At 40.2% G+C, this 275,964-nt stretch overlaps 1 long non-coding RNA gene and 1 pseudogene across 8 annotated transcripts; both read right to left on the reverse strand.

The window, feature by feature from the left end:
- Positions 1-58,089: 58,089 nt before the first annotated feature.
- Positions 58,090-203,587, reverse strand: LOC149128708 (uncharacterized). 7 transcript variants are annotated; one of them, XR_016236697.1, is made up of 5 exons: positions 203,458-203,587; positions 190,625-190,796; positions 154,202-154,242; positions 151,661-151,778; positions 150,219-150,352 (listed from the first exon to the last, which is right to left on the reverse strand). It is a non-coding gene; the product is annotated as an uncharacterized LOC149128708 (long non-coding RNA). The 7 variants fall into 7 exon arrangements; XR_016236695.1 differs by having other exon boundaries at positions 151,661-151,782; positions 203,458-203,586; XR_016236696.1 differs by lacking the exons at positions 150,219-150,352; positions 151,661-151,778 and adding an exon at positions 58,090-58,320 and having other exon boundaries at positions 203,458-203,580.
- Positions 203,588-262,910: 59,323 nt separating this feature from the next.
- Positions 262,911-264,530, reverse strand: LOC100338707 (serine/threonine-protein phosphatase 2A catalytic subunit alpha isoform pseudogene; annotated as a pseudogene). The gene has a single exon (XR_016236702.1). The product of XR_016236702.1 is annotated as a serine/threonine-protein phosphatase 2A catalytic subunit alpha isoform pseudogene (transcript).
- Between the last annotated feature and the right edge of the window lie 11,434 nt (positions 264,531-275,964).

A 275,964-nucleotide genomic window follows, 5' to 3' on the forward strand; every position in this document is an offset into this window, starting at 1 on the left:
TTAGTGAAAATCCTTCTCCATGGTCAGGAAATTGAATAGAGTTGAAACCAGAATTCGAATGTAAAGGTTTTTGACTAAAGGCCAGAGTAGTCTTGCAAGAAGCCCCAGGGCCCGCAAGTAGTAAATATTGATAAAAGCCCACAGTGAAGGTTGCTGAATTGTGTGGACAGTGTTTTAATGTCTGTCTCTCCCTTTGCTGTGTGGTGGGGAAGGACAGGACTAATAACACATGCAAGGTGAGTGTGCACATGTACATGTGCATGTTTGGTTTCTCTGAAAGAATGGTGATGATAGACCTCGAAGTACAGAAAAGATGTATTTCAGAGTGACAGCTCCTCCAGAAGATTGCATATAATCACCTTAGAAACAGGGAGATTTCACTTTTTAAATTCTGAAAAGCAAATAAACAGCACTGGCTTAATTCATCTTACAGCGTGTGTTGTAATTACCTGCTCAGGGTAAGTGCCCCTTCTACGATCACTTTAGACCAAGGTACATCCATGGGAGGACAGAGACATTTTATCTTCATGCTACCAACTCCTATGTTTAATTCTTTTGTGACATATCATGGATTGATTCCAAATTTGAATTCTACTTGACTCACAGGAAACTGGAAGGAAAATAAACGAGATTTCTGTGGATTCTGTGCTCAGCTCCAATACCAGGAAAACATAAAATCACAACACACGGTCACCATTCTGAACTTAGGCAAAATAGGGAAGAGACAAATAAAGGCAAAGACAGACCCAGCAGCACAGCTCAAGCTGATGTGTGTCCTTGGTCTAAGTGTCAATGGCATTTACTCAAAACCAAAAAGAATTAATCACAAGACAGAATGTGGAACCTGGAAGCATTTCCAGCTCATCCTACACAAGGACTTCATGCCTCGGCTTTATTATCTTCCTTTCACAGTTTGCCATAAGTTAAGCATTCCCACCTTGACCACAAAACACACACACACACACACACACACACACACACACACATAAAATACAAGTAAGATAATCTTCGATTCATCCACAGTTATTACCACCTTAACTCAGAAAAGTCAGAACAGTGTACAGTGTATTTATAAAGTTCCATGCTGTGCATCCCTTGAAAGTTGAAATTACATCCAAGAAGTGTTAATTTTGTCCCCTTATCCTTGGTCTAGATGATTCTCTACATGTCACATCAGGGCAAACACCAATTCATAAAGCAGGTTCAGAGTTCACTGAATGTTTCTTTTGAAGAAGCTATCAGAAAAATACAAAAAATGAAACCCGCTTCCCAGTGAAATCATGTTTATGCTTCTTTTCCATATGAACTAAGAATAGCACTGAAATGCCCCTCCTTACCCCCTCCTAGCTCTTGGGCATGTCATTGAGCCTCACTGAGTCTCGATCATGTCACGTACAAGCGGGGAGAAGCAGATGATCAAGTGATCAGATTCCAATACACACTCTACTACTTAAATAAACAAAAACCTTGCAGTCATGCCTGGCATATAGTAAATAATAAATGTCAAACACTTTTATTGTTGTTACCGTTAGTATCATCACATGTGTGATTAAGGCAAAACTGAACCTCTCCTGATTCTCAGTTTCACTTACCAAGTTAAAGAGTTATTATAAGTGTTAAACCAGATAACATCTGTGAAAGCACCGGGCACACTGCCAGGCAAACAGTAGGTGCTCAATAAATATTCTCTTCCTTCCTCTTAAGTTGTATGGTTTATGACTAAAAATAACAAAACTTTCTCTTCTCCATAGCAAGATCTCTAGGGGAGATAGAAAAAACTCATGTTACACAGCTCATTGGAAATTTATGTTCACTCACTAAAAAAAAAAAATAATAAATTTTAAGAACCTTCTTTAACTAAACAATCAAAACTTAACAAGAACCCCAAAATTTCAAAATTACTATATCCATTCATTTTTTTTCTGATCATAGTAAGAACTGATAACATAAAATTGACCATCTTGGGCCCAGCATTGTGGCACAGCAGGATAAGCCATGGCTTGCAACACAGGCATCCAACACAGGCACTGGTTCTGGCCCCAGCTGCTTCATGTCCAATGCAGCTCACCACTAGTATGCCTGGAAAGGCAATGGAAGAGGGCCCAAGTAATTAGACCTCTGATGGAGTGCTGGACTCCTGCCCTTAGTCTGGCCCAACCTTGGCTGTTACAGGCATTTGGGGAGTGAACCAGTAGATGAAAGATATCTCTCTTTCTGTGCCTTGCCCTCTCTAACACTCTGCCTTTCAAATAAAATAAATCTCAAAAAATTCACCATCTTAACCACTTCTAAGAGTGTAGTTCAGCAGTGTTGCATATAATCACATTTTTATGCAAGCAATCCCTAGAACCTGTACACTCTCCAAACTGAACCACTGTACCTACTAAACAGCACCTCCTTCTGTCCCCTTCCTCCACCCCCTGGTCATCACCACTCTAATTTCTGACTGTATGACCTTGACCACTCCAGGTAGCTTATATAAGTAGAATCACATAGATTCTATTCTTATGTGACTGGCTTTTTCATTTAGTATAATGTTAAGTTTGAACTGTAGTGTAGGATGTGACAGAATTCCCATACTTTTTAAGGCTGAATAATAGCTCATGTATGTGCAAGTTGTCATCAAAATATTCATGGAAAATGTGCACTACCTTTTGATTCTATTTTTTAATGAACATTTTGAACCTGGTGTATTATCAACCATTTCATTAGTTGATTCTCTTAATAGTTTAGCTGAAAATCTTTCTAAAGTAAAACTTTCAAGTATAGGGCGCCATGGCACAGTAGGTTAAGACTCCACCTTCATATTACAGGCATGAAAAGCCAAAACACTCTGGCAAAAAAAAAAAAAAAAAAAAAAACCTAAATGAAAGATCTCCGTGAGTGAGATCCCAGTGGAAAGAACGGGTCATCAAAGAAGGAGGTACCTTTCTCTGAAGGGAGGAGAGAACCTCCACTTTGACTACGACCTTGTCTAAATATGATCAGAGTTGGTGAACTCAAAAGGCTTCCATAGCCTTGGCAACTCATGACAAGAGCCTAGGGTGTTTACTGATGCTATAAACAAGAGTGTCAATTTGTTAAGTCAACAGCAGGAGTCACTGTGCACTTACTCCTCATGTAGGATCTCTGTCCTTAATGTGCTGTACATTGAGATTTAATGCTATAACTAGTACTCAAACAGTATTTTTCACTTTGTGTTTCTATGTGGGTGCAAACTGTTGAAATCTTTACTTAATATATGCTAAACTGATCTTCTGTATATAAAGAGAATTGAAAATGAATCTTGATGTGAATGGAAGGGGGGAGGGAGAGGGAAAGGGGAGGGTTGCAGGTGGGAGGGAAGTTATGGGAGGGGGGGAAGCCATTGTAATCCATAAGCTGTACTTTGGAAATTTATATTCATTAAATAAAAGTTAAAAAAAAAAGACTCCACCTTCAGCACTAGCATCCCATATGGGTGCCTGTTCATGTCCCAACTGCTCCTTTTCTGATCCAGCTCTCTGCTATGGCCTGGGAAAGCAGTAGAAGATGGCCCAAGTGCTTGGGCCCCTGATGGGAGACTCGAAGGAAGCTCCTGGCTTCGGGCTTCAGATTGGCCCAGCTCTGGGGAGTGAAACAGCAGATAGAAGACCTCTCTCTCCTTCTCTCTGTAACTCTAACTCTCAAATAAATAAACAAATCTTAAAAAAAAAAAAAAAGCTTCCAAGTATCAAAGCTGTATTGCCCTCACTTCCTTCTCCCATCCCTATTTAGCAAATTTAATTTGCTCAATCACCACCCTGGGGGAAATAGACCTCATTTGTGCTCCCTGCTCCCACCCCCCTCATGTGGAATTAACACACTGGCAACACACTTGACTCAGTCTTCAATAAGCACTCCCCCCTTCACTCCACCCAAACAATAATAATAATAATAATCTGCTCCCCCATTAGAAAATATTCTTTTACTTTCATTGAAATATTAGATGCTACTGAGGACCAAAGACTGCCCTGCTTAGGATACATAATTCACACCCCCTTGTTTAACCCCAGTGCTTCATATAACAAAAACTAACCCGGCACCTACCATGTGCCAAAGACCTGTTGTGGGCACTGGGGTTACAGCTGTGAAAAAGAGACAGGACCCTGTCATCATCGAACTTGTGCTCTAGAGAGGGAAGTAGACAATAAGCATGTATAATCATAACTGTGGGGGACTGGTTCCAGGATTCCCCATGGATACCCAAATCTACAGAGGTTCAAGTCGCTTATATAAAATAATGGCATATTTGCATATAACCTATGAGCATCCTCCCTGGTACTTTAATTCATCCCTGTATTGCTTAGAATATCTAGTACAATGTGAATACTATGCAAATGTTATGTTATTCAGGGAATAATAACAAGAAAAAAAACCTGTGCATGTTTAGAAAAGCTACAATTTTTTTTTATATTTTTGATTTGCAGGTGGCTGAATCAGTGGCTGCAGAACCTGCAGACACAGAGGACTAAATGCAATTGAATAGAGATCAGCCCAGATGCTGCTAATTGCCATGTGGGCAATAATGGCTATAGTTAGTAGGGCTAGCATCAGATGGCACTGTCAGTATCAGCTTCAGAAGGGAACCACTGCCTCTGTGACCAGAAGTTTGAGTAGGAACCTGCTGTTGAGAGAACAGGAAGGAACTGCTCGAGGGCTTGGTGGGAAGCAGAGTTCTGCATTTTCAAGGGCAACTAGAAAGAATGCCAGAGGGCTGACCTTGTAAGCAGCAGATGATGAGCTTGAAGAAGTAGACAGAAGGTGACCAACCATGCAAGGCCTTGCAGGCGCCATAAAGCATTCAACTGTATTTTAAGAGCACTGGAAAGGCACCGGAGGCTTTTATGTGAGAAAACAACATGATTGGATTTACGTGTTTAAAGATGACTCTGGGTGCTGCATAAGAATGGACGCGAGCGTGGTTTTTAAAGTGGGGTTCATAAACCAGTAGCATCAGTATTACCTTAAAACTTGCTAGAAATGCACAATGGGGGGGCTAGCATTGCGGCAGAGAGAGTTAAACTGCATCTTAAATTATATATATATAAATATATAGTCGTGTTATTATCTGGACCTACAGTGAAATCAAGAAGTCCTATTAGAGATCAAATCTCTCATCTTCTCTGAAGGGCTTTGTAGATGTGTCCTCACACGAGAAGGAAGGAAAACTTATACTCAACACCCTCTCATGGTTCCCTGTGCAGGAAGACACACTGTTCTTGACTTGAGGGGTCCTCTCCTTACGCACCACTGCCACACCCCAACTCCTTTTATGGATTCACAGAGCTGGGCTAACATTGTGGTTTGCCAGGGTCACCACCACCCCGACATCTCTTTCTCATGGAAACAGTATTACTATAAAATATGGTCTTTATGCCAGAAGAATAGACCATTGTATCTTTCACATTAACTCTGTTGGAAATGAGCTTAGTAGGCTGGCTAGCCAGCAAGGAAAGATTTAGGAATACTGATATCCAGGAAAGCAAAATGGGATCAGTAAGGGGCACAAAGGGAACTGGAGAAAAAGGGGGTTACCAAAAATGGAGGAAAAACTTAATAAAAATAATGGAGTAAAATGCAAAGATCAAAACTGACACAGCAATGGGTTCACTCAGCCCTTGTCATGTACTAGTTGCATGATACTGAACAAGTTACACTCCTGCTTTAGGCCTCAGTTTCCTCACTGATGAGGTGCAAGTCATAGCTGGAGCAAGTCCACGGAGATATTGTGACTTAAATAAAATCTTGTTTTTAAGTATCTGGTGTAGTACCCAGGACATAGAGGGGGTCAGTAAGTGCTAATGACCTCTTTCCTGGAACTCCTTGAATTTACTCCAGCATGTAGCAGGAGGAGGAGGAAGAAAATAAAATGCTTGAAAAGAGAAAAGGATAGAGGTGCCTGGTTCTTTTGCATTTTTCTATTCTACAAGTAAAGCTCTTGAAATTTCCATATCACATTTTTTCAAGGTTTACTGCCCCATATCTCCATGAGGGTTCAAACAGAGAAGGTAAAATTGCCCCTCAATCCTTGAGGAATAACTGGACATCCAGATGCTCCTGTCCCATACTGCACAGTATGTTCCCAGGGATGCCAACTCCCTCCAGAGCTACTCAGGCAATCCCAGCTCCTGGTGTTTGCAGATGTGTGCCAGAGGCTTAGAGCACAGTTATGCAAGTTTACTGCTCCTTGCAACTCACCCCAAACATTTTGAAGGATAACAGACAAGAGGACCCAAACTCGACAACTCAGAGGGTGAAAAAGTCCTAAAGGAACCTGTTCCTTCGCCACCAATGGAACAGATTTTGCAAAGTTCTCAAAAGGACCTTGGGCTACCTGAATTCCAAATTTAACAGATTAACACAACAAAAGTAAACCAATAGGTTCTTTGACTTATCCAAGGTCAAACAACAAGTTGAAGTATCAATACTGACCTTTTTAAGTCAACATCAAGCCCATGCTCTTCTCAAAAGGACACAACCAGTCCAGCCCAGCGTTTAGTACACAATGTTCCACTTTGCATAATTTGTACTCGGAAAGTAAGACTATCTTTAGAAATTCTCACTGTTCTCCTGAGACCAAACACTGCAACACTGATTTGAAAATGATTATATTTCAGAAACAACTGCAAAATGGAATCATTCATTATTGCCTCTCAGAAGCAAAGATCATCCCTGCCTTGCCACACTTGGAATTGATATTTAATTTGTGGGAAGACACTCTATCCAGTTGCCAGACAACCTTATTTGTAGCCTAATAATTTATTCACAAAATAACCCACTTTTTTGTGTTCCAGATATTTGTTTCCTAGGACTCTGTAGAGTTAGTGATAGCCCCACAAACATGCCCAATAAGAGTGCAACTTGCCACCGAGTAGAAAAAGGTATGTGAACAACACAACGTGGTTTCCAAATGAAGAACAAAAGAATTTCCTCAGTGTATATTGCCCCTGAAATACACAGGGGAGAACTGTGAGACAGAGCTGTTCACGTGGTCTACATGAGTAATTGCCCAGCAAAAGCTGAGAGCACAGGTCATAACCCATAACCAGCCATGGTGAAAGACAAGTAATATAACTGACAATAAAAACATGTTCTGCTTCCCAAAACTGATCTGCCTGCCAAGCAGGCCATTGTATAATTTGTTGCACTTTTTATGGAAAATAAAATGAACACATACCAAAAATAAAAATAACTATGGGGAAAAGGAAAAATTAAGAAATACCAACGCAGACCCATGCAACTAAAACAAACTGCTCCCCGCTTTTAAGATACAACTGATGTCACGCGTCTTCTGCTTTCACTAAAGAGATCTGTCTTGAGTCACCAGTGATGAACGAACTAGAACATCTGGCGTCCTCCTTTTGTCATCTACTTTAAAACCTCCCAAAGAGATCCAAAAAAAGGAGAGAGGTACAGTGATATTGACATCCACATCCAAAGAAGAGGCTCTGGCATCTGTTCGGTCCATGGAGACCTCTGCTTCTCACTGCCAGGTAGTACTGCTCCTCCCTGTCACCCAGGACTGCTACTCATCCAAGTCCCTACAGAGACCCACCCTGGCTATTCGTGGGAAGGTCCTGCTCTGCAAGAGTAGCTTCAATTCACGTCGTCTTTCTGAGTGCTCAGCTTTGCCCTTCTCAATCGCCCCTACAAGGCCCACGCCCACTTCCTGGCACCATCATGTAGTTCAATCATCAGGTCATGGTGGGCACAGACACATTCTCTGTTCCTGCCCCAGGATCCGTCACCTTGTCCCTCCCTAATATCAGGCAGTCAGCTTTCCTCATTTACCCCTGAAAGGAAAGGGGCCTCACTACATTTTTTTTGGTGGACAAAAGGGCTACTCATCAACCAGCTAAGCAGGCTGCTCAGATTGCTTCTAGGGGACATGTTAGCTTCAGAACACAAGAAATGCAATGGTGTATTTTTGCCACCTACCTCCTGAGATATATACCCTGATGATTTGGGGGTGGAAATTGGAAAGGAAAGTCAATCCCTTTTTCTTCAGCAAAGAGCCAACAGGATAAGCATGCCAATAATGACTTAGTCTCCTTAGAATGAGCAAGATGAACCATTGTCACTTCTTTTACAAGAACAGAAAAATAAAATAACCAAGTTTAATCAAAAGTTAAACATCTTGAGGCAGGTGGTTGGCCCATGGTTAAGATTCCTACACTTGATCAGCCCTCACCCTGACTGTTGATGAGCAAATTGATATGTTATCCCTCTTAGTATTTTTTTTGTTTGTCCTACTTAATACTTTTGGTTGAATACTGTAATCAATACACAATTCTTCTTAAGTGCTGAAACTTAACTGAAAAGTGATCACTGTTAAATATAAGAGTGGGAATAAGAGAGGGAAGAGATGTGCAATTCGGGACATGCTCAAGCTGACTTACCTCAAACAGTAGAGTTAGAAACATACCAGGGGATTCCAATTCAATCCCATCAAGGTGGCATGTACCAATGCCATCTCACTAGTCCCAGTGATCAGTTTCTGTTCACAATTGATCATAATGATAGGACTAAGAGTCAAAGGAAGCACATAAACAAGTCTAGTGTCTGCAAATACTAGCTGATAGAATAAAAAAGGGAGAGATTGATCCAACATGGGAAGTGAGATACACAGCAGACCCATAGAATGGCAGATGTCCTAAACAGCACTCTGGCCTCAGAATCAGCCCTTAAGGCATGTGGATCTGGATGAAAAGCCCATGAGAGTATTTCAGGCATGGAAAGCCAAGACACTCTGGGAAAAAAAAAAACCTAAATGAAAGATCTCTGCAAGTGAGATCCCAGTGGAAAGAATGGGGCCATCAAAGAAGGAGGTACTTTTCTCTGAAGGGAGGAGAGAACTTCCACTTTGACCATGGCCTTGTCTAAAAATGATCAGAGTCAGTGAACTCAGGAGGCTTCCATAGCCTTGGCAGCTCATGACAAGAGCCTAGAGTGATTACTGATGCCATAAACAAAAGGTCAATTTGTTAAGTCAACAACAGGAGTCACTGTGCACTTACTCCTCATGTAGGATCTTTGTCCTTAGTGTGCTGTACATTGAGATTTAATGCTATAACTAGTACTCAAACAGTATTTTTCACTTTATGTTTCTGTGTGGGAGCAAACTGTTGAAATCTTTACTTAATGTATGCTAAACTGATCTTCTATATATAAAGAGAATGGAAAATGAATCCTCATGTGAATGGAAGGGGAGAGGGAGTGGGAGAGGGGAGGGTTGCGGGTGGGAGGGACGTTATGGGGGGGAAGCCATTGTAATCCATAAGCTGTACTTTGGAAATTTATATTCATTAAATAAAAGTTTAAAAAAAAAAAAAAGATTCCTACATCCCATAGAGGAGTCCCTGGGTTTGATATCTGGCTCTGCGCCTGACTTCAGCTTCCTGCTTATGCAAACCCTGGAGGACAACAGGTTATGGCATCAGTCATTGGGACCCTGTCACCCACTTGGCAGAAAAAGGACTGAGTTCCTGGCTCCCAGCTTTGTCCAGTCCAGCTCCAGCCATTGCTGGTATTTAGAGAGTGAACCAGCAGAAGAGAGTTCTCTATCTCTCTCTCTCACTCACTAAAGTAAATAATAATAAAGTGGCACATCTTGCTATAATGAAACTAAGAGTTACAACACCCACTGGTAGTAGTTTAGCATGATGTTTACAAGCGTTGTGTTTCTGCATATAGTTCCTCCTCTAATATGCATTATTACACTTGCTCCATAAATTTTGTGCAAATGAGAAGTGATAGGAAAGACAGAAGTGAAAATTAACACACACATTGAAATGTGCAGGATATTCAAGTCAGTTATTCTCTATGCTTTCATACACATCTATACCATTCACTTGAGCCTTCACAACACCCTCATAAGATATTTTTATAAATGTATTTTACAGATGAGAGAATTAAGGTTCAAGAGTTTTTTAAAACTCAATGGAAATAAATAAATCTTTTTTAAAAATTTCAATGGAAATTAATAAGAGTATGAATCCATAATTTTAATTCTCAATTCTCAAATTCTTTTCCAGTCTAAATTTTGATGCTTACCAAGAAGACAAGCAGCTTGGATTTCTAACTTCTCAAATAAAAAGTCCGTACTGAGCTGGAAAAAAATCAAAGAGTCATTGTCTTTCCTTAGAACTGTTTCAGAACAATTTCGTTTGTGAGTGCTGATCTGACCTGTCTAGGATCTCTGGAGGAAACAGAGACCTTGTCTGTTTAACTAGAGTCTACACTGAGCTTGAGGCTGACTAGGGAGGAGTTTGTATAAGAGAAAAGGCATCATGTTAGCAAACCCAATTTTGAGTGATAATCACAGAAGCAAGTCATATGAAAGACAACCTTGGAATGAAGGCAAACCTGGACAAATGAAAAAAATCCAAATCCCTTGTAAAGATTTACTCTGACTTGAGAGAGCTTAGTTATATTGTTGTGTGAGGCTGGAAACAAAAGTGGTCTGCCATCAGAAGGAACACCTATCTGTCCTGGGGAATAAGCAATGCTCCACTATCCAGAGATGCACCTTGCTTCTGCCATTCCTACCCTAGCATCCCAGCTCTGCTGCTGAATACACAGAGCAGTAGAAAGGGCAATGCTACGGAGTCCAAAAGCATTGCTGACATCCTGGCTTTCCTTACTTTACAAAGGCCACCTCACGGGGCCGGGGCCAGGGCCAGCGATGTGATACAGCGGGTTAATGCCCTGGCCTGCAGTGCCAGCATCCCATATGGGCCCTGGTTCTAGTCCCGGCTACTCCATTTCTGATCCAGCTCTCTGCTATGGCCTGGGATAGCAGTAGAAGATGGCTCAAGTCTTTGGGCCCCTGCACCCAGTTGGGAGACCTGGAAGACCGTGTGGGAGATTCTGGCTCCTGGCTTCGGATTGTCGCAGCTCCAGCCATTGAGGCCATCTGGAGAGTGAACCAGCAGATGGAAGACCTCTCTCTCTGTCTCTACCTCTCTCTGTAACTCCATCTTTCAAATAAATAAAATAAATCTTTAAAAAAAAAAAAAGCCCACCTCACATCTCATTCAATTTGATGCACCACCCCCATCTTGCAAAAGAGGAAATTAAAATACAGAGAAGCTGAGGGAATTGTCCATGTTACGAAGTAGATAACAGGTTTTAGCACTAGAACTCAGCTCCTTGAATACCAAGCCATATATTACTGTCAGGCAAATAAATAAAGAGAAGAGCATAAAGAGTAAACTCCTTTCTTTGAATCATAGTTTGCTTTGTCTTCTCACACTTATTCTCAGTCCCTCTACATGCAAACATATGCACACATACAATTATACACAACTTAGGACAACAGTTCCCTGCAGAGAACTAAGAGTGACCAAGTGTAGGCCGGTGCTGTGGCTCAATAGGCTAACCCTCCGCCTGCTGTGCCAGCACAACGGGCTCTAGTCCTAATCCCGGTCAGGGCGCCGGATTCTGTCCCGGTTGCCCCTCTTCCAGGCCAGCTCTCTGCTGTGGCCCGGGAAGGGAGTGAAGGATGGTCCAGGTCCCTGGGCCCTGCACCCACGTGGGAGACCGAGAGAAGCACCTGGCTCCTGGCTGCGGATCAGCGCAGTGCACCGGCCTCAGCGGCCATTGGAGGGTGAACCGGCTTTCTCTCTTTCTCTCTCACTGTCCACTCTGCCTGTCCAAAAAAAAAAAAAAAAAAAAAAGAGGGTGACAGTGTGGATGAAGGTAGGAAATGTCTTGCACTAAGAATGTGGTGAACATCAGCAATGGGATGAATGGGATCATTGAGGTGCCTTCTGGACTTTCATACTTTTTAATACCAAAGACAGAAAAAACAGGCCTTTGTACTATTAATAGTTAGGCCAGTTTAAAAATTATGAAAAGTAATTGGAGCTCTTTGGAAATTAGTCTCCTGAAAGAGCATGGAGTCTTTGTTGTTATCTCCCTAGTTTTCTCATATACAGTAGGGACTAATGTGAAGGTTTCTGCATCTTGCTCAGAGGCATGATTGTTGTGTATGCCACGGTGTTTTTTTCATAATGTGCAGCTTCCCCATATAGACATGAGAGAAGGCTGTTTCCTGTAAAGAAATCTTGGCTCTTTCTGCTGTGTCTCCCTAAAGTATAAGCAACAGGGCCACTACCAGGGGCAAGAGCAAGGAGAGCACAGGGCACTGAGATGTGCCTGCCTAGAATCCACATGCACTTGGAGCCTGAGCTCGTCACTCTAGACCATGTTCTGGGTACCTGGGCCCCTGGAACCACTAATCCAAAATGACTGGAATATAATCAAGGCCTGCCCAGCCTCATATGCGGGAATGATCTCCTGAAAGTAGACAATGCAGCCAGTACGCACATTTCCAAGTCTGAGTCATGACCAAGTGGTGACCATGGGAGGAGAAGGGGGTAGACAGCTGGAGCTTGAACATGTGAATGCAGATGCATGAGTGCTACAAACAGCAAATGGGAAGAAAAAATGGACTTTGATAGGGTAAGAGTTTGGGCAGGGGAATTGGCCACCATAGGTACTCTTGTCCAGGCACTGCCAATGAAATGATTGTTAGGGGTAGGCTATCACTGTCAAAATGCAAGCCTCCCAACTGGACTCATGCCTCCTTCTCCTGTTCGACTCATCATCCACCCTGTGACCACTCTCATCCTTTAAAAACATAGACACAATCTTTTTTCAAAAAAGATTTATTTTATTTATTTGAAAGATGGAGTTACAGGGAGAGGTAGAACCAGAGAGAGAAAGAGAGATTTTCCATCTGCTGGTTCACTCTCCCGATGGCTGCAGCGGCCACAGCTCAGCTGATCCAAAGCTAGGAGCCAGGAACTTCTTCCAGATTTCCCACACGTGGGTGCAGGGGCCCAAGGACTTGGGCCACCTTCTACTGCTTTTCCAGGCCATAGCAGAGAGCTGTATTGGAAGTACAGCAGCCAGGACTTGAACCAGAGCCCATATGGGATGCTGGCACTGAAGGCTGGGGCTTTAACCTGATGCGCCACAGCATCAGCCCCCATAGACACAATGCTATCAAGTCCATGATTAAAATATTCCATGGTATCTATCTACTGCTTACTGAATCAGTGCCCAACTCCGGGTTCTCCCAACTTGTCTTTCCTCCCACAAACCTCCCCCACCACCACACATCACCTATTGTGCCCTACATTCTGAACACTTTAGATATCTCTTGTCCTTCAAACACTGCATGTTCACTCAAGCCCATATGCCTTTATTCATGATGTTTTCTTTGTCTGGCTAGTACATACAAGGTGAAAAAAAATATTATTGAGTTGAGTTGCAATAGTAATGTGATGTGATATGGCACAATTTTTGAGATGTTTTATTTGTGCTCTTTAACTTTGTGTGTTTTCCATGCCCCTCCATTCTAAGCAGTTGTCAACCCTCTCATATTCCATTTCCATGGGAATTTATTTTCAGTGTAGAAAGAATATGCTGCTGCTTCATCTCAAAAGTTTCTCTCATGTACTAAAAATGCCTGAACTTTCTCCAGAGACAATGCTCCAGAGGGGAAGTAACGGTGGCCATGGGAAGGTGAACTTGAGAAAAATGAGGGGGCCAGGGAGATAAATTGCCAGAGTCTAAAGAGGGGATAGAGACTGGCAGCTCCCTGTGATGTGAGAATGTGTGAATGTGATGTCAGCATCCAGGAGGCAGCAAGTCCTCAGAGAGGTTAAGAAGCTACAAAGATAATGAAGATGTTAAGACAATCTCTACAGGCCGGCGCCGCGGCTCACTTGGCTAATCCTCTGCCTGCAGCACCAGCACCCGGAGTTCTAGTTCCAGTTGGGGTGCCGGATTCTGTCCCAGTTGCCCCTCTTCCAGTCCAGCTCTCTGCTGTGGCCCAAGGAAGGCAGCGAGGATGGCCCAAGTGCTTGGGCCCTGCACCCACATAGGAGACCAGGAGGCGGCACCTGGCTCCTGGCTTTGGATCAGCGTGGCATGCTGGCCGTGGCGGCCATTTTGGGGGGTGAACCAACGGAAGGAAGATCTTTCTGTCTCTCTCACTGTCTAACTCTGCCTGTCAAAAAAAAAAAAAGACAATCTCTACAAAGTTGGTTAGTCACAGAGTGAAGATGCCAGGCTATGGTCGTATGCCTTCTGCAGTCTTAACAAAGTAGAGTTTCCTCTCCTCTAAATGCAGTGCATTAAGTTCACACTGCTCCTCACTTAATGAACAAATGCTAGAAGAATCACGCAAAGAGCCAGTTCATGGTCAAAGAATAAGTGTGTGCCTCACCCAGTGAGAAACAGGATCATTTTCTAATCACGTTCACACTCACCAAGTTGATGTAGTCTTTGGTCCCCAGGAGAGTTTGAATGGGATTTCCTCAGGTTATGTCTATACAAGGAAATATTTTCCAGCCCCTTATTTGTTGATCCCATGTGTTTTCTCCTCATAGTTGTCAAAGAGATAGTAAAAGGTCCCTAATGAAAAGCAAGCCAAAGAATTCCCCAAGAGCTGCCTCTGATAGCTTAATGAAAGGCATTTCCCAATGGACACAAGTACTAACTAACTACTTCAGAGATCCATAAACCTAAGCACCTCAGTCTCAGAAGTTAAAGATCATATCTAGCTAGCATGAAAGAGAATTGCTGTAGGAACTGCATTGTTGGTTTGCCAAAGACATAGAAATTGGCCACTAGAAATCAATATTGAGGATGAGTGATTACATCCAAATGTAGTATCTTCTATTTATTTATTTACTTACAGCTCATCTTAAGCCTCTAGAAACCCCCACCTTATTTCCATTGTTACAGTTAGAACCTTATAGGTGTTTCCTGGTGAGACTGCTGGAAAGTAGCACAAAGCATTTGCCTTGGCTCTAAAACCCATCATATCATATCAAGAGATTAACCTTGAACTCATCCTGAGACATCTGGAGTCAAATCACAGTAAGATGAGCTGTAATTTGAGATTTACCTTCCTGCCTTCCTAGTTCTAAATATTCAGTTGAATTTACTCAACAAATTGCTCCAGGAACAAACTACATATTCAGTCTTAGATACTCCAAAGAGAGCAAACAAATGGTAAGTAAACAGGGCTTTGTACCATAGATTCAAAAAGCTTTGGGTGGAAGTTTTGGCTAGGGGTTAAGACACTGACTGAGGCACCTGAGTCCCATACTGGGATGTCCGCATTTCATACCCACCTTAGCTCCTGACTGCAGCCTCCTGCTAATGCAGACCTTGGGAGTCAGCAGTGACACTTCAAATAACTGACTTCCTGTTACCCATGTGGGTGATCCAGAATGAGCTCCTAGTTCTCAGATGGGTGTGGCCCCACCCAGGCATTTTCAGATTTCTGAGGAGTGATCCAAAAAATGGGAGCACTCTTGCTTATTTGCTCTCTCTCTCTTTTCCTCTCCCTCTCTTTCTCTCTCTCTCTCTCCTGTTCATTTTTAAAAATTCACTAATTAAAAAGAAGAAAAGAAAATCTTTTAGCTGTTCCCATTCATACTTGAATGTGCATTTCCCACCTGAGACAAGACTTGTAATTTCTTCCAGCTGCCTTAGCCAGCTTTAAATTCATAAATAACGATGAAGATCTGCATGCCACCTTGGGTTGTTGTACTCCCTTTCTTCCTGGGAAGCCAAAACATTCCACTGACACTAGCACTTACCCCTGCTGAGATGGGAAGATAAGACAAAAACAATCAGCTACCTGGTAGGCCCTCCAGACCCCTCCTGTTTCAGTGACCTCCCCATCCAGAAGCTGCACTGTGTAGTCCCCACACAGGAGATACAGATTCTCTCAAGTCTTCCATCTGCAAAGAGCCTCATTTAAATATAAATCAAAGTCAAAGCACTTCCAGGTTTGAAAAGCTCACTGTTCAGTCAGACATCATTGCCCTGCTATGGCAAAGTTGAAACCATTCTTTTCAACTCAGTGAGTCCAGAAATGGTCGTATGTGGAAATATGGGAAAGAAATTAACATTTTAATATCACTTTTAAATTTTGCTTCTATTCTATTTCAGTTCCAGCACTGTGTCAGGCAAGAACCACATGCAGATCTCTACATTCAGGACCAAAAACTTACATGTTTTTATTTAATTTTTAAGACTCTTTTAAGAAACCTGGGTTGATTTCAGCGAAAAACAATGAATGATTGCAAGAGGATTCAGGGAGCGGGGTAGCCAAATCTGGATGCTATAAATGAAGGTCCTCTTATACCAAGTATGTAAAATTCTATAATTTGTCATGAAGAGACTAGTTCTATTTCTTCCCAGTTAGTATCCCTCTGACTAGTGAGAAGTATCATTCTTCCAGTTCTTTATTATTAAGATGTATTTTATTTATTTGAAAAGCAGTGAAAGAGAGACAGAGACAGAGACAGAGATGAGACAGGAAGAGGTTGTCCATCTGCTGGTTCCTCCCCAAATGGCCACAACAACCAGGGCTGGGTCAGGCTGAAGCCAGGAACTTCTTCCAGGCCTCCCATATGTTTGCAGGGGCCTAACCTTTATGGCCATCTCCTACTGTCTTCCGGGCACCTTAACAGGGTGCTATTTCAAAATAACTAGAGGGGGAGAGATTAAAGGTTCCCAATTCAAAAAATGATAAAGTTTGAGGAGATGGATTTGATCATTACACATTGTATACATGTGTCTTAGGTTTTCATTAATACAATGAAATGCCAGAAGCAAATAATGTATAAAGAGAAAATGTTTGCATAGCTTACAGTTTTGAAGATGCACAGTACAAATTCAGGTTGTCCCTACTGATTTGGCCTCTGATGATGATATTCTTGCTGACAGAGTCTTGAAGAGGAACAGAATATCAGATGGCATGAGACTGTCAATGTCTATGTGATCTCTTATAAAGCTACCAGGATTTAATCTTGGGGGCTCAAATCTAACAAGCTAATCCAATCTAGTCATCCCCAAAGGCCCTACCACCAACACCACAATTGGATTACAATTACACCCTCATTAAAATCAGCATAAGTCTTTAGAGATCAAATCCACGAATTTGAGGAGACAAATATTCAATGCATAACACTTCATGTAACTATAATGACGTATTCCATAAATAAGTACAAATGCCATTTGCTAATTAAAATTTTAAAACATTGTTTTCAAAAGACAGAAAAGACAGATTGGATAATTGAAGGGATTTGAACTGTTGTACTTTGAGATTCAGTCAAAAAGCAGATTGAAACCTGTGTAGATTGTAAATGTTGGGCTCATGAGTATTTTAAAACTTTACATATCTTTTTATATTTAGATATTATTATAAAACAGGGATCAGCAGTGTGGTATAGAAGGTTAAGCCACTGCCTGTAACTCCGGCATCCCATATGAACACCAGTTTAAGTTCCAGCTGCCTCACTTCCAATCTAGCTCCCTGTTAATGTGCCTGGGAAGGCAACAGAAGATGACCCAAGTATTCGGGCCCCTGTACCCTCTTGGGAGACCTGGATGAAGCTCCTCACTCCAGCTATCTCAGCCATTTGGCAAGTGAACCAGAGGATAGAAGCTCGCTCTCCCCCCAGCCCTACCCAGTATGTGTGTGTGTGTGTGTGTGCCTCACCCTCTCTCTGTTACTCTGCCTTTCAAATAAGTAAAAACAAACCTTTTATAATAACATTTATTCATTTTTTAAAACAAAGTCAAAAATCTTAGAAAATTCAGAGTATATGTGGGGAGCGGAAGAAAGTTAGGACATTTATAAAGAATTTCCTATTTTTCCTAACATTCATTCTTCAGTTTTGGTTTTTTTTTTTTATTTTGAATGGGCTTGGTTTGCTTTTTTTGGTTTTCTATTCAGGCTTGGTTTTGTTTTGTTTCAGTTTTTTCTGCACTTAGAGTTAACCAGGAAAAGACTAACTTTTCTAGCCTCCCTTGTGGTTGGCTGTAGTCCGGTTACATGGTTCTGTACCATGGGGTCTAAGAACAGTAACTTGGGCATCTTCCAAGTTATGTTCTTAAAAGGAAACTAAGTCTTCTTTTTCTCTTTCCCCTTCTTCTGGGCTGTGGCACAAAAATACAGTAGCAAGACACCACTGCCCATTCTAATGAAAGCAACACCCCAAAAATGGTACAGCCGAAAATGGGGAGTATCTGGGTCCCTGGGGAAACTCTGTCAGGGCTGCCCTTCCTAAGGACTCCCTGTCAACCTGGACTTTTACATATGAAAGAAATAAGCTTCTCTCTGTTTTAAACCACTGTTATTATGGTTCCTGTTAAGGCAGCCAAACCAGTACCTTAACTAACACAGCATGTCAACAAGGTTCTATGTGGCAATTTTATTTTTAGAAAATTAAAGTGAATTTAATGTGCAGTTACAAGTATATGTGTGTGTGTGTTTATGTCGCTGTGTGTGTCTACTGACAACCTGTATTTTGTAAAACCAGCACTGGGAATCAGTTATGGAGATTTGTTAATGCTACAGTCTTCATACCAAGTCTGAGTTCATAACAAATACAAGTTTTACATAACTAATACTAAATCAAGATACATAATAAGAAAGGGAAAACATGGACACAGGTCTTTCTTCCTTACGGCCTGATCCCTAGAATAGTTTATTGAATAATGGATGAGAGAATTCATAAGCATACCTACAAGACCACCTATATGCCAAATATATATTTTCTTTAAATAGATTAAATTCAGATTAAATGAAATAAGTCACTTCCCTGATTCATATAAAAAAATTTTAAAAAGACAGTGTTATATTCACTGTAACTTCTTTCTCACAAAGATGAGATTTGCCCATCATAGTTGAGCTATGTTATGTTTCACAACAGAATCAAGTAAGGAGGTCAGCTCATGAAGTCTACTGCAAAATCAGAAGTCAAATGATGCAATAATTAAACTTATAGCTAAGGCTTGACAAATACCTTCTGTGCTGAAACCATCTACAGTAAATGTAATGAGACAGATAATAATGGATGCTTTATAAGTTTAACTTAATTTGCATGATGAATTGAGAATCTCAGAATTAAATGGGTAAAAGAAAAGGAATCATTAACATGATAAAAGAATTCATACAGGTTTAGAAATTAGCATATAATTTACAAAAGGAAAGGAACACTGAGAAAGAGATGAAATGACACATGACAAAAGTAAGTATTGAATGTTGAGGCAAAATCATGAAGAGCTAAAAAAAAAACTTAAAAATATAGATAACATCTGTTCTCAATCGACTGGTGTTCATGTGCCAGGAAATTTCCCAAAGATATAAGCAGCCTAAAAATATACATACATTATAAATGCTTTCTGAGTGTTTTGATTGGTTTAGTTTTTCTCAAATACTGAAATTTAAAAGGGTGAACAACAAATTCCAGCACTATACTCATTTATCAATGACCTCTTGGCTGTCATTTGTCTTTTCTTACTCTGTCATCTGCCTTTCTTTTCCTATTCTTCTTTGAAAACAATTTTTCACTTTATAGCGATGACTGCATACTTTGTATGAATTCTTTAAGTTCCCAAAGCACTAATATGATTCTATCATGTGATCATCAAAATATATCTAAAGTATAAAAAAGGAAAGTATTAGGATTCTTTAATTTCCTCAACTTACCAGGAGTAAAAATGAGTCTTGAGCAATTTGAGACTTGCTTCAGGTCTGACAGATCTGGAAACAAGGGTGCTTCCCGATAGTTTCTGTACAGTTCCTCTGTACACACTGACTGCCAGCTCAGTGGAAAATTCCTGAATCTCCTTGGCTTTTACAAAAAACTATTCTAACTTATAACAGTGTGAATATTCATTCTTCTATTGACAGGTCTTGGTCATCCACTAGGAGCTAAGTCCTGTGCTATATACAACATCTCATTATTGAACAGAACAGAGAGAATCCCTGGATCTTCCACTGAGGAAGAAAAGTCTCCAATAAACTCACTGCTGTGGTCTAAATGTTTAGTTCTCCTTGAAATTCATGATTTCCTTACCTCCACGGTGATGGTATCAGGAGGTAGGATCTTTCAGCAAAGCCAGTATGAATGAGATTAGTGCCCTTACAAAAGAGGTAGCAGAGAGCTGTCTTGTCCTTTCCACCATGTGAGGAAATAGCAAGAAGGTGCCATCTGTGAGCCAGAAAATGGCTCCAACCAGACACCAAATCCACCAGAACCTAGATCTTGGACTCCCCAGACTCCAGAACTGTAAGAAACAAATTTCTGTTGTTTGGAAGCCACCCAGTCCGTGGTACATCAAACAGACTAAGACATCCACTAAGAAACACAGATGCATTTATGCTCTCCTGTTTAAGTGAATGAAAATACCAGAGCCCTCTATTAGAGAATAGGTAGTTGTATGTATGTGTGTGTGTGCACACGTGTGCATGTTTAGATGGGAAGGTGTGCATGTTCATATGTGTATATTGAGATACAGGTATGTGTGTGCACATGTGTCTGTGTTTTTAGATGGGAATATGTGTTTGTGAGCATCAAGTCCACACATACATTTAGATGGGAGTGTGTGTGTGCACATGTCAGAAAAAGTCTTTGAGCCAAGAGCAGATGGGAATAGGAGGAACAGGAGTAGAGTGAAGGAAAGGGGTCCTACAGACAAAGAAGAACGTCTGTCATAGGTCTGGGTGCCCATCACTTATCAGAGACTAAAGGAGGAAATAGAAGAAAGGGTTACCTGCGCCCTTCACCGAAAGGAAATTCTGAGCTGCCGTGGGCTGTTGTAGTCATGGTAATAAGTTTGGGTTTTACTTTAAATGCAACAAGAGGCTACTGGGAAAAAAAGTGAAATTCAGTCATTTGCAACAAAATGGAGGAATCTGGAAAACATCATGCTGAGTGAAATATGCCAGTCCCAAAGGGACAAATATCATATGTTCTCCCTGATCACTGACAACTAACTGTACACCTAAAAGGAAATCTGTTGAAGTGAAATGGACACTATGAGAAACAATGACTTAATCAGCCCTTGTCCTGACTGTCCAGGAACAACTTACTATTTTATTCCTTTTAGTATTTTTTGTTCTACTTAATACCATTGGTTGAACTCTTTAATTAACACACATTATTCTTAGGTGTTTAAATTTAACTGAAAAGTGATCCCTGTTAAATATAAGAGTGGGGGGCCAGTGCCGCGGCTCACTAAGATAATCCTCCACCTGCAGCGCCGGCACCCCGGGTTCTAGTCCCGGTTGGGGAGCCAGATTCTGTCCCGGTTGCCCCTCTTCCAGTCCAGCTCTCTGCTGTGGCCCAGGAAGGCAGTGGAGTATGGCCCAAGTGCTTGGGCCCTGCACCCATGTGGGAGACCAGGAGGAGGCACCTGGTTCCTGGCTTCGAATCAGCGCAGCGCACTGGCTGTAGTGGCCGTTTGGGGGGTGAACCAACAGAAGGAAGACCTTTCTCTCTGTTTCTCTCTCTCACTGTCTAACTCTGCCTGTCAAAAAAAAAGTATAAGCGTGGGAATAAGAACAAAGGAATCACATAAACAAGACTAGTGTCTGCTAATACTAACTGATAGAATTAAAAAGGAGAGAACAAAGGAGAGAACAATCCAACATGGGAAGTGGGATACACAGCAGACTCATAGAATGGCAGATGTCCTAAACAGCACTCTGGCCTCAGAATCAGCCCTTAAGGCATTTGTATCTGGTTGAAGAGCCCATGAGAGTATTGTAGGCATGCCAAGACACTGTGGCAAAAAAAAAAAAAAGGGGGGGGGGGGACGGGACCTAAATGAAAGATCTCTGTGAGTGAGATCCCAGCAGAAAGTATGAGCTATCAAAGAAGGAGGTACCTTTCTCTGAAGGGAGGAGAGAACAGCCACTTTTTTTTTTTTTTTTGACAGGCAGAGTTAGACAGTGAGAGAGAGAGACAGAGAGAAAGGTCTTCCTTCTGTTGGTTCACCCCCCAAATGTCCGCCACGGTCAGCACGCCGCGCCAATCCGAAGCCAGAAGCCAAGTGCCTCCTCCTGGTCTCCCACGTGGCTGCAGGGCCCAAGCACTTGGGCCATCCTCCACTGCCTTCCCGGGCCACAGCAGAGAGCTGGACTGGAAGAGGGGCAACCGGGACAGAATCCGGCTCCCCAACTGGGACTAGAACCCAGGGTGCCAGCACCACAGGCAGAGGATTAGCCTAGTGAGCCACGGCACCGGCCAAGAACTTCCACTTTGACTATGGCCTTGTCTAAATGAGATCAGAGTTGGCGAACTCAAGACTCTTCCATAGCCTTGGAAGCTCATGACAAGAGCCTCGGATGATTACTGACGTCATAAATAAGAGTGTCAATTGTTAAATCAACAACAGGAGTCACTGTGCACTTACTCCCCATGTAGGATCTCTATCCTTAATGTGTTGTACTATGTGAAGTAACGGCATAACTAGTACTCAAACAGTACTCTATACTTTGTGTTTCTGTGTGGGTGCAAACTGTTGAAATCTTTACTTAGTATATACTAAATTGATCTTCTGTATATAAAGATAATTGAAAATGAATCTTGATGTGAATGGGATGGGAGAGGGAGTGGGAGATGGGATGGTTGAGGGTGGGAGGGAGGTTACGGGGGGGAAAAGCCGCTATAATCCAAAAGTTGTACTTTGTAAATTTACATTTATTAAATAAAAGTTAAAAAAGAGGCTACTGGAACCAGAAAGAGACCTGATCCAATTTATGTTCTGAAAGATCACTCCATGAGAATTGATTGGATTAGGGCAAAAATACAAGTAGAAAAATAAGACAGAGGCTCTAGTAGCAACTTCTGTGAGTGATGATGGCGCTTGGGCTAAGATAGTAGCAAAGGTAACAGGAAGACATGAGTGACTTGAAGATGCAATGAAGGTGGCAATGGAAATGCTTGATGTGGAGGGTGAGAGAGTTGAGAATCAAGACTGGGTCTCTGGTCTCTGGAGATGATATTCCTGGAGTCATGAAAACCAACTGAATGTTTTCCTTGCTGCCACATTGACAGTGAAGCCCTAAGGTACACATAACTGAGATAACCATTTTCATGTTCCAGGATGATTGACATATCATTTCTTATTCTGGGCAGTAGCAATGCGGTGGCATTTTTAACAGTATTTATCCTCCTTTTATTCATATTGAGACTGTGTTATGCACATAAAGATATATTTATATGTTTTAAAATATAAGGGAAAAGGAAGTAGGGTTTTAATAACTTCGTGTAGAAAGGCACAAATGTGATTTGTGGTTCACAAGGAGGAAAAGGCATCCTCCATCTTAAGACATAGGAGACAAGTCTAAGTCTTCCAACTCTTGGAAGTGCTTTCAAACTTAGAGGAAACATGTTAAAACTTAGATGAAAAATCATCAAATTAAAACTCCTCCTGCCTTTTTCACTGTTATAGACACTTCATTTCTTAGCATTCACCAACAAATATTGACATAGCCCTCATTTTCTTTTTTTTAAGTAAAGACAACTGTTTTATTTTATTTCAAAATTGGGTTAACACGTAATACCTGTATATTTTGGGGGTGCAGTATAATGTGTCAACACATATTTACAATATAAATCAATCCTACCAGGCAATTAGCCTTTCCATTTTTCTTATCTACTTTGTATTTGGAGTCAACCAGCTCCCCTTTTCCACTTAATTATACAGCATGTAATACATGATTGTGAACCATATTTAACCCAGAAGGCTGTGAACACCAGAACCCATTACCACCATCTGACCACATTTTGGCACTCATCTTCCAACCTCTTCCCAGACTTCCTCCCCACCCCTCCCAGTCACTAGGATTCACAGGATTCACTATTTTAAGTTGAGGTTGACTATTTTTTTTTTTTTTTGAAGCTCAGGTTGGAAAAAGAGAACTTTACAGTATGAATAGGAAAACATGGTGATAAACACAGATAATGATCTTAATTGTTAACATATGTGCATGCTGTATCAGGAACATACAGCTTTTACATCTATTATTTCTTTTGGGTCCTTCTAATTAGATGATAGTGCCCATTTCAGAGCTAAGGACATCAGACCCCATCCTGAGCAACATAGATATACTAATTCATTTAATCACAACAACCTAATCTTCTAAGGGTTTGAGGTAAACACCAGATGCATCACTTGGTAAGGCTGGAACCCAGCCAGGGCAACAGATGTGCAGTCTTGTTTCTTAGTATTCAACAGAGGGCCATCTTTGGACCCATATGAAATAGGGTGCTTCTTGTACTAATGAAAGGATTGTGCTCCAGCAAAGAATGCTACCCTCCACCCTTTGCTCTTTTTCAATATAGGTAGTCATAAAACCCACCAGGTGCAAACAACTATAGGCTATCTAGGCAGTCTGAGCTTAGCTTCCAGCTCTTTATATCAGTTTCTCTGAAAGCCAGCTACCCAGAGCCTGAACATCCCAAAAGACCAATGGAGATAGTAGATACCAGCCTCCTGTCCCCCACCACTGGTAAGAGGAACACACCAATCCTATGAGAGTTTTCAGATGGGGGACACTACCTCTCCTAGCTGGGTCTGACAATGGTCACTCAGTTTCAGCCAGGTTGTACCAATCTAAGATAATCACACAATTTGCCAGTTTTAGAAAATCCTGCCTAATGTTCCACATACTTACAAACACAAATATTATTCCCATATGCAGATGAAGAAACTGAGGCACAGAATGATGAAACAGCTGGCTTAGTTGGCTTAGCAGCTGTGGACAGTTTTATCACTTTAATATCTGCCTCCCTACCAAGCTGAGAGAGTGTGGCTGGGTAGCAATGCCCAGCATATGTGGTAGATGAGACAACTGGGCTTTGCTACTGGTGATGATCATGCTACTGCCTCATAGCCATCTGACCCTAGAGATCTAAAACTTCCAAGCGAGGCCTAATCTAAAGTCAAAACTTCCAGCCCCTCACCAAGATGAACAGTTAGATAAGAATTGAATATGTTTTAAACCAGTTTGATGCTCCCAAAGTTTACTTGCAGATTTGTAAGTCTTTATACCCTGAGGATCTGATCCAAGAAAAAAAGTTTTGCTGCTCTCCTTGCAGTGATGCACACATTGGTTTTTGGTATTTATGACCTAGGTCATAGTCCAAAAAAGAAGGTATCCTGAGCTGTGTGAGCTAATCACTGATTAGGAAAAAAAAAATCTGTGGCAAGAATAGTCACACTTTGGGAAATCTTCAAAATACCATATTTTTCTAACTCTAGTGAAACTTCAATAAAATATAGAACTTGTATGGAATTTTCCAATGTAGCCTATAACAAGTTTCAAAACTCTCAGGGGACCCAAAATTCCATTTCTAACCAATAGTGTGCTTGGCCAAGTAACTTCACCTCTCCAGGCTGAGCGACTCATCATAACATAAAAATGTTGGATTGGCTGATCAGCCCTGATATTCCATAATTCTTTGCTAGGGATAAAAGAGTGGTATCTTGCTCCTATAATAAATGTATGTGATCCAACAGACCTGAAATGATGATCAACTCACAAATGTCAGCTATCAAGCTGCAAAGAGGTCCTTTAGATTCTTGTTCCCAAGCTGATGCTTTTGTACACTCCCAGTGGAATCATGAGCAGAGAGAATGATCAGAGAAAGCTCAACATCAGCCCTGGATAGCAGTACTTACTTCCCACAGGCGAAGCCTCCAGGAAAAGTTATCTTAATCAAAAAGGAAAATAACTGATCAAAATTGAATATTGCTGAGTTGCAGCCCACAGAAGACAGATAGGAATGTCTTCACTCACATTTTTAATCAGGGGCCAGAATAATAAATGAATAGTCAGTACTTTCCTACTCATCATTTTTTGATGCTAAGAGAGTGAGTGTGTTCTCTTAATGTCAAAACTGATCATACCTTCATTTTCAAAACCCTTTCTTTTCCAGATCTCTCTCTAAATCTTAATGTGCACATAATTCGAACAGCACCATCAGGGACTAAGAAGGTTTTACCAGAGAGATGCCTCTCGGATATACTCCATCTCAACAGCAAGCTATTCCCAGATTAAATCATTCTCTAAGAACAGGTCATCAAAGAAGGAGGTACCTTTCTCTGAAGGGAGGAGAGAACTTCCACTTTGACTACGACCTTGTCTAAATATGATCAGAGTCGGTGAACTCAAAAGGCTTCCATAGCCTTGGCAACTCATGACTGGAGCCTAAGGAGATTACTGATGCCATAAACAAGAGTGTCAATTTGTTAAGTCAACAACAGGAGTCACTGTGTACTTACTCCTCATGTAGGATCTCTGTCCCTAATGTGCTGTACATTGTGATTTAATGCTATAACTAGTACTCAAACAGTATTGTTCACTTTGTGTTTCTATGTGGGTGCAAACTGTTGAAATCTTTACTTAATATATACTAAACTGATCTTCTGTATATAAAGAGAATTGAAAATGAATCTTGATGTGAATGAAAGGGGAGAGGAAGCGGGAAAGGGGAGGGTTGTGGGTGGAAGGGAAGTTATCGGGGTGGGGGGGAAGCCATTGTAATCCATAAGCTGTACTTTGGAAATTTATATTCATTAAATAAAATTTTAAAAAAATCATTCTCTGACTGGGCCATAGATGTGCAGATAACCAGACAGACTAAACTGGTTCTCTCATTTCTTGACTTTTTTTTTTTAAAGAAATCCAGATGCCATTAGAAGCCTTTCAAAGTTAATAAGGCCGTATCTTAAGATGAGTTCAGAAGAATCTACTAAGAAATTCATTAACTGTCAATCCTTTTATATACATAATAGATCAAAATTGAAAGCAATAGTTAAATTTTAATTAGGAAAATTCCTAATGATAGATCTCACAGTCTCTTTCAAATGCTATGTATGTCTGCATTCATTCGTGTATCTGACAAACATTTTTGAATGCTAAATACTGTATTGCCACGCTCCACACCAAGCATGAAGGATTCAAGGATAAAATACACCTATAACCTCTCTAATTTATTCATGGAGCAAAATGTGACTCCTAAGAAAATGTTGATAGAATTTGCTATTCACAAAACATCTCATGCCATCAGGGTATTCTTTGCTTTCCAAAGGCGAGGACCTGGAAAATAATCTTTAAGCTTGATTTCAATCTCATGGACTGAGCAAATATATTCCCTGTCCAGAAAAATGGGTTCTGGCTTCCGATAGCCTGTGTGACTTGGAAGATTCTGAGTTGATTAGCAGGAACTCTGTTATTTTTCAGACCGAAACCATTTCTGTTTCAAATAACATAAAGTTGTACCCAAGGAAAGAAGAAAATGCCAAAAGTAATTTCCAGCATTCTAGAAGATTAAGAAATTGAAAACCAAATATTTGGGGTGAAAGCAAGTATATAGTACATTTTTATCCAAATTTTTATGTAAGAATATTATTGCTTGCACATGCCAACCCAAGACGTCTGGTTTTCACACCCGTTCTTCCTTTTCCTGTATAATCGAATAGCACATGCTTACACTTCCCAAGGCAAAATACACAAGAAACTTTTATTTGGGGCCTCTTTATTATAAACATCCATTCTTTGGTCCTTCCTTCTACATACTCAAAACCCCAGCACGAGCCAGAACCCCAGTGATCACGTGCTTTCTACCACTGTATAGATAGAGGGAATGAAGGCTCTGCGGGTCAAGGCTTGCCTGAAGTCTCCAAACCAATGACTGAGAAGTCGATAAGCTTCACCTACATCTTCAGATGCCCAACTCTCCACCCACAGTGTCCCTTTAGCATCATTCCATTCTGCTCAATACAGGACCATTTCAAAATCAGTGCCTTCCCTCAAGGACTGGAAGAGATAGTTGTTGAAGAGAGTGTCATCACGCAAACTCCCTTCAACACTTCCCTTTGCTTCCTTTGTTCTCTCCAAAAGAGTTCAGCAGCTCTCCTTTGCCCTCTACACAGCTCCTTATACTGTGTGCTCCAAACCTGCCTCCTCTAGCTTGAATAAGAACAGTGAAATGCAGCTCTTGGAACCCCTGCTCATGAGTTTCCTTGGGACTTGCTCTTCCTTCAGGACTTCCCAACTCTCTGAACTTCTTAACTCCCCAGGTTGCAAAAAAATGTATCTTTAATCACCACCATAACCCTTTAGGATTTCAAAGCAACAGCCTACCAGTTCATCTTAGAGATACAAACATTTCCCCAACTTGTTCATTTATCTCAAGTCACATGTAGAAAGTTCTTTGGCAGCTGTTCAGGGGAACAAAGGTGAAACCTCCAATTAAGAATGACTTATATGTCCTCCTCCAGCCAAGAGTCACCTGCCTTGTTAACCTCCTTTGCTCTGCTTTAAGGGGAGGGAGACTGCACATTCAAAATTCATTTATTCATGTTAAGGTTAAATTCCTGTTAATTATCTCAGATTTTGATGATGCCTCCAGCTACTGAAGAGTGATGATATGCCAGTGAGATGCTTCTCTCCACTCAGGAACAAAATACAGGGGATCATATAACACAGATTAGGTCTCAGTTCATAAACGCAGCAATTTAATAAGCCTCTTTAAAGTATAAGACTCAAATGTAAGCATCCCAGTAGGCTAGGATTTTTATGTCTTGGCTGTGTTCCTTAAATTTAAACCACAGCAGGGACATAGAGGAAAGAATCATGAAAGCACATTTTGTAACATCAAGGCATTACATTGATTAGAAGAGACAATCACACTGCCCTGGGTGAATGGGAAGCCTCTGATGACCAGGCTCCATCCCACCAATGCTGAAGTCTGCCCGGATTTCTCCCTTAAGAGAACAATTCTGCCTCCAGTTACAACACCCTCCCCCTGACACTCGTCTCTCTGTCTCTCCTGCATTTCCTAGCCAAATTTATTTTAACATGGTCACTGAACCCATCCACTCACTTCTGAATGAATACACTGCCTTTTGACTATGTCCACAGCACTTCACTAAAACTGCTGTCTGTAGAATTAGTAGCACCATCCCTGGGTCTAAATCCCATAGACAAATTTCAATCTTTCTTTTATTTAGGAACTTCCCTTTACCTTGGGCCCTAAGGGAAATTACCTTAACCCAACCCCCTTCCACTGAATTTTTTTATGAAAGCTCAAAGCCCTTCCACATAGCTCTGTTACATTTTGCAAAATATTTATTAAGAGCTGCTGTGCAGGGGCTGGTGCTGTGGCACAGCAGGTTAAAGCCACAGCCTGCAATGCCAGTATCACATATGGGTGCTGGTTCAAGTCCCAGCTGCTCCACTTCCAATTCAGCTCCCTGTTAATGTGCCTGGGAAAGTGGTGGAAGATGGCCCAAGTGTTTGGGCCCCTGCACCCATGTGAGGCACCTGCAAGAAGCTCCTGGCTTCAGATCGGCTCAGCTCCAGCTGTTATGGCCACTTGAGGAGTGAACCAGAGGATAGACGACCTCCCTCTTCTCTACCTCTCTCTGTAACTCTGTCTTTCAAATAAATAAATAAATATTTTTTTTGACAGAGTGGACAGTGAGAGAGAGAGAGAGAGAAAGGTCTTCCTTTGATGTTGGTTCACCCTCCAATGGCCACCGCGACTGGCGCACTGCAGCCGGCGCACCGCGCTGATCTGATGGCAGGAGCCAGGTACTTATCCTGGTCTCCCATGGGGTGCAGGGCCCAAGCACTTGGGCCATCCTCCACTGCTCTCCCTGGCCACAGCAGAGAGCTGGCCTGGAAGAGGGGCAACCGGGACGGAATCCGGCGCCTGGACCGGGACTAGAACCCGGTGTGCCGGCGCCACAAGGCGGAGGATTAGCCTAGTGAGCCGCGGTGCCGGCTAGTAAATAAATAAATATTTTTTAAAAATAGAGCTACTATGTGGAGGGAGGACAGAGACCACAATCCTATGAAGTAGGAAGTGTGGGGAGCAACTCGGACTAGACTGTTACTGGAATTAAGACTTATTCCATGCATCTGCTCTCCCACAATATGGCGCTGGGAGAGGAGGAAACAGCTTCTACACAGCTGCCTTTCACCAACTTGACAAGCTGTAGGAGCTGCTCCTGATTGGAGGAGAGCAGCATACTCGGCGTGTGGGTAGCAGAGTTGGGATTGGTGGAAGAGGACTATAAAGGAGGAGAGAGACAACATGCACCAGGAACATCTATCTGAAGGAACACCTGTGCAGGCCCCGAGAGAGCCGGCTGGCGGTGTGCCGCTCCCCCGCGGATGTGGGGAAAGTGGTAGGGGGAACCGCCCTTCCACGGAGGTGGAAGTGTCGGTAGCCAACCCGGGAAGAACCAGCAGCAAACCCGGGGAGGGCCGAGCAGACAAAAGAACAGCGCAGGGTTTAGTGTTGTTCCTCCATGAAGACGGGGAGCGACATAATGGTGCCGTGACTCGGATAGGAAACCTAGGCAGGGTTTAGTGTCGTTCCTCCGCGAAGAGGGGGAGCGACAGGAAGCATTTTTGCCCATACACTGCAGACAAAAAGACTGTCTCAGAGTGACTCACAGCTGATGGGGCAGTGGGAGGAGCTTAAGTTGAAACTTGGACAATCCAGTCCCACCTCTACCTGCCTTTGCCTGCCTGCGTCAACAGCTCTCCTCTGCATTTTCAATTTCCATTTTCTCTCCTCTGTTTCTCACACCTCCTGCAGCCTGAAATTCAATCTCTTCTTCATAATGAAATAATAATCAAACACTTACTTATTACAAAGCCCTTAAACAAGGCACATATTTATTAAATTTTGAAGAATTTTAAGAGTTATGTGAAGGTGTCACACTACCCAGCTATCCGAGACCTTGACTATCTCTTTGGCTCCTTCCCTTCCAGAATTACCTGAAGACCCCCAGATGGTACTTCTATCCTGAAGATCAACTTTTCACTCTTCTGAAACCTCGACATGGGTGATTTTATTATCAAATGTTTACCAAAATTTGTTTGTTTTTTCAGCAAGCGTATATCTCCACTATTGCCAGTTACAGAGAAGAGGTAACAATAGCTCCCCCTACCTTGACAACAGCTCTTTGAACTCAGTAGCACTTTTGACACACTTTCTAGTTTGGGTCTCTGAGATGGCATACTCTCCTGATTTTCCTTCTGATCTCCCGGTTTATTCTTTTTAGGCTCCTCGTGAGACTATTTATCTTCTACTCATCCCCTAAATACCCTTCATCCTCTAATTATTACTACTCATTAGTAATCTTCCCCAGGTTCTCTTTTTTCTGCATCTCCCAATTTTATATCTCCAACACAATTGTCACTTTCCTGAAATAGAGACCATACTATCACACAGCCAATGTCACGCTTCCCTTGCAATATGCCAAGTATCCAAAATGCATATTCCCCTACACTGGGCTTGTTTTTCCAAAACTTGCCCTTCCTGAGATGTTCCTACTCAACACCACCATCGGCCAAGGCAAGCCAGGAATCCCAGCACCTTCTTTAACTCTCCCTTCCCCGTCACCTCTCAGTCAACCTCAAACACTTGTTGATGCTTTCTGCTACAAATCTCTCTGTTTTTTGTTTTTCTCTAGTTCTGTTGCCACTGCTAAGAAAGGTCACCACAATGCTGCATTAAAAGGTATCTCCAATCTTGTCTTGCCCCTCTGCAATCAATTTTCTACATGGATGTCAGAGAGGAACCTTTACAGCAGAATTTAACTTTTCCATTGTCCTAATGGAGACCTTTTCCTTTGCTTTTCAGCATTATCTGACCTTACACTACTCTTCAGCCCCAGGACCTCCCGCCTTCACGCTCCTACCTTCATCCCTCCTTGAACTCTGTGCCAACCAGAGTGCCTTCAATTCCTCAAACAGGCTGTGTCCTCTCCCAACATGTAGTTTTCTAACACACTCTTTTACCAGAAACACTTTCTTCTTCCCTCTTAGGTTGACTTCTTCTGAAAGGTAATTTAGATATTACCTTTTGAGTAAACATCTCTGACTCCCCTGGGCTGCATTGATTTCCCTTGTATTATGCAATAGAGTTGCAGATGCAGGAACCTGCTCTCAAACTGATCTTTTAGAAAAGATCTGTAGGGGCCTGCACTGTGGCATAGCGGGTGGGGCTGCCACCTGTGGTGCCAGCATACCATGTTGGCACCAGTTCGAGACCTGGCTGCTCCACTTCTAATCCAGCTCTCTGCTGTGGCCCAGGAAAGCAGTGGAGGATGGCCCAAATTCTTGGGTCCCTGCACCCATGTCGGGGATCTAGAGGTGGGTCCTGGCTCCTGGCTTCAGATCAGCACAGCCCCAGCTGTTGTGGCCAATTGGGGTATGAATCGGTGGATGGAAGACCTCTCTCTCTCTCTCTGCCTCTCCTTCTCTCTCTGTGTGACTCTGATTTTCCAATAAATAAATAAATCTTAAAAAAAAAAAGATTTGTAGGCTCATGTAACTGAAAAGCCTAGCTTCAAGCCTTGCTAAATCCATCTCCTCAGTTTCATCAAAAATGTGTCTTCCTTTGTCACTCAAATCTTCTTCCTCTGTCTTTAGCTTCCAGCTCACATTTCTCCATTTGTGATACAAGATGGCCATCAGCCCTCCAGGATTAAACTCTGGCAGTTGAGCAACCCCATATGAGAATGCTTTTTCCTGGTAATTCCTGCTAAAATCATGGGTACTATTAATAGGAGAGAGGAGATGATGGATGGATGGACAGATGGATAAGTCATAAGTAGATAATAGAGTGAATATGTATTAAGCAAGTAGATGATAGAGATACTATAAATAGATATAAAAGTATTTAAGTAAATGATAGCTATATGGTAGATACATAATACATGGATAGAATATGTATGTAGATGAAAAATAGAATTAGACATGATATTTAGGTAGATAGGTAGATAAGTAGGTGGGTAAGAAGATAGATGAAGATAGATACATCCATATCTACATACCTACAATACATAGGTAGGTAGGTAAGTAAATAGGTGATAAATACATAGATACTTAAATAGATGGATAGATGATGATAAATAGATGACAGAGATAAAAAGGAAATAAATGCTATTTCTTTAAATGACCCTTTAGAGTAGATTTGTTTAAGAATATGGTTGTTTTCTTCTTGCCCCCAAAGGGCAATGTTAAGCAATGCACATCATAATCAAGAAAAAGATAAAGAAAGGAAACAAGGAGAATGGACCTGGACTACGAATTCTTCATAGGATCTGTGCCATATCACCCTGTACTATTCTCAGCTTATGAGCTTCATAAACACGAGTTAAGTGTATGAGTGAGTTAATGGGGCGTGGGTGGCCTTTCCAGAGTAGGAAACTGTACACCCAAACCCTGCTTTACCTCTCAAGGTAACGAATATATTAACTCTTGAGAGGAGACCCAGGAGCAGGAGGCCCTGGCTTCTGAAAAAGTGGCAGATTGCAAATAGAAGCTTAGCTTATTAACACCAAGTGGAATAACTCATAGTTCCCAAGAAGTTAAGTGTATAGATGCCCTCATATTTAAACAGTAATTGTCAAAGAAAAGCACACAAGAAGAAAATTTGGTTGTACAAGTGGGAAGGACATGAAACTAAAATTCCTTTTAGAGAAACATTCCTCAAGTAGCTTCGAATTTTCATTTGTTTGATTGCTTTTAATGTGTTATAGTTTTCAAGGAGAAAAACTTTTTCTGAGTGGCTTGTACTATTACATTTCCAAACTGTTCTAAGCTCAGATTCTAGATATGATGGATAAATCCTAAAACAAGTATAGGAGGGGCTTAAAAACTAAACTCTGCACAATTTTTAAATCTCAAAGAAACACACAAAATAAAAAGTGAAAACGTTTGGGCTCGTTGGTCAATTTAGGTATAAAGTCTTTTGTCGGACATTTTGGAAATAACTTTTTTCTGGTTGAAGAATAAAAGACTTTATTCAGCTAGTTAAACTGAGGATTTAAACCCAGAAACAGTTACTTAGCTAGCTGTTCCATAGTCCTAAATTTATTTATAATTTGCATGCATTTTTAAAAATTTATTTATTTATTTGAAAGGCAGAAGGGGAAGAAGGAGGGGAGGAAAGAGTGGGGGAGAAGAGGAGAGAGGGGGAAGAAAGATACCTTCCATCCACTGGCTAATTCTAATGATGGAATCTCAGCTTGACCAGGTGAAAGCCAAGAGCCAGGAACTCTATCTAGGCTTTGCTTGTAGGTGGCAGTAATTCATGTATTCAGTTATCATTCTGTTTCCTAGGTGCATTAAGAGGGCACTGGATCAGAATTGAAGTATTTGGGACTCGAATTGGCACTCCATTATGGGATGTGGGCATTCCAAGTGGCTGCTTAATCCACTGCACCACAGTGATGGAAATAACTTCTGTAAATTTTGCTCCTGGCATGTTCAGCATCTCACATGCAAATCAATTTGACACAATTCTCTTGTAGGAATGAAAAATGGCCTTTTATAAAATACAAAATTTTGCTATTTTACTCATTAAGTTGTTTATGACTTCAAGATATTTTTGTTCCAGTAACTGTGTCAGGGATGAAGGATCCAAAAATGTGTCAGGCATATACCTGTGTTTAAGAAGTCACAGTCTAATGGGAGAAAGAGAGATTTAAATATACTCCTGTTCTTATGATGACTGCATTGGGGGTATGTCTGAGACTGCTTGGAGTAGAAATACATGATCAGATTTAATACACATTAATTTTAAGGAGAAATCAGCTCACTTTCAAATGCAACTAGCTTCAGCATTGCATCGTTTATTGTAGTGTTTGCCACTGGGTCTTGGATTTTAAAAAGAATCTATTGTGTTTAAATAGTTTTCTTTATTTCTAAGTTACTTGGAATTTTTATTAGGAATGTTTTTTGAATTTTATGATGCCTTTCAGGCATCTATTGATTTAACCATTGGCTTTCTTCATTTAATTTGTTGATGTTATAAGTCATATTGATAGATTTCCTAATATTGAACCATCCTTATGATCTTCACATAAACTCTACTAGGTCATGTTATACTGTTCTCTTAACGCATAGCTAAAATCAATTGCTATATACTGTAAAGAATTTTTATATCTATGTTCTTACAGGAATGTAGTTTTTTCATTTTTTAATATATTGATCAACTTTTATTACTAAAGTTATTTTAACATTGTAAAAAGAATCAGGAAATTTTGTTCCTCTTCTACAGCCTGCACCAGTTGAAATAACATTTGACTTTTTTATTTTAAAGTATAAAGAAAATTTTGGAAAGTTTACACATGCCCTTTTTTCATAATCTACCTCAAAATTTGGAATAGAAGAAGATTTGGTCCTATGGAATTCATACATTCTCCTTGGAATTCTCTGTAGTTAAAGGTTGTTGTAGGTTGAGTTCCCTATGACTGTGAAATAGAAAACTGACTGTGAGAAACTTATCAGAGTATACTCCTGGAAGTGTTGATCAGTAGAAGAGTGGAAGAAGCAAGATTGGGTATAGGGAGAGGAGCTGAAAGTGCAAAGGGAGAGGATGAAATCAACAGAGGATTCAACCCATTTCACCAGAAGCACTAGAGCTAGGAAAATTGTATGTGTGTGTGTGTGTGTGTGTGTGGGTGTGTATACTTTAAACTTTATATATGTTTATATACATACTTTATACTTTATATATGTTACATGTGTTTACATAATATATTATATATACATTTATATATACTTTATGATATATATTTATATATTTATGTATATATTTATACTTTATGTTATATACTGTATGTATACATATATATGTATATATATATATGTTTATTATCTCATGCAATTACAGACTGAGAAGTCCTATAATCATCACTCTGTAAGCTTGGGATCTAGTATAGCAGCTGATGCAATTTGTAGTTTTAGTCCAAAAAATATGACAACTGGGAGATTGGTGGTATAAGTTCTATTCAGAGGACCAATGACTAATGTCCCAGTTCATGCGGTCAGAGAGAAAGAGAATTCTTCTTCCCTCTGCCTTTTTGTTCTGCTCAGCTATTCAAGGAATTGAATGGTGCCCTCCCACAATGGAGACAGCCATCTTCTCTGCTTAGTCCTCCAATTCTACTGCTAATCTCATCTGCAAACACCCTCACAGACATATACCCAGGAGTTATGCTTTATCAAATACCTGATCCCCTTGTATCCAGACAACTTGGTCCACAAAATTGACCATCACATCCTTTAATAAAGTAAGAGGCCTTTGTATCCTTGCCTCAACCAGTCAACAAGTGGTTATTGCCTCTGGACAGGAAACCAAACCTTGGGTGGAACAGCTCCCTTGTGTCAAGGATGAGTCTTTGAGACAGATGCAATTATGAACTATGCAACAGTTGAGGAGGTGTTGAATGGAGATATCTGGGTAGTGTGCTGTTATATCTACTAAATATGCTTTATTGGAACTTAATTCCCTTAGAACAAATATTAGCATGGATCAGTAAAACTTTCAAGTTTTCCAGAACTTCCTTATATGCCTTTATGGAAACTAATTTTTATTTTACAACTTCATCTAGAAATTTGGATGCTCAGTGCATGCTAATTTTCAAATAAGGCCACCAAAAGTAAGTCAACAGCCTTTTCATTTGGCAAAAATAACAATTCCTGCTTTCAGAAACAAAGAGTTTTGAGCTTCTCAGATGAGATTGTTTTCTCTTCAGTTTATCTTAACACTAGTATATAGAAGTCATTATAAAATACCTGCAATTTATTATGCTATTGCTTTAAAATTCTGTCATCACTGATTAAATAATGTTCTCTGAGGTTATAGAATTCCACATCATATTTTTATACCTGATCCGGCCACTTTGAAGGTAAGTTTTATGAAAACTTATTGGTGGGGCTGGCACTGTGGCACAATGGGTTAAAACCCTGGCCTGAAGCACCAGCATCCCATAAGGGTGCCAGTTCTAGTCCTGGCTGCTCCTCTTCTGATCTGGCTCTCTGCTGTGGCCTGGGAAAGCAGTGGAGGATGGCCCAGGTCCTTGGGCCACTGCATCCTCATGGGAGACCTGGAGGGGGCTCCTGGCTCCTGGCTTCAGAGCGGCACAGTTCTGGCCATTACAGCCATCTGGGAAGTGGACCGGCGGATGGAAGAACTCTCTGTCTCTACCTCTCTCTTTCAAATAAATGAAATGAATCTTTAAAAAAGGGGAGGGGGATTATTGGTAAATGTAGTATATTTCCTTATTTATATTTCTCCATGAATCTTCATAATTTCTTCAAAATGATCACAGTTCTTACACTATTGTGGGTGAAACATTGATTAGAAGGAGGTAAAGACTCTGCAAGATGTGTTCTGAATGAAATTTTATAACCTAATATTCTGAGGAGAACAAGGTCGCCCACCACGCGGAAGCCGAGCCACGGGAGCCACAGGGTCTGCGCGCCAGTGCAGGAAGGGGAGTGGATGTGACACAGACACCAGCAGGGAGAGGAGGGACGCCCAGGGCTCTGAGTCCACACATCGGCACTGGAAACGGAGGTGAGCTCAGTAACCAGAGACATTGGCGGGGAAACGGCAGACAGAATCTAGAGGGAAGCAGGCTTTGAAGCGGGAAAGTTCACCAGACTGACTACAGGAGAGAAGGAAAAAAAAAAAAAGGTGGGGGGGTACTGGTACAGACAAGTTTCTCTCTCCGCCAACCTTGCAAAGACGAGCAAGAGACAAAGAGCAGGCACCACTCGGGATATACATAATAAAAGGGGAGAGCTAAGGCTACAATTCAGTAGCCTAGGCAACCCAGTGGGAGTCCGCAGGAGAAACTGAGCTGGCACAGAATCTTTGGGTAGAAGCCAGAGATCGGAAGCTAAATACCATCAATTCTGCTCAGCTGTGTGGTATTACTTACCTTCTGAATAAAAAATAAAATAAAATAAAATAAAATAAAATAAAATAGAGAGAGATTTGCCACGCATAACCTGAAGGTGTAACCTTTGCACACCCATTACCCGGAAGAACCAAGCAGAGCTCTCAGGCCATACCCATCTCAAGCCTCCAAGGCTCCTCCAACAGCAGGCAGTCCACTTAACACAGACATAGTATTAAAAAAAAAAAAAAAACCTCACAGTGAGGGAAGAAGAATTAACTATGCCAAGCAACAAACACAAAAATCGAGGGAACAAGAAAGATCAATGATGACACTATGACAATAAACAAAACACCCCAAGCCAAGATTATGAAGATGATGAGATAGAAGAAATGCAAGATACAGATTTCAAAAAATTTATGATAAGAACATTTAGAAGTTTTCAAAAGCAAATCCTTGAACTACAGAAATCCTTATTGGACAGGATTGAAAATCTCTCTCGTGAAAATGAAATTTTAAGGAAGAATCAAAATGAAACACAGAAACTAGTAGACAGGAAAGTGTGATAGTGAAGAGAAATCAAAATGAAATGAAGAGCTCAATAGATCAAATGACAAACACATTAGAAAGTCTAAAAAACAGTGTCAGTGAAACAGAAGAGAGAATATCAGACTTAGAAGACAGAGCACAGGAAAACATACAGTCAAACCAAAGAAAAGAAGAGGAAATTAGAAATCTAAAAAAGATTGTTGGGAATAACCTTATATTCTAACATCTTCCCATTTATCCATCTCCAATCAAGCTAAACACAATGCACTTGCACACATTGTAATATAAAAGTCCCTAAGGGCTATCTTGACCTAGTTTTGAAGCCATGGCTACAAACGACAGATTCTTCTTCGGGGGTGAGGGAAAGTAACCATTTCTGATACCAGATTTCCATTCTCTAGAGCCTCTAAGCACATAGTCCAAACTGCCCTGTTATGGGCTCACATACTCCCAAACCAGGTAGTAAGTAGTGAGTAGCAGCCTCCATGCTTCAACAGTGCATAGATGTGAACATATTCAAGTTAACCAATCCCTAGAAAGTCCTCAGAGGCTAGCCTCCTCCACTCCACTTGCCATGCATAAGCTGCCTTCCAAAGCTACAGTTTGTTCTCTCCTGTCCCTCTGTTGCAACCCTGTGTCAGCCTTTTCTCCTTTGGATTTGTAAGTAAAAAAGAATTCTGCCACTCATCTATCCCAGTGTCAGTGTATTGGCCATCAACAGAATCTCGCATTTGATAAACTTATCAAACTTAGTCCATTTGTGCCTGTACTTCTCCAGCTCCAGACATTAGCTTTTCATGTTTCCCTCTCCTATGACTTCTTCCTACCTGCCTTTATCTGCAACTACAAATATGTACTTTTTCTTCATGGATCAACCTGAATCTCTTTACCTTCAGGGACTCCTTTCTGTATCTGTGCTCCTCATCTGTCCTGTTGCCATCATTTGCACCACTTCAAAACACACATCCTGTGTTATAGATTCCAGTGGTTGTAGAGCAGACCTGTTGTCCCGCAAAGGAAAGAGTATTTAAATGGGTTGAAGCATTGACAAGATATTTTAAAAACACCACAGCATTTTATTTTCTCTGAATTTGTGGCAGGCTCTGGCATGAAGTCCATTATAATGCAGCCTTTCCACAAATATTTATTGAATTCAATTCATTGGAGCATTGTCATGCAACTTCAACACAAATCACACTACTATCACTGTGATGATCCTTTCTTCTGCCTTCCAGTGCACAGAGTGGAAAGGTTGCAGAGAAGAGGAAGAGGATGAAAGATAAGCAAGTGCTGAAAGGAAGCTTTGCAGCAGTGGAAATGGGTAAACAGAAACAAGCAAGAATGCTACATTCTCAGAAGCTGTACAGGGATTTAGGGTAGGGTCACATACAAGACAGTAAATATTTGCTGGATTAAACCACCAGATTTTAGAACCTTTAATTGATTATTTGAGGATTGGGCTGTATTTAATCTGAGTTGCATGAATTTAGAAGACCATGCTGGATCAAAATTTTTCCTGTCAGAGCTAATTTGCGTTTCTGAATAATTCAAATGGTAATTATGTTCACTTAGGTCCTAATTGCTTAAGATACTGCTTTAAAGACAAGACCTCTTTTTCTTTATAATTCATGAGTTGCGGTATTTTCGTCCATGTAAGATTCTTTGAAGTATTATACTACATACTTTTTTGAGTTTAAAAAAAGAAAAAGGAAAGAAAATTTTTAATAAAATTTTCTCTCTTGAACTGTAATCAAGATAACAGGATAGTTAATAGATATCTTTAACAAAAAGATGGCTTCATGTTGTTTATAATGTAAAGTGCATTTTGTTTATAATGTAAAGTGTAAAGTGGTAGATTTGTGGAACTGAAGTATCATATGGCTAATTAAATGAATTTATGTATATTTATGTATATCTGAAAGAAATACAAGGATCAGAACTGGAACTTCAAAAAAATGTTTCAGTGATTATAAGCACCTCTCAGTCTATTTTCTCTCTGTTCTCTTTCTCTCTCTCAATCCTTCCTTCTCTCTCTCTCTCCCTCCCTCCCTTCTTCCCTTCCTCTCTCTGTCCCTCCCTCTGTTTTGTTCTGTCTTCCTCTAATCTGACTTCCTAGTGGCATTCCTGTCTCATTCCTTATTTGTTTCCCTTCAGTCATTCTTCACATTTTAAAGTATAATTCTGGTAGCAGCCAATCAGATAGGCTTGTCCCCAGATCAGCTAACCTACTGAATCCTGTCCACTTGTCCAGATCGCTCCTTGGTTTGGGCTGCCTGGAGTCTGAAATGCACTCCAGCACAGAGAACACCCAGTCCTGCTCCCCTGAGCAATGGGCTGTTCACAAAGCAGTTGAAACTAGAAAGAGATAATCACTTTTATCTTTCCCCTTGTTATGCTGGAAATAGGAGCTGAAAATCTAAACAATGATTACAAGTTTCCAAAATCCTTATTCAAATGGCAGAAATTCTTGTCTTTGGTTTATTCTGCAGAGCTTCAGCACAAGACAAACCAAATGATATTTATTAAGCATTTATTTCTTCCCAGGAGTTTGCTGCATATTCTAAAACATTGAGAAACCTGACAAAACTGCAGGATTGGATAAAAGCTCAGAGATTTTTGTCATGTTACACAGGAGAAAAAAAATGAAGCTTGAAAGATTTAGATTTATTGAAAAGTACTGAGTGTTGCCTTAGAGAACTTGTAGGTTGAGTTAATGATATAAGACACAGTCCTAGGGCCAGCGCCGTGGCTCAATAGGCTAATCCTCCGCCTAGCGGCACCGGCACACTGGGTTCTAGTCCCGGTCGGGGCGCCGGATTCTGTCCCGGTTGCCCCTCTTCCAGGCCAACTCTCTGCTGTGGCCAGGGAGTGCAGTGGAGGATGGCCCAAGTGCTTGGGCCCTGCACCCCATGGGAGACCAGGATAAGTACCTGGCTCCCGCCATCAGATCAGCGCAGTGCGCCGGCCGCAGCGTGCTGGCCGCGGCGGCCATTGGAGGGTGAACCAACGGCAAAGGAAGACCTTTCTCTCTGTCTCTCTCTCTCTCACTGTCCACTCTGCCTGTCAAAAAAAAAAAAAGAAAGAAAGAAAGAAAGAAAGAAAATGCCATTTCACAAAAGGAGATAACAGGTTAAGCAGGAGCTTGGAGCCAGGCAATTTGGCTTTGAATTTCTCCAATTACTCACTCTGTGATGTTGGGTGAGTCGCTTAAACTCAGTGTCCTCATCTGTGAAATGGGGATAATAATAGTGTCTGCCTCCCTGGGCTACTTGGAGTAATACACGAATTCATATCTCTAACACATTCAGAACTGACTTGCTCTCATTAACAGTGCTATGATCCCAAATTAGTGGGGGAGAAAGACTGCTTACAGAGGGATCCGTTTGATGGCTTTGGGCATAAATTAGATGATAGTTGCTCAATTTAGGAACATGTGGTAAGGAATTCCAGGCAGTGCATTCAAAGAGGGACGAGAGCTTGGTAACTGAGCAAATCTGGGGCTGAAAGGGTATAAACGGTTAGGGGGCATCCACAGTTCTGATGGTATACCAGGCTCTACAAAATTCACCATTCTGGAAAAATAAATGTCAAACAAGAGAAAATGTATGTTTTCTTTTCCTCTTTTTTCATCCTTTTAAATTAGTTTTTGACTGACTCAGTGTGATTTGTAGATACAAGTCTAAGAACATAATAATATTCCCTTCCTCCTTCTACTCTTTCCTTTTCCATTTTGTTTTTGAAATGACATTTTAAATTTTTTACAGTAAAAAGGTTTAATAGTTTACCACATAAGAAGCTTAACAAATGAAAACAAAGAAAGTGCTTTAGTGGGAATATAGACAATGGCTATAAACAATAATTGAATGGAAAAATTATCATTTCACCATATACAGTGAATTTTAAAGTAATCACAGGTCATTATAGTATTCTCAACCACTGATTTGACAAAGGTATAAAACAAAGTTTTACAAAAATGTATTTGCAGCAATACTGATACACATAGATATCTTTTTTTTTTTTAATTTTAGCTCCCACCTATAGGGGAGTACACATGGTATTTGTCTTAGTCCAGCTTTCTTCACTCAACATGATCTCCCCTAGTTGCATCCTTTTTGCTGCAAATGGTAGAATTTCATACTTTTTTATAGCTAATAATATTCCATTATGTGCATGTATGTGTGTATTAGATTTTATTTTATTTTTTTGACAGGCAGAGTGGACAGTGAGAGAGAGAGAAAGAGAGTGAAAGGCCTTCCTTTTGCCGTTGGTTCACCCTCCAATGGCCACCACAGCCGGCACACTGCAGCTGGCGCATCGCGCTGATCCAAAGCTAGGAGCCAGGTGCTTCTCCTGGTCTCCCATGGGGTGTAGGGCCCAAGCACTTGGGCCATCCTCCACTGCACTCCCTGGCCACAGCAGAGAGCTGGCCTGGAAGAGGGGCAACCAGGACAGAATCCAGCGCCCCGACCGGGACTAGAACACGGTGTGCCAGCATCACAGGCAGAGGATTAGCCTATTGAGCCTTAGCGCCGGCCAGATTTTCTTTATTCTTTCATCTGATGATAGACACCTTGATTGGTTTCAAATTTTGGCTATTTTGAACAGTGCTGTTAGAAACATGGTAGTGCAGGTATCTCTCTGATACATTGTGTTCAAGTCTTTTGTGTATATACCCAGTAGTGAGATTGCTGGATCATATGGCAAATCTATTTCTAGTTTTTTAAGAAATTTCCCTACTGTTTTCCACAGTGGCTGCACTAATTTACATTCCTACCAACAGAGTATAAGTGTTCCCCTTTGTCCACATCTTCACCAACATTTGTTACTCTATGTGTTTTGGATTTTAGCCATTCTGACAGATGTCGGGTGATACTTCATTGTGGTTTTTACTTGCATTTCCCTGAAGGCTAGTGATGTTGAGCATTTTTCACATGCTTGTTGGCCATTTGTAGTTCTTGTTTTGAGAACTCTCTACTGAACTCCTTTGTCCATTTCTCAACTTGATTGGGTTTTTGATGAGTTTTTTTAAGTTACCATCTATTCAGGATATTAATCTTTTGTCAGATAAGTGGTTTACAAATATTTTTCCTATACTGTAGGATGTCTCTCATCGTATTGATCATATCCTTTGCTATGCAAAAGCTTCTTAGTTTTATATAGTCCCATTTTTAAGATTTTATTTTATTTTTGAAAGACAGAGTTACAGAGAAGGAGGTCTTCCATTCTGTTTGGTTCACTCCCCAAATGACTGCAATGGCCAGATTTGAGCTGAACTGAACCCAGGAGCCAGGAGTCTCCCCCGAGTCTCCCATGTCGGTGCAGGGACCCAAGAACTTAGCCCATCTTCCACTACTTATGTAGAATAACTTCTGGTCTCTCTATTCTGTTCCATTTATCTATGTATCAGTTTTAATTACTATAACTTTGTTTTATGCTTTGAAATCAGGTATTGTGATTCCTCCAACTTGGTTTTTCTTGCTCAGAATTACTTTGGTTATTTGGGGTATGAACTTTAGGATTGTTTGGAAAATATGTTTTCAAAGCTTTGGAGTGAAATTATCCTTTAACCCATTTATACTGGGTACTCAGCCTCACAAAGATTCATAGGCTCCCTGTTCTCGTTGTTATCCACAGTTTCCCTTTCCCAGGGTGTAGTATTGTTCTGCTCCTTTTAGTCCCCATTTGAACTTCCAACCACATCCTCATCAATAATTTCCCTAAATGGGCATTTACCTCCCCGTTTACCTTGCTGTCTTCATTTCCCTAAAGTTTCCATTAGTTCCCAGCACATCTGGGAGGAATCTCTATTGCAGGTGTCAGAACAGCGACATGACCATATAGTGTCATCACGACATGGACGAGAAATTTCAAATCCCACCTCAGTGCCTCCTTGCCTGGTGGTGAGACTGCTGCAGATGTATGTGCATAGCCAGGTGTGGAGAAGGCCTTATCTTCAAATATAAAGCTGGATGTTGCGCTACCACCTGGATCCTCCCTTCTACCTGCCTTATGAAGTTCTTTCAAAAAAGAAGCCTTTGGGAAGTGGCTACAACCTGACCCCCTGGGGATTAAGAGGGTATAAGGATGGAATTTGGCCTCAACCCTCTTCCTTTTAAAGATCTCACCTCCTGTGGACTTTCATTCACTGCATAATTTATCCTCTACTTTCTCTAATTATTGAATTTAGTATGACACACATAGAAACAGATATGTGAATGTAGAACGAAATTTTAAAAAGAAAATAGATAACCCACCATAGATCCAAGGATGTTTAAATGGCTTTTTTTTTAAGGCTCCAAAAACTTTCCACACTCATCACAATTTGAAAACAGCTAATTGTCTGCTTTCTATCATTCAGAATCCAGTACATACAGAATTCACAAACTTGCTATAGTTTATGCCATCTCAAATTATTTCACAATACGATGGAAGGGATATCATTACTCATTTTTTATGAACAAGAGAAGGAAGTCACTCAAATTGTAGGACTCAAGACATGTTTTTAAACCTAGGTCTTCCAATTTTCTCTTGCTCCTATGTTTAATTTCTATCAGATCTATGGGCTAGATTTAGGTGGGCCTTGATCCAATGTCCCAATTCTCCCACACTTACTCACCATTTAGGACTTTTGCTTATTTGTGTCATTTTTCATTTGAATCTATCAGCATTTAAAATGACACTGCCTGGACACTGGCCATCCCGTCCAAAGTCCCTTACCTCCTTTGCAGTCCACCCATTTTCATCAGCATTTCTGTTGGCATTCACTGGCAATGCTTTTGGATACAAAAAAGAGACAACCTTCCTCTCAGTTACATAAGTCATAAGAATATTGAAATTAGGGAAGATCCCAAAGACTAGTATGTGTCAAGGATTGTTGAGAACAATTCAGAACTCACCAAAATAGTTTTATTTTGCTGCTTCCCTTCAGTAACTACCAGACTGGCAAAAATAGGAAAGATGAACTGGAGCTTAGAGAGACATGTTATTCAATCCTGTGATGTCTTCCTGATTGTTTAAATACGTGCCCAAATTTGGTATTGAAGAAATTCACAAAGTAAGGGAAGCTCAGAACTTAATGCTCACTGCCTCTGATGCCATTTAGTTGGGAAAGATGGTAATGTCAGCACAGAATGGCCTGCATTGCTCTCATATGGAAAGATTCTTACTTCCCTATTCAATTACTTCCCTCTTCTTTTCCTCATGCATCATCAAACCTACAGTATCTTGGCCATGATATCCATGGGGTGATTTAGCAGCCGAATGTCTTCAAAAATCCAAGTCCTCTCAAAATAAATTTTTTTTTCAAACCAGGCTTTTTCCATAATTCTGCCTCATCAACCTCCATGTACAAGCTTTTATCTTCCTATGTATCATCTCAAGGTCAGAAGTTGACTAATATAGATTCAGTCAACACATCATCATACCAGCATTCCAAGCAGAACAAAGTGGGCAAGGGAAACAAATGATTTTCTCTTGCAGATCTTGGCATTTCTACTGGAGCAGTTAAGTCTTTGACAGACATTAGCGGCAGACTTCCTAATGGTGGGTTGTTGGTCAGAACTAAGTCAGGTGACCACCCCAGTCTGCAAAGGTGGCTGAGACAGTGAGAATCTGGCGAAAGAGAAAGGGAGCTCCATAACTGATTTAGACTAAGGTTGATTTAGTCCTTGGAGAAGGACTCTTTGACTCTGAATAAAATGTGGGCTGGATTAACGAGGAGGTAGAGAAGGATGAGTATTGCTAAGACACTAGCAACTGACATACAGATGCTCCATATGACATGTTTAACAACATTGTTTTTTGCATGATTTGTGGCTTGGGAAGAGAAGTTATGTGTTTACACAATCCTAAATTAAGCAACGTACTCCATTCTGTCAAATGCTTTGTCTTAATTCAGCTTCACAAGGCATCCAAACTCTGTCCGTGTTTTTGTGTGTTTTTTCAAATATCTAAGAAGTTTCCAATTTTGCTTCCCAATTTTGTACTCCACTGTAACTCATTCTGCTGGTTCGCACTAAAAAGCTTTGAGATCAAAGCCCCAGTACAGTCAAACACACACACATACACACACACACAGAGAGAGAGAGAGTTAAGAAGGTCTAATTCCAAACATCACCTTTTATCCATCATTCTTAAGCTAAATAATTGAGGGCTCCATTACCAATCTTGTGGGTGCCAAGTCTTCCAGAGGCCTTCCTGCAGCAATGGGCAAATGCTTGCTGAAATCAGCATCAGCTCACCTGTGGCTAGAATCTATCGTTTCTGCAAAGACACCTTTTTTTACATTGTCTTCTGTATGATAGTTACTTTGACGTTTAGACCTTTATTGTCCCTGATAATACCACCCAAAACTGAATTCCCCAAGTAGTTCCTGCATCCCCTCTTTTTTCTTCTCTAAGTGAACCTAAAGAATAAATTATTTCTATCATTTCTGATCTAAAAGAATTTTATTTTTTCCAACTTCTATTTTTTTAACTTTTATTTAGTAAATATAAGTTTCCAAAGTACAGATTACAATGGCTTTCCTCCCCCATAATTTCCCTCCCACTGGCACCCCTCCCATCTCCTGCTCCCTCTCCCATTCCATTCACATCAAGATTCATTTTCAATTATCTTTATATACAGAAGATCAATTCAGTATATATTAAGTAAAGATTTCATCAGTTTGCACCCACACAGAAACACAAAGTGTAAAATACTGTTTCAGTACTAGTTATAGCATTACTTCACATTGGACAGCACATTAAGGACAGATCCCACATGAGAAGTAAGTACACAGTGACTCCTGTTGTTGACTTAACAATTTGACACTCTTGTTTATGGCATCAGTAATCACCCTAGGCTCTAGTCATGAGTTGCCAAGGCTATGGAAGCCTTTTGAGTTCACTGACTTTGATCTTATTCCGACAGTGTCATAGCCAAAGTGGAAGTTCTCTCCTCCCTTCAGAGAAAGGTACCTCCTTCTTTGATGGCCCCGTTCTTTCCACTGGGATCTCACTTGCAGAGATCTTTCATTTAGGTTTTTTTTTCCCCCAGAGTGTCTTGGCTTTCCATGCCTAAAATACTTCTCATGGGCTCTTCAGCCAGATCCGAATGCCTTAAGGGCTGATTCTGAGGCCAGAGTGCTATTTAGGACATCTGCCATTCTATGAGTCTGCTGTGTATCCCGCTTCCCATGTTGGATCATTCTCTCCCTTTTTGATTCTATCAGTTAGTATTAGCAGACACTAGTCTTGTTTGTGTGATCCCTTTGACTCTTAGATCTATCAGTGTGATCAATTGTGAACTGAAATTGATCACTTGGACTAGTGAGATGGCATTGGTACATGCCACCTTGATGGGATTGTATTGAAATCCCCTGGCAGGTTTCTAACTCCACCAATTTTTCCAACTTCTAATTATTCCAGTCTTCACTGATCCTTTCCTGAGAAGCCTCTTCAGACCATAAATCATAAATTCAAAATCAATAGACTTTTCTTATGGTTATCATGTTTTGTAAACTATTATATAAGAATACTTCAAAAAGCTTGTAGGAGGGGTTGACTTTGTGGCACAGCAGGTTAAGCCCTTGCCTGCAATGCTGATATCCCCAACAGGTACCAGTTCATGGCCCTCTATCCAACCCCCTGCTAATGGCCTCAGAAAAGCAGTGGAAGATGGCCAAAGTGTTTGGGTCTCTGCCACCCACGTGGACAATCTAGAAGAAGTACCTAGCTCCTGGCTTCAGTCTATCCCAGCCCTGGCCACTGAGGCCATCTAGAGAGTAAGCCAGCAGATAGAAGATCTCTCTCTCTCTCTCTCTCTCTCTCTCTCTTTGTCATTCCCTCTCTCACTGTAACTTTGACTTTCAAATAAATAAATAAATCTTTTTAAAGAAAAGGTTGGTGATAAGATGGATTAAATGTTTATTTGGGGGCAAAAAAATTGAAATCATGAGGCCGGTGTGGTGACATAGTAGATTAAGCCTCCACCTGCAGATTCAAGTCCCAGCTGCTCCAATTCCAATCCAGCTCCCTGCTGATGGCATGGGAAAGCAATGAAAGATGGCCCAAGTGCTTGGGCCCCTGAACAGGTGTTGGAGACCTGGCAGAAGCTCCTGGCTCCTGGCTCCAGCCATTGCAGCTATTTGGAGAATGAACCCACAGATGGAAGTCCTTTCTGTCTCTCCCTCTGTTACTCCACCTCTCAAATAAATAAATCTTTTAAAATAACTGAAATAATTTCTATGAAGGGTTTTCAAAAAGTTTCAGGAAATGCGTATTATAAAAAATACTTACATGTATTTAAAATGCTTGAATCAAAGTAAACTTATTTATAATGCCATTTTTCTACACATTTTTTGAAGTAAATCTGTGCACACACAGTGACATTACCTTTTCTTGTCTGTACCTCTCTACAAATATTCAATGTAACTCATTATGATTATGGTGGTAGATAAAAAAGAAGAGCAGGGGAAGAAATCCTGAAATTTTTATAGGGAGTGAAGCTTGATAAATGTAAATCAATTATACACACTGGTGATTAATATTTTAAGATGTAATGAAGTAAGATTTGTACCAGATATTAGGTTCATATGTGCATGACAAAGACCTTCAAAATGAATAGCTTACTGTAAACATTTCTTTCTCTCTCACTGCTTAAAACTCATTGGTCATAACTTGTACAAGTGGCCAAAACAGGGAGGCTGAGAAACGTAGACTTTCAGTTGTATGTCTTTGTACTCAGTCAGCTGACAGGAAGGTGTGTAGTGAGTCTAGAAACATAGGCCTTTCATTGGCTAATGATGTAGTTACCTAAATAGGAGTATTTGCATATGATCATTTCAGAAGAAGAGGAAAAGGGCAATCAGGAGATAAATGGTTATCTTTGCCACATCACTGGATGTGTAGTGAACACAAAACATACTTTAAGAGCTTTCATAGTTTTATTCATAGCACACATCCTTCTAATCCACACATTCTTTTTTTTAAAATATTTATTTATTTATTTGAAAGTCAGAGTTACACAGAAAGAGGAGAGGCAGAGAGAGATAGAGAGAGCGAGACAGACAGAGAGAGAGAGAGAGAGAGAGAGAGAGAGAGAGGTCTCCCATCCAATGGTTCACTCCCCAGACAGCTGCAACGGCCGGAGCAGCGCCGATCCAAAGCCAGGAGTCAGGAGCTTCTTCTGGATCTCCCACATGGGTGCAGGGGCCCAAGGACTTGGGCCATCTTCTACTGCTTTCCCAGGCCATAGCAGAGAGCTGGATCAAAAGTGAAGCAGCCAGGACTCGAACCTGTGCTCATATGGGATGCCGGCGCTTCAGGCCAGGGCGTTAACCTGCTGCACCGCAGCACCAGACCCAATCCACACATTCTTAACAGTGTGATTTCCCTCCCAAGAGGCAAAAGCAATTTTGGGGTAGAGGCAAATAATAAAATAATAATAATAATCTTTTATGTGAAACACATAAATACATACAATACATAACAGACTTAGAAAATAACTGTGGTAGTAAAATTACATGGCACAGATTTAAAGATTCTGAGTGGTGGTAGAAGGGATAAAAGGTTGAAGAACATTGTTCCAATCTGACACAGGAGTTCTCAGAAACACGAAAGTTTGGGCAGGAAATACACATCTTCGACAAAGCTTCTTTTTAGTGTTCTACAGGCTATATAGTGCAGTAAAGAGAAAAAGACATGTAATCTGCAATGGGACCAACCATATAGTCATTCAACAATTACTTCTAAAAGATGTGTGTATGTATGTATGTATTTGAAAGGAGGAGAGAGAGAGAGAGAAATCTTCCATCTGCTGATTCATTACCTAAATGGCCACAACATCCAGGTCTACCTCTAGCTAAAGTCAGGATTTAGTAACTCCATCCTAGTCTCTAACATGCATGGCAGGACCCAAGCTCTTGCACCATCTTCTACTGATATCCCAGGCACATAATCAGGAATATTTATCAGAAATGGAGTAGAAGAGACTCAAATTGGCACTCTGATATGGGACGCCAGAGTAGCAAGCAGTCGCTTAACCCATTGCACCATACTGTAAGTGCCAACAATTATATTTGAGTATATACTGTGCAAAAAAAATATGCTAGGTCCTAAGAAACAAGACAAGAATGGAGCAGATACTCCTACTCTTATAGGGCTTACAGGCAGTTGGAGAAGGAGACTTTGGATGCTGGACACTGCTTTGGTGGTGGGTCACAAGGTAAGATGTCCAAGGCATCTATACTTGACTTCTGAATTCTTCTTTACCACTTCTTTATCATGTTACTTGGGCACATCACTACCCTCTTTGGGCACAGTTTTTATCACCTAATACACACCAAACAGCATTTTTGTGGATTTAATAAGACCGAAAATATTATGACCATATCTGGCCCACACCAGGTGTGTAAGAGAATGATATCATTCATGTGATTACCTGGTGGTTTCCTCTTACATATTTAGGCTGAACCCATGTTTCCTCCTATCTGAAAGTCCTTACATTTGACTAGCATATTCACCTAGTTTCCTCCTCCTTACACGTCAACTTATCCTGATAATATTTTCTGATAGTTGTGGGCCTAGACTTATCAAGTCAATTGGGGTTATACCTAGTTTTAAAGGCCTGAAGAATAGAAAATCTACCATACATAATCATCCATACTATTTCATCTATTCATTTTAAATGTTCACTAATTATCTGCCACATGCCAGACTTTGTGTCAGATTAGGTGCTAAAGAAGCTGGAAAGAACAAAATAAACTTACTTCTGTATGTGAAAAATGATGAACCTGTGTAAGTGTGAAAAGACAGATAAAATAAAAGGGCTGGCAGTGTGCTCTGGAACATCTGATAAAGTTTTTACATGATGAAAGGAGTCTCCTCTGAAAGATGAAGGGGTTTGGTAAAGGCAGGGAAAGAACATTTCAAGAGGGAATGAGAGGCACAGATCCATGAAATGAGGAAAAAACAGAATGGAATGCTGTCCTGTAACCATGGAGCACAGAGACACTCAATGGTTAGGGACAGTGGTTTCACTCTAATTGCTACCATGTTCCCACTCTTCCTGTCCTTCCTTCTGTGTCTCATTAAAATCCCAAAGCTGCCAAAAGGAGTTAATCCACTTTCTCTCTCTGTCTCCATCCATTAATTTCATTTCTGTTTCTATCTCTCTTTCTGTCATACACACATGCCTGTAAATCTTATTTTTATCTCTGTCACCATCCATGAAATGCATTTCTCTTTCTATTTCTATCTCTGTCTCAGATCTATCCTCTATCTATATCTACCTATCATCTACTTATCTCTCTATATCTCAAAACCTCTCCTTTTCTCTGTCTCACACAAACACACACACACATTCCTAAGTGTCCTTATGCTTTTCCCAAATTTGTACATCTTTTCTCAATCATCACCATTGATATCACATGGTCTACTCTTGTTATACAACAGGTAGCACATATTCTAGCACCTCCTGCATCACTCATTACTTATTAGAAATGCAGAATTTCAAGTCTTCTGGGAGGTCAACACATACACAAACACACGCATGCAAGCATGCAAAATATGCATTTTAACAAGACATACACATGACTCATATGCACGTTAAAGTTACTGAAGCCCTTATCACATTTGCCCATTTGTTCTAAATAAAAGATAGCGAGTTATACTTCACCCTCCACTCTCTTATGGTCACTTTGACTTCCCATCTGTTTTCTTATCATAGTTTATAATTCTTCAAGAATTAAACCAGCTGATTTCTTAATTAAATGTTTGTCCATAGAAGGTTCTGGTCTTCAGAGAAGTGGTGTGATGATGTGAAATCACAACAACAAAAAGCAATTAGACATCATCCCATCCTGCCTCCTAAAGTAGTGCACAGAAGCACTCACTCTGGAGTCTAGGTCCAGGGACTTGAATTCCAGCTCTGCCATTTACTGCCTAAGAGACGCCAGTAAAGCACCTAAAATTTCTGTGCTTCAATTTCCTTGTCTATACAACAAGGACTATAAGACACAAAACTTGTTGATAATTAGAGTCTACTGCACACAAAGTGTCTAGAACAGTGTCCAGCTCAACCAATTTCAATCATTGCTACCATCAGTCTCCTCCTTTCTACATAAGAGAAGAGTGATACAGAGCTTACATAGGTGTTGGTTGATGATAGAGCAAGAAATCTATCTCTGTAATGCAGTCTGCCTAAATGATATTAAGGTACTGAGCCATACAACTTCAGAAATTCAGTGAAGTGATCCAACTGTGCATTTAAAGCTGGACATTTAATTTGTGGAACTGGAGGTACCAGGAGAGGGATTACACGAGGCCAGAATGGCAGGATGTGCCTCTTCTTGGATGCTCATCTCAGAAATCATCTTCCTCCTATCAAAAACCTGAGATAAAGAAAAGCCCTCCAACAGGGAGGCACAAAGAACAATTTCAGAAAGGTTCTTGAAGATTGCACATTCAGAAATCATAATTTGCACAGATTTGTAGAGTAAAAGGAACAAAAATAGATAAATCAACACAAATACATTCATCTATTCAACACATACTTACTGAATGCCTACTATGTGCCAGATAAGATTCTGAGTAATGGAGAGACAGCAGTGAAACAAGTCCCTCCTTTCATGGAGCTCAAATTTAGTGTGCAAGAAATATGCAAACCTTTTGAGATAGTGATGAATGCTATGGATGGAATAAAAAGGGTGAGTGTGATATGATAAAATTTTTATTCAAGCTGGATACCAAGATCTCTGAGGGAATAAATATATCTTCACTCAATCAAGGATATGATGAGTATCACATGAACCCACATAAATTAGCATAAAATCAAGAAACAAATCAAGAAATCATTTGGAATCCATATCTCCATGTAGAGAAAGAGGCACACAGAAGTATGCAGATATTTTTCTTAGCCACTGTTAATAAGTTATAGCTACATAAGTGCTTTCCCTAAGATAGCTGTTTAGTGTGCTCTGTAGGAGCTTTCTCAACAAATGTTTTCTCTTGTCACTTTATAAAATCTGGAATGAAAATAGCCCCATTAGTAGTATTTGATGAGACCTGAATAGGACAGGCCTGACTGTTATTGATGCAATCATGGGGCCTGGAGGTCAATTCCAATAAGCAGCCCCTTCTGCACAAAAGTGTATGAGCAGGGTTTTAGTTCTGTCTCCATTACTCTTTTGTCAGTTTATCCCATGTTTTGTAAGCTTCTCCTGTGCAATCTTTGATCTATTATTTGCACAAAGTACACTAAGAATCCTGAAGTCTCCAAGTGTTATATGAAATGAAAGTTAACCTAACTTATGGGACCAACTCTCCCTTAAGTCCATTTACTGATTCATAGCATAGTTACTGTGCATCTATCCTTTAAATCCTGTCATTAGTGTTTTACGTATTTTTTGGAATTTTTAAAAACCTTTAAACAAAGATGAAGAAAATGAGGAGGAGGAAGAAAGAAGGTGGAGGATCAATAGCAACAGCAAAACAGCAACACCACCATCACCATCAACAACCCATACTCCTCTCTGGAGAAAGCTAAAAATTCCTCTCTACTGTGTCGTTCATCCTGAACCGGATCTTTCTTTCTTTATTTTCATTGGCTTGCAACCCTGCTGCTTCTGCCAAGGAACTGGAATGGATATCAATTTGGAAGGATATTGCCACAGACCCTATGATAAAAGGATTAGTGAATATTATATGTTTACATTTTCTCTCTTCTTTCTCTCTCCCCATATCTCTCTCACACACATGCACTACACACACACACACACACACACACACACACACACACACACAAATGCATCCACTTGATATTTTTCAAATCAAGGGACCATTTTGTTTACTTTGGACTCAATCTAGTAACATCATTTTCCAAGAAACTCTGAACTAAATGGGATTAATCATACAACTACTATAAACACCTGCTAGAGAGGACTGACAAGTTACACGATCAGTGGCTCAAACCTCATAAAACATAGTAATTTTACAAAAGAAAACCTGGGGAGTGGCCAGGTTTGGGAGGAAAATTGCTGTTAGAAGAGAAGAAACATAAGGTTGCTGGGGGGGGAATAGCAGCCTCTCCATTCCCTCCCTAGGCACTGAAAATACCAACTGTGGTTTTATTCAGACTATTTCAGAAAGAACAGCTGATATCTAAACAATCTCGATAGAATCTGTGCCCAATTATTTCTGTGGTTGATTGTGGTTTGTTATGACATTCTCCAATCCACTCACTGTTTCATGAACCAACCAAATCAAGCCATTGGCTGTATTTTCTGGAGTTCCTGCTCTATGTGCTTTGTGCTTTCATTCAGATCATAAAGGGAAACAAATTCCTTTAGTTCCCTTGGGCCCAGCCATCCCCAACACTCTGAGAGCAGTCTGTGCCTCTTCTCAAGGCGCTGTCATAAGTGAGCTGTGAGGTCAGCTTCCATCCTGGCCTTTCATCTTGCTACAGCCATTCTGGAGCCAGGGTAGATGTCGCATCCTGCCAGGTGTTTGATCAAATCATATTGAACTCCTACTTTGGTATTTGAACAACAAAGGTCAAACCAGGGTAGCTCACTATTGGTTTAAATGTCCCACAGTCACTAACATTTCTAGGATCTGTTTTTAGATTCTGCCTCCAGTATTCTGGAAACCAGAGTGGGGGGAAAAACAGGCTTTTTATTACCCAGGTCCTTTCTCAAAACAGCATCAAGGGGAAGAAAAGTGAAGGTGGTGCTGCCAGCCTAACTGTACTGACAAGAAGTATGAGAATCAGAGCCATAAAGTGTAATGACCACACAGCAAACTGCCTGACAGCCTGGATTCCAAACTGTGCCATGAGCAAGATCAAATGCTGGCTCTGTCTGTCACCACCTGAGTGACCTTCCACAAGTCACTTAAAGCCTCTGCCTCAGTTTTCTCATCTATAAAAGATATGTGATATTAATAATAGATATTCCATCAAATGGCTGTGAGGAAATGAGGTCATGTATAGGAAGCACAATGCCTGAGCAAAGAAAGTGCCAATTAATGTTAACTGCTCTTATAATTACCATGGTTGTCATGATCATTAAGAGACCTGCACTATCTCTTGACTATTGCAAAGTGAGTAATTTCTGTAGCAATCAAGATGCTCACAGCCTTGCTGCAACAGCCCCCATCCAAACCTCGGTAGCTCATTACAAAGGGTGTTTTCTCACTTCTTGGTCATGATGACCCCAGGTCAGCGGCAGCTCTCTTCTGCTTCATCTTCATTCTGAGACCCTACTGGATGAGGCCACCCCCCTATCCCTCAGGAGAAAAAAGAATGGGTGAAGCACGGACTGCCTTTCAAAACTTCTTCCTGTAAGTGGGAGGTGTCACTCTAGTCACCTTCCATTGGCCAAAGTAAGCCGAACCTGAATAGCATGAGAAGTGTAGTCCCCCACCTTAGAGGCAGACAGGTTGATTAACAGTGTTAGATCCACTACCATTAAAGAGCTGACATGGAAGGTGCAAGGCTGTCCCCACTATGCCAGCTGCCTCTCCTGTGAGGTGATGTTTATGGGATTATTTGCTTGTGAAGTTAAATGTATGATAATAAAATACACAATGATTACAAAAAAAGTGGGAACCTCGCCCTTTTTCCTGGGAGCGATGTCATTTTTCTACCACACAAAGATGAAGTAAGCAGAGGCAGTAGCAATACACAGTGTGAGGAAGTCTTGCTGTTCTCCTGGGTCCCTTGACATTGGTTAGGTCCCACTTTCCTACTTTCCGCACACTGCAGACTGGCAGAACATCACTATTTTAGGCAGATGTCAAAGGGATATCATTTCATTAAATTCATCTCGCTATTAAACCTTTCAATATGAAGCCTGACAAGGTCATCAGCCATATGCTTTTGTTTTGTTTTGTTTTTATGTTGCTGTTTCCTATGTGTGCATGTTATTTTTCTATTTAATGTTCTGCCATATAAAAATTTATATAAGACATACAAATTGATTTTTGTGAATTCTTAAGTTACAATTTGTTCCAATTTTTCTCTACACATAAATTCTTATAGCAATCTTTAAAACAATAGGCACATAAAATTGTATGCTGTGTATTTATAGGTTACTACATGATATTTCAATAGATAAAATGTAGTATGATGGCCAATCAAGGTAAATGTATATTTATATATATTTAATATATATTTACACTCATATATTTAAATTCATATATATTTATATATAAGTATATATAAATACATATATATTCAAATGTTTAACATTTCTTTATGGTGAAAACATCCAAAAGTCTTATCTTCGTTTTTTCTAGAGAGAGGGAAATATACAGTACTGTAAGATGATAGTCACCCTACCATGCAATAGAGTACCAGAATTTCTTACTACTATCTAGCTACAATTTAGTTTCCATTAATCAACCTTTCTCCAGCCCTTCCTCTCTCCTTCCATCCCCAGACTCTGGTAAAGACTAATACTTTTAAGTTCTATTATATCACCATTTTTAAACTCCACATATGAGTGAGACAATGCAATATGTGACTGTGGTTTGTTTCATTTCATTTAACTTAAAGACTTCTAGTTCCATCCATGTTGTATCAAATGACAACATTTCATTCTTTTTTATAGCTGAGAAGTGTTCCATTACATACATGTACCATGTTTTCTTTATCTGTTAATCAGTGGATAGACACTGGGATTGTTTCTATCTCCTGGCTATTGTGAATAGTGCTGCAATAAATATAGCAGTGCAGGTGTCTATTTGACAGAAGGATTTCATTTACCTTGGGTATTTATTCAGTATTTGGATCACTGCATCATATTTTCAGGATTTTGAGGAACTTCCATACTGTTTCCCATGGTGGACCTATAATCTACATTCCCACCATCAGTGTGCAAGTGTTCCCTTTTCTCAACAATCTTGACAACATTTCTTATCATGTGTCTTTTTAATAATAACCAATTCAACTGGAGTGAAATATTGTATTTTGAGCTTTGATTTACATTTCTCTGATGATTAGTAATGTTAAGCATTTTTGGTGTACCTGTACAACTTGATTTTTTTTATAACTTTTCCAAAAACTTAATTTCAATCCAGTCTATAAAAACAGACTTAATGTACTGCTAACCATAATATTCAACAGGTGAAAAGCAGAAAGACCACAGTTCCACAGGAGTATAAACAAGGGCTAAAAAAAAATCAAATCACAAGATATCTGTTGCATTCAGTGCCCTTTTTGTATTTTGTTAATAATCACATGTCATATGAAAAAAAATGCTTAGGGTTTTTACAAGAGCCTCAGGTGATTACTTAAGTCATAAATAAGAGTGACAATTGTTAAATCAACAATGGGAGTCACTGTGCACATACTCCCCATGTAGGATCTCTGTCCTTAATGTGTTTTACTATGTGAATTAACAGTAAAATTAGTCTTCAAACAGTACTTTATACTTTGTGTGTCTGTGTGGGTGCAAACTGTTGAAATCTTTACTTAGTATATACTAAGTTGATCTGTATATAAAGATAATTTTAAAAATGAAAATATATATTGTGAAAAAATCACCAGATACAAGTCTATCAGCATATTTATTACCTCTACATAATTAACATTTTTGTATCCTTTGACCAATGACATTCACTTCCTTCAGCCCTTGGTAACTATGATCTTCCACTCTGCTTTAATGAGTTTGATTGTTTTAGGTTCCACAAAAAGTGAGATTATGCAGTATTTCTCTTTCTGTGTCTTCTTATTTTGTCCTCCAATTCCATCGATGCCAAAAATGGCAGGATTTCTTTGTCAAGGCTGAGTAGGAATCCATTGTGTGTGTGTATGTGTGCATGTATGTCACATTTTCCTTATCCATTCATGTGTTTTGACAGACCCTTAGGCAATTCCATATCTCAGCTATTGTGAGTAATGCTCTAATAACAAGGGAGTTCAGATATCTCTTCAAAATCCTGTTCTTTGAATTTATTTCTTTGAATATATACCTAGAAGCAGAATTATTGGATCATATGATCTTTTTATTTTTATTTTTACATTAATTTATTTGAAAGAGACATACAGAGCCTGAAAGTCTGATTTTGCTTGCTCACTCTTCAAATGCCCACAACAGCCAGAGTTATGCTGGGATCAAAGCTAGAGAAGGGAATACAATCCAGGTCTCCCATGCAGGTGACAGGAACACAATTGCTTGAGCCTTCATCGTTGACTCCTAAGGTCTGCATCCTCAGGAAGCTGGAGTCAGAAACAAGAGCCAGGAGAACCGAAACTAAGTACTCCAATATGGAATGGGAATCCTGACTGTCAGCCAAAAGCATGCTCAATAACTCTAGTTTAATCTTTGGAGAAACATCCACACTGTTTTTCATACTAGCTCTACCAGCATATGTTCCCATAAACAATATATAAAAGTCCAGTATTCTCCACATCATCATAAATTGCTGTCTTTTGTCTTTTTAATAGGCATTCTAACATTCCTAAGGGAATTTCTTTGAGCAATGTCTATTTAGATTGCTTGTCCATTTTTTAATTGGGTTTATATTTTTTGATATTGAGTTGTGTGACTTCCTTATTTATTTTGGATATTTTTTTTGACAGGCAGAGTGGACAGTGAGAGAGAGAGACAGAGCGAAAGAAAGGTCTTCCTTTGCCGTTGGTTCACCTTCCAATGGCCGCCGCGGCCAGCACGCTGCGGCCGGCGCACCGCGCTGATCCGATGGCAGGAGCCAGGTACTTATCCTGGTCTCCCATGGGGTGCAGGGCCCAAGTACTTGGGCCATCCTCCAATGCACTCCCTGGCCACAGCAGAGAGCTGGCCTGGGAGAGGGGCAACCGGGACAGAATCCGGCACCCCGACCGGGATTAGAACCCAGGGTGCCAGCGCCGCAAGGCGGAGGATTAGCCTAGTGAGCTGCGGCGTTGGCCTTATTTTGGATATTATTCCCTTACCAGATATATACTTCATAAATATTTTCCCCAATCTGTAGGCTGTCATTCATTTTGTTGGTTGTTTCCTTTGCTGTTCAAAAGATTTCTTTCAGTTTGATTCAATCTTTTTTTAAAGATTTTTTTTAATTTAAGGTATACAAACTTCATGTATTTCAAAAATACAAGCTTAGGAACATAATGATTCTTCCCACCCTACCTGCCCTCCCACCTGTACTTCCACCCTTCTTCCTCCCTCTCTTATTCCCATTCTTATTTTTTACTAAGACCTATTTTTAATTAACTTTATGCATATAAGATTAACCCTACACTAAGTAAAGAGTTTAACAAGTAGCATGAAAAAAAAATTGTTCCTCAACAGTCAAGACAAGGGCTGTTCAAAGTTATCACATCTCAAAGTGTCAAATTTACATCTATAGATTACCTTTTAGATACTCTATTAGCTACCACAGATCAGGGAGAACAAATAGTATTTGTCCTTTGGAGATGGCTTATTTCACTAAGTATAATGTTTTTCAGTTGCATCCATTTCGTTGCAAATGACAGGATTTAATTTATTTATTTTTTACTGCTGTATAGTATTCCATGGTGGTCATATCCCATAATGTCTTTATCCAGTCTTCAGTTCATGGACGTCTGAGTTGATTCCATAAGTTCGATGCAATCTTACTTGTCTGTTTTTGTTGCCTGTGCTCTGTCTTATAAGAGATATTATTTTCAAGACCAACATAAAAGTTTTCCCTTATGTTTTCTTCCAACTGTTTCAGTTTCAAGATTTGCATTTTACATCTTTAATCCATTTTGAGTTAATTTTGTCATACAATGTGACAAGTGGGTCAAATTTCATTCTTTTTCATGTAGATATCAGGTTTCTGAACACTATTGTAGAGACTGCCCTTTCCCCTTGCGTATTCTCAGCATGCTTTTCAAAGTTGACCATAAACACACGGGTTAACTTCTGGGCTCCCCATTCTGCTCAGTGGTCTGTATGCCTGCTTTTTTGCCAATATCACACTGTTTCGGTTATAATAGCCTTATAATAAAAAGTCAGGAGTGTGTGATGACTCCGTATTTGTTGTTCTGGCTCAAGACTACTCTGAGTATTCCAAATCTTTCCCAGTTCTATATGAATTTTAAGGTAATTTTTTCTATTTCTGTGGAAGATATAATTGGCATTTTGAGAGTGATTTATTGAATCTGTAGATCACTTTAGGTACATTGTTTGTAGAAAAATTGTAGAAAATATATAAAAATTGTAGAAAATGGAATTAAAAGATGTTTATTTTGGTGCAAAAAATTGAAATCCATGCAGTTTTTTTTAATAATTTGCATTTCCCACAAATTTTTTGATGATCACTCTATGCATGGTTTTCAAATTTTTTGGCACCAAAATTAACTTACTTTGTAATTCTATTTTCCATGAACTGTTTGAAGTTCCTTTGTATTAATTTTTCCACTTCACATTGAATCTTTCTATTGATGTTTTATCATTTTCAAAGTCATCCACACTGTGATATTACAATACATAAATTTTGTTTCTCCCACAGTTCTTCTCTAGTAATTCTTTCCCCAAGGAAACTAGAACTTTCCTTTCCTAAGGCAAGTCATAGGCATTCTATTCTTTCCCCTACCTTACGTCTTGAAGCTAGCCATAAAGAAATTCTCTGACATTTTTGCCTAATAGATCATCCCTCGGGCTCCAATTTCAGAAAGGATCCTTCTCCGTAGCCACGAGGAAGGCGTGGTGCCCAGAAAGGTCAAGAACAATCTGAGCAAGCAGGCCTTGCTGTATTTCTACATCTGTCTACTAGTATTAGATCATATCCTTTTGGGCAGTAATATTTCTGTATGATCACCCATGCTTCAGTACTGCTTACGCAGAGATGTCTCCACAAAAAATCCACAAGTACAGGATTCAGGAAGCTTCTGGCCAGAACACATGGAAGTTCCTGTAGGGTGATGTACCCAGAAAGGGCATAGAAGATCCATGTCCCTTCCCCCCTACCTTGGCCCCTGTGTCACCACATTCGTATTCTTTGTGGCATGATTTAGAATACTTTTAAAAAAAGTGTTTCCCTGAGTTCTCTGAGGCACTCACACAAATTAACTTAACATGAGGAAATTCATTCAGATTGTAGGAACCATGATTTATAGCCAGTAGGTTAGAAGCACAGATAAAACAAGCAGGTATTTGTGATTGGTATTCAAAGGGAAGGGCTTTCTTGGAGACTGAGCCCTCAATCCATGGATTCTGAAACTATCTTCAGGTAAACTGTGTTGGAATTAAATTGAATTAGAGGATTCCTAGCTACAGAAGTCATCACTTGCTTGCTGAGAATGGGAAAACACACATATCTGGTATCAAAAGTGATTTGTTTCCATAGCCTTGACAGCTCATGACAAGAGCCTCGGGTGATCACTGACGTCATAAATAAGAGTGTCAATTGTTAAATCAACAACAGGAGACACTGTGCACTTACTCCCCATGTAGGATCTCTGTCCTTAATGTGTTGTACAATGTGAATTAATGGTGTAAGTAGTACTCAAATCGTACTTTATACTTTGTATGTCTGTGTGGGTGCAAACTGTTGAAATCTTTACTTAATATATACTAAATTGATCTTCTGTATATAAAGATAATTGAAAATGAATCTTGATGTGAATGGGATGGGAGAGGGAGTGGGAGATGGGATGGTTGAGGGTTTGAGGGAGGTTATGAGGGGAAAAAGTATAATCCAAAAGTTGTACTTTGGAAATTTATATTTATTAAATAAAAGTTTTAAAAAAGTGATTTGTGCTATGAGACTACAGGAGAAACTGAATCTGATTTTGTGTTTTCTACTCACACTTCTTTGGTCACTTCCTAAGCATTTTGTTGTTGTTGCCACTGCTTCTGCTACCATTGCAAAGCTAGCAGAACTCTTTTCTTAATTTCAATGTGAATAGCTTGTTATTAATATATAGAAATATATATGCTAGTTTTAAATTTTATAACTTTACTGAATTCATTTATTAGGTTTAAAATGGTGTGTGTGTGTGTGTGTGTGTGCAGGATTTAGGGTTTTCTAGGTATATGATCATATCATCTGCAGAGATAATTTTACACCTTCCATCCTGACTCGGATCCATTATATTCCCTTTTCTTTCCTGATTGCTTTGGTAAGGTCTTCCAGCACTGCAGTGAATAGCTGTGGCAAGAGTAGACATCCTTGCCTTGTTAGAGATCTCACAAGAAAAGCTGTCAGTTTTTCTCTATTATAATAACTGTGGAATTTTCATAAATGGCCTCCATTGTGTTGAGCAATATTCCTTCTCTACTTAATATGTTGAGAGTTTTTAGCATGAAAGAATGTCGAGTTCTGTCAGATGCTTTTTTTCATCAATGTTGATGATTTTGTGGTTTTTGTCTTTTATGCTAATGAAATGTGAATTACATTGATGGATTTTCATTTGTGGTACCATCCTTGCAAATGAGATAAATCCCACTCATCATGGTGCATGATTCTTTTAATGTGCTTCTGAATTTCGTTTGTTATTATTTTATTGAGGATTTTCACAGCTACATATATCAAGAATATTGACCTGTAGTTTTCTTTTGTTGTGTTCTTTTGTCTGGCTTTGGAATCAGGATGACAAAGCTTCATAAAATGAGTTTGGGAGTTGTTCATTATTTCCTTTTTTTTTTTTTTTTTGGAAAGATTTTTTTAAAGTTATTAACTCCTCTTTGAATGTTTAGTATAATTTGCCTCTAAAACCATCTGGTCCTGGGTTTTTCTTTGTTGGAAGGTTTTTGTTTGTTTGTCAAAAAAAAAAAAAAACAGACAGAGTGGACAGTGATAGAGGGAGACAGAGAGACAGAGAGAAAGGTCTTTCATTGCCATTGGTTCACCCTCCAATGGCTGCCGCGGACAGCGCGCTGCAGCTGGCGCACCACGCTGATCCGAAGGCAGGAGCCAGGTGCTTCTCCTGGTCTCCCATGGGGTGCAGGGCCCAAGCACTTGGGCCATCCTCCACTGCTCTCCCTGGCCACAGCAGAGAGCTGGCCTGGAAGAGGGGCAACCGGGACAGAATCCAGCGCCCCGACCGGGACTAGAACCCGGTGTGCCGGCATCGTTAGGTGGAGGATTAGCCTGTTGAGCCACAATGCCGGCCTGGAAGGTTTTTGATTATTGATACAATATCCTGGTTTGGTACTGATTTTCTCAGGTGGTGGGGGCTGGATCCCATGGTATACAGACACTGAGTTGCAGGAGGTAGGTTGGTTGTATGCATAAATGTGGCTGCAGGAGCCACGTTGGGTGGCAGAGGGGGCTTAAAATAGGGGTGAGGTTCAGCAGCAGGAACACACAAGACCCGCCCTCTAAGTTTGTATTCATAAATGTCTTATCTCATACCATGGAACCACAAAAGTTTAGGGTGAGCGGAAATCTTGAGTTTGTCTAACTCAGCTCAACATATGTAGAAACACCTCCCCCACACTGCTAGTGGATTTGAATGCTTGAGACTTTCAACAATCCAATCTCAACGTGAAGTCTTTAAGAATGAAAAGTTCATAATCTCAGAGGCAAGCAATTCCATTGTTGCAGTAATAATGACTTTAAGAATGCTTCCCTTAACATGGAGCTATAACTTGGACAGGCACAAATTCCAATGCTCTCTTCTAATTCTGCATATTGGGACAACCAGTGAAAACTATAGCGTCATCCCCCAAAACCTTTCAATACTTGAAGGAAGCCCTTGGAGCCCTCGATCCTCTTTCTTGGTCATTCCATCATTTTTCCTATATTAAGGATTCCAAAGCCCTCAATATCTACTCTGCAACCTAGTTACAAAATACCTATGGGAAAAAAACCTTTTTCATCAGAGGCAAATACATCCTTAAACCACATGCAAGGAATATTGAGATAGAAAAATTTTTTAAAAATCCATACACTTTAAGAGTCCCATTAATTGTATTCAACTAACAAAGAACAAGGAGATTTCTCAGAAATACTTAGAATGACTTATACATTTCACAGAGAACAATTTATTCTACATTATTGAAAAGAACATTGTGCTTTTTGAGAATGTCTCACTACAAATACGAACAAGAGAGTCTGCTTTTGAATTGCTTTCCAAAAGTAATAGGAAATAAATACAAATAGCACAAAGCAGTTTTTCCCAGATCCTCTTAGGACCAACAATCTTTAAAAGTGAACGCTATTGGTCTTCAGATAGAGAACTAGTTTTCCACCCTAAACAGTAAAGTAGGCTGATTCTCACAGAGAACAACCCCAGAATTTCCACTGGGACCATCTCCTGATCTTGTAAGCCACAAGTCACAAAGCCAGGAACAAGAATGAAAAACTGAATTTGCTTTAAGTTGAAGCATGTACTACCCATGGTCTGCGCTAACATTTACTTTACAAGAGTTCCCTCCTCTCATGGTGCTTTCTTTGTTCGTCCTCATTAACAATTGTAACATGTGTTACCAAGGTCTCTTTTGTACCTGTTTTGAACATCAAGACTATTTGACTGAAATATGAAGTTTTGCCCCTGGGAAACACTCTGAAACAGAGATTTGTGTTCAGGAAGTTTATTTACAGTAGGTAAATGTGTAATGAAGTGAAGGGAGCAGAATGGGACAGAGGGATGAGTTGAACTATGAGTCAGATGCATCTGAACTAGGATGGCCCTTCAGAGAGGCTCCCAATAGAGACCCAAAGCAGCCTGGTCTTGTATTTCCACACGACTTAGTCACTGAAAGTGAACTGTCCCCAGGGATGAGGGAGTAATTTGAGAACATGCAGGTCCCATCAGCCAGAGAAAAATCCTAAATAAACACTCAGCTGTGAACCATCAGCAGCCAACACTTGATCGCAACACTTGGATGTCTAAGGAATTAAGAGTCTCGGTCCTAGACAGAAGATCCAGGCAGCACATCACAAACTCCACTGCAATCAATGAAGGAATAATGAATGAACAAATTCTTCCTATCTAAACTTACGCTAATGCATCTCCAATCCAGTTTACCATATCCAGTGCAGTCTTATGAACCCTACCATGTGACACACCACTTTACTAATTTAAAAAATTTTATGTATAAAAGGTACATACATATACATAACTCTAAAATTACCAAAATATTAGAATTTTACCTGTGTTTATATCACAAGTGGTTCTAGGTCATTTGCATTACCCTCTTTCATTACAACTCTTGAAAAGAAAAAGCCTTTTTAATAGGCATGCCACAAAATTTTTCATGATTTTGGAATCAGGAAATGAATCTGTTTATGGTTTTATCTCTATCAACAGAGAGAGCTCTATAGATATTAACCAATTGGTTAGCTTGTATTATTCTGTTCTTCCTTATTTTCTGTCTTCAGCAATAACGAGAACTCAAACCAAGTGATTCTCTAGTTCCTTTGCTTCCTCCTGCAGCCCAATCCATCGATGTTTTATCTTTTTCCTGCTGGCATGTGAAATAGTTGAAAATAATAACAGCAACATTGAACTGGTGCAAGTTAACCACTAAGAAGTATGGTAGGTAAATGGGGAGGTAATAAAATATGTTATTTTACTGGAAATATCCAGATGGCAGGGAAGTAGGTACCCACACTAGCTTCATTTCCTGTTTTTGATAGCTTTTTCCATGCACAATCTTAATGCGCTAATGGAGGAATTTATGACTAAAATAACCCATCATGATGGTTCTTCCTCTTTTCAGCCTTCCTTTTAAAAATACAAACATGCAGAACAGTAACTAGAAAGCACAAGGCATTATTTCCACATGCAAGTTGGGAAATGAGTCCTCTTCCACTACAGATATGCCCTTCTCCTATCCTCACTAGACAATTCCAGACACTGGGTTGTCACCTGGATGTAGACTCTGAAGTCACCCAAACAGGGAATCAAGAAAATGAGACTATATGAGCAGTCGCCAACAAACAGCAAGATAGTAGTTCCTAGTAATCCCCTTGGTATGAGGCTTGTTTTCTTAAATCAGGTGGCACATGGTGCGTGGGGAGCTTAGTGTAGTTTAAAATATCACAAAACAGTAAATACTGACCATAAAATTTCCCATCTTAAAATGACTAGGAAAATTGCAACCTGTGTTTTAGACGTTAGTGATAAGTAGTGGTAGGAAAAGAAATGGCTCATTTATAGCATCCATAGAATGTATTTCTGACAAATCCATTTCTCTTCCATGGGATGACATACAGATGAGTTGTCCTGGATCTTAACACAACCTCCTAATATAGTTGGCCTCAGCTTCCTCCTCAGACAGTGATAAACATCATCATGCACCTCATGTTCACCCATCAGCGTGGCTGGGGACCCACTGAATTGAACCAAGTCCACAACTGTTATTAGCTGTTTGCTAACGAAAGCAGCAAATAGGAAAGACAGAAAATATGAATTGAGAAAAAGAAAGAAATTGGATTGGGAAGTATTACTGGGTTTTATGTAACATAACCTGGAAGAAAAAAGCATTCCTAGCTCTGACATACACATAAATATGGAAATTCTTCCAAGGCACAAAATCTTTCAGACAAACTTCTTTTCAGAGATGGAGTAGGTTATCACCTGCATAATAGGATGAAGGGCACAAGACGCTCACTACCCTCCGGAATATGTTATGACATATTCCAGACAGAAGTACCACGTTTTGAGCTTTGTGCCTTTGAGGAGGTGGTAAAGAGAAAAGGGAGTCAGGTACAGTGGTTGTGCCATTTCTCTCTCACAATTTTGCCATGGATCAACCCTGCCTATTTATAAGCCAATATTATCAATAAATGATTACTCCTGAAGGAACACTTACTAACAAGCTGAGAGTTGTCATATTCTGCAGGGAAAGAATTGGGTGGGGATTGAGGGGCAGGCCAAGATAGCAAATGACAAGTCAGGTTACTTAACAGAGTGTAGACAGAGCTGAGTCTACAAAGAGGGTCTCCTGACACCAGTCATGAACCATCCCCACATTCCTCTTTTATCCTTCTGCCAAATGCTATCCTACAGAACTGATCTTTGTAGCACAGTAACACAGGAAGGGACATAAGATGATAAAACCACAAACCTGGCAGAGTATTTAAGTGATTCTCAGCTTCTCGGCTGATTAGTTCATACAATTGGATCATGGATGCTTTACTTATTGGAAGTTAACTGTAGCATGAAAAATAGATCATATCATAACACACTGTTATATTTGGAAATATTACAAACTTCTGGCTTTTTGCATACCACAGACTGCAGAAAGTACAACTACACTGGGTCTTCTTGGCTGCTGGGAGGATGGAGAATCTTGGTTCTTTTTGGTGTTCCGTTTAAGGGAAGGAAAACAATTGAGCCAACTTCCCTTCTCCTCACTCAATGGCATTTTAAAATCTTCAAGTGAGGCATGTTTTGCATTTTATCAAAAGCAGGTTTGGGTTGAAAACGCCAACTGAAGCCCACTTTTGACAGAGCTAAGGTCATAGATGGAATGTTCTTGGGGTTTTGCTTTGTTTATTGAACAAATGCTTAAACTCTCTGGCTGACTGCATTGAAAATGTGTGTGTGTGTGTGTGTGTGTGTGTGTGTGTAAAGGAGGACGAAAAAGAGAGGGAGAGAACACTATAAAATGATTTCTAGTGTCCATCCAAATTTTCTAAGGAATCTCCAAAAACATTATGTTTAGTGAGGTGCTTCAAACAGGTCTTAGAAAATGTCTGCTGTGGCCTGGTGTGCAGAGGAGGATGGCCCAGGTCCTTGGGCCCTGCACCCGCATGGGAGACCAGGAGGAAGCACCTGGCTCCTGGCTTCGGATCTGCGCAACGCGCCGGCCGTAGCAGCCACTTGGGGGGTGAACCAACGGTAAAAGGAAAACCTTTCTCTCTGTCTCTCTCTCTCTCACTGTCTAACTCTGCCTGTCAAAAAAAAGAAAAAGAAAATGATATTAAAAGATAAGTCTGGGGCCAGCACTGTGGTGCAGTAGGTTAAAGCCCTGGCCTACAGTGCTGGCATCCCATATGGGTGCCAGTTCTAGTCTTGGCTGTTCCTCTTCTGATCCAGCTCCCTGCTATGGTCTGGGAAAGCAGTGGAAGATGGCCCAAGTCCTTGGGCCCCTACACCCACGTGGGAGACTCAGAAGAAGCTCCTGGCTCCTGGCTTCGGATCAGCGCAGCTCCGGCCATTGTAGCCATCTGGAGAGTGAACCAGCGGATGGAAGACCTCTCTCTCTCTATCTCTAACTCTTTCAAAATAAATAAAATAAAATGTTTTTTTAAAAAGTACGATGCAAAAAAATTTGAAATCCATAGATATAGTTTTTTCATCAGGTGCATTCCCCCATGAACTTTACAAAGATGTCTCATATACGTCAAGGCATGCTGTAGTTTTATCAGTATCATGATATAATAAAATCTAAAGTTCTTGACATGGCCTTCAAAGCTGCCTGTGATCTGGTTTTCTGACTTTTCCCTTCCTTTTCTTTATGCCCCTGTGGTACCTATTTTCTTTCTGTCACTCAAATACTCCAAATTTCTACCCATTTTAAGGCCTTTATTTTTAGTCCTCCTTCACCCTCCTCCTTAGGTCTTCCCTCATTTAGGTTTTGGTTTAAATAGCATTTTCTCAAAGAGCACTTTCCTGGCCAGCTAATCTAGAGGAGATGCTCCAGCTGCCTCTCTGTCTTTATTTTCTTTGAACCTTTTAGCACAAAGTATAATTACCTATTTTTTTTTTCTGTGTTATTGCAATAACCTCCCAGTGTGCTTCATGAGGGTATGGCCCTTATTTTTATTTTCATTGCTATATCCCCAGCTGTGGCACAGTAGTTGCTCCATGGTAGCCTTTCATTAAAAATAGCTGAATAATTGATTCACTAGAATCAGTTAACACAACTGCCCACTCCTTGCTCACTATCCAAGAACACAAAATATATGGTACAAACCAGAGAGAAAATGTACTTACTAGGTATTATTTTTAATACCAAATACTTCTGATACCCAATAAGAGGAAGGATCTACTGACAGCCTTGTCTATTGGGCTACCCACACATTCTCCAAACTCTAGTAAAACCTTATGGGATTGGGAATGTTTATTTTTAGTTCATTTTACAAATAAAAAGTTGAACTGGAAGAAGTTAAGAAACTTGCTCCAATTTATATAGTTAGTATATAATGAGGTCCACGTTTGAATGCCATCTAATTGTATTTAAGAAGAGTTTTTTCTATATGACTTCACCTATGCTTCAGTTTCAGCACTCCATAAACTAAACTTAATTCTGAAACAGACCAAACAAAATGGAACTGGATTTGCTTTACTCTAAACAGAAGACTTTTAGAAAATATACCAAACCATTTTAGGGAATATTGTTGTTTTCTATTTCTTAATGCCATAAAAACAAATATTTTATTGTGGTTCCCTGAAGTCCAGGATCATCTGAGCTATGGAAGATGAACAGGTTTTAAATTTTATCTGTCACCTGTTAGGATTGCTTCATTTTATGGCAATTTGCATCCCTGTATAAACAAACGCCATATGACATGAGAAAGAAAATTTACTGTAAAGTGTCAAAGAGGGAAAAAACAGAACCAAGCTTTTATTTCTAAGCTGTAGGTTTCTACTTTGATAATGCAAACCAAGCAACTGACTTAAAAATATTTTAAAAAATACTCATGGAGAAAAGATGTACACTCATTAGGTTCCAATTGTAATTCAAGACCTTATTTTTTCTCCTCCAACATAGATAAGGTATTTTCAGAGTGGGTAAAGAAGTCAAGAGATAGGTAATGAGGCCAGCACTGTGGCATAGCAGGCGAAGCTGCTGTCTGCAATGCTGGCATTGCCCATGGGCACCGGCTGTTCCACTTCTGATTGAGATCTATGACGTGGCCTGGGAAAGCAGTAGAAGATGACCCAAGTCTTTGGGCCCCTGTACCCGCATGGGAGACCCAGAAGAAGCTACTGGCTCCTGGCTTCAGATCAGCCCAGCTCTGGCTGTTGCAGCCATTTGGGGAGTGAACCAACAGATACAAGATCTCTCTCTGCCTCTGCCTCTGCCTCTAACTCCGCCTTTCAAATAAACAAATAAATCTTGAAAAAAAGAGAGAGCGAGATGGATGGATAATATCTTTCCTTTTCCTATTTGGAAGAATGTTATTCATTGTAATTGTGAGACATTTCATATTGGAATTTTCAACCAAGCTTATTGAAATGCCAAGTTACGCCTGGGTGGTAGATACACAAAGCTTCCCACTGGAGAAATTATGCTGTCTCACAGTCCCTTCAGAGGACATTACTCTTTTAAGTGCTGAATTGAAGGTCTGGGAGATTGGATTTTCTGTTTATCAGAGCAAATAAAATAAAATAAAATTTAAGCCTCCCAGCACACTTAAAGAAAATTCCCAGAATACATATTGTTCCCCTTTAAATAGGCAGTCCATGGGAGAAGTTTTATTATTGGAAAATAAATCAGTAAATACCTTGAGGCAATCAGAGCAGCATACATGCTTACATAATTTCCCCATGCTTTGAGACTTCTTTTTCTATATAAATACAATTATTTTAAAAAATCAAATAAAAAGCATCTCTAGTATGCTATTAAATACATGAACAAATACAAGATAGATAACTGGAGCAATGGCCAAATTTTATTTGATAGTCTACAGAATGAGATATTGGTTGAAATTCATTTCTGACCACAAAGGATTTTATTTACCCTGAAGCCCTGTTTGACCTCAAAGTGAATCTCCTTTAAAGATGACCAATCGTCATAGAATGGCAGATGTCCTATACAGCACTCTGGCCTCAGAATCAGTCCTTAAAGCCTTCAGATCTGGCTGAAGAGCCCATGAGAGTATTTTAGGCATGGAAAGCCAAGATACTCTGGCAAACAAAAAAAAAAGGCCTAAATGAAAGATCTCTGTGAGTGAGATCCCAGTGGAAAGAATGGGCCATCAAAGAAGGAGGTACCTTTCTCTGAAGGGAGAACAGAACTTCCACTTTGACTATGACCTTGTCTAAATAAGATTGGAGTTGGCAAACTCAAAAGCTTCCATAGCCTTGGCAACTCATGACAAGAGCCTAGAGAGATTACTGGCACCATAAACAAGAGTGTCAATTGTTAAATCAACAACAGGAGACACTGTGCACTTACTCCCCATGTAGGATCTCTGTCCTTCATGTGTTGCACAATGTGAATTAATGCTATAACTAGTACTTAAACAGTACTTTACACTTTGGGTTTCTGTGTGGGTGCAAACTGTTGAAATCTTTACTTAATATATACTAAATTGATCTTCTGTATATAAAGATAATTGAAAATGAATCTTGATGTGAATGGGATGGGAGAGGGAGTGGGAGATGGGATGGTTGAGGGTGGGAGGGAGGTTATGGGTGGAAAAAGCCGCTATAAACCAAAAGTTGTACTTTGTAAATTTATATTTATTAGATAAAAGTTTAAAAAAAAAGATGACTAGTCTTATGCATATGCAGTTCAACTTGAAGTCAGTTAAATAGTTTTGGATGTAGAGTTGTCTATGTTATAATTATTATCGTATCTATTTCCATCATGACAAGGTGTTCAGGTAAATATGGACAGTAACCACAGATCTAGAGGGGATGGGAGGAGGGGACAAAGGAGGAGGAATAAAGGAAACACAAGGAGAATAAAGGAAAGGAAGAAAGATGAAAAGCTAGAGAGGATCACATTTTTGTTTTAGATCTATTTTTTTTATTTGAAAGTCAGAGTTACACAAAGAAAGAAGAGGTGGAGAGAGAGAGTTCTTCCATCCTCTGGTTCACTCCCCAAATAGCCACAATGGCAGGAGCTGAGCTGATCTGAAGCCAGGAGCCAGGAGCTTCTTCCAGGTCTCCCACATGAGTTCAGGGGCCCAAGGACTTGGGCCATCTTCTATTGCTTTCTGAAGCAATAGCAGAAAGTTTGATTGGAAGTGGAGCATCTGGGACTCAAACTGGTGCCCACATGGGATGCACTGCAGGCAGCAGCCTTACTCGCTACACCACAGTGCCGGTCCCATAGGATCATATTTTGCCTTCATCAGATGGCTAAAGAGAATTTTGTTTGGGGGATTTTTTTCTTTTTTTGAAGGTAAAAGGTCTTTGTATTTAGAATATTTGTGCATGATAATCATACATTACTGAGAGGTGTTCTGTGCAAATGGTTTGTATGAAAACACATGGCATACACTTTAGAAGACAAAATCAGCCTTGTATATTTCATCAGACTTGAAGTATCTTCACCATCTTTAAAATAGTGTTCAAGTAGTCCACAAGCTTGTATTTACTAGTAAGTCAGAGCCTTGACCACAGCAAGCAGTTAGTTGAAAACCTGGATAATGGATCCTGTGCTTTTGCCCGGCTGAAGTTCATGAAGCTTCCAAGTCTAAATCCTTGGAGTCTTTACTACCATTAAGACTCATACAAGTGTCTGCAAATTGTCATCCACAAAGCATTAGACCCGGGTGACATTAATCAGTTTTCTAGTGGGGGAATGATTTCATGATTCATTAAGTTTGAGGAACTTAGAGTACAACAAAACGCAAATCCTGTCATTCTTAATGAAGGGGATAGTTTACGCCAAGTTTCTCAACCTTGTTTTGAACAGAGAATGTGCAGCACCTGGCATCCCACAGAGTGTACTTTAGGTCACACTTGTGCAGTTAATCCCCACTTCACTTTCTTCCACAATCTCTATTCTTTTTCAGAGGTAATCAGCTGAATACCACCAATAGCCATAAAATGAAGAGACAGGTTTTATTTTACATGATTTGAGTAGAAGCAAATATTCATTCTGAAATTATTTTAATATTTTTATAACCCCTTGAGTTCCAAAAGGAGTTGAAATTACTTTCACTTTGGCAAAAAAAAAAGGAGGAAGGGGAAGAGGTAGGGGATGGAAACAGACCCTTGGAGGGCATCATGGCATAATATTGAAATAAACTGAAGCTGTTTTTTTCTTCATACAATTTGTTAAACTCTTACCAAGTGTAGGGTGAACCTTATGAGTATAAAGTACACTATAAATATATCTCTGTAAAAGGTAAGAGTGGGAATAGGAGAGGGAGGAGGAAGAAGGGTCAGAGCATGGACAGGAGGGAGGGTGGGGTGGGAAGTATCACTATGTTCCTAAATCTGAATATATGAAACTTGTATAGGTTAAATAATTTTTTAAAAAATGTTCACATCTATGAATGTGAGAAGTCTTCAAAGGGTTCATGGAAATGTATACTATGAAAAAATGCATGGATTTCACATACTCTTGTACCTAAATAGGCTTTTGTTTTAATTCCATTTTTCCATGAACTTTTTGAAGTACTAATAGCCTGCAATTACTCTCTGCAATAGGAGATGGATGAGGCAATCTCCATAGCATTGTGTGACACATAAATAAAATATTGGGGACTAGCACTGTGGTGTAGCGGGTAAAGCTGCTGCCTGCAGTGCTGGCATCCCATATGGGCACCAGTTTGAGTCCCAGCTGCTCCACTTCCGATCCAGGTCTCTCCTATGGTCTGGGAAAGCAGGAGAAGATGGCCCAAGTTCTTGGGCCCCTGCACCCACGTGGGAGATCTTGAGGAAGCTCCTGGCTTCAGGTTTTGGATCAGCGCAGCTCTGGCCTTGCGGCCATCTGGGAAGTGAGCCAGCAGATGGATGACCTCTCCCTCCCTCCCTCCCTCTCTCTCTCCTTCCCTTCTTCTCTCTCTCCCTCCCTCCCTCTCTCTCTCCCTCTCTCTGCCTCTGCTTTCTGTAACTTTGCCTTTCAAATAAGTAAATAAATATTTCTTTAAAAAAATGAAATACTATCTGAAAAATGCCTCTTTCACAGCCCTGTCCTCGGAGCTGGGACATGGAAGGAAGTCCTTAAGTCCTTTTCCCCTTTCCTTTCCTCTCCCCACCTACTCCTAAAGCTCAAAGAGAATGTCTCAGGAAAACTGATGAAATAAACAAACATCATCCTTTAGCTCAAGAAACTCTCTTTGGCATTCCAGTCTGGGTGGAGCAGATTCAGATTTGATTTCACTCACACATGATGAAGCTTCTAGACTGTTCCTTGGAGACACCCTTCTGGAAAGACCTCTTGTCAAAAACTGCAGAGATCAATCTTGTCCCAAAGGTCAACATGTTTGTCACCTCCTGTCTAGACTATTGCAAAGCTTGTGACCTGGACCTCCCATGGGAACAGTCCACTGACAGCAGATGACCCAGACGTGACAACATGCCTGCTGGTTAGTCAGCCTGCAGTGAGCCCAGCACACCCAGGCAGATTCTCAGCCTTGGCTGTTGTTTGACGTCAAGTCCAATTTACGATCTGGGCTCTTGGATTAAATCACCAGGCAGTGATGAACATGGATTGCTGGAAGCCCTTTTCATTCCACCCAGCCTGCTGATAACTTGCTGGACACGGAGAAACCAGGACACAATACAGATACCCCTTTATTCAGGTCTGTTTTCAATTCAAATAACTAAACCCATGTGTGTTTCTAGTAAACTATGTAGGTGTGCCAGGACCAAGAGGATTTTGCATGCAGCCCTGCCTTTCGAACCAGAGTGCGGCACAGGACTTCTTATAGGATCAAAGAAGTAAAGTGAACACAGAAATGTTGGGGGGGGAGGGGACAGAAGTAGTTAAAATTAGAATTTTTACCTGAATTTCAGCCTCTTTTCAAGGACATTGACTTGAGCTGCTCAGGATTCAAAATATATCCCTGCCTACACATTCAGAAGTTGTCACACGGAGATGTTTTTCCAGTAGTGATGTATCCTCATCATTCTCCCTCAGCTCTTCTGATGGCCACTACATAATTGCTCTCTGGTGACTAATATTCTCAGTCCATTCATTTCAAAGTCATAGTGAGAAGCTGTAAGAAATTACAATTATGTAACATGAACCTGGCCTGCAGGAAATAGGCTGAGGCAGACAGCCTCAGTCAGTAAAACTAGGTAGATTTCTTCCAAAAACAAAAGTTGGTTCTTTCAGGAATTCATCTTATATCCCCTTAACTAAGAAGTAGGCTAAATGACCTACCATTGTTTAGCCTTTTGTATACAGTAGGCTTATCTTCTTATTATTTCTCAATTTTCCAATAAAAGCATTTATTTTATTGTGATAAAGTTGGCTGCCAGCAAGAGTGGTAAAAGAAAAGAAAAGAAGTGGACAATAAGAGACCCCAGTAGAATCAGGAAGAGAAGATTAAAGAGAACAGAATGCTCTCTCCTGGAAAGCAAGAAGTGTGTGTGTGTGTGTGTGTGTGTGTGTGTATGAGACAGAGAAACAGAGAAAGAGAGATTGAATTACCCAGTCTCCCCTATTCTCTTCCTCAGTATGGATCACTGAAAGAATACAAAGTCATAAACCAGACCCTATCTAGTCACAAATCACATAACCTCCAAGGCAATGGCAATGAAAGTTAAAGGAGTTTCATGGTGCCAGCTTTGTGGCATAGTGGGTAAAATCACCACCACTGGCATCCCATATAACCAACAGTTCAAGACACAGCTGCTCCACTTCCTATCCCTGTTAATGCGCCTGGGAAAGCAGAAGACAGTCCAAGTGCTTGGACCTCTGCACCCATATAGGAGACCCAGAAGAAGCTCCTGGCTCCTGGCTTCAGCCTGGCCCAACCCTAACCCCTGCAGCCTGGGGAATGAACCAAAGGATGGAAGACCTCTCTCTGTCTCTCCTCTCTCTTGGTAACTCTGCCTTTCTTTGTGCTTTCTAAAGATTTATTTTTTTATTTATTTGAAAAGAAGAGTTAGAGGAAGGGAGGGATAAGAGGAGGTGGAGGGAAGGACAGGGAGAGAGGGAAGGAGGGAGACAGACAGAGACAGAGACATCTTCCATCCACTGGTTCCCTCCCCAGATGTCCGCATAGGCCAAGGCTGGGCCAGGCAGAAGCCAAGAGCCTGGAGATTCATCCAGGCATTCCACATAGGTGGTAGTAGTAGGGGCCCAAGTACTTGGGCCATCCTCTGTTGCCTTCCCAGGCCATTAGCAGGGAGTTTGCTCAGTAGTGGAACAGCCAGGTCTTGAAACAGTGCCCATATGTGTCATGGTGGAGGCTTAACCTGCTATGCCACAATGCCGGCCCCATAACTCTTTCAAATAAATAAAATAAATCTTTTTTTTTTTTTCAAAGAAAGAGTTTCATAAACAAATCATGTGCCATTTCTATTGTGTAACTCCCTACAGTTTTCTGGACTCCACACAGCTTCTATTAATCCTCTCCTTTGCATTTTTCCTTTCCTTCTCATGAAATACCTTCTCTCATCTTGGGATAAGCTGGAAAAGTCTATATAAGAATCTTTGAGACCATCCAAGACTCCCTGTAAGCATGTGCAGCCCGCAGGGGGTCAAATTTGCTTTTAAATATTGAAGCACACACCACTTCCCCCGTCAGGACTAACAGCAACTTGCACATTCCGCCTAGGTTTATTTCACAATCTTGTTCCTCCCCGGATAAAAGTCATGGGGGCTAAGAGGTTTCCATATAATTCTTTTTCCAAGCAGTCTGTCACTCTTGATGCATCACCCACACTTTCAGAAAATGGCATAAAATCCAGCCAGTCTCTTCCAAGAAGGATATTACGTCACTCCTTAGTCCTATGATGCTTCCTCAATAACCCAAACAAGTTTCTCCCTTCCCACTGGAAAAAGTGCATTTCCACTTCTCTCCAAGGGCCAGACATGGGATCATGGGTCTCTTAACTTGATCTGGCTTTGGTACAATAGCAGAGAGAAGCAATAATCACTTCTTTTATCTAGGTGAATATTGCATACCGAGTGACACCTTCTCATTGTAATCCATACTCCAGAAACTATTGTCCATTCAATATTCTGGTATCTTTCTAAAATTGTTTTAAGTTATTTGAGAGACACAGAATCAGACAAAGTGAGAGTGCACTCCCATCCAATGGTTAGCTTCCTAAATATCCACAACAACCAGTGTGAACTGGGACTGGAGCCAGGAGCTTGAAACACAATTTGGGTCTCCCTCATGGGTGGCAGGAACCCAAATAACAGAGCCATTACCTGCTGTCTTTCAGGGTTTGCATTGGTGGGAAGACTCCACCAGGAATCAAACCTAGCATTCTGATATGGGAAATGGATGTCTGAACTGCTGGACTAAATGCTCACTCCCTATTTCTGCATCTTCCAATATCCCTTTCCCTGTGAGTCTCATTCCTAACTGCTGGATAGATGGTTTTGAGGCAGGATTCATGCACCAAAGACACTGGAAAGGGCAGAAGAGAGAACCAAAGAGTAACAATCCAGTTAGGCAATCCACTTAATGAAAAAAAAAAAAAACAGGTTAGGCCTTGAGATTTAACCAAATTCAAACTCTATGCACACCATGTATCAGTCCTAGATCTCTACTCTGGTTTCTTATACTTTGGTGAGCTGTTGAGACATACAGAATAATCACTTCTTTCATTAAAGAAATTTGACTTGTAATATATTTCTTTTCTTCACACATGTTAACACACATGAGTACTGGCTTTATGTGAAATAAAGGAATGATGACATCTAAATTCCCACAATAATAGTTCTATAAAGTCCTATGTAGAGACTTCTAGAATGTTTTCATACTGAAACAAACAACCAAACAACATTATTCATCAAAGAATTCAAGATGCAATGCTAGAAGTTTTAGCTGGACTGGATTATAAACATTTTATGATTATAAAATTAAGCATAAACTGATAATAATTTTGTGCCATTACAAATGTAGACTGTAACTATTTTAAGAAGAAATCTTAAATGGACAAAGTTTACAATAAAAATATAAAAATTTATGTGGCAAATAAGCACAAGATAACTTAGACATTCTCTTTTTAGTTCAATGTATTACAGTAAAACAATTAGTAATTAATAAGATCCCTAAAATATTGGCACATGCTCACAAAATAATTGAAATATATGAAAATACTTTAAAACATTTGTAGAAAAATGGAATTAAAAAATTTATTTTGAGGCAAAAAAAGTTTAAAGTCCATGCATAATTTTTTATAATTTCATGAAAAATAATTTCTAATATGTAATCGAGATTAGAGAACAAAATGTAAACTACTATGAAACATTATATATATAATTTTTTCACTTGATATTCAAAAGAATTCCGTGAGTTATGCTGAAGTGTTCATTCTCATTTAATGTAAGAGAAAACTGAGACAAAGAGAGGTTGAAGGATTTGTACCAGAATCACAGAGAGGTAATAAAAGGCAGAACACAGACTCAACCTCAAATTCATTGTTTCTACATGTCAAAGTAAAATTTTACAAGTGGGAGGTGGCATAGTGGCACAGTGGCACAGTGGGCAAAGACACTGCCTGAGATGCTGGAATCCTATATGGGCGCTGGTTCAAGTCCTGGCTGCTCCACTTCCAATTCAGCTCCCTGCTTATGTGCCTGGGAAAGCAGCAGGAAATGGCCCAGTACTTAGGCCCCTGCAACCACACAGGAGACCCAGAAGAAGCTCCTGGATCCTGGCTTTGGAGCACAGCTCTGGTCACTGCAGCCATCTGGGGAGTGAACCAGCAGATGGAAAATCTGTCTATCTCTCCCTCTCTATAACTGACTTTCAAATAAATAAATCTTTTAAAACTACATATCACAAGTATGGCAAGGGGGTATGTTCAGGTTGTTACTGGCATTCCTTCTCACTAATGAGAACAAAAAAAAAATTCTTGGAGATATTTGATCTGAGTTTGAAGTGGGGCAAGGTTTAAACAGACAACATTGAGCACAGAGGAAACTATAAAGTGAGAGAAATCACTTAAAGAGAGCAAAAGGTAAGGAGATAGGAACTAATACACATTTAAGGAATAGTAAGCACTCCAGTTTGGCTGGAGTACATGTTATGTAAAGGAGACTAGTGGGAGATAAGGCTGAAAAATTGGGTTGGAATCAGGTCATGGAGTGTCTTGAATGCCTTGCAAAGAAATATGAACACTTTTGGCTGGCAGTGGAGAATTTTTGAACTTCTCTGAGTAGAGGAATGATATAATCAGAATAGAGCTTTAAAAAGATTAATCTGGCAGTAAGATATAGAAGAGTTTGGAAGAGGTTGCAGAGTTATGAGGCCAGGGCAACCCTCCAGATGAGAAATAATAGGGGTCTGACCTATAATAGTCAGAGGAGAAATGGAAACATAGATATGAAGAATCCTGAAAATATAATAACACAAGGACTCCTTGACTAATCATTGAGAAAATGTAAGGGAAAGAAAGAAAGCCGGCCTGAGTGATTGAAAAGGCAATGTTATTTATTGAAATAAAAAATAAAGAAGGAGGGTGTGAACATGCAGCACAATCATGGACACAATATAGGACCCCAGCAACCAAGAGCCTGATTGCCAGCTTTGAACAGTGAGGTGATAACAGACTACAGTAGTCTGTGCCACTGGCAATAGAGCTGTAGAGAGAGCTCGGCATGAGTGTCGGCTGAAGCCCTGTAGGGGACAGGGTACCTGCCAACAAAGAGGATAAAAGGGGGCACGTTTCTTTCTCCCTGTCCCCCAGACAATGACACCTACTGGCCAGCTAGAGGAAGGCAAGCACCATTTTGGACATACCTAACAGCTGCACCAGCTCAGGTCTGTGTACCCAGCAACCAACCAAAACAAAACACCTGAGCCTGGCTGGAAGGATTGCCAGGGGGCTGGAGACCCACGTAGGACTGTGAGGTGCCCCCAGCCTCCCTATGTGGAGCACCCCCTGGCAGCTGGCTCTGGGAGCATCTCTGCCTCTCTGTGAATGGGAAAGACAAGCGGGATAGTGTGGATCCCTAACACCCAGTGACTGTGGAAGCTGTGTGTGTTGAGATTGTGTGGACACTGTGATTGCATGAGAGTGAAAAAGGTTATCACTGTGAGTTTCTTCACAAGCTCAGAACCCCCAGATTGCCTGGGTAGATCATTGCAATGGGATCCATGCTCATACTGAGGACTGCACAGATCTTTTGTGAGGTTTTTATAGCAGTGTAGATGAGTGTTGCATCCATTGTGCACTAACACTTGGGCATTGATCAACTTGGAAGAGAGGAGTTGAGGTTGTGACTATGCCAACAGAGCTGATCACAACCTCCATCCTTATATTAAAAAAAAAATTTACCAGGCCCAACTTGGATGTCACCCTGGATACTCAGCCCCATCTAGAGCACTGACCAGAGCTCACTAGCCACACTCAGCACACACCTCTGGGTATTCACTGAAACAGCAGACACTCCACTAAACCACAGAGGCATAGTCTAAAGATAGAAGCCATCACAGAGAAAAAAATCAACAAGTATCTCCACAAATGCCTAAAAATAAATGCAGAAACTCAATAAGCAAGAATAGGAATGCAATATGATCCCCAAAGGAAGAAAGCAACATTTCAATATTAGAATGTGAAAATGAAAACACTGATAAAATACTTGAAACAGGATTGAAATATTAATCATAGGATTACTCAGAAACAATCAGAATAAAATACATGAATTAAAGAGATCTATAGATGACATGAAAGTTTTTTCCCATGAAATTCAGATTTAAATTTCAAATGATTCATATTTCAAAATGAAATATTAGAAATGCAGGATTCAATATATCAAATAAATATGTGGTAGAAAACCTTAACAACAGATTTGGTGAGGACAAAGAAATGAAATTCAAGTTAGAAGATGAATCTTTGGAAATTTTACAGTCAGAATGAATAAAAAGAAAAAGAAATTAGAAGACTTAAAAACAGTGTTGGAGACTTACGGGATACTATCAAATGACCCAATATATAGGTGGTAGGAGTTCCTGAAGTTGTGGAAAGAAACTAGAAGGTGGGACTGGTGCCGTGGCTCACTTGGTTAATCCTCCACCTGCAGCACCAACATCCCATATGGGCACTGGGTTCTAGTCCCGGTTGCTCTTATTCCAGTCCAGCTCTCTGCTGTGGCCCAGGAGGGCAGCGGAGGATGGCCCAGGTGCTTGGGCGCTTGCACCTGCATGGGAGACCAAGAAGAAGCACCTGGCTCCTGGCTTCGGATTGGTGCAGTGACGGCCGTAGCGGCCATTTGGGGAGTGAACCAATGGAAGGAAGAACTTTCTCTCTGTCTCTCTCTCTCTCTCACTGCCTATAACTCTGTCAAATAATAATTTAAAAAAAAATTAGAAGGCATATTTAGTGAAATAATTACAGAAAACTTTCTCAATTTGGAGAAAGAAAGGGACATCCAAGTACAGGAAGAACATACACTTCCAACAGACATGACCAGAAAAGATCTTCACCATGACACAGTGTAGTCAAACTGTCCACAGTAAAATATAAAGATTCTAAGATGTACATGAGAGAAATGCCATATTACTTTCAGAGGATCTCCAATTAGACTCACAGCTGACTTCTCATTCGAAACCCTACAGGCTAGGAGACAATGGTAAGACAAGCTTTAAATGAGAAAAACTGCGAACACAGAATACTGTACCCTGCAAAGCAATCATCTATGAATGACGGTGAAATAAAGATCTTCCATAACAAACAGAAATTGAAAGAATTTGTCACCACCCATCCAGCGTTACAAAAGATGCTTAAGGATGTGCTACACACAGAAACAAACAAACATAGTTACCACTATGAAACAATACAAAGGCAGAAAATCTCCCAGTAAAAGTACAAAGGAAATCCAAAGTAACCAAAAGGAATATTTACAGGAAAATGCCATGATTACCAATAGAAACCTTGAATGTAAATGGCCTCAACTCTCCAGTTGAAAGTTACAGACTGGCTGAATGGATTAAAAACAAGGCCCATCTATTTGCTGTGTACAAGAAAAACACCTTACCAATAAAGTTTCATACAGAATGAAGGTAAAAGGATGAAAAAGATATTCCACGCTAACAGTAACCCACAAAAAGCTGGTGTAGCTATCCTAATATCAGACAAAATAGACTTTAACACAAAAACTGTTAAAATGGATGAAGAAGAGAAGTATGTAATGATTAAGGGATCAATTCAATAGGAAGATGTGACTATAAAAAATGTATATGCATTATGATCAATTGTGAACTGAAATTGATCACTTGGAATAGTGAGATGGCATTGGTACATGCCACCCTGATGAGATTGAATTGGAATCCCCTGGTATGTTTCTAACTCCACCATTTGGGGTAAGTCAGCTTGAGCATGTCCCAAATTGTACATCTCTTCCCTCTCTTATTCCCACTCTTATTTTTAACAGGGATCACATTTCAGTTAATTTTTAACACTTAAGAATAACTGTGTATTAATTACAGAATTAAACCAGTCATATTAAGTAGAACAGACAAAAAAACTACTAAGAGGGATAATGTATTAAGTTGTTCATTAACAGTCAGGGCTATGCTGATCAAGTCACCGTTTCCCATAGTGTCCATTTCACTTCAGGAGGTTTCCTTTTTGGTGTTCAGTCAGTTGTCACTGATCAGGGAGAACATATGGTATTTGTCCCTTTGGGACTGGCTTATTTCACTCAGCATGATGTGTTCCAGATTCCTCCATTTTGTTGCAAATGACTGGATTTCGTTGTTTCTTACTGCGGTATAGTATTCTAAAGAGTACATATCCCATAATTTCTTTATCCAGTCTACCGTTGATGGGCTTTTAGGTTGGTTCCAGGTCTTAGCTATTGTGAATTGAGCTGCAATAAACATTAGGCTGCAGACCGCTTTTTTGTATGCCAATTTAAATTCCTTTGGGTAAATTCCAAGGAGTGGGATGGCTGGGTTGAACGGTAGGGTTATCTTCAGGTTTCTGAGGAATCTCCAGACTGACTTCCATAGTGGCTTGACCAGTTTGCATTCCCACCAACAGTGGGTTAGTGTCCCTTTTTCCCCACATCCTCGCCAGCATCTGTTGTTGGTAGATTTCTGAATGTGAGCCATTCTAACCGGGGTGAGGTGAAACCTCATTGTGGTTTTGATTTGCATTTCCCTGATTGCTAATGACCTTGAACATTTTTTCATGTGCCTGTTGGCCATTTGGATTTCCTCTTTTGAAAAATGTCTATTGAGGTCCTTGGCCCATCTCTTAAGTGGGTTGTTGGTTTTGTTTTTGTGGAGTTTCTTGATCTCTTTGTAGATTCTGGTTATTAACCCTTTATCTGTTGCATAGTTTGCAAATATTTTTTCCCATTCTGTCGGTTGTCTCTTCACTCTCCTGACTGTTTCTTTTGCAGTACAGAAACTTCTCAATTTGATGCAATCCCAATAGTTAATTTTGGCTTTGACTGCCTGTGCCTCCCGGGTCTTTTCCAGAAACTCTTTGCCTGTGCCAATATCTTGAAGGGTTTCTCCAATGTTCTCTAGTAACTTGATGGTGTCAGGTCGTAGATTTAGGTCTTTAATCCATGTTGAGTGGATTTTTGTGTAAGGTGTAAGGTAGGGGTCTTGCTTCATGATTCTGCATGTGGAAATCCAATTTTCCCAGCACCATTTATTGAATAGACTAAGAGTCAAAGGGAGCACATAAACAAGTCTAGTACCTGCTAACACTAACCGATGGAATAAATAAAGGGGAGAGTGATCCAACATGGGAAGTGAGATACTCAGCAGACTCATAGAATGGCAGATGTCCTAAATAGCACTCTGGCCTCAGAATCAGCCCTAAAGGCATTCGGATCTGGCTGAAAAGCCCATGAGAGTATTTCAGGCATGGAAATCCAAGACACTCTGCCAAAAGATCTCTGCGAGTGAGATCCCAGTGCAAAGAACAGGTCTTCAAATAAGGAGGTACCTTTCTCTGAAGGGAGGAGAGAACCTCCACTTTGACTATGACCTTGTCTAAACAAGATAAGAATCGGAGAACTCAGAGGGCTTCCATAGCCTTGGAAACTCATGACTGGAGCATAGGGAGACTACTGATGCCATAGACAGGAGTGTCAATTGGTAAAGTCAACAACAGGAGTCACGGTGCACTTACTCCTCATGTAGGATCTCTGTCCTTAATGTGCTGTGCATTGAGATTTAATGCTATAACGAGTATTCAAACAGTATGTTTCACTTTGTGTTTCTATGGGGGTGCAAACTGTTGAAATCTTTACTTAATGTATACTAAACTGATCCTCTGTTAAAAAAAAAAAAGAAATTATCAACTCCCAACTTGACTCTCACTGGGATTAAACATGACGATAGGTCTGATCTGATTTCATCATCATTTAAAAAAATCATCTATTATTTTTCACTTTATGTTTCTGTGTGGGAGCAAACTGTTGAAATCCTTACTTAATGTATACTAAGCTGATCTTCTGTATATTAAGATAATCGAAAATGAATCTTGATGTGAATGGAAGGGGAGAGGGAGTGGGAAAGGGGAGGGTAGTGGGTGGGAGGGACGGTATGTGGGGGAAGCCATTGTAATCCATAAATCGTACTTTGGAAATTTATATTCATTAAGTAAAAGTTAAAAAAAATGTATATGCACTCAATTACAGGGCACCTGGCTATTTAAAAGAAGTGTTAACTGATCTATAGGGAAACATAGACTCCAATATAATAGTGCCAGGGGACTTCAACTTTCAGCAATGGGCAGATCAACTGAATAGAAAAAATCAACAAAGAAATAAGAGTTAACCAACACTATGGACCAAATTGAATGAACTTGTATCTACAGAATTTTTCATCCTACATTTGCAGAATACACATTCTTCTCACAAGTACATGGAATTTTCTCTAGGATAGAAGAAAAGCTAGGCCATTAAGCAAATCTCAACAAATTTAAAAAAATCAAAATCATACTATGAATCTTCTCTGACCACACAGAATGAAGCTGTAAATCAACATCCCAAGAATCTCTAGAACATATGCAAAAACATGGAGACTGAACAACATGTTTCTTAATGAACTGTGGGTCATGGAAGAAATCAAAAGAGAAATCAAAAAGCTTCTAGAAATAAATAAAGATGACAAGACAACATATCAAAACTTATGGGAAACAGCAAAAGCAGTGTTTAGAGGGAAGTTTATAGCAAATGGAGCTTACATCAAGAAATTGGAAAGGTACCAAATAAAAGAGCTATCAACGCATCTCAAGGATATAGAGAAACAACAACAGACAAAACAACAAAATGGTAGGAGGAAAGAAATAATTAAAATTAGAGAAGAAATAATCTGAAACCAAGAAACAATATAAAGGATCAGCAAAACAAAGAGCTGGTTTTTTGAAAAAATAAACAAAATTGATACATAACTGGCCCAACCAAAAAAGAATGGGAGTGGGGGGAGAAGACCCAAATCAATGATATCAGAGATGCAAAAGGAAATATAACAGCAGATACCACAGAAATAAAAACAATCAATATAAATTACTACCAAGAGCTGTAAGCCAACAAATCAGGAAAACTAGAAAAATAGATTCCTGAACACATGAAACTTACCAAAATTGAGCAATGAAGACACAGAAAACCTGAACAGACCAATAACCAAAGATTGAATCAGTAATGAAGACCCTCCCAATGAATTAAAGCCAAGGACCAGATGGTTTCATTGATTAATTCTACCAGATATTTTGTTTTAAAGATTTATTTATTTTTTACTTGAATTGCAGAGTTACAAAGAGGCAGAGGCAGAGAAAGTGAGAGGCCTTTCATCCACTGGTTCATTCCCCAAATGGCCACAACAGCTGGAGCTGGGCCAAAACAAATCCAAGAGCTTCTTCTGGGTCTCCCATGCTTGTGCAGGAGCCCAGGGACTTGGGCCAACTTCCACTGCTTTCCGAGGCCATAAAAGAGAGCTGGATCAGAAGTGGAGCAGCCAGGACTTGAAAATCCAATACGGGGCCAACGCCGTGGCTCAATGGGCTAATCCTCTGCCTGCGGTGCTGGCACACTGGGTTCTGGTCCCAGTCAGGGCGCCAGATTCTGTCCTAGTCACTTCTCTTCCAGTCTAGCTCTCTGCTGTGGCCCGGGAGTGCAGTGGAGGATGGCCCAAGTCTGTGGGCCCTGCACCCACATGGAAGACCAGGAGAGGCACCTGGCTCCTGGCTTTGGATCAGCGAGGTGTGCTGGCTGCAGCAGCCATTGGAGGGTGAACTGGCAGTAGGGGAAGACCTTTCTCTCTGTCTCTCTCTCACTGTCCACTCTGCCTGTCAAAAAAATAAATAAATAAAAATTTAAAAATCCAATACGGGATGCTAGGACTGCAGGAGGCAGCGTTACCCACTACACCACAGCGCCAGCCCCTCTAATAGACATTTAAAGAAGAACTAATTACAATTTTCCTCAAGCTATTCAAAATGATTGAAAGGGGATAATCCGGGGCCAGTGCTGTGGTATAGTGGGTAAGCCATTGCCTGTAGTGCTGGTGTCCATATGGGTGCTGCTTCACCCACCAGCTGCTCCACTTCCAATCCAGCTCTGTGCAATTGCCTGGGAAATCAATGGAAGATGACCCAAGTCCCTGGGCCCCTGCACCTATGTGGGAGACCCGGAGGAAGCTCCTGGCTCTGGATCGACACAACTCTAGCCACTGTGGCCAATTGGAGAGTGAACCAGCTGACGGACGATCCCTCCTTCCCTCCCTCCCTCCTCTCCCTCTCTCTCTCCCTCTCTCTCTCTCCTTCTCCCTCTTCCTCTTTCTCTCTCTGCCTCTTCTCTCTCTGTGTAAGTCTGACTTTCAAATAAAATAATCTTCAAAAAAAATGAGATAATCCTTGAAATCTCTATCTGTGTAAGTCTGACTTTCAAATAAATAATCTTCAAAAAAAAAAAAAAGAAAGGAGATAATCCTTGAAATCTCCATCTATGCATGGAAAGCCAAGACACTGTGGCAAAAAAAAAAATACCTAAATGAAAGATCTCTGTGAGTGAGATCCCAGCAGAAAGAATGGGCCACCAAAGAAGGAGGTACCTTTCTCCGAAAGGAAGAGAGAACTTCCACTTTGATTATGGCCTTCTCTAATTAAGGTTGGAGTTTGTGAACTCAAGAAGCTTCCATAACCTTAGCAGCTCAAGACAAGAGCCTCTTGTGTGATTACTAACGTCATAAATAAGAGTGTCAATTATTAAATCAACAACAGGAGTCATTGTGCACTTACTCCCATGTAGGATCTCTGTCCTTAATGTGTTGTACTATGCGAATTAACGTTAAAACTAGTCTTCAAACAGTACTTTATACCTGGTGTATCTGTGTGGGTGCATTCTGTTGAAATCTTTACTTAGTATATACTAAATTGATCTCCTGTATATAAAGATAATTAAAAATGAATCTTAATGAAGAATGAGGTGGGAGAGGGAGTAGGAAATGGGATGGTTTGTGGGTAGGAGGGAGGTTATGTGGGGAAAAATGGCTATAATCCGAAAGTCGTAGTTTGGAAATTTATATTTATTAAATAAAAGTTTTCTTAAAAAAAAAAAAAGGAGGCAGAGCCTGAATCAGGCTGGATCCCTGAGTCACTCTGTGGATCAGAGCCCCAAATCTCACCCAGAATAGGAAAGGCATTATAAGAAAGATATATATCGAGAAATAAAACTTTCTACGATTAAAAAAAAAAAACTCCTTCTATGAAGCCAGTAGCATGGTAATTCCTAAACCAAGAAAGGATACAACAGAGAAAGATAACTATAGACCAAATTCCCTGATGAACATAGATGCAAAATTCCTCAACAAAATAGTAGCAGTAGCTAATCAAATCAAACAACACATCAGAGCTATCATCACCTGGAATAGGTGGGATTCATCCCTGGTTTACAGGGATTGTTCAACACTCACAAATCAATAAATGTGATACATCACATTGATAAACTGAAGATCAAAAATCATGATTAACTCAGTAGATACAGAAAAAGCATTTCGTAGAATATAATCTTTTCATGAGTAAAACTTTAAGCAAATTGGGTACAGAAGGAACATTCTTCAACACAAGCAAGGCAATCTATGACAAACCTATGACCAGGATTTTACTGAATGGGAAAAAGTTGAAGCTTTCCCACTAAGACTCAGAACCAGACATGGTGCCCACTCTTGCCATTACTATTCAATGTAGTCCTGGGAGTTTTAGCCAGAGCCATTAGGCAGGAAAAAGAAATCAAAGGGATACAAATTGGGAAGGAGGAAGTCAAACGATCCCTATTTGCAGATGACATGATTCTATATATAAGTGACTTATTGAGAGATTATAAGAACTCATAAAAGTTTGGTAAAGAGGTAGGATATAAAATCAATACACGAAAATAATAGTCTTTGTATAAACAGACAATGCCAAGGCTGAGAAAGAACTTGTAAGATCAATCCCATTCACAATAGCTACAGAAAAAATAAATACCTTGGAATAAATTTAACCAAGGATATCAAAGATCACTAAAATGAAAATTACAGGGGCAGGCACTGTGGCTTAGCAGATAAAGCCACAGCCTGCACTGCTGGCACGCCATATGGGTGCTGGTTCAAGAACCAGCTGCTCCACTTCCAATCCAGCTCTCTGCTGCGGCCTGGGAAAACAGTAGAAGATGGTCCAAGACCTTGGGCCCCTGCACCCACGTGGGAGACCTGGAAGAAGCTCTTGGCTCTTGGCTTCAGATTGGCGCAGCTCTGGCCATTGCAGCCAACTGGAAAGTGAACCAGCAGATGGAAGACCTTTCTTTCTCTCTCTCTCTCTCTCTCTCTCTCTCTCTCTCTCTCTCTTTCTCTCTCTCTGCCTCTCTTCTGTGTAACTCTGATTTTCAAATAAATAAGTCTTTAAACAACAAAAATTACAAAACCTTTAAAAAATAGATGAAGACACAAAAAAATCTAAAAGTCTTCAATTGTTTGTGGATTAGAATAATTAATATCATCAAAATGTCCATACTACTGAAAGCAATTTACAGATTCAATGTAATTCCAAACAAAATACCAAGGACATTGTTCTCAGATACAGATAAAATGAGGCTACAATTTATATGGAATCACAGTAGACCCCAAAATAGCTGAGGGAATTTTATACAACAAAAAGCCAGAGGTATCACAATAACAGATTTCAAGATATACTACAGGGCAGTTATCATCAAAGCAGCCTCATACTGGTATAAAAACAGATGGGTAGACCAAGGGAACAGAATAGAAATGCAAGAAATCAATCCATGCACCTACAACCAACTTAAATTTCACAAAGGAGTTTAAATCAATCTCAGCAGCAAGGACAGTCTCTTCAACAAATGGTGCAGGGAAAACTGAATCTCCACATGCAGAAGTATGAAAGAACGAAAAAAATGAACTTTAATTTTTTTCACAGATGAAAGAATTAAAAAAATATTTCGGTGGTAGGCTGTGGACATTCATGCCAGATCACCCTGCTCATGCTTTTTTTCATTATTTCTATTTCTCCGCACTATTATGGTGTTATTCCAGACTTGAAAACCCAGACTTAGGAAAGGCAATGTGGAGAAACATTGCATCCCACAGAATGTACAATGGTTAAGAGGCTGGAACCTAGTGAGGGTGAAACAATGCCCCCCAAAATGTAAGTTATGAGACCAGAGACTTACACCTTGGAAGTTTACAGAAGAAATTTCCTGAAGACAGACAAGGACCTTAGAAAAAGAGCAAGTTTAGGAACAGGTTTGTAGGCATTTTCTTTTGAAAGGTTAACTTCCTGGATGATTTTTCCATAACTATGGAAAAACTGTATTTCACATGCACTATTTTTTAGATTTATGTATTTATTTTCAAGTCAGAGTTACACAGAGAAAGGAGAGGCAGAGAGAGAGAGAGAGAGGTTTTCCATCCTCTGCTTCACTCCCCAAATAGCCACAGTGGCAGGAGCTGAGCTGACCTGAAGCCAGGAGCTAGGAGCTTCTTCCAGGTCTCCCACATGGGTGCAGGGGCCCAAGGACTTGGACCATCTTCTACTGTTTTCCCAGGCCATAGCAGAGAGTTGGATTGGAAGTGGAGCAGCTGGGTCTTGAACCAGCACCCATATGAGATGCTGGCATTTCAGGCCAGGGCGTTAACCTGCTGTGCCACAGCTCCAGCCCCTCACATGCAATTTTAAAGAGCTAGGAAACCTAAATATTAGTCCAGCATTGGGAAAGAACTGACTATAATGAATACCTGAACTTTGACACCCAGATGAATAATGCCTCTTTTAGAAGTCTTGTCTCAAGTAATGTCACCATTTTTAAGTAAAACAATTACTCAGGTTATGATTGAAAACACTCCTTGAAACTGTCTCCAAGAGATGAACACAATGAGCTATTTTCCAGAATTTAGTCTGGTTCCTTCTCCAACATAAAATAGTCCTAATTTTTTCTTTTCAGTGATCAAGAAAATACATTTTTCTCCAAGACTTGGTTTCACCATCTACACCATGGGAAAATCACAATGGGGGTAATAGAAGAAATTAATGTAATGTTTATAAATATGATTTTGAAACTATAAAATGCATTGCTCAGATAAAACAGAAACAGACAGTCAACCTCAGCCTATTCCAATAGGGGGACATATCAAGCTTTATAAATAGTTATGGTGACATTGATCATCGCTTGTTTATTCCCAGAAATATAAGCATCATATTCAAAAGTTTCTAAGTATACCAGTCATTATGGAAAAGTTACCACCAACAAGAAACACTGAAGAGACACTGGGAGGTTTTCTTTAATTTTCTATTATTATTTTGTCTCAAGAGAGGACATCATTTTGAGCCTTGGACTCTCAGAGACTGAAAACTCCTAGGCCTCGATTTTCTGTGCACAGCTTTGAATGTGCACAATGAAGAATTTATGGCCCATGATGGGAGTCTACTTCTTTGATAAGGGGCCTAAATATAATTTGCAAACCTGTGGCTATGACCTCCCTCAGCCAATCACTGGAGATTTGAAACAACGTGTGTGGGCCAGCTGTGGAATTTGGCTCAGCTCCCTCTCTAAAAATTCTTTAAATACTGGATGAGTCGTGTGGAAGTAGAAAGTACAGGGGAGGAGGTGTGGGGAGTTGTTAACAAAAGACAACAGATGAGCTCATGAAATTTTAACAAGCTGTTGGGGAGCTTTCCATGTGTGGGGTTTGAAAGCTAGTCCATGGTCCTCCGGTGATGCTAATAAGCTTATTGGAGGGGAGTGTATATGCTCCATAGAAAAGGGCTTGGAATTCAGATCACACTGAAGTCCACTTGTGAAAGTGCTTAGCCCGGCTGCCTTTACTGCAGCATCCTCCTTCAAGCATGAGCATTTTACACATACTCACAATTTACTAAAAATCCCGAGGCTTTTCCAAAAAGCTTGATTCTCAGGTGCCCACCCATGCTCTAAACAGACACCTGTTAACCCCTGGAATGATCATTTCATGTTCACTTACACAATTCTAAGCAAAGGCAAAAGCAATATTTAGAGTTGCTGGTATGAACTACGACTGGAGATTTTTGAGTTTGTAGCCCAAATATGCATGGCTTTGGCAGCATATAGAGTTCAGTCACAAAATTAGCCTGGAGACCTACATCCAAATCTAGTCAAAATCTTTGACCCAGTTTTCCCATTATGGAAATATTTGCCTTAAAACAAACACTATTTTACATAATTCCATTATATTAACAATATTGATTTCATGACAGAACATTAACAATTTTGCTCTTACTCTATATTTTTATAGAGAAAATATTTCCATACCAGAAAAGGTTTAAACAGAAAACCAAGGAGCTAAATTTCTTGGTCTTTAGCATTTACCTCACTGAATTGTATCCAAAGTCATTAACTGAACTGAACTGAACTGGCACCATCTTGCCTTTTCTTTAAGTGCTCAAATAGAATAAATTATTTTAAAATGCAAATTCTTAGAGAAAAAACTAATAGTCCTTTTCAGAGTTTTATAAAATTTTCATTGTCTGAATTTTTTTTTACTCAGAAAAATCTTATTTTTGAATAATTATTAATCTATCCATACTAATTATTTAGACTTGGGTAAGTCTGCTTTATTCCCTCCTATTTTGTTTTTCATCTGTACATGGAAAGAATGCCTAAATGGTTCTAAGTTCCCTTCTAACATTCAATGTTCTGAAATAATATACTATAATCCCATGGTACCAAATAATTCTATAAAATTGTTTTCATGGTATGGCACTTGGGTTGAATTCTACATCACATTATATAATATGTAATAATACATATAATATTTGTATTATATATTATAATGTATATAATATATAATGTGTATGTTTTAGGGGCCTATAAGAATTAAAGGAGCAGTTAACTATCTATGTCTCAAGACTACAAGCTTAGGTTGACATAATAAAACCACTTTTAAGACTTAATCAATTAGCATAGTAGATTCTCTGTGAAAAGTACAAAAGTAAAGATGGACAATAACTATCCCATTGCAAGAGAATGCCAAATTGATGCATAGATATACAGATAAAGAATTTGAACAAGTAGGTTAGTTTTAACAGAATCAAGACAAGAAATGGGAAATATTATTGAGAATTTACTATGTTGACAACAGTATATTAGATTCTTTCAATGTACTATCCCAACGATACTCCCTGACAGGTGTTTTATCTCCATTTCTTATTTTTTCCAACTTTTATTAAATAAATATAAATTTCCAAAGTATGACTCCCCCACATAACTTCCCTCCCACCCGCAACCCTCCCCTTTCTCACTCCCTCTCCCATTCCATTCACATCAAGATTCATTTTCAATTATCTTTATATACAGAAGATCAATTTAGTATATATTAAGTAAAGATTTCATCAGTTTGCCCTCACACAGAACACAAAGTGTAAAATACTGTTTGAGCACTAGTCATATCATTAATTCACATTGAACTACACATTAAGGACAGAGATCCTACATGAGGAGTAAGTGCACAGTGACACCTGTTGTTGACTTAACAATTTGACACTCTTGTTTATGGCGTCAGTGATCTCCCCAAGCTCTAGTCATGAGTTGCCAAGGCCATGGAAGCCCCCTGAGCTTGCAGACTTTGACAAGGCCATAGTCAAAGTGGAAGTTCTCTCCTCCCTTCAGAGAAAGGTACCTCCTCCTTTGATGGCCTGTTCTTTTCACTGGGATCTCACTCAAAGAGATCTTTCATTTAGGTTTTTTGTTTTTTTTTTTTATTTTTTATTTATTTTTTTTTTTTTTGCCAGGGTGTCTTGGCTTTCCATGCCTAAAATACTCTCATGGGCTCTTCAGCCAGATCTGAATGCCTTAAGGGCTGATTGTGAGGCCAGAGTGCTGTTTAGGACATCTGCCATTCTATGAGTCTGCTGTGTATCCTGCTTCCCATGTTGGGAAGCAGTGATAAAAATCCTGCTTTGGATTCCCTCATCTCATATTCAAATGCCTGAATCTGTATCCTGGCTATACTTCCCATTCCAGCTTCCTGCTAACGTGCAAGCAAGGGAGGCAGCAGGTCAAGTACTTGGGGTCCTTACCATCCATGTGTGAGTTCTTGGCTCTTAGCTTTGGTCAGTCCAACCCTGGCTGTAGCAGGCTTTTGGGAAGTGAACAAGTGGATGGTAGATCTCCATATCATGTGTATGTGTTTGTGGCTGCCTTTCAAATAAATAAAACTTTGTAACTTATATTTCTGGAAACTGATTCCATGACTTTTTACTGTGTGAGCTCTATTGTATGAGAGGACTGCTCCCTAACTTATGTAAGCCTTTGATTTACTAATGCCATCAAAATATGGGTGTGTCTGAATCACCATTTGCCCAGAGAACATTACAAAATTATTGTTCTCCAAGAAGATCAAAGGGATATGGAGCTCTTTTTAAAAAATGGTAATAAAAAGTACAGATCAAGGAATTAAATTAAATGACTGAATGTGGCATGGAATAATTGGTTTACATTCCTTCTGCAACTGGAAACCTTATTGCTGCTTCAATTTACAAAAATCTTGTGATAGGGTGTTTTGGTTTTTGTTTAGTTGGTTTTTTAAAAAAAAAATCTGGCTAAATCAGTCATTTCATAGTTCCAGAGTTAATCATACATTGTCCTTATCTCTTGCACCTTTCATTAGAAATTTGCCAAACCACTGAAGGCCTGTGTGGCCAGATTCCTCTCCTGTGGTTACACACAACATGCAAGCCATTTGTGTTAAAAACTTACAGAGATAACTTAAAGTTTTTTGTGTAAAAAACTTAAAGAGAATACAGCCTACTAGAATTCAGTCAAAAAACTCTTCCGGGAAGGCACTTGATATTGCACTTATTTCATAAGAAAAAAAGAGTGGAATGGAATGAAGTATCTCAGATGTCAAGAAAAGTGAGTGCCTCTCATGTGCCTGCAAACATATTGTGGGCTTTATAAACAGTATCTCATTCACTCACATTCAGGAGAAGGAGAAGCAGAGGTTATCAAAGCTGATACAACTTGTCCTTGATCATCTTCATGGCAAAACAAAAATCTAAATCTTAGTCTGATCAACCATGAAGTCAGCATTCTCATTCGCCCTACCATTTTTCACATAAAGCTGAGCTGCTGCCAGTTCCAACCTGTAGAGAAACAGTCCTGGATTGAGGAGAAGGCAAAGGCCCTAATTGTTCAACTTGAAGCCAAGAAAATCCTTTTAGCATACACTACCCATGGCAGGAGGCAGTTGACCCTTAGGAGAAAGGGTATCAACCTCAGCAGAGAATGACACCCTACAGCAAATGACAGCTGATTATCTTCACATAGTAAGAGCTGACTAGGCATGCATTTCAAACTGAGCATCCTTCCCTCTTTCCACAAATTTGATTCACCTTGTCAATTCCATTATAAGCACATATCTCTTCACTCCTGATTTATAAGATTCATTAACTTCACTTTATTAACTTTTTCCTATGGCTAAAATTTGGCCTAATCAACATATTTTCTGTTTTCAATCACTTAGAATTAAAAATATTAAAAGTTGGACAAAGCATCTATAATTCTTCAAAGCATGTTAGACCAAATTGTCCTGCTTGCCAAGTCCACAGATACTTTTTCCAAGTATAAATTTTTAATGACAGAGGGAGCAATGAACAAGAGTACAGAGCTCAGTGAACAGTTTTTATTTGAAACTTCAAGGCTCCCAAGAAGATATTTTCCACTTTTAAGAAAACCCATAGCAATCAAAGTCTAGGATTTGCTTATTGTCTTAGGCCAAAGTTCCCTAGGATCATAGCCAAAAACAGGAAAAAAGGCATCAGAGATGCACTGAAAATATGTTCTTCACAAAATTCCTCCCGAGGAAAAGTGAGGAAACAAGGTAGAGTAGGGAAGCAGTCTTGGCCTGATCCACATGTGGCAGGCTATGGAAGGAGGGGAAATCCTGAGCTGTACATCACACCAAGCTGTCCTTTCAGATCTTCTAATGGCTGCAGGTGCTGATGAGGAGGTTGTGACCTGCCAATCCTCTCTATGAAGGCAGCCACACCTGCCAAGGGGGAGCTGGCAGGTATGTGCTGTTCACCCCAGCACCTGAAATAGTAAGGAAATGGGTGCATCTCTACAGCTTCCTAATGTGTGGTTTTCTGGAAACTTGTTAGAAATGCAAATTTCTAGTCCACACTCCAGACCTACTGAAACAGAAATGCTGGCAACGGGAGCAGTGAGCTATGACTCAACACACCCTCTAGGTGATGCTGATGGACTCCAATATTTGAGATGCACTGGATGACAGGCAGCTTTCCACCCAGTATCACTCTTCACAACACTTAAACTAGGGACAGCTAAGGATCCTGTTCCCTGTGCTTAGCACCTGGCTGCCTGACATACCAACAGCCCATTGCAGTTCTTTACCTACCTGTTGCAGAGTAACTCACAATCTCATAATTGTTGCTTTTGCTAAAAAATCTGCTGACCTGTCTTTCCTGAGTCCCTAATAAGACTGACAGAACTGACTACAGCCCAACTTGTAACTAGAGCCTGCACATATCAACTCAGAAGGACCAGAGGCTCCCCTTATGGTTCATTATAATGTTAAATGACACACCTCTGATGACACTTCAGTAGCCATCTTGGAACATATGATGTAAAGACTTGATTTGTCAAAGTCTATCCTCTGCAGCCATCATGTTCTGATGCTTTGTTTTGGCCACTTCTGCCACAATGACCCTAATGCCATTAATTCCCAAACCCCTTTCTGAGCAAGGAGATTGATTTAGGCTTTGACGTGACCTGCCCCTTTCTCCTACAGGCCTGTAATTAATAGTAAATGCTCGCTTTCCTAGAAGATGAACTCAGCAGTTTTATTACAGTAATGGTGTATGTATGAGTAGGAGGACCTGCCATCTGATAGCAACATCATTCACCCCAGTTACCTCCAGTCAGGTGGAAACTAGGAACCACCTGAAAAGCACTCTGATTTAGAAATCTACAAAAGACATCAGATAAACAGATTTCCAGCTTCAATTAGCCTCACATGTCTCTACCTTTAATTATTTCCTATCATCCCTCAATTTTCCTGGAGTCTTTCCATGACTTCAGGGCACTGAACAATCTTTTCCTGGAGTCTTTTTAATAAGGCTTAATTAGTCCCACACATTCTCGAGGTCATCACGTTTTCCTGCCCCCAAAGAAAAGATTTATTGCTCAATAAAATTAGTTGCCTTATATCTTTCTTCTTTCTAGAATAAAACCTGTGAAAACCAAGTTGACATTATACAGTCATTTTGCTCTAAGACCTAATTCTCTGAACTAACGAAGGTGAGAAAAATTTGGCATTCTACCATCAAGTGCCCCTGTTGGAAGGAATCAGACTATTAGCCAGGTTCATCATTTATCTTGAGAGGATATGGAGATCTTTTTCACAAATTTTCATTCTTTCTTTGTTACTATTAAAAACCATAATCAAGGCTGGTGCCGTGGCTCAATAGGCTAATCCTCCGCCTGTGGTGCCAGCACCCTGGGTTCTAGTCCAGTCAGAGCGCCGGATTCTGTCCTGGTTGCTCCTCTACTAGGCCAGCTCTCTGCTGCGGCCCGGGAGTGCAGTGGAGGATGGCCCAAGTCTCTGGGCCCTGCACCCACTTGGGAGACCAGGAGAAGCACCTGGCTCCTGCCTTCGGATCAGCGCGGTGCACCGGCCACAGTGCACCGGCCACAGCAGCCATTGGAGGGTGAACCAATGGAAAAAAAGAAGACCTTTCTCTCTGTCTCTCACTGTCCACTCTGCTGTCAAAAAAAAAAAAAAAAAAAAAAAAACCACCATAATCAAGTATTAAATCAAGTATTATCCTTTTTTAAAGATTTGTTTATTTACTTGAAAGGCACAGATACAGAAAGAAGGAGAGAGAGAGAGGACAAAGATCTTCCATCTGCTGGTTCACTCCCCAAAGTGGCCACAATTGATGCGTCTGGGACAGGCTAAAGCCAAGAGCTTCTTCCAGGTATCCCATATGAGTGCAGGGGGCCAAGTAATTGGGCCATCTTCTGCTGTTTTCCCAGGTGCATCAGCAGGAAGCTGGACTGGAAGTGGAGCAGCTGGGACCATATGGGATGCTGACACTGAAGGCAGAGGCTTAAACTTCTATGCCACAGTGCCAGTTCCACAGTATTATCTTGAACACTGGAATATATTATTAACATGATTTTAAAGAGTCTGCTTCTCAGAGCTATTGATTGCTCTTTTGTTACTGATGCCTTGATTATGAATTATTTTGATCATAGAAGAAAATCTTTAGTGCAAAATTAACATCTGTATTCTCACCAAGCAGATTCTTGAGCTGTCAATAGTTTTCCATATTTTATTAAAGTTTTTCACTTCTAAGATTTTTGTATTTATTTATTTGAAAGGCAGGGCAACAGGGAGAGATACAGAGGGAGACAGAGATATATTCCATCACTGGTTCACTCCTAAAGTGGCCACAGTGATTGGGCCAGGCTAGGCAGAAGCCAAGAGCCAGGAGCCTAGAACTCTATCTGTATTTCTTTCATGGATGGCAAGAACACAAATATTTGGGCCATCTTCACTGCTACCTTTTTATTTTTTAAATATTTCAGCCAGCAGAATATGATTATAAGGAGATGGGGATTATTGGACATTAGCTGTAACAATTATATACAAATCTAAATGTACTTATAAATCACGTACTTATAAATTATAAAATGTGTTCATTATTATATGTATCAATGTTATATATTTTATCAAATTTTTTTACAAATCTGAGACTTTTTTTAAATGTATGCAATTTTCCCAGAGTATTAATCAAAAATTCTTATTTCAAGTCAATGATTTTTGGCATTTATTTAACCATTGCATTTCTCTTCACTAATATTGCAATAACATATATTTAGCCCTTGGCATTAATTTACAATGGAATGATTAAAATTCTACAGAATTTAAAGCATAAACATTGAAACTACTTGCAAGTCAGGGATTTCATTCAAAGGTTGGACTTGGGGCCAGGGGAAAGGGATGGGACAAGAGACAGATGAAAGAATAAAAAAAGGCATACCTCAACATCACGGTTTGCTCTTGGTCACACATTAAAGGGAAATCAATTTACTAAGCATCCTGCACTGAGACTACAAACTATATAGACATCTGATGTAGACCAATGGGAAGAAGTAGGTCATTCATCCTTTATAGATACTAAGATTCTAAATGTGTTATCGGGTAAAGTGTTTGTTAACATAGCTCGTAAACATCTTACATCATTATTATATACTGAAATTTAGGCATTTTTAACTGTTAGAACTTTCCAAAGGAACTAGTTTTTTCCCCTGTGGCCAACAGTATACTTGGACTATGAAGATTCCTGATTCTGTTTCTACTGTCATTGTCTGACCACACCAAACAGAATGCCTACTCTCCAGCTGGATAGTAACAAATCATTACTGCTGCATATCTCTGGGTGTATTAACATTGATTATTCTTGAAAACAAAAACTTACACATCTTTTTATGTATCCATTCTAGGGACTCCCAGATTTAAGGTCTGATACTCACAAGTTGCAGGGTAAATGTTTATTGAATCAATGGATGGAAGAATATCTATTTTAGATTTATAGTACTAAACAGCCTTCAATCCAGGTGCTGATCACGGTTCCTTGAACCTGTTTTATCTTTTACTAAGACCTAAGGAAATCCACTTGAATTCTAATCTTTGAAATAAAGTCTAAGTGTTTATGTTTATAAAATTAGAAAAATACAGCAGCCAGGGGATTCCAATTCAATCCCATCAAGGTGGCATATACCAGTGCCATCTCACTAGTCCCAGTGATCAGTTTCTGTTCACAATTGATCATAATGATAGGACTAAGAGTCAAAGGGATCACACAAACAAGACTAATGTCTGAAAATACTGATAGAATTAAAAAGGGAGAGAACGATCCAACATGGGAAGTGGGATACACAGCAGACCCATAGAATGGCAGATGTCCTAAACAGCACTCAGGCCTCAGAATCAGCCCTTAAGGCATTCGAATCCAGCTGAAAAGCCCATGAGAATATTTTAGGCATGGAAAGCCAAGATACTCTGGCAAAAAAAAAAGAGGACCTAAATGAAAGATCACTGCGAGTGAGATCCCAGTGGAAAGAACAGGTCATCAAAGAAGGAGGTACCTTTCTCTGAAGGGAGGAGAGAACTTCCACTTTGACTATGACTTTGTCTAAATATGATCAGAGTCGGTGAACTCAAAAGGCCTCCATAGCCTTGGCAACTCATGACAAGAGCCTAGGGTGATTACTGATGCCATAAACAAGAGTGTCAAATTGTTAAGTCAACAACAGGAGTCACTGTGCACTTACTCCTCATGTGGGATCTCTGTCCTAAATGTGCTGTGCATTGTGATTTAATGCTATGACTAGTACTCAAACAGTATTTTTCACTTTGTGTTTCTGTGTGGGTGCAAACTGTTGAAAGCTTTACTTAATATATGCTAAATTGATCTTCTGTATATGAAGATAATTGAAAATGAATCTTGATGTGAATGGAAGGGGAGAAGCAGCAGGAGAGGGGAGGGTTGTGGGTGGGAGGGAAGTTATGGGGGGGAAGCCACTGTAATCCATAAGCTGTACTTTGGAGATTTATATTCATTAAATAAAAGTTTAAAAAAAAAAGAAAATACAGCTTCTCTCCAAAGATAGTTCAAGAATGAAAACATGATAATGTACATGAAAATGTTTGTAAATAATATTTATTTTTTGCTATCAATCATACCAGACAAAATTTATATCCCATTATAGTAAACCCCAAGGATTTTTGCTCATAATGACAGCTCATTGCAAGTTATTTCCATCTATTAATACACAATGACCTTAGGCTTGGGAGTATCATTCCCAGTAAAAAGTATAAATTCTTTTATTGTAATATACTTATGAAATAACTTGCAGAAATGCCACCAGAATTAAACCTCAAAAACCTTTTAAACTATCAAGCCAAAAAGTGGAGCCACCAGGCATGACAATCAATCAATGCCAAATATCTGGAGATATTACATTCATACTGTGTTCAGCTGCAGAAAGACTGTCCAGGCTAGCGTAATAAACAAATGAGCCAAGGAGATCTGAGTTCTGCTCATGACTCCATCATTAATTATTTGAAGTGCCTCCTTTTTTTTAATTTTCATCTTTTTCATAAATACATATACAATTATTTTTGTTTCATGGTACAAAATTAGAAATAGAAGACTACAACTACAATTATTTAAGTTATACACTTATGTATTTCATAGATACAGATTAGAAACATAGTAATACTTCCCATCCTATCATCCCTCCCATCCATGCTCCGACACTTCTTCCTCCTCCCTCTCCTTCCCACTCTTAATTTTTACAAAGGTCTATTTTCAGTTTACTTAATACTCATAAGTTGAACACTACATCAAGTAAAGAGTTCAACAAATAGTACGAAGAGAAAAACACTGTTCCTCAACAGAAAAGGGCTGTTTAAAATCATTGAATTTCAAAATGTCCATTTCACTCCAACGCATTATGTTTTAGATACTCTATAAATTATCCAACATCAGGGAAAACATGACATCTGTCTTTTTCGAGGCTGACTTATTTCACTAAGTATAGTGGGTTCCAGTTTCAATCATTTTATTTCAAAAGACAGAATTTCATTTTTTATAGCTGAGTAGTACTCCACAGTATATCTAATACCATAGTTTCTTCATCCAGTCTTCAGTTGATGGACATCTGGGTTGAGTCCCTACTTTAGCTATTGTGAACTGAGCTGCAACAAATATGAGAGTACAGATAACTCTTTCATATGCTGATTTCATTTCCTTTGGGTAAATTCCCAGTTGTGGGATGGCTGAGTTATATGGTAGGTCTATATTCAGATTTCTGAAATATCTCCATACTGTCTTCTACAATGGCTGTACCAGTTTACATTCTCACCAACAGTGGATTAAGGTACCTTTTCCCCCACATCCTCACCAGCATTTGTTGTTTGTTGATTTCTGTATTGTCGCTCCCCCTCTCGCAGAGGAACACTAGACCCTGCGCTGTTCTCTTTGCCCAGCCCTTCCCGGGTTTGCTGCTGGCCCCCCCGCCTCCGCGGAGGGGCGGCACCCCCGCCACTTTCCCCGCTTCTGCGGAGGAGCGGCACACTGCCAGCCAGCTCTCTCAGGGGTTGCTCAGATGTTCCTCAGATGTTCCTGGTGCATGTTGTCTCTCTCCTCCTTTATAGTCCTCTTCCACCAATCCCAACTCTGCTGCCCACATGCCAAGCACGCTGCTCTCCTCCAATCAGGAGCAGAATCAGCTCCTGCAGCTTATCAGTCGAACTGGTGAGACAGCTGTGTACAAGTTGTTTGCTGTCTCTCAGCGCCATATTGTGGGAGATCAGATGCATAGAATTAGTCCTAGCAGTTCCAGTAATTTAGTCTAGTCTCAGTTGCTCCCCACACTGTATGAAAACCATTCTAATGGGAGTGAGGTGAAAACTTATTGTGGTTTCATTTGCATATCCTTGATGGCTAGTGACAAAGAGCATTTTTTCATGTGTCTATTGGCCATTTGGATTTCTTCCTTGAAAAAAATGCCTGTTTAACTCCTTTGCCCATTTCTTAACTGGGTTGTTTGTTTTGTTGTTGTTGGGTTGCTTGAGCTCTTTAATATTCTGGATATTAATCCTTCAGCAGTTGCATGGTTTGCAAATAATTTCTCCCATTCTGTCAGCTGCCTCTTCACTTTGTTGTTTCTATTACAGTGCAGAAGCTTCTCAATTTGATGTAATCTCAGTTGTCAATTTTGGCTTTGACTGCCTGTGCCTCTGGTTTTTTTCCAAGAATACTTTGCCGATGACAATATCCTGCAGGGTTTCCCAAATACTTTCTAATAATTGGAAGGTATCAGGTCATATATTTAGGTCTTTGACCTGTTATGAGTGGATTTTTGTGTAAGGTGTAAGGTGGGGATCATGCTTCATACTTCCGCATCCAGAGATCCAGTTTTCTCAGCACCATTTGTTGAAGAGACTATCCTCTTCCAGGGATTGATTTTATCACATTTGTCAAAGGTAAGTTGGTTGTTGATGAGTGTATTTATGTTCTGGAGTTTCTATTCTGTTCCATTGGTTTACACATCTAATTTTGTGCCAGTAGCAGCTGTTTTGATTATAACTGACTTGTAGTGTGTCTTGAAGTCTGGTGTTGGGATGCCTCTGGCTTTGTTTTTGTTGTACACGATTTTTGCACTACTCAGGGTCTCTTGTGTTTCCATATAAATTTTAGCATCATTTTTTCTATATCTGAGAAGAATTTCATCAGTATTTTGATTGGGATCACATTGAATCTGTAAATTGCTTTCAGTATTACAGACATTTTCATGATATTAATTATCCCAATCCATGAACATGGAAGATATTTTACATTTTTTATGTCTTCATCTATTTAATGTTTCATAATTTTCATTGTAGAGATCTTTGGCATCCTTGGTTAACTGTACTCTAAGGTATTTAATTTTTTGTAGCTATGGTGAATGGATTGATCTTAGAAGTTCTTTCTCAGCCATGCCATCCTCTGTACACAAAGGCTGTTGATTTTTTGTGTGTTGATTTTATATCTTGATGCTTTACCAAACTTTATCAGTTTTCATAGTCTCTCAGTAGAGAGATCTGCAAATGGGGATAGTTTGACTTCCTCTTTCCCAATTTTTTCTCTTTGATTTCGTTTTCTTGCCTAACGACTCTGGCTAAAAGTTCCAGGACTATATTGAAAAGCGACAGTGAGATTAGGCATCCTTGTCTGGTTCCAGATCTTAGTGGGAGGCTTCCAACTTTTCCCCATTCAATAAGATGCTGGCTGTGGGTTTGTCACAAATCATCTTGTTGAGGAATGTTCCTTCTATATCCATTTGTTTAAGGTTTTCATTTTGAAAGAATGTTGTATTTTATCAAATGCTTTCTCAGCATCTACTGAGATAATCATATGATTTTGATTCTTCAGTTTGTCAATGTGATGTGTCACATTTATTGATATGTGAATGTTGAACCATCCCTGCATACCAGGAATAAATTCCGCTTGGTCATGTGAATGATTTTCTGATGTGTTGTTGGATTCAATTAGCTAATATTTTGTTGAGGACTGTTGCATCTATGTTCATCAGGGATACTGGTCTATAGTTCTCTTTCTCTGTTGTATCTTTTTCAGGTTTACGAATTAAGACGATGAAGGAGTTTGGGAGGATTCTCACCCTTTCAATTGTTTTGAATAGCTTGAGAAGAATTGGAGTCAGTTCTTCTTTAAATGTCTGGTAGAATTCAGTAATGAAGCCATCCAATCCTGAACTTTCTTTCTTGGGTCTTCATTACTAATTCAATCTCTACCTTCATTCAGTGTATTTATGTTTTCTATGTCTTCATGAATCAATTTTTGTAGGTTATATGTGTCCAGAAATCTATCCATTTCTTCTAGATTTCCCAATTTGTTGGCACACACCTCTTTGTAGTAATTCCTGATGATTGTTTTGTTTCTGTGGTATCTGTTGTTACATTTCCTTTTTCATCTCTGATTTTATTGATTTGGGTCTCTCTTTTATTTAGTTAGGCCGATAGTGTATCAATTCTGTTAATTTAAAAAAAAAGTAGTTTATTTCACTGATCTTTTGTATTTTTTTTTAATTTTCTTTCTTGTTTAATGTTAATTTTTTCTACTACTAATTTGGGGTTTGGTTTGTTGTTGTTTTCCTAGGTCCTGAGATACACTAGTAGCTCATTTATTTGGTACCTTTCTTATTTCTTCATCTAAGCACCAATTGCTATAAACTCCCTATTAACATTACTTTTGCTGTATCCCATAAGTTTTGATATGATATATTATTATTTTAACTCCACCTCTGACATTTCATCAATCTCATCATCTTCACATTCTAATACTGAAATGCTGTTGTGTGCCTTTGCAGGGGGTCATGATGTTTTCCTTATTCTTGTTTCTTGAACTGTTGCATTTTTAGGCATTTGTAAAGATACTTGTTGGTTTTTTACCTCTGATGGTTTTTGTCTTTGAGCTATGCCTCGGTGGCTTAGTGGAATGTCCATACATTCAGTAAATTCCTAGATGTGTGTGCTGGATGTGCCAGGAAGCTCTGGTCAGTGTTGCAGGGTGAGGTGAGTAACCAGGCTGACACCCAAGTTGGCATCTCCTCTTGTTAACAGAAGAGTGTGTGTTCAACACTGTTGGTGTGATTACATCCTCACCTCCTCCCCTCTAGGGTGATTAATGCCTGACTGTTAGCTCCTAGTTGGTGCTACATTCATCCATGCTGCCATATGAACTGCACAGGTGATCTGTGCACACCTCACTCTGATCAAAGATTCTGCTTCAATGACCCACCCCAGGCAACCAGGGAGCTGTGAGTGTGTGTTGCTGCACATAGTGATATGTCCCTTTTTTTCCCCATACAGTCCACAGGTACTCTTTCCCAACTATGGCTCCAAGCTGGACTCACGCCAACTCTCCCTCTAGCTATACCACCACAGTTTGCTTCAGCCTGATCTCACCTCTGTCTCCAGCTCCTGATTGCTGGAATTCTGTCCACATTCATGCTGCATGTCTGCACTCTCCAGATAGGTCCACAGCATTCCTCTTCCCTCCATAGAATTTTCAGTGCAGTGCAGTTATCTTTGTTATTTTCCCCTGAGAATATACTCCCCACACTTATTTTTTACTATGTATCCCTAGACTAGTGTAGTACGCTATTCCAAGTACAAAAAGCTCATAGAGCCCATAGTAAACATGACCAAAAGAGATCTTCACCATGACACGTTGTAATTAAACTCACCATAGTGAAACATAAAGAAAAGATTCTAAAATGTGCAAAAGAGAAACGTCAGATTGCTCTCAGAGGATCCCCAATTAGACACAGAGCAGACTTCTCAGCAGAAACCCTACAGGCTAGGAGGGAATGACGAGATATAGCCCAAGTACTAAGAAAGAAAAACTGCCAGCCCAGAACATTATACCCTGCAAAGCTCTCATTTGTGAATGAAGGTGAAAAAAAGACCTTTCATAGCAAACAGAAATTGAAAGAATTTGTCACCACTCGTCAAGCCCTGCAAAAGATGCTTAAAGATGTGTTACACACAGGAACATGGTCATCAATATGAAAGAAGGTAAAGGAAGAAAATCTCTGAGTAAAAGATCCCAAGAAGTTCAAAGCATATATTAGAAACTATCTTTGGGAAAATGGCAGGGCAAAGTTACAACTGATCAACAGTCACATTGAACGTTAATGGCCTCAACTCTCCAGATAAAAGACACAGATTGGCTGAATGGATTTAAAAACAAAACCCATCCGTTTGCTGTTTACAAGAAACACATCTTTCCAACCAAGATGCATGCAGACTGAAAATGAAAGGCTGGAAAAAGAAATACCATGCCAACAGAAATGAAAAAGAGTGGGCATAACCATCTTAAATCAGACAAAATAAACTAACACAAAAACTGTTAAGAGAGACAAAGAGGGGCACTATATAATGATTAAGGGATCAATTCAACAGGAAGATATAATGATTATCAATGTATATGCTCCTAATTACAGGACACCGGTTTATTTAAAACATATGTTAAGGGACTTAAAGGGAGACTTAGACTCCAATACATTACTACTGGGGGACTTCAATACTCCACTCTCAGAAATAGACAGATCAACAGGACAGAAGATCAACAAGGAGACAGTAGATTTAAAAGACACTATAGCCCAAAATGACCTAATAGATATCTACAGAACTTTTCATCCTACACTTAAAGAATACACATTCTTCTCAGCAGTACATGGAACATACTCTAGGATTGACCACATACAAGGCCATAAAGCAAGTCTAAGCAAATTCAAAAGAATTTAACTCATACCATGCATCTTCTCAGAGCACAGTAGAATAAAGTTGGAAATTAGCAACTCAGGAATCTCCGGAGCATATGCAAACACATGGAGACAGAACAACATGCCCCTGAATGAACTCTGGGTCATAGAAGAAATAAAAAGAGAAAGTAAAAACTTTCTGGAAGTAAATGAGGATGAAAACACAACATCTCAAAACTTATGGGATACAGCAAAAGCAGTGTCAAGAGGAAAGTATACAGCAATAGGTACCTACATCAATAAATTGGAAAGGCACCAAATAGATGAACTTTCAATGCATCTCATGGATCTACAAAAACTACAGCAAAGCAGACCCAAATTTAGTAGGAGAAGAGAAATAATTAAAATCAGAGAAGAAATTAACAGGATTGAATCCAAAAAAAAAATTACAAGAAGCACCCAAACGAAGAACTAGTTCTTCTAAAAAATAAACAAAATGGACACCCCATTGGCCCAACTAACTAAAAAAAGAAGAGAAAAGACACAAATCAATAAAATCAGAGATGAAAAAGGAAACATAACAACAGACACCACAGAAATAAAAAGAATCATCAGAAATTACTGCAAGGACTTGTATGCCAGCAAACAGGGAAACCTATCAGAAATGGATAGATTCCTGGACACATGCAACCTACCTAAATTGAACCAGGAAGACAAAGAAAACCTAACTTGACCCATAACTGAGACAGAAATTGAAACAGTAATAAAGGCCCTCCCAACAAAGAAAAACCCAGGACCAGATGGATTCACTGCTGAATTCTACCACACATTTAAAGAAGAACTAACTCCAATTCTTCTCAAACTATTCAGAACAATCAAAAAAGAGGGAATCCTCCCAAATTATTTCTATGAAGCCAGCATCAACTTAATCACTAAGCCGGAAGAAGATGGAGCATTGAAAGAGAATTTCAGACCAATTTCCTGATAAACATAGATGCAAAAATCCTCAATAAAATTATGCCCAATAGAATGCAACAACACATCAGAAAGATCATCCACCAAGATCAAGTGGGATTTATCCCTGCTATGCAGGGATGGTTCAACATTCGCAAATCAATCGATGTGATACACCACATTAACAGACTGCAAAAAAAAAAAAACCATATGATTATCTCAATAGATGCAGAGAAAGCATTCGATAAAATACAACACCCGTACATGACAAAAACTCTAAGCAAACTGGGTATGGAAAGAACATTCCTCAATACAATAAAAGCAGTTTATGAAAAACCCATGGCCAGCATCCTATTGCATATGGAAAAGTTGGAAGCATTTCCATTGAGATCTGGTACCAGACAGGGATGCTCACTCTTACCACTACTATTCAATATAGTTCTGGAAGTTTTAGCCAGAGCCATTAGGCAAGAAAAGAAATGAAAGGGAAACAAACTGGGAAGGAAGAACTCAAACTATCCCTCTTTGCAGATGATATGAATCTTTATTTAGGGGACCCAAAGAACTCTACTAAGAGACTATTGGAACTCATAGAAGAGTTTGGAAAATAGAGGATATAAAATCAATGCACAAAAGTAAACAGCCTTTGTATACACAGACAATGCCACAGCTGAGAAAGAATTGCTAAGATCAATCCCATTCACAATAGCCACAAAAAACAATCAAATACCTTGGAATAAACTTAACCAAGGGCATCAAAGATCTCTACGATGAAAATTACAAAATCTTAAAGAAATAGTAGAGGATACCACAAAAAGGAAAAATCTTCCATGCTCATGGATTGGAAGAATCAATATCATCAAAATGCCCATTCTCCCAATGCAATTTATACATTCAATGTGATACCAATCAAAATACCAAAGACATTCTTCTCAGATCTAGAAAAAATGATGGTGAAATTCATATGGAGACACAGGAGATCTCAAATAGCTAAAGCAATTTTGTACAACAGAAACAAAGCCGCAGGTATCACAATACCAGATTTCAGGACATACTACAGGGCAGTTGTAATCAAAACAGCATGGTACTGGTACAGAAACAGATGGATAGACCAATGGAATAGAATAGAAACACCAGAAATCAATTCAAACATCTACAGCAACTTATATTTGATCAAGTATCTAAAACCAATCCCTGGAGCAAGGACAGTCTATTCAATAAATGGTGCTGGGAAAATTGGATTTCCACGTGCAGAAACATGAAACAAGACCCCTACATAACACCTTACACAAAAATTCACTCAACATGGATTAAAGACCTAAATCTACGACCTGACACCATCAAATTATTAGAGAACATTGGAGAAACCCTGCAAGATACAGGTACCAGGAAAGACTTCTTGGAAACGACCCTGGAAGCACAGGCAGTCAAAGCCAGACTTAACAATTGGGATTACATCAAATTGAGAAGTTCAGACTCCAAAAGAAATAGTCACGAAAGAAAAGAGGCAACCGACAGAATGGGAAAAAAATATTTGCAAACTATGCAACAGATAAAGGGTTAATAACCAGAATCTACAAAGAGATCAAGAAACTCCACAACAACAAAACAAGCAATCTGCATGAAAGATGGGCCAAGGACCTCAATAGACATTTTTCAAAAGAGGAAATCCAAATGGCCAACAGGCACATAAAAAAATGTTCAAGATCACTAGCCATCAGGGAAATGCAAATCAAAACTACAATGAGGTTTCACCTCACCCTGGTTAGAATGGCTCACACACAGAAATCTACCAACAACAGATGCTGGCGAGGATGTGGGGAAAAAGGGATACTCACCCACTTTGGTGGGAATGCAAACTGGTCAAGCCACTATGGAAGTCAGTCTGGAGATTCCTCAGAAACCTGAATATAACCCTACCATACAACCCAGCCATCCCACTCCTTGGAATTTACCCAAAGGAAATTAAATTGGCAAACAAAAAAAGCTGTCTGCACCTTAATGTTTATTGCAGCTCAATTCACAATAGCTAAGACCTGGAATCAACCTAAATGTCCATCAACAGTAGACTGGATAAAGAAATTATGGAATATGTACTCTATAGAATACTATACAGCAGTAAAGAAAATGAAATGGCCATTTGTAACAAAATGGAGGAACCTGGAAAACATCATGCTGAGTGAAATAAGCCAGTCCCAAAGGGACAAATATCATATGTTCTCCCTGACTGGTGACAACTAACCAGGCACCTAAAAGGAAACCTGTTGAAGTGAAATGCACACTATGAGAAACAATGACTTGGTCGGCCCTTGTCCTGACTGTTGATGTACAACTTAATACTTTATCCTTTTTAGTATTTTTTTTGTTCTACTCAATACTGTTGGTTGAACTCTTAAATTAACACACAATTATTCTAAGGTGTTGAAATTTAACTGAAAAGTGATCTCTGTTAAATATAACAGTGGGAATAAGAGAGGGAGGAGACATACAATTTGGGACATGCTCAAGCTGACTTGCCCCAAATGGTAGAGTTAGAAATGTGCCAGGGGATTCTAATTCAATCCCATTAAGGTGGCATGTACCAATGCCATCTCACTAGTCCAAGTGATCAATTTCAGTTCACAATTGATCACACTGATAGGACTAAGAGTCAAAGGGATCACACAAACAAGACTAGTGTCTGCTAATACTAACTGATAGAATTAAAAAGGGAAAGAACGATCCAACATGGGAAGTGGGATACACAGCAGACTCATAGAATGGCAGATGTCCTAAACAGCACTCTGCCCTCAGAATCATCCCTTAAGGCATTCGGATCTGGCTAAAGAGCCCATGAGAGTATTTTACGCATGGAAAGCCAAGACACTCTGGCAAAAAAAAAAAAAAAAAAAAAGGCCTAAATGAAAGATCGCTGGGAGTGAGATCCCAGTGGAAAGAACGGGGCCATCAAAGAAAGAGGTACCTTTCTCTGAAGGGAGGAGAGAACTTCCACTTTGACTACGACCTTTTCTAAATAAGATCGAAATGGGCAAACTCAAAAGTCTTCCATAGGCTTGGCAATTCATGACTAGAGCCTGAGGAGATTGCTGATGCCTTAAACAAGAGTGTCAATTTGTTAAGTCAACAACAGGAGTCACTGTGCACTTGCTCCTCATGTAGGATCTCTGTCCTTCATATGTTGTTCAATGTGAATTAATGCTATAACTAGTACTCAAACAGTATTTTACACTTTATGTTCTGTGTGGGTGAAAACTGTTGAAAGCTTTACTTAATATATACTAAATTGATCTTCTGTATATGAAGATAATTGAAAATGAATCTTGATGTGAATGGGATGGGAGAGCGAGTGGGAGTTTGGAGGGTTGCCTGCGGGAGGGAAGTTATGGGGGTGGGAAGCCATTGTATTCCATAAGCTGTACTTTGGAAATTTTAATTGATAAATAAAAGTTAAAAATAGAAATTAATTCTTCATTTTGGGAGGACAAAAATCATTTGGTCATCTTAATACATGAAGAAAGAGTGTTTGATAAATTTCAGCATCCCATCATGATAAAAATTCTGACCAAAATATGTATAGAATGAATATACCTTAATATAATAAGGGCCATTTAACAAACAATAGCTAACATCATATTGAACTGGGAAAAGCAGAAGGTTTTGTCTCTAAGATTGGGAATAAGAATGTCCACTCTCATAACATTAACTCAACACAATACAGAAAATCTTCTTAGCTAGAGCAAATAGCCAAAAGAAAGAAATAAAGGACATGCAAATTAGAAAGAAGAAAGTCGAACTGTCACTGTTTGAAAACAACATATCTTCTATAGAAAACTTCAAAGACTCCACCAAAAAGTGGTTGATACTATTAAACAAATCCAACAAAGTTGCAGGGTACAAAAATGAATAGCATTGTTATACACCAATAGTGAATTATCTGAAGAAGGAATCAACAAAGCAATTTCATTTCCAATAGATTCAAAAAGTTAATAAAATAACTGGGAATATAGTTAACCAAAGACTTGAAAGATATTTACAATGAAAACTATAGAAGCTGGCATTCTTGCCTAAAAGATAGAGCCACTGCCTGCAACACTGGCATCCCATATAGTCACCAGTTTGTGTGCCAGATGCTCCACTGCTGATCCAGCTCCCTGCTAATGCTCCAACAAAAGTGGCAGAAGATGACCTAAGTATTTGGGCCCCTGTCACCCATGTGGGAGACCAGGTAAAGCTCCTGGCATCAGCCTGGCCCAGCCACAGCCAATTTAGCCATGTCAGGAGTGAACCAGTAGGTAGAAGATATCTCTCTCTCTCTCTCTCTCTCTCTCTCTCTTTCTCTCTCTCTTTAAAAATTACAGAAAGAGAGGGAAAAAATCTATAAAAAATGAACTATAGATCACTGATAAAAGAAATTAAAGAAGATACAAAGGAATGGAAAGAAATCCTGTGTTCATGGATTGAAAGAATCAATATTAAAATGTGCATTCCACCCAAAGTGATTGACCTATAAGTGCAACTATACAAAATCTCAATGACATTTTTTGCAGTGCTAGAAAAAACACTACTAAAGTTTGTACGGAATCACTAAAGACCCCAAATAGCCAAAGAAACATTGAACAAAAAGAATAAAGTAGTATACTAACTGACTTTAAAATACATTACAAAGCTACAGTAATTTAAAAAAATAGAAAATACATTTAACTCCCTGAAGGAAAGATTATCTTTAAATTATTTTAACAAAATGATATTGCAAAAGGAAAAAAGTCAATTTAGTAATTTTCTATCAAATAACATAAATGAAAGTTTAAGAATATTTTAAGCTGTTAGCTACTTGAAATTATAATAAATTATCTTTGCTACAAAGTAAAAAAATAAAACAGAATGGTATTGACATAAAAAAGATCCACAGACCAATGAACAAAATAGAAACCTTAGAAGTAAACCCACATATCCACAGCCAACTGATCTTTCATAAAAGTTCTAAGAATATAACTGAAAAATTATAGTCTTTTAAATAAATGATATTGGGAAAATTGGATACATAAATGCAAAAGAATAAAACTAGACATCTCTCTTTCTCCATTTATAAGCCAGTTCAAAATTGATTAAAGACTTAAATGTAAGACCTCAAACTTTGAGGCCAAATTAGAAGAAAACTTAGGCAAAAGATTTCAGAACATTTAAATGGGCAGATTTCCAGGCTAGAGCCAAAAAAGCACAGGAAATAAAAGCAAAAATAGTCAGATTGGATTTCATCAAACTAAAGAGTTTTGCACAGGAAAAGAAATTATCAACAGAGCAGAGAGATAACTCACAGAATGGAAGACAATATTTGCAAGCGACGTATCCAGAATATATAAAAACCAAACAGCTCAATTGCAAAAAAAAAAAAATCATTTAAAAAAGTAGGCAACAGGTTTAAACACACTTTTCTGAAAGAATGACATTCAAATGACCAAAAAATACATGGAGGGGCCGATGCCGTGGCTCACTTGGTTAATCCTCCGCCTGCAGTGTCAGCATCCCATATGGGCACCGAGTTCTAGTTCTGGTTGCTCCTCTTCCAGTCCAGCTCTCTGCTGTGGCCTGGGAGGGCAGTGGAAGATGGTCCAAGTGCTTGGGCTCCTGCACCCGCATGGGAGACCAGAAAGAAGCACCTGGTTTCTGGCTTCGGATCAGCGCAGCGCCGGCCATAGCAGACATTTGGGGGGTGGACCAACGCAAGGAAGACCTTTCTCTCTGTCTCTCTCTCTCACTGCCTATAACTCTACCTGTCAAATAAAAAAAAATACATGGAAAAATGCCCAGCATCACTAATCATCAAGGAAATGCAAATCAAAACCATGATGAGATATCACCTTCTGTCAGTAAGGTTTATTATTATGAAAAAGACAAGAGATGATCCCCACACTGGCAAGAATGGAGGAAAGGAAACCCTGGCGCTCAGTTGCTGGGAGTGTAAATTAGTACAGTCCTTGTGCAAAAGAGTATAGAGTTTCCTCAAAAAGCTAAAAATGCAATTATTCTATGATTCATTAATTCCACTTTTAGGCATACATCCAGGAGAAATGAAATTCATATGTTGAATTTCTATGCTGCTATGTTTATTACAGCACCATTCATAACAGCAAGGAAATGGAAATAACCTAAGTGTCCATGAACTGATGAATGACAAGGTAAACATGGAACAGATACACAATGAAATATTACTCTGCCATAAAAAAGATGAAATCTTGTCATTTGCAACCACATGGGTGGAGCTGGAGGTCATTACATTAAGTGAAATATGCTAAGCACAAAAAGACAAGTATCAGATTATTTCATTTCTTTATATATATATATATATTTTTTTTTGACAGGCAGAGTGGACAGTGAGAGAGAGAGACAGAGAGAAAGGTCTTCCTTTTCTGTTGGTTCACCCCCCAATATCCCCTACGGCCAGCACACCATGCTGATCCGAAGCCAGGAGTCAAGTGCTTCTCCTGGTCTCCCATGTGGGTGCAGGGCCCAAGGACTTGGGCCATACTACACTGCACTCCCGGGCCATAGCAGAGAGTTGGCCTGGAAGAGGGGCAACTGGGACAGAATTCGGCGCCCCAACCGGGACTAGAACCCGGTGTGCCAGCACCACAAGGCGGAGGATTAGCCTATTGAGCCATGGCGCCGGCCAGATTATTTCATTTCTATGTGGAGCCCAAAATATATGGGACCTCTTAGAAGTTAAAAACATAATTGTGGTAAGAGGCTGGGAGAGAAATGGGGAGGGGGGTTTTGTCAAACGTTTATAACAAGAAAGCAGTAAGAAATTCTGGGGGAGGAAGATGAGGGAGAGAGAGCGAAGCAAAAAGTGTTATTTGTGGAGCTGGTGCTGTGGCATGGTAGGTTGATTCTCCAACAGTGGCGCCAGCTTCCCATATGGGCACCAGTTTTAGTCCCGGTTGCTCCTCCTCCTTTATGGCTCTCTGCTATGGCCTGGAAAAGCAGTGGAATATAGCCAAAGTGCTTGGGACCCTGCACCCACATGGGAGACCTGGAAGAAGCTCCTGGCTTCCGGCTTTGGATCAGCACAGCTCCAACCGTTGCAGCAATTTAGGGAGTGAACCAGTTGATGCAAGACCTTTCTCTCTGTCTCTCCCTCTCACTGCCTGTAACTCTACCTCTCAAATAAATTATAAAAAGTTATTTGCAGAAGAAAATCCAGGAAAGAGTAAAAACAAATAGGTAGGATCACACTTAAGTGAATACTTTTTTTTTTTTGACAGGCAGAGTTAGACAGTGAGAGAGAGACAGAAAGGTCTTCCTTCCGTTGGTTCACCCCACAAATGGCTGCCATGGCCAGCATGCTGCAGCCGGCACACCATGCCGATCTGAAGTCAGGAGCCAGGTGCTTCCTCCTGGTCTCCCATGCGGGTGCAGGGCCCAAAGACTTGGGCATCCTCCACTGCCCTCCTGAGCCACAGCAGAGAGCTGGACAGGAAGCGGAGCAACCGGGACAGAATCTGGAGCCCCAACCAGAACTAGAACCCAGGGTGCTGGTGCCGCAGGCAGAGGATTAGGCTAGTGAGCCTAGTGAAGACTTTCCATATGGCATTACCTCCCAACAGAGAACCATGGTCCAATAGATTTTTTTCAGAACTTCTATCAAATTAAATTATCTCATAAGGAGAGCTGAGTGAACAGTGTTATCTTCCCTCCAAAACTATTATCCCCTACAAGACAAAATAAAACTCTTCATGAAAAGAAAAGGAGAGGAGGAAACAAGGATCTCCTTCTAGTATTAGCACTATCCTCATGAGCAGCAGAAGACTGGAATATGACATCCAAAAATCATTCTGCAATGAGAGAGAAATGTTTATAGCTATGCTAGCCAATATGGTAACCACTAAGCACATATAGCTATTGAATAATTGCTAAGTGTTTGGACTAAAAAATGTTTCATTTTAATTAATTGAAATGTAAATAGCTACCAATGGCTATTAACAACCATTTTGGACAGTGGCAGCTAAGTCAAGCTTTCAAGTTATACTGACATTGGTAAACAAAACATTTAGGATGGAAAATAGATTACTAAGAGCCACCCTTCATTTGACACAATTTAAGTGTGCTGCATATTGTTTCTAAGTTTTTAATATGGATTAAATAATTTAATCTTCAGAGTAACCTCTTGAATTTGGTAAATTTGTTATTTCTCTCTTTCACAAGCAGTAAACAGTACCCAAGACCATGGCTGGTGAATAGCAGAAATTAGATTTAAAACCTGAAAGTCTGACTCTGCCTAGATTATGGCAGTAATGCAAATGTGTGGGGGACGAGGAGAGGAGTGAAGTCAAAATTCTGAAAGAACAGAATAGAGCATATGAGAAAAAATGATTAGCCTACAATCATCATCACCAATATCATTTTTCACTCCCTATTAGGCTCACAGCAAGATTAAGGTGACATTATAGTCTATTGTCACATCTGAAAAATGTTTCTAGAACAAAGTCCCATTAGAAAACCAAGTCTCTCTATCTCCAGAGGAATAATAGATAACAATCTAATGGTAGCACACTTGATAAGACCATTACAAACTGAAGAAACAGGACATGAAGACAGTGCTCTGTAGAATTCACCGTAAGTAATGAGATCATTACCCAGCAGTATTTCAAATCTTACAATAGCAAGGTTTCTCTTCATTTATTATGTAGAATTAGAGAATAAATCCTCAAATGTTAACAAGAAAGAGGACCCTAGATTCAGTCTTAGCTAAACCTTTCATTTTAATCAATTAAAGGATTATACTAAATAAAAAATTTTTGACACAACTTCAGCACAGACTGGGCATTACATAAAATTAAGGAATCACTGGTAATTTTGTTGTGTATAATAATGGGGTTGCTATTAAATTTTGTTGTTTCTTTTTTTTCTATTTTTTTCTTTTTTTTAACTTTTATTTAATGAATATAGATTTCCAAAGTACAGCTTATGGATTACAATGGCTTCCCCCATAACGTCCCTCCCACCCACAACCCTCCCCTTTCCCACTCCCTCTCCCCTTCCATTCACATCAAGATTCATTTTCAATTCTCTTTATATACAGAAGATCAGTTTAGCATACATTAAGTCAAGATTTCAACAGTTTGCTCCCACACAGAAACATAAAGTGAAAAATACTGTTTGAGTACTAGTTATAGCATTAAATCTCAATGTACAGCACACTAAGGACAAAGATCCTACATGAGGAGTAAGTGCACAGTGACTCCTGTTGTTGACTTAACAAATTGACACTCTTGTTTATGGCATCAGTAATCACCCTAGGCTCTTGTCATGAGCTGCCAAGGCTATGGAAGCCCCCTGAGTTCACCGACTCTGATCATATTTAGACAAGGCCATGGTCAAAGTGGAAGTTCTCTCCTCCCTTCAGAGAAAGGCACCTCCTTCTTTAATGATCCGTTCTTTCCACTGGGATCTCACTCACAGAGATCTTTCATTTAGGTTTTTTTTTTCCCCAGAGTGTCTTGGCTTTCCATGCCTGAAATACTCTCATGGGCTTTTCAGCCGGATCCGCATGCTGATTCTGAGGCCAGAGTGCTGTTTAGGACATCTGCCATTCTATGGATCTGTTGTGTATCTCACTTCCCATGTTGGATCGTTCTTAAAGTTCTATATATTTAAGTTACTTCCTGAAGTTCTTACAGGTAAAATGACATGATGCCTGGAATGAGAGAGATAAATGTAAGGTGGCAGAGATAATAGATGAAATAAGATAAGAAAATGTTGATATCAGATTAAGCCAGATGTTAGAAATACGTGGCCATTAAAGTGCACTGCTTTTGTGCATTTTGAAAACTTCATATATTTTATATAGTTTTTAAAAAGTTACATATAAGCATGAAAGATCTTCAGCCTCTTTTGCATATCAGGAAAATAGAACTACCTATTTGTGGTTGGAAAATATCCAAACTTTGACATTGTCCTTGGATAGGACTATGGAAAAGCAGTCATTAATATGTAGCTGATTGCAATAAAAATGGTAGCACCTTGTTGTGGGTTAAATTGTGTCCTTCAAAAAGATATTTTGAAGTCCTAATCCCTGGTACCTATGAATGTGACCTTATTTAGAAATAGGGTATTTGCAAAAGTATTCGTGTTTAATGAGATCATGATGGATTAGGATTGGTGTAATCCAATAGTTGTTGTCCCCAAAAGGACAAGGAAATTTAGGAACACATACACACATATGCAAATTCTTGTGAAAACAAGCAGAGGTAGGAGTGATGTAACTACAAACGAAGGTATACCAAAGATCTTCAGCAACTACCCAAGGCCAGAAAGGTTAAAGGATCCTTTAAAGAATCTTTAGAGACTGTGGTCCAACCAACACATTGGTTTCAGACTTCTAACTCTCAAGCATGGTTGTTATAGATCACTATATTGATGCTGTTATTTTTATATATTTTAAAGGAATAAATCTAATGATATATTCCATAGGTTTCTCATCATGATGAAAGCAATATAAGTATAAATGGGAGGAACAAGAGGAAGTACCCTGTGGCATCAGGCTAAAATTAAAGGAATCAGAATGAAATCATATACTTATATATTGCCCTGCTGGCTCTGTACACTTGAAAGATGTAGGAACAATGATGTCTCAGAAGAGTAACGGCTGACACACATCTGATTATAAATGCCAATCACCAGTGAATGGAACCAGGGATCCTGTTTGAAGTGGGCCAAATTCCAGATCCAAGGAACAAAAGGCCAGATGAACCTGACTACCCTATTGTGCCATATAAGAAGTGCTCAGAAACTGATAGGGGACTCTGTATTAGGAGCTCCAAAGACACTGCCCAGTGAAACAAAAATGACTGATGAAAACTATATTAAAACAACAGACTCTGGAAATTGTCTTGAGGGCAAACAGCAAATGAAGAGATATTTATTCAAGAAAGTCTACTAAAACTGGGTGAAAACAAAGAAAATTTTGTTTTCAAATTGTGACATGCTCCTTTCATTTCTATAAAATCCTACTCAGTTTAACAGGAGTGCCACTGTGGGCAGATCGGGCTAAGACCAGATAGAAATAGGACTTGACTCACAAAGTCGAGTCCCTACATATCTGAACATATTCATTTCTGATCAGACCACGTATCCACTGCCCAGTTGCAGCCATAGGCCACCCCACTCCACTCCCAACCAATCATGAGCAAAAGTTCCTAAGCTCTAACTGTAAAAGGCCCGCTTCCTGCCATTAGGGATTGTCCCAACCCAGTGCAAGCCCAGAGTAGTCCTGTGTCTCCCTTAGCATTTCCTGGGGAGGCAGTAGTGAGCACACCACCGTTTTTGAGTTTGTCATGTACAAAAGAAACAACAGTACCTGTCTAATGTAAATGGAAGTGCTGAGCTGGATGAGTGAGAGAGTCAGAGACCCAGAGGGTATGGCTATGCCTCCCCAACCTGATCTAAAAAACAACACCTGTTTTGCTCTCTTCATAAAGCCAGTTAGTGGAATATCTCTCCATGGTGTTCAACCATAAGCCCCAGTGAACCTTGTCTGGGTTAACAACTTATATTGCAAGTGAGCCAAAGAACCTCAAGCCAGCAATATAGCCAGTACTGCTCCTTGCCCCTCAGCCTCCAAACACAGTCTACGGTTGCTTACCTATAGTGCAGATCACCAGCGTTTCCCATTCCCTCCAACTCTGCATGGAAGAGGCTAAATCTCTAGTGAGGGCATGCAAAACATAAGGAGATCCAATCGAGAAGGCACCATCCACTAGAGGGCAAAAATATCTGTGTGCTGTATGCCAAGAATGCTGGGGCCCAATCATCATACCCATTCATTCTTGTTTCGAAACCAGAAGAAGCTCAGAAGAGCAAAGGATACTGTCTCTATTCAGATCCCAAATCGGTCAGTGATTTAACAATTTTGTCCAAGGGGAGAGAAAGGCAGCTCACAAAACAAAGCTCTGAAACTCTTCCCAAATAAACTGATTATATTTGAAACAAAGGGTAGGGAGGTTCAAGCCATGGAATGCCCTCAAAGGTAATAAGCTCTCAATTAAGAGCAACAAACCATAGGCCAACTTGCTCACCAGAGACTGAGAGGCGTGAAAACTACTCTGCTCAAATTTAATTGATCTCCAAGAGCATAGAGCAGTAATCTGACAATGAGGGTACCTAAAAGCTGGCTGTGGTAACAAATGAAGCCTGCGGTTTAACAGAAAGATCAGAAATAGAGAAAGTCCTGAGTGACTGGACACACACCTGTGAAGAGCAAAACCAAAGGCTTCCAGGCTGGCTTTGGGCATAAAGTTGGAGTGTCTGGCTTCAAGTCCTTGTTCCATTCCCAAACCCATCATTCTACTAATAGGCACTGGGAGTCAGAGGTGACAGCTCAAGTTGTTGGATTCCTGCCACTCATGTGGGAGATCAACAATGAGTTCCCTGCTTCTGGCTTCAGCCTGGCACAACCCAAGTCATTTTTTGATCATTCAGTAAGTACTTAAGTGGATAAATCAAGATCTCTCTCTCTAATATATTTTAAGAAAAAATACATGATATAATCCATGGAACCAAGAAGAAAAATGATCAGAGCTTTGTAATAAAGAAAAACTCAAAAAACAAAGAATAGAATAAAAGTATCTCAACAGAAGGCCATATAAGAATATCTAACAGATAACATCATATGATAAAAACTGAAAGGTTTTCCTCTAAGATGAAGAACTAGACAATATGCCTGCTTTTGCCACTTCTATTCACTGTAGTTCTGGAAGTCCTACTTAGAGTAATCATAAGAAAAAGAAATAAAAATTATCCATAAAAGAAGCAAAATTATCTTTGCTCTTACAGATGATATGATCATATATGTAAAAAGCCCTAAAAATTATGCACACACACTGACACATTGTTAGAAATAAAAAGAGGGGCTCCAAGATAGCAGAAGAGGGAGGGAGCTCACTGATAGTCTAGGAAAAGATAGTTTAATAAAAGTGGAGATAATGTAGTCTCAGGGAAGAGTTAGGGAAAAAACTGCAGAAGAAACTCTTCCAGAATTAGAAGGACATGGTGGACCTACGTGGAGGGCACGGGCGGCCATGGCTCAGGAGCTCAGCTGCCGAGAGAGTCTCTGCTCCAGCACTGGAAAAGGAGGTAAGGCGAAACTGCAGTAGCCTGAGGCGCTGGCAGAAAAGTGGCATGAAGAGCCTAGAGGAAATGAGGCTTGAAGACCCATGGGGTAAAGTGCACAAGCCTAACTAGAGGAGAGAAAAATAAATAAATAAATAAAAAGGACCTGTATGGACACTATCTCTCCACTCACGTTACAAAGGTGAGTGAGACGATAGAGCAGGCACCATTTTGGACATATGTAACAGCTGTGCCAGCTCAGGTCTGCGCCTGCCCTCAGCCAAGCAGAAAAACCTAACTCTGGTGGGGAGAAATAACAGAACAGTAATACCTAGTGAATGTGTGCAGCTTATGAACTGGGACTGTGAAAAAAATTAGAGTGTGTGAGAGAAAGTGTGTATCTGAGACGTGAGTAGTCTCAGTGGGAGATGCCACAAATTGGGGTGGCCCTGGCTACCCAGTGAGAGAGATTGCAGGGGAATCTGAGCTTACACTGAGGATTGCACAGATCCTTTGTGTCGTCCTTGGACAGAGCAGAGAAATATTATACCCACTGGGGCTAGTGCTCAGGCACTGATTACCATCGAGAAGAAGAGCTCAGCTGAGCAGAATTACTTTCCTTCTGAATAAAAAAGAGAGAGAGAGATAAGATTTACCACGCCAAATCTGGGGTGTGTCATCTTTCGAACACCCTTAACCCTGACGCACTGAAAACAGCTCTCTGGCCAAATCCACCACAAGCCTCCAGAGATTCACCAAAAGCAAACAGTCCACTTAATTTAGAGTCATACTTTAATGAAAAAAGCCACCACAGCGAGAAAAAAAAGAAACCAAAGAATATCTCCACAATGCCAAGCAACAAACACAGAAAACGAGGAAACAAGAACAAGAAAGACATTATCATGCCCCCAAATGAACAAAACACCCCAATTCAAGATTATGAAGATGATGAGATAAAAGAAATGCAAGATACAGATTTCAAAAAATTTATGATAAGAACATTTAGAAGTTCTCAAAAACAAATTCTTGAACTACAGAAATATTATTGGACAGCATAGAAAATCTCTCATGAAAATGAAATCTTAAGGAGGAATCAAAATGAAATACAGAAACTAGTAGAACAGGAAAGTGTAATAATGACGAGAAATCAAAATGAAATGAGGAACTCAATAGAACAAATGAAAAACACATTTAAGAGCCTTAAAAACAGAATCAGTGAAGCAGAAGAGAGAATATCAGACTTAGAAGACAGAGCACAGGAAAGGATACAGTCAAACCAAAGAAAAGAAGAGGAAATTAGAAATCTAAAAAATATTGTTGGGAATCTATAGGATACTATTTAAAAAAACCAACATTCAGGTTCTAGGAGTTCCTGAAGGCATGGAGAGGGAGAAAGGATTAGAAGGCCTTTTTAGTGAAATACTAGCAGAGAACTTCCAGGGTTTGGAGGACAGAGACATCATAGTACAGGAAGGTCATAGAACCCATAGTAAACATGACCAAAGTGATCCTCACCACGACACATTGTAATCAAACTCACCACAGTGAAACATAAAGAAAAGATCCTAAAATGTGCAAGAGAGAAACGTCAGATTACTCTCAGAGGATCTCCCATCAGACTCACAGCAGACTTTCATCAGAAAACCTACAGGCTAGGAGGGAATGGTGAGACAGAGCCCAGGTACTAAGAGAGAAAAACTGCCAGCCCAGAATATTACATCCTGCAAAGCTCTCATTTCTGAATGAAGGTAAAATAAAGACCTTTCATAGCAAACAAAAATTGAAAGAATTTGTCACCACCCGTCCAGCCCTGCAAAAGATTCTTAAAGATGTGTTACACACAGAAACACAGCCATCAATGCAAAAGAAAGTAAAGGAAGAAAATCTCTCAGTAAAAGATCACAGGAAATTCAAAGCATATATTAGAAATATCTTTGGAAAAATGGCAGGGCAAAGTCACTACCTATCAATAGTCACGTTGAACGTTAATGGCCTCAACTCTCCAGTTGAAAGACACAGACTGGCTGAATGGATTAAAAACAAAACACATCTATTTGCTGCTTACAAAAAAACACATGTTTCCAACAAAGATGGATGCAGACTGAAAGAGAAAGGTTGGAAAAAGATATTCCATGTCAACAGAAACCAAAAAAGAGCTGGCATAGCCATCATAATAACAGACAAAATAAACTTTAACACAAAAACTGTTAAGAGAGATAAAGAGGGGCACTATATAATGATTAAGGGATCAATTCAAAAAGAAGATGTAACTATTATAAACGTATACACACCTAAATGGAGAGAAACATGTTATTTAAAATATATGTTAAGGAACTTAAAGGGAGACTTAGATTCCAATATAGATCAACCAGAAAGAAGATCCAAAAGGAAATAGCGGATTTAATCAACACTATAGTCCAAATGGATCTAACAGATATCTACAGAACTTTTCATCCTACACTTAAAGAATACACAACCAATTCCTGGAGCAAGGACAGTCTATTCAACAAATGCTACTAGGAAAACTGGATAGCCACATGCAGAAGCATGAAGCAAGACCCCTACCTTTCACCTTACACAAAAATTCACTCATCATGGATTAAAGATCTAAATCTACAACCCGACACCATCAAATTATTAGAGAACATCAGAGAAACCCTTCAGTATATAGGAAAAGGCAAAAACTTCTTAGAAAACACCCCGGAGGCACAGGTAGTCAAAGCCAAAATTAAGATATGGGATTGTATCAAATTGAAAAATTTCTGTATTGCAAAAGGAACAGGAAAGTGAAGAGGACACAATCAGAATCAGAAAAAAAATCTGCAAACTATGCAACTGATAAAGGATTAATAACAAGAATCTACAAAGAGATCAAGAAGCTCCACAACAACAAAACAAACAACCCACTTAAGAGATGGACCAAGGACCTCAATAGACATTTTGCAAAAGAGGAAATCCAAATGGCCAACAGACACATGAAAAAATGTTCAGGATCACTAGCCATCAGGGAAATGCAAATCAAAACTACAATGAGGTTTCACCTCACCCCGGTTAGAATGGCTCACACACAGAAATCAACTAACAACAGATGCTGGAAAGGATGTGGGGAAAAAGGGACACTCACCCACTTTGGTGGGAATGCAAACTGGTCAAGCCACTATGGAAGTCAGTCTGGAGATTCCTCAGAAACTTGAATACAACCCAGCCATCCCACTCCTTGGAATTTACCCAAAGGAAATTAAATTGACAAACAAAAATGCTGTCTGCACCTCAATGTTTATTGTAGCTCAATTCACAATAGCTAAGATATGTAATCAACCTAAATGCCCATCAACAGTAGACTGGATAAAGAAATTATGGAATATGTACTTTATAGAATAATATACAGCAGTAAGAAAAGTGAAATCTGGTCATTTACAACAAAATGGAAGAATCTGGAACACATCATGCTGAGTGAAATAAGCCAGTCCCAAAGGGACAAATATATGTTCTCCAAGATCGGTGACAACTAACTGAGCACCTAAAAGGAAACCTGTAGAAATGAAACTGACACTATGAGAAACAATGACTTGTTCAGCCCTTGGCTGACTGTTGAGGAACAACTTATTATTTTATTCTTTTCAGTATTTTCTTGTTCTACTTAATACCATTGGTTGAATTCTGTAATTAACACAATTATTCTTAGGTGTTTAAATTTAACTGAAAAGTGATCCCTGTTAAATATAAGAATGGGAATAAGAGAGGGAGGAGATGTATAGTTTGGCACATGCTCACTTGGAGTTGCCCCAAACGGTAGAGTTAGAAACATGCCAGGGGATCCAATTCAATCCCATCAAGGTGGTATATACCAATGCTATCTTACTTGTTAAAGTGATCAGTTTAAGTTCATAATTGATCAAAAAGATAGGATTAAGTTTCAAAGGGATTACATAAATAAGACCAGTGTCTGCAAATAATTGATAGAATTAAAAAGGAGAGAATGATCCTACATGGGAGCAGGATACACAGCAGACTCATAGAATTTCAAAAGCTCTAAACAGCACTCTGGCCTCAGAATCAGCACATAAGGCATTCAGATCTGGATAAAAAAAAAAAAACCATGAGTTTAGCAGGCATGGAAAGCCAAGACATTGTGGCAAAAAAAAAAATGACCTAAATGAAAGATCTCTGTGAGTTAGATCCCAGCGGAAAGAATGGGCCCTCAAAGAAGGAGGTACCTTTCTCTGGTACCTTGTCTAAATAAGATTGGAGTTGGTGAACTCAAGAGGCTTCCATAGCCTTGGCAGCTCTTGACAAGAGCCTTGGGTGATTACTGACATCCTAAATAAGAGTGTCAGTTGTTAGATCAACAACAAGAGTCACTGTGCACCTGTTCCCCATGTAGGACCTCTGTCCTTTAATGTGTTATACTATGCAAATTAACGGTGAAACTACTACACAAACAGTACTCTATACTTTGTGTGTCTGTGTGGGTGTAGTCTGTTGAAATCTTTACTTAGTATATACTAAGTTGATCTTCTATATATAAAGATATTTGAAAATGAATTGTGATGAAGAATGGGATGGGAGAGGGAGTGGGAGATGGGATGGTTGTGGATGGGAGGGAGGTTATGGGGGGAAAAGCTGCTATAATTCAAAAGTTGTACTTTGGAAATTTATATTTATTAAATAAAAGTTGAAAAGAAAAAATAAATTAAAAATCCATCAAAATCAATATAAACATCAGTTGTGTTTCTATATACTGAGAATGAACAATCCCAAAAAATGTTTTTAAAATTCCATTTAAAAATATTAAAAACATATACTTAGCAACAAATTTAACTAATGTGTGAAAAACTTATAAACTGAAAATCACATGGAATTGTTGAAGGAAAATAAGGGAGAAAGATATAATTGAAAGACTTCCCTACCACAAAATTATAGAAAACATTGGCCTAGGCAGAGTTCTTGGAAAAGACCCCAGAGGCACAAGCAATCAAAGCCAAAACTGACGATACATTAAATTGAGAAGCTTCCGCACAGCAAAAGAAACATTCAGCAAAGTGAAGAAACAAGCAAGAGAATAGGAGAAATTATTTGTAAACTATGCAACTGATAAGGGATTAGAATATTAATTAGAATATTATTATTAATTGTTAATTAGAATATTAATGGATCAGAATATTAAAATGAGCTCAATAAAATCAATTACAAAATATCCCAGTAAAGAAATGCCACAGGACTCAGGCATTTTTCAAAAGAGGAATTTCAAATGACCAACAGGCACATGAAAAATTGCTCAGGATCACTAGCCACCAGGAAAATGCAAATCAAAACCACAATGAGGTTTCAATCACTCCCATTAGAATGGCTTTCATACAGAAATCAACAAATAACAAATGCTGGCAAGGACGTAGGGAAAAAGGTACCCTAATCCACTGTTGGTGGGAATAAAAACTGGTACAGCCATTGTGGAAAACAGTATGGAGATACCTCAGAAATCTGAATATAGAGCTACCATATGATCCAGCCATCCCACTCCTGGGAATTTACCCAAGGGAAATGAAATCAGCATATGAAAGAGTAATCTGTATCCCTGCCCCCATGTTTATTGTAGCTCAATTCACAATAGCTAAGATATGGAATCAACTCAAATGTCCATCAACTGAAGACTAGATAAAGAAACTATAGGATATGTATACCATGGAATACTACAAAGCAGGAAAAAAAACTGAAATCCTGTCATTTGCAATGAAACAGATGCAACTGAAAAACATAATACTTAGTGAATTAAGCCAGTCCCAAAAGAACAAAATACAATATGTTCTCCCTGATCTATGGTAACGAATAGAGCACCTAAAAAGGTAATCCATAGAAGTGAAATTGACACTTTGAGATGTGATGACTTTTGAACAGCCCTTGTCTCTACTATTGAGGAACAGGGTTGTTTTTTTTTTCATACTATTTGTTGAACTCTTTACTTAATATATAGTTAATCTTACATGTATAAGGTTAATTGAAAATAGATCTTAGTAAAAAATAAGAATGGAGGGCGGCTCCACGGCTCAACAGGGTAATCCTCCGCCTGTGGCACCAGCACCCCGGGTTCTAGTCCCGGTTGGGGTGCCAGATTCTGTCCCGGTTGCCCCTCTTCCAGGCCAGCTCTCTGCTGTGGCCCGGGAGGGCAGTGGAGGATGGCCCAAGTGCTTGGGCCCTGCACCCCATGGGAGACCAGGAGAAGCACCTGGCTCCTGCCTTCGGATCAGCGCAGTGCACCGGCCGCAGTACACCGGCCACAGCAGCCATTGGAGGGTGAACCAACGGTAAAGGAAGACCTTTCTCTCTGTCTCTACCTCTCTCACTGGCCACTCTGCCTGTCAAAAAAAAATAAGAATGGAAATAGGAGAGGAAGGAGGAAGAAAGGTGAGAGTATGGGTCAAAGGGCAGGTAGAGTGGGAAGAATCACTATGTTCCTAAAGTTGTACTTAGGAAATTCATGAAGTTTGTATTCCTTAAATAAAAGGCTTCTGGGCAAAAAAATAAGACAGACAAAACACTTGACCTCTTTAAAAAAAGAAATAAAGGCTTCCCATTCTCATAAATTAAAAAACTTAATATTGTTAAGGTGTCAGTAATTCCCAAAATGATCCACATATTTAATATTTAATTTAATCACTATCAAAATTTCAATGGCATTTTTCTTCTTACAGAAATAGAAAAAAAATCCATGTGGAATCCTAAGAGATCCTGAGTAGCCAAAATAATCTTTAAAAAGAATAAAGTTGGAGGTCTTACACTTCTTGACTTTCAATTTAAAACTTGCTCTTTGAAGCCAAATGTGTAGTGTAATTGGTTAAACCACCACCTGCAAAGCCAGTTCAAGTCCCAGCTTCTCCACTTCCAATCCAACTCCTTGATAATACACCTGGAAAAGCAGAGGAAGCTGGCCCAAGTCATTGGGCCCCAGCACTCACATGGGAAACCTGGATGAAGTTCCTGGCTCCTGGCTTTGGACTGGCTCAGCCCCAGGCATTGAGTTTATTTAGGAAGTGAACCAGATGTAAGATATCTCTCTCTCACTTGCTCTTGCTCTCTTCCTTCCCTCCAGTTCTTCTTTTCTAATAACTAAAATAAATCATTAAAACAAAACTTGCTACAAGACTACAGCTGGCCAGCGCCGCAGCTCAATAGGCTAATCCTCCGCCTGCGGCACCAGCACCCTGGGTTCTAGTCCCAATCAGGGCACCGGATTCTGTCCCGGTTGCCCCTCTTCCAGGCCAGCTCTCTGCTGTGGCCCCGGAGTACAGTGGAGGATGGCCCAAGTCCTTGGGCCCTGCACCAGTATGGGAGACCAGGAGAAGCACCTGGCTCCTGCCTTCTGATCAGCGTGGTGCACTGATGCCAGCCGCAGCAGCCATTGGAGGGTGAACCAACAGTAAAGGAAGACCTTTCTCCCTGTCTCTCTCTCTTACTGTCCACTCTGCCTGTTTAAAAAAAAAAAAAAGACTACTGCTACAGTAATAAAAACAGAGTGGTAATGGCAAAAAGATCATTATGGATTGAATGGAAACAGACCAACCAAACAGAATCTAAATCCCAGAAATAACATTTATATATGCACACACACACATATACTCAGATGACCTTTGACAATGACACCAAGACCATAAAATGAGGAGTGTTATTTCAATATTTGTATTGAGAAAACGGGGTATTCACATGCAAAAGAAGTAGAGTCCTAACCTTATGTCACACAGAAAAATTAACTCAAAATGATGAATGATCTAAATGTTAAGATCTAAAATTGAAAAACTTTTAAACAAAACCTAGAGAAAAGCTTCATGACATTGTATCTGGCATTTATTTCCTAGATATGACACCCAAAGCATTAAAAAAAAAAGTTTAAAATTAGACAGCATCAAAATGTAAAATCTGTTTATAACAAAAGACACAATCAATGGAAGGAAAAGGTAACACACAAAATAGGAGAAAATAGTTACATAAGTCCTATATATCATAAGAGAAGAATATCCAAAACATACTTAAGAAGTTCTCAGAACAACAAACTCCCCCCAAAAAATAAACACAATTCAAAAATTGGGAAGACATTCTCAAAAAATGAGACATACATGGTCAACAAGCATATGAAATGCTGCTTAACATTGCCAATCATTAGGTAAATGCAATCAAAACCGTAAGATATCTCCACTCATTAGGATACCTACTATATAAAAAACAAAGCAAAAACTATTAGTGAAAGCAAAGTAAGTATTAGCGAGCATGTGGAGAAACTGAACTGTTGGTGGACATGTGAAATGGTGCAGCCACTACAAAATACAGTATTGGATGTTTCTCAACAATAAAAACAGCATTCCATGTGGCCCACAAATTCCATTTCTGGATATATACCCAAAACAATTGAAAATGAGCCCTTAAAGAGCCATTTGCACATGCATGTTCATAGCACTATTATTCTCAATAGCCAATACCCTTTGGTAGATGAAATAAGTGAATTGTGGTATTGGGATGGGGATTTGGTGCAACAGTTAGGATGCCACTTGGGGTGCTCACATCCCATATTAAAATGTTGGAGTTCAAATCCTGTCTCTGTTTCCGCCTTCCTACTAATGTACACCCTGGGGAGCAACAAGTGAGAGCTCAAGCAGTTGAGTCCCTGCCACCCAAACTGATTTCTCAGCTCCTGACTTCAGCCTGGCCCTGCCCAAGATGTTGCAGGCATATGGGGAATGAACCAGCAGGTGAGATATCTTTTCCTCTTCCCTTCCCTCTCCTTGTCTCCGTCACTATACATTTTAAACAAATGAATCTTTAAATAAACAAAGGTCAAAATAAAGGCATTATTAAAAGATTATGAAAACTAGGAAACAGGTAGTGGTGAATTAAGCCTGTGGTTATAGAGTAGATTAAAACTACATCTTTGCAAAAATTAATGAAAAGAAGGGAGTGGAGAGAGATTGGGAGAGGAATGGGGGACAGAAGGAAGTATGGTTATCTTCTTAGAACTGTACCTAAGAAATACCTGAAATCTGACCTCTATATGTTAATAAAAATAAAATCAAAAGTAAAAAGAAATTTTACAAAAAAAAAAAAATACACTTCTCAGGGCTGGCACTGCAGCATAGAAGCTAAAGCCGCCGTCTGCAGTGCTGGCATTCCATATGGGTGCCAATTCGAGTCCCGGATGCTCCACTTCTGATCCAACTCTCTGCTATGGCCTGGGAAAGCAGTGGAGGATGGCCCCAGTCCTTGGGCCCCTGAACCCACATGGGAGACCTGGAAGAAACTCCTGGCTCCTGGCTTCTGTTCAGCGCAGCTCTGGCCGTTGCAGCCAATTGGGGAGCGAACCAACAGATGAAAGACCTCTCTCTCTTCCTCTCCTTCTTCCTCTGTGTAACTCTTTAAATTCCTCTGTGTCAATATTTAAAAATATACACTTCTCCTACTTTTTTAAAAAGATTTATTTATTTCAAAGTTAGAGTTACACAGAGGCAGAGACAGAGAGAGAGAAGTCTTCCATCCACTGGTTCACTCTCCAAATGGCCACAATGGCCAGAGCTGGGCCCATCCAAAGCCAGGAGCTTCATCCAGGTCTCCCATGTGGGTGCAGGGGCCCAAGGACTTGGGTCATCTTCTACTGATTTCCCAGGCCATAGCAGAGCTGGATTGGAAGTGGAACAGCTGGCACTTGAACCAGTGTCCATATATCATGCCAGCTCTGCAGTTGGCGGCTTTACCCACTATGCCATAGTGATGGCCCCTTTCATACCTTTATTTAAAAGAAAGAAAGAAAGAAACCAAAGAGACTCGACAGCTAAATGTGATGCATGATATTTGTTTAGATTCTAGACTGGATAGGGGAAAATTCTAAAGACAGATTGGAGTAATTTGGAAAATTTAAACATAAATAATATTGTTATATCAATGTTAAATATCATGAATATGAGGTACGTGATTTTATGGCTACTCAAGAGAAGGGCCTTGTTTTCAATCAATACATGCCAGAATATTTATGCATGTTCCATCATATTTGCAACATATTTTCAAGTAACTCAGAAAAAAGTAGTGAGCACACATCAATACATATTTAGATAATAATATACACAGGAATTGGAATAAATGTGATAAAATATTACTGGTGAATCTAGAAAATCATATAGGTCTGATAGTTTTCTAATTTTTCAAATTAAAAAAGTAGAAGGATAGAGCAGAGGGAATCAGAGCTTAGAAAACTAATGACTTTTCCTGAGGAAAAATGCAACTGTTCCTGGGGAACAATGCAAGGGTCAGTGTTGGCACCAATTCTTCTGACTTCCAGCACAGAAAAGGGGCTTCAGTACTGCTAGGTCGTAAGCCCCTTAAACACCCACATTTTAGGGTTCATTTTACCTTCCATGGTGCATTCCACATCATGGGCTTTTGCCAAAAATTGGTAGAAGCAAGTAAATGGAAAATTTGCAAACCTGTTAATGCTTCCATTATAATCTCTGAAACTGTAGCTTAAAATTTCAAGCTAGCCAGTAAACTTCCAAGCCCAAATATTTTGAATAGCAGTAAGACAAGACTTCATCTTTCTACCCAATTCCTAGAACTAAATACTGCTTTCATGCCAACTGCTGAGCTTTCCAGATAGGAATGAGTGTCCACACAGATGAAGCATGGGGCAATAAAAGGTTTCACTTAATGTTGAAATTACATAAGCATGCAAAATATACATTGAACAGCAACATGTAAATTTCCAAATATCTTATTTCTTTGGTCCTAGTGTGGAACCTGATACTCAATTCCATTAGGAATCCCAGTAAAAGATCCAATTCACTATTATTTGATACTGAGTCATGTGTTGTTCATAACAAAGACACTTCAATAACATAAATGTGGAACACAGATAAAGGCATGCAACATATGCCACCACATTTTTATGTCATAATAAGAATGCTTCTCCAACATTTAAAAAACACACTAGTGTCCTCTGCCTAAATTTGATGTCACTTTTCTTCATTGGAGCGTGTTTGACCTTTATCTTGGGGAAGGTACTGATTACCAGTTGCCCTCTCTTCTTCATATTTGCTTCACTACTGTTTTTCAACTCCCTAGGCATCCTTTCACCTGCCATGAAAACCCCTTCTGTGAGTCATTGTTATCCACTCCTCATATCAGTGTTCAATACCTTTTCTACACTTTTGAAAGTCTGCTCTTTTCTTTCTTCTACCACTACCTCCAACCTCCTGTCTGCTTTCCTTTTTCTTTCTGCTAGTTCAGGCCTTTCTTTTCCCATTCTTTCACTCCATGAATCCATTCCCTCTTCACAACACTGAGAACAGGTAGACTTGACTTCCCCTCCCATGCATATAACACTGTGTGTGTGTGTGTGTGTATATATATATATATACACATATTATCACTCTGTCTTTCTGTTATGAACTGATTTATGTACCCCTAAATTCATATGTTGAATTACTAACTCCCAATAAATCAGAATTTTAGTATATTTGAAGATACAAGGGTACTTCAAATGATTTGTGGAAAGATGGTCTTAAAAGATAAGTTTATTTTGGTACAAAAAAAATTAACCACGCTTAGGTTTTTCATATTATATATGTTTTCCATGGACTTTGAGGACCCTCCCCAACCTTAGTTTATGTGAAGAGGTAATTTGCTTAAAATGAAGTCAATATGGTTAAGCTCTAACGCAATATGACTGATTTTCTGATAAGAGGAAGGGATTTGGACACAGACGCACACAGAGAAATACCATGTGCAAACACAGGAATAAGAGGGTAATCTATTAGCCAAGTAGAAAGACGTCAAGAGAACACCAACTTCCCTCCCCCACTCCACCACCCCTTTGACATGCTGATATTTGAATTCCAGTGTCTATAACTATGAAAAAATCAGTTACTTAAGCCACCCAGGCTGTGATTCATTGTTATGGTATCACTAATAAACTAATACACTCCCCAGTCTTAACCCACAACTTCACAACGCCATGAATGCCTGGCTGAATTGGCTCATACTACTCTGTCCCTGGATTATTCAATTCTGGATTTATTTTTTGTTATGGTTCTTGAGCTCTGGACTGGGAATCATTATTTCTTTTCTCATGGACTTGGACATAGGACTCAAGATCTGCAGACACAGCTTTCTGTCCAGTGCCACTAGAATGGGCATCAGAAATTTCATCTCCCTGTCATCATTATTCTTTGCTAGCTCTGTTGCTCCTCATACATTAAAACATTCAGGACTGAATTGAAATGCAAATGTCACCTAATAAAAAAGTAAGCCATTGGAACATTTGAGCATGGCTGGAATTAGTCTATCATGGGGTCAATAAAATACAGTCTATGAACCAAATCCAGTTAGCCACCTGTTTTTGTAAATAAAGTTTTATTGGAATACAGCCATACTCATTCATGTACCTACTGTCTATGACTGACTTTGTGCTACACTGGCAGAATTTAATAAAATAAACCATAAAGCTCACATAACCTAATATACTTATCATTTAATCTTCACAGAAAAATGTTTTAGATCCATGTGAGCTGCCAGAAGGTAGGAATTTGTGTGGGAATGGATGATACCAAAGTGATACCAATACTAATAGCAGTTAAGAATTTCTCTGAATGAACAGCAGTAGACCCACTGTAATTGTTATATTTTGACCCAACTTTAGTTTTCATCTTTCAATTTTTCATCTTTTTAATATAAAGTATTTCGGCTGGTGCCGCAGCTCACTAGGCTAATCCTTCGCCTTGCGGTGCCAGCACACCAGGTTCTAGTCCCGGTCGGGGCGCCGGATTCTGTCCTGGTTGCCCCTCTTCCAGGCCAGCTCTCTGCTGTGGCCAGGGAGTACAGTGGAGGATGGCCCAAGTGCTTGGGCCCTGCACCCCATGGGAGACCAGGAGAAGCACCTGGCTCCTGCCATCGGATCAGCGTGGTGCACCGGCAAAAAAAAAAAAAAAAATTATATATATATATATAAGTATTTCAAAATGTTGTTTGTTTCAAAATTGTCTATCTTTACTCCCACCTTTTGTGGCATCAAAATAAAAGCTGTCCTATCATAATACTTTGTACTTTCCACCCTTACTATTTTATCCACAATGATTCTTCTGAAGAATTACTCATTGTTTAGGCTCCATCTCTAAAAAGTCCTGCACATTCCCTCAACACAATGCTTTTAACTCCCCTCTGGAACTCCATGGCTCATTACTGTTTTGCTTCCAGAGTGCTTTTCCCATTTTACTGTCCATGTGTTTCTCTCCACGACTAGATCACGAGCTCTTGAGGGATAGGAACAAACATCTTTTTCAAATTTAAGTCCTCCAAAATGGCTTTTGTGCTTTTCCTATAGGAAATGTGATGTATTTTTCCTATGACAAATGTGCTGTTAAATTGTTGACTGTGTTTCTGCATGGTGACTCACAAAATGTAGTCTTTAAATTACCCAGATCATGGTGCAGAAATGCAGTATATATTAAAAACCTGAAGCAGCTTAACAAAAGGATAAGTTAAATTTGCCATGCTCATAATATACACATTAATCAAAAGATGATATTAAGACCTATGCTGTTGGAGAGGAAATAACCTTTTTTATGACTTACTTTCAATTCAAGATAGATGTGCATGCTCCTTGATTTAGAATAGAATGTAAGAAACTTGTAAAAGTTTTGTGAACTTTTATAACATCCATCTTGTTTCAGTTTTTTCTAGAAGCAGATCCTGAGATGAAGTCACTAGTGTAATTTGCTTACTTGGAAGTAATAGAAACACAACAGGGGAGTTGGGAAGTGAAGCAAGAAAGTGATGAAAAGTGGCCAGCAAAGGATGCATACTTAAGCAACTAACATATTGGGAGATGGAAGCTTAATTCTGCTGGACCACCTTTGGGAGTCAGCGCAAAAGTGCATCAGAATTATCCCAGCCAAAGGACAAAGGAGCTAGGGTATCTGTACTCTATCTGCAGTCAACAGTTGAATTGATTGTCCACAAAATGGCCTCAGCAATTAAGTGCTGTTGAAGAGAGCTGGTGGGTTCTGAAGTGGCATTGGGGAGGAGATACATGTAGAGCACAGGCATCATCTACTAGCCTGAGTATTCCATAAACCTTCATTAAGCAAATAATTAATGTGATCTGTGTCAAGCACTGGGCCGGATGCTGTGAAAGAGTGGTGAGCAAAAGCAGATTTGGCAGCCACGATGATGGAACCTACATTCTGCTGAAAAAGCATATGTGAGTTCCTGCAAACATTCATGGAAAATTGAATTAAAAGGTAAGTTTACCTTGCTGAAAAAAAAAACCATACCTAAGTTTATTCATAGTACATACTTTACATGAATTTTTGAAGATCTCTTGTTTACATATATTTCAAAATGTTTTGTGCCAAAATAAACTTATAATTCCATTTTCCATAAACTTTTTGGTGTAACCTCAATTAAGAAATGTCTAAAATAAATAGGATAAAAATTACAGACTGAGATAGATAATATTAAAAACAGTATTATCACAAAGAATAGTTGGCATAAGAACAAACTTAGACTAAGTGGTCAGAAGAAATAGATTCCCATGGAAGGGACCTGTAAGAGACTAGGTAAAGACTAATTTCTTTGTTTCCTAAGAAATTAGTGCAGGTCCTTTCTTCCCAGGTAAGTAGACGTTTACAGAAACCTACATTCCAAGTATGTTATAGTCAGAAGTCATGATGCTATCTTCCATTTCTTTTAGTCACATTGGGGAGGAGAAACAACTCCATTCAAAGATGATAGAAGTAATATTGATGCAGAGAAAGGAGATATGAATAGCAACATTATTGGATAAAGCTGCAGTAAAGATACTGTTAAACAGCAAAACCAGTTTGCAATGGCCTTACAACATACCCTTTAAAGAATCTTTGCATGGGTGCATGGGCCAGTGCTGTGGCACAGAGGGTTAAAGCTCTGGCCTGAAGTGCCAGCATCCCATTTGGGTGCCGGTTCTATTCACAGCTGCTCCTCTTCTGATCCAGCTGTCTGCTATGGCCCTGGGAAAGCAGTAGAAGATGGCCCAAGTCCTTGGGCCTCTGAGCCCATGTGGGAGACCCAGAAGGAGCTCCTATTTCCTAGTCCTTGGGCCCCTGAACCCGTGTAGTAGACCCAGAAGAAGCTCCTGGCTCCTGGTTTCGCATCAGCTCGGCTCCGGCTGTTGCGGCCAACTAGGAAGTGAACCGGTGGATGGAAGGCCTCTCTCTCAAAGATTTATTTATTTGAAAAAAAATATCTTTTCAGTAGCAAGTATTTAGCCTAATGGATAAGATGCCCACATCCAACACCACAGAGTACTATGGTTTGATTTCTGGCTCCAGTTCCTGACAACAGCTTCCCATCAATGCAGATCCTGGAAAACACAGTGATGGCTCAAGCAGTTGGATTCCTGACATTCATGTGAAGATCTGGGTTGTGTTTCAGGCTTCTGACTCTGGGCCTGGCCCAACCTCAACCTTTGCAGTCATTTGAAGAATGAAACAGCATGTGGGAGCTCACTGTCTCTTCATAACTCTTTTTGTCTTTCAAATAAATTAAAAACCAAAAAAATGGGGATGGGCACTGGGGCATTGTGTAATAGTGTGTTAAGCCAATAGCTGAGATGCCTCCAAGTGTCTGGGACTAAGTCCTATCACTGCTTTCAATCCAGCTTCCTGCTGGTACATTCACTGGGAAGCAGCTGATGATGGCTCAAGTGTGTGGGCCCCTGCTATCCACATGGGAGACCTGGATGGAGTTCTTAGTTCCTGGTTTGGCCTGGCCCATTTCCAACTATTGCAGGCATTTGGAGTATGAACCAGAGTATCTCTCTCGTTCTCTTTATCTCTCCTTCACTCCCTCCCTCCCTCCTTCTACCCCTCCTGCTTTGCCTTTCCACTGAACAAAATTCAACACCCAATTTTTGTTTTAAAAAAATCTTATGAGATCATAATCAATCTCACTAATCTTAGGTAAAGGGCATAGCCACACTTACAAATCTCTTAAAAACCAATTTCAGGCCGGCGCCGTGGCTCAACAGGGTAATCCTCCGCCTTGCGGAGCAGGCACACCGGGTTCTAGTCCCAGTCGGGGCGCCGGATTCTGTCCCAGTTGCCCCTCTTCCAGGCCAGCTCTCTACTGTGGCCCGGGAGTGCAGTGGAGAATGGCCCAAGTGCTTGGGCCCTGCACCCCGTGGGAGACCAGGAGAAGCACCTGGCTCCTGCCATCAGATCATCACGGTGCGCCGGCTGCAGCACACCGGCCACGGCGGCCATTGGAGGGTGAACCAACGGCAAAGGAAGACCTTTGTCTCTGTCTCTCTCTCTCTCACTGTCCACTCTGTCTGTCAAAAAAAAAAAAAAAAAAAACAATTTCAACTCTAAAAAAGGTCTAAAATCTAACCCCAAGTGAATTAGACCCAGTTGTACCTGAAATCCTGAGGCATTGAAGTGCTATGTGCTAATTTAATATCTCATCATGCTCATTAAGTTTAATCAACATTTTGGAAGTTTAAACAATTACATAGAACTTTTTTTGCAGCAATAATACTTTATTTTCAGGGATTTTTTTCTCAAATAAACCTTTTATTTAAGGATAACAAACTTCACACATTTCATAAATACAGCTTTAGGAACATAGTTATTCTTCCTACCATACCCACCCTCCCACCAGACTTCCATCCCTCTTCCTCCTCCCTCTCCTATTTCCAGTCTTTTTTACTAAGATCTATTTTCAATTAACTTTAAACACAGAAGGTTAACTCTATTCTAAGTAAAGAGTTCAACAAATTGTATGGAAAAAAAACTTTCTCAACAGGCAAGACAAGGGCTGTTCAAAGTCATTGCATCTCAAAGTTCTGTTTTTTTTTTAAGAATTCTTTGAGAAACTAAATTAACTTTAAAGAACATAAGAATGCTACATCTTTTGCAAGCACTTAGACATAACTATAACTTACGAGACATAAGAATATCCTCCACTTAATACACTAAAACAAAGAAAATTTTTGAGAACAAGTTTTACTATTAACTCTCATAATAGAACTCTTTGAGACCAGAGTCCCACATGGGAAGTTAGTGTACAGTGACTCCTATTGATAATTTAACAATTAACACTCACATATAACATTGTGTTATGTGTGATAACCCAGGGTACTTGATGTGAGCTGCCAAGGCTATGGAAGCCTTTTGAATCCACAAACTGTCAGTATTTAGACAAGGCCATAAGCAAAGTGGAAGTTCTCTCTTCCCTTCAGAGAAAAGTATATCCTTCTTTGATGACCACTTCTTTCCACTGTGATCTCACCAAAATAGTCCTTCATGTAGAACACTTTCTGCCACAGTGTCTTGACTTTCTATGTCTGAAATGCTCTCATGGGCATTTCAGCCAGACCAGACTGCCTTAAGGGCTGATTCTGAGGTCAGAGTGCTACTTAAAGTGATTGTCATTCTATGAGTCTGCTGTATGGACTGCTTCCCTTGTTGGATCATTCACTCCTTTTTTAATTCTATTATTACTAGCAAACACTTAATCCAATTTACATGATCACTTTAACACTTAATCTTATCCATACAATCACTTGAATATTTAAAATGCTATTTTACCCCTCAGCTTAAGGGGATTTGAGGACCCATGGCAAGTTTTAAATTGTACTCTTATAGCCGGCGCTGCAGCTCACTAGGCTAATCCTCCGCCTTGCGGCGCCAGCACACCGGGTTCTAATCCCAGTTGGGGCACCGGATTCTGTCCCGGTTGCCCCTCTTCCAGGCCAGCTCTCTGCTGTGGCCAGGGAGTACAGTGGAGGATGGCCCAAGTGTTTGGGCCCTGCACCCCATGGGAGACCAGGAGAAGTACCTGGCTCCTGCCATCGGATCAGCGCGGTGCGCTGGCCACAGCGTGCTGGCCACGGTGGCCATTGGAGGATGAACCAACAGCAAAGGAAGATCTTTCTTTCTCTCTCACTGTCCACTCTGCCTGTCAAAAAAAAAATTGTATTCTTAGAAGCTTGTCCATAGGAATCTATGCAAAACTACACAGCTTTACAATTACAAACTTCACACATTTTGTAATTACAACTTTAGGAACATGGTGATTCTTCACACTGTGCCTGCCCTCCCACCCACACTCCCAACCCTCTTCCTCCTTCCTCTTATTCCCACTCTTATTTTTTACTAAGATCTATTTTCAATTAAATTTATGTACATATGATAACTCTAGGGTAAGTAAAGAGTTCAACAAACAGGATGAAAACCTGCTGTTCAACAGTCAAGACAGGAGCAGTTCAAAGTCATTGCTTTTCAACATGTCAATTTCACTTCTAAATATTGCCATTTAGGTACTTTATTAGTTATCACAGGTCAGGCAGAACATATGGCATTTGTCCCATTTGGACTAGCTTATTTCACTAAATATGTTTTCCAGGTTTATCCATTTTGCTGCCAATGACTGGATTTTGTTGTTTTTACCACTGTGTAGTATTCCATGGAGTACATATCCCATATTTTTTTTTGACAGGCAGAGTGGACAGTGAGAGAGACAGAGAGAAAGGTCTTCCTTTTCCATTGGTTCACCCCCCAGTGGCCCCTGTGGCCAGCGCACCATGCTGATCTGAAGCCAGGAGCCAAGTGCTTATCCTGGTCTCCCATGCAGGTGCAGGGCCCAAGCACCTGGGCCATCCTCCACTGCACTCCCAGGCCACAGCAGAGAGCTGGACAGGAAGTGGAGTGACCAGGACAGAATCCAGTGCCCCAACCGGGACTAGAACCCAGGGTGCCAGTGCCACAGGCAGAGAATTAGCCTATTGAGCCGCGGCACCGGCCCCCATATTTTCTTTATGCAGTCTTCAGTTGACAGGCATTTGGGTTGACTGCATGTCTTAGTATTGCAAATTGAGCTGATTAAAGATTTCATCTTTAATATTTCTATTTGGTTCTTAATGAGTTCTATCTCCTTAGTGATATTTTCATTCATTGATTTCCTCATTTCTTTTGTCTATGTTCCCTTTCATCTGGTTGAGTTTCCTTCAATCATTATTTTGAATTCCATAGCTGTCATTTCAGAGTCTAAGTCTGGAGGAGTATTGTGTTCTTTTGGTGGTGTCATGCCACCTTGCATCTTCATGTCTCCTATGTCTCTATGTTAACGTCTACCCATCTAGTAGATATCCCTTCTTTATGGGGTATGTTTTCTTATAAAAGTTTATAGTTTACTGGTATCCAGGGTATCATTTGGCTTGTTACTTTGGCTTTGGTTCTACATGAAATCAGGTGTGTAGTTTCTGAATGATTTCTTCTGTCTTAATGTCAATTGTGCCTACAAGTGACACAGTGGACTAGTGTACTGAAGTTTGTAAGGATAGAAGTGTGACTTTGAGAATGAGTAAGGGTTTCCTGGGTGTGTATCTTTGGTCCACAGAGAGTTCATTGTCAGTCTCCCTGGTGAATGTAATAGTCAGAGACTTGTTCTTGGTATGCAGATGGATAGGGGTGGCTGTTCCCTGATGTGATGTCAGGGTTTGTGGCACCAATGACTGTGGCTCTAGTACTATGTGATACACAAGGATCCTTCCTCATCCTGTTAGGAGAGCCCAGCAGATGCTGTGGCTTATAATTCCAACAGCCCTAGTCCTAGGACTAGGGGATGTGAACTGGACCCTTTTCCAGTCCTGCAGGATGACTACAAGGTATACAGGAAATTGTATTCTGGAGGCTATGAGTCCAGAGAGGTAGAATTCAGGTAGATATTTCCCTATGTCCACCGGGTAGATTCCAGTGGCACTGAGAAGTGTAGACTGAATTCTTACAGTCCTGGTTTTGTGTGATACAGTGAGGTCATTACCCAAATCTCCCAGGGTGGTAGCAGATTTTGATATGGGCTGCTTCTGGTGTCAGCCCCTAAAAGCTAAGGTGAACCTACCTTGCTCAGAGTGTGTGAGTATAGCTCTGGGCTAGTGCTCAAAAACTCCTATAGTTGCAAGATGCAGAAGATCTGTCCTTTGCTCCACAGGTTGTCCTGACTCTATGACACTGATAGGAGAGCAGAGGTGCACTGCACAGCTTTTCATGCTGAGAGGAGGCAGGGAATGAGGAGGAAGCATGGTGGCTTCCCTGCTCCAAGCCCCTCAGTTGCTCAGACCCCAGTCAGTTCTCCAGACTGAAGTAAAAGTCAATGGGTGACTTTGTAATTCTCTCTCAGCTAAAACCGCAAGAGATGGAGCATGTGCACACAGCAACTTCTTAACTTGGTGTGGTAAGATGGCAACCCACAGCCAGCAGCTGGTTGCACCATGTGGGCTGGCTACAGCAGTGTTTGTCTTCTCTCCTCTTGTCCCACAGAGTCTTCATTGTTTTGTTTCGTATTTTCACTTCTTTGCTGGAAATTTCCATCACTCAGACCCCTGAGTGTTCTTTAAATATCCAAGAGCAGCTTAAGTTAGTGCGCATATGATATTTGTCCATTTGGGACTGGCTTAATTCACTCAGCATGATGTTTTCCAAATTCCTCCATCTTGTTGCAAATGACCGGGTTTCGATGTTTTTGACTGCTATATAGTATTCTATAGAGTACATGTCCCATAATTTCTTTATCCAGTCTACTGTTGATGGGCATTTGGGTTGGTTCCAGGTCTTAGCTATTGTGAATTGAGATGCAATAAACATTAATGTGCAGACAGCTTTTTTGTTTGCCAATTTAATTCCTTTGGGTAAATTCCAAGGAGTGGGATGGCTGGGTTGAATGGTAGGGTTATATTCAGGTTTCTGAGGAATCTCCAGACTGACTTCCATAGTGGCTTAACCAGTTTGCATTCCCACCAACAGTGGGTTAGTGTCCCTTTTTCCCCACATCCTCGCCAGCATCTATTGTTGGTAGATTTCTGAATGTGAGCCATTGAAACTGGGGTGAGGTGAAACCTCATTGTGGTTTTGATTTGCATTTCCCTGATGGCTAGTGATCTTGAATATTTTTTCATGTGCCTGTTGGCCATTTGGATTTCCTCTTTTGCAAAATGTCTATTGAGGTCCTTGGCCCATCTCTTAAGTGGGTTGTAGGTTTTGTTTTTGTGGAGTTTCTTGATTTCTTTGTAGATTCTGGTTATTAACCCTTTATCTTTTTTTTTTTTTTCACATTCTACTTCAGCTTTATTGCACAATATCTATAAGAAAATATTAATTTTTAAATTAGAAAACATAAAAATGCTTTCAATATAGAAGAGACGATCTCATTTTAAAGACAATACTCTATAAGAATGTCTACCAAGAAAATAACAAACTTTCACAGGATACCAAGCTGGACAGATGCTTTGGCAGATCTGATACAAAGCACTGTTAAAACCAGTCCAAAATAACTTAATCCAAGCTGTATCATCATTCTTCATAGAAATCTAGACACCACTGAAGGTAGTTTCTTATACTTAATTAACCCTTTATCTTTTGCATAGTTTGCAAATATTTTTTCCCATTCTGTCGGTTGTCTCTTCACTCTCCTGACTGTTTCTTTTGCAGTACAGAAACTTCTCAATTTGATGCAATCCCAATAGTTGATTTTGACTTTGACTGCTTGTGCCTCCTGGGTCTTCCCCAGAAACTCTTTGCCTGTGCCAATATCTTGAAGGGTTTCTCCAATGTTTTCTAATAACTTGATGGTGTCAGGTCATAGATTTAGGTCTTTAATCCACATTGAGTGAATTTTTGTGTAAGGTGTAAGGTAGGGGTCTTGCTTCATGCTTCTGCATATGCAAATCCAGTTTTCCCAGCACCATTTATTTAATAGACTGTCCTTGCTCCAGGAATTGGTTTTAGATACTTGATCAAATATAAGTTGGTTGTAGATGTTTGGGTTGATTTCCGGTGTTTCAATTCTGTTCCATTGGTCTAGCCATCTGTTTCTGTACCAGTATGATGCTGTTTTTTTTTTCCTTTTTTTTTTTTTTTATCTTTTATTTAATGAATATAAATTTCCAAAGTACGACTCATGGGTTACAATGGCTTCCCCCCCCATACCGTCCCTCCCACCAACAACCCTCCCCTTTCCCACCAGTTATGCACCAGTTATGAGTTTCCAAGGCTATGGAAGCCCCTCGAGTTCTCCGACTCTTATCTTGTTTAGACACGGTCATAGTCAAAGTGGAGGTTCTCTCCTCCCTTCAGAGAAAGGCACCTCCCTCTTTGAAGACCTGTTCTTTCCACTGGGATCTCACTCACAGAGATCTTTTTGCCAGAGTGTCTTGGCTTTCCATGCCTGAAATACTCTCATGGGCTTTTCAGCCAGATCCGAGTGCCTTTAGGGCTGATTCTGAGGCCAGAGTGCTATTTAGGACATCCGCCATTCTATGAGTCTGCTGAGTATCTCACTTCCCATGTTGGATCACTCTCCCCTTTATTTATTCTATCGGTTGGTGTTAGCAGATACTAGACTTGTTTATGTGCTCCCTTTGACTCTTAGTCCTTTCATTATGATCAATTGTGAACTGAAATTGATCACTTGGAGTAGTGAGATGGCATTGGCACATGCCACCTTGATGGGATTGAATTGGAATCCCCTGGTATGTTTCCAACTCTACCAATTGGGGCAAGTCAGCCCGAGCATGTCCCAAATTATACATCTCTTCCCTCTCTTATTCCCACTCTTATGTTTAACAGGGATCACATTTCGGTTAATTTTCAACACTTAAGAATAACTGTGTGATAATTACAGAATTAAACCAGTCATATTAAGTAGAACAGACAAAAAAAAAATACTATGAGGGATAATGTATTAAGTTGTCCATTAGCAGTCAGAGCTATGCTGATCAAGTCACCATCTCTCATAGTGTCCATTTCACTTCAGGAGGTTTCCTTTTTGGTGTTCAGTCAGTTGTCACCGATCAGGGAGAACATATGGTATTTGTCCCTTTGGGACTGGCTTACTTCACTCAGCATGATGTGTTCCAGATTCCTCCATTTTGTTGCAAATGACTGGATTTCGTTGTTTCTTACTGCGGTATAGTACTCTAAAGAATACATATCCCATAATTTCTTTATCCAGTCTACCGTTGATGGGCATTTAGGTTGGTTCCAGGTCTTGGCTATTGTGAATTGTGCTGCAATAAACATTAGGGTGCAGACCGCTTTTTTGTTTATCAATTTAAACTCCTTTGGGTAAATTCCAAGGAGTGGGATGGCTGGGTCGAATGGTAGGGTTATATTCAGGTTTCTGAGGAATCTCCAGACTGATTTCCATAGTGGCTTGACCAGTTTGCATTCCCACCAACAGTGGGTTAGTGTCCCTTTTTCCCCACATCCTCGCCAGAGTATGATGCTGTTTTGATTACAACTGCCCTGTAGTATGTCCTGAAATCTGGTATTGTGATGCCTCCGGCTTTGTTTTTGTTGTACAAGATTGCTTTAGCTATTCAATGTCTCCTGTGTCTCCATATGCATTTCAGCACCACTTTTTTCCAGATCTGAGAAGAAGGTCTTTGGTATCTTGATTGGTATTGCATTGAATCTATAAATTGCTTTTGGGAGAATGGACATTTTGATGATGTTGATTCTTCCAATCCATGAGCATGGAAGATTTTCCCATTTTTTTGGTATCCTCTTCTATTTCTTTCTTTAAGATTTTGTAATTCTCATCGTAGAGATCTTTAACGTCCTTGGTTAAGTTTATTCCAAGGTATTTGATTGTTTTTGTAGCTATTGAGAATGGGATTGATCTTAGCAGTTCTTTCTCAGCCGTGGCATTGTCTGTGTATACAAAAGCTGTTGATTTTTGTGCATTGATTTTATATCCTGCTACTTTGCCAAAATCCTCTATGAGTTCCAATAGTCTCTTAGTAGAGTTCTTTGGATCCTCTAAGTACAGAATCATATCGTCTGCAAAGAGAGATAGCTTGAGTTCTTCCTTCTCAATTTGTATTCCTTTAATTTCTTTTTCTTGTCTGATGGCTCTGGCTAAAACTTCCAGAACTATGTTAAATAGAAGTGGTGAGAGTGGGCATCCCTGTCTGGTGCCAGATCACAGTGGAAATGCTTCCAACTTTTCCCCATTCAATAGGATGCTGGCTGTGGGCTTTTCATAAATTGCTTTGATTATATTGAGGAATGTTCCTTCTGTACCCAATTTGCTTAGAGTTTTCATCATGAAAGGGTGTTGTATTTTATCGAATGCTTTCTCTGCATCTATTGAGATAATCACATGGTTTTTCTTCTGCAGTCTGTTAATGTGATGAATCACATTGATTGATTTGCGAAACTGAACCATCCCTGCATACCAGGGATAAATCCCACTTGGTCTGGGTGGATGATTTTCCTGATGTGTTGTTGTATTCTATTGGCGAGAATTTTATTGAGGATTTTTGCATCTATGTTCATGAGGGATATTGGTCTATAATTTTCTTTCAGTGCTGCATCTTTCTCTGGCTTAGGAATTAAGGTGATGCTGGCTTCATAGAAAGAATTTGGGAGGATTCCATCCTTTTCGATTGTTCTGAATAGTTTGAGAAGAAATGGAATCAGTTCTTCTTTAAATGTCTGGTAGAATTCAGCAGTGAATCCATCTGGTCCTGGGCTTTTCTTTGTTGGGAGGGCCTTTATTACGGTTTCAATTTCTGTTTCAGTTATGGATCTATTTAGGTTTTCTATGTCTTCGTGGTTCAATTTAGGTAGATTGCATGTGTCCAGGAATCTATCCATTTCTGATAGATTTTCTTGTTTGCTGGCATACAAGGCCTTGTAGTAATTTCTGATTATTCTTTTTATTTCTGTGGTGTCTGTTGTTAATTTCCTTTTTCATCTCTGATTTTATTGATTTGGGTCTTTTCTTTTTTTAGTTAGTTGGGCCAATGGGGTGTCAATTTTGTTTATTTTTTTCAAAAAACCAGCTCTTCGCTTGGCTGATTTTTTGTAATGTTTTTTTTTGGATTCAATCCTGTTAATTTCTTCTCTGATTTTAATTATTTCTCTTCTCCTACTAGATTTGGGTCTGGTTTGCTGCAGTTTTTCTAGGTCCCTGAGATGCGCTGAAAGCTCATTTATTTGGTACCTTTCCTATTTCTTGATATAGGCCCCTATTGCTATAAACTTGCCTCTCAATACTGCTTTTGCCGTATCCCATAAGTTTTGATATGTTGTGTTGTTATCCTCATTTACTTCCAGAAAGTTTCTGATTTCTCTTTTGATTTCTTGAATGACCCAGTGTTCATTCAGGAGCATGTTGTTCAGTCTCCATGTGTTTGCATACTTTCTGGGGTTTCCTGAGTTGTTAATTTCCAGCTTCATTCCACTGTGGTCTGAGAAGCTGCATGGTATGATTCTAATTCTTTTAAATTTGCTGAGACTTGCTTTATGGCCTAGTATGTGATCAATCCTAGAGAAGGTTCCATGCACTGCTGATAAGAATGTAAAGTCTTTAGATGTAGGATTGAAAGTTCTGTAGATATCTGTTAGATCCATCTGGGCTATAGTGTTGATTAAATCTGCTGTTTCCTTGTTGATCTTCTGTCTGGATGATCTATCTATTTCTGAGAGTGGAGTATTGAAGTCCCCCAGTACTATTGTATTGGAATCTAAGAATCCCTTTAAGTCCCTTAACATATCTTTTAAATAGACTGGTGCCTTGTAATTAGGTGCATATACATTTATAATAGTTACATCTTCCTGTTGAATTGAACCCTTAATCATTATATAGTGCCCCTCTTTGTCTCTCTTAACAGTTTTTGTATTAAAGTTTATTTTGTCTGATATTAATATGGCTACACCTGTTTGGTTTTTGTTTTGTTTGGTTTGGTTTGGTTTTTGTTGGCATGGAATATCTTTTTGCAACCTTTCACTTTCAGTCTGCATGCATCTTTGTTAGAGAGATGTGTTTCTTGTAGGCAACAAATAGTTGGGTGTTGTTCCTTAAGCCAGTCAGCCAGTCTGTGTCTTTTAACTGGACAGTTCAGGCCATTCACGTTTAATGTGACTATTGATACATAGTGACTTTGCCCTGCCAATTTCCCGGAGATATTTTCTGTATATGCTTTGAGCTTCCCATGCTCTTTTACTGCTGGTGTTCTTCCTTTCCCTTCTTTCATATCAATGGCCGTGTTTCTGTGTTTCTGAGTGTAGCACATCTTTAAGTATCTTTTGCAGGGCCGGACAAGTGGCCACAAAGTCTTTCAATTTCTGTTTGCTATGAAAGGTCTTTATTTCACCTTCATTCACAAATGAGAGCTTAGCAGGATATAACATTCTGGGCTGGCAATTTTTCTCTCTTAGCACCTGTGCTATGTCTCACCATTCCCTCCTAGCCTGTAGTGTTTCTGATGAGAAGTCAGCTGTGAGTCTGATTGGAGATCCTCTGAGAGTAATCTGACGTTTCTCTCTTGCACATTTTAGGATCTTTTCTTTATGTTTCACTGTGGTGAGTTTGATTACAACATGTCGTTGTGAGGATCTCTTTTGGTCATGTTTACTGGGGGTTCTATGAGCTTCCTGTACTAGGATGTCTCTGTCCTTCTCCAAACCCGGGAAGTTCTCTGCTAGTATCTCACTAAAAAGGCCTTCTAATCCTTTCTCTCTCTCCATGCCTTCAGGAACTCCTAGAACCTGAATGTTGGGTTTTTTAATAGTATCCTGTAGATTCCCAACAATATTTTTTAGATTTCTAATTTCCTCTTCTTTTCTTTGGTTTGACTGTATCCTTTCCTGTTCTCTGTCTTCTAAGTCTGATATTCTCTCTTCTGCTTCACTGATTCTGTTTTTAAGGCTCTTAAATGTGTTTGTCATTTGATCTATTGAGCTCTTCATTTCATTTTGATTTCTCTTCACTATCACACTTTCCTGCTCTACTAGTTTCTGCGTTTCATTTTGATTCTTCCTTAAAATTTCATTTTCACGAGAGAGATTTTCAATCCTGTCCAATAAGGATTTCTGTAGTTCAAGGATTTGCTTTTGAAAACTTCTAAATGTTCTTATCATCAATTTTTTGAAATCCGTATCTGGCATTTCTTCTATCTCATCATCTTCATAATCTTGGCTTGGGGTGTTTTGTTTATTTGGAGGCATCATAATGTCATCGTTGATCTTGTTCCCTCGATTTCTGTGTTTATTGCTTGGCATGGTTAATTCTGTTTCCCTCACTGTGAGGTTTTTTTTTATTATTATTATATTACGTCCGTGTTAAGTGGACTGCGTGCTGTTGGAGGAGCCTTGGAGGCTTGAGATGGGTGTGGACTGAGAGCTCTGCTTGGTTCTTCAGGGTTACAGGTGTGCCAAGGTGACACCCTCAGGTTATGCATGGTAAATCTCTATTTATTTATTCATTTATTTATTTTATTTTATTTTTTGTTCAGGAGGTAAGTAATACTGCAAGGCTGAGCAGAATGGATGGTATTTAGCTTCCGCTGGCTTCTACCCAGAGAGTTGTGCAGGCTCGGTTTCTCCTGCGGACTCCCACTGGGTTGCCTAGGCTACTGAATTGTAGCCTTAACTCTCCCCTTTTATTATGTATATCCCAGCTCTTTGTCTCTTGCTCCCCTTTGCAAGGTTGGTGGAGAGAGGAACTTGTCTGTACCAGTATGCCCCCACCTTTTTATTTATTTATTTTATTTTTCCTTCTCTCCTGTAGTCTGTTGGACTTTCCCGCTTCAAAACCCGTGTCCCTCTAAAATTCTGTCCGCCGTTTCCCCGCCAATGTCTCTGGTTACTGAGCTCACCTCCGCTTCCAGCGCCGATGTGTGGACTTGGAGCCCTGGGCGTCTCTCCTCTCCCCGCTGGTGTCTTTGTCACATAGACTCCCCTTCCCGCACTGGCGCTCAGGCTCTGCGGCTCCCGCGGTTCGGCTTCCGCGTGGTGGGCGACCCTGCTCTCCCAGTAGGTCCTTTGAGTCACAGCGAATAGCTCCGGAAGAGTTTCCTCTGCAATTTTTTCATGATCCTTTTTCTGAGGCTACCGTAACTCCGCTTTTATTAAACGAAATTTTCCCGGACTATCGGTGCGCGCCCTCACTATTCCGCCATCTTGGCCTACATCAATTCGCTTTTATTAAACTAAATTTTCCCGGACTATCGGTGCGTGCCATCACTATTCCACCATCTTGGCTCCGCCCAGATTTAAGTCTTTAATCCATGTTGAGTGAATTTTTGTGTAAGGTGAAAGGTAGGGGTCTTTCTTCATGCTTCTGCACATGGAAATCCAATTTTCCCAGCACCATTTATTGAATAGACTGTCCTTACTCCAGGAATTGGTTTTAGATACTTGATCAAATATAAGTTGGTTGTAGATGTTTGGATTGATTTCTGGTGTTTCAATTCTGTTCCATTGGTCTAGCCATCTGTTTCTGTACAAGTACCATGCTGTTTTGATTACAACTGCCCTGTAGTATGTCCTGAAATCTGGTATTGTGATGCCTCCAGCTTTGTTTTTGTTGTACAAGATTGCTTTAGCTATTCGAGGTCTCCTGTGTCTCCATATGAATTTCAGCATCATTGTTCCAGATCTGAGAAGGTCTTTGGTATCTTGATTGGTATTGTGACAATTAACTGAGCACCAAAGGGGAAACTTGTTGAAGTGAAATGGACACTATGAGAAACAGTGACTTGATCAGCTCTTGTCCTGACGGTTGATGTACAATGTAATACTTTATCCATTTTAGTATTTTTTTTGTTCTAGTACCATTGGTTGAACTCTGTAATTAACACACAATTATTCTTAGGTGTTTAAATTTGACTGAAAAGTGATCCCTGTTAGGAATATGGAAAACATTATGCTGAGTGAAATAAGCCAATCCCAAAGGGACAAATCCACATGTTCTCCCTGATAGGTGACAACTAACAGCACCAAAAAGGAAACCTGTTAAAGTGAAATGAACACTATGAGAAACAGTGATGTGATCAGCCCTCACCCTGACTGTTGATGAGCAACTTGATATGTTATCCCTCTTAGTATTTTTTTTTGTTTGTTCTACTTAATACTTTTGGTTGAATACTGTAATCAACACACAATTATTCTTAAGTGCTGAAACTTAACTGAAAAGTGATTGCTGTTAGATATAAGAGTGGGAATAAGAGAGGGAAGAGATGTGCAATTCGGGACATGCTCAAGCTGACTTACCTCAAACGGTAGAGTTAGAAACATACCAGGGGATTCCAATTCGATCCCATCAAGGTGGCATGTACCAATGCCATCTCACTAGTCCCAGTGATCAATTTCTGTTCACAATTGATCATAATGATAGGAATAAGAACCAAAGGGATCATATAAACAAAAATAGTGTCTGCAAATACTAGCTGATAGATTAAAAAAGGGAGAGAACGATCCAACATGGGAAGTGAGATACACAGCAGACCCATAGAATGGCAGATGTCCTAAACAGCACTCTGGCCTCAGAATCAGCCCTTAAGGCATGTGGATCTGGCTGAAAAGCCCATGAGAGTATTTCAGGCATGGAAAGCCAAGACACTCTGGGGAAAAAAAAAAAAAAACTAAATGAAAGATCTCCGCAAGTGAGATCCCAGTGGAAAGAAAGAACCAGTCAAAGAAGGAGGTACCTTTCTCTGAAGGGAGGAAAGAACTTCCACTTTGACCATGGCCTTGTCTAAATATGATCAGAGTCGGTGAACTCAGGGGGCTTCCATAGCCTTGGCAGCTCATGACAAGAGCCTAGGGTGATTACTGATGCCATAAACAAGAGTGTCAATTTGTTAAGTCAACAACAGGAGTCACTGTGCACTTACTCCTCATGTAGGATCTCTGTCCTTAGTGTGCTGTACATTGAGATTTAATGCTATAACTAGTACTCAAACAATATTTTTCACTTTATTATTTATTATTATTATATTATTTTCACTTTATTTATGTTTCTGTGTGGGAGCAAACTGTTGAAATCTTTACTTAATGTATGCTAAACTGATCTTCTGTATATAAAGAGAAACGAAAATGAATCTTGATGTGAATGGAAGGGGAGAGGGAGTGGGAAAGGGGAGGGTTGTGGGTGGGAGGGACATTATGGGGGGGAAGCCATTGTAATCCATAAACTGTACTTTGGAAATTTATATTCATTATATAAAAGTTAAAAAAATTTAAAAAGGACACTCAGGGATTCTTTATAAGGCACACTATTGTGCGCCTCAACTGCAAAACCGTTCCAGTTCCTCTATTTTTAAAGGAGAGTAGGCAGACTTTAAAATTATTATACCTGAAAAGACAAAATGAGAAAATATTTTTAAAATAAAATTAAATGTAAATAAGAAGAAAATGAAGGAAAGGGGAGATGATATCACTGAAATTGTTAAAGACTTAAAGGGTGCATTTAATTAAGGAAACTTTCTAATATATTTAATTAACAAATAAAAATTGAATATTCAAGATATAAAAAAAAAGTTAGTGTGCAGCTATCTTAACCAATGAGACCTTTTTGGAATGCAGAAGTCAACTATCTTTCATCATCACCTTACAGGAGATTTTTTAAACATTTATAATCCTATTACTATGCACAGACCCAGAGAATAATATAACATTACATCTTTAATATGGTGTGACACAAATTTTGCCTGCAACCAACTGTAAGAATAACACAGATAGAAGCTCAAATACCAGATAAGCCATTCACTGGATATATGACCTTGAAAGAATTACTCAATATTTCTTAATCTCACATTTCTCACATTCTACAAAATATAATTCACATCATACAAAGTTAGTGTGAAAATCAGGAATATAAATCATGACACAAATTATATGTCCCTTAAGTGTTAACAAATATCACTACCACCTCCAAAATCAACATATGAATTCCTGAATTAAATAACCCCTCTGCTTTTTAAACCAGTGAAGTTTAAATAGATGAGAGCCAGCATTGTGGCACAGCAGGTAAATCTGTTACCAACAATGCTGGCATTCCATATGGGTGCCAGTTTATTTCCCAGCAGCTCTACTTCCAATCCAGTTCCCTACTACTGGTGTTAGAAAAGCAATGGAATATGGTCCAAATGTTTAGACCCCTGCCACCCACCTGGGGGACTTTGATTCAACTGTTGGCTCCTGGCTTCAACCTGAACCATTCCTGGCTATTGCAGCCATCTGGGGAGTGAACCAGTAGATGGAATCTCTCTCTCCCATATATGAGATATATATACACATTTATACATATATGAGACAGATACAATATGTGTGTGTATATATATATTATATATCACCCTCTGCAACTCTGACTTTCGAGCAAAGAAACAAATCAGTTATTAAAAAGATGATTAAATAGATTTTTAAAAGATGATTAAATAAATAGATTAAATAGATAAATAATACTCATGGTCAGAGAGGTTGAAAAAATAGAGATCTTCTTTCTGCTTTAATTGGAGATATAATTGATCCAACATGTCTGAGGGGTATCATGTGTCATAAACCATAGATATAATGCCCTTTGGCTCAGTAATTTTATACCTAAGAATGTAGCCTCATGAAATGGCCAGAGAAGTGTCCAAAAAAACATATGCAAAATGTATACCTCAAGGTCAGTGTTGTGGTGCAGTGGATTGAGCCACTGCCTGTTAACATTGGCTACTCATATCAAAGTGCAGGTTCCAGTCCCAGCTGCTCTGCTTTTGGTCCAGCTTCCTGCTAATCTGCCTGGGAAAACAGTAGATTATGATCCAAGTACTGTACCCCTGCCACCCATGTGAGAGATCAGGACAGACTTCCAGGCTTCTGACATTGGCATGGCCCAGCACCGGCTGTCGCAACCATTTGGCAAACAAAACAGTGGATTGAAAGTCTTTTTCTGTCTTTCCCTCTCTATAACTCTGCCTTTCAAATAAATTAAATCTTTTAAAAATACATTCAACAGAGGATCATCCAAAGTAATGAAAATTGGAAATAAATTATATGTCATTCTATTATTTTTCATCACTATACCAAAATACCTGAGACAAGCTATTTATTAAGAAAAGAGGAATATTTAGCTCACAGTTTGGAAGGTTCGAAGTCCAAACAGCATAGCACAGGCTCAGCAAGGGCTGACCCTTGGCTGTGTCGCTTCATGACATATAACAAGAGTGGGAACACAGGCAGGAGCAAACAGATTACATCTTGATGCAGGAATCAGAGGGGAAGGGTAGAGTCAAACTTGGAATTTTATAACAACCCTCTCACATGAACTACCAAAGAGTCTCACAAGAACCATCTACTTCTTATTGTATCTAAAGATACAATAAAAAATAAAAGCACTTTCCAATACCACCATTCTGTGGACTAAAATGATTTCAATCACAATAAATTGTCAAGGAAATTCAAACCACACCCAAACCATAAATTCCATCAATAAAAGGCAGAGTGATTGATTTGACCAGGACTAGATTAACTCAAAAGGGAGCCCCTACACTGGCTGCAATGATTTAAGGTTTACGTGACCTGACTCAAAGACTGGGTAAAGTTTGGAGGCCTGAATGCATGTTTTCCTTACTTCTTACTCAAAGATACATTAAAATGATTGCCAAAGAATAAAATGGGTACTAGTCAATAACAGAAGGAAAATCAAAGATGTCTGAGAAATGTCGACAGATTTTTTGGTAGAATGTTGTTAAAGTTGCACTATAATAGGGAAACTGTAAAGGAGGGAAGAAATTCTCTATAAAGCTCTAGGTTCAGAAACTAAAGACAGCAAATGTGAAAGTAAAAAGTAGGACTTAAAACAAGGGGAGTAATTTTGATTTATATATCAGTCTCCTACTCACAGATTACAATCTTAATATAGGCACTTTGGCATATACTAAAGGGAAAAAAATTCTTCCCCTCATCAAAACAGCTTTTGAGGATCTATGTCTCAGCATCCTAGGAAATATTTTCTTCACTCAGACACTTGGAAATCCCCTCACTATGCATTACCGAGGGCCCTGAACACCCAATCCAAAGAAATATTGTGCTGAAAATCTGAGATCTCTATAAGTTCTCTTTCTTAAACATAAAATTAACCAGACTTTCAAGATAAATATGCATTGTGAAAGAGAATGGTAAAAACACATAAATAGAAAAATTTATTCCAGTTGAGCAAAAATTTCAGATAAGAAACTTTCAAAGTCTCTAAAAGACAATTGCTGAGAGTCAAGAAATTATTTTTATGAAATAACACTCTGAAAAAAAAATCATAGAACATAAAAGATTCTTCAACAATAAAACTATTATTGTAAGTACTAGATTTTCTGACTTTAGCTGATAACCAAAAAAAAAACATTTTGTAGGAAGAATAAAAAATTTACTATTTTTAAATTAAAAATAATTTCATGGAAATAAATACTATATGTAAAGTCAAAAGAGAAATATTTACATCATAAACCACAAACAAAAGCAAATCTCAACAATCAAGAAAAAAATATCAAAAGCCAGTAGAAAAACAGGATACAGAATTCATAGAAAAGGCACATGAACCTGACATATATTAAAAGAACTTCAATTTCACCTTAATGATATGAATGCAAATTTTTAAAATACTGAAATGCTATTTTTTATTTATGGAATTGGCAGAAATTCAAAAACTTGACAACTTAGCCAGCTGATGTCTTAGTACACTTTCTATTGCTATAATAGAATATTTGCAAATGGGTAATTTACAAAGGAAAGTAGTAATTTGGATCATTATTCTGGAAGCTAGGAAGTCAAAGAGCAAGTACAGGTACCTGGTAAGAACCCTGTATTGATTCATCTCATGGAAGAAAATAACAAGCAAATACGTGTGGAAGAACAAATGCAGGCTGGAGGCTCATTTTATAACAACCTCTGTTGGCAGTTACTAACCCCTCCCATGATGCCTCACTCCCACAAGAAAGACACCAGTATTCCTAATGACTTAATTACCTCCAAAAGCTCTCTCCCCAAACACTGCCACAATAATAAATTTCAAAATGAGTTTTGGAGGTAACAAACCATAGTCAAACTCTAGCAGCTGCCAAACTGCATAGATACATACCCTTTCATGCAGTGCTAATAACAGAATTGTATCAGCTCTATAGATGAAGAGTTATTTTTTTATTAACAAAACTATTCATGCACTTACCCTTCCAGAACCCAACTGGAATCCCACTTCTATGATTCCACCTGAAAGATACAAGGGTAATTCAAACACTGTATGGAAAACACAGAATTAAAGATAATGTTATATTGGTACAAAGCCATTTTGGGTTTTTCATAATGCACATGTTCCATTAAATTTGGAACATCCCTCATATACCAACCCAACTACAAAAAAATGTTCTAGAACCATTCATTGTAACATTGTTTGCAAAATCAAATTATCAGAATCTACCTAAGTGTCAGGGAGCGGCAGAATGAATTTTGGTGTATCTAGTCAATGGAGAATGACATAGAAGAACTAGAATGAAATTATTTCCAGGATAGTTATTTCATGAACAAGCCAGATGTAGAATGTATACATAATACTGTAATTTTAATAGAAAGAGAAAATCAGAATGTATATGTACATGTCTGATTAATTTTTTCCAAAACAAATGACTAACAAAAGTATTACCTCTTACAGGGTCAGTGGGAATGGGATGGGAAGGCTTAGGATGAAAGAGACATTTGAGTAAGACACAAGTAATACATACTTTTATGATTTTTACATCTTTATAATTTAAGGTTTAGCTAGGAGATAAAAACACACCATTATTTGAACAAATGATTTAAAAAATTGTTCAGTAGACATAAACTTATTAACTAGATAAGTGAAAAGATAAAAAGGCAGCTAAGGCAACAAGATGGAGGTAACCACAGGAATCAGTTACTATCTGTATGTCATGGAGAATGATGAGAAGATGCTGCAATTACTACAATTTAGAAATTCTTAAAATTTGAGAGATCTTTACTAAGCCAAAACTCAGATCTTTGAAATCATTGCTCCAATGATTTTGGGGTCTCAGAGCTTAAAGGGCTCATGGAGGTGGGAGGTTTGATGAGGTTAGTCCTGCAAATATTTGAAAAATTCAAACAATTCAGCTGTATCCTAGGTTGCCAGGATGAAAAAGCATTACACAGGAACCTGGAGAAGACAAAAAGCTCCACAGAGATAAACAGAACAGAGGAAGTTCCTCCTGCATTCCCCAACATTACAGTCTCCCCTACAGTATCCCATTTGGAAGAACATAGTAGAGAATCAGTTGGAAAAACAGACATATGTCTTGTAGAGTCCCAGCCCCAGTATCACAAAGCAGGCAGTGTATAGAAGGCTGACCCAGAATTAAGTTCATAATAGGTACCCTATGAGAGTTTTATATATTCAAAAGATTAAGTTAATTCCAAAGAAAAATAGTGCATCATAAAACTGAAAAGAAACAGAAACAAATGAACATAATGTACAAAATTAAGAATAACCCAAAGAAAAGAATTATTTCAAGTACAGTAAATTGACTCTTATTTTTAATATATCCCAAGAACCAAAATAAATGCAGAGATATATAAATACTTCATGCACTATATGTACTGTTGGAAGTGATTTTATAATTTAAAAATTATTTTATTCAGAGGTCTGTATGAGCCACAGGGAGTTAAGCCAAAGTTTGTGACACTGACAGCCCTTAGGAGCACTGTTTCAAGTCCCAGCTGCTCTGCTTCCAATGCAGCTTCCTGTTAATGCACCTGGGAAGGCAGCAAAAACAGTCTAAGCACTTGGGTCCCTGCCACCCATATAGGAGAGCAGGATGGAGTTCTTGTCTCCTATCTTCAGCCTGGCTGAAACAGGGGTGTTGCAGCCATTTGAAGAAAGAACCACCAAGAGAAAAGATATCATCCCCCTCCTCCTCTCTCTGTTGTTCTGTCTTTCAAGTAAATCAATAAATCTTTAAGAAAATTAATAACCATATTATAGTATAAAACAAATTAGTCCACTAATGATATTAAAAGCAAAAATGTTGTATTATAAAAAATGAACACGAATGAGTTTTTTTTAACTTTTATTTAGTAAATATAAATTTCCAAAGTACAGTTTATGGATTACAATGGCTTCCCCCCCATAACTTCCCTCCCACTCGCACCCCTCTCATCTCCCGCTCCCTTTCCCATTCCATTCACATCAAGATTCATTCTCAATTATCTTAATATATACTAAATCGATCTTCTGTATATAAAGATTTCATCAGTTCGCACCCACACAGAAACACTAAGTGTAAAATACTGTTTCAGTACTAGTTATAGCATTAATTCACATTGGATAACACATTAGCGACAGAGATCCCACATGAGGAGTAAATACACAGTCACTCCTGTAATCTCCCTAGGTTCTAGTCATGAGTTGCCAAGGCTATGGAAGCCTTTTGAGTTAGCTGACTTCGATCTTATTCAGACAAGGTCATAGTAAAAGTATAGTCTAAGTGTAAGTTCTCTCCTCCCTTCAGAGAAAGGTATCTCCTTCTTTGATGGCCACATTCTTTCTACTGGGATCTCACTCACAGAGATCTTTCATTTAGGTGTTTTTGTTTTTGTTTTTGTTTTTTTGTTTTTTGGCCAGAGTATCTTGGCTTTCCATGCCTAAAATACTCTCATGGGCTCTTCAGCCAGATCCGAATGCCTTAAGGGCTGATTCTGAGGCCAGAGTGCTATTTAGGACATCTGCCATTCTATGAGTCTGCTGTGTATCCCGCTTCCCATGTTGGATCATTCTCTCCCTTTTTTATTCTACCAGTTAGTATTAGCAGACACTAGTCTTGTTTGTGTGATCCCTTTGACTCTTAGACCTATCAGTGTGATCAATTGTGAACTGAAATTGATCATTTGGACTAGCGAGATGGCATTGGTACATGCCACCTTGATGGGATTGAGTTGGAATCCCCTGGCACGTTTCTAACTCTACCATTTAGGGCAAATCCGATTGAGCATGTCCCAAATTGTACATCTCTTCCTGCTCTTATTCCTACTCTTATGTTTAACAGGGATCATTTTTCAGTTAAATTCAAACACCAAAGAATAATTAGTGTGTTAATTTAAGAGTTAACACTATGATGTTAATTTTAAGCAAGATATAGCATATATTTTTAAAGATTAATTCATTTTTAAGGCCCAGTTACAGAGAGAGAAGGAGAGAGAGACAATCTTCCTTCCACTGGTTCACTCCACAAATGGCCACAATGACTGAGCCTCGGCCAGGCCAAAGCCAAAAGCCTGAAACTCCATACAGGTCTCCCACATGAGTTACAGGGATCTAAGCACTTGGGTCACTTTCTGGTGCCTTCCCAGGAAGCTGATCAGAAGTGGAGCAGCCAAGACTCCAACCAGGCTCATACAGGATGCCAGAATTGCAGGGAGCAGCTTAAGCCACTGTGCCACAACACCAGTCCCTGATTTTTAAAACATTGTCCTTAGTACCCCATATAAAAAGATTCCAGAAGCAATGCACCTAGGAGTAGGCAATGTACCAATACCCTAGATATTTGTTTCTAAATATCATTTCCCACTTAAAAAAAAAAAGTCTACTTGGAAAAATGGCTGATTCAACATCAAGGGAAGATGTTTTAACATAACCCGAGACATCTTCTATCAAAATGCTAGAACCTGCTCGAAGGCATATACAGTCATGAAAAAAGAACACAAGGGGCTCAATGTTTAAACTTGGGACAATTTTATGAAGAAGAATAGTAATTAGAATTGATTGTAATGTTTTAAATAGAAATTCCTTGTCTACTGTGAAACTCAAAGTGTGACTCAAAGAGGGTGAAAACTGTTCTCTGTATGAGAATGCTAGTTAACAAAAGTAAACTGAATTATAATTAGAAAATCACCATTTGGTGTCTTTTAATGTAATAAATGACATAGGAACCATCATCAAGGGAGGTTACAACCATCCAGTGAAAAATTGGGGGGAAATATAATCACCCTAGAGATCACTGACTCATTTCAAAAGAGAAAACACTAGAATCATTGCAACAGGGAGATCTAGAGGCCACTGCCCTCACAAAATGATCAGATTTGGTGTTGTTATTACTGGGAGTGCCTGAAACATCATGGCTTTTTATATGAAACACGATGAAGTCCATATATTAACCTACAAATTTTTTATGGAAAAATATCTTACCTGAATTAATCAGTAATCGGGGTCCAAGGTAATACAAAAGAGAAGGAAGCAATTTAAACGGCAACAAAAAGACACAATCAGACAAAATCAGAATGTGAACATTCTATAAGCAAAAGGGACTGGGTTCTCTCAACTAAATATAGTACATAAAACTATATTAGGTCTATATTTTTATTACCCAAGAGGCTCATATCAAGAACTCCAATATCAAAAAGAAAAAAAAACAGATATGGCAGAAAGAGACAAAAAATGTTAAGAAATTCAAGTGAATAATGCAAGTAATTTTCACAAAGTTGATACATAAAATATGATAGCATCTGAAGGCAGAAAATCTCATAGTAAGGTCACAAAGGAAATCCAAAACAAATAATAGAAATATATTTGGGAAAATGGCAGGACCAAATCATTACTTATCAATAATAACCTGGAATGCAAATGGTCTAAATTTTCCAATAAAGATACAGACTATCTGAATGGATTTTTTAAAAAATATCCATCTGAGGCCAGTGCTACGGCATAGTGGGTAAAGCCGCAGCATGCAGTGCCAGCACCCCATTTGGATACCACTTTGAGTCTCAGCTGCTCCACTTCCAATCCAGCTCTCTGCTATGGCCTGGGAAAGCAGAAGATGGGCCAAGTCCTTGGGCCCCTTCACCCACATGGGAGACCTGGAAGAAACACCTGGTTTTTGATTAGTGAAGCTCTGGCTATTGAAGCCAATTAGGGAATGAACCAGCAGATGGAAGACCTCTCTCTCTCTCTGCCTCTCCTTCTCTCTGTGTAACTCTGACTTTCAAATAAATAAATCTTTTTTAAAAAAATGACCCATCTATTTGCTGCCAATAAGAAACACGCTTTCAAAAAAAAAAAAAAAAGCAAGACTAAAAGTGAAAGATTGAAAAACAGATATATTCTCCCTGATCGGTGACAACAAACTGAGCACCAAAAAGGAAACCTGTTAAAGTGAAATGAACACTATGAGAAATGGTGACTTGATCAGCCCTCACTCTGACTGTTGATGAGCAACTTGATATGTTATCCCTCTTAGTATTTTTTTTGTTTGTTCTACTTAATACTTTTGGTTGAATACTGTAATCAACACACAATTATTCTTATGTGCTGAAACTTAACTGAAAAGTGATTGCTGTTAGATATAAGAGTGGGAATAAGAGAGGGAAGAGATGTGCAATTCGGGACATGCTCAAGCTGACTTACCTCAAACGGTAGAGTTAGAAACATACCAGGGGACTCCAATTCAATCCCATCAAGGTGGAATGTACCAATGCCATCTCACTAGTCCCAGTGATCAATTTCTGTTCACAATTGATCATAATGATAGGAATAAGAACCAAAGGGATCATATAAACAAGACTAGTATCTGCAAATACTAGCTGATAGAATAAAAAAAGGGAGAGAACGATCCAACATGGGAAGTGAGATACACAGCAGACCCATAGAATGGCAGATGACCTAAACAGCACTCTGGCCTCAGAATCAGCATGCGGATCCAGCTGAAAAGCCCATGAGAGTATTTCAGGCATGGAAAGCCAAGACACTCTGGGGAAAAAAAAAACCTAAATGAAAGATCTCTGTGAGTGAGATCCCAGTGGAAAGAACGGGTCATCAAAGAAGGAGGTACCTTTCTCTGAAGGGAGGAAAGAACTTCCACTTTGACCATGGCCTTGTCTAAATACGATCAGAGTCAGTGAACCCAGGGGGCTTCCATAGCCTTGGCAGCTCATGACAAGAGCCTAGGGTGATTACTGATGCCATAAACAAGAGTGTCAATTTGTTAAGTCAACAACAGGAGTCACTGTGCACTTACTCCTCATGTAGGATCTTTGTCCTTAGTGTGCTGTACATTGAGATTTAATGCTATAACTAGTACTCAAACAGTATTTTTAACTTTATGTTTCTGTGTGGGAGCAAACTGTTGAAATCTTTACTTAATGTATGCGAAACTGATCTTCTGTATATAAAGAGAATCAAAAATGAATCTTGATGTGAATGGAAGGGGAGAGGGAGTGGGAAAGGGGAGGGTTGCGAATGGGAGGGACGTTATGGGGGGGGGAAGCCGTTATAATCCATAAGCTGTACTTTGGAAATTTATATTCATTAAATAAAAGTTAAAAAAATATATATTAGATATATAACTGGAAAAAAAAGAAAAACAGATATTCTGTGGTAATGAAAAGCAAAAAAGAGCAGGAGTAACCATCCTAATATCAGACAAAATAAATTTCAACACAGAAACTGTTAAAAGAGACAAAGAAGGACATTATATAGTGATTAAGTAATCAATTCAACTGGAAAATGTAACTATAGTAAATGTATATGCATCCAATGCCAGAGTGCCAGGCTATCTTAAAAAAAAGGTTAATAGATATAAAGGGAGACATAGAATCCACTACAATAATGGGGGACTTCAACACCCCACTTTCATCAATGGAGAGATCAATCAGATTAACATGATCAACAAATTAATAATAGAGCTAATCTACACTATGGACAAATGTACTTAACTGATATCTACAGAACATTTCATCCCACAACTGCAAAATACACATCCTTTGCATAAGTGCATGAGACATTCTCTAGAACAGACCACATGCTAGGCCACTTGCCTAGCATGTCTCAATAAATTTAATAATTGAAATCAGACCATGTTATCTTAAGACCACAATGGAATGAAGCTGTAAATTAAAAATAGAAGAAACTTTAGAATATATCTAAACACAGGGAGACTGACCAACATGCTCCTGAATGAAGAGTGGGTCATAGAAAAATTAAAAAGGAAAACAAAAGATTCTTAGAAATGAAAATGACAACACAACAAACCAAAACTGATGGGATACAACAAAAAGCAGTGTTCAATAGGAAGTTTAGAGCAATAAGTGCCTACATCAAGAAATTGGAAAAGTGGTAAATAAAAAGAGTGAAATCCTGTCTTTTTTTTTTTTTTTTTTTTTGACAGGCAGAGTGGACAGTGAGAGAGAGAGACAGAGAGAAAGGTCTTCCTTTTATCATTGGTTCACCCTCCAATGGCCGCCGCGGCCGGCGCGCGGCGGCCGGCGCACCGTGCTGATCCGAAGTCAGGAGCCAGGTGCTTCTCCTGGTCTCCCATGGGGTGCAGGGCCCAAGCACCTGGGCCATCCTCCACTGCACTCCCTGGCCACAGCAGAGAGCTGGCCTGGAAGAGGGGCAACCGGGACAGAATCCGGCGCCCCGACCGGGACTAGAACCCGGTGTGCCGGCGCCGCTAGGTGGAGGATTAGCCTAGTGAGCCGCGGCACCGGCCGAAATCCTATCTTTTGCAACTCAATGGATACAATTGGAAGCCATTATGCTTGGTGAAATAAATCAGTCACAAAAAGACAAATAGTGTATTTTTCCCTGGTTTGTGGTAATTAATATACAGAGCATAAAATGTAATGTATACTAGTGAAATTGATTCGTTGAGATTTGATGATGTTTGTTGTCCTTGTGTATACACTTAAATAACTAATTTTTCCACTTACTATTACCTGAATTCTTTATTTTGTGGAGGGTTAAGCTTATGATTATAAAATAAACTGAGTATGTCACTGTAAAAATTTGAAGAAAAAAATGAGAAAGGAAGAAGAGGGGAGTGTTGGGAGTGTTAGCAGGAAGAAGGCTAAGGTGGAAATTATCATTATGCTCCTAAATTTGTATATATGAAATACATGAAATTTCTTCATCTTATATAAATTTAAAAAATTTCATAAAAAGGAAAAATGATTAAACTGAATGGTTACAATATTGCTAAGTGGAAACAATGAAAAGAGGCCAACATCTATATTTTTCTGAGGCATTTCAAACCACCAATGGCAAATAGAAAAATCTAAATGCCTTAATAGAAAGTAAAAAAAATCTTACCTGTATCTGCCTTTTTTTTTAAACTTTTCTTTAATGAATATAAATTTCCAAAGTATAGCTTATGGATTACAATGGCTTTTCCCCCCCATAAATTCCCACCCCCCCATAACCCTCCCAACTACAGCTCCCTCTCCCCTTCCATTCACATCAAGATTCATTTTCAATTCCCTCTATATACAGAAGACCAATTTTTGCATATATTAAGTAAAGATTTCAACAGTTTGCACCCACACAAACACAAAGTATAAAATACACTTTGAATACTAGTTATAGCATTAATTCACAATGTACAACACGTTAAGGACAGAGATCCCACATGAGGAGTAAGTGCACAGGGATTCCTGTTGTTGACTTAACAAATTGACACTCTTGTTTATGGCCTCAGTAATCATCCTAGACTCTTCTCATGAGTTGCCAAGGCTATGGAAGCCTTTTGAGTTCACCGACTCTGATTTCATTTAGAAAAGGTCATAGTCAAAGTAGAAGTTCTCTCCTTCCTTCAGAGAAAGGTACATCCTTCTTTGATGACCCGTTCTTCCCACTGGGATCTCACTCACAGAGATCTTTCATTTAGGTTTTGGTTTGGTTTGGTTTGGTTTTTTTTTTTGTTTTGTTGTTGTTGTTGTTGTTGTTGTTTTTTGTTGTTGTTGTTGTTGTTTTGCCAGAGTGTCTTGGCTTTCCATGCCTAAAATACTCTCATGGGCTCTTCAGCCAGATCCGAATGCCTTAAGGGCTGATTCTGAGGCCAGAGTGCTATTTAGGACATCTGCCATTCTATGAGTCTGCTGTGTATCCCGCTTCCCATGTTGGATCATTCTCTCCCTTTTTTATTCTACCAGTTAGTATTAGCAGACACTTGTCTTGTTTGTGTGATCCCTTTGACTCTTAGATCTATCAGTGTGATATATTGTGAACTGAAATTGATCATTTGGACTAGCGAGATGGCATTGGTACATGCCACCTCGATGGGATTGAGTTGGAATAACCTGGCAGGTTTCTAACTCTACCATTTGGGGCAAATCAGCTTGAGCATGTCCCAAATTATGCATCTCTTCCCTCTCTTATTCCCACTCATATTTAACAAGGATCACTTTTCAGTTTAATTCAATCACCGAAGAATAATTGTGTGTTAATTTAAGAGTTCAACCAATAGTATTAAGTAGAACAAAAAAGAAATACTAAAATGGATAATGTATTAAGTTGTTTATCAACAGTCAGGACAAGGGCTGATCAAGTCATTGTTTCTCATAGTGTCTATTTCACTTCAACAGGTTTCCTTTTAGGTGCCTGGTTAGTTGTCACCAATCAGGGAGAACATATGATATTTGTCCCCTTGGGACTGGCTTAATTCACTAAGCATGTTTTCCAGATTCCTCCATTTTGTTGCAAATGACCAGATTTCATTGTTTTTGACTGATATATAGTATTCTATAGAGTACATGTCCCATAATTTCTTTGTCCAGTCTATTGTTGACAGGCATTTAAGTTGATTCCAGGTCTTAGCTATTGTGAATTGAGTTGCAATAAACATTAATGTGCAGACAGCTTTTTTGTTTGCCAATTTCATTTCCTTTGGGTAAATTCCAAGGAGTGGGATGGCTGGGTTATATGGTAGGGTTATCTTCAGGTTTCTGAGGAATCTCTAGACTGACTTACATAGTGGCTTAACCAGTTTGCATTCCCACCAACAGTGGGTGAGTGTCCCTTTTTCCCCACATCCTCACCAGCATCTGTTGTTAGTTGATTTCTGTGTGTGAGCCATTCTAACCAGGGTGAGATGAAACCTCATTGTAGTTTTGATTTGCATTTCCCTGATGGCTAGTGATCCTGAACCTTTTTTTATGTGCCTGTTGGCCATTTGGATTTCCTCTTTTGCAAAATGTCTATTGAGGTCCTTGGCCCATCTCTCAAGTGGGTTGTTTGTTTTGTTGTTCTGGAGCTTCTTGATCTCTTTGTAGATTCTGGTTATTAACCCTTTATCTGTTGCACAGTTTGCAAATGATTTCTCCCATTCTGTCGGTTTCCTCTTCACTTTCCTCTTTCTTTTGCAGTACAGAAACTTCTCAATTTGAGGCAATCCCAAATGTTAAGTTTTACTTTGACTGCCTGTTCTTCCAGAGTCTTTTCCAAGAAGTCTTTGCTGGTACCTATATCTTGCAGGGTTTCTCCAATGTTCTCTAGTAATTTGATAGTGTCAGGTCATAGATTTAGGTCTTTAATCCATGTTGAGTGGATTTTTGTGTAAGGTGTAAGGTAGGGGTCTTGCTTCATGCTTCTGCATATGCAAATCCAGTTTTCCCAGCACCATTTATTGAATAGACTGTCCTTACTCCAGGGATTGGTTTTAGATACTTGATCAAATATAAGTTGACTGTAGATGTTTGGGTTGATTTCTGGTGTTTCAATTCTGTTCCATTGGTCTATCCATCTGCTTCTGTACCAGTACCATGCTGTTTTGATTACAACTGCCCTGTAGTATGTCCTGAAATCTGGTATTGTGATGCCTCCAGCTTTGTTTTTGTTGTACAAGATTGCTTTAGCCATTCGAGGTCTCCTGTGTCTCCATATGAATTTCAGCATCATTTTTTCTAGATCTGAGAAGAAGGTCTTTGGTAATTTGATTGCTATTGCATTGAATCTATAAATTGCTTTTGGGAGAAATGGCATTTTGATGATATTGATTCTTCCAATCCATGAGCATAGAAGATTTTTCCATTTTGTGGTATCCTCTTCTATTTCTTTAAGATTTTGTAATTCTTATCGTAGAGATCTTTGATGCCCTTGGTTAAGTTTATTCCAAGGTATTTGATTGTTTTTGTGGCTATTGTGAATGGGATTGATCTTAGCAATTCTTTCTCAGCTGTGGCATTTTCTGTGTATACAAAGGCTGTTGATTTTTTGCATTGATTTTATATCCTGCTACTTTGCCAAACTCTTCTATGAGTTCCAATAGTCTCTTAGTAGAGTTCTTTGGATCCCCTAAGTAAAGAATCATATCATCTGCAAAGAGGGATAGCTTGAGTTCTTCCTTCTCAATTTGTATCCCTTTAATTTCTTTTTGTTGTCTGATGGCTCTGGCTAAAACTTCCAGAACTATATTGAATAGCAGTTGTGAGAGTGGGCATCCCTGTCTGGTACCAGATCTCAGTGGAAATGCTTCCAACTTTTCCATATGCAATAGGATGCTGGCCGTGGGTTTTTCATAAATTGCTTTTATTGTATTGAGGAATGTTCCTTCTATACCCAGTTTTCTTGGGTTTTTCATCATGAATGGGTGTTGTATTTTATCGAATGCTTTCTCTGCATCTATTGAGATAATCATATGGTTTTTCTTTTGCAGTTTGTTAATGTGCTGTATCACATTGATTGATTTGTGCACATTGAACAATCCCTGCATACCAGGGATAAATCCCACTTGATCTTGGTGGATGATCTGTCTGATGTGTTGTTGCATTCTATTGGGCATAATTTTATTGAGGATTTTTACATCTATGTTCATCAAGGATATTGGTCTGTAATTCTCTTTCAATGCTGCATCTTTTTCCGGCTTAGAGATTAGGTGATGCTGGCTTCATAGAAAGTTTTTGGTAGGATTCTCTCTTTTTTGATTGTTGTGAATAGTTAGAGAAGAATTGGAGTTAGTTCTTTTTTAAATGTCTGGTAGAATTCAGCAGTTAATCCATCTGGCCCTGGGCTTTACTTTGTTGAGAGGGCCTTTATTACTGATTCAATTTCTGTCTCAGTTATGGGTCTATTTAGGTTTTGTATGTCTTCATGTTTCAATTTAGGTAGGTTGCATGTGTCCAGGAATCTATCCATTTCTGATAGATTTCCCTGTTTGCTAGCATGCAACTCTTTGTAGTAATTTCTGATGATTCTTATTATTTCTGTGCTGTCTGTTGTTACATTTCCTTTTCACCCCTGATTTTATTGATTTGGGTCTTGTCTTTTTTTAGTTAGTTGGGCCAATGATGTGTCAATATTATTTATGTTTTCAAAAAACCAGCTCTTCGTTTGGCTGATTTTTTTTTTATTCAATCCTGTTGATTTCTTCTGATTTTAATTATTTCTCTTCTCCTACTAGATTTAGGCCTGGTTTGCTGTAGTTTTCCTAGATCCTTGAGATGCACTGAAAGCTCATTTGTTTGGTGCCTTTCCAATTTCTTGATGTAGGCACCTATTGCTATAAATGTTCCTCAACACTGCTTTTTCTGTATCCCATAAGTTTTGATATGTTGTGTTGTCATCCTCATTTACTTCCAGAAAGTTTTTGATTTCTCTTTTGATTTCTTCTATGACCCAGTGTTCATTCCAGAGCATGTTGTTCAGTCTCCAACATATCAAAATTTACAGAATACAGCAAAAGCAGTGTTGAAAAGAATACATCTCAAGGCCCTAGAAAAACAGCAAACCAAACCCAAAATTAGGAGCAAAGAAATAAAAATTATGCAAGAAACTCAAATAAAAAATACAAAAGATCATTGACACACAATTGGCCCAATTAACCAAACAAAAAAAGAGAAGAACTGAATCAATAAAATCCGAAAGCAAAAAGGAAATGTGACAACAGATGCAACATAAATAAAAAGAATCATCAGAAAATACTACAAAGAGCTCTATTCCAACAAATGGGGAAATGTAGAAGAAATGGATAGATTCCTGGACACATAAAACCTACCTAAATTGAGCCATGAAAACAGAGAGAAACTGAACAGAATAATAACCAGGACAGAAATTGAATCAGAAAAAAAGACCCTCCTGGAGCTGGGGGGAGGGCGGGAGTCCCACGATTTTCCTAAATCTGTATAAATAAAATGTAATAAACATGTATAACTTTAAAAAAAAAAGGCCCTGCCAACAACAACCACAACAGAAAAAAGCCCAGGACCGGATGGCTTCACTGTTGAATTCTACAGACATTTAAAGAAAACCTAACTCCAATTCTTCTAAAGCTATTCAAATAATCGAAAGCAAAGGTATCCTCTCAAAACTCCTTCTATGAAGCAAGCATCACATCACCTCCTAAATCTGAAAAAGATACAAAAAAGAGAACTACAGACCAATTTCCCTCATGAACAGAGACACAAAAATCCTCAACAAAATACTAGCTAACTGAATCAAACACCACATCAGAAAGATCATTCACCCGGACCAAGTGGGAATTATCCCTGGTATGCACAGATAGTTCAACATTCACAAATCAATCAATGTGATATATCACACTAACAAACTGAAGAACTAAAACCATATGATACTGGTATCCCATTTGGGTACTGGTTCAAGTCCCTGCTCCTCTAATTCTCATCAGCTCCCTCCTAATACACCTGGGAAAGCAGTGGAAGATGGCCCAAGTACTTGGTCCCCTCTACTCACATGAGAAACAGATGAAGCTCCTGGCTCCATTCTGGCCCAGCCCTGGTCTTCTGGCCATATAGTGAGTGAACCACAAATGCAAGAATTCCCATTCCCTCTCTCACTCTCTCCCTCTCCAACATGGGTGCAAGGGCCCAAGGACTTGGGCCATCTTCTGCTGCTTTCCAAGGTGCATTAGCAGGAAACTGAATCCCAAGTAGAGCAGCCACGACTTGAACTGGTGTCTATATGGGATGCTGGCACTGCAGGCAGCAGCTTAATGCACTAAGCCACAGCACTGGCCCCAATAAAATAAATCTTAAAGATGCTGATGAAGACTCCCTTGGCAATGTAGGTTCAATATCTGGCCCCTGCTCCTAAATTCAGCTTCCTGTTAAAGCAGACCCTGGAAAGCAGTGGCAATGGTTCAAGAACTTTTGTTCCTGCTACTCACATGGGAGACCTGAATTGAGTTCCTGGCTCTGGCCTCCCAGCTGCTGTGAGCATTTGGGAAGTAAACCAGTATAGATAAAATTTTTAAAAATGATTTGGGAGAGATTCTATCATATACAGAATTTTCTCAACTCAGCAGTCCCCAAACTAAGAGACTGACTGCCTTTGCTAATATCTGTATAAATTCCCAGAAAATTCACATTCCAAATGTCACCCAAGCCTTAATTTCATGCTTCTGATGAATTTGTACTTCCCCAATCCCCATGCATCAGAATACCTAAGGCTCTCAGAAGAGGATTTCATTTTGCATCACACACAAACATAAAATCCCAAATTAGACTTCCTTGTTCTTCAAATCCCTTCTGTCATCCTGATGCTGAAGATTTCTCACTTGTTTTGCCACTCCAGGAAACTCAGCAGTCTTCTCATCTATCTTAACAGCTGAGAACTTCTCCCACCTCCCCTAACTCAGCTCCTCTGACTCCATCCACTGCCTGCCAGCCAGCCCAAGATCTTCCCACTCATAGACATATTTGCTTCCCCTCCCCCCACTGCTAAATAGCTTCCAGTCTATCTTTGCACCTATGCACTTAGATACTTTGTTTAGGGTAATGGTTATCTGTGTCCTTTTTAACAACACAAATGACTGGGAGATACATTAAGATTATTACTTTCTAACAATTGTTCTCAGTTGGGGCTAACACTCCCCCTTGTGGGAGGAGGGGAAAGTCTACAGATGTGTAATCCAACAGTGGTTCCCCAAAATTACTCTTTCAGATTTTAAATACAAGATACCTAAAACTTGTAAGACCCAAAATTCAGCTGGACAGTCCAGCACTGATGCATCAAAACTTTACATGGATTGTTAAATTGCTTTTAAACTGAGGCCAACGCCTACTATATAAAAAAGAATTTTCTTTTGCGATAATTTACTTCAAAATTGCTCAGAATAGGTTTTGTGATATGAAAAGGCATCTGGTTCCTATTTGAAATTCTCTAATCAGGGATACAAACTTCCAAGAGATTTTAATATCAATCATGGTTACAAAATAAACACCAGAGAGTTTATTAACCAAAGGACTGTTAGAAATCATTTTTCTTTAGTGAAATCAATGGGGAAGAATTGTAATTGGCAGAGTAGGGAATGGCATGCTACACAGGGCAAGGAAGAAAAAGGGAGATGAAGCATAGGAGGTATACAAACAATGGAGATTAGAGAGAAAACCACCCAGGAAGACCCACGGGAGGAGGGGAACCAGCTTGAACTGGTGTGATGGCTGGCACACACCCAGAGAGCATGGCAAACCAAAGCCACAGATAGCCAGAGCCTGCAGTATTTTTGATGGGGGGTAGGGTCTGACGCAGCAATCTACGGGTATAGTGCATCCTGGGTCCAGTCAAGAACTCAGGGATCTGGCGGTTGCTGGGAGTCACCTGAGGCCCAAGTGGAAGTGGAAAGAGGAGTGAGGTGTGGCTGATTCAAACCAATCTCTCCCAAAACAAAACTGGTGACCCAGATGAGACTGGACAACATTTTAAATCAGGACTACAACCAGCGAAGCCCGCAGTCGTACACATAACATCCCACTGAGACTGGGTACCTCAATGCAGCGCTGGCAGAAGTGGTGGGCAGGCATTAAGGCAGTGAGTTTAGAGTGTGATCCAGAGTTAGGAATAGAGGAAACATTCTGCAGCCCCCACTGTCTCAGAAATCGACCTGGAAGTGGCTGGGCAACTACCAGAAACAAAGGGGCGCCCACACCAGCAGCGTCTGGGGGAACCTTAGGTGCTTAGACCTGGAGTCTAGGTGGCTACATTAAAAGCTGCAGAGCCTAGCTGGGAATCACTACCCTGGAAACTCGCCCCACCCTAGAGCATTGACCAGAGCCCCCAGGCTATACCCAGCACACACATCCTGGTAGTCACTGAAAGGGCAGATATTCCAGGAAGCCACAGAAGCATAGCACCAAAAATAAAAGTCTACAGAAGAAAAATATTAAAAACCAACTCTAAAAATCCTGAAAAATAAGAACTAAAATTCAAATAACAAAAATAAGGAAGTCACCATTAACCACCCCAGAGGAACACAACATTTCAGTATTAGAATGGGAAGAGGAAGAGATTGAGGAAATTAGACAGAAATCAACAAAGAAACCACAGTGCTAATCTATGCTATGGACCAAAAGGACCTAATTGATATCTACAGAACCTTTCACCCCATAGTGGCAGAACACATAATTCATCTCATCAGCGCATGGAACTTTCTCTAGAATAGACCACATGCTAGGCCATAAACCAAGTATTAGCAAATTCAAAAAAAATCAATATCATATCATGAACCTTCTCTGACTACAATGGTATAATGCTAGAAATCAGCAACTCAGGAATCTCCATAACATATGCAAACACACGAAGACTGAACATGCTCCTAAATGAATGGTGGGTCATTGAAGAAATCAAAAAAGAAATCAAAAAATTTTCTGGAAACAAATGAACATGACAATACAACATATCAAAACTTATAGGATACAGCAAAAGCAGTGTTAAGCAGAAAGTTTGTAACAATAGGTGCCTACATCAAGAAATTGAAAAAGCACCAAATAAATGAGCTATCAATGCATCTCAAATATCTAGAAAAATGACAGCAAACGAAACCCAAAATTAGGAGAAATGAAATAATTAAAATTAGAGAAGAAAAACAAAATTGAAACAAAAATACAAAAGATCAGCAAAAGGAAGATCTGGATTTTTGAAGAAATAAACAAAATTGACACAGTATTGGCCCAACTAACCAAAAAAAAAAGGAGAGAGAAGATACAAATCAATAAAATATGAGATGAAAAAGGAAATTTAACAACAGACACCACAAAAACAAAAAGAGTCATCAGAAATTACTACAAAGAGCTATATGCCAACAAACCGGGAAATCTAGAAGAAATGGATAGATTCTTGGATATTTACAACCTACCTAAATTGAGCCACAAAGACACAGAAAATCTAAACAGACCCATAACCAAGACAGAAATTGATTCAGTAATAAAGACCCTCCTACCAAAGAAAAGCACAGGACCTTATGGCTTCACTGCTGAATTCTACAAGACATTTAAAGAATGAACTCCAATTCTTCTCAAGCTATTCAAAACAATTGAAAGAGAGAATCCTCCCAAATTCTTTCTATGAAGCCAGCATCACCTTAATTCCTAAATCTGACAAAGATGCAACAGAGAAAGAACTACAGAACAATTTCCCTGATAAACACAGAGGCAAAAATCCAAAAACAAAATACTAGCCAATTGAATCCAACAATACATCAGAAAGATAATTCACACAAAGTGGGATTTATCCCTCACATGCAAGGATGTTTCAACATTCGCAAATCAATGTGATACATCACATTAACAAATTGAAGAACAAAAATCATATGATTATCTCAATAAATGCTGAGAAAGCATTTGACAAAATACAACACCTTTTCATGATGAAAATTCTAAGCAAACTGAGTATAGAAGGAACATTCCTCAATACAATCAATGGAATCTATGACAAACACATGGCCAGTATCCTATTGAAAGGGGAAAAGTTGGAAGCATTCCCACTGAGATCCATTACCAGACAAGGATGCCCACTCTCACCGTTGCTATTCAAGATAGTCCTAGAAAACTTAGAGCCATTGGGCAAGAAAAAGAAATCAAAGGGATACAAATTGGGAAAGAGAGTCAAATTATACCTATTTGAAGATGACATGATTCTATATATATATAGGAGATCCAAAAGACTCCACTAAGAGACTATTGGAAATTATAAGAGTTTAGTAAGGTAGCAGGATATAAAATCACAATATTATAATATATATATATTAATAGGGTAATGATATATATTATATAGTTTATATAATATATAGTATATATAATATATATTAATAGGGTAATAATATATATAATATACACAAAAATCAACAGCCTTTGTATACACAGACAATGCCATGGCTGAGAAAGAACTTCTAAGATCAATTTCATTCACAATAGCTACCAAAAAATCAAATACCTTGTTATAAATGTAACCAAGGATGTCAAAGATCTCTATAGTGAAAATTACAAAACATAAATAAATAGAACATACAAAAAAGTGGAAATATCTTCCATGTTCATGGACTGGAATAATTAATACCATTAAAATGTTCATTCTTCCAAAAGCAATTTACAGATTCAGTGTGATATCAAAATACCAAGGACATTCTTCTCAGATATTGAAAAAAATGCTGAAATTCTCATGGAAACACAGGAGACCTTGAATAGATAAAGCAGTCTTATGCAACAGAAACAAAGCCAGAGGCATCACAACACCAGATTTTTTTTTTTTTTGACAGGCAGAGTGGACAGTGAGAGAGAGACAGAGAGAAAGGTCTTCCTTCCATTGGTTCACCCCCCACAACGGCAGCTGCGGCTGGTGCACTGTGGCCAGCACACCATGCTGATCCGAAGCCAGGAGCCTCTCCTGGTATCCCATGCAGGTGCAGGGCCCAAGCACTTGGGCCATCCTCCACTGCACTCCTGGGCCACAGCAGAGAGCTGGACTGGAAGAGGAGCAACCGGGACAGAACCGGCGCCCCGACAGGGACTAGAACCTGATGTGCCAGCACCACAGGCAGAATATTAGTCTATTGAGCCACGGTGCCAGCCAACAATACCAGATTTCAAGATGCACTACAGGGCAGTTATACTCAAAACAGCCTGGTACTGGTATAAAAACAGATGGATAAACCAATGGAACAGAACAGAAATGCCAGATATCAATACAAGCATCTACAACCAACTTATATTTGACCAAGGAACTAAAACCAATCACTGGAGCAACGACAGTCTCTTCAACAAATGGTGCTGGGAAAACTGAATTTCCACATGTGGAAACATGAAGCAAGACTCCTACCTTTCACCTTTCATTGAAATCCACTCAAAACGGATCAAATACCTAAATCTATGACCTGTAACCATCAAATTATTAGAGAACATTGGGTAAACCCTAAAACACATCAGCATAGGCCATGAATTCTTGGAAAAGACTCCAGAGGCACAGGTAACCAAAACCCAAATCGACAAATGGGATTACATCAAATTGAAAAATTTCTGCACTGCAAAAGAAACACTCAGGAAAGTGAAGAGGCAACCAACAGAATGGGAGAAATCATTTGCAAACTATGCAACTGATAAAGGATTATAACCAAAATATACAAAAAGATCAAGAAACTCAACAGCAAAATAAACAACTCAGTTAAGAAACAGTCAAAAGACTTAGACATTTTTCAAAAGAGGGAATCCAAATGGCCAACAGACACATGAAAAAATGTTCAGGATCACTAGTCATCAAGGAAATGCAAATCAAAACCACAACAAGGTTTCATCTCACCCCAATTAGAATGGCTTACATACAGAAATCAACAAACAACAAATGCTGGTAAGGATGTGGGTAAAAAGGCACACTAATTCACTGTTGGTGGGAATGGAAACTGGTAAAGCCACTATGGAAGACAGTATGGAGATACCTCAGAAACCTGAACATAGCCCTACCATATGATGCAGCCATTTCATTCCTGGGAATTTACCCAAGAGAAATGATATCAGTATACAAGAGTTACTGCACCCCTGTCGCTCCCCCTCTTCGTGGAGGAACAACACAGGACCCTGAGCTGTTCTTTTGTCTGCTCGGCCCTTCCCGGGTTTGCTGCTGGTACTTCCCGGGTTGGCTGCTGGTCCTTCCCGGGTTGGCTACCGTCCCTTCCACCTCCGTGGAAGGGCAGTTCCCCCTGGCCACATTCCCCACTTCCGCAGGGGAGCGGCACACCGCCGGCCGGCTCTCTCGGGGGCTGCACAGGTGTTCCCCTTCGATGTTCCCCTTAGATGTTCCCCTTAGATGTTCCTGGTGCATGCCGTCTCTCTCCTCCTTTATAGTCCTCCTCCGCCAATCCTAACTCGGCTGCCCACATGCCGAGCACGCTGCTCTCCTCCAATCAGGAGCAAGTCCTACAGTTTATTGGCTGAACTGGAGGCAGCTGTGTAGAAGCTGTTTTCTTCTCTCCCAGCGCCATATTGTGGGAGAGCAGATGCATAGAATAAGTCTTAATTCCAGTAACTTAGTCCAGTCCGGATTGCTCCCCACAGACCCCTATGTTTATTGCAGCTCAATTCACAATAGCAAAGACATGGAATCAACCTAAATGTCCAACAAAGACTGGACAAAGAAATTATGGGATATATATATACTATGGAATACTACACAGCAGTAAAAAAAAAAATGAAGTCCGGTCATTTGCAACAAAATGGATGAATCTGGAAAACATCAAACTTAGTGAAAAAAGCCAGTCCCAAAGGGGACAAATACCATATGTTCTCCCTGATCTGTGAGAACTAGAAGAGCACCTAAAAGGAAATCTGTAAAAGTGAAATTGACACTTTGAGAAGGGATGTCTTGAGCAGCCCTTGTCTTGACAAGGATGAACAGTTTTGGTTTTTTCTTTTTTTCCTTCATATTTGTTGAACTCAACATAAAGTTAATCATATGTGTACAAAGTCAATTGAGAAAGGATCTCATTAAAAGAAGTGGGAATAAGAGAGGGAGGAGGAAGTTTGTAACTATAAAGCTATATAGTTCTGCATACATTCCTACAGACTTACTTCGAAGGGTACAGTTTAAAAACTTGCCTTTAGACCCCAAGTCCCATTAAGCTGGGTGGTAAAAATGTGCCATCTTAAGTGTCAAAGTGATCATATTAATTGTTAAAGTAAACAGATAGGATTAAGTGTTAAAGTGAACACTTTAACAAAATATCATAAACTCAGTGGCTTATATATAATAGACACTTATGCATAGTTCTAGGGACTGGGATGTCCAAGATCAGCATGCTAGCAGATGCATTGTCTGGTGAAAGCCCACTTCCTGGCTTACAGAACCCACATTCTCACAGCATCCTACCGTGGCAGAGTGAGAAAACTTTGTTCTCTTCAGTCCCTTATGAGGGCACTAATCCAGTTCCCAAGAGCTCCACTTCCATGAGCTATAATGGCCTAATTCCTAATATTATCACATTGGAGATGCGGTTTCAACATGTGAATTTGAGGAAGATACATTCAGTTCACAGCACTGGATTTAAAAGATGCCAGAAGACAAGAAGAGGTGTTAATGGTTCATATTAAAAAGAGGATAGGAGATTTTGGAGCTTGAAAATGTCATTGAAAGTTGATCAAACCAGAGAGACTGGTTAAATTACAATGTTGAACATTACAAAGATAACTAAAACTAGTGACTTAATCATCAAGATTTGGACGTCAAGAGCATTCTGGGTGATGTGATTGAGCTATGCCTTCGTGTACCATTATGAGATCTCAGAGCATGAACAATCCCTGGAGTTGCTTCAGTTCCTGTCCCTTGAGAGCTAAAATAGTTAGGGGTGCCCTGGATTTCTATAAACTCTTCTACTTGTTTATTGTAATCATACTCTCTGCTGCTGTTTAGCATATACTAAATTTTGTTAATTTTTATTCCATTCAACCAAAGGAACACACAGTATGTAAAGATGGACATGTTATATCCAATGTATAAAGCAGATTATTATAGACAGCTTATGTTTTACCTTTTTAGTAAAGAAAACCCTATTACCACTATATTCCACCCTCTACCCCAAATTTTTCCAAGGAAAGGAGGAGTGGTTGAGTTTGAAAATAAAATATATATGCATAATCCATCCCCTTCATTACTCATTTGTCTAAGGGGTGAGCTATCAACAGTCTGGATTCTTCTCACTCAATGTTCATTTAAAAATGAGTCTGCTCCATGTAAAGAGATATCTATAGAACAACAATGCCTGTGACAAGATAAGAAAATGTATAAAAATGAATCTCAGTACCATAGGAAACCATTTTCTAATTCAGATATCAGTAATTATTGCAATGTTTTGACCTCTATTTGCATCAAACTTTTGATAATTTTAATCAATTCAAAAATAGTGCAGAAAGGGATGCTATTTGTTCAGTTCCCATAAAGATCACATACTACTAATACTTTGACATATGTATAACACATTAAAAAAATAGAAATGGATATTTTAACATGGCATCAGTGAGAACTGCTGAGTGATGGTAGAATGCGTGATATTTTATTTTCTTCTTTTGCTGTCAATACATCAATCCCATATGGGATGCCAGCGTCGTAGGCAGTAACTATCTGCTATGCCACAATGCCAGGCCCCTAATTTGGATATTTTAAAAGCTTGGGGACTCAAGACAGCAAGAGGCATTATGGCCATGAAAGGAAAGAGGAGGCCCATTTGCTCCTTAGTCATAAACTTAATCACAACTCAAACTTTTTTTTGAAGATATCAGAAAATATATATATTTTATTTGTCTTGGGTTTGGCCAAGTTCATATTGTATGTTCAAAATGCTTGCAGCCAGCAGCCATCAATGGTTATAATTTTGTCATATATTTCTCTAGCCACAGTTAAAAACTTTCTGATACCATTTTGACAGTGAACTTAACTGTAGAAAGCATGATCACGCTTCAATACATTTTTTGGAGATCAATAAAGAGAAGTAGAAATAGCAAAAAATATAATTCTAATGTAGTCTACCCTGCTGTTAAGTAAAGTTCTCTTTTTTCATTGACCAAAAGTATGGCTTGCACCCAACCAGTCACTGCTTGGGACCAGAGTTAGAAAATATTCTTTCCTAATTTATGTTCCATTGACTTTTTAATGGTGGCTGATATTGATCTCACTATGTGCCATCAGATCAGATGCTGCAACCCAATTCAGAGCCAGGAATGTGACTTTAGGTGATCAGCCTTTAATGTACAGGAGAAATGGAGGCAGACAAAGGTGATTTATTTTGCTTGTGCAGGATTTTATTACAGTCACAGCTGTTGGGAGTTTTCCCAGCTAGACTCAGCTGTGCAGCAGGGCAGGTGAGCTGCCCTGTTCTCCTGGAGTGCCACAACTACAAAACAAGCCAAATATTCCAGGAATGACTCATTTGATTAGAGGAGCCAAAAGCAGCACTGAGAATAAAAGAAAAAAAGGAACAAAGGTCACTTTTCAAGGTGGTTACTGATTGTGTGTAGGCATGAACAAAGAAACAAGGGAGGAATGACTGCTCATTACATAAGGTTAGATAAATTCAAACGTCATTAATATCTTTGTTCCAGAGCTCATAGCAAGAATGGGTTGACTTGGTTTGGCATAGGCAATGCTATCCTGTTCTTTATCTTCCTGTATGGGTTTCTCTAAATTTTTTCAAATAGCCTGACTTCATTGTTCAAGCAGAACTATCATGTATGTTAAATCCCATGCAAGAGACAAAACCAGCATTGTGTTGGGCTGGAATGCTGCTAAAACAGATACAGGGGCTACAAGAAGTATGGAGACTGTCTAAATCATGGCGATCTTAGAGATAACTTCTTTTGGTATTAGGGATTTACTCTGCAAATCCTACTGACTTGTTACACAAATGTGAAAGCTGAAAGAGAATGCAACTTTTTTTTTTTTGACAGGCAGAGTGGACAGTGAGAGTGAGACAGAGAGAAAGGTCTTCCTTTTGCCATTGGTTCACCCTTCAATGGCCGCAGCCACCGGTGCGCTGCAGCTGGCACACCGCGCTGATCCGAAGCCAGGAGCCAGGTGCTTCTCCTGGGCTCCCTTGCGGGTGCAGGGCCCAAGCACTTGGGCCATCCTCCACTGCACTCCCAGGCCACAGCAGAGAGCTGGCCTGGAAGAGGGGCAACCGGGACAGAATCCAGCGCCCCGACTGGGACTAGAACCCGGTGTGCCGGCACTGCAAGGCGGAGGATTAGTCTAGTGAGCCACGGCGCGGGCCAAGAATGCAACATTTTAAAAACTGCACATCCCTGGCCGGCGCCGCGGCTCACTAGGCTAATCCTCCGCCTTGCGGCGCCGGCACACCGGGTTCTAGTCCTGGTCAGGGCGCCGGATTCTGTCCTGGTTGCCCCTCTTCCAGGCCAGCTCTCTGCTGTGGCCAGGGAGTGCAGTGGAGGATGGCCCAGGTGCTTGGGCCCTGCACCCCATGGGAGACCAGGAAAAGCACCTGGCTCCTGGCTCCTGCCATCGGATCAGCGTGGTGCGCCGGCCACAGCGCGCCGGCCGCGGCGGCCATTGGAGGGTGAACCAACGGCAAAGGAAGACCTTTCTCTCTCTCTCTCACTGTCCACTCTGCCTGTCAAAAAAAAAAAAAAAAAAAAAAAAAAAAACTGCACATCCCTGAAGAACAGAAGCAATAAGGCAAAATGTAGGTTTCTTTTATTTTTATCTGGAAAGGAGGAAAGAAACATGTAAGACACCAATACTAGGAATTATGTGTTTTGGTCTAGAAATACATGCGTTTTGATGTGCTGAAAAGCCTTAAATAATTCCTCCAACGGGTTCAAAGCCAACAACTATGATTCTAGAACCATTCTTCCCCCAAAATGTTCTAAATTGGACAATGGTCACTGACACAGCAAACATTTAAATAGAAATATTTTTCCTACAGGACTGAGCTAAAAAATAATAGCTCCTCTAGAAATATTTGCAGGTATAAAATCACCAGCTTCAGTATAAGAATGTGGTTATTGCCGGCGCCGCAGCTCACTAGGCTAATCCTCCGCCTTGCGGCGCTGGCACACCGGGTTCTAGTCCAAGTCGGGGCATCGGATTCTGTCCCGGTTGCCCCTCTTCCAGGCCAGCTCTCTGCTGTGGCCAGGGAGTGCAGTGGAGGATGGCCCAAATGCTTGGACCCTGCACCCCATGGGAGACCAGGATAAGTACCTGGCTCCTGCCATCGGATCAGCGTGGTGCGCTGGCCACAGCGCGCTGGCCGCGGTGGCCATTGGAGGGTGAACCAATGGCAAAGGAAGACCTTTCTCTCTCTCTCTCACTGTCCACTCTGTCTATCAAAAAAAAAAAAAAAGAAAAAAGAATGTGGTTATCATGTGACTTAAAATATAAAGAACAGGTAAGTATTCAGCCAACTGTTAAGACACTGAGAGGCTGGCATTGTGGTATAGTGTGTAAAGCCACCAACTGTGATGCTGGCATCCCATTACGGTGCTGGTTCAAGTCCTAGCTCCTCCACTTCCCATGCAGCTGTCTCGGTTCCCTCAGTTGGGGCTAACACTCCCCCTTGTGGGAGGAGGGGAAAGTCTAGAGATGTGTAATCCAACAATGGTTCCCCAAAATTACTCTTTCAGATTTTAAATACAAGACACCTAAAACTTTTAACACCCAAAATTCAGCCAGACAGTCCAGCACTAATGCATCTTTTAATTTATTAATTTTATTTTAATGGCAGAATTGGGGGGGGGGGGGTCTTGCATCTGATGGTTCACTTCCCAGGTGGCCACAATGGTCGCAGTTGTGCTGATCTGAAGCTAAGAGCCAGGAGTTTCTTCCAAGTGGAGCAGCTTGGAGTCAAACCAGTGCCCATATGGAATGCCAGCACTGTAGGTGGCAGCTTTACCTGCTACACCACAGTGCTGGCCCGCACTAACATATCTTTATTTTATTACTTTACATGGATTGTTAAAGTGTCTCTAAACTGAGGCCAACACCTACTATATAACAAAGAAATATTATTTCTTGTGTGAAAATTTATTTCAATAGAATGGCAGATGTCCTAAACAGCACTCTGGCCTCAGAATCAGCCCTTAAGGCATGCGGATCCGGCTGAAAAGCCCATGAGACTATTTCAGGCATGGAAAGCCAAGACACTCTGAAAAAAAAAAAAAAAACTAAATGAAAGATCTCCGCGAGTGAGATCCCAGTGGAAAGCACGGGTCATCAAAGAAGGAGGTGCCTTTCTCTGAAGGGAGGAGAGAACTTCCACGTTGACCATGGCCTTATCTAAAAATGATCAGAGTCAGTGAACTCAGGGGGCTTCCATAGCCTTGGCAACTCATGACAAGAGCCTAGGGTCATTACTGATGCCATAAACAAGAGTGTCAATTTGTTAAGTCAACAACAGGAGTCACTGTGCACTTACTCCTCATGTAGGATCTTTGTCCTTAGTGTGCTGTACATTGAGATTTAATGCTATAACTAGTACTCAAACAGTATTTTTCACTTTATGTTTCTGTGTGGGAGCAAACTGTTGAAATCTTTACTTAATGTATGCGAAACTGATCTTCTGTTTATAAAGAGAATCGAAAATGAATCTTGATGTGAATGGAAGGGGAGAGGGAGTGGGAAAGGGGAGGGTTGCGGGTGGGAGGGACGTTATGGGGGGGAAGCCATTGTAATCCATAAGCTGTACTTTGGAAATCTATATTCATTAAATAAAAGTTTAAAAAAAAAAGAAAAGAAAAGAAAATGCTATAGCTAGTACTCAAACAGTATTTTACACTTTGTGTTTCTGTGTGGGTGCAAACTGTTGAAATCTTTACTTAATATACGTTAAATTAATCTTCTGTATATAAAGAGAATTGAAAATGAATCTTGATGTGAATGGAAGGGGAGAGGGAGCGGGAGAGGGGAGGGTTGCAGGTGGGAGGGAAGTTATGGGGGGAAAAAGCCATTGTAATCCATAAGCTGTACTTTGGAAATTTATATTTATTAAGTTAAAAATTTTTTCAAAATTGCTCAGAACAGGCTTTGTGATATCAAAAGGCATCTGGTTACTATTTGAAATTCTCTTATCAGGGATACAAACCTCCAAAGGATTTTAATATCAAACATGGTTACAAAATCAACACCAGAGAGTTTATTAACCAAAGGAATGCTAGAAATTATTTTTCTTTAGTGAAATCAATGAGCAAATAAAATTCAGCATATATAATGTTCTAGAAAGTTTGTTGGGGGCACACCATCCTTTCTTGAACCTGGAGAATGAAATGAGCAATATCCTAACAGCTTGGGACAATCTAGAGCTGTATTTCGTCCTGTATCCTCTCACTTCAGAGAAGATTAGCATCTTACCCAAACAGCAAGTCACCATCTGGTCACCAGAATGATGCTGCATAAGCTCAGAGAGCAACTCACTTAAGATGCTTACGGAAATACCAGAAGTCAGAGAATAAAGACCTTTCTGTACTTACAAGTACAGGTAGTATGACTATTTTTGTGTCTCCTTGCCAAGAGAAATAGGAAGGTTTGGAGGAATTTGGTCAAAGGCTATTTTCAATATAAAATACCACATGGTAAAATAAATATGGAAGAAGCAGACACAAGGGATGGACCTAAACATTGCTAGACACTCAAATTAGCTAGGGTCAGTTACAACACAGAGCTGTCCCGATTCTCCATAGAGAAACTTAAGCAGAATTTTTCAGGGAAAAATTGCCTCCCAATACTAGGAAACATGGGTTGTTTTGTGCCAGCCCCATATTCTGACACTTGCCCTAGCTCATATAGTCAGTTAGGGCTTGAAGTGGGACAAAAGCCTCCAGAAATTTCTAGGATCTTAGGCACTTCTTTCATATCACTTGACAGTTTGCTTTCATTTTAGTTTCAGAGATGCATAGAGTTCTCCACTGTTACCGGCATCTCAAATATGTCATCTTGCCTTCAGCACACTCAAAAATCAATAAACAACAAATGCCGGCAAGGATGTAGGGGAAAAGTTACCCTAATTCCCTATTGGTGGGAATGTAAACTGGTAAAGCCACTATGGAACAGTGTGGGGATACCTTAGAGGTCTGAACATAGACCTACCATATGAACCAGCCATCCCACTCCTGGGAATCTACCCAAGGGAAATGAAATCAGCATATGAAAGAGCTATCTGAACTTTCAGGTTTATCACAGCTCAATTCACCATAGCAAAGACATGGGATCAACTCAAATGCCCATCAACTCAAGAAAGTTATAAGATATGTATACCATGGAATACTACACAGTAGTATAAAAAAAAAGTCTAGTCATTTGCCACAAAAATGGATGAAAGTAGAAAACATCATATTTACTGAAATAAGCCAACCCCAGAGGGACAAATACCATATGTCCTCCCTAACCTGTGGTAACTAATAGAGCACCTAAAAGGCAACATGTAGAAATGGACAATTTGAGAAGCAATGATTTTGAAAAGTCCTTCTCTTGACTGTTGAGAAACATCTTTTTATTCTATAATTTTGTTGATCTTTTCCTTTATAATATTTTCCTTATCTTTTTCTCTTTTATAAGATTCATTGATTGCTATACTTAACAAAGTTAATCATATATGTATAAAGCTAATTGAAAATAGATCTTATTAAAGAATAAGAGAATAAGAAAGGGAAGAGGAAGGAGGGGGTGGGAGTGTGGGTGTGAGGGCGGGCACAGTGGGAAGAATTACCAAGATCCTAAAGTTGTGATTGCAAAATGTGTTTAGTTTGTAACTGCAAAGCATTATAGCCCTACATACTTTCCTACAGACTTACTTTTAAGCATTCAGCTTAACAATTTGCAATAGGACCCCAAAATCCCTTAAGCTGGCTGATAAAAATTGTAGCTTAAGTGTTATAAAGATCAAATGGATAGGATTAAATGGTAAAGTAACCATATAGATAGTCCTATTTATATGATCACATTAACACTCAAGCCTAAGTGTTTGGAAACAATAGACAGAATTAAAAATGTGTGAAGGCTCCAACATGGGAAGCAGTCCATACAGCAGACTCAGAATGACAATCGCTTTAAGTAGCACTCTGACCTAAGAATCAGCCCCTAAGGGACTCCAGTTTGGATGGAAAGCCCAAGGGGAGCATTTCAGGCATGGAAAACCAAAACACTCTGGCAAAAAAATGTCCTACATGAAGGACCCCTGTGGGTGAGACCCCTGTAGAAATAAGTGGCCACCAAAGAAGGATGCACTTTCCTTTGAAGGGAGGAGAGAGCTTCCACTTTGCTTATGGCCATGTTGACCTAGTAGATCCAAAAGGCTTCCATAGCTGAGGCAGCTTATGTTAAGAGCCTCAGGTGATCACTGATGCCATACATAAGAGTGTTATTTGTTAAATAAACAAGAGTCACTGTGTACTAACTTCCCATGCAGGACCTCTGTCCCCAAAGGGTGGTACCATGAGACTTAATAGTAAAACTTGGTCTCAAGAATCACTTCCTTTTAGTGTATTAAATGGAGGATATCATTATGCCTCATATTTATGTCTAACAGCTCACAAAAGATGTATCATCCTCGGGTTCGTCTCTAAAGACAATTACGTTTCTAAAAGGGAAGAAGGGGAGGAAAGAAGGGAAAAGAGGAAGTGGAGAAAAAGGTGAAATCATCTTTGAGATGACAGAACAGCCCTGAATAGACTGTTGAGGAACAGTTCTCTTAATTTTTTTATTCCATTCCTTTATTCTTTTTCTTTCTTGGACTAAACAGGAGAGGGAGAAGAAAGAGCCAGGGAAAGGTGGGTACAGTACAACAGGAAGAACTATTATGTTCCTAATGTTATGAGATACATACAAATAAAAAGTCAGCTCAGGAGCTTTATAAAAACACATTCAGTGAGAGTGGAAAGGGTTGAGCATGTGCTTCTGGAAGTGAGTTTTTGGGCATGGCTGCCAAGCATAGGAGTCATGTGTAGGGTTTACTGGTCCTCTGTGTGGTCTCCTGATGTAGTGCTGGTTAGTGCAGTCAGTTGGGCATGTAAGATCACAGAGATAATAAATGATACACCTGTATAAAATGGATTTTGGGATGAAGAAATCATTTCTTGCAAGAGTGGATAAAAGAACTTTCCCAAAAGAAGGTCAGAATAGATTAAAACACGCACCTCGGCAAGTCAACAGAGGACCACATAACCATCTGCTTTGCCTTGGATGACTGTACCAACCAGCCATTCTACTGCATTGCACTTATCACAATATGTGTCCCAAGGTGGCCATTTCATGGAAAAATTGGAGCCTATGGCCCATTACTCAACCATCATAGAGAAAAACTTATTGCCCTCAACCTGGACCAAATTTGAACTGGCTGTGAGGTACACCTTGCTAAGCCTATAGAAACTGGCTTAGCTCTTGTGAAGAGCTCTTTGTATTTTTAGATTTCCAGGTTAATAAATGGAGTTTTCTGAGTCAAAAATAAACAAAATATAGTAACAATGCAGATTCAATTCCCAAATTTCACCTCCTCTATTTATCTGTTAAAGATGGAGCTGGAAGTCTGCATTTTTTTTTTTTACTCTAATTTAGGGGATTCTGACATAGATGACCTGAGACCACAGTTCAAAAATTCTTCCAAAGTGTTCACATGAACTTAGAGGTAAGGAAAACCATTCCAGTAGAGCAGTCTAATGAGGATGTTTCTGAGGATGTTTCAGAGAATGAAGTAATCATTCAATGCATGAAGCCCTCAGAAGCATTTATTAAATCTGGGATATAATATGTATTGAATATTAAATGTATCTGCTTTCCTCCTTTTATCAATTTATTCTTGTATCATTCTGCTAAGGATGTTGTAAACACTGAACACAAAAATCTACATATTCCTTTATTACAGACATTTTGTTAGGAAGCTTTAAAAAGTTTGAAGCTAAGTGTGATACTCTCTTTCAGAGTATCAGAAGCGGTTCAGAAAGTTTAGTCAGAAGTGGTTCTCCAAGTTTAGCACCCAAGAAATCACCTAGGGAAAAGGAGTGCTTTCAAAAGATGATGATGCCTCTCTATGAAAGCTAAAAATGTATCCGGTCTAAAAGAACCATGAATACAACACATTGCTCCAGGACAGAAGTAGAAAACTGAACCATACAGGGAACATACAGTAGCTGTTTCTGGCCACCTTGTACCATGTCCCCACCGAACAAGCCATTAAATTACTCCTACAGCACAGTATGTAATCTTTTGCATCAGAATCAGCTAGGTTGGTTAATAGAAATGCAGGTTGCTGGGGCACATCTCCAGATCTATTGAGTTAGAATACCTGGGGAATGGATCCCAAAGATGTATTTCTAATAGATATCTCTGGTGCTTTTTATTGACACTGAAGTTTAAGTTCAATCTGTAAAGGGAACCCTCACCATTTGACTCATGAAATTGACAAAAACCTTCTCAACCAAGTGCCTACAGTTGGACCTATGTGCCTTTTAAGAGTTTGGATACAGAAAATGACACATGATGGAAGGGGGGCAGCATTGTGGCATAGCAGGTAAAGCCAGAAGCAGCTCCTGGCTTTGGATTGGCACAGCTCTAGACATTGCTGGTCATTTGGGGAATGAACCAACAGATGGAAGACCTCTCTCTCGCTCTCTGCCTCTCCTCTCTGTATGTAACTCTGACTTTCAAATAAATAAGTAAATAAGAAAAAAAAGAGGGCCGGCACCGCGGCTCACTAGGCTAATCCTCCGCCTAGCGGCGCCGGCACACCAGGTTCTAGTCCCGGTCGGGGCGCCGGATTCTGTCCCGGTTGCCCCTCTTCCAGGCCAGCCCTCTGCTGTGGCCAGGGAGTGCAGTGGAGGATGGCCCAGGTGCTTGGGCCCTGCACCCCATGGGAGACCAGGAAAAGCACCTGGCTCCTGGCTCCTGCCATCGGATCAGCGCGGTGTGCCGGCCGCAGCGCGCTGGCCGCGGCGGCCATTGGAGGGTGAACCAACGGCAAAGGAAGACCTTTCTCTCTGTCTCTCTCTCTCACTGTCCACTCTGCCTGTCAAAAAAAAATAAAAAAAAAGAAAAAAAAAAGAAAATGACACATGGGACCAGCATTATTGTTGTAGTATAGCAGGTAAAGCTGCCACCTGCCACCATACCATCCCATATGGGTGCCCATTTGTGTCCTGGTTGCTCCACATCTGATCCACTTTCCTGCTAATGGCCTGGAAAAAGCAGCAGAATATAGCCTGAGTATCTAGGCTCCTGCCACCCACATGGGAGACCCAGATTAAACTCCTGGCTCATGGCCTTGACTTGGCTCAGCCCTGACCGTTGTGGCCATTTGGGGAGTGAACCAACAGATGAAAGATATTTCTCTCTGTCTCTGTCTCTCCTTCTCTTTCTGTAACTATTTCAAGTACATAAAATAAATCTTCAAAAAAAAAGGAAGAGAAAATGACACTTAAGCAGGAGATGAAACAAGAGTAAATAGATGTGAAATTGAGGAAAAATGCAGACATACTACAGAATGTTCTGTACCAGGAAGATGTAAAACAAGAGATTTATGTCTAAGACACCGCAGATGAAAACATTACATTCTGGGTTTTTTTGTTTGTTTGTTTGTTTGTTTGTTTTGACAGGCAGAGTTAGACAGTGAGAGAGAGAGACAGAAAGGTCTTCCTTTCCATGGGTGCACCCCCTCCAAATGGCTGCTACGGCCGGTACGCTACACCAATCCAAAGCCAGGAGCCAGGTGCTTCCTCCTGGTCTCCCATGCGGGTGCAGGGCCCAAGTACTTGGGCTATCCTCCACTGCCCTCCCGGGCCACAGCAGAGAGCTGGACTGCTAGAGGAGCAACCGGGACAGAATCCTGTGCCCCAACTTGGACTAGAACTCAGGATGCCAACACCACAGGCTGAGGATTAGCCAAGTAAGCCATGGAGCCGGCCTACATTCTGTTTTAAATATAGTATATTTAGAAGTGCCAAATACCCCTCATTTTATTCATTATCATAATGTATATTTTTGAAGAGATAAATGATGGCCTAACAAAATAAATTCCTAAGTAATAGGCCAAAGTAACAAATAGATGATAGGCCCGTCTACTATGTAGAATCCAACCATAAGCAGTTTCACAGGAACATAGTTGCTAATCACCAAGACTGAAAAGCAGAACAGTAAATGCTTTGCTAGGGGCCATCAGCCAGAACACAGAAACCCACTTTTATTCCAAGTAAGATTTCACATGAGAGAGAGTTTGCAAAGCACAGCGTAGAGTCCTGTGGCTGGGGAAAAGGTCTATTGATCAGAATGAGAACAGGGGAGCACAAATCACAGGTCGGTCTCTCCAGCTGAATTCACACACGTGCATTGTGGGCAGTACACAATCGACAACAGCATAGATCACGGATGCTCGTGGAATGCGCCAGCTGAAAGGAGCCTTAGATCACCTCGTTGAACCTCCTCATTTGATGGATAAAATGCCTGGGCAAATAATTTAGCCTCTGTATGCTTTGATGTCATAGCACCTCATTCATGCCAACGTAGAACTGCAGCCCAGACCATGAGACTTCTCATTCTATGCCCTTTCCACTCTACAAATGCCTAGAATGTTACTGCTCTTCTAACTCATGACATAGAATTATAAGTCATACCTGCCTCAGACTCTAAAAATTGGAGATTAAACAAGTTATCCTTAATTTAGGCCTCAGCCACTTATTGAATAACTCCTATGTGTAAAATATTTTGTTAGATGTTAAAAATCAATCCTTTCTCCTAAAAAAGCATAACAAAGATATTTCACAACAGGGTGGTTACCATGTGATGTCTGCTATTTTGGATGTGTTGAACTGTTCTTGTTCATTAGGCTAATAACAAGCCCTGATGCACACATTTACACTCTCCACCTGTTGTCTGTTGGGATTTTACAGTAACTAGCAACACATTCCCTGAGCTTCTCCCTTAGAATCAAAGCTAAGGATTAAACAAATACAGTAGGTTAAAAGTAGACTGTTCTGTCAGTCATACCACTGCTACTGAATTAAGAGTTCTAAGGCAGAGGAGATGAGTGAAGTTTTACCTATTGTCTTTCAGGGAGGAAAAGGAGTCCATTTCTACTCTCTAGACTTATTTTCTAAACTCCGCACGGTAAGGCAATACTTTTCCATCCATGCACAGCCCAGAAGTTTCAGAAAGATGCTCCTGCCAGGACAGTATGTGAGGACAAGGAAACTATGCAGTGAGATGCAGGAAGAGCAAGTTCTGCATTAATAGTATACTTCTATGTATCTCATATATCAGGGCCCCAAATAAGCTTTCATCAGTCCAGAAAGAAATATTCCTTCTATTGTTACGAAAAATTTCTGAAAATAGCACACTAAATCATATTGATCAAAAATCCTAATTTCATAAAATGCTATATATACATAACAATTTGAAGCAATTCAAAATTTTGGCTTAAAACTGTATTTAATAGACATTTGCCTTCCTTATCTATATTTGAATATATCTTCGAAGAATTCATAATTTTTTCAGGATCAAAACAAAAAGGATAATCTGTTTGAATAACTGGTTTCTGTTGGTTCTAAATGTAAACTTGAAAGTCCTAGGTACTTGTCAGTCATCACTTCTTTCTATTCTAAAAATCTCAGTAATTTCCTGGACATTGGTCTCTTGAAACATGTCTCAATTATACCCACACTAGTAAGTTTTCTACACAGTTGTAATCACAGATGTCTATAATACTCGTCTAGTGAAAATGTCAAAGGAAAAATCTGTGTGATCTCTATTAGCACCACATAATTAAAGGTCTTATAATTTAGGAGGGTCTCTGTGGGGATTTCAGCCAGGGGCTCATTGGGCATGCAGCTAGCTGAATAGATTGGCCCTTGCTCAAACTGAGTACAACTCCATCACTGTTGAATGGATTGGTGGAACAATAATCAGCAATAAAATGCTATGGGGAGCTGAGAAGTTAAACACACAGTAATAGTCATCCCAATAAAACTGTTCTGGCAATGACTAATGAATCGTCTCAACTTAATAGTGTCTCCGTCATGCTAGGAAGGCAACAGAAATTGAGCCAAGCTGCACATTAGAAACTCCTGAAGTCAGCATGAACTGAAGCCTTCTTGGGTTGTGTCAGACAAGTTCACTCAACAAGTATTTACTGCGTGTCTGCTAAGAGCCAGGCACAGAGAGATGAGGCCCTTTCTTCTTCTGATCTTGAAACAGTGAGGGTTTTTCTTTTGTGACCCTGCTTAAGTCAGTTCCCCCACCTTCAGTCCACACGATTTAGATCTTTCAGGAGTCACTGAGGTCAGGCAAGTGGGAGAGCTGAGCCCCACAGCTGTCCCCGCAACGCTGCAGTTTCAGCAGGGAAGAACACATACACTCACACCTCCTCCACAGCTCCAAATGTCTTCCACAAGGACTTCTGCATTGTTGAAGTGTAACTTAGAGAACCTGAGGAAGGACTGCTTCAAATATCCAATCAAGATAAGGGAGAAGAAAACCAGAAGGGCTCTTTCTAGCATTTACAAGGGTTCTTCAAAAGTTTTGTGGGAAAATGGAATTAAAAGTTTAGGGGCTGACACCGAGGTGCAGCAGGTAAAACCCCCGCCCTACAATACCGTCATCTCATATTGGAGCACGGGATCAAATCTGGCTATTCCACTTCTGATCCAGCTCTCTGCAAATGTACCTGGGAAATCAGTGGATAATGACCCAATCACTTGGGCCCCTGCCACCCACACAGGAGGGAGGCTTAGATGGAATTCAAGGCTCCTGGCTTCATCTCGGCCCAGCCCTGCTTGTTGTAGCCATTTGGGGATTGAACCAGTGGACTGAAAATCCCTAGATAGTGCTCGTTTGCTCACTCTCCCTCCCCCCCTCCCTCCCTCTCTCTCTCACACACACACACAGAGAGAGAGACAGAGAGAGACAGAGAGAGACAGAGAGATTCTGCCCTTCAAATAAAATAAATCTATTTATAAAAAGTTAAGTATATGAAAAAATGTTCAACATCATGTTTTTTGGGGCCAGCATGGTGGTGTGGCAAGTTAAGCTGCCACCTGCAGTGCCAGCATCCCATATCGGCGCCGGTTCAAGTCTTGGCTGCTCCATTTCAAATCCAGCTCTCTGCTATGTACTGGGAAATCAGTAGAGGATGGCCCAAGTCCTTGGGCCCCTGCACCCACATGGGAGACATGGAAGAAGGTCCTGGCTTCGGATCGGCAGAACTCTGGTCATTGTGGTCATCTGGGGAGTGAACTATCGGATGGAAGACACCTCTCTCTCTCTCTCTCTCTCTCTCTCTGCCTCTCCTATTCTCTGTGTAACTTTGATTTTCAAGTAAATAAATCTTTTTAAAAAAATGTTTTTAAAAAATGTTTAGTTTGGTGACAGAAAAATTTGAAGTCCATGCATCTGAAGGAACTTCTAAAAGTCCATGGAAAATGTGTATGAACAAACTGTGGATGGAGTTCAGAATTTATTCCACAAACTAATCTTTTACCTCCATTTTCCTATAAAATTTTAAGTCATACTTTTCTTTAAAAAATATTATTATCATCAACTATTTAGAGTTGTGTCAACTACAAAGTGAAAAAAAAAAATGAACAAGCATGGTCCTGCCAAAGAGGACTTACCAAAAAAAAGAAATAAATAGTGGGAATAAAGACGTACTTACAAGGGCAACAGTGTGCATGGGGAAGAGAGAATAGGGGAAATGGTGCTTGACTCAGCTGAAGAGAAAAGATTCGCAAGAGAAGCAGTCAGCACCAAGGAAGCGCGAGGACTGAAAGGATGACCAAGCAGATTCCTGCCCCAGTCTCCATTTGCGTTTTGTACACCATGAGACAGAAAGCCAGCGGAAGCCTCCATAAGATGTTCCTCTCTCCCTTTGGCTTCATATTTTCCTACAATGCCTTCGTAATGGAATTCTTAAACACCACAAAGCACATTTCCATTTTGACCAATTCAGGAAGACTGAGACTAACCTAAATACCTGGGCATTTTCAGCCTCTTTTATGAAAGGTAGAAAAGCCATGTTGTGGAGGCTAAAAGGATGTCAGATTTCTGCCAATGACTGAAAAGTCAAAACATGGCGCCTCTTAACTCCTTCCCGATTATCCTCTTCAGATTCCTTCTACTGCAAGGGTCTCAGTTTCTTACCTGCATGTAGTATGATCATCTTTATTGAAACTCAAAGTGTGTGATGATCAAAGGCCCAGGCAGCCAGGGTGGGTAGATTTGAACTCCTGTGGTCATCCTCACAGCCTTTTCCCAAACTCTGATGAGCACCTTGATATGACTTGCTATTATCTCCGACTTTGGATTTCTGGGACTGGAGGCCAAAGTGGGGGAGGTAGAGAGAGCACATTATTTCTACATTTACTTCAAGAACCCAAGAGCAGTGGGCAGAATAATATGGCCACGTGCTGATGGAATACTGAACAACTTCTCTGACTAGAGACTCAGGTACAACACAGGTATCTTTCCATGCTAAACAAGTACACCAGGAAATCATTACTCAAGCCCCAATGTGGCTGAGGTGCCTAGCACCCACTAGCCCTTTTTAAAAGGATTTATTTATTTAAAAGGCAGAGTGTTGGAGAGATAGGGAGAAAGAAAGAAAAATGTTCCATCTGCTGGTTCACTCCCCAAATGTCACAACAGCCAGGACTGGGCTAGATTAAATCCAGGAAACTAACTCCATCTGGATCTCCCAGATATGGCAGAAATCCAATTACTTGATTCATCATTTGCTGCCTCCCAGGCACATGAGCAAGAAGCTGGATCAGAAGTGGAATCAAAACTTCATCCCAGCCAGCGCTGCGGCTCACTAGGCTAATCCTCCGCCTTGCGGCACCGGCACACCAGGTTCTAGTCCCATTTGGGGCGCCGGATCCTGTCCCAGTTGCCCCTCTTCCAGGCCAGCCCTCTGCTATGGCCCGGGAGTGCAGTGGAGGATGGCCCAAGTGCTTGGGCCCTGCACCCCATGGGAGACCAGGAGAAGTACCTGGCTCCTGCCTTCGGATCAGCGCGGTACACCAGCCACGGCGGCCATTGGAAGGTGAACCAATGGCAAAAAGGAAGACCTTTCTCTCTGTCTCTCTCTCACTGTCCACTCTACCTGTCAAAAAAAAAAAAAAAAAAAAAAAACCTTCATCCCAGACACTCTCACATGGAAGGCAGACATTACGAACTATGGCTTAGCCCATTGCACCACAATGCCTGCCCCATCCACTAGGTCTTAATGCTTTTCCAACTCCTGATTGAACATAGGGAACTTCCTAAAAACATCAGAGCCCAAATCCCACAACTGACTGATTTAATAAGAATACAAGGGAACTTTAAAAATTCATTTGGGTTGCAAAAATTTTTGAAATCCATGCATTTTCTACACAATAAGCATTTTCCATGAACTTATTGTAAACTTCTATATGCATGGGCTTCAAAATTTTTCTGCATCAAAATTGACATTTTTTAATTGTGCTTTCCATGAACTTGTTGACATACGCTCATAGTGAAAGGATGAGACCAAAGAATCAGTTTTTAAAAGCTTCCCAGCTTCTCACTGAATCACTAAAAACAGCATTTTAATCTGTTTGTGCTGCTGTAAGAGAATACCTGAGATCGGATAATAATGTAATGGGACATCCAAAAATCAATGTGCCAGCATCTGATGTGGGCCCTCTTACCGTGTTCCAACAAAACCCGAGGGTGAGAGCAAGCTACTCAAATGCTGTGTAAAGCTTCTTATAAGAGCCCTAATCCCATTCATGAGGGAGGACCCTCCTAAAATCAACACCTCTGAAAGGTCCCACCTCTTCGCTCCATCCCATTGGCAACATCTGGAATTTGGAGGGCATGCAGTGAAACCCCAGCAAATACTGATTCCCTTGGGAACAGACACATTCATATCCAGAGGATACTATAGGTTTGAAGTGCTCCGTTCTCCTTTCTCATTAATTTTTAACAGCCCCACACAAGTAATAACATTCCTAGCATAAAATGCAGGCAGAAGACCATTTGCTGCTGAGATCAAGCCGTCCTGATCTTTTTGAAAGCCTACAACATATGGTCGCGGCAGTTCTAATGTAGAAAAGTAGATAAAACTTTGAAAGTAAAGACTTACTGATCAAACAAGACAATGAAAGAGAAATGGTCCAAGAAAAGATACTTCCTCCTCCATCTCTTTTGATTTTCTCTCCAGAGATGCTGATTGGTGTAAGTTGGGGTGGGGCTCCAGGCATAATAAATTTACTTCCTTAAAACTCTCATGGAGACTTTAATATGTGCTGGGGTTGAGAACCCACAGTGCAAGTTTCTCAAACTTTACTGCATATTTAATTACCTGAGGAGCTTTAAAAGCCCCTGACACCCCAGGTCACACACTCCATACCAATTAAATCAGAAACCTTGTTGGGGACTTCCCCTTCTCCACCCCTATTGGTATTTTTTAAGTTCCCAAGGTGGCTGCAGTTTGCAGGTCAAAATTGAGAACCAGTGCTTAGAGTTCCCATGCATAGAAAAGGCACTGAAGGAGAATTAACTCTGGATGCTATGCTTTCCCATCAATTGGCATGTGACCTTGGTATGTCACTTTATCAGCATAGGCCTCCATTTTTCTACCTGTGAAATGATATTCCAGATTCATTCCAACCCAATTCACAATTCCTATAGGAATGTTAGAATGGCTTTTCTGTGGCTGGCTTTGAGGCTCAACAGGTTAAATTACTGCTTGAGATGATGGTGTCCCAAATTAGAGCACCAATTCAAATCCCAGCTGCTCTGCTTCCAATCCAGCTCCCTGCTAATTGCCTGGGAAAGCAGCAGATGATGGCCCAAAGGTTTGAGCCCCTGTCACTCACAGGAGAGACCTGGATGGAGTTCCTGGCTCCTCGCTTCTGCCTGGTTCAGACTTGGCTGTTGCTGCCAATTGGGGATCTGACCACAGATGGAAGATATCTCTCCCTCTCTCCCTCCCTGTCTCCATTTCTCCCTCTCTCCTTTTCCCTCTTTCTCCCTCTCCAAAACTCCTTCAAATAAATCTTTAACAATGTCTTTTCTAAGTCAACTCATTTTATCATGTGTTGTCCCCTAGAGCTCTGATTATATCCACAGCTACCTCGGCTGTTGAGGTGGTCTCCTGCCTCAAGGATTAACAATCTTGAATGCTATCTTTAAAGCAGGAAGATATGAGGCTCCCCAGTTTGCTCCTACTCCTTTGATAAGATTAAAGATGTAATACAACCATGAGCCTGTGTGGAATAACTGCCACTAATCACTTTGATCAGGGATCAGAACATGGTCTGAGGGCTGGACTATCACACATTTAGAAAGAGCTGTACATTGACTCATTGATTTGTAGTTTAAGTTTTTTCCCTAGAACCTAATAGATCTGGCACAAACTCCCTGATCCCCAATGCAAACTCCCTGTAGCTCAACTCATCAGACAAGAAGTCCCTCGTCTGATGGTTCACACCCCTGGCTATGAATCACTGAGAATAGCACACAGCAGTAGTAGAGTCCTCTGGACTCAAAATGCCCCACCACATTTCTTATTTATTTTAAAGCCAGTGTACAGGCAATGTCATGAAAATGAAAGCCAGGGAGAAGATGATTAGCAATCAGAGAATCTAATTCCTTCTTGATAACCCACAATTGCATTACTTCAAATAAGGAAAGACCAGGATTCAAGGCCCAGCTCTCTCATATGCTAAGTGACTCTGGGTAAATGAAGATTTACAGATGAGGTCATCATTCTCCTAATTTCTAAAAAAGATCCCTACCTGCTTCTCCTCAGAAAGGCATGGAATGGTTGAAGCAACAAAAGAGAGCATTTTGCAAAACTTTTCTCCTCTACCTTTTTTCCCTTGGACTTCCTCTCTGACAACACATAAAAATTACTTTTTAGAGACTTAAATTATCCCCTGCCAAGACATAATTCCCCCACAGATGAGTCCCATTTGACATCTCTCACACCAAGTTGCTGTAATCTAACACCTAGGAAGGAAGCAGCCCACGTGGAGATCCTACCAATTAGCACAGGACTTAAGAAAAGGCCACAGTGCAATTAGAAGGAAACAATCACCATTCTCATTTCCGACTCTGAAGGTTGGGTTTTCACAAGGAAAGTGAAATCATGCAATTAAGGCAGAATCTAAATACAAGGAAAAATAAAAAGGACTTGTGAAGTAGGAAAAAGTGAGACTGTTCTGTGAAACCAACAGGATGACAGAACAGTGTTTTCCAGTGAGGAAAAGAAAAGGTCTTTATCAATGTAACACGGTTCTCTTCTTTGTTCCAGTTTTCCCAAACCATGGCTACCTTCCAGACCAAGGACAGCAAATGCATTCAGAGGCTGAATGAGCTCAAATGAACTATCAGTTTACAGGGATGGAAACTTCTCCATTTTCTGAACGAGACTTCTTTCTCCACGTTAAATATAGGTTTTTGGAAAATAGCATTGAGGATAAAACTGATGAAAATAGTAATAGGAAGAGAGGATGAGTTTTCACAAATTACAGATGAAGACATGAAGATGTAGAAGTTAATCCCATATAACCCCAAAGCTTCTGATCCCAAATTTAACTCTTCCCTCCTCACCACAAAGATGCCATGGAAGACGTATTTTCAAACAAATGAAACACTTGCACCATTCATCTGAAAGTCAGACTCCTATCAATTTCAGTTCAGTCCAAACATAGAATAATAGTTGATCACATACTGGATGCTTCTCATGCTCCAGGCTCTCTTTAGAATATTTTTATATTCTAACTCACTTAAACAACAGCTCTGAGTGTATGCCATTTTTCAGAGAGAAAACTGAGGCCCAAGAATGTGAAGGAGCAGTCCAATATCATATAGTTAAACATCGTGAGAGCCAAAATTCAAACACAGGCCATTGGCTCCAGAGCCTAGAGGCACAACCATTCTTTGATACTGTTAAGTGAATCAAAGACCCCGAGCATTAGTAATAACTACCTCCCAAACAGAAAAACATGCTTGCGCTGATGTCTTAAGCCTCACTTAGAGCATTGCTGACTCTTATTTAATACATAACTCTAAACAAAGTTACAAAGAACTCCTACATGCAAGGCCAGCATAATGTGGCCCCTGCCTACAGCTCTACCTTTGTCTTTCCCTGTGCTCCACTCGCACTACCCTACTTAGTGACTCCTTCAGAGCCTTTGCACCTGCCATTTCCTCTGCCTAGAATACTCTTCCCATCGTTCTATCCATGGTAACTTCTTATTTGCCCTTCATGCCCTAGTTTCAAGGTCACCTCCTCATGGAGCCTCACCATCATTCTACTTTACTACAGTAGTTACTTTATCAGAACTCTTTCCACACCTATTACAGATCTATTTTTGTGATTAATGCCTTTACCAGAGAAAGAGTAAAAGTGGTTTTGTTCACTCCTGTACTAACTATACCTAACATACTATGGTTGCAATAGACATGGTGAAAATATTTGTTGAATACGTTCACTAATTAATAACATGAGTTCACATAATTTTCATACTTGTGCTGAAAGGCATGCACGCAGGAGTGTCACCAAGCTCATTTTACAGACAAGGGTACTTAAGACCAACGAGTCTTAGAGTGACTGGCCGAAATAACAGTTTTAATAGCGGTGGAGCTAGAATTCAATTCATTCTAAGTCACGTGGTCTAAGTGCCAAATGCAGACTTTTATCCACTTCATGAAAGGAGTCGATAATGGCACTGTCTCCTATTTTCAGCAGCAAATTAATGGCATACTCAGAGCCAGGAAAGGTTACTGTCAAATCCAGATCTATGCCCATCTGTATTTCTTATTTCCCTAGCATCAGAAAACACTAATGTTCTGTTGTTGTTTAATGACCACTTAAAGTCCAGTGTTTTAGGCACTGTGTAAAATAAGTCTTTGGTTCCAAATGCTGCTTCACAAAGAAATTAAAATTCAAGCAATGTTGAATCCAAAAGCATTGATGAGACTGATCCAGCAGCAGTTTGGAATCAAAAGAAACAGTAACAGCATAGAAAGGATTGTTCTTGTAGCCTTTGCCAGGTCATTTACCTCTCAGGCCCTGAAATCCCTCACATGAAAAATGAGAAACCTGGACTTGGTCATCTCTAAGGCTGCTGCTTCTCTGAATGCATGGTCCTCCAAATATGCCATAAATTTGATTGCTCATAACTTGACAGAATAATTTTTCAGTTACTAATTATGTTTTATTCATCCATTTCCCTCCTTTCCATTCAAGAAGGTAGAAGTCAATACACTGATCCTTTGGAGGCAGTGTAGGGCAGGCTAGACCTCAAAAGTTGCCGACGTAAAATTATTTTCCTACTTTTTATTTCTGAACAATCCAAGCCCCTATAGAAGAAAATATCTTGAGGGATGAAAGTTGAAGAGAAAAGGTCTGTAAATCCAGAGAGTGGGTGATGTGTAGCCTGCTCCCTAACAACGCCCGGGCAGTAACATGACTGACAAGAAAGAACCTCACAGGACAAAATGAAGGCTGATCTTAGGTTAGGAGAATGCCACACATTCCAAACATCCCCATGTACCAAGCACCACCCAAAACCATTAGAGTCACCAGATTAAAGAGACCATGAGCTAATGATGTCCTCATGGAGAATCACTGAGGACGGATGACCTAAGGAGGCTTGCCAGCATGTAGACACTGCCTAAGATTGCAGGACCTTGGGAGGGGCAAGTTTGAGTAATGCTTAATTGCTTGCCCCAAGTTTGGGGCCCCAACCTGAAATCAAGTTGATTTATGGAAAAAATGTTTAAAATGCAGTATTTCTTTGCTTTCTGAGTTAGCTAACTGCTGTTTTTATCACTCAAATATGATAACCTATATGAAAACCAGTAAGATCTGGTTGCAGTGGGCAGCCTCCCATAGGGGAAAACATCACAGGCTGAAGCCCTGCATCCTGAGAACTGGACGAAAACAGCAAAAAAGAAACATTCCCTGAAATTGTGGGGAGAATAAGAAAGGTTCTGATGGTTAATAATATCCGGCTTTTTCTTTCAAATATACAATTCAGTCCTTCTTTTCTTTAGTCTCTGAGCCTAAGGTTTAATAGACCCTTTTAAATGATTAATTCATTCTAATTTTTAGTTACTTGTGTAATTGTTCATTTCAGTTATGTTATTGTATTAAGAAGTGTCTCAGGAAGGAATTTTCTATGTTCATATAACCATAGCTACTTTAGCCAGACTGGTTTCTGGCATACTGTTTCTCTCATTTTCAACAGAAAAACACACATCTCATAATTAAAGAGAAGCATCAGCTAACATCCCAGTAACGATAAATAATTAGCAAATGCATGAATAAAGCTTCCCTTTATGATTGTATTATAAGGATTAATGACTTGAGACATAAATACTTTGTAACTTGAGAATGATAACTTTTCCAATCTATGCTCTAAAAATAATTCCAAAAACATCAATGTGAATAAGAAACAGAACCACAATCTCCATTTTTATAAAACCAGGAGGTATACATACTACTCAGAACCACAGTATATTATAATAAGAAAATGATAGAATGGAAAAAATAATTTAGCCAAGAAACAAATTAACATAACACAAATAATTCTCAAGAATTAGAGACCCTGATAAAGCAGAAGTCACAGATGGAACAACAGGATGAAAAGGAAGAATACTTGGAAGCTATTATAATAAGTAATATAGACCCCAGGTCGCCACACTAGCGAGTAACTCTCCCTGCAGTACCTGGAGAAGATGGGCAGTACATCCTTGGGGAAAATGAATGTGACACTACAGAAGGACACCCGGCACAAAACAGTTATTTGAACCAGAACCTTATGTGAAATTCTATATGCATAACAGAAACCTTGCCAAGCCCTCCCTCCATACCAGTCCTCAGCTCTCCATCAACAGACTGGAGGATAGTCTCCTGGGAAAACTGAACCATCCCAAGCTAGAGACTAGGAGAGATTAACATGGGAGACACTCCAACCAAAAGCCTGGATACCCATCAGACTGTCCAAGGAGGCCCAACAGTCAACTGATTACATACTTAGGATGATTTGAGATTAAAAAAAAAATAATGTTGAGGGGGAAATTTTCTGAAAAGAATCCATAGAGGAGAAAAAGAGCTGCAAAGAAAAGAATTTTTCTTAGAAAAATAATTCTTTCATCAAAAAAAAAAAAAGTACACAGAAGAAAAGAGAGACACATATCAGCAGCTGGCTGTGGAAGCCACAGAACAGGCAGAAACCCATTTTAGAACCAGAACCTTAGACATATTTCCTTAGTATGATGGTCTTCAAAAAATTGTCGTCATCTGTTCAACAAGCATATAAGCATATTACCACCACTGATAAAAGGAACTACAACCTACAAATTCACAGTGCTCACTGTTCAAATACAGAAAATGTCACTGGAAAGATGAAGCAGGCAATGTGATTAATTCATATATGAGTCCAGTCTTATTACAGCTATTACCTTCTACGTGGAGATATAATGCAAACCATGCTGTATTTTTTAGGCTGTTCTTATCAATTCCAGATATTAAAATAATTATTTTAAGCTGTTGTAGCCTGCAGGCAAAAGGAAATAGCATAGGAACTATAAAGCTTTGTAAAACAAAATGTGTAAGTAGTCAAACTGGGCTTATCATACCCCTGCCAGATAAAAAGGCTGATCATCAGTCAAGAAATAAGCACATTCATCCTGAAGGAAAGAACATTTGCATTTCTATAATACGAAATTATTCCTGCAGTAGAAGATCTTGTTGATGAAGAAACTTAATGTATTTCTCCCAAAAACAATTTTTAAATGGTACTTCAATGCTGGGATTTCTTTTGCACAAAAATCATCCACTTTCACAGTATAATAAATTTTTAGAAGTAATTGTTCTTCAGTAGAGATAAAAAGCTCACTATTAACGTGCATGATTTCCTAGATAATATTAAAAGCAATGCAATTACAGTTATGGTAATTGATATGGTTCTTACGCGATAATTATCACAGGTCAAGAGTTTAATACATAAAGCAGAATACGCTTCACGCTTTTTAAAGTCAAGTAAGCAATTTGTTGCTTGCCTTTACCACGGTAGAGCATGGACTCTCCGCCCTGCCTGCTTGAGGTGGAAGCGGAGAGGGAGAGGGTTGCCTAGAAATTCCAGGCCCCTTCTGTCATCAACGCCCTTATCTCTCCCAGACCAGACTGTTCTTTCCCTAGGAAACGGGTGTAATTCTCACTTATCTGGGCAAATGAGAGTCAGGCATAAAGAGCATAAGTTAATTTCACAGTTAATTTCAAACCTCAGTCTCAGCCCCATTTTACTAGCGTCCAGGCTCACTTAATAGATTGACTAAACAGAATTCACCCATTAAGATAAATAAGTATTCTTTGAATTCATTCAGAATGACAGCACCTTATACGGTGTGGGGACCTCTGAAGGTCTGGTGCTAGGATTCGGGGTGTGCCGGGTCACCTCTGCCACACTGCACCCTCCGACACAAAGCCTGGTGCTCCACTTTCGGACAGGGGAAGCGGGAAGCAGCACAATTTCATTAGACCATTTGGATTATTCATTTGCTTGGGTATTTATGAACCGAATCCAATGGAGTCAGAGAATTACTCAGGTGTAAGAAATGAGGAGAAAGATCATTACCTTTGATGTGGCATATAACAGAAAACTCTAAGGGAAAAACCTCAAAGGAAAGTCCATTTTTTAATAAACTTGGAGATCAGAGTTTAATGTGCTAATGGCAGTACATAAGGTCAGCTCTGATTTATTAATAAAGAAGAATAATTCCTTCTGTGAACCAGAAACAAAAACCCAAGGCATTTCCATATTAAAAACATTGGCACATTTAAAGATCAGTGAGTATTCAAGAAAATGTTAGGCTTGCTAATCAAGTTTATCTTCAGCTACAGAGATAAGCACAGCACACCTACATATTATAAGTGTAAATTTTACAAGCACATTCTGTATTTTTAATTTTCCACAAATAAGCATGTTGCCTTTATAAGACAAAAATCAATGATGATTTGTTTTTCATTTTAAAAATTAATAGTATATACTCTCCTGGAGCTGGAATTACTAACAGGGTCTATCAGAGTACACAGAAGTTCCTGCTCTTTATCTAAAGTTCAGTTTTGTTTTGTTTATTAAGATTTCACTGAAGATTTTATTTTTTAAAAACCAATCCATTGCTTTAAAAGAACAATTGGAAGCTGTTAATCTATTTCAGATAGCTTCTAGAAATTTATTCTGTGCAAAGTTTTAAGAACACTGAGTCAGAATTTATGATTTCAACTGTTCACACACACACACACACACACACTTTCCTTTAATCACTCTTCCCTTCTTTCAAGAATAAAATTCAGTTCTATTCTGGTTCTTCCAGTTGTCACTCACCTTGATCCAAAAAGCCAAGAAAGTGAACAAGCAAGGACTAAATTTTCCATAGAGAATAGGGGGAGAGAGGGGGGAGAGGAAGGGGGCCATGGGAGGGAATGAGGGAGGGAGACAAAACACTTAACATCAATTGTGCCATTCACTATATAGAGATGGAAGGAGAAAATAGTAATCAACTGCAACACACTTGGGTGATTAAGAGAAGGACGGAGGGGAAGTAGGTTTTACAAAGATTCCCTTCAATGTTCTTTGAGAACCTCCATTTATGATTTGCTGGCAACAATTTTTTTTTTTTGTATTTCTGTTTTTGTCAATCTGGCCTTCTTTGAATTGACACTTAATAGAGACTTGGTTTCATGGTGTACCAATTATAAACAGGTCCCAACTATATAGGTATTGGGAGCAACACATGGAAAATGTTAATTATGTAATGCCTCCAAAAATGAAAAAAAAAAATCTAGAAATACCTGGACATAAAACTGTCTTGATCTTCCATATGAATCATAAATGGCAGATGGTAACCCCAATCAGCAAGAGCCTAGGACTTCTCTTTTGTAAAATTTGAACTATGCTCCTCATGTTAACTACCAATGTTCCCCTTTTTTTACTTTTATTTAACAAATATAAATTTCCAAAGTACAGCTTATGATTACAGTGGCCTTTTCCCTCCATAACTTCCTTCCCACTCGCAACCCTCCCATCTCCCACTCCCATCCAATGTTCCCTTTAAGACATATTCTCATTCCCTCTCTCTCTCACACACCACATACACACACACACACACAGTCTCTCCCTTGTGAGCCAGAAGGAATGGAAGTTTCTCTATTAGAACTGATTGGCTCATCATAGACAAAACCTGAAGAGGGAGATCAATTTTATTCAGGCTACCGCAATGGGCAAGCACCCATGCTGGGGAGACCAGAATGTCAGTAAGGTGGCATTGTCCTACACCCTCACGGGTAAGTGTGGACAAGTTCTAGGTGGGGTAGTTTATAGCTGGAATTGACTTTGAAATCAGGACAAGTCTCAGTCAATCCATTTAAAAGGAAATGCTTATCCTGTATCTGTCTAGTTTCGGGAGGACAAACAGTTCAGCTACTCATTCATAAGACAAAGCACAAGAAAACAGAAGGTCTGTGCTTGGCCTTGTCACGGGTGGACAAGGGAGTCACCGCTTCTAGGGTCATGAGAAAGAGTCAAGAAAGCACCAGCAAGTTTACCTCAGTCATATGGGAAGACTGGGGCTCTGCATCAAGCTGTTTCTAGGACAAAAAAAAAATTCTGCTTTCAGAGCTCAGGTGGAGCCCAAGATGAGCAGGTGCAACGAACTGCAGAGGGAAAAAATTGGGTGCCTGAGGCTCTCCCTTGAAAAGCACAACTTCATGATATCACTGGTTACTGGGGCTGGCTGTGACTAATTAACCATTATAAGTTACACTCATCTGAGTTTATTATGCATTTTCCCATTTACAGAAATTGAAAAAGATTTTAGATGAATTCCCTCCCATTGCTCGGGGATGGAACGAATGTGAGGAAAGCTGAGGGAACCTAACAGGAAAAAGGCACATTGCTGGGACTGGCGTTGTGACGTAGAAGGTAAAGCCGCTGCCTGTGACTCCGGCAGCCCATATGGGCATGGTTTCTAGTTCCAGCTGCTCTACTTCTGATACAACTCCCTGCTAATGCTCCTGGGAAAGCGGAAGATGGCCTAAGTCCTTAGGCCCCTGAGCCCACATGGGAGACCAGGTGTTGGGAACTAGGTTGGGCCTAAATTAATTTTCAGATTCTTGCCTTTTTACATCAAGAATTTTAGGGGCCGGTGCTATGGTGCAGTGGGCTAAAACCCCAGCTCTCAATGTCAGCATCCCATATGGGCGCCGGTTCAAATCCCAGCTGCTCCATTTCTGATCCAGCTCCTTGCTAATGCACCTGGGAAAGCAGAGGCAGACGGCCTGTGGGCCCCAGCACCCACAAGAGACCTGGAGGAAGCACCTGGCCTCATATCAGCTCATCTCCAGCCGTTGCAGCCATTTGGGGAGTGAGCCAGCGGATGTAAGACACCTCTCTCTCCCTCTCTCTGTAACTCTCTCTCTCTCTCTGTAACTCTTTCAAATAAATAAAATAAATCTTTAAAAATATTCTAGGTGCATGGCCAGTGCCGCGGCTCACTTGTCTAATCCTCTGCCTGCGGCGCCAGCACCCCGGGTTCTAGTCCCGGTTGTTCCTCTTCCAGTCCAGCTCTCTGCGGTGGCCCAGGAGTGCAGTGGAGGATGGCCCAGGTCCTTGGGCCCTGCACCCATATGGGAGACCAAGAGGAAGCACCTGGCTCCTGGCTTCGGATCGGTGCAGCACGCAGACCGTGGTGGCCACTTTGGGGGTGAACCAATGGAAAAAGGAAGACCTCTCCCCTCTCCCCTCTCCCCTCTCCCCTCTCCCCTCTCCCCTCTCCCCTCTCCCCTCTCCCCTCTCCCCTCTCTTTCTCTCCCTCTCTCTCTGTCACTGACTAACTCTGCCTGTCCAAAAAAATATATATATACTCTAGGTGCAGATACATGAGGGCTTTAAATAGGGAGATTGGGCCATGAAGGTAAAGGGGAATTTCCATACCTGGCTCAGCTCATCCTGAGTCCCCGAGGAGGCAGACTGCAGCTTCTAGTTTACCAGCTTTTTATGAGCTTAGAAAAATGGAAGAGGAAGTACTTCCGGGGAGGGGTCACTTGATTGACAGGTAGGTGAACATAGCAACATGGAGTGAGGGCGGTGTGGCTCTCAGCTGTTAAAGTTAAAATTATCTAAGTTTTCCCACATCACGGGCTTCTGACTTGGGTCTGACCCAGCCCTGGCTGTTGTAGCCATTTGGGAAATGAACCAGCAGATGAGAGATCTCTTTCTTTCTGTATCTCTCCCCCTCTCTGTAACTGTGCCTTTCAAATAAATAAAAATATCTCTTAAAAGGGGGGGTCACCTTGCTGACCACACTTCATTGTAAACATCATGTAATCAAAAAACAAAAGGAAAACCCTTTTAGGGAAGCTGTGTGGTACAGAGGCAACAGACAGGGCTGGGATTCAAAGGCGCCCTCATCTGTGAAGCCCAGGTAACGCCTGCCTGGAATGTGGAAGGTGCTCCCTGTGCAGCCTCACTCCCGGACCAAAGCTCAGGGGCCCCGCACTACACCTCTGCGCCGGGAGAGTTGCATGAGAGAGACAGCTTCTCACAGATTCGAGCCTACGCACTTAAGTCAAACTCTTCCCAGTGAGTCCAGTTAAGCTGTATATCTTGGGAACTACTGGTGGACATACCTCCAGCCATATGGTGAATGCCAGGCTGTTCTTTAAAAAAAAAAAAATTATATTTATTTATTTGAAAGGCAGAGTAACAGAGAGGCAGAGGCAGACAGAGAGAGAGAGAGAGGTTTTCTATCCGCAGGTTCACTCCCCAATTGGCCACAATGGCAGGAGCTGCACCAATCCAAAGCCAGAAGCTTCTTCCAGGTCTCTCACCTGGGTGCAGGGGCCCAAGGATTTGGGCCATCTTTTGCTTTCCCAGGCCATAGCAAAGAGCTGGATTGGAAGTGGAGCAGCCAGAACTTGAACTGGTGCCCATATGGGATGCTGGCACTGCAGGCAGCGGCTTTACCCGCTATGCCACGGCGCCGGCCCCATCCAAGCTGTTCTAAGAAAGAAGCATGAAGGGGCTGGCGCTGTGACGCACTAGGTTAATCCTCCAACTGCAACGCCAGCATCACATATGGGCGCCGGTTTGTGTCCCGGCTGCTCCTCTTCCAATCCAGCTCTCTGCTATAGCCCGGGAAAGCAGTATAGGATGGCCCAAGTCCTTGGGCCCCTGCACCCACGTGGGAGACCAGGAAGAAGCACCTGGCTCCTGGCTTCGGATCGGCGCAACTCCTGCCATTGCAGCCATTTGGGGAGTGAACCATCAGATGGAAGATTTCTCTCTCTGTCTCTCTCTCTCTCCCCCCCCCCCCACTGTCTGTAACTACCTCTCAAATAAATAAATAAAAATCTTTAAAAAAGAAAAGAAAAGAAAGAAAGAAGCGTGAAGCTGATATCCACAAAGTATTAAAGGCAGGGACTGAGAATTGCAGCGGTGTCCAAGTTCCTCATTCCACTTACCCTTCTCTCCTCTCCAGCTTCCCCTTCCTATAGCTTTGCTATGCTGAAGACGGGTTTCCCTCACTCACATATCCCAGTCTCGGTGAGTACAGGCAGCAAAATTTATCCCTCTTGTAACTGGCAGAAATAAAACAGGGGCAGCTGACGATAACAGTCTCTTTTACCTCCTGATCAGTAACTTATTCCATCACTAATTCTATACTTCAGGTTGTTTAACCAAAATCCAAGAATACTAAATACAATCGATAAGAATTTCATCAAGAGGCTTTTTTTTACACATATCTGGCTTTACTTCATTAGAATTCTTCAAAAAGTAAATTTCATCTTGACTCTAGTTCTAGCTTTTAAAGTAAGCTGGTGGTTTTGATGTACATCCAACCCAAGCTGCATAATATACTATTATATAGGCTCTTCCATCTGGGAAACACTTAGAGAGATAAAGAAAATAATCAGATTATTTGCTTCACACAAATAGCTGCTCTGAAAATTAGTTTTTTTAATGTATAAAGTAAAATCATATTTAACACTTCTTACCAAGCTTATCCTTTTCAGATGTTCGTAGGACTCCAACTGAATATTGACATGTGGCAAAACACTACAGTATATCCAATAGAGCAATTTCAGACGATGCAAACAAGACTATATGTATTTTATCAACATGCATCTGAAATTATTCTTTTTTCTTTTTTTTTCTTTTTCTTTCTTTTTTTTTTTTTTTTTTTTTTTTTTTTTGACAGGCAGAGTGGACAGTGAGAGAGAGAGAGAGAGAGACAAACAGAGAGAAAGGTCTTCCTTTGCTGTTGGTTCACCCTCCAATGGCCGCCACAGCTGGCGCGCAGCGGCCGGCACGCTGCAGCCTGCGCACCGTGCTGATCCGATGGCAGAAGCCAGGTGCTTCTCCTGGTCTCCCATGGGGTGCAGGGCCCAAGCACTTGGGCCATCCTCCACTGCACTCCCAGGCCACAGCAGAGAGCTGGTCTGGAAGAGAGGCAACCAGGACAGAATCCGGGGCCCCAACCGGGACTAGAACCCGGTGTGCCGGCGCCACAAGGCAGAGGATTAGCCTAGTGAGCCGTGGCGCCAGCCTGAAATTATTCTTAAGAGTTGTTTTCAAGTATTTAAATACCAAAATAATCAGAGATAAGAACCAGCTACATAGTACTTATTAGGAAATAATAAATTCATTCTAATTATAATTATCTGGGTAGAAATATACAGGAAAGGTCTAAACACACTTTGAATAGTGATGTGTTTCATGGACAGAATGTACTGGAAGTTAAATCCACTGTAAAAAGAAAAAAATTGTAGCCTTCATATCTAGGACTCTCCCCCGCAAAAAAAAAAAGGCAATAAAAACCAAATGCAGATTTATATGACTATATATCCTTCTTATGCAGAATAAAATCTCCTGAAATGAAAACACAATTGGTTGTAAGAATTTAAAATTACCTGGCTTTGTACTTTGGTTACATTGTAAATGGGCTCTGGAACCTGAAGACTTTCCTCCCTTAGGGAAAGGGGATGATCCAAACCTACGGTCTAGGTTCTTTTGTTTTCTGGTGCTAGAAACCTTTACATAGAACACCAATTTAGGAGTGGACATTGTGGTACAGCAGGTTAAGCCACCAGCTATGGTGCCTGCATCCCATATTTGAATACCTGGCTACCCCATGCTTCTGATCCAGCTTCTTACTAATGTTCCTGGGAGGCAGTGAATGATAGTCCAAGTGCTAGGGTGCCTGTCATCCATGTGGGAGACCTGGGTGGAGATTCTGGCTTTTAGTTTTGCCCTGGCCTACCCCTAGCTGATGTGAGCATTCAAGGAGTGAACCAGTGGATGGAAGATATCACTGTCTCATTCTCTCCCTCTCTCTCTCTCTCTCTCTCTCCCTGCTCCCTCTTCTCTCTCTGCCGTTCTGCCTTTCAAATAAATAAATCTTAAAAAAGAAAGAAACCCAATTTATGCAATATCTTTTTCTTATTTATATTTGAGAGATACAGAGATACACAGAGGGGGAAGGAGGGAAGAGGACAGAAAGAGAGAGAGCAAGAAAGAGAGAAAATTCACATCCAAATACCTACAACAACCAGGACTGGGCTGGGCAAAAACCAGGAGCCTTCCACATAGAGACCCAACTACATGAGCCATCATTGCTCCCTACCAGGGCCTGCATTAGTGGGAAACTAGAGTCAGGAGCCAGAGCCACGCATCAAACCTGCTGCTCCTGACATAGGGTATGAGCATCTTTACCACTAAGCTTAACACCTGCCCCTAAATAACATCTTAACTTACTCAGTTAACAAGTATTTATTGTACACCTGACGTTGTTTAAGGTACTGGGGATACAGCAGTGAATACAATAGACAACCCCAGACCTCATGGAACTTACACATGTGAAAAAATGTTCTAGCTCAAGGGTATACAATGGCCTTCCAAAAATTTCTTGGAAAAGTGGAATTATAATGTTGTGTGTGTGTGTGTGTGTGTGTAAACAATTTTTGAAGGCCATGCATAGCTTTTTCATAAAAATGCATTTTTCATGAACTTTGTGAAGAACCCTTATATGCATGTATTTGAGAATTGCTTTGCACCGAAATAAATTTATCTTTTAATTTCAATGAACTTTTTGAAGTACCGTCCTTTATGATCTAGCAGAGGCAAAGGGAAAGCGTCCCTGCTGTATACTCTTCAGTGTACAGAAGAGCCACCTGGAGCACTGTGTAAAGTACAGGTGCCCTCCATTCCCTCCAGAAGGTGATGCTGTAGCTCTCCAGGTAGGAAAGTAGGATGTTTAGTAAGTACTGCAAAGTGCTTGATGCAAGTGCTGCAGACCACAGGAGGGAAACACTGCCGGAGAGTTTCCCAGGACACAGTTTACAAACTGTGTGTCTAGATGACACCTGTGGGGGTCAATCTTTATTTCCCCAGTATCAGATGGACATCAGTCAACATATTGGACGGATGCCCCCGTCGAACTAGAATCTCAGAAATACATGAAGTTTAGTTTCAGATTTCCTTTACAACAAAGTAGTTGTCAAATAAAAATGAAGTACAAAACTCATACCTTAGACCCCAAAATATGCTTCACAGTAAACAGAGGAGGACCTGTGAGCTGCTCTTCAAGCAAGTTCCCAGGGCACTTGGCATATGTACTCCTGTGCGCACAAACTCACCCCACACATCACAAGTCTCTGTTTCTGCCACTGTTTCTGGTTCTTGGTGAGATGTTTGTGAAAGCTGAGCACCGTGATTTATGTCAGTCTTTGTGTCCCTTCATGCAACCAAAGTCCTCATTAGATAGTGGACAACAAAATGCTTGTGAAGTTCAGTTCATACCAAGTGATTTAAGGAATAAATAAGCCAATCTCTCGTATAATAGCTTTTTCATCTTCCAAGTCTCTGACTCTAATAATGAAAGGAAGAAAGGCTGGAATGAAAAAAAAACCAGCCAAGTATTGACTGCTGCTTCCAAAAAGTGGCCAGAAAAAATTGCAGAACTGTCTTTGTCATGCTTTTCATGGCTTCAAGTCTTGGATTTGACTACACTTTAAATCAAATCCACAAAAACACATGAGGGTACTTCAATGATTTAATAGAAAATAAAATTAAAAGATAAATATATTTGGGTTCAAAAACCTTTTTAAAATCCAAGCATATGAAAGATTTTCAAGAAAATTCATGAAAACTGAATGTTGCAGAAAAATCTATACATGGTTTCATTTTTTGTACCAAAATAAAATCATTTAATCCCATTTTTCTTGAATTTTTTGAAATAACTTCTGTCTATTAAAAAGAAAGTTTGAGGGGCCGGCACTGTGGCGTACCAGGTAAAGCCATCACCTGAAATGCTAACATCCCAAATGGGCTCTAGTTCAAGTCCCGGCTGTTCCACTTCCGATCCAGCTCTCTGCTATGGCCTGGGAAAGCAGTGGAGGATGGCCCAAGTTCTTCGGCCCCTGCACCCATGTGGGAGACCCAGAAGAAGGTCCTAGCTCCTGGCTTCAGTTCAGCTCATCTCTGGCCATTGCAGCCAACTGGGGAGTGAACTAGCAGATTGAAGACCGACCGACCTCTCTCTCTCTTTCTCTCCCTCTCTCTCTCTCTCTGCCTCTCTCTCTCTGTAACTCTTTCAAATAAATAAATAAATCTTAAAAAAAAAAAAAAAAAACAGTTTGAGCTTGCTGATTCTCCCCCATTGGCATTATATAAAGTTCCCACAGAACAACTATTTCTGTTCAAAAACTCCCATCTCCCACTCCCTCTCCCATCCCATTCCTCATCAAGATTCGCTTTCTTTATATATACATCTATTTTATTTTATTTTATTTTATTTTTTGACAGGCAGAGTGGACAGTGAGAGAGAGAGAGACAGAGAGAAAGGTCTTCCTTTGCCGTTGGCTCACTCTCCAATGGCCACCGCGGCCGGCGCACCATTGGCAGGAGCCAGGTACTTATCCTGGTCTCCCATGGGGTGCAGGGCCCAAGCACTTGGGCCATCCTCCACTGCACTCCCTGGCCACAGCAGAGAGCTGGCCTGGAAGAGGGGCAATCGGGACAGAATCCGGCACCCCGACCGGGACTAGAACCCAGTGTGCCGGCGCCGCTAGGCGGAGGATTAGCCTAGTGAGCCGCGGCGCCAGCCAAGATTCACTTTCAATTATTTTCATATACAGAAGATCAACTCAGTATACACTAAGCAAAGAACTCAACAGGCTGCACCCACACAGACACACAAAGTATAGAGTACTGTTTGTGTAGTAGTTTTACCGTTAATTCGCATAGTACAACACATTAAGGACAGAGATCCCACATGGGGAGTAGGTGCACAGTGACTCCTGCTGCTGATTTAACAATTGACATTCTTATTTACGATGTCAGTAATCACCCAAGGCTCTTGTCATGAGCTGCTAAGGCTATGGAAGCCTCCTGAGTTCACCAACTCCGATCTTATTTAGACAAGGTCATAGTCAAAGTGGAAGTTTTCTCCTCCCCTCAGAGAAATGTACCCCCTTCTTTGATGGCCTGCTCCTTCCTCTGGGATCTCACCCACAGAGATCCTTCACTTAGATTATTTATTTATTTATTTATTTTTGCCACAGAGTCTTGGCTTTCCATGCCTGCTAAACTCTCATGGGCTCTTTATCCAGTTCCGAATGCCTTATGGGCTGATTCTGAGGCCAGAGTGCTGTTTGGGCCATCTACCATTCCACAAGTCTTCTATGTATCCTGCTTCCCATGTAGAATGTGTTAATTCCATCAATTATTATTAGCAGACACTGGTCTTATTTATGTGATCCCTTTGACACTTAATCCTATCATTTTGATCAATTATGAACTGAAATTGATCACTTTAACAAGTAAGATTGAATTGGTACATGCCACCTTGATGGGATTGAATTGGGATGCCCTGGCACGTTTCTAGCTCTACCATTAGGTCTAAGTCCGAGTGAGCATGTGCCAAACTATACATCTCCTCCCTCTCTTATTCCCACTCATATTTAACAGGGATCACGTTTCAGTTAATTTTAAACACCTAAGAATATGTGTGTTAATTACAGAGTTCAACCAATGGTATTAAGTAGAACAAAAAAAAATACTAAAAGGAATAAAGTATTAAGTTGTTCCTCGACAGTCAGGACAAGGGCTGATCAAGACATTGTTTCTCATAGTGTCCATTTCACTTCAACAGGTTTCCTTTTAGGTGCTCAGTTAGTTGTCACTGATCAGGGAGAACATACGATATTTGTCCTTTGGGGGCTGGCTTAATTCACTCAGCATGATGTTATCCAGATTCCTCCATTTTGTTGCAAATGACTGATTTTATTTTTTTTTTTAATTTTTTTTGATAGGCAGAGTTAGTGGAGAGAGAGACAGAGAGAAAGGTCTTCCTTCCATTGGTTCACTCCCCAAATGGCCGCTACGGTCAGCGCGCTGAAGCCAGGTGCTTCTTCTGCATCTTCTGCACCCATGGGGGTGCAGGGCCCAAACATTTGGGCCATCCTCCACTGACTTGCTGGGCCATAGCAGAGAGCTGGACTGGAAGAGGAGCAACCAGGACAGAACCCAGTGCCCCAGCCGGGAGTAGAAGCTGAGGTACCGGCATCGCAGGGGGAAGATTAGCCAAGTGAGCCTCGGCGCAGGACAAGGATTTCATTTCTTTTTACTGCTGTATAGTATTCTATAGAGTACATGTCCCATAATTTCTTTATCCAGTCTACTGTTGATGTGCATTTAGGTTGATTCCAGGTCTTAACTATTGTGAATTGAGCTGCAATAAACATTAAGGTGCAGACAGCTTTTTTGTTTGCCAATTTAATTTCCTTTGGGTAAATCCCAAGGAGTGGGAAGACTGGGTTGTATGGTAGGGTTATATTCAGGTTTCTGAGGAATCTCTAGACTGACTTCCATAGTGGCTTTACCAGTTTGCATTCCCACCAACAGTGGGTGAGTGTCCCTTTTTCTCCACATCCTCGCCAGCATCTGTTGTTAGTTGATTTCTGAATGTGAGCCATTCTAAGCGGGGTGAGGTGAAACCTCATTGTGGTTTTGATTTGCATTTCCCTGATGGTTAGTGATCCCGAACACTTTTTCATGAGTCTGTTGGCCATTTGGATTTCCTCTTTTTTTATTTATTAATTTATTTAGAATAGAATTAGACAGTGAGAGAGAGACAGAGAGAAAAGTCTTCCTTCCGCTTGTTCACCCCCCAAATGGCCACTACAGCCAGAGCTACGCCGGTCCGAAGCCAGGAGCCAGGTGCTTCTTCTTGGTCTCCCACGCAGGTGCAGGAGCCCAAGCACCTGGGCCATCCTCCACTGCACCCCCGGGCCACAGCAGAGAGCTGGACTGGAAGAGGAGCAGCCAGGACTAGAACCCGGCGCCCATATGGGATGCTGGCGCTGCAGGCAGGGGATTAACCAAGTGAGCCACGGCGCCAGCCCTGGATTTCCTCTTTTGAAAAATGTCTATTTAGGTCCTGGGCCCATATCTTGAGTGGGTTGTTTATTTTGTTATTGTGGAGTTTCTTGATCTCTTTATAGATTCTGGTTATTAAACCTTTATCAGCTGCATAATTTGCAAATATTTTTTCCCATTCTGTCAGTTGCCTCTTCTCTTTCCTGACTGTTCAAAAACTTTTAACCTGTAAGGTAATCCCCCCTCAAAATGGGATGATGATGATAATGACCACCAACGAAGATGACTGGAAAAACCTCCAAGTGTTTACTTAGGTCCCACTGCCCTCTGCTGGACAGAATTAAGAGTTTCAATGCAGGCATACATAATTTTTCTAGACTTTTAGTCTAGTTAAACACAGGTCTAAAAGTAAGGATCCGTATTTAATATTTTCTTTCTGCATTGTTACTGATCATGCCTTTATTCAAAATTGTGATATTTCCTTCATGATGGATTTTTTGCATTAATTTTGATTTTAATAGTGCACTAAAATAGTTTATCTTGATGACTGAGGCTTTTATGCTCCCATTAAAATATTCACCTGAGTCACTTCCTTTCCTAGATCCCTCATCAAAGTATCTTGTAAAGTACTTTCTCCAGGAGGTTGGCTAGCCCTACTTGAACCCCCCCTGGACAACTTCCTGATATCCCTCCCTAGACATAGGCTCCATAGCTGACCGCCTGCGGAGCTGTGTACCTCTCTGAAATAACTGCTAGAGAAACATCATCTCCATGGTGGACTCTGAGTTCCACAAAGACCACACCTACAGAAACCACCCCTGGTATTATTCCCAACCACCAGATTCCCCGTCCCTGGCACAGATCTGGCACAGAGTAAGCCTCCCTGAATATAAGCAAAATGAAAGAATAAGCAAAAGAAGGAAGATTTGTGTGGCAGACTTTCCCATCACTGGAGAGCTGCATTAGAAAGACCTGGCTCTGGATCATGATAATAATGCTGACCGCTGCCATTTGCAGATCTGTTGCACGGCAGAGCTCGTGCTGTCATACCTGCTCAGATTTCACCCATACCACAACCTTATGAGGCACATACCATTATCACCCACATTTCAATAGAAGAGGCTTAGAGAAATAAGAAACGTTGCTTCTTGTACCTTGCACATTGATTCTAGAACTTTCCCTAAAAATCACATAAAAAATACATATCACATTAAATAATTCCAGAAGTCAGTGTTGAGGTGTAGTGGGTTAAGCGCTGTTTGTGGTGCCAGTATCCCATGTTGGAGTACCAGTTCGAGGTCCCACTGCTCTGCTTCCAATCCAGCTCCCTGCTAATGGTCCCGGGAAAGCAGTGGAGAATGGCACAAGTGCTAGGGCCCCTGCCAACCATGTAGAGACCAGATGGAGGTCCAGGCTTCTAGCTTCAGCTCTAGTCCTTACAGCCATTTGAGGAAGGAACCAGAAAATGAAAGATTTTTCTCTATATCCATGTCTATGTCTATGTCTATGTCTACATATCTCTCCCCTATTACCCTGCCTTTCAAACAAATAAATACAACCTTTTTTAAAAATCCCAAATTTTACCAAAGGAAAAAAAGGATTATAAGTCCATTATGTGAAAGGCCCTGGACTGGACTAAGATCTTGGGGGACAAAAAAGGAAAGTAGGACATATTTTCCTCTGGGATAATCAGTTTAGGAAAATGGATGGAGTTCTTTAAAAATAAGCATGCAAATGATCAAGGTCATAAGAGACAGTCTAGATAGACATAAAAGTGAAAGAAATATTACAATGCAGTTGGAAGTATGTGGAATCCCTTCATAGGAGGTGGCAGCCTGTCACCTAAGCCTTGAAGGAGAAATAAAACGTTGCCAGTTAGAATAGGAGGTAGGAGAGACACAGAGCAATTCAGAAAGAGGCAGTCCTCCAAACAGGACGGAGACAGGTGTGTGTGTGTGTAGGGGTGTGTGTGTGTGTGTGTGTGTGCTTGTAAACAGAATGTTCAGATCCACCTGCAACACAAGGCACACGTAGAAAAGCAAAGTGACAAAGCGAATTTACTACTGTGGGCTCCCCACATCAGACTGAGGGATCTCTACTTAGGAACTTCCTAAAAGACAGAAACAAAGGTTCCAACCAGAAGAATGTCATGGTGCTCAAACCCTCCTCTCCCACCAAAAGCCTTTGCCTCAGTTTCATTAACTTTTGCAGCCAACAGGAATAGCTCACCCAAGCTGTGACTGACACTTCCGAGCTTTGTCACCTGCTGAGGCCACAGGAGGTACTGGCAGGGCAGATGGCCGCTCAGCCAACCAAGAGAGTGGTGTCCTGCTCCACAAGGGTCTGGATTGGAACATCGGGTGGTGGGCAAGCACCTCGGTGCCAGCATTGTTGATGGGGCTGGGACGTGGCTCCCCAGGACCTGCCACATGGAGGTGATGAAACTGCATGCACACTCAACCCAGGCATCTCCAGCTACAGCAAAGCTAATAAGTAAAGCCCTTGGAAGGCTCTGGTGTTGTTCCCTGTGTTGATGCATGACTCAGAAAGGAGCATTATTTAATCTGTGACAAGTGCAAAAATATTTTCTCTCTAAAATCAACAAATAATTTGGAAATTACTAGTATAAGTTGATGGATGACAGGCACCAATATTTGTATCACTTGTTTCATGACATAAAATTTAGTTTCATCAGCAAATAACAAATAAATTTCTCATGTTCTTAGTCACTTATTTATTTATGTTATATATGTATGTGTGTGGTGTGTATGTTTATATATATAAACACACCATACACATATAAATATAAAATATAAAAAATATAAATACACACACAATCATAGAAGTTGTTGAATGCTTTAGATACCACTCAGGTTTGCTGCCGTTCATTTCCATGGAGCCAGGGAGCTGTCAATGAGGACCTGGGCAGCAATCAAGGGATATGGAAACAAACTTCCCTCCTACTGACCTGACCTCCATACTTCCATGGCCATCACCACCTACCCCTTGGAACTCTGTCTTGTGATATAGCTGCAGACTCTCCTATGACCATACATTAATATGATATTCATGTTATTTGCTTTTTCTTCAGAGGTGTAGGAGACTGTAACTAGAACACAGCAGTGTTATTGGATGATCCAATCTGGACTTGTAGGATAGGAAAAGCTTTACAGAAAAATGTGGTCTAGACATTGAGACCCGAGAGATTAATAAGTATGTGCCAGACTCTGGGACTGTGGAAGAGGAGAGAGGGGAAGAAGAAAGGAGGGGAAGGAGGAAGAGGAGTAGAACACAACTACTGCTCCAGCAAAAAGCACAGAATGTTCCTAAAGGTCTGGGGTAGGAGATATATACATATACATATACATATGCATATGCATAATTTGTATATCGATTTTGTATATAAATAAATTTGAGGAAACTGGATTTGTTTGAGGCTGGAGCATTGAGCACACAGCGAGGAGTAGGGACCCAGGTGGCAATCAAGGCCTGCTTCACAACTGTCCTTGTGAGCCAACTCAAGGGCCTGAGCTTCACCTACAATGGACTCGTGGAGGGACATGGAAAAGCTTTAAGAGAAGAATTGTGTCGTCAGATTTGCACTTGAGCCAGGGCATCCTGGCTTCAGCAGTGTAGAGATTATGTAGGAGAGGGCTGGACTAGAAGCAGGGAGACAGTGAGGGTTTGCTGTGGGAAATCCAGTGGAAGATGATGAGGTCCAAAACTAAATTAATGACCAAAGGAGCTGATGGAAGTTGGTGCTTCAAACACTATTCATCAGGAAAAAGGAAAGATCTGGATGACTGACAAGTGATGTTAAAAACTGAATGTTTGTGTTGTGTCCCCAATAAAACTGATACATTAAAGCCCTAATGTCCAGTGCAGCTACAATTAGAGATGAGGCCTGAAAGGAGGCAGCTAATGTTAAAAGAGGTCAGAAGGGTGGAGCCCTGATGCAAGAGGATTAGAAGAGACACCAAGGATGGGCATTTGGCCTAGCAGTTAAGATGCCAGGTAGGACATCCATGTCCCACATCGGGGTGCATGGGTTTGATGCCCAGGCCTAGCTCTTTTTTTTTTTTTTTTTTTTTGACAGGCAGAGTGGACAGTGAGAGAGAGAGACAGAGAGAAAGGTCTTCCTTTGCCGTTGGTTCACCCTCCAATGGCCGCCGCGGCCGGCGCGCTGCGGCCGGCGCACCGCGCTGAACCGGTGGCAGGAGCCAGGAGCCAGGTGCTTTTCCTGGTCTCCCATGGGGTGCAGGGCCCAAGCACCTGGGCCATCCTCCACTGCACTCCCTGGCCACAGCAGAGGGCTGGCCTGGAAGAGGGGCAACCGGGACAGAATCCGGCGCCCCGACCGGGACTAGAACCCGGTGTGCCGGCACCGCTAGGCGGAGGATTAGCCTAGTGAGCCGCGGCGCCGGCCCAGGCCTAGCTCTTGACCCCAGCTTCCTGCTAATGCAGACCATGGCGGGCAATGGTGATGACTGAAGTGATCACATTAATGCCACCCACACAAAAGACCTGAATTTAGTTACTCAGTTCATAGTTAGTTTGAATTAAAACAAATTGTTTTGACTTATTAAATTATGATATTTCATGTTTACCAAGATGCCTTCAATCTATGTTAACATTATTTTAGCATACATCACCTTACAGTACTTCTCTATAGTGCCTTGAAATTACCATAATCCAATTATTAATGGAACTAATCAATAGCCAAAACTCCGATTATAATTGGCATTATCATAAAGAAGATTATTATGAATGCATAAGCAGATTACTTCTCAATACTTTTATGACAGTAGCACACAACCTATTGTAGATTTTTCACTTCTGGCTTCAGTTGGGCACAACCCTGGCTGTGGCAGGCATTTGAGGAATGAACCAATAGATAGGAGGGTTGTATGTGTGTGGGGGTAGGTATGTGTCTGTCTGTCTGTCTGTCTCTTTCTTTCTCCCTCAAATGAATAAGAAAAGAGAAGGAGGACGAGAGGAAGAGGAAGAGGAGGAGACCAGAGAACTTTGGCTTATTCTTTCTCACACTCTGTCTCCTGAACTCTTCCCTCCCAACCCACCATGTACATACACATCAAGAAGGTGGCCATCAGCAAAGCAGGAGGGGAGCCCTCACCAAAAAACAAATTCGCTTCCCAGCTTCCAGAATTATAAGAAATACATTTTCCTTGTTTAAGGCCCCAGTATTTTGTTATAGAAGCCCAAGCAATTTAAGTCAGATAGGAGTTCAGGGAGAACAAATAGTCAGAGGGAGCCTCCGGGACTCCAGCTTGGTCACTAGTCCCCTGCAGCCCCAGCCACTGATGGATGAGTATGGCAGAAATCAGCTTGTGAGAGATGATGAGTTCCATTTTGGGCATCTGGAGTTTAAAGGACTATGGGATCTCCAGATGGAAATGGCCAAGAAAGCAGCCAGATATAACTCTGGAGTTCAAGGGGGAAAACTGGCTCAGCAATGTGGGATTGGGAACAATTAACACATAGATGATAATCAAATCCTGGAAGGTAGATGAGATTTCTCAGGAATAGAATGGGGATGAATGAAAAGAAAAAAAGATTGAGAGATAAGTAGAAAGATCACCTAATAATTAAGGGATGGAAAGTGGAAAAATAAGCATTCTTAGGAGAGATTAAGAGTGCATCAGGAGGGCTGGCGCCCTGGCTCACTTGGTTAATCCTCCGCCTGCGGCGCCAGCATCCCATATGGGCGCCGGGTTCTAGTCCCAGTTGCTCCTCTTCCAGTCCAGCTCTCCGCTGTGGCCTGAGAGGGCAGTGGAGGATGGCCCAAGTGCTTGGGCCCCTGCATCCACATGGGAAACCAGGAAGAAGCACCTGGCTCCTGGTTTCTGACCGGTGCGGCACTGGCCATAGCAGCTATTTGGGGATTGAACCAACGGAAGGAAGACCTTTCTTTCTGTCTCTCTCTCTCACTGTCTATAACCCTACCTGTCAAATAAAAAAAAAATAGTGGATTAGGAAAACCCCAAAAGAAGTGTGACTGCCCTGTCTTGGAGAGGAAGAATCAAGGAGGGTGTGAATGGTAGTGTAGGCTGTCAACAGAAGGTGGAGTTCAGTAAGAGCAGACGAGAGATGCAATGGTGTAGCAGTGAGAAGGCTGACAACCTGGAACAACTTTCAGTGCTGCAGTAAGGGCGGAGAGTCAAGGCCTGAATTAGCAGAATAAACGTTGAGAGAAATGGAGGCAAAACAACACAAGAAATAAGGTCAAGGCATATTCGCAATTTTTTTACCCTTGAGTTGTAATTTTTAATAGAATGTGAATAGTAAGACAGAATTCATTACTATGAGTCATAAAATGATAGTTTATTTATGCAATGCTATTTTTTAAATTAGGCTATTTGGCAAGTTAGAAATGAAGTCACATTTCAACCTCAAACGGAACTAGATTGGTATTTTGTTCAGATTAGGTTTTAATAGAAATGAAGACTTGTGAATCTCTGAGCTTTCAAAACTGTTACTGTTGTTTATTTGTAAAGTGGAGAGCAGCTATCAACACATTCGGAAACCAGGGAAGTTAACCCTATGTGTTACTGGTTGTCATTACTGGGATTTGGGGACAATAATATTCTGTGTTTTTAATATATTTATATGTAAATATATTATATATTAAATAATATGTAATAATCATTATTATTAACCCCAAACCTTACTATTCTATTATTATGATAGAAATCCCTGGCTAGTAGTAAGAGTCTAGGGGTGTGTATCTGGCACAGTGGTTAAGATACCCAATGGGATGACTTCATCCCTTATCAGAGTGCGTGGGTTCAAGTTCCAGCTCCGATTCTGATTCCTGCTTCCTGCTATTGTGCACCCTGGAAGGAAGCAGTTAACGCTCAAAGACTTGGGTCTCTGCTGCTACACGTGTGGAAGACCTGTGTTGAATTCCTGGCTCATGGCGGCTGTTTGACCCAGCCCAAACTGTTTTGGACATTTTGGGAGTGAATCAGTAAATGGGGGAGCTCCCTCTGTCTCTGTCTCTGTCTCTCTGCCTTTCAAATACAATGAAAATAAATAACAAAAGGAAGCTGTGAAATTTTATTTTTAAATTACTATCATTTAAAAATTAAAAATAAACCTTCTCCCTTTCCCTGTCCCTCCCCTCCTTCCTCTCTTCATCTGAATGGGAAGATCCCTGAATCAACAGCTGGCTAAACCACAGCTAGTGTTATTTTTTTTTTATTTGACAGGCAGAATGGACAGTGAGAAAGAGAGACAGGAAAAAAAAGGTCTTCCTTCCATTGGTTTACCCCACAGATAGCCGCTACAGCCGGTGCTGCACCGATCCGAAGCCAGGAGCCAGGTGCTTCTTCCTGGTCTCCCATGCGGGTGCAGGGGCCCAAGCACTTGGGCCATCCTCCACTGCCTTCCTGGGCCACAGCAGAGAGCTGGACTGGAAGAGAAGCAACCAGGACTAGAACCCAGCGCCCATATGGGATGCTGGCGCCACAGACGGAGGATTAACCTAGTGAGCCACAGCGCCAGCCCCAGCTAGTGTTATTTTGAGATGTCTCTGTTTGCCTATGAGTTTATTTCCTCAGCACAAAGTCCTTTCCTGCTCTCAAATCCTAAGTGTATTGGAGAACTCTGTCACTTCCCACCTTGCTCAAAACCCCAGAACCTGGCCCACCCGGTACCCAGAACCACCTCACTTTCCCACTTATTCTCTTCTGCTCTTCCGATATCCACACATAGTGCAGTGCTTATGCAGGAGAACTGGCTCTGACTGTTCACGCGATCTTCCAAATTGCTTGTCCTTGCTGGGTCTTAAAAATTGGATCTTAGGATGGCCCAAGTGCTTGGGCCCCTGCACCCACATGGGAGACCAAGAAGAAGCTCCTGGCTCCTGACTTCAGATCGGCACAGCTCCAGTCCTTACAGCCATTTGGGGAGTGAACCAGCGGATGAAGACTGTTGTGCCCAGATTGTTGGATCCCCAAACACTGCCAGAGACTCAAACACACCGAAATGCAAAAGCAAGGTTTATTTCCAAAGTACAGCCGCGGCAGGGACCCCATCTAACCAACCGCGCAGCGGAGGGCAGAGGAAGGCCGTGCTCGGGAGCCCCTTTTAAAGCAGGGTTAGGCATCCAGGGGTGCGGGGTAACAGTGGATTGGCTGGGGTTACCTCTGGTAGTTCCTGATCGAATGCAGTTGTTCCTGATTGGTTCGGACCCAGGGGCTTTCCTTATATGGTGAACGCTAACGAGCTGATCTGTTCTAAGTTTCAATTTCCCCTGAGTGACCGCTGCTTTTAAGTGAAGTCGGCCTGCCTCCCCAAATGGAGGCACTTTTTTTTTTAACTTTTATTTAGTAGATATAAATTTCCAAAGTACAATTTATGGATTACAATGGCTTTTTCCCCCCATAACTTCCCTCCCACTCGTACCCCTCCCATCTCCCGCTCCCTCTCCCATCCCATTCACATCAAGATTCATTTTCAATTATCTTTATATACAGAAGATCAATTTAGTATATACTAAGTAAAGATTTCAACAGTTTGCCCCCACACAGAACACAAAGTGCAAAATACTCTTTGAGCACTAGTCATATCATTAATTCACATTGAACTACACATTAAGGAAAAAGATCCTACAGGAAAAGTAGGTGCACAGTGACTCCTGTTGTTGACTTAACAAATTGACACTCTTGTTTAAGGCATCAGCAATCTCCCCAGGCTCTAGTCATGAGTTGCCAAGGCCATAGAAGCCCCCTGAGCTCGCCGACTTTGATCTTATTTTGACAAGACCATAGTCCAAGTGAAAGTTCTCGCCTTCCTTCAAAGAAAAGTACCTCCTTCTTTGATGGTCCATTCTTTCCACTGGGATCTCACTCACAGAGATCTTTCATTTAGGTTTGTTGTTGTTTTGTTGTTGTGTGTTTTTGTTTTTTGGGTTTTTTTTTTTTTTTTTTTTTGCCAGAGTGTCTTGGCTTTCCATGCCTAAAATACTCTCATGGACTCTTCAGCCAGATCCGAATGCCTTAAGGGCTGATTCTGAGGCCAGAATGCTGTTTAGGACATCTGAAATGGAGGCACTTTTTCAAAATGTAGTTATTCCGACCCTTTAACGATCTCTCTCTCTCTCTCTCTCTCTCTCTCTTTGTCTCTCCCCTAACTCTACCTCTCAGATAATCGAATAAATCTTTAATAATGATAATAATAATATTTGGCTCTTATACCTACAGCTTGCCCTCTGTCAGCCTGTCTCACGGCATGATGAAGAAGCTCCTGCTGCATCGGACTGCCACAGAACTACTAAACCTACAGGAAGCATATTTTAGTTTATATGTTAGATAGTTACGATATTATCTTGTCACTTAAGCAAACAAAGGTGACAGGGAGGGAAAGCAATCAGATATAATAAGAAAAATTAAATCACTCATCTGGTAACAACACAATCCTGGGGATAACTTAGCTCTACATCTTTTTCATTCATTATTTGTATGTGTATGTACATATTTTTTACTATATCTATCTTTTGTTACCTGCTTTATTGAACTTAGTAATTCACTTATCCCACAGTTAACAGTATTTTTCAACTTTGAAAAACTTTGCTAAAGGAAAAATTTAAAAGAATAAATTTAAAATTTTTCATTAACTTTAATGAAAAAAATTATGACATGGTTCATCCTAACCTGTGACAGCCAAACATGTTCACATTGCTAATGGAACAATAGAAAAAAATTACATAAGTAATAGACAATTGTATTTTAAAGTATCAGAATTTGGTTTGTGGGGCTGGCACTGTGGCACAGCAGGTAGAGCAGAAACCTGCAGCACTGGAATCCCATATGGGTGCTGGTTCATGTCCCAGCTCCTCCACTTCCAATCCAAACTCCATGTGAATGGCCTTGGAAAGCAGCAGAAGATGGCCCAAGTCCTAGGGCCCCTGCACCCACGAGGGAGATCTGGATGAAACTCCCAGCTCCTAGCTTTGGCCTGGCCCTGCCCCAGCCATTGCGGCCATTAGAGAGTGAACCAGCAGATAGAAGATGTGTGTGTGTGTGTGTGTGTGTGTGTAACTCTGCCTTTCAAATAAATAAAATAAAGCTTTTAAATACATAGGTATAATAAGGGGGTGGTGCTTGGCCTAATAGCTACGAGACATTTGCATCATACATCACAGTACCTGAGTTCAATACCTAGCTCCATTGTCAATTCTGGCTTTCCACTAATGCTAACCCTGTGAGGTAGCAGATCAATGCTCAGATAATCGGATCCCTGCCAACCACATAACAGGCCTGGATGGATTTCCTGGCCCCCAGCTTTGGCCTTGCCAGCCCCAGCTATTTTGGACAGTTGAAGAGTGATGGGAACTCTCTCTCTCTCTCTCTGTGTGTGTGTGTGTGTGTGTCTGCCTCCCACATAAATAAATAAGTTTTAAGATCTATCTGTATTAAAGACTTGCACTGAAACTATGAGGAAGAAGAATCTGAATAGTGGCTGTAGTTGAGGAAAGTTGTGAATTCATTTTCCAAAAAGAAGATGAATTCTCCATGCTCCAATTTCTTTGCCAACTTTTCAGACATTTGTGATTACTATTTGGAACTCAAATTAGAAATGACTGGGTTTAGGAATAAAGTTAGAGCACTGAAAACTATGTGTAAGAAAAATAAAGGCTAAACCTGACAATCCTTAGTAATGAATAAAAACATCACACCAAGCTGCTCTGTCTTCACCTGCTGAGTTGATGAATGTACACAAAATACAGAATGCTGGGATCACCTAATACAAGGCCCAGTTCAACTATGTTTCATATAATTTTATTTGGAGCCAGCATTGTGTTGTAATTGGTAAAGCCACTGTCTGCAATGCCAGCATCTCATGTGGGCACTGGTTTATATCCTGGCTGCTCCACTTCCAATCCAGCTCCCTAATGGCCTGGAAAAGGCAACAGAAGATGGTCCAAGTGCTTGGGCCCCTGCCACCTGGAAGCTCCTGGTTCCTACCTTTAAGGGAGTGAACCAGCAAATGAAAGATATCTCTCTCTCTCTCTCTCTCTCTCTCTCTTCCCCCACCCAAGTCTCAAGTAAGCTAATAAATCTTTTTTAAAAACATAATTTTTATTTGATTAGAAAATACTGTGTTGATAAAATTGGTTAACCAATTTTCTTAATGTGGTTAGTGATAATGTTTTCTCATCACAAATTTATTTGGTGTTTCTTGGGTGGGAAATAATTCAGCTTTTTAACTTAGCTGTCTAGACAGTGGTATAACTGCTCTACAGCCATTATGGCAAAAATTATTAAGTGAATAGTCACCCTAGAAAAATCTCCCCATAAAAACACAATGACATACAAGTAAACATGATTCTTAAACGATTGCACAAGCTATGAACACACCATAATTTATCAAAATAATTCCCAATTGTTGGAAACTTAGTGATATCTTTCAGCTTTGACTGTTACAAACAATGTGTATTATGAATAAATACCCTTGTAATAAGAGTGCCAATTGTTAAATCAACAACGGGAGTCACTGGGTACATGCTCCCCACGTAGGATCTCTGTCCTTAATGTGTTTAACTATGAAACTTAAAAACAACACTACTAGTCGAACAATACCCTATACCTAGTTTGGTTGTGTGAATGCAGCCTGTTGAAATCCTTGCTTAGTATATACTAAGTTGATCTTCAGTATATGAAAGTAATTGAAAATGAAACTCGATGAAGGGCGGGATGGGAGAGGGAGTGGGAGAGGGGAGGGTCATGGGAGGGAGGGAGGTTGGGGGGGGGAGCCACAACAATACAAAAGTTGCACTTTGTAAATTCACATTTATTAAATAAAAAAATAACTATATAACAAACAAAAAAATAAATACCCTTGTGACACAGTCTTCTGAAAGGTTCTTTATATGAAAGTATGAGAAGCCTTCAAAAAGCTCATGGAAAATGTGTAACATCAAAAAACCATGCATGGATTTCAAATAAATCTCTTTCTAATTTAATTTTTCCAAAACCTTTTTGAAGTCCTCTCTTATTAGCCTTTTTTCACTTGGAGTTAGATTTTTTTAAAGATTTATTTATTTATTTAAAAGGCAGATTTACACAGAGAGAAGAGAGGCAGAGAGAGAGAGAGGTCTTCCATCTGCTGGTTCACTCCCCAAATGGCCACAACAGCCGGAGCTGTGCCAATCCAAAGCCTGGAGGGGCCCAAGGACTTGGGCCATCTTCTACTGCTTTCCCAGGCCATAACAGAGAGCTGGATCAGAAGAGGAGCAGCCGGGACTTGAAATGGCACCCATATGGGATGCCCCCACTTCAGGCCAGGACGTTAACCTGCTGCGCCACAGCGCTGGCCCCTGGAGTTAGATCTTGATTCTTCTGATTTACAAGTCAGTGTTTTTTTCCTATATACAAATTGAAAGAGCTTGGATCCTACTAGATTTGCTACACATAGATTCTGCCCAATCACAGAAACAAATATATGAAAAGTTTCCCATGTATACACACTTTGTTTATGCTAATTGCCCAATTCAAGGAGATAAGATTCTTGCTACAGAGCAATTGATTGAACATCTTTCATAAACACTTTTATGTTTCCTTTTATTTTATGTATTTATTAAAAAGAGCAAGAGAAAGCAAGAGACAGAGACAGATAGTGCCATCCACTAGTTCACTCCCCAAATGCCTGCAATAGCTAGAACAGATCCAGATTGAGACACACAGTCAAGAAAAAAAACTAAGTCTTGTCCAACTTACTCTGCCCTGAAGCCTTGGTTCTGGAGTCTCTCAATGACTATAGGTTACAGCCTCTTTAAGAGTTTTCCAACTTTCCTTGCCTAAGCAAGTGGGAGGAATACGAGTGTGCTGACAGAAATAAAATGAGGTCTGGCTCTAATTCTTCTGACTTTATCTTTGTCTCTTTATTGACTTGTAAAAGTAGTTAATATGGAAAAATTCTGGTGAGCCATATGGCAACAGTGCTCTCCACCATTCATGTTGTTACATAATTAACACACGTATACACACACACACATGCACAAGTGCGTATGTTATCTAGATAACTGTTTGTACACAGAAGCAGTAATTAACCTGGAAGCAAACAGCACTGGAGCAAAACTCCATGGCCTTTGAAAAGTATCATCTGATATGGCTAAAGATAAGATTGAGCATCTTTTCATATACAAAGAATAAACAGCTTCAAGTTCCTATTTCCAATTCAGATGTGACATTTTCCAGATGACGCACAGGGCTCAACTAAGCAGAATGCTGCATTATAAACAAGCAAGTTCTCTATAAAGGCTGCCAATTTGTTTCATATCCAACAGGGTCTTCTAACTTTTCTCTCCAGCAGTTCAGTAGTTCATATACATATGGCATATTAATGTGAATTTATCCATCTGTTCAAGAAAAACAGAGAAAGGTTTCTATAAATTCTATCAACAAAATCCAGAAGGGGTAAGGTTCGTTGAGTTCCCATTTACTGTCTCTGGTGTTAGTTTCCTTGAAAAGGAGATAGGTTTGGATGTAACCTTCACAAACAGCAAATCAGTGATCATTTTATCTTTCTTCATTCTCTTTACAAGGAAGCCGCCTGGACAGCAAAAGATTACCAGACCTAGGAGAAGCAGAAATGCCATAGAGGTGTAGACCCTGGAGCCTGTGGTCGCCATCACTCCACAAGCGGCACAGGAATCACCAGCAACTCCTAGCAACTGACAAGTGTTGTGCAAGCCAGAAACAGAAAGCTCAAGTTTGTTCTCCCACTTCTAGACTCCCCCAAAAGCCTGTGAACAATGGAAACTAAGATGAGAGTGGCTGGCAAAGGGGCCTGGGAAATGCAGTTTGTACACTCCCAGTCTAGTGGTACAGAACCAAGACTAGACGAGAAAATGTTCAGCTTCAAAACAACTAGCCCATCTCTCACGTTAAAAGCAGAAGCAAAAAAGACAAAATTGAATTTAAGAATTCAAATACTGAGACTATAGAGAACATGAGTCCAAAAAAGCATTTTAGCAATAATTAAAAGCTTCAAAAGAAATAAAAAAGTATAACACCTGAAAGACAAACTAAAGCATCATTAAAAGAAAAGAACATCCAAAAACAAGAGAGCCAATGGAAATTAAAACAATGAAAATTAAAAATAAAAGTTCAAAGGAATGCTTGGAAGATTAGTTTAAAATAAAATTTCGTGAGGGAAGGGGGCCATAACTTTTTTTTATATCTAGTAAGATTAAAAAGGTATAGAGAAAGCAATAAAATTAGAGCAGGGCTAGAATTCCACACCAAGTCTGTCATGTAGAACCCTTGTCTTCAGCTCCTCCATATGCTGATTCTGCCACCCTTGGCAATGTCAGCTGTTTATATCTAAATCCCACTCTCTGCCCTGTGTGTTTCTGATACCGCAGAACCCCACATAACATTCTGTTAAGAGTAACACTCAGACCTTACTACAGAGGACATTCATACCAAAAATAATGCTAGTATAAATCCACACAGGATAGAACATTCCTTGACCACCATCTATAACATAAAGATCCTCCTACAAGTTAAGAAGAAAATCACTTTTAAATTTTTATTATTCCAGGCTGGAGCCGCGGCTCACTAGGCTAATCCTCCGTCTTGCGGCGCCGGCACACAGGTTCTAGTCCCAGTCAGGGCACCAGATTCTGTCCCGGTTGCCCCTCTTCCAGGCCAGCTCTCTGTTGTGGCCAGGGAGTGCAGTGGAGGATGGCCCAGGTGCTTGGGCCCTGCACCCCATGGGAGACCAGGATAAGTACCTGGCTCCTGCTATCGGATCAGTGCGGTGCGCCGGCCGCAGCACGCCGGCCGCAGCGCGCCGGCCGCGGCAGCCATTGGAGGGTGAACCAACGACAAAGGAAGACCTTTCTCTCTGTCTCTCTCTCTCACTGTCCACTCTGCCTGTCAAAAAAAAAATAATAAAAATTTTTTAAAAATTAAATGTTTATTATTCCAATCCTGGATTTTTTTTTTTATTTTTTGACAGGCAGAGTGGACAGTGAGAGAGAGAGACAGAGAGAAAGAAAGGTCTTCCTTTTTGCCGTTGGTTCACCCTCCAATGGCCGCTGCGGCTGGCGCGCCACGCTGATCCGAAGGCAGGAGCCAGGTGCTTCTCCTGGTCTCCCATGGGGTGCAGGGCCCAAGCACTTGGGCCATCCTCCACTGCATTCCTGGGCCACAACAGAGAGCTGGCCTGGAAGAGGGGCAACCGGGACAGAATCCGGCGCCCCAGAACCGGGACTAGAACCCAGTGTGCCGGCGCCGCAAGATGGAGGATTAGCCTAGTGAGCCGCAGCACCAGCCCCAATTCCTGGATTCTTAAAAAGGAAGTAATAAGCACTGTTAACTTTTTTTAAAAAATTTTGAAATGGAGAGAGAGAGAGAGAGAGAGAATCTTCTTTCTGTTGGTTCACTCCCCAAATGCCTGCAACAGCTGAAGCTGTGCCAGAATGAAGCTGGAAGCCGGGGACTCAACCCAGGTCTCCCACATATGTGGCACAGACTCAAGCGCTTGAACCATCAGCTGCTGCCTCCCACGGTATTCACTTGCAGGAAGCTGGAACTAAAAGTAGAGGTAGAACTTAAATCCAGGCTCTCCAATATGGGATGCAGGTATCCCAAGCAGTGTCTTAACTGCTGCACCAAACGCCCACCCCTTAATCTTTCTGTTAGTGATTCAGTGCCATTAATTTTGTAGTCACACAGAAACATGCTTTTTCATATCAGTCTATTTTGGAGAAATTGTAAAGTAATTGGCACATGTAAAGTAGTAGTTCTTTGCCAACTACAAAGTGAAATCACCTGGAGGGTTTTCAAAAGTATTGATCCCTGGGTCCCTCTACAGGAGATTAAACATCAGCATTTCTACATGTCTGAAAACCATCCTGGGTCTTCGCGATGTCGAGCACTGAACTTACGGATCTATAAAAAGGATTCCCAAAATGTGGTTCCCAGAGCAGTAGCAAATACAGGGAGTTGATTAGAAAGACAAATTCAACCCAGACTCAGATCTCCCGAATCAAATGCTCTGGGGGCGAGGGGGTCAGCAATCTGCCTTAATTACCCCCACCCTCCACCCCGCAATGAGTCTGATACCCGCTTTCGTTAATTTCCTATGGCTGTCATAAGAAATTTCCGGAAACTGGGTGGCTTAAAACAACAAACCTATTTTGTCACAGTTCAGAAGGCTGGAAGTCCAAAATCAAACTGCTGGCAGAGCTCAGTCCTTGCGAAGTCCCCCGCTGTTCCGTGCCGCTTCCAGCTTCCGGTGGCTTCGGCACTCCTCCCTCCTTGCTGTCTCACTCCAGGCACCGCCTACACCCTCACACTCCTCTGTGCATCTGAGTATTCTCTTCTGTGAATCCAGGACACTTGTCACTGCATGTAGGATCCACTTGGCAATCCATGATCCCATTTCTTAATTACTCCGACAATGACATCCCTTCCCCTCACATTCACCGTTCAACCCACTGCAACATCCCAGTTTGGTAGAAGAATGAACGAGAAAATTCCACAGCAGAACAGCCTCTCTTTAATTTTACACGAATCCACCACTCTCTTCCTTTTCTCTTCTCCCTAGGCTTGTTCATTTCCTTCTCTTCCTTTTATCCGCATGCATGTTTGGCCTTTCCTTTTCTTTCCCACTATTCAGTATTTTCTCCTGTCCCCTTGTTCCTTGAGAAGGAATGTTTCCATTACTCCTAAACTGTCTCTCCTGCAGATTGGAAACTTTCTATTTTAGTAGAAAGCTCGGGAAATGAAAAGGAGGTTGCCATTTTCAGAAGGAAAATCAAAAATCATATTGCACAGAAAGTATGCTTTTAGAATACCATAGTTAAATGTTGCATGTAACTTTTGGTAACTTTTTTTAACCATTGCAACTACTGTCCTCTAGTGGCCAATTTAGGAACTAGTAGTAAAAATAAACCTTTTTTCTTGCTTACTGATTAAATAACATGCATGAGGAAATAGTATGTGTCAGAAAGTGCTAATGTCTACATGAGACACCTACAGAAACTGAAGATTCTCTCCAGTAGTTCATGTTTTTTCCATATTGTTTCAAAGATTCTAGAATATTTGATTGGAATAGTAAATTGATTACAATCCATTAAAATCGTTTCTAGTTCAATAGGGTAACCCTACAGATTTTCTAGACAGCAAGACTTTTCCTACCCAGATGGGTCACTCCAGAATCTTCCAGATGTATTAAAATGAACTAAATATAGAATTTACTCAAGTCAGAAACACTGGGTGTGATTTAAGGAACTGTGCATACAGATATAAAATTTCCAACTCTTTGAAGTGTCTTTATAATATGAATGCTTGTGTCTCTTTTGTCCTTTGGAAAGTAGCATTTAATTTGGGATAACTGAGTAGACACGTTTACCTCTCCTCCCTCCCTAAATTCCACTGAAATAATAAGAGAAATGTAAACAAGAGACTACATATGGAGAGAGGTGGATAACAGGGAAGCTGGTGTTATCAGAACATAAGTCTGAAACTACAATTTTGAAAACATATACGGGTAAGTGCATAGGGGATTCATGTAGGGTATGGGATGTGGTGGCTTTTGTAAGGTTTTTTGAGAGCTGTGTTGGTGTTCACAAGAAGGGAACACTGAGGGAAGAGAGAAAGGAAGAGAAACTGAGGGAATGTCCATACAAACAGACATCTCTTGATATGCTTTCCTTCTGAATACCAAGAAAAGTGTCTCTCAGTTAAAATGTTAGTAGCCCCTCTCCTATATTATAATTCCTGCCTTCAAATCATCCCAAGACTTCGGTAAACTCTTACTGTTACGGACTGAATTTTGTCCTGTCAAAATGCATGCATTGAAGTCCAAACCCCAATACCCCAAAATATGACTCTACAGGGGGCCTTCAAAAAGTCTGTGGAACAGTTAAAGGATAATGCAAGTTTTCCATTAACTTTTTGAAGGCTCCTCATATTTTAAGGTAAGGTAGTATATATTCATATACATTTCTTTGAGCAGAGAGACAGAGATAGAAAGAGATCTTCCATCATCCGGTTCACTCCCCAAATGACTGCCAACAGCTGGGGCTGGACCATGCTGAAGCCAGAAATTCAACCAGGTTCTCCCACAGGGATGACAAGGACTCAAGTACCTTAGCAGTTACCTGCTGTTCCCAAGGCCATTAGCAGGAAGCTGCAATTAGAAGTAGAGCCGGGATTCAAATCCAGGTACTCTAATATAGGAAATATAGGATGCAGGCGTTCTAAATGGTGTCTTTAAAAAAAAGATTTATTAACTTTATTTGAAACTCATAGTTACAAAGAGAGGGAAAAAAAAAAAAGAAAGAGAGCTCTTCGATCTGCTGATTTACTCCCCCAGTGGCTGCAACAGCCAGTGCTGGGCCAGACAGAAATCAAGAACCATGAGTTTTATCCGGGTCTCCCTCATGAGTGGCAATGGGCCAGACACTTGGGCCACCTTCCACTGCTTTGCTCAGGCAATTAGCAGTGAGCTGAATCAGAAGTGGAGCAGCCAGGATACTTACCCACACTCATAAGAAACACCAGGATTGCAGGAAGCAGTTTTACCCACTATACCACAATGCCAGCCCTCCAAATGGTGTTAACTACTGAACCAAATGCCCATCCTAGATAAGTTCTTAAAGAGGTAATTAAGGTAAACTGAAGTAATATGAATGGGTTGTAATCCAACAGAACAGGTATCATTATAAGAATAAGAGACTAGGATTCAGACGGACTACCATATGAGGACATAGGGAGAAGGTAGCCACCTACAAGTCAGAGAGATCTCACCAAAAAACAGCCCTGCCAACGTATTAACCTCCAGAAGTATAAAAATAAATTACTGTTATTTAAGTAGTGCTATCTGTGGTACTTTGTTATGGCAGCCCTGGTAGATGAATATACAAATTCACCTGCTGAAGCTGATGACTTAATCTTGGGGAGATTGACAGGAAAAGAGTTAAAAGGGAATGTAGGGGAGTTCTAACACTTGCTTGCACACTGACTCCTCCCAGTAGGGATCCTTTTTATTTCAAGTCTACAGACTAAGGACAGACATGCAAACTTTGGAAAGAATAGGAAAACTAAGATATTCAGAAGGACCTTCAGTGGACAATGGTGAGACATATGACTAAACTCTATGCTCTGTCTCCTGTGATGATTGTACTTAGCACATGGAGAAGCCTCTATAATTTTGACCATTATATATACACATCATTCTGATGGCAAATACATAATTCTACATTATTGTAAAAATAAGAGAATTAGAATGGGCATTTGATGTAGCCATTAAGATGCCACTTGAGGTGACACTTACATCCCATACTGGAGTTCCTCAGTGTGAGTCATGCATACGCTGGGAGGCAGCAATGGTGGCTCAAGCACTTGAGTGCCTGCCACCCCTATCTGGGAGAACTGAATGTAATTCCTGGCCCATATCTGGCTATTGTGGGTATTTAAGGAATGACAGTGAATGAAAGCTCTCCCTCTCTCTCTCTTCCTGTCTCTCTGCCTTTCAAATAAAATTATAATTAATTAATTAGTTAATTAATTTTTTTTAGAAAAACAGAGAACTGAGGGCCAGCATTTTGGCATAGCAAGTAAAGCCACTACTTGCAATGCTGGCATCCCATATGGGTACCAGTTGGTATGCCAGCTGCTCTACTTCCAATCCAGCTCCCTGTTAATGTGCTTGGGAAGGTAGCAGAGGATGGCCCAAGTGCTTAGGCCCCTGCCACCCAGGTGGGAGTCCCAAATGCAGCTCCTGGGCCTTGTTTCAGACTGGCCCAGCACCAGCCATATTGGTCATTTAGGGAGTGAGCCAGCAGGTGGGATACCTCTTTCTCTAACTCTGACTTTCAAATAAATAAATATTTTTTTAAAAAAAGAACTTACCTAAACTTAAAGAGGAAAAAGTCAAAGTTTCCATATTAAAAAAAATTTCTATACAAAGAAATAGTAACCAGGGGCCGGGACACTGTGGCATAACAGGTTAAAGCACTGGCCTGAAGTGCCAGCATCCATATTGGAGCTGGTTCAAGTCCCGGCTGCTCCTCTTCCAGTCCAGCTCTCTGCTATGGCCTGGGAAAGCAGTAGAAGATGGCCCAAGTCCTTGGGCCCCTGCACCCACATGGGAGACCTGAAAGAAGCTCCTGGATCCTGGCTTTTTTTTTTTTTTTTTTTTTGACAGGCAGAGTGGACAGTGAGAGAGAGAGAGACAGAGAGGAAGGTCTTCCTTTGCCGTTGGTTCACCCTCCAATGGCCGCCGCGGCCGGCGCGCTGCGGCCGGCGCACCGTGCTGATCCGATGGCAGGAGCCAGGAGCCAGGTGCTTTTCCTGGTCTCCCATGAGGTGCAGGACCCAAGCACTTGGGCCATCCTCCACTGCACTCCCTGGCCACAGCAGAGGGCTGGCCTGGAAGAGGGGCAACCGGGACAGAATCCGGCGGCGCCCCGACCGGGACTAGAACCCGGTGTGCCGGCGCCGCTAGGCGGAGGATTAGCCTAGTGAGCCGCGGCACCGGCCTGGATCCTGGCTTTGTATTGGTGCAGTTCCAGCTGTTGACGCCATTTAGGGAATGAATCAGCAGAAGGAAGACCTCTATCTCTGTCTGTCCCTCTCACTGTCTGTAACTCTACTTCAACCTAGAATACTGTACCCTGAAAAGCTCACATTTATGAATGAAGGTGAAATAAAGACCTTCCATAACAAGTAGAAATTGAATGAATTTGTTGCTACTAGTCCAGTCTTACAAAAGATGTTTAAGGATGTTCTACACACAGAAACACAGAAAGATAGCCATCATTGCAAAAGTATGTGAAGGCATAAAATCCCCTAGTAAAAAAAAGTACAAAAGAAATCCAAAATAAACATAGGAATATTTATGGAAAAATAGCAGGGCCAAGTCATTACTTATCAATAGTCACTTTGAATGTAAATGGCCTCAACTCTCCAGTTAAAACATACAGACTGGCTGAATGGATTAAAAATCAAGAGCCATCTATTTGTTGCCTACAAGAAACACATCTCAATAACAAAGATACACGCAGACTGAAAATGAAAGGATGGAAAAGATATTCCCTGCTAACATAAACCAAAAAGAGCTGTTATAGCCATCCTAACATCAGACAAAATAGACTTTAACATAAAACTGTTGAAAGAGACAAAAATTGGTTCTATGTAATGATTAAGGGATCATTTCAACAGAACAATGTGACTGTTTTATATATATATATATATATATATATATGCGCACACCCAATTACAGAACATCTGGCTATTTAAAAGAAATGATAATGAATCAAAAGGGAGACATAGACTCCAATACAATAGTTACGGGGGACTTCAACACTCCACTTTTAGCAATGGGCAGATCAACCAGAAAGAAAATCAGCAAGCAAACAACAGAGTTAATCGACACCATAGACCAAATGGACCTAACTGATATCTATAGAACTTTTCACCGAACAGCGGCAAATACACATTCTTCTCATCAGTGCATGGAACTTTCTCTAGGATAGACCATATGCTAGGCCATAAAGCAAGATTCAGCAAATTAAAAAACTGAAATCATACCATGCATCTTCTTTGACCACAACAGAAGAAAGCTGGAAATCAACAATTCAAGAATCTCTAGATCACATATAATCACATGAAGACTGAACAACATGTTCCTGAGTGAAAAGTGGGTCATAGAAGAAATCAAAAGAGAAAACAAAAAATTTCTGGAAACAAATGAAGATGACAACATATCATATCAAAACTTATGAGACACAGGAAAATCAGTGTTAAAAGGGAAGTTTATCGCAATTGGTGCCTACATGAAGAAATTGGAAAGATACCAAATAAACGAGCTATCAGTGCATCTCAAGGACCTATAAAAACAACAACAAACCAAATCCCAAATTAGTAGGAAAAAAGAAATAATTAAAATTGGAGAATAAATTAACCAAAAATGAAATGCAAAAAAATCAGTGAAAAGAAGAGTTGGTTTTTTGAGAAAATAAACAAAATTGATCCACCATTGGAGCAACTAACAAAAAAACGGGGTGGGAGAAGACCCAAATCAATAAAATCAGAGATGAAAAAGGAAATGTAACAACAGATGCTACAGACATAAAAAGAATAATCAGGAATTACTACAAAAAGCTGTATTCCAACAAACTGGGAAACCTAGAAGAAATGGATAAATTCCTAGACACATACAATCTACCAAAATTGAGGCATGAAGACATAGAAAACCTAAACAGACCAATAACCAATATGGAAAATTGAATCAGTAATCCCAAGAAAGAAAAGCCCACGACTGAACAGCTTCACCACTGAATTCTATCAGACACTTAAAGAGAAACCAATTCAAATTCTTCTCAAGCTATTCAAAACAATTGAAAGGAAGGGAATCCTGCCAAACTCCTTTTATGAAGCCAGCATCACCTTAATTCCTAAGCCAGAAAAAGACTTGACAGAAAGAGAACTATAGACCAATATCCCTGGTGAACATAGATGCAAAAATCCTCAACAGAATATTAGTTGATCTGGGGCCGGCCCTGTGGCGTAGTGGGTAAAGCCGCTGCCTGAAGTGCTGGCATCCCTAATGGGTGCCAGTTTGGGTCCCAGATGCTCCACTTCTAATCCAGCTCTATACTATGGCCTGGGAAAGCAGTGGAGGATGGCCCATGTCCTTGGGCCCCTGCACCCATGTGGGAAGACCCGGAGGAAGCTCCTGGCTCCTGGCTTCAGATCATCGCAGCTCCAGCCATTGAGGCCAACTGGGGGAGTGAAGCAGAGGATGGAAGACCTCTCTCTCTCTCTCTCTCTGTGTGTGTGTGTGTGTGTGTGTGTGTGTAATTCTGATTTTCAAATAAATAAATCTTTAAAAAAATTGTTAATCGGATCCAACAACATATCAGAAAGATCATTCACCTGGCCAAGTGGGATTTACCCCAGATATGCAGCAACAGTTCAACATTCACAAATCAATAAATCTGATACATAAAAATAGATGTAGAGAAATCAATTGATAAAATACAACATCCTTTCATGATGAAAACCTTAAGCAAATTGGAGAAAAATGGAACATTCCTCAATATAACTAAGGCAATTTATGACAAACCCACACCAACATCCTACTGAATGGGGAAAAGCTGGAAAAATTCCCCATATAATCTGGAACCAAAATAGGATACCCACTCTCACAACTGCTATTTAATATAGTCTTGGAAGTTTTAGCCAGAGTCATTAAGCAGGAAAAAGAAATCCAAAGGGATACAAATTGGAAAAGATGAAGTCAAATTATCCCTGTTTGCAGATTACATTATATAGGGGATCCAACAGACTCTACTGGGTTGCAGGAGCCCAAATATTTGGGCCATCTTATGCTGCTCTTCCCAATCCATTATCAGAGAGCTGGATTGGAAGTGGAGCAGCCAGGACATAAACAGGCATCATATGAGAAACACCAGCCCCTCGTAATAGTACATGCTTCAAGATATCATGCCTGGTTTTTAATTTTCTGTCACCTGAGCTATGCTCATGTTTTCTGCATTGCATTCCACCTACCAAAAATCACAAAGACACACCTATGGTTTTATTTAAAAAGAAAAAAAACAGTTTTTAGATTCCTACATCAAGGGGAAGATGCACAGTGAAAAATGTACATCTAAAACTAGGGCCATTAGGGAAGAGTTATAGGATTAGAGGGTCTCAGACACTAGGATTTGTCACAGGGTGGAAGTAGGGCAAAAGATAAATGAGCAAGATCTGGGAAGTGGTGGTCAGAATCTGTGAAGTAGGTGAGTTGCTGAACTATCTGTGGTCTTATCTCAAAGAGACAAGATTCTAGCCAGGTACCATAATTGTTCGATTACATTTGTGGTTTGTCTGGAACATAGGGGTCTGAATGAGCTGGTGATCAAAGGGCCAGGGCTTAGTTGGTCTTGCACATGATGGTTTGGTATAGTTTATCTATTTTGCAAGTTATGAAATAGTTTTGCAAGTTGTGGTTTCTGTTTCATTTCTCACTACTGAGAAACTCTGTATGCTTCCCTCAGTGACCTCAGTCACAATTCAGATGACACAGATAAGTAAGCACAGATCTGTAAAGAGTGAAGATGCTTCATTCCAGGGTATTCAAAAAGTCTTGTCTATTTACAAACCACTGTGATCTAAAATTTTAAAAAGATGAATTGATGTCCAAGAGGTTAACAGGTCAACATACTCAACACAAATCTACTTTTCCTGTTAACTGAGATCCAGACAGTGAGATCACATTAACAATTTAGCTTACAAGTCCAAAGTCCAGCTCTGGAATCAAGCAGACCTTAACTCAGTTCCCACCTCTCTGGCTTGTTAGTTGTAGGATCTTTTGAAAATTACTGAACATCTCAGGGTCAACTTCATCACCAGTAAAGTGGCATATGTATTAGTAGGTTATGCTGAAAATTGAAAATATTAATGCATATAGTCTAGTTATCTGTTAAAACATAACATATAACAAATAACCCCGAAACTTGGCATAAAACAAAATTTTCATTTTGTGATGACTTTGTGAATCAGGAATCTGGTAGGGCTTTGGCTGGGCATGCATCTCTGCTTCAAACATCAGCTAAGGCCAGAATGGCTCACTCCCATGATGGGCAAGTTGGTGCTGGTCGGCTGCTGGGAGATTGCCCAGTGCTATTGGTTAGAGATCCTGCTACAAGGCTACTAAAGATCCCTTACAGCCGAGTGAAGCATGCCACAAAAACGACCATCAATTCAAGGAAGGAGAATTAAACTCCACCTGTCACTTCACGCACTGGGAAAGAATTTGTGGCCATTTGTAATCTATCACACATGCAAAGTGTTTAACACAGTAAGCCCCATACTGTGAGTTATTACTATCATTAGAGTTATTACTGGATAGAACATAGGGTACAACATAACCTTTGTTTCCTAAAATAAGCATAGGAACATAAAGTAAATAAATTTGTTGTTTCTCGATAGAAATGATATTATTTTTATTACCTATATTTCTTTAAGGAATGTTTTCCCAGGTTTTCTCAATAATCATAGCCACTGTGGGAGCTAAAGATACTGGTGCTGGCCAGCGCCGTGGCTCACTTGGCTAATCCTCCACCTGCGGCGCCGGCACTCCAAGTTCAAGTCCCGGTTGGGGCACCGGGTACTAGTCCCAGTTGCTCCTCTTCCAGTCCAGCTCTCTGCTGTGGCCCGGGAGGGCAGCGGAGGATGGCCCAAGTGCTTGGGTCCCTGCACCCACATGGGAGACCAGGAGGAGGTACCCGTCTCCTGGCTTCAGATAGGTGCAGCGCCGGCCCTAGTGGCCATTAGGGGAGTGAACCAACGGAAGGAAGACCTTTCTCTCTGTCTCTCTCACTGTCTATAACTCTCTCTCTCTGTCTCTCTCTCTCTCACTGTCTAACTCTGCTTGGCAAAAAAAAAAAAAAAAAAAAAAAAAGATATTGGTGCTGAGATCTATGAATTCCAGCAAAGCTATAATTGGTTGAAACATTTTTAAAATAATCATCTGGGCTCAGCCTGCTCCAAAGCATACTATGAAGCATTCTCTAACCAGCTGTCTCCTTAGAGCGCTATCAGGCAGAGGATGAGGAAGAGCTTATTGAAACATTAAGTTAAACCTTCTCTCTTCCCAGCACAGCCCCTATCCCTTCTACTTCCATGGGATAAAGCAAAATAAATGGTACCTGACAGAGCAGGGTAGTGTGTCCAGCCTTAAGAAAGGAGGTCCAGAGGCCGGCACTGTGGCGTAGCGGGTAAAGCCGTCGTGGCCTGCAGTGTCGGCATCCCATATGGGCGCAGGTTCGAGACTCGGCTGCTCCATTTCAATTCCGGTCTCTGCTATGTCTTGGAAAAGCAATGAATATGGCCCAAGTCCTTGGGCCCCTGCACCCACATGGGAGACATGGAGGAAGCTCCTGGCTCTTGGCTTCAGATCGACGCAGCTCCAACCATTGAGGCCAGCTGGGGGAGTGAACCAGCAGATGGAAGACCTCTCTCTTTGCTTCCTTCTCTCTCTGTATAACTCAGACTTTCAAATAAATAAATAAATCTTTAAAAAAAAAAAAAAAGGAAAGTCCAACCTACTTGGATGATTTTCCAGTCTCTCTCTTTTTTTTTAAAGAGAATAGAGAACATTTAGACTTATAATAAAAATTGTCTGAAATATCTAATGGGCTATCGTACAAAGAACAGATTTAATCCCAAAGTTAAAAAACAAAAATAGAAAAAAGCCAAAAGAACAAAGAAAGAAATAACCTTGAATCATTGTGTGGGAGACTTGGCTCAATAAAAACAAATATTTTTATTTCTCTTAAAACTGAGGGTTGCCTTGGGAAATAACATCCTTCTACTCTCAGGAGTGTTTTTAGGAGTATAGTGTAGATAACCACATGGGAGATGTTACAGCTGAGTTCTTACGTCTACTGGGCAGGGACAGGTTACTCATCGGATCTCCAAGTGTTCTGATTCTGGGAGTCTATAAGTTAAAACCTGAATGAAACCCATTTCCTGTTTCTCTCAGTTCTTTTACAATCTACATAAGAAAAATACGTTCATATACAATCTGAAAACCATTCCTTCCCAAATTAGCAATAGCCCCAAGCTGAACAAATCCATCGCAGAATTTTATAGAAAAGCAACTGTTGCCAGCAAGTGCAGTCTGTGCAACTGCAGAGATATAGTGGAACTATCCAACAACCATGACGTCAAGGCAAAATATCTAAGGTACAATTCAAGTGCAAATGGAGATATACAGGAATTGGACATAAAATAGGACATCTGTTGGTTTGAGGGAATAGGAAAGTTAATGCACAGGTACACAGTTTTAAAGCAGAAGGGAAGTAGAGTCTGGTGGAAATCTTAAACTTAGAATTTATGTAGTACCTTCCAAACTGCCTTAGGCACGCCAGGACTAGGTAAGAGACTGCATTAACATATTGATGGGAGTGTTTGTACCATTAGGCTAGGAAAGAACTTCAGTTACTAAGGGTGAGGCTATCACATGACTGAAGATCACTATCTCCACATAGATCACTGTTACATGGAAAGTGTTTTATCTTCACAGGAAGGATCATTTGAGTTCTAAATAGGAGGTTCCCAAGGACATCACTGTTGCCAAAGTCAGAGGCCACCCTACACCCTAATTTTATTATCTTTCAGCAGCTCATCACACAACTTTCTATTTCTTGTTTTCTTTAACATTTTCCCCTCTTGGTTCAGTGACCCTACAATCTTCCTATTTCCTTTCCTCTCTATTTTTTCCACATGGGCTTTGCTGGATACCCTTTCTAAAAGTCAGAGTCCTCAAGTTTTTAATGGCAACCTGTGCCTCCTCATATTACAAAACACCATCTCTACACTCATACCCCAAACGCGGATGTTGAGGTCAAACCACACCTGAGTTCCACCATCATATATCCAAATGGCTACTTGACATTTCTGCTTGTGTAGTTCATGCATCTTTTACTCAACATGTAGAAAATACATGTTTGATTCTGCCCTCTACCCATAGTACTCCTCATGTTCTCATGGCCCCTGAAATCTGTCATTCTCTGAGTCTTCCCAATATTAGTAAATGATGCATCACTATACAACTGTTGTTCAGACACCCAAAAATCCACTCCACCATACCCAGACTACATTAATAAGTCCTTTTCAGTCCATTTACAAAATACAGTCATCCCTTGTTATCTGAGGGGCTTGATTCCAGAACCCTCAGCAGATACTAATACCTGTGGATGCTCAAGTCCCTAAAGAAAAATAGTAATTTCACCAGTGGCAGCCAGCTTGCCTTAGTTCCTTTTCATTGATGCAGTAATGAGTTATAGTTCAAAAAGATGAAAGTAGGGATAGTAAGCAAAAGTTTACTAAAGTACATCCCATGGGCTATTCAAGAAAGCACATGGCAACCTTTCTTCCTGAGTTGGGGCTTTTATCCCCAAAATATAGGGGACGTTGACTAGGATGTGGCCCTGCTGCTCATGATCGGCATTGGTGATTGATATCTGGGAGCTGCATACTTTGGGGATCTCTGTGCATGTGGCTATAGACTAGATTTTTCTAGCTTGATCAAGCTCCTATTTGATCAGGATATTTTAACCACAAAGTTAAACTTCAAAGTGAGAAGTCTTGTGTGGGTTCCAGATGAAGATCAAGGTCCTTGGTTTCACATCTGGAGGACAGTCTTGTGCCCCCCCCCCCAGTCACTCATGAATTATCTGCATGAGAGCAGTATTTGCACATCCTCCTGTATATTTTAAATCATCTCTATGTTACTTGTAATACCTAATATAATATAAATACTATGTGTTAAGTTTTTAATAGTGTACTGCTTAGGGAATAATGGCAAGGAGGAAAAACCTGTATATGTTTGATACAGATGCACTCTTTTATTCCCCAAACATTCTCAGTCTTCAGTCGATAGGATTTGTGGATGTCAACACCACAGGCAGCCACCTGCAGATCCGAAATCCGTCAGTTACCCAGCTTGACAGAGCCACAATCTACTCTGGATGCTGCAGCTTCCTAGCAGTTCATCCCACCCCTCTCCCGCTGAAAACTCTGTCCACTCTCAACACAGCAATCACCGCAGCCCTTTTTGAAAAACAATCTGCAGGCCGGCGCCGTGGCTCACTAGGCTAATCCTCCACCTTGCGGCTCCGGCACACCGAGTTCTAGTCCCGGTCGGGGCGCCGGATTCTGTCCCAGTTGCCCCTCTTCCAGGCCAGCTCTCTGCTGTGGCCTGGGAGTGCAGTGGAGGATGGCCCAAGTGCTTGGGCCCTGCACCCCATGGGAGACCAGGAGAAGCACCTGGCTCCTGCCATCGGATCAGCGCGGTGCGCCGGCCGCAGCGGCCATTGGAGGGTGAACCAACAGCAAAGGAAGACCTTTCTATGTGTCTCTCTCTCTCACTGTCCACTCTGCCTGTCAAAAAAAAAAAAAAAAAAAAAATCTGCTTTTCTAACACCTGAGTTTCCATTTTTTCTACCCCAAATGCTCTAGAAGCAAATGGCTTACATTTTACTCAAATGTAGTCATGGTTGAGGTTTGCTTCTTACTGTTTCTAAGAGCTGATCTTTGTTTTCATGTTAATGGTCTTGTCTATTTCGTTTTCCTTTTCATATGTCAATAGAAGTCCTAGGGAATATACTCTTCACTTGCAAAGGGTTCCAGCTTTTGATACACGTGCTAGCCACACCTGCCCATAGCGGTCTTTTAAAAAGGTAGATCAATCTAAGTGACACTTAACACATAAAATTTTCAATGCCTTCCTTTTGAATCTAAAGAAAATCTAACTCTTTAATGGGGACTGTAGAGCCCTCATAGCAGTGTTTCTCAAACTACCCATGATGAAGAACCAAATTCTATTTTTTTATTTCTAATCCCTCTCTGACAGATACTTTTATAAGATCCAATAAAAATGAATTACTAGAGAAAAATGAAACCAGGAATAAAGGAATCAAAATATAAGTGCATTTTTTATTAGATTGAATAGATATAAAATGACCCTGTCAAATCATGTAAAAGATTTTTAGCGCTTTTTTTTCAGTTTTTGTTCCAGTAGGGGTCAGGTCAAGGATTAGTACTGACCTGAATGATCTATATCCGTCCTCACTCTCCATCTTTGGCCGAAGGATTCTCTCCCTTTTTCACTCAGTTCCAGCCCCGTTTTTTTATATCAATGGAACAAGCTCTTGCCAGCTTTGAGGCACACACCTTTCCTTGGATATGGAAGCTTTGCTCTCCCTCCTCCTCTGCCTGGAGAGTTCCTTTCCCATTCAGCCTCACTTTATTCTCAAATGCCCATCCCAGTTGAAGGAACTAACCCTGGTATTCCATAACACAGCACCAGGCCCATGTCTGCATACCACTCTCACAGTTCATTTTATTTATGTGTTTACTTACTTGCTGTTTATCTCCTAAACAAGACTCCAGCTAAATAAAAGCAAGAACCATGGTAGCTTGTCTAGCACCAACACCTGGCCCACACTAGGCACTCCATAAATATTTGTTGAATAAGGAATGAGTGAATAACTGAGTGAGCTTTTCTGATAGAGCACACTCAGCTTCACTATCCATCCTTTAACACCCTCCATCTGGGCCAGACCAAAAGGAACAACAAAAAACTACCACCATTCCATGACTTTGTTCCACTGCTCATTTAAATTAGAAACTCCCTAAGGATAGTACTAAATCCAAAATTATGATATAATGACACTTCTGTTTGCCATTAACTGATCGTAATGGTGCTTTTGTGTGAAAGAAAAATTATTCCAGTCTCTTCTACCCTTTTTAATATCTTAACAAATACTCTTTTACTTACTTAATGTAAGTTTGTGACATCTATAGTCCACTCAAATAATTCCTTTAACCCAGAGGTAAACATTTTACAGTTAATATTTAAAATAGTACTATTATTTTTCTTATTTCAAGCCAGTTTTGGTTTATTGAGTTTTTGTTTGTCTTTTATTTCTAGGCTGTTGTATAATAACCCAAATATGAAAGGAACAAAAACAAAAATCTTCTCCAGACATATAAATATTCTTAAGAATTTTATCAAGAAGGCCGGCGCCGCGGCTCACTAGGCTAATCCTCCGCCTTGCGGCGCCGGCACACCAGGTTCTAGTCCCGGTCGGGGCGCTGGATTTGGGGCGCCGGATTCTGTCCCGGTTGCCCCTCTTCCAGGCCAGCTCTCTGTTGTGGCCAGAGAGTGCAGTGGAGGATGGCCCAAGTGCTTGGGCCCTGCACCCCATGGGAGACCAGGAGAAGCACCTGGCTCCTGCCTTTGGATCAGCGCGGTGCGCCGGCCGCGGCGGCCATTGGAGGGTGAACCAACGGCAAAGGAAGACCTTTCTCTCTGTCTCTCTCTCTCACTGTCCACTCTGCCTGTCATAAAAATTAAAAAAAAAAAGAATTTTATCAAGAAAAAGATTTGCCAAGCAGGTGGTGACTAGTCTGCAAAAACTGTAATGATTTAAATTTCTTCCTTTATCCTAAAGAAGTTTAGTTAAATGTTATGCAAGCAGATAATATTTTTAAGGATATATCTATCCATACTTGAAACATAAAATAAGGGATTAGGAGATCCTCAATTTAAAGAGTGGGGTGAGGCCGGCGCCATGGCCAATACTGTGGCTCACTTGGTTAATCTTCCACCTACAGTGCCGGCCTCCCATACGGGAGCCAGGTTCTAGCCCTGGTTGCTCCTCTTCCAGTCCAGCTCTCTGCTGTGGCCCAGGAGGGCAGTGGAGGATGGCCCAAGTGCTTGGGCCCCTGCACCCGCATGGGAGACCAGGAGGAAGCACCTGGCTTCTGGCTTCGGATCAGCTGTAGCAGCCATTTGGGGAATGAACCAACAGAAGGAAGACCTTTCCCTCTGTCTCTCTCTCTCACTGTCTGTAATTCTACCTGTCAAATAAATAAAAATTAAAAAAAAATAAAGAGTGTGGTTCACAGGGAAATTGGAGACAAATTTCAGAGGCCTCAAGACCAAAGGTCAACAAGGAAGGTGAACCAAGATGAGATTTTGGGATCTCCAAGCAAACAATGAATGAGCTGGAGAATTGGGAGAGGTCCCTCTTTGGCACTTCCTTAAATGTCTAAATTTTTTTCTCAAGCCAAGCATTTGGCCTAACAGTTAAGACACAGGTTAAGATGCCCATGTCTCACAGAGAATGCCTAGATTTGATTCCTGGCTCTAGCTTCAGCTCCAGACTCCAACTTCCTGCTAATTTGGACCCTAGGAGACAGAAGTGATGGTTTAATTGGTTGGGTCTCTGGTACCTATGAGGGAAACATGGATTGAGTTCCTGGCTCCCAGCTTTGACCCAGTAGACCCAGTGGGACATTGGGGAACTGAACCTACAAATAAGAACACACTCTTAGTCTAGTACCTGCTAACACTAACCGATAGAATAAATAAAGGGGAGAGTGATCCAACGTGGGAAGTGAGATACTCAGCAGACTCATAGAATGGCAGATGTCCTAAATAGCACTCTGGCCTCAGAATCAGCCCTAAAGGCACTCGGATCTGGCTGAAAAGCCCATGAGAGTATTTCAGGCATGGAAAGCCAAGACACTCTGGCAAAAAGATCTCTGTGAGTGAGATCCCAGTGGAAAGAACAGGTCTTCAAAGAGGGAGGTGCCTTTCTCTGAAGGGAGGAGAGAACCTCCACTTTGACTATGACCGTGTCTAAACAAGATAAGAGTCGGAGAACTCAAGGGGCTTCCATAGCCTTGGAAACTCATGACTGGTGCATAGGGAGATTACTGATGCCATAAACAGGAGTGTCAATTTGTAAAGTCAACAACAGGAGTCACTGTGCACTTACTCCTCATGTAGGATCTATGTCCTTAATGTGCTGTACATTGAGGCTTAATGCTATAACGAGTACTCAAACAATATATTTCACTTTGTGTTTCTATGGGGGTGCAAACGGTTGAAATCTTTACTTAATGTACACTAAACTGATCTTCTGTGAAAAAAAAAAAAAGAAAAAGAAATTATCAATTCCCAACTTGACTCTCACTGGGATTAAACATGACAATAGGTCTGATCTAATTTCATCATCATTTTAAAAAAAATCATCTATTATTTTTCACTTTATGTTTATGTGTGGGAGCAAACTGTTGAAATCCTTACTTAAGGTATACTAAGCTGATCTTCTGTTTATTAAGATAATCAAAAATGAATCTTGATGTGAATGGAAGGGGAGAGGGAGTGGGAAAGGGGAGGGTTGTGGGTGGGAGGGACGGTATGGGGGTGGGGGGGAAGCCATTGTAATCCATGAGTCGTACTTTGGAAATTTATATTCATTAAATAAAAGATAAAAAAAAAGAAATGTTGTGGAAAATTAAAACAAGCTAAGCATAAAAATGAAAAAAAAAAAAAAATAAGAACACACTCTCTACTCTCTCTTTCTTTTCTCTCTCTCCACCCTCCAAACCCACCTCTTAAGTAAATTGTTTTAATGTTTTAAAATTTCCTTCTCCAACATCAAAGTGTCCAGGAAGGAGTAAGTAATGGAGAAGTTGCTCCTGGATCCTTCCCTAGAGCCGGTCTCAAGCTTCTGTCACCTGAGAACCTCCTAGAACAAACATTAACCAATCTGTTGCTTTATTAAATGATTTATTGTCTTCCCTCATTTAGATGATTAGCTACTTTAAGGGAGAGACCTTGTCCCTCAGATTCCCTGTTGGATCTCAGCTAGAGCTTTGCCTCCAATGGAAGAGAAGATCAATAAACATTAAGTGAATGAATAAATGGCTTGGTACTGGAGTGTTCAGCAGATGTGAATACAGCTCCATTCAAGTTGAACACATTCACATATTACACCCAGTTTCATATGAAGCTTTATATTAAATACCAAGGAACAGCTATCTGAAAACAAACCATAGCTCCTGCTCTCCAGGAATATGTGGTCTAACAGAAGAGTTAAATGAGTGTTAAGTGACATCAGTGGAATGGAGATGTAGACTCACTCCTCCATGCTCTCATTTCCCATAGAAACATTGAAAAACAAGCAGAAATTGTCTAAATCAACCTTGTCAGAGTGCTAGCAGACATACACTGAATGAAAAAGTCACTTCACAATTTTAGGAAACTGTGTGGTTTTACAGCTGTTTTAGTCTTGAAACAGTGGCTGCCTCTATTCCCAGTAGAGGGTTCTATTCCCTGATTCTGGAGGACAGGGCAGAGCAGACCCTATTCGCAAACTATGCTTCTGTGCATTCTAAATGGCCTGGGAATGATCTGAAAGATAACTATCTCTACATTCCTAACTCAGAAATCAGCCAGTAAAGGCAATATTCAAAAACACTCTAAGCCAAAGGGACATCTCTCAGACGCCTGGAGCAAAAAAATATAGTCAAAATACACAATAGACTGCCTGAGACAAAAGCTGGGGAGAGTTTCTTTGGGAAATTAGAACATTCAAAAGCAAATATGTGCCATGGGAATTGAGAAAGTCATATGGAAGGGCAAGACACAAGCAGAGAAAATACCTACGAAGACCCTGAACCCACACAGAGCTGATCTGAAAAGCTGAAAGTGCTGATTTTACACTTTTGTGTCTCTCTGGCTGTTTGTTTTTAGCTCCTAGAATTCAAGGAAATCTCTGTGAAAACAGCAGCAGAACATAAGCTAAAGGATGAGACTTTGGTATCCTCACATGATAAGGAACACAGTCTTTGCAACAGCAGTTTGGAAAAGTCACTAAACAGACTACCACAGCCTTCACAAAGCAAAAGGAAACAAACAAACAAAAGCAAACTAGGGGGAGTAGGATCTGATTTCCAGAGTTAGCACATGAGAATATTTAAATACTTGGTTTTTGACAAGAAAAAACACAAAGAAACAGGAAAGTATAACTCATTCATAGGAACAAAATTTATTACTGAACAATCACTGAGGAAAGCCATACATCAGAATTATTAGACAAAAGTTTGAAAACAATTGCTTTAAACACATAAAAAGAGCTAAGAGTAAATATAAGGAATTAAAGGAAATTATATTATGAAATCAACATATGAACAAAATGAGACTACCAATAAAAATATATAAAATATTAAGAGGAACCAAACAGAAAATCTACACAGAAAAATACAATAACTGAATTGAAAAAAATTATGAGTTTCAAAATCAGATATGAAAATGCTGAAGAATGAAAACAGGACAACTGGGCCGGCGCCGCGGCTCACTAGGCTAATCCTCCGCCTAGCGGCGCCGGCACACCGGGTTCTAGTCCCGGTCGGGGCGCCGGATTCTGTCCCGGTTGCCCCTCTTCCAGGCCAGCCCTCTGCTGTGGCCAGGGAGTGCAGCGGAGGATGGCCCAGGTGCTTGGGCCCTGTACCCCATGGGAGACCAGGAAAAGCACCTGGCTCCTGGCTCCTGCCATCGGATCAGCGCGGTGCGCCAGCCGCAGCGCGCCGGCCGCGGCGGCCATTGGAGGGTGAACCAACGGCAAAGGAAGACCTTTCTCTCTGTCTCTCTCTCTCACTGTCCACTCTGCCTGTCCAAAAAAAAAAAAAGAAAAAAAGAAAATAAAAAAAAAGAAAATAAAAAGAAAACAGGACAACTGAAAATATTGAGTCTGAGGAGCAGAAAGAAGAAAAATGAAGACAGGTGACTAGAGCCTGAGGCTCTACAGGGTTTTAGCAAGAGGACCAACCTATGCACCACAAGAAGAGAAACAAAGGGGTGGAAAGTATACTTTGAAAAATATTAGCTAATACTTTCCAAATCTGATGGAAGACCTGAATCTTCAAGTCCAATAAGCTCAACCAAGTCTCAGTACGACAAAATCGGAGACCCACACTAAGACTTATTATAATCAATCAAAAGGCAAAGAAAAAGAATATTGACAGCAGCAAGAGAGAAGCAACACATTCTGTATAAAGCATCCCCAGTCAGACTAGCAACTGATTTCAGAAATCATCAGAAACCGTTCAGGCCAGAAGGAAATGAGATAAAATATTTAAAGTGCTAAAAGAGAAAAAAAACTATCAACTAAGAGTTCTATAACCTACAAAATAATTCTTTAACAATTATGGAGAAATCAAGACATTCCCTGATAAATAAATAAACAGTTCATTACTGTTAGACTTGATCTACAAGAATATTAAAAGAAGTCCTTCATGTTGAAATGAAAAGACACTAAACAGTAACTCAAAGTTATATTTTAAAAAATAATAAACATTTCTAATAAAAATAAATACACTGGAAAATATGAAAGCAAATTTAATTATATATGTAGCCTGGAACTCCATTTTATACTTCTTACACAATGTAAAAGACAAATGAATAACCAATTATACCTTTATGTTACTGAATAAAGATTTGATCTTATGACAACTATATAAAGTAAGAGAGGATGAGCTGTACAGAGGCAGAGGGTTTTTTTTTAAGATTTATTTATTTATTTGAAAGATACAGTTACAGAAAGAGAGAGAGTGGAAGAGACAGAGAGATCTTCCTCCTGCTGTTTTACTCCCCAAATGGCTTCAATGGCCAGAGATGAATTGATCAGAAGCCAGGAGCTAAGTGGGTGGCAGGAACCCAAGCACTTGGCCCATCTTCCACTGCTTTCCTGGGCACATTAACAGAGAGCTGGATAGGAAGTGGAGCAGCCGAGACAGGAACCAGAGTCCACATGGGGTGCCAGCACTGCATGCAGTGGCTTTAGCAGCTGTGCCACAGCGCTGGCCCCAGATGCAGAGTTTTGTATGCTATTGAAGTTAAGTCGGTACAAGTCCAAATTAGATCATTATTCATTTAGGAGGTTTAGGGTAATTCCTATAAAATAACCACAAAGGAAATATTCTAACTCATCAAGTCCCAAGTTTTCAATTCTGCAAATACTTTAATGACATAATATTTATTTCAAGGTTGCAATAAGTGGTATAGTTATTGCTAAATTTAATTTTTTATAGATTTTTTTATATAGGACAATGGAATATAACTGATTAAATATATACACAAAAGGAACTGAGAAGGGAACCAAATTGTTCACTACAAAAAAAATCAACTAACCAAAAAGAAGTTAGTAATGGAGGAAATGGGGAACTAAAATAAAAAGTATAATAGATACAGAAAACAAAGTGACAACACTAAGTTCTTCCTTATCAGTACTCATTTTAAATGCAAACATATTAAACTATAATCTAAAAGCAAAGACTGGAAGAATGATGAAAAAACATGATCCAGTTATACATTTTTTAAAGATTTTATTTATTTATTTGAGAGGTAGAATTACTGACAGAGAAGGAGAGACAGAAAGGTCTTCCATCTACTGGTTCACTCCCAAAATGGCCACAACGGCCAGAGTTGAGCTGACCTAAAGCCAGGAGCCAGGAGCTTCTTCCGAGTCTCCCATGTGGGTGCAGGGAGTCTGGTTTCCCAGACCATATCAGAGAGCTGGGTCAGGAGACAAGCTGCCAGGACTAGAACGGGCACCCATAAGGGATTGCCAGCATTGCAGGTGGAGGCTTAGCCCACTATGCCACAGTGCCAGCCACCCCAGCTATATTTTTGTGTACAGAAAACTCAAGATGCAAAAGCAAAAATAAATTCAATGGAAAAAATATTAAATGTAAAAAGAAAGCTGGGATAACAATATTACTATCATCCAAAATCAAAATCAGTTAAAAGACAAAAAGAAAAATCATCAAGATATAACAATTATAAATATACATGTAGCAGAACACAGAGCCTCCAAGTACATGAAACAAATACTGAAAGAGCTGAGGTGGAAAACAATAGCTCAACAACACTTGGAGACCCCAACATTTTCAATAATGGATAGCACATCTAGACAAAAGATCAATAAGGACATAAGAAACTTGAACAACAGCATAAATCAACTAAGTCTAACAGACATACACACAACACTCTGTCCCAAAACAACAGAATACACATTCTTCTGAAATGCACTTGGAGCATTTTCCAGAATAGAGTATATGTTAGACCACAAAGAATTTTACATAAATCTAAAAACATGAAAATCATACAAAGTATCCTTTCCAATTATAATAGAATAAATCTAGAAATCCATAGCAAAAGGAAAACTTAAGAGCTCACAAATATGTTTAAATTAAATAACACATTCTTTTTTAAAAATTTATTTATTTATTTATTTGAAAGGCAGAAATAGAAAAAAGTGAGGAGTTGGGGAGACAGAGAGAAAGAGATCTTCCACCCACTGGTTCACTCCTTGAATGACTGCAACAGCCGGGGTAGGGCCAGGCTGAAGCCAGGAGCCAGGAGCTTCTTCCAGGTCTCCCACATGAGTGCAGTGCCCAAGGACTAGGCCCATCTTGTGCTGCTTTCCCAGACTCATTAGCAGGGAGCTAGACTAGAAGTGGAGCAGTCCAGACTCGAACTAGCACCCATATGGGACACCAGCACTGCAGGAGGAAACTTAACCTCCTATGCCACAGCGCCAGCCCCAAATAACACATTTTTAAATAACAAATGAATCAAAGAAGAAATCACAAGGCAAATTATAAAAGATTTAGAAATAAATGAAAATTTAAAAATAAAAAGATGTGGAGTGCAGTAAAGGCACTCTTCAGAGGAAAATTTGTGGTTGTAAATAACTACACTTCAAGAAGAAATATCTCAAATAAGTAAATTAATTCTACACAAAGAGGAACTGGACATGAAAGAATAAATTAAACTCAAAGCTAGTAGAGGGAAGTGAATAATGACAATTGGAGTGTAGAAATGCAAAATATAGAATAAAATGATGACAGGGAATCAATGAAACAAAGTTTGCTCTTTGAAAAGACCAACAATATTAATAAAACTCTAGTTAGACTTGACAAAGGGAAGCAAATATACAAATAAGTAAAATCAGAAATGAAAATGGAAACCTTACTACCATCTTTATAATCTTATAAAGATTATAAGAGAATATTATGAATGATTATATGCTGTTAGATAACCTAGAAGAAATGAACAAATTCCACACAAATTACCCAAACTTACTCAAGATGAAATAGAAAAATCTTAGCAGATGTATGAAAAAAGAGATTGAATCAGTAATCAAAAACCTGACAACAAACAAGAATACAAGACCAAATGGCATCCCTGGTAGAGTCCACCAAACTTTAATAGTTCACCAATACTTAAAGGATTAACATGATTCTTTCTCGCATTTCTAAAAAATACTAGAGGGAGATACTTCCCAACTCATTCTATGAAGTCAACATTATCCTGATACCAAAGCCAACTAATGTCATTACAAAGAAAAGACCTACAAAATGGAAGAACATCTTGTTCATGGATAGGAAAACTTAAAATTGTTAAGATATCAACACAACACAAAGCAAACTACAGATTATTGCAATCTCTTTCAAAATTCCACTGGTCTTTTTGGCAAAATGGAAAGGTCAGTTTTCAAATTCATATGGGATAGCAATGAACCTCAAAATATCCAAAAACAAGAAAAATGACAGAGGATTAACACATTACAAATCAAAACTCCTTACAAAGCTATAGTTATCAAAGCAATGTGGTACTGAAGTAAGGGGAAATCCCAGATCAACAGAATGGCATTGAGAGTCAAGAAACCTGTACCTATATGAGGATGGTTCCAAAATTTTGTGGAAAATGGAATTAAAAAATGTTTATTTTGCTACAAATGTAGTTTTGAAATTGATGCATAATTTTTCCCATAATATGAATTCCCCATGAACTTTTTTAAGTACCCTCATAAGACATAATAATTTTTGACAAGGGTGTCAAGTATATTTCACAGGGAAACAGCAGGCTCTTCAAATAAATAATGCTAGAAGTGCCAGCAGTGTGGTACAGACTGCCTATGATGCTGCCATCCTATATTAGAGTACTGTTTGAGTCCATGCAGCTCCATTTCTGATCCAGCTAACTAATAATGCACCTGGGAAAGCAGCAGAAGATGGCCCAAGTACTTGGGCCCCTGCCACCCACATGGGAAACCTGGATGAAGCTCCTGGCTCCTGGCTTCAGCCTGACCCAACCCTGACTGTTGCTCGCTCTCGTTCTCTTTCCATTTCAAATCAATAAATACATCTTTAAAAATAAATAAATTGGGGCTGGCACTGTGTTATAAAAGATCAAACCACCACCTGCCATGCAAGCATCCCATATGGGCTCCAGTTCAAGTCCCAGTTGCTCCACTTCGGATCCAGCATCCTGCTAATGTTCCTGGGAAAGCAACGGAAGATAGCCCAAGCCCTTAGGCCCCTGCAACACATGTGAGAGACCCAGAAGAAACTCCTGGCTCCTGGCTCCAGCCTGGCCCAGCCCAGCCATTGCAACCATTTGGGGAGTGACCTTGAGTACAGATTCTCTCTCTCTCTCTCTCTCTCTCTCCTTTCTCTCTCTCTCTCCCTCTCTCTCTCCTTTCTCTCTCTCTCCTTCTCTCTGTATCTCTGCTTTTCAAATAAGTAAATAAATATTTTTTAAAAACCAAATAAATTATACTGGAATAACAGAATTTCCACAAGGAAATGAATTAAATTGAATGTCTATATTATGTTACATATAAAATTTAGTTTAAAATGAATCAATAACCTAAGAGTGAAAATCATAAAACTCTTAGAAGAAAATATAGGGGTAAATGTTCATGGCCCTCGATTTGATAATGGAGTCTTAGATATGATTTTCAAAGCAACAACTAGGAAAAAAATGACTTTATCAATATTAAAACCTTGTGCGGCCGGCGCCGCAGCTCACTAGGCTAATCCTCTGCCTTGCGGCACCAGCACACCAGGTTCTAGTCCCGGTTGGGGCGCCGGATTCTGTCCCGGTTGCCCCTCCTCCAGGCCAGCTCTCTGCTGTGGCCAGGGAGTGCAGTGGAGGATGGCCCAAGTACTTGGGCCCTGCACCCCATGGGAGACCAGGAGAAGCGCCTGGCTCCTGCCATCGGATCAGCGCGGTGCGCCGGCCGCGGCGGCCATTGGAGGGTGAACCAACGGCAAAGGAAGACCTTTCTCTCTGTCTCTCTCTCTCACTGTCCACTCTGGCTGTCAAAAAAAAAAAAAAAAAAAAAAAAAAAAAAAAAAAAAAAAACAAACTTGTGCATCAGAAGACATTATCAATAAAGTAAAAAGACAATCTACAGAATGGGAGAAATATTTGTAAGTCATGTATCTGATATGTTTTTAACATACAGGATACATAGAGAACTCCTAAAAATCAAGAAACAAAATAACAAGCAACATAATTTAAAACTGAACAAAGTAAGAGCAGGTATTGTGGCTCAGCAGGTTAACCTACTGCTGGGATGCTCACACTCCATGTCAGAGTGCCAGTTCAAGTCCCAGCTACACCACTTCTGATCCAGCTTCCTACCAATGCATTCTGGGAGGCAGTAGCTGATGGGTCAATTGCTGAGTCTTCCATTATTGTAGGAGACCTGGATGCAGTTTCTGGCTCCTGGCTTTTGCCTGATTCAATCCTGGCTATTGTAGCCATTTGGGAATGAACCTGAGGTTGGATGGATGAAAGATCTTTCTGTTGCTCTGCCTCTCTCTCTCTCTCTCTCTCTCTCTCTCTGTGTGTGTGTATGTGTGTGGCTTGTTCTTTCAAGTAGATAAAAATGAATAAAAACACACATTATAAACAAAGTACTTGACTAGATATTTCTCAGAAGAGATTTACAAATGGCCAAAAAGTGTATGAAAAAATAATCAACATCCTTAGTCATTAAGGAAATGCAAACCAAAACCACAATGTAACCATTTCACATCTACCAGAATGACTATAATTTAAAGAAATTTAAAGGCAAGAAATAAGTGTTGACAAACATTTGGAAAGATTGGAACCCTCATACATTGTTGGTGTGAATGCAAAATAGTATAGCTGCTGAGAAAAACAGTTTGCTGTTTCCTTTAAACAGTTAAACATAAAATTACCATATGGCCCAACAATTGGTATAATACCTGAAAGAATTTAAAACAGACACTCCAACAGATACTGTGTAACAACATTCACTGCTGTATTATTCACAATAAGCAAAAGGTAGAAACAATGCAAGTGTCTATCAGTATATGAGTGGAAAAATAAGCTATGTTATGTACATATAATGAAATATTATTCATCCAAAGAAAGGAATGAAGTTCTGATACATGCTACAACATGTTTGAACCTTGAAAACATGCTTAGTGAAATAAGCCAGTCACAAAAGAACAACTATAGCACGATTTGATTTCACATCTATGAAATACCTAGATTAGGAAAATTCAGAGAGAATAGTTACCAGGGGCTGGAAGAAGAGGAAAATGGGAAGTCATTGCTCAGTGGTTACAGAATTTCTGTTTGAGGTAATGAAAAAGCTTTGGAAACTTAGTGGTAATCCTTGCACAACAGTGTGGATGTAATTCATGTCATGTTTTTGTGGTTTATAGATTTTAGCAGAGCAGGGAAAAATATACTAACTAAAGAATGTGAGTAAATATGTATCCTAGGAATATTTACCTTTTAATAGAAGATTGTATTTAATTAATTACCATTTCCTAAGGACCCTCTGTTGTTCAGAATTTGTGTGAATGCTGTGGCCAATAAACATTAAGACAAGGTCCTTGAGCTCAAGGAATTTACAAACTAGTGGAAGAGGTATATCAGCCCATGCCAATCTTGATAAATCCAAGGATGAATTTGGGAAGCAAGGCAACACACAAAAGGAACAATTAATCCAGATGAGGTTGGGTAAGGAAGACAAAAACAGGTCAAAGATTTGTGGACAGGCACAACAAGCAGGCAAAAGTTGGAGGTGAGCTGAGCACTGGGTACTAGAAAGGAACTGCTAGTGGTTGAGCAGGGTTGAAGCACAGTAGGGGAGGGAATGGCGGTTATTGAGGGTGATGAGTTATTTGGCTAAAGATATAAGGAAAAGCCAGAGTGAGCCACATTGAGAAGTCCTCATCTTACCGTATGGAGAAGCTATTAAAGGATTTTAAGCAAACTGGTAATATAATTATGGACAACTCAATAAAGAATGGATGTAGGGGCCAGTGCTGTGGCATAGCAGGTAAAGCCACCACCTGCAGTGCCAGCATCTCATATGGGCACCAGTTGGAATCCCGGCTGCTCCACTTCTGATCTAGCTCTATGATGTGGCCTGGGAAAGCAGTAAAAGATGGCCCAAGTCCTTGGACCCCTGCACCCATGTGGGAGACCTAGAAGAAGCTCCTGAATCCTGGCTTCAGATTGGCACAGCTCCAGCCATAGCAGACAATTGGTGAGTGAAGCAGTGGATGGAAGATCTCTCTCTCTCTCTCTCTCTTTCCTTCTCTCTCTCTCTGTAACTTTGACTTTCAAATAAATAAATCTTTAAAAAAATAAAATAAATGGCAAAGGTCTCCTATACAGAGAATAATTGTCAAGATAAATTTTTAAATAATAACTAAAACAAGACAACTTCCACCAGGGGCAGTGCTGTAGCATAGTGTCTAAAGCTGCCCCCTATGGCACTGGAATCCCATATGGGCACAGGTTCGACTCCAGGCTGCTCCACTTCCAATCCAGCTGTCTGCTAATGTGCCTGGGAAAAGCAGTGGAAGATGGCCCAAGTCTTTGGGGCCCTGCACCCACAAAGGAGACTCAGAAGTTCCTGGCTCCTGGCTTTGGGCCAGCCCAGCCCTGGCCATTGCAGCCATTTGGGGAGTAAACCAACACATGCAAGATTTCTCTCTGTGTGTCTCTCTAACTCTCCCCATAAAAGGTATATGATGATAATGCTTTTGTTAAAAAAAAAAAGATTTATTTATCTATTTATTTGAAAGGCAGAGCTACATAGAGGCAGAGAAAGAGAGACAGAGGTCTTCCATTTGCTGGTTCATTCCCCCAGATGGCCACAATGGCCAGGCTGAGCCAATCTGAAACCAGGAGCCAGGAGCTTCTTCCGGGTCACCCAGGTGGGTGCAGGGACTCAAGGATTTGGACCATCTACTACTTTCCCAGGCCATAGCAGAGAGCTAGATCGGAAGTAGAGCAGCCATGACTCGAACCGGCACCCATATGGGATACTGGCATTGCAGGCAGTGGCTTTACCTGCTTTGCCACAGCATGGGGCCCAATAATGCTTGTTTTCTAAAAGGAGATAGGGAGATCTTGATTTAAAAAGAAAGGCTATTGCTCAGGAAAAATTTTAAAGAATAACAACAAAAAGCAAACAAAGAAAAAAGCAAGGATTGAACATGTTACTACTGGTATAAAAACAAAAGCAAAAGACATCCTGAATTAAAAAAGAAAAATACCATGAAGGTCATTAGTAAGTCCATTTGGGGAAATAACATAACAATATTAAATTTCATGAGCGTCTTCACTGGATTGTAATTAAGCAAGCATCCTACTTTTCCAGATACTCATTGTTTGTTCTACCACTTGCTCTATAATTTTGGCAATGTTGACTGAAAAGCCCACAGATGTACAGTTCCTAAAATCCAACTAAATGTTTCCTTCTTTTGAAAAGAAGGATCTTCACTTCCCTCAACATTAGGCTTTACAGAGTAATAATAAGGCCCTTTGTGGAACTGACTCCAGCAACGTCAGTTGCTCAACATCCAATCTAAATTTCCATGTAGTCATCCATCTCACAGACACATTGGTTCAAGTTCTGTGGCTTTCTCATTTTCTCAGTGTTTTAGGAACATACAAAAGAATTAGTTTTAAAGGTAGATTTCAGACAGAAAAAAATTCTATAGAGCAGTTTGGAAACTCTGAGCTCAAGGTTAGAGAAGTAATGTCAATGTTATTTAATTATCATCAAGTATATTCCTTAATTCAGAAGACTGACTGCGCCTATCATCCCTGGATCCTCCCAAAGTAACTTCACACAGAGAAAACATTAACAATATACCTTAAATTATCTACCACGAGTCATGCTCAAGTATAAAAGAGGATGTAGGACACATTATTTTATTTGCCAATCTAGAAAATTCTGCATGTGCTCACAATTCACCCAATAACAAAAATAAATATGCAAGATGGATCCATAGAAAGAAATAAGGATGTATTTATGAATCTTACAGAACAAGCACTTTGTCTAACATATCCCTGAATTTCTAGCCATCCCATTTGCCAGCCAACAAGGTTGTCAGTTTTAGAGATGAGGAAAGGGAGCTGGAGGAGTTTATGACTTGCCTGAAGCCATTCTGTTAGTTTGTGGCTGACACAGACCTAGATCGCAACTCTCTTTCAATGTGAATGAATTTTTCTCTATGGCATATTTTGTAAAAATACAATGTCTCCTGTTAGTAAAAGAGGAAGTCAGAACGTTTTATTCTATCTTGTATTTTTTGTTTAAAAGCTTATTTTCTTTTTTTTTCATAGCAATTGGCAGACTTTAATATTCAAGAAGAATTAAATCCATCGTACACATTAAAAATACAGGAAATTTCATGCAGACATGAAGCTTCCAATTCAGCCTTTGTGGCAACTTTTTGAATTAGTTACATATAAATACAGTACACTTTACAGTTCCCAAACTTCATAATTTTTATCCTGTGATTTATTTGTAGGGCTTCTCTTTATGTTGTGTGTGTGTATATATATATATATGTACACATATATATACACCATCTTGTCCACTTGATTAGCGTATCTAAATATGCATCATTTCAGAATAAAGAAAATGTTTTAAAAAAGCAAGCACAATAACCTATCTCCTCCCACTTTATGAAAATTGAAGCTTTTGTGTGTAAAGTTAATTTAAGGGAAAAAAACTTTTAAGGCTCACACACTTTAGTAGCTAGGATTAAACATAAGAAATGAAAATTTAAATAAATCCTCCAGTGACACTTCTAATATTGACTGATTCTACCTTTTCAAGTTTAGAATATATAAACTGAAAAAGCTGTAAGAAAAAGAGATGCAAATTTATGTAGAACATTTTAAAAATATTCATGTGAGAAATTAAAAGCAAATCAATGATTTCAGAATTAACTAAAATATTATATAATTTAGAAGTGTAAGTAACACTGTTAAAAAAAATCACCTGATAGCAAAACAATTTTAATTAATAAAACCAACCCACCAGTGCCAACTTGTTTTTCCTATGTGAGAAAACAAAGATCATCTGTTTTGATACAGTTGTAAAAAACAAATAGTAGCCAATGAATAAAAAGCACTTCTAAATCACTCAAAAACAGCGTGCAATCCTTTACATTCAATGGATGTTTTTTAAAACTTTGTTTCTTTTATGATTTAAGAGAAAAAGATTTTCCCTTAATTTCAAGTTCATTCATACAGGTAATGAGAATTCACACCAAACGAACATCTGCCACGTACTGAGGGACACATAAATGAGAAATAGTTTTAAAAATTCCCTAATTCAACAAGTCATATGGAACCCTGTTGTGCATGGTAGGAGTGAGGATCATAAAACTTCCCTCACTATATGCAGACACAGGTCCCCACCCCCACTAGTAAGATGCCACCTCCAATAGTAACTCCCTATCCTAAGTGACAACAAAGCTGTAAAGATTTACAAGTAAGTTTTCTTATTAAAACATGACAATTATGCTACAAGCACATTATTAAGTCCAACTAATCCAAATTGCCACAGAGGTCCTTTAAAGCAATCACAATAATCTGTGAAAATATTCAAGAAAAATTATTCCTTTCCTCCAAGAAAAGGTTAAAACATGAGTCATCTCTACTTTTCAAGCTACCGGAAATGGAATAATGAACATATATTTAAGTGTTTTATATTTCTGAATCATGAAAGTCATTCTTTCAGTGACACAAAGACACTCTGGATCTCTTGCCAGCATTTCAAAAATGGTCAATTCCATGTAAATCATAAAATAAACAAATCTTTACACAAGTTAATGTACTTCTTTATTTTTTAGTGTCATGTGATTGTTTGATTTTTAGAATCCAAATAATACTGATTATACCTTACTCACACCAACAAATAGTCAGACGTAACCCTATCTTTTTTTGAAACAAAAAACATTGTGTGCCTATTTTAGAGCTATTCATTTTATAGTATATATAAAAATATGTAAGATACATAATTCATATATGTAACTTTACGTATATAAAACATATATTAAAATAATAAACAAGTATATGCACACTTCTCCACATAGCTCTGATGAGGTTTATCAAAAATTTTGCATAAGTCCATAAGACCAAGAGATTGAAATTATACAGATATTTAGGGCCAGCATTGTGGTGTAGCAAGTTAAGCCTCTGCCTGCAACACCAGCACTGGTTGAGTCACAAGCTGCTCCACTTCTGATCCAGCTCCTTGCTAATGCGCCTGAGAAAGCATCAGAGGATGGCCTAAGTACTTGGGTCCTTGCTCCCATATGGGAGACCTGTAAGAGACTCCAGGCTTCTGGCTTTGGCCTGGCCCGGCTCTGGCCATAGTGGCCATCTGGTAAATTTAACCAGCTGATGGAAGATCTTTCTCTCTCACTCTTCCTCTCTTTGTAACTGTCTTTCAAATAAATAAAAATAAAACTTTTAAAGAAAAAAGATATTATACTGACATTTTTCCAATTGTTCATTCAAAAGGCATATGCTAAACCTATAGAACACTTATAGATTTTCATAATTTCCAAAAAATAGAAACAACCCCCATGTCCAGAACAAACAGTTACATCCACATACGAGGCTATTACTGAGAAATACACAGGAAGGAACTGTCAATAAATCAACATATTTCGATAATACCATGGCTTTACATGGAGTGCAAGGAGCTAGGTTCAAAAGATTGCTAGTGTACAAATCAATTTATATGGCATCCTGCATGAAATACACCCATCAGGTTGGAGAACACATCAGTGATGGGCAGGAAACAGAGGGAGAGGGTGTGACTGTAAAGGAATGGCACAGGAGTTCTTTAGAGTGTTCTGTAGCCCGATTAAGCTGGCAGTCAAATCCATACATGTGTTACAAATGGTAGACTTGTACACAGAAATAAATGTACAATATTTTTCTATCATTAATGTTTTAGTTTAAATGTTAAAAAAAAAAGTTAAGCACATAATGTGCCGATTATTGGGCAGTCTGAGGCACAATCCATGGCTGAGCCTATTCTCAAAGAGCTCAAGGAGCGAAGGCATAAACAAAATAACACAGCACAAAAATATTTGATATTTGTAAAATAAAAATGGGCAAATGGTATAGGAAATTAAGAAAGAAATCATCCCTAGCTTAACTGAGCAGAAAAAGGTTGACAGGAGGTTCCGACGGCTCTCCTTTCCGAGAGTCAGAAAAGGCAAATAGTGATTCCATGTAAAAACTGCTAAGTTAGAAAAACTATCTTGTCCATAGAGTGAAACAGAAAGAGCCTGGGGTGGAAAGCATGCTTGGTTAAATGCAGGGTGAGGGATTCGGGGATCTGAGCTAAGGTATTGGCCATCTACACAGGTACATCTCTGGGCGGCTGGCCCCACACCTGCAGGGTGTGCTGGAAACCACGCGTAAGGTTGGCCTCACCTGTTTCCTCATTTTATTCCCACCTATATATTATTCATACCAATTAAGCTTTTGCCTCATTTCCTATCACTTTGGCTCTTCCTTACTGTCTTCATAATGTTTCTTATCTGAAACTTATGCTCAAATCTCCCAGCTTATTTTATTTTCCAAGGACTTTCATTTAGATGGTACCCCAAGAACAAGGGCACACACTTCTCCTTGGGCATCCAGGCAGCAGTTGTGGAAATGGAAAGGAAAGGACATGCATGAAAGACATCATTTAAGAGATAGTAATCACAACACTGGGCTTTAACTTGGATGTAAGGAAGGAACAGGTAGAAAACCAATTTAAAAGCAAAGTCTTAAAAACATGAAATGCGGCCGGCGCCGCAGCTCACTAGGCTAATCCTCCGCCTGTGGTGCCGGCATCCCATATGTGCTTCAGGTTCTAGTCCCGGTTGCTCCTCTTCCTGTCTGCTGTGGCCCCGTAGGGAAGTGGAGAATGGCCCAGGTGCTTGGACCCTGCACCCACATGGGAGACCAGGAGGAGGCGCCTGGCTCCTGGCTTTGGATCAGCTCAGCGCTGGCCGTAGCAGCCATTTGGGGGGTGAACCATTGGAAGGAAGACCTTTCTCTCTGTCTCTCTCTCTCTCACTGTCTAACTCTGCCTGTCAAATTAAAAAAAAAAAAAAAAAAAACCATGAAATGTGAGTGATTATTCTTTTTTTTTTTTTTTTTTTTTTTAGAAATCAAGGACATTTTTATTTGCTACATTCACACGAGTAATGATAAAGTGTTCAGAAGTTTAACTTGGTTAAAAATATCAAATCTTCATTTAACTTTTAATCCTACTCAAAGGATAAAAGTGGATGAACCCATCCAATGCTGAGTGCTATCACTTCAAGTGCCACTCTTCAGGTGAACATGCACCGACACTAAACCATGACCCAACAATAATTTTTTATGTAGTTTCACTAATACCATTTAAAAGAACTTAACAAGTTAGTACGTTAATAGCTTTCTGAGACAAATTTAAGATCAAGAAAGTCCACAAATAATGTACAAATATTTGTTAAAAACGAACCAATCTACCAACCATTTTCTTTTTTTTTTTTTTAGAATCATCCATTTTCTTTTTTTTTTATTTTTTTTATTTTTTTTTAACTTTTATTTAATGAATATAAATTTCCAAAGTACGATTTATGCATTACATGGCTTCCCCCACATACCATCCCTCCCACCCACTACCCTCCCCTTTCCCACTCCCTCTCCCCTTCCATTCACATCAAGATTCATTTTCGATTATCTTAATATACAGAAGATCAGCTTAGTATACATTAAGTAAGGATTTCAACAGTTTGCTCTCACACAGAAACATAAAGTGAAAAATAATAGATGATTTTTTTTAAATGATGATGGAATCAGATCAGACCTATTGTCATGTTTAATCCCAGTGAGAGTCAAGTTGGGAGTTGATAATTTCTTTCTTTCTTTTTTTTTTTTTTTACAGAGGATCAGTTTAGTATACATTAAGTAAAGATTTCAACAGTTTGCACCCCCATAGAAACACAAAGTGAAATATATTGTTTGAGTACTCGTTATAGCATTAAATCTCAATACACAGCACATTAAGGACAGAGATCCTACATGAGGAGTAAGTGCACAGTGACTCCTGTTGTTGACTTTACCAATTGACACTCCTGTCTATGGCATCAGTAGTCTCCCTATGCTCCAGTCATGAGTTTCCAAGGCTATGGAAGCCCTCTGAGTTCTCCGATTCTTATCTTGCTTAGACAAGGTCATAGTCAAAGTGGAGGTTCTCTCCTCCCTTCAGAGAAAGGTACCTCCTTCTTTGAAGACCTGTTCTTTCCACTGGGATCTCACTCGCAGAGATCTTTTGCCAGAATGTCTTGGCTTCCATGCCTGAAATACTCTCATGGGCTTTTCAGCCAGATCCGAATGCCTTTAGGGCTGATTCTGAGGCCAGAGTGCTATTTAGGACATCTGCCATTCTATGAGTCTGCTGAGTATCTCACTTCCCATGTTGGATCACTCTCCCCTTTATTTATTCTATCGGTTAGTGTTAGCAGGTACTAGACTTGTTTATGTGCTCCCTTTGACTCTTAGTCCTTTCATTATGATCAATTGTGAACTGAAATTGATCACTTGGACTAGTGAGATGGCATTGGTACATGCCACCTTGATGGGATTGAATTGGAATCCCCTGGTATGTTTCCAACTCTACCATTTGGGGCAAGTCAGCTTGAGTATGTCCCAAATTATACATCTCTTCCCTCTCTTATTCCCACTCTTATGTTTAACAGGGATCACATTTCAGTTAATTTTTAACACTCAAGAATAACTGTGTATTAATTACAGAATTAAACCGGTCATATTAAGTAGAACAGACAAAAAAACTACTAAGAGGGATAATGTATTAAGTTGTTCATTAACAGTCAGGGCTATGCTGATCAAGTCACCGTTTCCCAGAGTGTCCATTTCACTTCAGGAGGTTTCCTTTTTGGTGTTCAGTCAGTTGTCACCGATCAGGGAGAACATATGGTATTTGTCCCTTTGGGACTGGCTTATTTCACTCAGCATGATGTGTTCCAGATTCCTCCATTTTGTTGCAAATGACTGGATTTCGTTGTTTCTTACTGCGGTATAGTATTCTAAAGAGTACAACCATTTTCAAGAGTTCATTTAATACATACAGCAATATATTTATAACCAGAAACCGCAGTGCAGATACACCCTTAATTTGTTAAGCTCTACTCCAAAATGAAATCAACTTGCATGATTTCGTCTTACTAAAGCAGTACACATTTTCTTTCATACAGATCAGTTAACATACAGGAGGAACCCACAAAGAGCGCATCAGTGATCTGACAAACTGTATTACACGGAACACAAATAAAGCCGGAAGTTAATCTGAAGAATATGAAGGCGTTATCAGAGATTATGCATTGGCCTTGATTTTTATTTTTCTTTACCTAGAATTCTACAAATTTATCAATTATCTTTTTTAATAAACAGCACCAATCTTGCCCATTGATGCAATTCAAATCTGACTTTCTCAGTTCTTAGTTCACAAGTTTATTATGAAAAACACTGCAGTGCCCTTGTGCAGTAACATCATCTTACAAGACGGGAGGGAGGGACAGTTCTGTTCAAAACAACTCACCAGGTTCTGACAATAACAAAGAACAACACAGGGGTGAGATCTGAGAAAGGAATAAACCGAGTGCAGACAAATCATACAATTAAATTAAATGGTATCCCTGAAAAGAAATAAAACAATTTCAAAACTCACAAGTAGAGGAAGGCCTTGGTACTTATTTTTAAAAATCTTCATTAAGCTCCAATGATTCTTTGGTGCTATCCTTATCTACAGTCATGCTGAGTAAAGCTATAGCTAAATGGAAGTTATTGTATTCATGAGGCGTTAATGTTTGCATCTTATTATCTGCAGTCTCTCAGAGAAAGCAAAAGTAACTACAAATAGCGCTATGCCAGCAACTGGTTTCTTGACCAACAATGTAGCTTCAGCATGCAATGAACTAGTTCATTCTAAAGTGGTCACGGCTGTTGATGACAAGAGGCTTTGTATTTTTATATGGCACATCTTTTGGTCTGTGTGAAAACAAGTTTTTGACTGTTAACTGTTTTTCTGACACTCAGGAGTTACTGTTGCTCTTCCCATTTCCATCAGGTCACATATGGTTCATGGCAATACTGTACAAGTTTAAAATTTCATTACAGGAAGTAGTCTGGGGTACGACGAGTAACACGTGGCTCGCCTCTACGAGGAGCTGGGTCAAACTGCAAGAAAGAGTATTTTAGAGTGTCATCAAGTTCCATGATTGCAGCTTGGTTACCACAACGGTAACAAGAGTTTGGAGCACTGAAAATTGTTACTACATTTCGGTCATGGCAACAGTTATATCCCTCCATCACCAGCTGGTGAGCTCTAAACACGAACGTCAAGCCATTGGCATGATTAAATGTCTCAGAAATATCTTGCCCAAAGGTGTAAGCACCTCCTAGAGGAGAAATACCCCAACCATCAAGGTCATCTGGATCTGACCACAGCAAGTCACACATTGGACCCTCATGGGGAACTTCTTGTAAGCGGTCAAGTGCTCTGATGTGATCCAGTGTATCTATAGATGGCGAGAGGCCTCCATGCAGACAGAAGATCTGCCCATCCACCAAGGCAGTGAGAGGAAGATAGTCATAAAGATCTGTAAAATAATTCCAAACATTTGCGTTTCCATATTTTCTTAAACATTCATCATAGAAACCACAAACCTGTGTGATCTGTCTGCTCTCATGATTTCCTCGAAGAATGGTGATGTGTTCACGGTAAGGAACCTTAAGAGCTACAAGCAGTGTAACTGTTTCAACGGAGTAATATCCTCTGTCAACATAATCTCCCATAAACAAGTAATTTGTGTCTGGTGATTTGCCACCATTCTAAACAGTTCCATGAGATCATGAAATTGCCCATGCACATCTCCACAGACAGTAACTGGACATCGAAGCTCTTGCACGTTGGATTTCTTTAGCCTTCTCTTTTGTCAGGATTTCTTTAGCCTTCTCGCAGAGGCTCTTGACCTGGGACTCGGACAGCTGCTTGCACTCGTTCAGCTGCTCGATCCACTGGTCCAGCTCCTTGGTGAACACCTTCTTGTCTATGATGCCACCCGCCCCAACCGGCTGCCGCTCCCGCGCCGCCGCCCGCACACGGGCCACACGCACACGCCGCCGCCGGCTCCCGGAGGGTACTTCCTTGGCCGCTGGCGGTCGCTCAGCACCGGCGCTGGTCGCTGGCTCTCAACCGCAGTGCTCGGCCGCCAGCTGCTGCGTCTCCTCCGCTCGCCCTAGCTCCAGAGCTCGCCTCTGTAACCCTGAGTGATTATTCTTAACAAATTAATTTAAATATTAGTTTGCTTTAGGCAATATTTATAGGCAAAATCACATTTTCTTGATTTAGAAAAATATATTTAAGACAATAAAACAGGCTGGCGTGCCGTGGCTCAATAGGCTAATCCTCCACCTAACGGCGCCGGCACACCAGGTTCTAGTCCCGGTCGGGGCACCGGATTCTGTCCTGGTTGCCCCTCTTCCAGGCCAGCTCTCTGCTGTGGCCAGGGAGTGCAGTGGAGGATGGCCCAAGTGCTTGGGCCCTGCACCCCATGGGAGACCAGGAGAAGCACCTGGCTCCTGGCTTGGGATCAGCGCAGTGCACCGGCCACAGCGCACCGGAGGAGGGTGAACCAACGGCAAAAGGAAGACCTTTCTCTCTGTCTCTCTCTCTCACCGTCCACTCTCAAAAAAAAAAAAAAAAAAAAAAAAAAAAAGTCAATAATACAATGTGTGAGAGCAGGCCTTTCCAATTTAGATTCTTTTTCAACCGTTTTGATCCTACCTTAAATTTTCATATGGTAGTTGGGTGGACAGATTTTGTCTCAAAAAGACTCATTTAGCATGTAAAGTAGCTGAAAGAATTCCACTAGTGACCACCGGTAAAGCGAATTCAAGTCCTACTGAAATAGCTGCACAGGAATTCCACAGGAGTGAGGCTGTTTTCCCCTTTGGGGAACTCTGACTTTAGGCAGCAATTTCAGATGCTCAGTTTCATTAATTCCTACACAGACATCCAGAACAGAAAGGATGTAACTGAGGCCGGTGCCGTGGCTCACTTGACTAATCCTCCGCCTGCGGCGCCAGCACCCCAGGGTTCTAGTCCTGGTTGCTCCTCTTCCAGTCCAGCTCTCTGCTGTGGCCCGGGTTACTGGGGGAGAGCTTCTGCAACAGCTGGCATGAGACCACTGCCTTCCCTTTCTTCCTGTCCAGAACATAAATACAGTCTTGGAAATGGTAAGGTCAAGCCTGAATCCACAGGTACTCTGGTGAGGAAGTGTAGGAAGACTTCATAGTTTCAATGTCTAAATTCATGTGGGAACCTAATCCCCAGTGCAGCAGTGTTAAAGCACAGGCCCTTGAGAAGGTGCTTGGTTCATGAGAGATCAGTGTCCTGAATAAAGGACTTGAAGCAGTCTGTTTGCCTCTCTTGCCTTTCACTGCATAGGGATGGAGCAAGAGGCACCATATATGAAACAAACCAAAAAACAGCTTTCACCAGACAAGGATCTACTCGCACCTGGATCTTAGACTTCTCAGCCTCCAGAACTGGAAGAAATAAATTTCCATTATTTATAAATTACCTAATCTATGGTACATTGTTACAGCAGCAAGATCAAATGAAGACAAGGAGTAACCAATAAAGGAGTCTAAGAACAAGTAACCCCCAAGATAGAAGAAAACCTAGCCCTGTGTGCTGTGCCGGAGGTGGGATTTTTGCAACCAGAAGGCAACAAACCTGGGGTGAAAGCCATACAGAAGGACAAGTAGAGTGTGGGTCTTGATGACTCAGTCCCATGCACCAGCCTTGGATGAATGACCTCTGGATTTCTTATTAAAAGAGAAAAACAATTGAGTAGGCGATTATAACAGTTCAGTTATACATAGCCAAACACCATGATTAGTGATACTCAGAGCACCACAGATTATGGATAAAGTATGGCTCCTGTAGTTAGTCTGGGACGCTAACTAATATTATGATGAGCATTTTATTGAATAGTTTTATAGAAAAGCAAAGCAAAAAAAAAAAAATCCTTAGTCCCACAACAGAAACTCACATTCCTAAGCAAGATACACATATAAAACAGAGAACACTTGTATTCTAAGAAGAGATTTTTAAACCGAGATCAAACAAGAATCTACAGAAATATCTTCGTTAAGTATGAACTGAATCACAAATGTGAAATCACAGGGGAAACTAGTCTAAAACATATTAGAGATGACCTGAAATAAATGAGTTTCTTTTAGATCTGTTAGTCTAATTAATGTGAGTATAAAATAAATATCCTTAAAGGCAAGTACCATGTTTTATCATGTATTTCCCAAATACAACATTATGCCTCTCATTTTCAAAGTACTCAATAAAAATAGACATACTCTCAATAGAGTTAATCTGTAAGATTTATTGAACTGGATGGAAATTTGGCAAAACCTATCAAACTCAGGGCCAGCACTGTGGCACAGCAGGTTAACCTGCTGCCTACAGTGCTGGTATCTCATATGGGCACAGTTGCAGTCCTATCTGCTCCACTTCCCATGCAGCTCCCTGCTAATGTGCCTGAGAAAGGAGTAGAAGATGACCAAAGTGCTTTGGCCCTGACTCATGTGAGAGACCTGAAGGAAACTCCTGGCTTCAGCCTGGCCCAGCACTGGCCATCACAGCCATTTAAGGAGTTAACCAGCAGATGGAAGATCAATCAATCTTTCTCTCTCTCTCTCTCTCTCCCGCCCCCCCCCCAACTCTGCCTTTCAAATAAATAAATCTTTTTTAAAAACCATCAAGCTTACATATGCACACACACTCTAAGTAAATTTTTTTTAACATTTATATATTGGGGCCAGCACTGTGGCACAGCAGATTAAAGCTCTGGCCTATAGTACCAGCATCCCATATTGGCACTGGCTCAAGTCCCAGCTGCTCCACTTCTAATCCAGATCCCTGCTAATGTGCCTGGGAAAGCAGCAGAGGATAGCTCAAGTCCTTGGGCCCCTGCACCCACATAGGAGACCCAGAAGAAAATCCTGGATACTGACTTCAAGTCAGCTTAACTCCAGCAGTTGTGGTCATTTGGGGAGTGAACCAGCATATGGAAGACATCTCTCTATCTCTGTATCTACCTCTCTCGGAAAATCTATCTTTCAAATAAATAAAATAAACCTTTAAAAAAGAGATTCATTTTATTATTATTTGAAATGCAGAGTTACAGAAAGAGAGGGAGAAACAGAGAGAGAGAGATCTTCCATCTGCTGGTTCACTCCAGACGAAAGCCAGGAGGAAGGAGCTTCATTCAGGTCTCCTATGTGGGTGCAGGGGCCCAAGGACCTGAGCTATCTTCCACTGCTTTCCAAGGCACATTAGCAGAGAGGTACATCAGAATAGTAGCAGCCAGGACTTGAATCAGCTACACCACAATGTCAACCTCTACTCTGAGCACTTCTGGAAAATTTATCTTGCAAATACACTTGCACATATATAAGTGACAAATGTACCCAGTGATTTACAGGAGCACTCTATGAAATAACTAAACATCGGAAACAACCTAAGTATATATCATTAAGGAACAATATTGTACATCTGTGCAACAGAATACTAAGCAGCCATAATGAGGAGTATGAAATCTCTCTGCGCTGATGTAAAATGATCTTGAATATTTATTCAATTAAAAAAGTAAGGGACAGAAATCTGTTCTAAAAAGGTGGAGTGAAAATATGTATACAAATAGGGAATTATTTCTACACGAAACATCACCAGGAAGATGCAGAAAACATTAAAAAAAACAACAACTCTAACATCTCACTGTACTGGTTTCTTCCAGAAAAGAAAAACTTGGAAAGCTAGGGGAGATCTTAAATGAGTGATCTTCAGAAAGCTCATGAAAAGTGCACATTATGAAAACACTATGTATATATTTCAATTTTTTGCACCAAAATAAACATTTTTTATTCTGTTTTTCTACAAACTCTGTGAAGTGCTCTCATACCAAAAACATTATCCATCTTGAAGTATAAGTAACATAATCTTAAGAGTAAAAATTAAATCAAATTGAATTAAATTAAAGCATTATTATTATTATTGAACAAGTTAATATAATAATATTCACATTAGTACAAATCGGTATATAGAGCAAATTACAATTAACAATAGCTACAAATGTAGAAACCTAAGTGGCAATATACAAGCAAATTTTCTAGAACTGGTGTAGACACTTACCCTAGCAGTTAATATGCTGATTAAGAAATCTGCATCCCAAATTAACGTACCTGGGTTTGATGCTTGGCTCTGTCTCCTGATTCCAGCTTCCTGCTACTCCAGATCCTAAGAGGCAGTGGTGAGAGCTCAAGTTCCTGAGTTCCTCACTCCTAGCTTTGGCCTGGTCCAACCTGGCTATTGCAGATATCTGCAGAGTGAACTAGGGGATGGGAGCTCTCAGACAATTGTCTCTTTCTCATTGTCCCCCAATTAAATTTTAAAGGATTTTAACTTTCAGAATTAAAAATTAAAATTAAATTTAAAATTAAATGGGTAGGGGCTGGCGCCGCGGCTCACTAGGCTAATCCTCCACCTTGCGGTGCTGGCACACCAGGTTCTAGTCCCGGTCAGGGTGCCGGATTCTGTCCCGGTTGCCCCTCTTCCAGGCCAGCTCTCTGCTGTGGCCAGGGAGTGCAGTGGAGGATGGCCCAAGTCCTTGGGCCCTGCACCCCATGGGAGACCAGGAGAAGCACCTGGCTCCTGGCTTGGGATCAGCGCGGTGCGCCGGCCGCAGCGCGACAGCCGTGGCGGCCATTGGAGGGTGAACCAACGGCAAAGGAAGACCTTTCTCTCTGTCTCTCTCACTGTCCACTCTGTCAAAAAAAAATTAAAATTAAATGGGTAGGAAAATTTTTGACTTAGCCACTGGAATATTTATTGATTTTTAAGAATTTTAATAATGTAAAGAGAACAGATTTCATGTATCTCATAGGTATAGTTCCAAGAAGACAATCACTCCCTGCTCCCTTCCTCAATCTTTTTTCTTTATTTTTGCAAAGACATAATTTCAATACACTTTATAATCACAGGCTTTATATACCTCTAATCATAATATTCAACAAGTAAAAATAGGAAGATCACAGTTCCACATGAGTATAAATAATGAATAAAAACAACAATCATATCAAAAGATGTCCATTTCATTCCTATCCATTTTTTCTATTTTATTTTAACTGCAAAATATCAGAGAAAACATGACATTTGTTTTTTGGGGACTTATTGCACTAAGCATAATGGTTTCCAGTTGCATTCATTTTATTGCAAAAGACAGGATTTCATTCTTTTTTATGCCTGAGTAGCATTCCATGGTATATATATAAACCACATTTTCTTTATCCAGTCATCAGTTGATGGACATCTGGGTTGAATCCATATTTTAACTATTGTGAATTTGACCTGCAATAAGCATGGGGTGCAAATAACTCTTTTGTACGCTGACTGCATTTCTTTGAGTAAATTCCCAAAAGTGGGATGGCTGGATTATATGGTAGATCTGTTTTCATATTTCTGGTGAATCTCCATACTGTCTTCCATAATAGTTGTACTAGTTTACATTCCCACCAATGGTGGATTAGGGTACCCTTTCCCCACATCCTTGCCAACAATTATAATTTCTTGATTTTTGGATGATAGTCATTCTAACTGGGGTGAGATGAAACCTCACTGTGGTCTTTATTCCCATTTCCCAGATGGCTAGTGATCCTAAGCACTTTTTCATTTGTCTGCTGGCCCTCTGCACCACAACATTTGAGAAATGCCCGTTCATGTCCTTTGTGCATTTCTTATCTGGGGTTTTGTTGTTGTTGTTTCTTGAACTTTTTATAGATCCCAAATATTAATCCTTTATTAGTTTCATAGTTTATAAATATTTTCTCCCATTCTGTTGGTTGCCTCTTAACTTTGTTGATTGCTTCCTTTGCAGTACAGAAGCTTCTTAGCTTGTTGTAATCCCATGTGTCTATTTCTGCTTTTATGCCTGTGTTTCTGGGGTCCTTTACAAGAAGTCTTTGCCTATGTCAATGACCTGCAGTTTCTCTAGTGTTCTCCTCTAGTAATTTGAGGTATCAGGTCATGGATTTAGAGCCTTAATGCACTTAGTTGATGTTTAGATAAGGTGTAAGGTAGAGGTCTTGTTTCAGACTTCTTCATGAGTAGATCCAGTTTTCCCACCACCATTTGTGGAAGACTGCTGAGACGCCCACATCCCATATCAGATTGCCTGGGTCTGATACCCACCTCTGGCTCCTGACTTCAGAACCTGGCAGGTGGTAGCACTTGCACAAGTGGTTGGGTTCCTACCACACATATGGGGACTTGGATCAGGATCCTGGCTCCTGTTTTCAGCCTGTGCCAGCTATTTTGTATATTTGGGGAGTGAACTACCAGATAGCAGTTATTTCTGCCTTTTCACCTCTCAAATAAATACATTTTTTAAAATAAATTAGATAATGTTGATGGTTATAAAACTCTGCAAGCATACCAAAAGCCTTTGAAGTGTACATGGTAAACAGGTGAACTTTATTATATGTTAATAATATCAGAAAAAAACTTGTTTTAAAAATAAAATAGCAGTTTAAAAGTATTTTAAGAAACAGCATAAGGTAATCCATTTTTGAAGATCAAATAATTTAAAAGGGTCAAATAATAAGCCATCCTTCAAATCACAATTAAAATCTAGTTATTAAAATGAAGATAAGGAAATTTTTCAGGGATTTTTATCAAATAGAGGACAAGAAAATAATATATATATATATATATATTTAAAGGTTTATTTTATTATTTATTTGAAAGACAGAGTTACAGAGAGAAGTAGAAACATAGAGAGAGGTCTTCCATCCATTGGTTCACTCCCCAGATGGCTGCAACTGCCGGAGCTGTGTCGACCCAAAGCCAGGAGCCAGGAGCCAGGAGCTTCTTCTGGGTCTCCCATGTGCATGCAGGGGCCCAAGGACCTGGGCCATCTTCTACTGCTTTCCCAGGCCACAGCAGAGAGCTGGACCAGAAGTGGAGCAGCCGGGACTAGAACCAGTGCCCATATAGGATGCAGGCGCTTCAAGCCAGGGCTTTAACCCACTGTGCCACAGTGCCGGCCCCAAGAAAATAATATATAACTGAACTGCTTAAGACATGAGTATCGTATTTTCCAATAACAAAGAAATTATGTTGAGAGAGAAATGAAATGACTTATACAGAAAATAAAATTTATTATACAGCTAGCAGTAAAAAGGAAAATGAGACAATACTGGATGCAGCTGCAGTTTTAGGATTAAACCACAATCATGTGCAATAGAGGGGACCCACAAACTAATGTGAACACAATAAGATTTTATTGTGCATTTATAGAATTTATGTGAAACCATTATTAACATTGCAATGAAAATTACATACAAACCATTAAAATAAACAAGGCATATCAATAAAGACTGAAGAAGTGAAAATAGCCTGTATTCTTACTCATTTGAAATCATTACAAAGTTTACCAGGATCTTGGTAGAAAACAAACCATAGCAGCCACAGTATTTACTCAAATGTTACCTATAAACCATGCTTCCAGTCTTAAAATTCCTCACTGGGTCTAAACAAGAAGGCTACCATACATTCAATATATTTAGTTCTTATTCTTCAATTTAAAAAGGAAGCAACTTATAAATAAAAATGCCATTTGCTGAAGCTGAAACAGAGAGGAAGTGCAGAAAACACGGGCATTCTGTGACTGGACATACTCATGAGATTAAATTACAGAGATTAACGGCCGGCGCCGCGGCTCATTAGGCTAATCCTCCGCCTAGCGGCGCCGGCACACCGGGTTCTAGTCCCGGTTGGGGCGCCGGATTCTGTCCCGGTTGCCCCTCTTCCAGGCCAGCTCTCTGCTGTGGCCAGGGAGTGCAGTGGAGGATGGCCCAGGTGCTTGGGCCCTGCACCCCATGGGAGACCAGGAAAAGCACCTGGCTCCTGGCTCCTGCCATCGGATCAGCGTGGTGCGCCGGCCGCAGCGCACCGGCCGCGGCGGCCATTGGAGGGTGAACCAACGGCAAAGGAAGAGCTTTCTCTCTGTCTCTCTCTCTCACTGTCCACTCTGCCTGTGGAAAAAAAAAATAAATTAAAAAAACAAATTACAGTGATTAAGATGCCATAAAATGTAAGGCACGAGACATCCAACTCCTGTTTACCTAGGGGAGGTAAGAGGAAACAGCCACTAAACACAAATAATAAATTCCATGATCTCACATTTCATTCTGGTTAGCATTTCATTCTGTTTCCATAATAATGATGCTTTCAGGAGTTAAAAGTTGTAAAATACCAGTTGATTTAATCAGACCTTTCCCATCTCCCTATGTGCGACTAAAATGTAATTGAAGAAAAAGAAAAGGAAAAATAGAGACAGCTGAATATAAAGTACTTACAAAAATCCTTGAAAGGAAGGGTTGGTGCCATGGCACAGTAGGTTAATCCTCCGCCTGCAGTGCCGGCATCCCATATGCGTGCCAGTTCTAGTCCTGGCTGCTCCTCTTCCAGTCCAGCTCTCTGCTATGGCCTGGGAAAGCAGTAGAAGATGGCCCAAGTCCTTGGGCCCCTGCACCCACATGGGAGACCTAAAAGAAGCACCTGGTTTCGGATGGGTGCAGCTCATGCCATTGCGGCCATCTGGGGAGTGAACCAACGGAAGGAAGACCTTTCTCTCTGTCTCTCCCTCTCACTGTCTGTAACTCTATCTTTCAAATAAATAAATACAAAAAAAAATCTTTAAAAAAAAACCCTTGAAAGGAAAAAATGCTTACAGTGGGAAAACAATCTCACTATAACCAATATAGAGGGAAATACCCATGACCACCATCTCCAGTCCTTTGCATATGATTTCTCACTCAGTGATCAACTGTCATTAACTTATGTTCCTGACAGCAAGCTCTTTCTGGGCCTTGGACTCCAGCTATGGAAAAGGGGGTAAGCGGAGCAAGGTATTGAACAGAGTGAGTAACACCTAAGGACTGTTCAAGGTCAAAATTTAAGAACAATTCTTACATTAGCAGTTACACAGTTTTCTTGCTGAATTTTTCCAGTATGATTAACAGTTAGAGGTAGAAGTAGAACTGAATATATTCACAAAACATTACAGAAAAAACAACTGCTAATTCATAATAAAGAATGGAAAGGAGATGATAAGGAACCATTTCTAATTTTGAATGAAAGAAAGGCATCCCAAATGCCATCCAGTGTCTGTAAGTGGAAGCCAAAATATAAACACTCTTTGAGAAGCACAGGACTCAGGAGAGATACTCCCAGCCAGCACTGCTGACTGCAGTGACCCAGTGAAAACCTCTGACTACACCACACCACACTCACATACTCTGAGCTCTAAGTGGAAGACCCCTGAGTGCCCTCTCCTCCTTAAACCCAACATCTAAAGATTCAACAGAAGGCTCTGTCATGTGTTCCGGTGCAGATAAGGGGCATCACACACCAGAAAGCTGACATTGGAGCAACAACAGTGGGTTATGCTGTAACCTGAGGTTCTCAAAAATCAGGTCCTTGATCATGATCCTCTAAAACTGGATGTAGCAATGACATCTTAGTCACAAAAGAAGGAGTCAGCATAACCCTATGCTTGTCACAGATACAAAGAGTCCAATGTCACAGCCTCAGAAATGACAGGGTGAGGGACAGGCATTTGACACAGGGCTTAAGACACTCACATTCCATATTAGGGTGTCTGTCTCTGCTTCTGATCCAGCATTCTTGCTAATGTGCACCCCGAGAGGCAGCAGGTGATGTCTCATGCAGTTTGAGTCCCTGCCACCCATAAGGAAAACCTGGATTGAGTTCCAGGCTGCTAGCTTTGGGCTGGCCCGGCCCAGCAATGTAGGCATTGGGGGAGTGATTCAGCAGATGGAAGATCTCTGTCTCTCTAGATCTTTATCTTTCTCTTTTTTCAAATAAACAAATAAGAACCTGATGGAGAAAAGAAATGACCAGGAGACAGCTGCAATCCAGGCTTCCCCTGAGCCCTAGTGTCACAGAGAAACATTTTAAGACTGTGGATTTCTCTGAAGTTCTTTCTAGTCTCAGTCAATGAATGACCTTGATTGATTCTTCAAGCAATTCTTTGTCCAAACAGGCTTCATTTCTGCATTTCAGATTCACTCATGGTTTAAGATCGTTTATTGTGGCCTCAGGAGTTTACTTCCTAGTAGGGTGGATTATGAAGTATCCAATTCAGTTCTTAACTCTTTGGCCATGTTCAAAACTAATGATGATTTTGTGACTCCATTTCTAGGTGTCTTAGATTCCCTGTTTTTATCTCATTGGCATTGTGAGACTGAATTCTTGAAACCTAGACCTCATAGGGATAACTAGATTGTTTCCATTTTGACGTAATGTAAGAGCAAGTTGGTTATACCCAATACCTTTCTGATTGGAAATCATGAGGAAACAAATATTGGACCCATGGATTTTCAAGACCATCAAATGACTCAGAACCAATAATGTAAAGCAGAATTCTCCCCCACTTGCTCTGGGTCACTTTAATAACAATAATATCCAGTTCTTTTCTAGTTATATAATTCTCCATAACTCACAAAAAGTAAATGTTATATTCAACAAAACTCCCAGTGCATCAGGGGCTCAAACTGCTGCTTTGATATGGAATGCCTGTGCCACAAGGCCAATCCCTCTTTCCCCCATACTTCTAAATGAGTAGAGGACAGTGGTATTTCCTTCAGATCAGGTTGCTGAGTTGGAAAAGGAGCTGGTCTGTTTCTGTATTTTTTTAATTTTTAAGAATAATTTTCATTTTTTTATTTTTCATTTTATCTGAAAGGCAGAGAGAGAGAGAAAGAAAGATAGAGATAGACAGAGATCTTCCATCTGTTGATTTACTCTCCAAATACCCATAAGAGCCAGGGCTGGGCCTGGTTAAAGCTAAGAACCAGAAATATAATCCAGATCTCCCACATAGGTAGAAGGTACTTGAGCCAAGTACTTGAGCCATTACCTGCTGCCTCCCAGAATGCATATTAACTGGAAGCTAGAATTGGAAGTAGAGACAGAACTCAAACCCAACCACTCCAATATGTGATATGGGCATCCCAAGTAGTGTCAAAATCATTGTACCCAATGTCTATCCCATATATCCTATATTCTACTGAAAGGATGTGAATGGTAACTTCTGGCAGATGCAGTGGGCAGCAAATGTACAGGCTCAGGTTTCCATGAGACTTGCACATCCACCTTCAAGCAGTGTGAACTTGACCCAGTACTTAACTTATGCAAATCTCAGCTTTTTTGTAAAAACATAGAGGCATCCATGCTCATTGCTGAGGTTGCTATAAACATCAAATGATACCATGTCTGTGAAAATGTCTCACACAGCATCTGGCAGACTAGGCATTTAATAAATGGTAGTTTTATTTAATTTTATGTCATTTTAGGGGAGGATCAGATGTAAAAGCTAGTTATTAAGA

The sequence above is a fragment of the Oryctolagus cuniculus genome, chromosome 1, assembly GCF_051225735.1.
Source record: "Oryctolagus cuniculus isolate XC-2025 breed Fujian yellow rabbit chromosome 1, ASM5122573v1, whole genome shotgun sequence".
NCBI classification, from domain to species: domain Eukaryota; kingdom Metazoa; phylum Chordata; class Mammalia; order Lagomorpha; family Leporidae; genus Oryctolagus; species Oryctolagus cuniculus.